This window comes from Cetorhinus maximus, chromosome 14 (genome assembly GCF_964194155.1).
Source record: "Cetorhinus maximus chromosome 14, sCetMax3.hap1.1, whole genome shotgun sequence".
NCBI lineage: Eukaryota > Metazoa > Chordata > Chondrichthyes > Lamniformes > Cetorhinidae > Cetorhinus > Cetorhinus maximus.
This window is the reverse complement of record NC_135892.1, coordinates 46,446,951-46,735,308: the sequence shown is the minus strand read 5'-3', so window position 1 is coordinate 46,735,308 and position 288,358 is coordinate 46,446,951. Positions and strand designations below refer to the sequence as shown.

The window sequence follows — 288,358 nt, the reverse complement described above, 5'->3', positions numbered from 1 at the left end:
CCTAAATGACGTTTTAGGATAAATGTTTCTACTTTGTACTCATGGCCTGACACCTGGGAATGTTCATTAGAAATTTTGATGCAAATAGCATAATTCCACCATATAAATACACCATGTAAATCAATGGTTAAAAAATTGTGTGCAGTATGCACACAAACTTCTGATATGATCACTGGTGGATGAAGCCCAGTCAGGAGTGCAAAATTCCCTTTTTATGGCATCAAATCATTTCCTATTTCTCATTTAAGCAGGTTGCTGATCATTCTATCAATTAATTTCCTCTCCATGAGCTCTTCTACCATTAACCTTTTTCTTCTTTGATTGTTACTCTCTCTCCTGTTCTCCCCTCAGTGAGTTCTACTCTCTCTCCTATTCACCTCCCCTTGGTGAGTGCTATTCTCTCTCCTGTTAACCTCTTCTCAGTGAGTGCAACTCTGTCTCCTGTTAACCTCCCCTTGGTGAGTGCTGCACTCTCTCCTGTTAACTTTCCCTCAGTGAATGCTATTCTCTCCTGTTAACGTTCCCTTAGTGAGTGCAACTCTTTCCCCTGTTCTCCTCCCCTTGGTGAATGTGACTCTCTCTCCTGTTCACCTCCCCTCGGTGAGTGCTACTCTCTCGCCTGTTAACTCTCCCTTGGTGATTGCTACTCTCTCTCCTGTTCACCTCTCCTCAGTGAGTGCTACTCTCTCTCCTGTTAACTTTCCCTTAGTGTTGGACCCTGGTCACCAGCTTGTTGGGGCTTATGGATCCAGGTTGCACGCTTGTTTTGGGATGGCCGAGTTGGTACAATAGACACAGTTGATCAGCAGACAGTGCTTAGGTGAAACACATTCTATTTATTTACAAAGGTACTTAGCAGCTACACGTATGTTGCTTTCAACTCAAACCCTGTCTCCATACTTCTGCTTACTAACTCAGACTATTGACTATAGAGGTAGCCTGCGCTACTCCTCTATTGGTTACATAAAACCATAATTACCACATCCCTTCCCCTTTACTCAGAAACACATTTTATATTTACAAGTGCAATTTTCTTAAAATAGCAAATCATTTACACAGATAAGTAGTTTACAGATTCAGTCTTTCTGGGGGTTTCCTTATGTGTGTAGAACATCTCAGCTTTACAACTTCAGATGCTTTGTCAGGAACTTCCCTTTCTGGGGTTGTCTAAACATCAGGTTCTTTGGTGGGCACCTGCAAATCTGTTTCCTCAACTCTTGCAGATACAACAGACACATCTGTACTAGGTTGAGTTCTCTCACCAGGAAACATTGACCCAGTTGTGAACACTGGTGGAATCATTTCTTGGTGATTTGTTTCTTTCTTCCTTAGGTGATCCACATATCTCCATCTGACTCGGCCTTCCACCTTCCTGTTGTAAGATAGAGGTCCAGTCTTATTCCACCTGACAACCACTTTGGTCCTTCTCCAAAGTTCTTCACATATACCATCTCTCCCACTGTAAACTTTCTGTCATGACTATGATGGATGCGTCTAGTTTTCAAGTTTCAGCCAGTCCATTTGAGGAAGGATGGTACGGTGAAGTTTTTACGAGTGGTACCGTTGACGCTGATAAACTACCGAAACTCAGCACTCGTAAATGCCGTGCCGTTATCAGTTTGCTAATAAATGTTTTGTGATTTTTTTTCACAACCATTGTCTAATTGCTATGACTATCATTTGATATGATTAATATAAGGTGCCACAAATAGACAAAAGGTTTGATAGCATCAGGTACTGAGATGTCAAGCAGAGATTGTGGTGCCCCTTAGCAAAGGGAAAGGAAAAATAAAACAGGTGGGAGAATCATTCCAGGGCAGGGTCTGACCCTTCTTTTGATCAGTGTCACAATGGTGGGAAATCGTGACTGAGATCTACCTGCAACTTCACCAGCTAATCACAGGCAAATTGAACTGTTTAAAGACCTGTTTTTTTTAAAATACAAGATTACACGGATCAAAAATGGCTGCCATGAGTTATCTGATGTCTGATACTGTAAGATTGACTTCCCTGGAAATTTTCTATATGAATTGCACTGCAGCCCTGTTGCATGGAATTCCACACCTGGTGTGTGTCAAGGTCCACTTCAAACAGGGACTCTCATGAGTGGAAGGCATCAAAAATGCAAAATGCTAGACTTTGATCAGCTGTAGTTCTAGTTAGACATTGGGAACTGCTAGTCAGTCAGGTACTCATCAGACATTCAAAATCCCCTGTGGAGGTCAAAATAACCCATATTCTGTTGATTTCTCTTGAAATGTGCCAAAGGTTTTGGAGATAATAAGATTTTAAAAATGGGATTACCTGGTCTGCAACAATGACTGGAAGGCAGGCTCATTGAATTTCTTTCTGGGAATATGCGACAGGAGTTTTAAAAACTGGTTCTGCCAAGCAGAATCAAGAGGAGAAGAAAGAAGCATTACAGTCATCTGAAAACACTGCTAGAAGAGAACAGTAAAGATATCTCTCTCTCTCTCAAGCTAAAAGAATGTATTCAATAAAGTGCAGAACCAAGTCAACTCCAGAATTCTGCGTTAAACCAACTAACTTCAAATGGCTGCAACATTCAACAATCTACACCTCAAAGATAGCAAAGGACATAATCATATATTCTTTTAACTTTTTATTGGACTCTAACTTTTTTACTTCTGATATGTTTGTGTTTGTCGCTACGTCATTATTTTTTCTTGGGTTTAGTAACGAATTAACTTACTCTTTCTTTGACTCAAGAAAACCTGGTTTGATTGACTCCTTATTAAGAAAATAAATACATTTGGATTGGAAAAGGCATTTACGGGGAAAAGAAATTTTAAAACCTTTGTTGTGACGAACCAAGGGGGCTGAATAAAGGGGAGCTAGTTCACTCCTACTCACCCAATCATAATACTAGTTAGAACTGGCATTAGCAGAAGGCAAAGCCCTTCTCAGCTGTGTACTGTGCAAAGGAGAACTTTGACAGAATATGGAGTAAAAGACCTATCCAAAAAATACTCTGAGAAAAAGGAACATTAAAATTAATATGCATTCCAAATTATATATTCAATTAATGCAGTAACATTTGCAGATTGAATTGTTATGTCAGTGCTAAGTTAACTGATCACAGCTTTTAGTAACACTAACAATTGTTCTCAGCATCCTTGGTTAAAAAAAATCAGCCTGGGTTCACACAACTGATTCTAAGCGCGAACCATATGTGAATATCAGGTGAGGACAAGGTCAAACTGAGCTGCGATACCTTTCATGGTTTAATAGTTTGCTAACCATGCCCAGGTAGAAGGCAGCAAGGGAGCTGTGTGTAACGGCTTTGGGCAGTTGTTGATCCAGGTTTTCATCAGCATGGCCCCTACTTTGATGCTAAGTTAGCTGTCTCACCATAGCGGCCTACATGTAAAGACTGGCTATTTGGGTGAGGTACATAATACTCCAGAAACAGCAGCACAGGAGGGATCAACACCTTTGGAAGAACCGGACAGAGGGCAGAAAAGGAAGAAAAATAGTGTGCTGTTTGTGGTCAAACGTCATGTAAATCCAAACCATACTCTACAGTTGTATGATCAGTTATCTGTACATGCCATGACCTTAACCAAATAGAAAGAACGAATTAACTTCGTTAACATCCCTGTGACTTTGCAGACTGAAGTTTGCTTTAAGGATGTAATAATTGAGGTTGAGATGACACTGACAAAACAAGCAACGCTGTGGGATCATTTCAAGGCAGGGTTCCATTACTGCCTTGTGGCACACTCCAGGCTGTGTGTATTCCAAGATCCAAGTATCATTTTCAAGGCGTGTATTATAAAGGTTAAGTGCACTCATTCCATTGCAGTTCATTTAAGTCCATTCCATTCTTCAGCTCCATGCACTAAACTAAAAATTAGTCATGCCTCAGTGAATATGTGAAAGACAGTATAGCAAATTCAACTGCACTCCCACTAAGTCAATGTTATAATGCTGTACTCTCCTGCCGCTTTGATAAATAAAATAACTAAATGCAATAAGTGAAGTTCAACTGTATACTGGATGGCAAACTGCTCAAGTCTATAACAAACATACCCAGCATACAGCAGTCATCTAATTAATTCTTCCTTGCAGTAACTACCTAGAAGGATGTACCAACAAGAATAAGGTGTCAGCAGTGAACCAGATGAACTCATTTTCGTCTACATGGCAAGAATGCAAAAATGAAAAACTACTGAACATTCTGCCAAAATGCAACAGAACGCAAAAATATACAACTGACGCGAAGCGAGGTTACATCATTAGGGAGCAGTGTCATCGAGAATTTCTGGCTACAGTGCTTCAATGCCAGAAATTCTGTGTAAAGAAGCAGATGGTGTGGAGGAGTGAAGTTGGACGCAATGCAGGGCTGTTGTGACTTTTACTAGAAAGTTTCTTTTGGATAGTTAGAAAAGATGAGATCACACCATGAAAACAGTCTTAATAACAAAATAATGTACAAGTCACAGCAAGCGTGAATTAGCATTAAACTTTGATCCACAATTCTTGTAGTTATTTGTATAAAGCAATTACTAGGCTTCAAGCTACATATTTTCCATAACAACAGTTTCCCCTTATTCTTCTGTCTGTGCGGGAAAGAGAGATGTGGTGGGATAACTTTTCCAATTTTCCCTTATCTCTTGGTTGTTCATAACAAGATGTATAATTTTAGAGGGAGTTTAAACCCCTTCTGAGTGTTGTGACTTTTAATAATAGACACAAAGCAGGCTTTCTGGTCAGTTTAAATCAAAAGAAAAGATAAACATTTATTTGCACAACACATGGAATGTGAACTAAACAAAACACTCACTCCCTCAAACGCAGACACATACACACAAGAAAAGATGAATTCTAGAGATGAAGCATGTACTTCGGTTATTAACAGAGTAACAAGAAACAGAATCATATGTTTAAATGAGCCCTTTTAAGATATAAGCATTGCAGATCCGGATGGGTTCTCTCTCATGGTTCTCTGAAGATAAATGGAGGTGGAGAATTTCTGGATTTGACACAGGTTTATGGCTGAGTTTTTGTGGAGATGAATTTTTTCAGATGAAGACAAATTAGCCCCTCTCTCCCTGCCTGGGTTGACTCATTGTATTAGGCAGGGTTCTTTTCTTCTTACTGGAAGATGATCCCTCTTGTGTCCTGTTGATCTCCAGGCTGACTTGCCCCTGGCTGGTCCTTGGAATAATAAGATGTATGATCTGAAGTCAGTTTTGATCATGAGACCACGTGATCAATACTGCTGTTGTCTACACAAATAATTCAAAGGCATTGTTACACAATGGAGGATGAATAGTGGCCGTTCACACTTGCTGGTGATAAATTGGTTCCTCCATATCTCTCTTCATTAAGTTTTGATTTTGCAGACAGAGAGTTTGGGGGTCTATTGTACTTGAGTTCCTGTACACACCCAGACAATGGGATATGTGAATTCCACACATGGTCTCACATTTTGAATGTCTTTTCAGAGGAGAGTCTTCCATCCACGGAATTTTAAATTTTAATGACTTTCCAGAAGCATGTTCAAGTTAATGCTGGTCTGTCTAGAAATCACAAACAGTAGTCACCTGACTTTCTGGTAGCCATTTTTGGAGAGTACGGTGTCCATTATTCCATGCTTCTTTGTAAAAATACAGAGTTTGAATAAAGTTTGTGTCTTAAAAGTTAGGAATATAACATGCCTTCACTGGGAATGACACAAGCTATTTATATGTGGTTTTTCCCAGCTTTATACATTTAATGATGACTAATAATGCTAAAATTATAGATGCAAGGGATTAGACAATGGGCAGAATTCAATGCCTGCCCCTATGGCAGGTTTGATGACAGAAGGGGCATCAACTCAGGCGGAGTGGGTGGCAGATGGGACCCCACCACCTTCCCACCTCTGTCCCAGTTAAGTATGGGGCAGAAAGGCTAATAGACAGCCTTCCCTCTCCACTGCCAATTGAGGCGCTTAAATGGGCAATTAATGCCCATTTAAGGGTCTCACCCTCTCACTAATGGTATTCATCAAGTGGCATACATGGGACTCGCCGTGCGGGCTCCCGGGGGTGGGGGGGGGGGGGGCGTTGCCTCATTAAAAGGCACTCATTGCTTGATCAAGGGCTTGCTGAGAGCCAACCCCCTGACCTTACTGATGGCCCCCTGCCCTCTACAACTCCCAACCCACAACACCATTCCCGCTATCACTCATCTGTGCCTGGGTTCCGCGGTGATCCTGGGTCTTGGATGTGGTACCAGCAGCAGCCACCACCTCCCCGGCAGTGCTGCTAAGCAATGAAGAGTTGTCAACCTCTGATTGGCCAACAGCTCTCAGCAGGTGAGGCTTCCTCCCTTGAACCCGGGGAAGGCCTGTCACTGCCTAGTTAAGTGCCTGATTGTCAACTAATGGAGCTGGATTTGAACTGAGGTCCCTACAGTGAAAATCATTGGGCATAAAATCAATGGGAAGCCCCAACTAAAGGGTTCTTTACACAATGGGCTTGGATTGTGTTAACCAAATTTTTAGTGGGAATGGACCACAACTAATTTGGTGATTTCCCTCAAAAGATCACAAGATGGCAAGAAAAATGGAAAATGTCCCACTGGTGCAATAAAAGCAAGCTCCTCTCTTGAGGTTTGGGCTGAGCCTTTGTGAACAATACAAGAAGATTTACTCTACATCTAACTACTAAACTGTGATCTGACAATCATTGATGCTGACAGTGGGTAATTAAATTGGTAAAGTTTCTATGCCCAGTACAAACATTCCCCGCCTTGATCAGCACAGGTTTCATAAAAGCAGGTTTAAACAACAACCTGCAATTATATAGCACCTTTAACGTAGGAAAATGTCCCAAGGTGCTTCAGAGAAAATATAATCAAGGAAAGATCAACATCATTCCAAATAAAATATTAGGAGGGGTGGTTGAAAAATTGGTCAAGGAGGTGGGTTTTGAGGGGCATCTTAAAGGAAGTAAAAGAGGTGGAGAGGCAAAGAGGTTTAAGGAGGGAATTCCAGTCTTACATTCTAGATGGATGAAAGCAGGGTGTCAATGGCTGACTTATGGTTAGTTGGGAGTACATAAAAGACCAATGGTAGAGAAATGCATCATTCATGGAGATTTGTGGGGCTCGAGGAGTGAGGCCATGTTATGATGTGGCAGATGTTGTGTGCCAGGTGGACCAAACCCACAAGGGAATCTTGGCTGCGCTATCACAACGGTTTTGCAATTTGTATTTATTACGAGAAGATGTGTGCACTGATATTCAGAAGTAATGAGTCCACCAAGACCTTTAGACATTTTTTTAAAATATGAAGTACTTATTAACAAAATAAAAGATTTCAAACACATACATAAGACTACAATTACTTACGACTATAACAAATCCTAAAATTCCTAATTGGCCTGATTCCCAATTACATCCTCCTTTAAGGCAATAGTCCAAAATAGATTTTAGGTTTAAAACAAACTCAGCAAGTTAACTTAACACCCACTTGACAGTAGAATTCCAAATGGATGTCTCCAATTTCAGTTTCTTTACATAGCAGACTTATGCACAAATAGCTGGAGGCTTCTTGAAGGCTGTTTCACACACTCCTATTAGATCTTACATGGCCTTCTCTCACACAGCCTTTCATTCTCCTTTATATATGTTTCTCTCTCCTTAATATATAAATTCTATTGTTTCACATGTCTTTGAAACTGTATCTTCTTCATAAAATAAATACTTTCATGTTGCCAATATTGTAATTAACCTTTGTGAAAAATAAAAAACACTCCTTAGCCTTGCTTATCTAGCTAATTGTAAACAGTCTAACATTCCTTTGAAATCCAACAATCCCTTCATTTATCTAAAAATGCAAATTCCTTTCACACCTTACATGCTAAGCCAGCATACATTTATACTCATTAACATGTCAAGCACCTAGCTTCTTTTGATGATTTCAAGCTTGCTGTCTACTTGACTCCAAATGTAATTAAATCACACAGACAGACCCAACTATAAGCACATCCATAAACCTACTTCACAATAAACCAGAAAAATAGTATGAAAATTATCATACTTATGTCACAAGCCATAAAGGAATTTTTAAGCAAGACGGGGATAAAAAAAAACAAATGTTGAAACTGTGCTAATAGCTCAGAATGTGTAGAACTGAGTCATAGAGGCTAGGAAGATCCCAGAATCATTTTGATACAAAACAGATATTTTCCATAAGAAGCAAAGATGGGTCTAGAGCTTCCTGGATGACAAAGGAAATAGAGATTAAATGAAACAGGAAAAGGAGTTTAATGTCAAATGACAGGTAGAGAATACAAATGAAAACTAGGCAGATTACAGAGAGTACAGGGCAAAATTGAAAAGAATAATAAGAAGGCAAAGAGTGAGCATGAGAAAATATCAACAGGTAGCATAAAAGCAAATGCACAAATATTTTATAAACACATAATAAATAAAATGATAGTTAAAGGAATGATGGACTGATTCGGGACAAAAGAGGAAATTTTCTTGTGAAGTCCGAGGGAAGATTGAAATACTAAATGAATACTTTGCATCTTTCTTCACAAAACAAGAGGATGTCAGAGTAGAGGGCGAGTAGAGATATTGGATATGATAAACATAGAAAGAAGGTGCTAAATAGGTTGGCATCAATCAAAGTCATTAAGTCACTTGGCTCAGATGGGATGTGTCCTAGCTTGCTGAGGAAAACTGGAATGGAGATAGCAGAAGCTCTGACCACAATCTTTCAATCTTCCTTGAACATTGAAGTGGTGCCAGAGGGCTAAAGGATTGCAAATGGTACACTCCTCTTCAAAAAGGGGGACAGGGATAAACCTGGTAACTATAGGCCAATTAGTCTAACATCAGTGGAGGGAAACTACTTTAGACCATTGTCAAGGACAAAATCAATTCTCACTTGAACAAGCATGGTTTAATAAAGGAGAGCTAGCATGGATTTATTAAAGGTCAGTCATTTCTGACTAACATGTTTAAGTTGTTTGAGGAAGTAACAGAAAGCACTGATAAAGGTACTGCAGTAGATGTTGCATACATGGACTTTTAAAAGGCATTTGATAAAGTACCTCATAATTGATTATTCTGAAAATAGAAGTACAGGGAATTCAAGGTGAAGAAGTATATCCACGACAGGGGCTAGAGAATAGCAAAATACACCTAACCACCCTAGAGTTGACATGGGTTAATGGTCAAGTAAGGCTTAGTGAAGCACACAGTTGGTAGAAACAGAGACTTCCTTGAGACTTTGCGATAGATGTACAGACACTATCACCACGTGATAATAGAAGGCTGAAGAAACAAAAGGCCAGTATAGCAGTTTAAAAACTTTAATTACATCAGATGCAAGGACATGAATCCTAGACTGATAGTGGACGTCTGATAGCTTTAGTTAAACCAGCTGCAAAGACAGGGTGATAATACATGAAGGATGGACTGATAGTGAAGCTTGAGAAGACACAAGATGTATGAGGGACATTAATAACCACCCTTGTAACCAAGGTGGAGGAGGTGGGGATAAGAATAGTTGGTGCTCTGTGTATTCAACATTTTAGCTTGATAATATTGATGAGTTGCGAGCAAAGATGTAATGCGAAAAGTATATAAGCTATGAGACTTTGTAATTACGGCAGAGAGCCTCTTGGTGGACTAAGAGGCTGCTCTCCCTGCATATGTTTGTACAAGCTTGAATAAACCGTCTTGTTTGAGAATCCAAACAGCGGATGTCCTGAGTTGTTTGTCCTGACCTGAGTCCCGGTCTGAGCCGTAGTTAAGAGGGCAGCTGCCCCACGCAAAAGCCAGATCAAACCAGGGTCTCGGGGAAGGAGGTTGAATCCCGCCTACACAAGGTGATAACTTTGGGACAAAATTGGCTAAGAGGTAGGGGGGAGAGACTAGTTGTGAATGGATGTCTTTCTGACAGTAGAGAAGAATGCAGTGAAACCGCCCAGGAATTGGTGCCAGGACCGTTTCTTCCCTTAGATATAAATGAGCTGGACATGGGCATAGGGAGTACAAATTAAAAGTCTGTGGACAGTACAGAACTGGGCACACAGTAAATAGCAAACATGATAGCAGCAGATATCAAAAGGATGTTCTCCTTAGAGTAGAGAAGGCTTAGAGGGGAAGTGATAGATGTGATAAATTACGAGGGTTTTGATAGAGCAGCTTGGGGGAGAAACTATTTTTTCACAAGTACCAGAGGTCATAGATTTAAAATAATTGACTGAAAAATTAAAGAGATGAAGAGAAATTTCTGCACACAAAGGGCTGTTAAGATCTGAACACATTACCTGAAAGGGTAGTGGAATCAGATTTGATAGGAACTTCTAAAAGGCAGTTGGACATGTTCTTGAAGAGGACTAATTTGCAGAATTATGTAGAAAATGCTGGGATGTGGGACTAAATTGGAAAACTTTTCAAAGAGTGAATATGGGTGTGATAGGCTAAATAGCCCCCTTCTGTCCTATAAGGTCCTATAATTCAACCAGATATCTAGCCTATTATCAAACATTGACATGATCTATACTTCACTGCAGTCTCACTATCACATAATTTATTATGTTTAATTTTATATCTATATCCTATTATTCTAGACCCCTCAACCATTGAAATCAGCCTGCTTCTATCTACCTTGTCATAATTTTAAACATCTCTTTGTGACCATGGGCAGAATTTTCTGCCTGTCGGGCGGGCGGGTAGGAACTGAGAGATGGCATGCTGCCCAATTTTATAGCCACTGCCCGCCTGCCAACTTGGCTCTGGGAACCCATTGAATCCAACCCACTCTTCTGACAATGTGACATTGGACCACATTACATCAAATCACTTAAGTTCTACAAATATTTGGATTTATCTTATATAGGTTGGGTATCTTGCGGTTGAGAATCTTTGTCTGTGGTTTTGTCCCAGCAGCTGTGTGAGAAGTTCCAATGGTGATCAGTGAGCAGGCAAAGAAGGAAACCAAGGATAGGGAAAAGGAGAAACCATTCCCCCCATCTCTCAGCCTGAGCTCCCATTCCCCAATTTCTCTCTCTCCCAACTCTTGATTTCAAGGTCCACTCCTTCCCCTTGAATTCAGGGACCCTGAGTCCTGACTTCCCCCAACCAATCATGGCTCTTGATGGGTGACAGCCCTGAGTAGCAGCCAGTGACAAGCTTCATGGAAAATGTGGGAATGATTCTGCTTAAAATTAATGTGGAATAACCTTGTTCTGCACATCAGGCAGCAGTGAGTCATTATTCACAGTTCCTCACTGAAGTGTCTGCTTTTCATATAAGTGCACTGTGGTGAGAATTTTGAATTGCTGATCTCCCAGGCTGCTGGACACAGTACTCAGGATAAGGCTCCCCCCACTGACAAAAATCCCTCCTGTTCATTCTGGGAATCCTGTGTCAGACAATTGGAAAAACTGCTGGAATTAGCCTCAGCATCTCTCAGGGAGGGGGAGGGAAGATCAGGTAGGATTTCTACTATAACCAATTTGTACACAGCAAGGTTCCACAAACAGTAATGATGCAAATTATGAGATTATTTCTTTTAGGCATTGGTTGGGGGATAAATATTGAATGGGACACCTGGTGTATTCCCCTCCTCTTTTTCAAATAGCACGAGGGGAACCTTTACTTGAGAGGGCAGATGGGACTTTGGTTTAATGTCTCATCTGAAAGTTAGCATTTCTAACAGTGGGCCAGACCTCTGAAGTGTTCCTAAGGTACTGGATTGAGACTTGATTCAATAACCTCTGGCTCAGAGGGAAATGTGCTACCACTGAGCTAAAGCTAACATTGTTCTTTTCTCTTCCTTGTTAGTAGTGTTTAAAATAAAAACTGACATCTATTTGTTCTCTCCAGCTTACCCAGGATTGTTGGGATCCAATATGTTTTGCATTGAATTTCTCCTGTTTTATTAGACTACAAATAAACTCTGAAAAACTCAGTATGATGGGTTTGTAAGTTGACAATAAAAACTGACTTTAATCTTGTTTGTCACCAGTTTTGAAACTGGACTGAAGTTATCCCTGAATATTATTTCTACAAATAATATATTCTTATTATTTTTCTGTCAGGAAGCTAATTTACACACATTGGGATCTATGAAGACTTATTAATTACAACATAAAATGATGTAGAATTTTCAGCACAGATATAAGCCATTTGGTACAACAGGTATAAGCTGATGTTTTGTTTCACATGACCCTCCTCTCACCCTAACTCTTCTTGTCCTATCAATATTCCTTTCTTTATCAGAAATCTACCTAGCCTCCTTTTAAATGCATCTATACTATTTACCTCAACTACTCCATGTGGTAGCGGGCTACCCATTCCAAAACCCTCTGGGTAAAGGGCATAGATTGATAAACTAGCACAGTACAGTTAATGCATGATTAGTTATTAATCATTTTTTAAAATTTACATATTATGCAATAAAAGCTCTTGCCCCTAATTGATTTACTGTCTTAAACATTAGACTATGCCATTCTGGGGGTAGAATTGATCAAATCTTTCGTAGGACGTGCTTACTGAGTTGACATTTGCTTTTAATTCACTAATTAGATTTGCCTGCTTTGTGACAAGCGCACCACAACTAATTCTGACAGAGCTTATATAATGATAGATTACCACAGCAACACAGAACCACTTACCCTCAATCAACAATTCAACTCAACAAACAGAATGTTGCAATTTTATGAGAAATGAAACCATCTGTATTCCTATGCTTTCTTTAATGTGGAAAACAGTTTGTTTTCAGGGCTGTGTCATTTATGAATAATGAAACAAAAAATTTGGTAAGATCCATTAGCAGGCACAAGGATCAAGTTACCCCACACCCAGTCGAGGTGATAGCCAGTGAGCAAGCTTTCTGCTGCCGGCTCATCTCAGATGTAGTGTGCAGCCCAGTGCTGAATATGCTGCTGACTGGCTGCATATTCATCAAGGGGGCCAGGTGCATGCCTTACAAAGGGGAGGTGCATTCAGCTGGTGGAACTATCTTAAAAGTGTTTCAGAGAAGAAATAAGACCATCAATGCAGCAGCAGGCCAGAAAGAGAGAGAGAGCTCCCAGGTTTTCAGATGCAGCATGGTGGGGGGAACCCTAGTCAAGGAGGTGGAAAGGAGAAGGGAGGTCATGTTTTTGCAGGGGTCAAGAGGCTGTCTGGGCACACACTAAAAAGGGAACGGTAATAGATAGCCAAGGACGTCAATGCAAACAGTCTGGCCTCAAGGACCTGACTACAGTGCCGGAGAAAGTTCAATGACCTTACACAAGTGGTCAAGGTCAGTGAATGCATCTTTAAATGCCATCTCCTAGCCACCTCACCACCAAGAACACACACTGTTCAATACAACACATCCCCCATCACTCAACCATCAATAAGTAGGGCACATACCTAACAATCTGCAGCTCCCCCTCATCCTTATCAATGCTGCAAGTTTTACACCCATACCTCCCAGCTTCCACATTCTGACAGCTGTTCGGCTACGATAGACATATCACACGAATACATTGCAACACACTCACTGACAGTTTTACCTCTGTTGCAAAACAAGGTCGTATGTAACTGAAAGTAGCAGTGAATAACTGGCAGGGGACAGGCATGGCTTTAACTCTTGAGCCCCTTGCAGGAGACAGTGCTACAAATTGATGTGGCAGCCTTCTGAAGCAGTCCATATCCAAATGTAGCAAGACCTGGACAATATCCAGGCTTGGGCTGACAAGTGGCAAGTAACATTCAAGCCAGGCAATGACCATCTCCAGCAAGAGAGAATCTAACCACTGTCCATTGACATTCAATGGCATTGCCATCACTGAATCCCCCACCATCAACATCCTGGGTGTTACCAATGACCAGAAATTGCACTGGACTAGCCATATAAATATGGTGACTACAAGAGCAGGTCAGAGGCTGGGAATCCTGCGGCAAGTAACTCACCTCCTGACTCCCCAAAGCCTGTCCACCATCTACAAGGCACAAGGCAGGAGTGCGATAGAATGCTCTCTACTTGCCTGGATGAGTGCAGCTCTCACAACACTCAAGAAGCTTGACACAATCCAGGACAAAGCAGTCTGCTTGATTGGCACTCCATTCACAAATATTCACTCCCTCCACCATCAACGCACAGTAGCAGCAGTGTGTACCATGTACAAGGTGCACTGCAGGAATTCACCAAGGCTTCTTAGACAACACCTACCAAACTCTGGACCACTACCATCTAGAAGGACAAGGGCAGCAGATAGATGGGAACACCAAGGAAAACAGTCCCAGCTTCTCCAATCTTTCTTCATAATTGAAGTGTCTCATCCCTGGAACCATTCTTGTAAATCTCTTCTGCACTCTCTAATGCGTTCACATCCTTCCTATAGTGTGGCACCCAGAACTGTACACAATACTCCAGCTGAGTTCTAAACAGTGTCTTATATAAGTTCATCATAACCTCCGTGCTCTTGTACTCTATGCCCCTAGTAATGAAGCCTAGAATACTGTTTGCTATAGAAACAGCTCTCGCTACTTGTCCTGCCACATTTAATGACTTGTGTACTTATACACCCAGGTCTCTCTGCTCCTGCGCACCCTTTAGAATAGTATCCTGATACTGTTTCTCCATGTTCTTTGTACCACTTCACTTCACACTTCTCTGCACTGAACTTCATCTGCCACCTATCTGCCCGCTCCACCAATGTGTCAATGTCCTTTTGAAGTTCTGCACTGTCCTCCTCCCAGTTTACAATTCTCCCAAATTTTGTGTCATCTGCAAACTTGGAAATGTCCCCGTACACCAAGATCTAGATGATTTATATATATCAGGAAAAGCAAGGGTCCCAATATCAACCTCTGGGGAACTCCACTGCAAAACTTCTTCCAGCCCAAAAAATACCCATTAACCATTATCCTCTGCTTCCTATCCCTCGGCCAATTTTGTATCCACGTTGCTACAGTCCCTTTTATTCAATGGCCTATAACTTTCCTCACAAGACTGTTGTGCGGCACTGCATTCAATGCCTTTTGGAAGTTCATATACACCACATCAACGGCCTTGCCCTCATCATCCATCTGTGTTACCTCTTCAAAAAAACCCAGCAAGTTAGTTAGGCATGATTTTCCTTAAGCAAATCCATGCTGACTCTTCTAAATCAATCTACATTTTTCCATGTGACTATTAATTCTATCCTGAATAATTGTTTCTAAAAGTTTCCCCACCACTGAAGTTAAACTGATTGATCTGTGATTGCAGGGCAGATCTTTACAACCTTTTTTGAACAAGGGTGTAATGTTTGCGATTTTCCACACCTCCCCCGGATCCAGGGAACATTGAAAGATTATTGACAGTGCCTCTGCAATTTCCACTCTCACTTCCTTCAATATTCTTGGATGCATCTCATCCGGTCCCGGTGCCTTATCAGCTTTAAGTACCGATAGCTTATTCAATTTCTCTCCTTATCAATTTTAAACCCCTGTAGTGACTGACTTTCCTCCTCTGTCACCTTGACCTGCGCAGCATCTGCCTCATAGGTAAAGACGGATGCAAAGCATTCATTTAACACCTTAGCCATGCCTCATGCCTCTACGTGTAAATCCCCTTTTTGGTCCCTAATCAGCCCTAATCCTCCTTTTATCGCCCTTTTACTATTGATGTGCTTATAGAATACTTTGGGGTTTCCTTTTATGTTAGCTGCCAGTCTTATTTCATAGTCCCTCTTTGTTTCTCGTATTTGCTTTTTCACATCCCTTCTGAACCTTCTGTATTCAGCTGGGTTCTCTATTGTATTTGCTATCTGACACCTGTCGTAAATACACTTTTTCTTCTTTAACTTAATTTCTATCTCCTTCGTCATCCAAGGAGCTCTGGATTTGTTTGTCCTATCCTTCCCTTTTGAGGGAATATCGCTTGACTGTGCCCAAACTATCTCCTCTTTGAAGGTAGCCCATTGTTCAGCTACTGTTTTTCCCACCAACCTTTGGTTCCAGTCTATCCGGCCCAGCTCCGTTCTTGCCCCATTGAAGTCCGCTCTCTGCCAGTTGATTATTCTTACTCTGGATTGACCAATGTCATTTTCCACCATCATCCTTAACCTTATGATACAATGATCACTGTCCCCTAAATGTTCTCCTACTGTCACTTGATCTACTTGGCTCACCCCATTCCCAAGAACCGGGTCTAGCAGTGCCTCCTTTCTTGTTGGACTGGACACATACTGCTGTAGGAAATTCTCCCAAACACAATCTAGGAACGCTTGTCCCTCACTTCCCCCTACAATGCCACTATCCCAGTCTATATAAGGGTAATTAAAGTCCTCCATTATAACTACTCTATGATGTTTATACCTCTCTGTAATTTCCTTGCAGATTTGTTCCTCTATATCCTTCCCACTAGCTGCTGGTCTATATATTACACCGAGAAATGTAATTGCACCCTTCTTATTCCTTAGCTCTAACCAAATCGATTCTGTCCTTGAATCCTCTGACACATCTCTTTCTCAAGAGCTGCAATACTCTCCTTAACCAGAAACGCCCCCTTCCTCCCTTTTTCCCTTTCCTATCTTTTCTGAACACCTTGTAACCAGGAATATTTAACACCCAGATCTGTCCTTCCTTAAGCCACGTCCCCGTTATCGCTACAACATCACAATCCCACAAGGCAATCTATGCCTGTAATTCTCCAATTTTATTAACTACACTCCGTGCATTCATATACATGCTAAATCAGTATAATGCTGATTTAGACTTCATTATTTGCTCCCTTACTCCAACTCCATCTATTAACTTTCTATTCTCTGTTTTAGTGCTATCTGCTCTCCCAGCATTCCGTGTGCCCTAGTATTACTTTCTAATATTCTTTCCTGGTTCCCACACCCCTGCTGAGTTAGTTTAAATCCTCCCCAACAGCACTAGTAAAGGAACTCAATCCCAGCTCTGTTCAGATGCAAAACAAAAACAGAATTACCTGGAAAAACTCAGCAGGTCTGGCAGCATCAGTGGAGAAGAAAAGAGTCGACGTTTCGAGTCCACATGACCCTTTGAAGGGTCATGTGGACTCGAAACGTCGACTCTTTTCTTCTCCACCGATGCTGCCAGACCTGCTGAGTTTTTCCAGGTAATTCTGTTTTCGTTTTGGATTTCCAGCATCCGCAGTAGTTTTTTGTTTTTATCTCTGTTCAGATGCAACTGGACAGCTTGTACAAGTGCCATCCTCCCCAGAGCCAGTCCCAGTGTCCCAGGAATCTAAAGCCCTCCCTCTTGCACCATCTTTCCAGCCATGCATTCATATGCATTCATATGTCTTATCCTCCTATTTCTGTACTCACTTGCACGTGGCGCTGGGAGTAATCCGGAGATTACTACTTTAGAGGTCCTGCTTACTAATTTTCTACCTAGCTCCCTAAATTCCGATTGCAGGACCGTATTACTCTTCCTACCTATGTCGTTAGTACCAATGTGGACCACGACCTCTGGCTGTTCACGCTCCCCCACGAGAATGTCCTGCGGCCGCTCTGTGACATCCTTGACCCTAGCATCAGAGAGGCAACGAACCATCCTGGAGTTACATTGACAGCCGTAGAAGTGCCTATCCATTCCCCTAACTAAAGAATCCCCTATCAATACTGCCTTTCCGCTCTTCTTCCTCCCCTCCTGTACAACTGGGCCACCTGTAGTGCCATGGGCTTGGCTTTTGCTACACTCCTCCAAGAATCCATCGCCCTCCCTGATACCCAGAATGGAAAATATGTTAGGGAGCGGGACCTCTGGGGACTCCTGCACTACTTGCCTGTTTCTCTTGGGCTGCCTGGTGGTCACCCATTCCCTATCTGCCTGCCTGCCCCTAACCTGCGCTGTGACCATCTCTCTGAATGTACTATCCACATAGTTCTCTGCCTCACAGAAGCTTCTCAGTGACTCCAGCTGCTGCTTAAGCTTTGAAACGCAGACCTCAAGCTTGTGCAGCCAGTGACACTTCCTGCACATGGACTCGCCTGGATCACGAGAAGTGTCCTCAATTCCTCACATGCCATAGGACAGGCATTCTGCTTGGCTGTGCTGTCCTGCCATCCCTTAACCTGAAACTTTTAAATCACTTTATTCACTTTTACTTAATTTAACTTACTTTAACCTTAACCTTACTATTAACTATAAACTGGAGATTAGTAGAAGGTAGAAATTCTTCGCCCTTACTGACAAATCAGCTCCCTCTCCTGTGCCTATAAATTCTTACTTTCCCTGTGCTTGTTTAGAAATTTACATTTTCCAAAATTACTGGGGTTGAAACAGTAGAGTACAGTACCTAACAGCAGCTGCTCAAGAACCAATCAACTCACAGCTTTCCTGTGATTTCACCCTCACACTTTTTCAAATCTACCGAGCAGCTCAGGAAGAGTGCTCCCATGCAGGTCCGATTCCTCGCGCCACAGAAGGTAAGACTGCCTCTCCTCTCATGCTGTTTTCAAACTCCTGACTGCCTCTACTCTCACGCTGTTTTCAAACTCCTGACTGCCTCTACTCTCACACTGTTTTCAAACTCCTGACTGCCTCTACTCTCACCAGTGTATGAGTGTGTGCTGGTGGAAGTAGTACACTCCAGGACCTCTGAGTTGGTGACCTTGTCCTGCAGTCAGTGATAGGAGGGATATGTAAATAGCATGCAAACCATTGCAGTGAGTGGCAGAGTGGCATACCACTGGACATGGGTGCAGTTCCCTCACACCTGCAGGCAAGGCTTTCCTCACCTGTACACTTTTCAGAACTTGCTTGCAATTCTGAGCGGCCTCTGGCAATGTTTCCAGCTGCACTGAGCTGGCTTGGTTTACACAGCGTTCTGAAGCTCTCACAAAAAATCTCATAATGATAGCTTCAGCAGTCCTTTTAATGGCGCACCTGGCATCCCTCGTTGTGTGTGTCGGTTCCTGACCCACCCATTTTCCCATGACAATGTAAATGCCTACCAGGTCGAGATTACAGGCCCAGGTCCCGCCCATCCTTTTCTCTCCCATCCCGTCAGGACCGCAAAATCCAGCCCTATGTGTTGAAATCTCTGGACTGGGGTTTGTACCCACTTGTTCTGACTCAGCAGTCAAATGTGTACCAGTGAGCCATGGCTGACACCTAGGCGTGAATTCCACAGGGCTTGTACTACTTGTTTGCCGTAACTTTGGTGGAAGAGCCATCAAAACCCAGAAAAAATGGCCTTAGTAATGGCATTTTCCCAGGGTTACCATGGTTCTTCTGCCAAAGTTACAGTCGATGAGCCCCAGGGAAATTCACTCCCCTTCCCCCTCAGTATATGTCAGTTTATCTTGTCATTCACAAACATCCCCCCTCGCCTCCCCCAAACATACATACAAACAAGGAGCAGTAGGCCATTCAGCCCCTTGAGCCTACTCCATCATTTAATAAGACCATGGCTGATCTGATAGTAACCTGAAATCTGCATCCCACCTACCAGCAATAACCTATCACCCCTTGCTTACCAAGAATCTATCCACCTCTGCCTTAAAAATATTCAAAGTCTCTGCTTCCACCAACTTTTCAGGAAGAAAGTGCCAAAGACTCAAAACCCTCTGAGTGAAAAAATTTTGCCTCATCTCCGTTTTTAATGGGTGACCCCTTATTTTTAATCAGTGACCCCCTAGTTCTAGATTCTTCCACAAGAGGAAACATCCTCTCCATATCCACCCTGTCAAGACCACTCAGGATCTTATATGTTTCAATCAAGTTGCCTCTTACTCTTCTAAGCTCCCGCAGATACAAGCCTGGGCTGTCCACCCATTCCAGGTATTAGTCTGGTAAACCTCTTCTGAACTGCTTCCAACGCATTTGCATCCTTCCTCAAATAAGGCGACCAATATTGTATGCAGTCCTCCAAATGTGGTCTCACTCATGCTCTGTACAGCTGAAGCATAATTTTGTATTCAATTGTAAGCCTACTTTTGTATTCAATTCACCCCACAATAAATGATAACATTCTATTAGCTTTCCTAATTACTTGCTGTACTTGCATATTAGCCTTTTGTGATTCATGCACTTGGACACCCAGATCCCTCTGCACCTCAGAGCTCTGCAACCTCTCACCATTTAGATAATATGCTTCTCTTTTATTCTTCCTGCCAGAATGGACAATTTCACATTTTCCCACATTATACTCCATTTTCCAGATCTTTGCCCATTCACTTTACCTATCTATATCTTTTTGTAGCCTCCTCATGCCCTCTTCACAACTTACTTTCCTACCTATCTTTGTGTCATCAGCAAATTTGGCAGCCATTCCATCCATCCCTTCATCCAAGTCATTTATATAAATTGTAAACAGTTGAGGTCCCAGCACTGATCCCTGTGGCACACCACTCATTACATCTTGCCAATCTGAAAAATATCCATTTATGCCTACTCTCTGTTTCCTGTTAGCCAGCCAATCTTCTATCCATGCCAATATGTTACCCCCTTTACCATGAGCTTTTATTTTCCACAATAACCTGTGATGTGGCACCTTATCAAATGCCTTCTGGAAATCTAAGTACAGTACATCCACCGGTTCCACAGCACATGTTACTTCCTCAAAGAACTCCAATAAGTTGGTTAAACACGATTTCCCTTTCACAAAACCATGTTGACTCTGCCTGATGACCTTGAGCTTATCCAAATGCTCTGCTATAACTGCTTTAATAATAGCTTCTAACATTTTCCCTATGACAGATGTTAAGTTAACTGGCCTGTAGTTCCCTGCTTTCTGTCTCCCTCCATTTTTGAATAATGAAATATTTGCTATCTTCCAATCTAATGGGACCTTCCCCGAATCTAAGGAGTTTTGGAAAATTAAAACCAATGCATCAAATATCTCATTAGATACTTTTTTTAAGACCCTAGGAAGAAGTCCATCAGGACCTGGGCTTTTGTCAATCTGCAGTTCCAACAATTTACTCAGTACCATTTCTCTGGTGACTGTAATTTCCTGACTTCCTTCCCCACTTCCATTTCCTGGTTTATAGCTGTTTCTGGTATGTTACTTGTATCCTCTATAGTGAAAACTGATGCAAAATACCTGTTCAATTCAACTATCATCTCCTTGTTTTCTATTAGCAATTCTCTAGACTCACTTTCTATAGGATCAATGCTCACTTTGTTAACTATTTTCTTTTTTAAATATTTATAGAAACTCTTACTATCTGTTTTTATATTTCTGGCTAGCTTTCTCTCATACTCGAATGTTTTCCTTCCTTATTAATCTTTTAGTCATTCTTTGTTGTTCCTTATAGTCTGTCCAATCTTCTGGCCTTCCACCTGCCTTTGCACAATTATATGCTTTGTCTTTAAGTTTGATACTATCTTTAACCTTTCTAGTTAACCACAGATGCTGTGTCCATCCCTTGGACTTTTCCTTACTCGTTGGAATGTACCTATTCCGTGCATTCTGAAATATCCCCTTAAATATTAATCACTGCATCTCTATTGACCTATCCCTTAACCTAATTTGCCAATTCACTTTAGCCAGCTCAGCTTTCATGCCCTAATAATTGCCCTTATTTAAGTTTAAAAATTTAGTCTCAGACCCATTCCTCTCTCCCTCAAACTGGTCGCTGCTACCTAGAAGCACCTTCACAATTAATTAATTACCTTCATTAATTACTCCCATCTCATTGCACAATACCAGGTCTAGTATAGCCTGCTCTCTGGTAGGCTCCAGAACATGCTGTTCTAAGAAACTATCCTGTAAACATTCAATGTACTCTTCATCTATGCTATCTTTGCCCATCTGACTTTTCCAGTCTATATAAAAATTAAAATATCCCATGATTATTGCCATGCCTTTCTGACAAGCTCCAATTATTTCTTCCTTTATGCCCCACACTACCATATGGTTACTGTTAGGGGACCTGTATACAACTCCCACAGGTGACTTCTTGCCTTACCATTCTTCATCTCTACCCAAACCATTTCCATATACTAGTTTCCTGAACTTAGGTCATCCCTCTCTAATTTGCTAATACCATCATTAACTAACAGAGCCACCCCTCAACCTTTTCCTGCTTCCTGGTCCTTCCTAAACATCCTGTACCCTTCAATATTCACTAAATATCCTGTACCCTTCAATATTCACTAAATATCCTGTACCCTTCAATATTCAATATCACTGGTGACACCTTCCATTCCTGCAGACCCATTACTATCTGTTACTATAGGAATAACTCCAGTGATATTACTCTGTGGTCACTTCAGATCCAACTACTGCCTGAATGACTGAATGGCTTTGCCTGGGAGTCTCTCCCTGTGAAAACTTGTATAAGAAGATTGAAACAAACACTCACTAGAAATGTAAACAGTTAATGATATCTATACAATCAGCTTTTAAACTCATTGGGGTTTAATTTCTCCCATAAAGTATTTATAAGCCTGTTTAAAGCAGTTGTTAACCAGTTTATTTTAAATGTACTGAAATAACACATCAGGAAGTTTTACAGGAACATAGTAATTAGTGTGCTACCAGAGGAAAGCAGGCCCCTGGTGATACAATGGTCACTGGTGATTTTATTTCTTACTTTTATGAATACACTATAAAAAGTGGGTTGTAAATGTTTACAATACTGTAGGTGGCAAGGCTGATATTATTGTACAAATGTACTGCAGCCACCAACTGTGGCAGCCACTTAGCGTGTAACTGAGTGCAGCTCGACTCACAATGAAAATTGGAAATTTGGTGGGTGAGGGAATTTTAACGGTTAATTTGAAGAGCTGATCTCTTTCTAAAATCTAAACTAGTTTGCATTTAGCACTTAACTACAATTTATTATTAAACTTAAGTTTTTTTCAGTCTTAGTCAGGGATAAACAAACTTCCGACTGGAGAGGCAGCTACAGTTAGTTAATTATACTTGTATGTTCATAATTAGGTAGCTAGTTAGAACTGCTTTTGCTAGCCAGCAGTGCTGACGCATCTCTGTAGAATTTCCGCTAGTATAAATACAAGTGGTCTTGCTAAGCACACAAAGTAAGCAAGCACAAAGATAGCAGATCATGACTGAGTGCAAGTTTGGGAATTTGGTGAGTGAGGAAATTAGGTGCAGTGAGGGAGGAGGTGTTGTTCTGACATTTTGCATAAAAAGAGTGGGCTGAGAGAGGGAGCTAGAGACCAGCAGCAGGCCATTTCTGCTGAATCCCAGAAACATTAATTAGGTGAGCAGATAAGTAAGCAAATTGGTAGATTAGAAACAATATTGCAGATGCTGGAAAACTGAAATAAAAACATAAAATGCTGGAAAAACTCAGCAGGTCTGGCAGCATCTGTGGAGAGAGAAACAGAGTTAACATTTCAAGTCTGCATGATTCTTCTTCAGAGCAAATTGGGTCTATTTTCTCTGGAGTTTAGAAGAATGAAAGGCCATCTCATTGAAACATGTAAGATTCTGAAGGGGCTTGATAGGGTATATGCTGAGAAATTGCTTCCACTGGTCAAGGAATCTAAAACGTGGGGGCACATTCTCAGGATAAGGGGCTGATCATTTGGGATGGAGATGAGGGAAAATTAATTCACTCAAAGGGTTGGATGTTCCATCATTGAATACGTTTGAGAGTAGGATAGACAGATTTTTGGTCTCTCAGGGAGTCAAGGGATATGGGGAACAGGCAGGGAAGTACAGTTGAAACCCAAGATCAACCATGATCGTATTGAATGGCACAGCAGGCTTGAAGGGCCATTTGGTCTACTCCTGCTCCAATTTCTTGTGTTCTTATTTCTTGTGTGAGTGGTTGGTGAGTGGTAAGTTTCTCTTTTCTATCTAAACAGTGGGCAGTAGTTTAAACTGGTACTGGGGAGATATAAGCATTGCATTAAGTGTATAGTTTAAGAAGTTAAACTACTTGAAATAACTACAGATAGATGCTGAGTAATTTTTGTAACCTTAATTCGTTAAATAAAACACAATTAAGATAGCAGTGTAGATGATGTGTCGCAGCTGTAGCACATGGGGGCTGGTGGACATCAGTGTGATCCACAGCAACCACATCTGCAGTAAGTGTCTGCAGCTTGAGGAACTTTGGCTCAGAGTTGATGAGCTGGATTCTGAGCTTCGGACATTGTGATGCATCAGGGAGCAGGAAAGTTACCCGGATACTTTGTTCCAGGAGGAATCACACCCCTTAGACTAGGGTCTTCTGATTTGGTCTGTGGTCAGGAACAAGTGGGATGTGATTATAAGTGAGAGAGGTATGGGGACTGAGAGGTAGAAGTGGAGGAACCTCAGCCCTTGCATTGTCCAAGTGGTTTGAGGTTCTTGCAGCTTGTATGGACGAGAGAGAGGCAGGCAGGGTGGATGAGCGAACTGACTGTGGCAGGGAGCCATTCAAGTGGGGGGATCAAATAGGTATGTAGTGGTAGTAGAGGACAGTATAGTCAAGGGGATAGATACAGATCTCTGCAGCTGAGAACTATGAAGGTTGCAGAAGGCTGTGTTGCCTGCCCGGTGCCAAGGTTAAGGACATCTTCTGAGGGCTGGAGAGAGATTTAGTTGTCGTGGTCCACATGGGTACCAAAGACATAGATAGGACTGGGAAAGAAGTTGGAGATGATCAGCAACTAGAGGTTAAATTAAAAAGCAGAACCTCAAAAGGTAATAATCTCTGGATTATTACCTGAGCCATGAGTGAATTGGCGTAGAGTAAATAAGATTAGATTGCATGGCTCAAAGACTGGTGTGGGAGAAATGGATTTTGATTCATGGGGAACTGGCACCAGTACTGGGGAAAGTGGGAACAGTTTTCACCTGAACCATGCTGGGCCAAATGTTCTGATGAGTCACATAACCAGGCCGGTACAGAGAACTTTAAACTAAATAGTGGGGGAAAGGATCACGTGAGGTGTAATGCAGTAAATTAAAGAGAAAGGACAAGGCAATAGGCAAGGGTAGCGATATGGGTAACGATAGCCAGATTGTGGCAGGAAGGGACAAAGTGCACAAACTAAACAATGCACCAGCAAATAAGGCCAGAGCTTGCAAGAATGTTAAAAAGACAGAAATTAAAGGCTCTATATCTGAATGTGCACAGCATTTGTAACAAAACGCGTGAATTGATAGCCAAATAGAAATATGTATGACCTGACAGCCATTTCAGAGTAGTAATTGCAAGCTGATCAAGGCTGGGACCTAAATATTTAAGGGTATTTCACGTATCAGAAGGACAGAAAGCTAGGAAAAGGTGGAGGAGTTAATTAAGGATAGCATTAGTACAGTAGTGAGGGATGACCTTCGTTCAGAAGATTAAGGTGTAGAATCAGTTTGGGTAGAGATAAGAAATAGCAAAGGTCAGCAGTCACTTGTGAGAGTAGTTTATAGCCCTGCCCTCTCCTCCCTCCCCCCACCCCCCAACCCACTAACAGTGCAACACTGTAAGCATATACTGGAAGAAATAATAGGTACTTCTAAGGAAGGCACTGCAATGATCAAGGGTGATTTTAATCTTCATACAGATTCAATTAATCAGATTGGCAAAGGTAGCCTGGAAGATGAGTTCATAGAGTGTGTTCTACTTAATTTCTTAGAGCAGTACATTTTAGTGCCATCCTGGAAGCAGGCTATTTTAGACTTCATAATGTACAATGAAATGGATTAATTAATGACCTCACAGTAAATGAGCTGTGAAACAACAGTGATCATAACATGATAGAATTTCACATTCAGTTTGAGGGTGAGAAGTGCAGTCTAAGACTAGTATCTTAAACTTAAATAAAGGAAATTACAAGGGAATGAAGACAGAGTTGGTTAAAGTGACCTGGGAAAATAGGTTAAAAGGTCATACATAGAGGAGCAGTGGCAGACATTTAAGGAGATATTTCAAAACTCTCAGTAAATATATCTCCTATTAAGAAACAAAAAAATCTATGAGAAGGATGGACCATCCGTGGATAACTAAGGAAGTTAAGGATATTATCAAATTGAAAGTAAAGGTGTATAATACTGCCAAGATTAGTGGTTGGTCAGTAGATTGGACAGATTTTAGAAACTGGAAAAGGGTTACTAAAAATATAATGAGAGAGAAATTAGAGTATGAGAGAAAGCTAACTAGAAGTATAAAAACAGCTAGTAACAGTTTCTACAAGTATTTAAAAAGGAAGAGTAAATAAAGCGGGCATTGTTCCCTTAAAGACATTGGGCAATTAATAAGGGGAAACAAGAAAATGGCAGAAGTGTTGAACAGATATTTTGTGTCTGTTTTTGCACTGCAGAAGACACAAAAACATCCCAAGAATACTTGAAAATAAAGGGAGGAACGTAAAACAATCATAATCACCAGGGAAGAAGATTTGGGAAAGCAGTATATTATTTAAGCAGAATATTAGTTAAACGGAGAGAGACTGCAGAACTCGGTAGTACAGAGGGATCTGGGTGTGCTGGTACATGAATCACAAAATGTTAGTCTGCAGGTATAGCAAGTGATTAGGAAGGCAAATGGAACGTTGGGTTTTATTGCAAGAGGAATCATTGGTAAAAATGGGATGTGTCTAAAATGGAGGTGGAACCTCCGCATCTGGGACCTGCCCACCATTTTTGAAGGTCTCCTGAGTCATCTCAATTCAACAAAAATCAGGGCTTCTGAGTCTGAGTAACTCCAAACAGACATTTTCTGTAGATGTGGTCATCCCGGACAGCCTCAACATCTACTAACTCCCATATTCTGCTGTCGCAACACGTTACTTTTCCTGTCATTATCAATTCTATACGGATTTATTTATTGGACCGCAGTTATTTATCTATGTCCAAAACTAACTGATTTTAACTGTATAAAGTTTAACGCTAATACAACTCAGCCATCAAACTTTATTGCCTTCTGTATTGAATGAAACTGAATCAAAATCTTGGCTGCCATTACCCACATCAATCATGCTCTTCCCTGTTGTGTATGCTAGTCTTGTGCTCAGTCACCAATAGAGTCATATCAAATGGGATCCAGGGCATTATTTATGGAAGTGTATTTAAACAGCCATGTAGTAAGGTTTGCAACATCATTATGAGGTTATTTCCTTTTGCCTTGCTTAGTTTTTGTTGTTTAGAGGTTTTGTGTCAAGCATTCCTTTTTCTTTGGTACCTCCATGTTATTGGGACTTCAGTTTTCCCACTGGGAAGCCATGGGGTTTTGTTACCCAAACACCTTTACAAAGTGTAATAATACATGCATAAAAATATTAGCCATCAATAATGTCAGCACCACATGCAACCACTGATTTTTGTGTGTCTGTGTCCCCTTAATTTTTATATATCTCTCTAATATCAACTTTTTAAAAGCTTCCTGCATTCCCTCTGACAAATTCCCAATTCCAGGTCCAATATAGTCAGATATATACTAATTCCAGTCAATCAGGAATAGGAGCTCTGGTTGATTAATTTCCTCTTATTAATTGAAATGAAATGTAGTCGCTCTATTGCTGCTCTGAGTTCAGTAAGTACATCAAAAAGCAGCAACTGATGCTGGTACTCCCCTGCTGTGCATGACTCAATTCCAGCACTACAAGTGTAAATTAGCAGCTGAGCCATCGCTATACTCCATTTGCATCACATGTATTTTTACTTTGCTTTTTATGATCTACTAATCACTGACAAGCACAGCACAGGCCAAATGAGGGATTGCACCTGAGGCTTTCCTTGTATGCATGATTTAACAGCAGGACTGCAAATGAGAACTGTGATACCCTATCTATACCATGTATCTATGGCACTGGTAAAATTGGTAGCACCAACAAGTCAAAAGTTTCCAATTACATCTCAGATAGCAAGGCCAGTTCTGCCCGAAGCATTGACTGAAGTATAGAGCTTTTCTGTCCTGGGTCATACGAAAAGAATGGCTATTGAATTAGGTGACTAGAGGATAACCAACACCTTTAGAGTTGCACATCAACATAAGTCACTAATTGAAGTGGAATAAAGATTAGAAGTGGCAGATTCCACAAGCAGGGGAACAGTACATGTCTCTGCATTCCTGAGTAGTAATGGTTTAGGTGTAGGTTTTTGCAATGGTGGCAACTGATTGTTTGCTTCCATCATTGTTAGGAGATATAATTACTGCTGAAATAAATGCATTCAAACATGTTAAGAAACATCTGTAACTTCTGTACTGTGATGTCAATGGACAAACTGTGCAAATTCTGAGGTCAATTGGAAGCTAATTAGTAAAGGAAGGTTATGCATATTGACAGAAAAGCATTGGATCATGCCTTTAGGAGGAAGCAAGGTAATGAAGGCAAGAAAAAGCAGAAGGAAATGGTTGGCTTTATTCTTTAAACAATGTTAGGAGCTGGGCTGCTGTGTTGGGGAACAGATGTTGGCCTTCTAACCAGCACATCTCTGCATCCCACATCCCTCACATACTCCACTGCAGCTTGCAAAATGCACTGCAAACCCAACCCCTGTGTGAAAAGACAGAGATTTCTCAGTTACACATGGGTTGGGTGTGTATTTTACGAATCGCAAAAGTGAGCAGGCTGGGTTTTCCCGGGCCCAGACAAAAATTCGGCCCATGCTGTTATCTGGCACTACTTTATCACCCTTCAAGCAACCAGTAGTTAACTACAAATTTCAGTGAGGATATTCTGGGCTGCATAGAGATGCTTCATAGCAATTAAAACATGGAGGCAAACATATCAATTGCCCATGTTCCACCACCACCATTACCTCTCTCAACACTTCCACTGTCTCTGATTTGTAAAACAGCTTGCTGAGCATTCAGTACTGGATGAGCATAAATTTCCTCCAACTAAACATTGAGAGACTGAAATCTTCAGTCTTCAGTTCCTGCCACAGACTCCATTCCCTTGTCAGCGACCCCATCCCTCTGCTTGGCAACTGTGAGATTCTGAACCAGATCTTTCACAACCTTAGTGTTATAATTAGCTCTGTGATGAGCTTCAGACCACATATATTCACTTGATTACAAATACCAGCTATTTACACCTCAGTGATTATTGCTAGACTCCGCCTTGCCTTAGCTCATATACTGCTGAAAACCTCTTGCCTTTGTTACCTCTAGGCTTGATGTGCTAATGCTCTCCCATCTTCCAACCTACATAGCTTGAGCTCATTAAAAACTCTACTATCCTAACTCGCATCAAGTCCAGTTCACCCATCTGCTCCAATGATCACTGATCTACATTGGCTTCTGGTCCCTAGCAACGCCTTCTTATTTTCAAATATCTCTATGGCTTCACCCCTCCCTATCTCTGGTCCCACAAGCCTTTGAAACCTCTGTGCTCCCCTGTGGTAAAGTGAGGTACCCTGTCCCTTTAAGAGAATGCAAGAGGACTGATCATGTGACAGCACTGACAAATCCCTGTACAGCACAGGCAACTGGGAACTGTAAGTCTAGTTCTGGAGGTTTCTGAGTGAGCACATAGGATCTGGTGCTCTGCACTTTGTCTCCAATAAACCATCACTGTTTATTCTTACATCAGTCTCTCCCCATTATTGATTGCAAGCAGCAATTGATGAGAACATTGGAAGTTGTGAAGTTAGAGTTCGGTTGACCAACAAACTCATTTACCCAAGGCATACAATCCCTCAATTCTGGACTCTTATGCAGACCCAATTTTCATCATTCCACCTTTGACAGCCAAGATTTCAGCTGTCAAGGCCCTAAGCTCTGGAATTCGCTCTTTAAATCTCTCCTTTTCTTTACCCCTTCTTCCTCCTTTAAGACCTACCTCTATAAATAAGCTTTCTTTCCTCTGTTCTAATCTCTCCTTACATGGGTTGGTGTCCAATTTTGTTTAATAACAGCATTGTCAAATGCCTTGTGATGATTTACTGTATTAAAAGCAGTATATAAATGTAAGTTGTTGTTGTTCCACATATGTTTCAGGGCCAGGTTGTCATCAATGCAAACTGAACATCATCTCTCTTTCCTGTGGTCCTCCTACTGTACCAAAGTCCCAGCTTCCCCTGCTGACTTTTTCACTCCTACTTGAGTCTGAATGATAGTTGACTGGTTTACCTTAACTGTCGCTGGGTCAAAATCTTACAACTCTCTCTCGAAAAGCACTTTGTGTGCATTTACACCATAAAGATGACAGTGGTTCCAGAAGGAGCTCACCGCCACCGTCCCAAGGGAAATTAGGGATGGACAATAAATGTTGGCCTTGCTAGCATGCCCACATCCCATCAACAGAAGCAAAAAAATGTTTGCACAAAATTTAAGATCACTGCTGTCAGTGGTGTTGAGGAGAAATGGGTCTGGACCTGATTCATTAGCAGCCAATAGGAGTGGGATGAGGAAATTAAGACCACCATGGAGCACTGAAGGGGAATGGATAGCAATAAAAGAGGTAATGGAGGGCAGTGAAGTTATTAATGGGTGCTAATGAGTAGGGATGGGAATGCAGTTAGGAGCAAATGGTGGGAAGAGGAAAGAGGCAGAAATTAGGAATGGCACTTTCTGGAGGAAGCAGAATGAAAGCATTAACTGATGAAGAGAGAGGAGAAAAACCACCAGCATTAATTGTGGGGTAGGGTGACACAGGTTGCACCAGAAGTATGAAGAGTAGGGAATATGTGGCAGCTCAAGCTAAAGGGTTGGAAGGGAAAGCGGTTACTGCCTTGAACTGGGTGAGGGCAGGCCTAGAAGAGTGTGAGTTTAAATGGTTGGTGGAAGACAAATATTGTTTAAATGTTGTTCACCTGGGAGGGGCAAGTGACTCATTCCATTGAGGGGGTAAAGAGAAGAGTGCTTCTATTAACTGGGAGAAGGAAGTGAGAGTTGGTTGGATTTGAAGCTAGCCTGTTCACCATAAACTGAATAGTAGTGGCCAAAAATGACAACAGATCGCCTACTGCCCTATTTACATTGGTATTGTAGGGATTGTAAAATTGAAATTTCAGCTTGTTGGACAATAACAGACTAATATTAATTGTCTATTTATTGGCTGTCATTCAACAGTATAAATACTAACAACAGTGGGGCATGGTCTAAAACAGTGGGTGATGAAGCATTTGTCCTGGGAGAAGTGAATGTGACCACCATGGAGCATTTTCATCCTCTTCTTCACGAGTTCAGACTCATAAAAGGATTCTCTCAGCAGGAGTGTTGTGTTTTGATGACTGGAAAGAACTGTCAACTCATTCTTTTGAGTAGATCTTGTATTTTCTTGATGAAAGGGGAGATTATTTCTCCAAACTTTCTTTTTAAGGCACCATGTTGGTAGGGTGGAAGGATGTTTACTGTTCAGTCTGTTATATCCTGTTGCATCTGGGCTTTGAGACATGATGTTGACTTTAGAGTCTCGATGTTAACCCTTGCACGACAGGCAGGAAAGGATTGGTTGGATTAAAAATTGAAATATGAGGATTGCGACCCCATCTTGCTGTGTGTGCCTGTCGCTTTTTTTAAGGGTGGTGGTATCAGAATTTCTTAGTGTTCCTGTGTGGACAAGCTGAGCGCTTAATAAATATATTTAAACTGGGTTCCCGAAGTGCATTTGTAAGCACATTTTGAAATTTAATGTTGTTGCATCAGTTCTGCAGAGTGATTTGGCAGTGAAAGGGAGGTGGGAACTGACGGCTCCCAAAGATAAGTTTGAGCAATGTACGTGAACCAGGAGGATCAAGAGTGCTTGACCCCAGGCCCCTCAAGGAAGCTTTTGACCTCCCGCAGCCTTGATTGCAAACCTTCCCCCAGTCCTCCCGATCAGGGGCATTGCTGAAATATAAATCCTGGAACCATTTTGGCTGCAGCCTTCCGCCACTGACATTATCAACCATTCACAAGCCAAGCTGCTATTTGGTCAGCTGCCAAATGGAAAACAGAGCTAAAACATGTTATTGAGGTTATTCCATTAAGATTGGCAGTACCTCCACATGCCTGGCTTATGGTTCTTTGGCCATCTTCTGCTTCATCCGCCTGCCCCTCCATAAATAATCTCACCCAGGTCTGTTTTTCCTACTGATGCTACCATTTCTTACTTAAAAGCTGTTTAAATTAGATCAAATGTAACCAATTGGTCTGCCCTTGGTACATAAGGCTGGTGACCAGCAGTCAATTGAAACCACTGATTGACCTCATTCTTCAGCTGCAGCAATTACTTGAACAAATTTTCACAAAATTAGTTTACTTCAATACTTGAGGCTGTATTGGCTATGTTCCAGTCAATAATCAATTACAATCATTAACACTGCTTGATTCTGCTGATTTTTGTCAGATTTTGTCTTCGGGTTGATGCAAATGAGTTGACAAGAACATTTGTCACTTCACCTCACAATTTCTAGCACATTAGTGCATTTTCCTGATTGTGCCACCACTGGAAACTTGGCTCTGATCTGCAGATTCTAAATGCCTTTAAATATCATATTGTTCTAAGATATTCATGTTCTGACCTGAATAAAAGGTGTTCGTTTGACATTATTCCACTCATGACCTTTCAATGCCATTCTTCATAGCTCCACCAGGTTAGAGGTTAATTGGTGACATAAATTACATGTTATCAAAGATAATTTTCTTCCTACAGAATGAATGAAAATACATTGTGCAAGCATCCATCTGACAGTGAATGTAAAGCAAATCTTTTTATGTAGGCATAGCAGCTGTTCAGTTCCAAGCCTGCTGACCATGCATAGAGAAACAAACAGATGTTAAGTTGTGTAATGTGCTGGTTAAGTGAATCTAAATGAAGCGTGGTGACCTGAATGACAGGCAAGATAAAAATAGAGTTCATAAATGGAAACAGTGGCTGATCGTTAATAAACCTGGTCAGAGCCATTGTTGTAATCTCTGCTATTTTACAGGGCATGCCACAACTGGAAAGAATCTATTACTACATGCTGCACGTGTGTTTGTATGTGTAACTCCTACTACTGCATCTCCACAGTGGGCCTTTTGTGTACTTATAAACCCAACATGGATACTTCTTGATGAAATATTCAGTTGTCTGTGGTAATTATGGTTTTATTTAGTGTGTAATATACCTTTAAGAATAATACTTGTTAAGGAAGATCACATGATCTTTGGTACCCAATAGGAGTGTAGCACAGGCTACCTCAGTAGTTAGTAGCGTAGAGATAGAGATTAAGTTGGAAGTGCATGTGTAGTTGCTGCTGAGTACCTTTGTAAATAAACTAAAAGTTTCTACCTAAGAAGTATCTGCTGACCAACTCTATCAATAGTACCAACTCGGCCACCATTCACAACACTGTCTTTGCACTTCTTTCAGACATAATTTGATCTGTTGTGTATTTCCATCATTTTTTATCTTATTTTTAAAAAATTATTAATCATGAACCAAGGTTCTGGAGAGGAGACAACATTGAGTTAGTATGAGTTAAGCCAAAATTGGCGGGAATATTTAACCAGTGCACAGTTCACTGTTTAGAAGAGGTCCGTAAATGTCGGGTGCTATATTTTGATAAAATATAAATTAATTATATTTTGAATGGGGGAAAGTTGGGTGATATGAATTTGGGGGATTAGGTTCACAAGATATTAAAAGCAGCACCTTAAATGAAGAAAGACCATAAAAAGGGAATTGGTATCGTTAGAACTATAAAAATTGGAATATATTGGTGAATTTATATAAAAGAGTTGGAATACTGTTTACAGTTTCTGTGCTGCGTGGTTTCAGAAGGATATTGAGGCAATAGGAGTGGGTACAATGCAAAGTGTGTACAATGCAAAATCTGTTGGGTATGAGGGAATACAAATATAAAGCAAGACTTGAAAAATTGGGCTGTTTTCATTGGAAGAGTGGAGACTATGGAGTGATTTGATAGATGCATTTAAAATTATGAAGCGATGGGACAGAGTATATAGAAACAAGCTGCTTTGAGGTTTTAGAGCAAGGAGACATAGATGGAAGATGAAACCAAGAGATTTAAGACAGTAAGCTTGAATAACTTACATAGTTGGAAGATTATGAGACTATGGAAATCACAAATAGAATTAATGGTTATTCAAGACTATATCACTTTAAAAATAGTTATATTGAAGGTTGGAGGAAAAGAGAATAATGGGTTATGAGAACAGGGCAAACATGTGGGATTAGGACGACTGCCCATGTGGAGAATAAGGACTATCAGAGGCTGGCTAGGCCAAATGGGTTATTTTTGTGTCATACTTTCTACGTAAAAAAAAAGGCCTACTCTGGAGACGCAGTAGAAGGAGCTACACTCTGTACCTGACTTATGTTAAACACAACTTTTGACATTTTTAACACTGACATCAAGTGCCAAAAGTATGAGTGTTTAATTCTTAAGAACTGAAATCCCTTACCTTGTCAAGTCCAAAACTTCATTTAAAAAAAATGAACTGTAATCAGCTAAGATCTTCTCAAAGATTAAAAATGGGTATGGAGGCAAGATAACAAATTTACCAGCCATTCTATTCTACAGCAGATGAACTAGGTCATGTAAAGTAACTGAAATCAACTCTAATTCTGAATGATAATTAATTTTTCATACTCTCACCATTACCTGAAAAGTTTTTCTCTTAGTATGGCTACAACTCCAATTCTAACAGCTTTCATCTGGTGGAAATCAGGCAAGGGGGACAGTTAAAATAACAAGAGTTGATTATCAGTAACAATGGCTCTTCCTGCCCAGTCCCTTGATATTAACTTGCTCCTCACACACCTCAGTGATGGAGGCAGCATCCTGTTTTAAATATGCAGATTGAGTCTGATGACATCACCAGGGCCTGATCTGCAAAATCAACTTGAGGCCTGAGTGCGGGAGGCTGCTCCTGGGTGCTGAGTCCTGGGTCAGAAGAAATAGGACTGATCCTCTGGACCTCACAAGGAAGTCGGATGCTTCTTTTCGGAATCCCAATCACAGCTCTGAGCTTGGAAACACTTCCTCCCTTCCCAACACTGCAAAAATAACTCCCAGCACCTGACTGCGGTCCCATCCTCTTTCCTCCACCAATCCCTAGATCATCATCCTGAGATTTGAAATGCACCCCCAGCATTCCTAATCGCAGCCCTGAGGTTTGAAACACACAAACATGCTAGGAACTCCCCAATGCATTCTCAGCCATGAGCTCCTGTTATTTACTTGTGCTCCTGCCCATCTGCCGGACTGTCAATTTGACACAGCATAACTCAAAAGCAAAATACTGCGGATGCTGGAAATCTGAAATAAAATCAGGAAGTGCTAGAGATGCTCAGCAGATCGGGCAGCATCTGTGGAGAGAAAACAATAATGTTTAGGTCTGTGACCTTTCATCACTTTGTGATGCTGGGAACCTCAAGAGGAGGCTGAGATTGATCATCCACTCTGCACTTTTGGCTGGAGATTTTTGCAAATGCTTTAACCTTGTCTTTGCACTCATGTGCGGCGCTCCACCATCATTAGTAATGGGAATGCTTGTGAAGTCTTCTCCTCCTGTTAGTGGTGAATTGTCCACCACCATTCATGACTGAATGCAGCTGGACTGCAGAACTTTGATCTGATTCATTGGTTGTGGAATTTATATTTTTATATTCGTTCATGGCTTGTGGGTGTTGTTGACTAGGCCAGCATTTATTGCCAATCCTAATTGCCCTTGAGAAGGTGGTGGTGAGCTGCCTTCTTGAACTGCTTCAGTCCATGTGTTGTAGGAACACCCACAGTACTGTTAGGCTGGGAGTTCCAGGATTTTAACTCAGCAACAGTGAAGGAACAGCGGTATAGTTCCAAGTCAGGATGGTGAATGGCTTGGAGGGGAACTTGCAGCTGCTGGTGTTCTCATGCATTTGCTGCCTCTTGTTGGTTTCCTCACAACCTGCTGCAGACCCAGTCTGGCAGAAATGTCCTTCAGGGCTCAGCCAGTTCAGTCAGTAACGGTAATACTGAGCCACTCTTAGTTTGCCATCTAGAATACATTCTGTGCCCTCGACACTCTCAGGGCTTACTGTAAGTGGTGTTCAATGTGGACGAATCCTGATTTATTAGCTGAGGGAAGGAGTGAAGTGTTAATCATTAGAAGGTTTCCTTGCCCATGTTTGACCTGATGCCATGAGACTTCATGGGGTCTGATGTTAATGTTGACAACTCCCAGGGCACCTCCCTCCCAACCATATACCACTGTTCTATCACCTTTGGTGGATCTATCCTGCTGTTAGGACAGGACGTATCCAGGGATAATGATGGAGAAGTTTGAGGCATTTACTGAAAGGTCTGATTCAGATGGAGGTGGAAATAGGCAGTCTTTGTGATTGAGAAGATAGGGAGTCAGAAGCTCAGTTTAGAGTTGAATAGAATGGGGCTGCAAGGCATCAATGCTGCAATCTTATCTCAGGGTTTATCTGAAGACCACAACAATTTTCAATGTTTTCTTAACTGAAGAGTGACCAATAAAGGAGATTAAGGAGAAATAAGTGAAATACTTGAGGTGAGAAGAAGAAAGATGACCAGGCAGCAGAAGTGAAGAGGAGGTTGACAAACTATAGCTAAGAGGAGTGACTTAAGGTAATGGCACAATTTGTGCTGGACTAAGGGGAGGGATAATAATTATTTTAAAAAAGAAGGGTAAGTGGAGAAATTAATGGCCATTCACCATTGGTTAGTGAGTCAGTGATGAGGAGTCAGGAATTTAAAATTCCCTAATAGAAATGTGAAAAAGAGGTTAATGGAGATAGCTTTGCACAGAATGTAGTTCGAGCATAAAATGTCTCAATGGTTGAGGCAAAGATCTTTGCTTCTTTGAAGGGAAACAGGAATAAACATTAGAGGCAAAAGAAGATGCAGAACTATGTGGAGGGAGAAGGCAGTGATTTCATTCTGGATTGTTCTAAAAAGAACAGCCAGTACAGACACATTGGGGAGAATGGTAACCTTTGCTGTAAACCACGACCATGCTATGTAGAGGTGGAACGTGAAAGTATCAAGAAGAAAAAGCAACCAACATACTGAGAAGGAAGAAACAAAAAAGATGCATGATGGTTGGAAAGGTAGAGGGACATTGCCAAATAAGTAAGAATCAAGTCCTGAGGATTGAATAGGAAAACAGAGAAAACATGAGAAAATAGACAAGAATAGAAACAAACATTGGGAAGGCATAAGGAGCCTGATGATTGTTGGAAATGACTAGAAGCATAGGAAATAGGAGCTGGATTAGGTCATTCAGGCCCTTCAAGCCTGATCCGTCATTCAATATGATCATGACTGATCCTCTATCTCAACGCCATACTCCTGCTCTCTCCATCCCCCTTGATGCCTTTAGAGTCTAGAAATCTATATATTTCCTTCTTAAGTATATTCAGTGACTTGGCCTCCACAGCCCTCTGTGGTAGAGAATTCCACAGGTTCGCCATCCTCTGAGTGAAGAAATTTCTCCTCATCTCAGTCCTAAATGGTCTACCCCATGCCCTGAGGCTGTGACTCGTTCTAAATCCCCAGCCAAAGGAAATATCATCCCTGCATCCAGTCTGTCCAACCCTGTCAGAATTTTATCCATTTCAATGGATCTCCTCTCATTCTTCTAAACTCTAGTGAATACAAGCCTAATCAACCCAATCTCTCCTCATACAACAATCCTGCCATCCGAGGAATCAGTATGGTGCACTCCCTCTATGGCAAGTATATCCCTTCTTAGGTAAGGAGACCAAAACTACACACAATATTCCAGGTGTGGTCTTACCAAGGTCCTGTGCAGCTGCAGTAAGGCATCCTTATTCCTGTACTCAAGTCCTCTCGCAATGAAGGCCAACATACCATTTGCCTTCTTAACTGCTTGCTGCACCTGCATACTTGTTTTCAGTGATTGGTGTACAAGGGCACCCAGGTCCCTTTGTACATCAATATTTCCCAAACTATCACCATTTAAATAATACTCTGCCATTCTGTTTTTCTTACCGAAATGGATAACTTCACACTTATTCACGTTATACTGCACCTGCCATGTATTTGCCCACTCACTCAACTTATCTAAATTGCCTTGAAGCCTCTTAACATCCTCCCCGCCATTCTCATTCCCAGCAAGTTTTGTGTCATTAGAAAACGTGGAAGTATTACATTCGGTACCTTCATCCAAATCATTGATATATATTGTGAATAGCTGGGGCCCAAGTACTGATCCCTGTGGTGCCCCACTAGTCACTGCCTGTCATTCCGAAAAAGACCCATTTATTCCTACTCTCCATTTCCTGGCTGCTTACCAATTCTCAACCCATGCAAATATATTACCCCAACCCCATGTACTTTAATTTTATACACTAACCTCTTATGTGGGACTTTATCTAAAGCTTTCTGAAAATCCAAATACAGCACATCCACTGGTTCCCCCTTATCTATTCTGCTAGTTACATCCTCAAAAAAGTCCAATACGTTTGTCAAACATGGTTTCCCTTTCATAAATTCGTGTTAATTTTGTCCTAATCCCATTGATATTTTCTAAATGTCCTGTTATCACATCCTTTATAATAGACTCTAGCATTTTCCCTACTACTGATGTTAGGCTAACCAATCTATAATTTGCTGTTTTCTTCCTCCCTCATTTTTTAAATAGTGAGGTTACATTTACCATCCTCCAGTCTGCCAGGACTGTTCTAGAATCTACAGGATTTTGGAAGATGACAGTCAATGCATCCACTATTTCCATGGCCACCTCCTTTATTACCCTGGGATGTAGATTATCTGGCCCTGCAGATTTATCGGCTTTCAGAACCATTAATTTCTCCAGCACTGTTTTTTTAGTAATACTAATTTCTTTCAATTCCTCCTTCTCACTAGGCCCTCAGTTCCCTAGCGTTTCTGGGAACTTATTTGTGTCTTCCTCCATGAAGACAGAACTAAAGTTATTGTTTAATTGCTCTGCTATTTCCTGGTTCACTATTATAAATTCTCCCGTTTTGGACTTTAAGGGACCTAAATTTGTCTTCACTAATCTTATTTTTACATATTTATAGAAGCTTTTGCAGTCTGCTTTTATGTTCCTTGCAAGTTTACTCTCATACTCAATTTTTCCCCTCTTAATCAATCTCTGAATTTAAACTTATCCCAATCCTCAGGCTTGCTACTTTTTCTAGCTACTTTGTATAACTCCTCTTTGGATCTAATACCATCCCTAATTTCTTTTGTTAGCCATGGTTTGGCCATTTTTCCTGTTGTGTTTTTGTGCCAGAAAGAAATGTATAACTGTTGCAATGCATACATTCATTCCTTAAATATTATCCAGTTTCCTGTCAGCAGAGCTTAAGTTCACAGCATTTCAGTTATTGTGATACTGTAGCAAAATCTAGTGTCTTTTTAAAAAATGAATAGAACATTAATAAGAAACAGTTTCAGCCACCAGAAGGTGCTAATGGTTCTCACTCCAGTAAAGATCTTCATAGGCCTTAGATGGGTTAAATTTACAACATTTAGCTCATTTCGTACATCCTGAAGCAGTTCTTTTCCAACCAAGTGAGCAAAATGAGGGTGTATTTTAACATGTTTTCTGTTCTCAGTAACCAGTAAACATTAAGAATTACGAGAGAAAGGAACACTCTATTTCCTTCATAAATTGATCAATAAAGCCACATATCAACTATAACACTGTTCTATTTAATCAATACTGGCTTCAGTTTAACTGGTAGTAAAACAGGTGATGAAAACAATAATTGTCTTTTTAACCTTTTAATATTAGCCTAATTGGTGCTTTTAGCTAAAATGTAGAGCGATTGTTGAAGGAATGTATTTGTACAGAATTTCAAGGTAAGGGTGCATGCTGTCACACACCAGTGAATAACTCACTAAAATACCATTTCTTTTATATATCTAGAAATTATTTTGAATACTTAATGGATTTCTCAGTAGAACTGTTGTTCATTTTCTGTGGTCTAATTTCACTAACAGATCTGCTGTGGTGTTAAATTACACTGTGTATGGTTGAAGTTACACCTCCAGCTCTCACCGGGTTTCTTTTCAATTCTCTAATCAATTTATCAAGCATTGCAAGTTGACAAAGGTCAAACTCCTGCTCACATTTAACATTTTCTAGCAATCTTCTTTGAACAATGCTGGCATTGATAGTTCCCGCTTCCAACACTCCCTCCACATCCAAACATTTGACAAGTTACCAGCAAAAATGGCACCTGATGTAATGTTCCATGTAATGACTGCAGCAAAGCCTTATTATAGTGAATTTCTATATTGTGTAATTCTGTTTATAGTGGGGGAAATGAAGTGCCCAATCATTTACAACATAGCTCAAGGAACAACAGCCCTGCTACACTGAATTGGCTACCTACTCATGGTGTTCATTTCTGCACCATTGAGCAATCCCTCAAACAATCATGGATTGATAGAAATAGTGTTTGCAAACTACAGAACGTTTGAGTCACCTGTATGTAATATGCTGAAGTCTTCTGATTTCAAGGTTCAACCCTGATTACATATAATAATACTGTAAAGGATGAAATATGGATTAGACACTGTCAAATCCAGAAACACCAATATATGCATTGTGCAACTGTTAGCGATGGTTCAGATGGTAGCACTCACTACTGAATCAGAAAGGTGTGGCCTCAAACTCCACTCCAAGGCCAGAATCTTCGGGTTGACGAGCGTCCCGAAGTCACTGTGTGTCATTCAGATCTTCAGTTTGGCGGGTGCGCACTGGAGTCGGCTGTGCGCCCACCAAACTGTCAAAGGCCTATTAAGGCCATTTAAAAACTAATTGAAGTTATTCACTGAGCTGCCCATCCAACCTTAAGGCAAAGGGCAGGAGGCCTTCGCATTTATCATGAAACCTCATCCACGGGCAGTGTTTATGAACATGAAGTGTTTATAATTGAATAAAACTTTTTATTACAGTTCATTGACATGTCCCAGCTCCGTACCTCAGGGAGATTTCGGTGCTCTTACGCGCGCATGTGTGGAGGAGCTATTTGTGATTCAGCCTATTCCCCCCGCCTGCTCAGCACTTCCAGGTGCACGTCACGCTGGGCAGGCCTTAATTGGCCCACCCACGTAAAATGCCTGCGCCCGCTCCCACTCAGCTCCTCCAACAGGGAGAAAATTCTCCCTCAAGAGATTTAAGCACAAAGTCTAGGCTGACACTTCCATGAAAACCATCAAAAACTACCCAACAATTTTTTAAAAATCTGTTAGTCTAAAAAAAGCCTGATAGCTCAAAAACAGCTGTGAATATAGACCTTATGACAATGGGCTAGAATTTTTGGGCTCCTGCCCCACCACCCAAAAGCCAACAGGGAATGTATCCCCGCTGATACTGGCTTCCCTGCAGCAATTTAATGCTTCAAGAAATGTTAATTGGCTGGAGATGGGACTTATGCTCCTCACTTGGGGGGGAGTCCCACCTCAGAGAGCTGCCAGCCAATCAGATTGGCTAGCAGCTTTCTCGTCCCAGCAGCACCAGAAGCAGCAGGGGTCATGACCGGCACTGCAGGCAGTGCCCAGAGTTTAAGTCCCGGGAATCCAGGACCATGGGGGGAGTGTGGAGGTCTCAATGCAGTAGGGTAATTGAGGCTTGTAGGGGGGATGGAGTGGGCAGGAGGGGTTTGGGGGTGTTGGTGGAGAGACCCAGCTGGGGAGGAGGTGGAGGAAGCACTCACTGTGGCCTTGTGGGGCGGGGGGGGCCGCTGACTCATGTTGGAAAGCGATTGTTGATGGAGGCACCCGGCCGCACCGCTTCCCACCCAGGCCTTGAGCAGGGTCACTTTCCAGGCATCTCCCCTGTCTCTGAAATCCTCTCACCAGCTTGAAAATTGAGGCTGGGTAAGAAAGAGTCCTTAAGTGGTCATTAATTGGACACTTACTGGTCTCAGTTGGGGCAAGCGCAGACAAGCCTAGGTCTCACCCATCCCACTATAAAACTGAGGAGAGTTTGAGGCAGGCGGGAGGGCAGCGGGAAGCCCATCCAAGGAATTTTACAGCCCCCCTGAAAACCTGCTGGCAGGGGAATGTAAAATTCTGCCCAAAAAAACAAAGAGCTAGACTAAAAGTGCAGGACTTGTCATGAAAGATGCTGCAGGTATACCCAACATTCAATTGTTTTACAGCAATGGAGAAGCACACAGAAACACAGCTTGTAGCAGTGATGAACTTAGATGTAGGACACAAGTTCTGAATCATGCAATTTAACAGTAGCAGTTAGAATTGAGCACTTCCAGCACAGAACTCTACACCACAGCAACATATATCAAGATTTCATACACAGAGGTTAACGCATCTACATGATTTTACATAATTTCATTTGAATGGATGGAAAATCATTAAGGTACATTGACCTTGGTACCTGATGTGTTCCTGTCACATGCAGTTCTGTGCTGGGATGGACTAATTTGTAAAATCAATCTCTTATTTTCTAATGGACTTCCTGGCAAGTGCTCTCACTCTCCTCCTCGTAATGTAGATTTTTGACCTTTCTTCAATACATTATAGAGCAATTCAGCTTCTTAAGCCAGAATTCTTTTGAAAAAGATTAAAGATATCTTGCATCTGAAACTAAAAGCAGCAAAGGTAGTGGTGGTGTGGTTAAACATGGAATAAAAAATACACAAGAATAAACTGACTCATTATTGTGTCTATTTTTATTCCAGACCAAATGGCAGCTCAGACACAAGCAGGGTTTACCTAGTTTAAGTATATGCTCATTTGGTATTCAAATAATCATTTTCATTTTTGTAGATGCTCCAGGGTAGGGTGGTGTGGGGGTTAGGGGTGAGGGGGGATGGGTGTAAACATAAAGATCATTCAACATAATTAAAATAAAATGTTTGGAGCTAACTTCTGATGAAGAGTCACTCTCTAATATTAATTTGTCTTTTCTTCTTTAGGTATTGATCAACCAGATGTAGGTTCAAGCAAAACTCCAGGTTCCAGATTGTTGCTCCCGGAACAACTCTGCACAATTGGGAAATTACCTCGCTTGCCGCACCCTCCTCAGGGAAAAGTGCCTCAAATAACAGGATGGCCCCCTGGAAACAGTTTGGAGACAGCCACCAAGGCTGCTGGATGCCAAGGTGGGCTGGTTAAATGGCCTGCCTTAGTGCTCTGGGATTTTGTTTCAGTTGTTTTATATAATTGTTTTATAGGCCCTCTAGCCCCCCACCCCTCACACCGCCTCACTCCCCACCTACTCCCTGAGCCCCATTCATGCCAATTCATGCCAACCTATGCCACCAACCACCCCCAAATGGCCCCTCATACCCTCCATGTCAATGTCACTCTACCCACCCTATTACCCCTCATACCCTACATGCCAACACATGACCCCACACTGATCCCTGTGGTCCCTTATAGTCCCTATGCCAACTTAGTGCCAACTCATGCTAACCCATGCGTCCCCACCCACCACCCTTACACCCCTCATGCTAACTCAACCACGATCCATCATGGGCAGACCTCAGAAAATTATTTCATTTCATCTCAGAATGCTCCTAAGCATCTATTAGAGACTTTGCGATATTAACACTTTCATTGATAAAAGCCCATTCCATAGATTTAAATCCCTTCAAGTACTTATTCCTTATAAAAACAAATATTTGTATTCTTAACCCCACAAAGATAGCTAATCCCTTAATAACATTTTGGAGCTATCAATCAAACTGTGAAACACAAAGATTGGTAGGAAAGTATGTTGTGAAGAAGACATAAGTGAGTGGACAAAAATCTGGCAGATGGAGTATAATGTGGGAAAATGTGAAGTTGTTCACTTTGGCAGGAAAAATAAAAAAGCAGAGTATTACTTAAATGGAAAACGACTGCAGAATTCCGAAGTGTAGAGGGATCTAGGTGTTCTAGTGCATGAGTCACAAAAAGTTAGTATGCAGGTACGACATATAATCAAGAAGGCTAATGAAATGCTATCCCTTATTACGAGAGGAATTGAACATAAAATTAAGTATGTTATACACGGCATTGGTGAGACCACATCTCAAATACTGTGTGCAGTTTTGGTCTCCTTATTTAAGGAAGGATGTAAATGCGTTGGAGGCAGTTCAGAGGAGGTTTACCAGATTGATACCTAGAATGAGACAGTTGGACTATGAGGATAGATTGGACAGGCTCCAGTTTCCATTGGAGTTTAGAAGAGTGAGGGGTGACTTGATTAAGTATACAAGATCCTGAACGGTCTTGACAAAGTGGAAAGGATGTTTTTTCTTGTGGGTGAGTGCAGAGCCAGAGGGCACTGTTTTAAAATTAGGGATTTCCCTTTGAGGACAGAGATGAGGAGAATTTTTTTTCTCTGAGGGTTGTGCAATTTTGGAACTCTGCCTCAGAAGGTGTTGGAAGCAGGGTCATTGAATATTTTTAAGGCAGAGGTAGATATTTCTTGTTAGGCCAGGGAATCAAAGGTTATCGAGGGTAGATGGGAATGTGGAATTTGAAACACAAACAAATCAGCCGTGATCTTATTGAATAGTGGAGCAGGTTCAAGGGGCTGAATGGCCTATTTCTGCCCCTATTTGGTATGTTTGTATAAACTTACAAACCCCTACCATGATAATGACAGGTTGTGGAAGCAGTCAAGCAGTAATAATACTATAATGATAGCCCTTAGGGTTATGTCAACAAATAGCTATTGAAACTGAAAGCACTGTTTTTTTTCAACTCTGAGACACAGTAGGCTGTTTTTCTTCAAAACGGAAAGGGCAGGGGATTTAAATAACTTGACAGCTTGAGAGTTCCATAGGCTTTATCTGCCTTTTATGAGCATTCATGTCTACTCTTAGAAATCATAAGTCACACACTGCGGAAACAAACCTCTCTTCAGTGAAAACGGGGTCCATTTGAATTCAGCACTGCTGGGTTTGTGTTTCCCATATGTGTAAATCACATCCTGCCCCTTTACCCTACCGGCGAAAATAGGATCTTTTGGAAATGAGGGGAAGACTTGCTAGCGCCATTTTGGATGAGGTGCAGAATCTTCATTGCTCCATGAAAATCTGGGCCCAGGACTTGAGCAAAAAATTTAGGTTGACTCTGGTGTGCAGCACTGAGTGCAGCATTGTTGGAGGTGCCACCTTTTGCATGAAATATTAAGCTGAGGCTCCGCCTGCCCTCTTGGATGGATGTAAAAGATCCCATGGCATTTTTTTGGGAGAGCAGAGGGTCATATCATGGTCAATATTTATCTCTTAATCAATATCATTAAAACAGCTTATCTGGTTATGTTCACATTGCTGTTCCTGGGTGCTTACTTTATGCAAAATGGCTGCTGCCTTTCCTACAACGGTGACTACATTTGAAAAGTAGTCTCCCCCTTAGAACACCCATTTAAGTAATTGCCTAGCTTGTTAAGACATTCTGAAGCTGACAGTGGGAGGCCTGAACCATTTTCAGATTCTTGCCTTTAGCTGTCAATCACTTTGGAATGACTTACAGTCGTGAAATGAGTGACAAAATTCCAAGGGCGGAACCATCCCAGATTTGCACCAAACATGATAGCAGGTGTGAAAAAGCTATCCAGCACCCCTCTCATGACGACACTGCTGGAGGCCAGCTTCCCCTTCCCCTCAAAGAGGCAGCCAGGGGCCCTCAGGCACCAAATGGAGGAGGACCAGCAGCTCGACACCCTGGGGCCATCCACCAAGGTGACTCCGGGAATGTCCAGCTGATCCAAACCCCCTCTTCCTGTGTCCCCAGCATCTCCAGCTCCACAGGCTGAGGAGGGTGCACCTGGCCCACAGCAGGATGTCCAAAGCAGGCTGGGGCCCTCCAGGTCTCGGCCGTCCAGAGGACACCCGTCAAAGTCATCACAGACAAGAGGGCGTAGCAGTCAGAAGGCTGCCTCCACCCCCACTGTGGATGTTGGGACAGCACCAAGATGTTAGAGGTGGTAAAGTTAGGAATGTTAAGAAGATGTAGTTGCACCGTGTGAGCACAGATGTTAATCACTTGTACATAATGTTCACTATTGTAAATAAGCTCCCAAGAATGTCTCCTTGCATATGGCTCCTTGTTCTGATGAGCAGTGTTTGTGTCATTCAGATGTGAAACCTTGGTTTGAGCACACGATAAAAGCAGGTGTCTCAGTCCAGGGCCTCTTCCCTGTGCAGAGCAAAGTGATGGTCCGGTCTCACACATCCTGGACACATTACTGATGCACCTCGACGGTGCTTGTAAATACTGCCAGAATGTAGTGGGCAGGCTTCACAGAGTTCTGTCATTCTCTCTGTGTGCTCTCAGCTCCTTTGAGGTAGGGCTGGCCCCCATCTCTTCAGCATCTGTGTCAGGTGATGGTGTGTTCCTGAAGGGAACAGGTGCTGAAAGCTGCAAAAGGATCAGGCGCGCTTAAAGTTTCACGGTTGCGTCTCCATGATATGTCCCTGATCACAGAGTGCAAGCAGCTGCCCTCGGTCAGACAGGAGTCAGACATTCACAGAGGCTATGTGAGGATCTATGGAGTGTCCTCACTGCATGTCGTCATTATCCTCCTGGAATTGAGCAACCAATATGGTCTCCACTGCGTCTCCATGACATGATCCTGAGCACTGAGGGTACGTGTGCTGCCATCAGCCACACGGGAGTCAAATATTCACAGATGCAAGGTGAGGATGTTAGCACTGTCCTCACCGCATCACGTCATCATTCTCCACAATCTTGTCCCAATAGGGCCTCCCGAGCGTGCCTGCCTCGTCTGGCCAGTGTGATGGCCTCATTGCCGGTGTCCTCGCCTTTGAGGGCCTCATCACCTTCATCCCCTTCAACATCATCCTCATCAGAGATGTGCAGCTCTTCAATCTCCTACTCAGTCAGATCCTCTCCCCAGTGCAGTGCCAGGTTGTGAAGTGCGCAGCAAGCGATGATGATGCACACCCTCTGGAGACTGTATCACAGTGCTCCACCAGATCCGCCCAGGCACCAGAAGCCCATTTTCAAAATGCCTATCATTTGTTCCATCAAAGTCCGGGTGTGGCATGAGCCTTGTTATACCGTTGATCTGCTGCAGTCTGAGGTTGCCAGATGGACATCGTCAGCCACATCCTCTGCAGGTAGCCCTTGGCCCTGCAGCCTCTGTGGACCCTGGAAGGTGTCAGGAATCTGAAACCTGCTAAGGATGTAGGAGTCATGGACACTCCCTGGGAATCATGCATAGACCTGTAGGATGCATTTGTGGTGGTCACACACCAGCTGAACTTTCAGCAAATGGAAGTCCTTGTGGCTGATGTAGCTGATGCTTGTTGCCATGGAGATCTAAGCGCCGTGTGAGTGGAGTCGATGGCACCCCGCATAAGATCTGCACAAATCCCAGCGCTCTTGTTTCCTGGCTTTCCTGATCCCGGTCGAAATGCACAAAGTTCTGTGCCTTCATGAAGATGGCGTCCATGACATCCTGGATGCAATTGTGCATGGAGGCTGGTGAGATCCCGCAGAGGTCACCTGCGGAGCCCTGGAAAGAGCCACTGGCGTAAAAGTTGAGCATCGCGTCATTTTCACGGCCACTGGCAGTGGATGCCCTTCATGTCCCCGTGGCACCAAATCCTGCAGTAGGTGCCATATGTGACCGACCAGTTCCCTAGATGTGCGCGGTCTTCAGCAACAGTGGTTCTCGGTCATCTGCAGGAATGATAAGCGCTGTCTATAGACCCTAGTGAGGTGCCACTGAGCAACAGCTCACTGTGGATCTTCAGCTTCATGCACAGGAGACCCTACTACACCTTCACCTTGAGGGTGGTACTCCTCCCATTGGCAAGCCAGGCCCCTCAGTCATACCCTTCTTCTCTGCTCTCTGTAAGCCATGAGGCATACCGCTCGATCACCAAGCTCCATAACCCTGATTTTCTCCTCCTGTAGGATCAAAGAGAGAGATGCATGGGTTAGCATATGTGTCCTAAGGACCTCTTCTGGTTAAGTCTGAAAGCCCCTTCATGCATGCTGGAGAGTGCTGGCCACCACTTGGATGGCCAGTGTGTAGTGTTCTCATTGGTTGTCCAAAACCCCACCCACCTCCGCCCTTCTCCACTTGACCGATTGGCAGCAGCTTTGCCCATTGGACTCCATGCTGTGGTCTCAGCTCAGGCACAGGCATTCTCCTAACCCGCATTGCAAGGCTGTGCTGTTAGCTTGAACTATGATGGATACTGGTCCAAGCCTTAATAAAGACATTGCAAGGGGCTATTCCACTCGTGAATGTGCCATGACCACCTTTCACAAGTGGATTCTACAACTTGTCCAGTCGCCAATTGCTCTGCTGCTCCCTAAAACGCAAGTTAATTTGTAGTCTGAGCCTGAGGCATGAAAAGTTCTGGAGCATTTGGTGGCACTTTCATGCTTTTGCGTGCTTGAGTGGGCAGAAAAGCTTCAGCCCAACTCCAAGCATGTCAATGGAGCTGCAGCTGAAGGGTCTCAGCTGTGGAAGAATGTTCACTTTTGACAAGCTTTTCCAAATGGAAAAAAATTGGTCACTTCCTTCACCCTCACTTCCCCACCAGCATATGCTTGTGTACTTCTTTCAGTCTGTGCTGCCTTGTGCCCACTGCCCCCACCTGCACTGGAGCCCTTGCCCTGGCATCGCATTGAAAGCCAGCCAGCAAAAAGCGACTTGCCTGTGCCCCGACCAAGTGTGCAGTGCGTCTTCCTTGTTATCCTATGGATGATCCTCGAGAGTGCGTGAGTTTGTGTGCGCTCACCTCCGAATTCCCTTCAAAGTTCAGCTCATCAGGTGCATGCCTTTAAAAGACAGTTGTAACTCACTTTGCTCTGAAGTCACGCCGAAGTGAAGAGTAAATTTGACGTGGGGGAGGGATGATTCTGACGTGATGTCACAATGATGAGATACAAATACATTAAAATTAAGTTCCCGATGTTGGATGTTGGATGGTGGGAAACGCAGCCCACCATTGATGGGCGGAGCAGATGATTGCAAACTGGTTTCACGTTGCCTTCTTGCCATATTGTCCGCCCACGCCCGCCATGACACCCACGCCTATGGGAGCAGAAAATTCCATCCTAAGTCTTTCTTTCTTTGAAAAGATTTTCTAGCTTGAAAATTTTAAAACCTCCATCTAGAAATCACACATGTTAACAGCAGATGAATGTTTTACACATTCACATGTTGGTCTCTCTGCTATTTTAATGGAGGCATTAACCTGTTAAAATTACTCTGTTTTTACAAATGATAACAAGAGTGACCCAGCAATCTGCAGATCAGTGGCATCGTGCTGGATTTTCAAAGCCTGTAGGGAGAGGAATGGAGGCAGGCGGGCCCAGAATTTCCCGCCTCTGGCTGGCAAGCCGATTTGCTTTTTTCTAATTCTTTCATGGGGCGTGGGCATTGCTGGCTTGGCTAGCATTTTATTGCCCATTCCTAATAGCCCATGAGAAGGTGGTGGTGAGCTGCTTTCTTGAACCGCTGTGTCCTTGTGGTGTAGGTACACCCACAGTGCTGTTAGGGAGGGAGTTCCAGGATCTTGACCCAATGACAGTGAGGGAAAGGTGATATATTTTCAAGTCAGGATTCCGTCCCTGAGCTATTTTTGAAGCGGGATTGGAATGGCTACGTCCTGCAAGTGAAATTTTCCAATCGGCAGGCGGTTAGCCAAATCATAGTGAGAGGAGGCAGCCTCCCAGCAACAGTCCAGGTATCAAGAGCTCCAGTGGGCTTTTTAACCCCTTCCTCCCACAGCCACCACAGCAATGGCTGCATGGTGGCTACAGCCACAACGTTTCTCCCTCTACAAAGATAGCCTGGCAGCTGTGGCCTCCTTCTGTCTTTCTATTTTTACAATATGTTCAGAGGATGTCACAGTAGAGGCAACCTTTCTCTCTCTCTCGTACCTACATAGACAGCTGTAGGGCAATCGCTGTGCCCTCTAGCCATTAAGTGAGCTGGCACTGAAAAATTGCATCAGGAATCTACTTCCTGCGCAGTGCAGAGCGAGGACCTGGAATTTCTCCCGAAATTGAATTCCTGACCCCAGAAGGAAAATCCAGCCCAATCATTCTGCATAAAATTACAGAAACCCTTATTAAAGGGAAGAATCTGAAAATGGCTCAGGCCTCCCACTATCAGCTTTAGGCAGGTAGTACTCTACTCATGAATTTCATGCCAGGATAGGTGTTCTGAGGAAAGATTTTCATCTGGGCCCATATCCAGATTAGATGTTGCCTAAATGAGGGTCTCAAGGATTACCAGGCATTGGTCCTCTGGCCTCATCATATGTGAGAGACGTTTCTGGTGCCAGTTGCACATCCATTGGCTGCTCACCTGATGAGAAAGTTTGATTTTGACCTGCCTGCCACAGCCACAGAAACCTTTGGGTAGGTGAGAGAGTGCAATTTAGCGAGTGGTTGTGAGGACTGTTGAGTCGGGGGAAGCACTCTTGCTCCTCTGGCTCCATAGGACGATTATTTTATAGCAAAGTGAAATACAACTTACCTGTAATTCGCCAGTCTGACACCCATCCCATTCATCAGTAACAATTTTTCTGGAGGCTCCTTCAACAAGTGTTAGGTGCTAATAAACCTCTTCAAAGGGCCTACCACCTGTTTCTAGCAGACACCCAGGAGGCCTCAGAAATAGACTTGAAGATTTTAGCGGAGGGCCCAATGCCTGCACCAATTATCCACCGGTTATACTTTGCATCCTAAAAATACGTGGGTGAAACCCAGAGACCAATTTCTAAACTCTGAGTGCAAAGAGGAAAATTTGCAGAATCTTTACACAGGGAATCAAATAGGTCGAATAAAATCCATGCTAAAATAGTTTGTACAGGGCCTGTGGAATGCCAGACACTTGGAAATGGGCTCCATATCTGCATGAGCAGCAATGAGGGCAGTGAAAACTGCAATCATGAACAGAAGGTCTTATACGAGGAATACGCAATACATTGGGAACCTCACTCTGCCTACAGCATCTGAGAAAGGTTAATCACATTGAAATAAGTTCTCAATAGACATTCCACATACCGATAGCATATATTACTTCACCCCCCAACTCTCAAACACTGATCAAGCCTTAATGACATGAGTCATAGGGCAGGATTTTTCGCTGGCTGTACACCCGACACGCCCGAGTGTGAAATAAAGCGCATTGACGTTGGTCGAGCCTGTTGATATCAACATGCACTCTCGCGATAGTTAGGTCAGCGGGTGCGTGCCGGAGTTGGCAGCATGCCCGCCAACAATTAAAAGGCCTATTTAAGGCCATTAAGTAAACAATTGTCCTGAATTTTTCACTGCCGTTCAACCTAACGATTGGCGGGCAGGCGAAAATAAAAATAAAAATAAAATAAAAATTTAACACTTCAATTAAAAACATGTCCTTGCTCATGTGACAGAGTCACATGAGGGGTCATGTTTTATTATATTTTTATTTTGTGTGCTAGTTTCTTTAAACAGCGCTTCATCTCCCTGAGGCTGCTCCGTGCCTCAAGGAGATTGAAGCGCTCTTTCGTGCACATGCGTGAAGTTCGCTCTAGGCCCGCTTGCACTCCTCCCCCCGCCCGCACAGCGCTGCAGCTCACGTTCCACACAGGCGGGCCTTAATTGGCCCGCCCGTGTAAAATTATGGTGCGGTGCCAATTGTGGGCGGCAGGCAGCTTCCTGACCACACCCCCCCTCCCCTGCCAAGGGCAAAATTCTGCCCACAGAAACTATTGCCAAATGCCACTGCGTGTCATATTTTTTGTTGCATAAACATGTAAAGAAATGATACGTGCAAATAACCTGCATATAAGTACCATGCTAAAAGATGTATTAGGATTGCCTTTGTATCAGCAGGTCAATAGCAAAAAGAATTATCCACTACCAGTTACAACCACTGTTTTTTTTCTGGCAGTAGTGGGAGTGTAATGACGTTTTTTATTATTATTAAGGAGACAATTGTCTCTACTAGTAATCGAGGATTTGGGCACCAAGTTGCAGCTTAAAACACTCCTGGATCAGATGCAGCACTATCAGATACAGAGTAAAGCTCCTGCTCTTTGTCTCAACTGCCCAGAGGTGAAGCAGCAGTGCTTTTTACAGCTCTGGTGAAGTACCCTGTGGAGGAGCTTCTAATTTGTATTCAACTGTAGGCAGTTAGTGCTACAGACTCACAACCATTAGGAACATCCCACACTCATCTCAAATGGAGGCCTTACTAATGGCAGATGGGGAAAACTTCCTCCGCATTAGCTTGCAATGGATTCAAACTCAGATCCTACTGATAAAAATATAGGGTGTTAACCCAATTTCATCAGACTAACCTGCAAGGGACAAAAATAGAATGGCATTGGCTTAAACTGTTGCAAAGCCTGAGAATGAATATTAATATTAACATATGATGGTTTCTATTAAATACATTTAACTTTTCAACCAGAACACATTATACTCAGATTAATTGCTTATAAAATTGGCTTAAAGGGAATCTTGGAAGTATAAATATTCTGAATCTACATCCCACAAGATTAGACTAATCAGTGCTAATAACGTCCAGCTACCACAGAATTAAATCGCAAAGGAATACATTAAACCCAGCTTTTTCATTTCTATACATATTTAAATTTATCTTATTTTAAACTCATTAATTTGCCACACGTAGTATGACCAGAATAGATTGCAAAAGCTTATGGGATAAGAATTATAATCCTCCTGGATGGCTGGTCACAACTGACTTTGACAACATTGGCTACCAGGTCACAGCCTAGCCCGTGGGAAATAAATCATATTTTATCTTCTATCGATCCCTCCTGCACTGTCCCAAAGTGTTGGAAAGGTCAAATGAAGGAGAGAACTGCAGCATTAGGCGGGCTGTCATTTGGTATTATTGTATTATGTAGTTGATTTCCAGGCTACAGTCCTGCACTGGAAATGTGAAAATGTAATGAGCATGTTTATTATAGGAACATAGGAACAGAAGTAGGCCATTTAGTCCCTCGAGCCTGTTCTCCCATTCAATGAAATCATGGTTGATCTGCAATTTAACTCCATATTAACTCCTTTTGCCCCATATTCCTTAATACCTTTGGTTAACAAAAATCTATCAATTTCAAATTTAAAGTTAAAATTTGATCTAGCATTGCTATTTGTGGAATAGAACTCCACATTTCAACCACCCTATGTGTTTAGAATTGCTTCTCAATTTCACTCTAATTTTTATACTATGTCCTCCTAGTCTGAGGCTCCTTGCCTAGCAAAAATAGTTTCCCTATTGTTCCCTTTAATGTCTAGAAAACTTGACCAAATCACCATATAAGGTATCAATACCTCTTTGCAAAGTTACACTCTACCTACACTGGTAACAATGTCACCTATTCAAAAATGTAATTTTCTGTCCCATCATCTAAGTCATTCATAAGCACCATGAATAGTTGAGGCCCCAACACTGATCCTTCAGGGTCACCACTAGTCATATTCTGCCAATTAGAGTACCATCCATTATCCCTATTTCCTATCTCCTGCCGCTCAGCCAATTTCCTAACTGGGTTAATAATCTCAATTCAATTCCATGAGCTTCAACTTTAGTTAACAGTGTTTTATGTGGGGCTTTATCAAATTCCTTCTGGTAGTCCATACAAATAACATCCTCCGGCATTCTGCTGTCCACTACATCAGCCACTCGATAAAAAATTCAATCAAGTCAGTCAGGAATGACCTACCCTTTCCAAACCCATGCTGGCTCTCTCTGACCAGCTGAAATTTTAACAGAGTGACCTGTGCAAATTTCCAATCTAAAGAAATGGTTTCTGAATCGAGAGAACTTTGGAAGATTAGAGTTTGGGCATCTGAAATGTTCTCACCTACTTCCTTTAAAATTCTGGGATATAAATCATCTAGCCCTGGGGATTTGTCACTCTTTAGTGCCAGTATTTTCTTCATTACTGTTATTTTGAAACATTAATTTTGATGAGTCTCTGACACTGATTCAATATTAGTTTCATTGAGATATCTGGCATGCTGACCTCTTCCTCTACCGTTAGCACTGGCGCAAAGTAAATATTAAGCATGCTCACCATTTCCTTATTTTCATCAACAATATCATTGTTATCAGTTTTAAGGGGACAACATTACTCCTGATCACCCCCACTTTCCTAACACAGTTGTAAAGATTTAGTGTTGAGTTTGATGACTCTTGCAAGTTCTTTTCATACTCCCTTTTTGTTGCTCTTAAAATCTGTTTCGTCATCCGTTGCTATTCTTTGTATTTTTCCTATTTGTGCCATTTTTTGTAATTTTGTTTGCTTTTTCTTAACTCTTATGTCTGTAGCTGTCTGGTCTGACAAATATGCTGTCACCTCCCTTATGCATTTGTGTGTTGCTGATTGTGAGATTCCACAAAGGTCCCCAGTGGAGGCTTGGAAGGATCCACAGCAAAAAGGTTTAGTGCGGCAGTAACCTTCAGAGCAACCAGCATTGGATGCCGTCAAAGTTTATGTGGTGTGAGTTCCTCATGGAGAATGTGGCAAATATGAGCTACCGCATCCCTAGACAAGCGAAGGTGCCTGTGATGCTGTCTTCCGCTCATCTCCAAGTATGAGCTCCGTCTTCTGTTGACTCTTGGTTGCATTAAATGTCTTTGTGGATTTCCTCAGCAGCATCTGGGGCTTCCTAGGGCCCTGATGGCTCTTGATCCTCAGGGCGATGGTCTTCCCTGAGCTGTGCCAATTGGCAGTGGGCCCTACTTCTCCTCATTCCAATCAAAGCTATCAACAAGGCAGTGTTGTCTGCGGTCTGCATTCTCCACTTCTGCTTATATCTGTGAATGGATGTAATTGAGCAATCAATGGTAGTTCCTCTTGAATGGCCTCCCTCAATGTACAATCAGGAATCCAGTCTCTAACCTTTGACTTGCCCTCAGTCTGTATATGACATCCCCAGGCCACCCCTTGCAGGATGATATCATCCTGGGGGACAACTGATGATTGAGCATCCCCCTGAGATATGACTACATATTCACAGCGAGGGTCTTAATTAGGGTCAAAAGACTCACATCCTATAACCCAGTCAGGCTTCTGGCAGATGTCCTTCAGTGGCCTTGACATTAACTATCAATACCCAATCCTTGCATTTAGGTCATGACTGCAAGCACGGTGCCTTGAATGCCTTGATGAGTTTACTGGGAGCATAGAGACATGAAGGGCTCATGCTGCTTCTGTGCAGCAGCCGTGGCCCATGATTGTTTGACCTTACATTCATTCTCATATGCCTCTGTAAGGATCAGATGCTAGTTAAGACCAACGGCACCACAGCACCTAGACTTAATGGAATCTCAGCTAAATGTGCAACATTAGTAAAGAAGCCAAGCTGTTTCATTGTGCATTCGACCCTTGAGTCCAGCACTCAGCTAAGCCATACTCTCCATAGTTTCAGCAGGAAATTCATAGGGTGCACATTTAATTGGCCCAGAATGTTTTAGCTCAACTCCTCCCACATGCCCTGAAACCCCTACCTGAGCTATGTTTTCTAGCTTGTTTTCCAAACTGTGTCATTCTTAGGTGAATGTGAAATTGGTGCTGCTGACTGCCGTGCATGAGACCAGCTCCCCCTATCACCCAATAAGTTCCTTCCATCCTCCTCCATACTCAGGACCTCCTAATTCCCATTCCTCCTGTCATTATCCAGCTTCCCTCTGTTACCCTTGACCCCATCATTATTCATGTGGCTATTCCTGCTCTCCCTCTGAACCCTTTAATTTGAAGTTTCCATGCCGTTTGTCAACCTGACTCTTCCCCTTCTCGAGGCCACATGCACCCTGACTTTTCCGGAGCCCCCATGAGAACATTCAATACCCCCCTCTCCCACCATGACTCTTCAACTACCAGCATACAGGATCCAGATGCCTACCCTGAACATTACTGTGCCCTCTGCCTCACAATACAATGACTCAAACCCACAAAACCAAATGCCTTAGGTGACTGACCATGCCCCTGCACACCATGCTGTACATGACCGTCACTGCACGAAGAGGCCTTCCGCTGCCCAAGACCAGGACCATGACATGCGTGTCATGCAGAGCCCTCTAACATGGCCCGGACAGCTTCAGGACAGTCTCTTCTACGTGCCCCTGACAGCGTGGTCTCAGCCCCAGGACAGATTCTGTCTCTCCCATGGACGGTGCCCGAGAACCATCTTCCACTACTCCACTCTGTTCTTTGACTACCCCCTATTCTTGTCTCCATCTTACCCTTCCCTTCTTGTGTTTAACCCCCACCCCACCCCTGTTCCTGCCTCTGTCTCTCCCCTCTCCTCTCGTGCTCCCCCATCCCAGTCCTGTCTCTGTCTCCCCCACTTCCCGCTGGTCTTTCCTCCCATGTCCAACCTTGGAGCAGCTTATGCTACAGACACCTGATATTTCACAGCTACACTCTTAAAGGAAGAATAAAGCAGCATCTGCTGACCTCCAAGTCATGGATGAAGTGAAGCTCTCCAGGTGCGTGCCACTTATATACAGTCGTGAAACAGACTGTTCTAATTATCCACTGGCGGGGCACTTAATTTAGAAAGGAAACGTAATTCCAGCGAGTAAGTCTTTCAATGAGCATTCGTGAAATGCAAATAAATGAATGTGGTTCCTGACATAGATCAGTGGGAAACTCAACCTGCCTTTAACCCGCCATCAAAGTCGGGGGAACAAAATTCCAAATTAATTTTCCATTGGAGGGAAACAGACTTTTTCAATAATGCCAAATTTAGAGACCCACACGCTACGATTCCCACCACTGGCGGGAGCGGAAAATCCCACTCAATGTTAGACACAATTAAGTCACAGGGCAGGATTTCCCCTCCGCAGGCAAAGTGCAGTGGCGGGCGGGAAAAGCGGCATTCTCCCCACCAGCTGTGATTCACCCACCCAAGCCGTGTAATGTAACGTAGGTGACTATTCCTCAAAGTCACGAATGAAGAGCATTTGGCCAAGTGAATGGCACTTATATCCAATCATGAATCATGTCGGTCTAATTGGACGCTGGTGTGGCCTTAGGGGGGACCCGGTGAGCTGTCTTGAAGATAAACATTCATGATATTCTAATGTATTTAAATGGCGTTCCCGACACAATGGGAAACGCGCTCCGCCATTGAAGTCTGCAGCGTTTGATCACAAACCTTTCACACCGACGGTAAACTGACTTTTTTGCTCCTGCAATATTTTCCCGTCCTGCCCACTATTCCACCCGGTATGGGCAGGACTGAAAAGTCCCAGCCACAATCTGCACATGGTGTACTGTACAAAGGAATTTCTCAATGGTCAGTTTAACTACAGTTTTGTGATACTCACAGAACCCTTTGCACTATCAGTAAACTGTGAACATTCTCTAAGAATATAATTAGTGAGCTACTGTGAAGGTTAGTGCATAGCAGGATTTTTGTTTGGTGGATGTGACTGGCAATTTCATTGACAAGAGCTGCAGAGCTGCAGACATTTATTTCACACATTTGAAATAACTTTCAGCAGCATCTCGTGGCAGTTCCTGAATCAATTTGAAGACTTTTGTAAATTTCTACTCACAAATGCTGCCTAAAAAAGTAAACTGAATAACTTGCCTGACTTTGAAAGCTGAGCATTTGTGTCAGGATTGCAGTTATAATTTTTCTGAATTACAGAAAATAATGCTCAAAGATGTACTTCTGTACCTGTTCTCATTCTGAGGTATGCTTACTTGTTTCAATTATCATTAGTTTATTGATATTTCTTCATTTTCTGTTTGGTATATGTGGGTAATTGCTATTAACAAGTAATATAACTGCTATCAAAAGCACTTCCTGCTTTAAAATCTGAACAGCAAGAACTTGCTTTTATATGGTGCTTTTAACACAGTAAAAATGTTCCAATACGCTTATCAGGAGTGTAGTTAGACTAAAGTTGACAACGAAACAAGAAACGAGATATTAGGACAGATGACCAAAAGCTTTGTCAAAGAGGTAGGTTTTTGTGGAATATCATAAAGGTGGAGCGAGGTGGAGTGGTGGAGAGGTAAAGGGATGGAATTCTAGAGTTTAGAACCTAGACAGCTAAGGTACAGCCTTCAATGGTGGGGTGAAGGGAGTGAAGAAAGCACAGAAAGTCGTAGTTGAAGAAAAGCAGAGACCTCAGAGGGTTATTGGGTCTGAGGAGTTTACAAAGATAGGCAAGGGTGAAGCCATGGAGGGATTTGAACATGTGAACAAAAGAAATGAGTAGGAGTAGACCCTTCAGCAGCTCAAGCCTGCTCTGCCATTCAATATGATGACGGCTGATCTCCCTCAACATCACTTTCCTGCTTGCTCCCCTATCCTTTAATTTCCTGAGAGACCGAGGCCAGAATCTTCCCCTCTGGAATCTAAATTCAGTGGCGGGCAGGGGCAGGCAGGAAGTCCCATCCCTGCCATTACCCCATGAGGTCAAAGGTCTGGGCACCATATTTAAAGGGCACCCAGACAGTCTGCACCTTCGCCTGGCTACTGCTCCACCCTTCCCCGCTAACCCTTCCTCCCTTCCTTAGTCACCCTCCACGCAACTTGCACTGGTCTCAAGTATAGGCTGGCATTTACAGGTGCACCTCAAAGACGACAATGCAGCATCAACTCACCGTTAATCATGGAAGAAGTCAAGCTCGCCAGGTGCATGCCACTTAAAAAGTGAACTTATAAGTGAACATTCCAATTTCTCACTGGCGGGCAACTTAATTTGGAGAGGGAACTGAATTCCAGTGAGCTGGCCATCAATTGATGGATGAATTGTAAATTTTAAATTGAATTTGCTAGATTTGTATTAACCAAAGGTATTATGAGACATGGCACAAAGACAGGTATATGCTGTTCAGACATGATATAGCTCACAAATCAGCCATGATCTAATTGAATTGAGGATCAGGCTCAATGAGCTAAATATTCGACTCTTGTTCCTATGTTCTTGTCCCTCCTGTCTTCTACCCTATCACAGACATTTCCTTTCCTTTATTCCCCACTTCTTCCTCTGCCTCTGTACTTGCTTAAAACCTGCCTGACGTGCAGTGCGTTTCCAGAATTCTTTGCCTGTATTACAGATTTCTAGCACCTGCAGTATTTTGCTTTTGTTCCGATAGGTTCTTCTTTATTATAATTTCAAGAGTTTATGTGCAACCATGGTATATTTTGATTAAAATGGGCTTGCAGTAGAAGCGTATTGATACGTTATTGTTGTGCTTGTATTAAAAACAGTATGGATTTAAGGAATGAACCAATTTGATTATTCATGGTCTATAATGATCAGTTGCATTATAGAGTCCTTTGCTTATAACAAAATGCCTATGTAACTCCAATGACATAAGTGTTTGTAACCTATCGCGTGTTGAATACAAAAGTCTAAACTACATTCAGCTGTCTTACTGAGGTGATCTTATTAAAATATATAAGGTCCTGAGGGGACTAGACAAGGTGGATGCTGTGAGGATGGTTTCTCTTGTGGGGGGGATTTAGAACAAGGACATACAGTTTAAGAATAAGGGGTCTCCTTTTTAAGATGGGGATGAGGAGAATTTTTCTCAATATAGTCTGTGGAATTCCCTTCCCCAGAAAGCAATAGAGACTGGGTTATTAAATATATTCAAGGCTGAGTTAGATTTTTGACTGACGAGGGAGAGAGTCAAGGATTATTGGGGGCTGACAGGAAAGTGGAGTTGAGGCCACAATCAGATCAGCCATGATTTTATCAAATGGCAAAGCAGGCTCGAGAGGCTGAATAGCCTACCCCTTCCGGCTCCTAATTCCTTTGTTCTTGTGTGTTATTTGCACTGCTGCTTTAAAAAAAGTGAAGGATTTCCTACTCATTTTTTAAAAATTGATTCATAAAGCTACATCTTTCCTCTGTGACTTAGACTGACAATCTCCTCTTGCTCAGATGGAACAATCAACTGTATTTTTCAATGCCAATAATGGATTTTCAAATTGACAGCCAGCTGTATCGAGAGAAACACACGTACCTCTTAAATGCTTCATACTTCATGCAGTGTTCCACTTTACCTGTAAGGATTTTATTCCCCATTCCACAAGACAATCAACCAAATATTCCATATCATCTCGTGTTTGAGTTTTACACTTGATAGTCCATTCAGGTTTAATATCACCAATCACTTCCAAGAGGATTTTCTATTCATTTTGAATCAGAGCATACCTTTACCTGCCCAGCATCTAGATCAACATAAGGAAGACCCAGAGATTGAACAGTGAGCCCTTGCCACTAGAGTCTAGTTTTCTTCAATGTAACATGTTCTTCTTTTTGTCTCAAGTATGCAAATTATGCCCATTATCAACCGACAACTTATTTAGCATAGAACAGGGAAATCAACAGTGTTTGGTTGAAAAATACTACATGGTGCAGCAATTACAAACTTTCCTATTCCCTTCAATATTATATATTTCAAAACATTTCTCCATGAGGTATCTCTCGGCACACATTGAGCATTTAAATAGATGTTCACTGCTTACATGACACAAGGTTACTGATTCACTGCTGCCTCCATGCAGGCTTCAGACTGATCAGCAATCTGGTACCCTAGATGGATGAACCATAACATTGTGCATTAAGAAGCTACAGCTATCACTGACTCTCCTGGTCCCTCAGACTCCAATGTAAAATTCTCATTCTCCTTTTTAAAATCAATTTGTAACCTTGCACTTAGTTATCTCTATAACCTCCTCCAAATCAACTACACCCCACCCAACAAACTTTCCATTTCTCTGACCATGGCATTATGCATTTCTCCCCACTCTTTGCTCCATTTTTGGTGACCATGCTATTAGCTGTGTAGGGCCCTTCCTAAATGCTACCCCTTTTCCAATTCCTTCTTCTCCTTTAAGACCCTCCTTAAAATGACTTCTCTCAGATTGAACGTTCATTCATCCCTTCTAATATATCCTTTACTGCCTTGGTGCAGTAATTGTAAGTTAAACCATTTTTCACTGTTATGGCGATCATGTGAATGTACAGATGAATCAGTCCCAAGTGCGGGAAATTTTAGGGGCACAGCTTTTAAGCCCGGGTCTTGGATCAAGCATGTAGCCTCATCTGGAGTCTGTAAATAAAGTTTGCTGTTTCTTACAAGAAAGCAGCCCTGCATTCCAAATTTATTACAATTGGCGACAAGAGTAACTAGTGCTGACACAGCACCTCATTTCACGATCGTGAGTATTGCGATTTTTAAGGGAAGAAAAGAAGTATGCTCACCAGCAATGCCTCTCTTTGGCAGAATTGACCGGTACCACCCATCCGTCGAGGACTGGAGTCAATACATTGAGCAATTAGGTTCCTTCTTTGCAGCTAACCAAATAATGGCAGGGGAGAAACAGAAGGCAATTCTCCTAAGTGTCTGCGGGAGAAAAATCTATAACCTAATCGGTAGCCTGATGGCTCCGAAAGCGCCAAATTCCAGATCCTTCAATGAGCTAGTCAACCGCGCGAAAGGACATTTTCAGCCTAAATCCTCGGTGATCATGCAAAGATTCAAGTTTAACTCTCGAGTAAGGGCCCCCGGTGAGTCGTTCGCAACGTACATTGTGAAGTTAAAACAGTTAATGGAGCACTGTGACTTCAGTGATACTTTAAACGGCATGTTGTGAGATTGTTTAATTTGCAGCATAAATGACGATGCCATTCAGCGCCGTTTGCTTGCAGAAGTTGAGATAGACCTGAAGCGCGCCATGGAGATAGCGCTAGCAATGGAGAGTGCTGAGAGGGACGTGCAGGCTTTGCAGAGTGTGCAACATGGCGCCGTTCTGCAGCTAGGGCGGGAACCTGCCGCCGGGCATGGTGCGAAGACCAAGGAGGCGACCGCGAAGCGGGACACGGTCTCTACAGCTAGAAAAATAAAAAGAAATACTGGAAGCAGCTCACCAGTAACCCAGAAGTTAAAGTGTTACAGTTATGGGGGAAATCATGCAGCTGAAGTCTGTAGATTTAAAGAGGCAGAATGCCACTACTGCCACATATGCCAGAAGTTACTGAGGCTGATGTTTATTCCCTACACAATCTGAAGGCCAGGAAAACTGAACCAAACACTGCTACCCTTCAAGTAAATGGAAAACCTCTGCTCATGGAGGCTGACACAGGAGCGTTGACCACAGTAGTGGGAGAACACATCTTTAAATACCTCAGAGAAGGAATCCAGCCATGGAGTTTGGAGAAACCGGTTGCTCAGTTATAAACATATACAAGAGAAGCAATATAGGTGAAAGACATCATCTCTCTACCTGTATCATACAGGCACCAGACAGCTGAGCTGCCAATAATTGTAACAGGAGAATGACCTACCCATCTGGGCCATGATTGCTTGAAGGGAATCAAACTAAACTGGTCAGAAATTTTTCAGATCAGGGCAGGAGGAATTCCAGAGTTGACGAGGGAATATGATGGTGTGTTTAGGAATGAAGCAGAAGAACTGAGGGACCTTCACAGGAATCGAAGATTCCTCAAGTCAGAGCTGGTTTCCTAGTAAATCATGATTGGGAGTGAAACAAATGCAGTGCCACTCTGAACCTACTGAAGAAACAGCTGGAAGAAAAAAACCAACAGCGTTCAATGTTCTAAGAGGAAGCCAAAAGATACAAACTGAAGAATCAGTTGATGGAGACAAAAGAGGCATTAGAAGGAGAAATGGAACTTTCCAAGATGCATGGAACTTTCCAAGATGCAAAAGGATAGCTCAATCCCTGAACTGGACCAAGTTAAGATTTCACCAGAGAAAAATTTGGCCGACTGTGAAATCAGAATGAAGGATGAAATAAAACCCTGTGGCAAACACAAAAACAAAAAATAGGAATCAAATCTGAAAAGCCAGTAGGATATGTATTCAGAAACCTTCCTGCAGCTGAGAAAGATTACTCACAAATTGAAAAAGAGGGCTTGTCTACCATATTTGGAGTAAAGAAGTTCCACCAATATTTGCACGGTCGACACTTCACCATAGTGTCAGATCACAAACCGCTGTTAGGTTTTTTGGTGAAGATAAGGCAATCCCACCGATAGCCTCTGCAAAAATTCAAAGATGGGCTTTAATTTTGTTGGCATACGAGTACATTTTATGCACCATCCGGGACTGCATATAGCAAATGCAGGCACCCTCAATCGTCTCCCTTTGTCTGATAGTATTACACATGTTCCAGTACCTCAAATTGAATTTCCTGGACTCCTCACCAGTCTACACGAGACAGATAAAGGATTGGACAAATCAGAATCCTATTTTAGCAAGAGTCTGTGAACAGATATTACAAGGATGGTCAAATGCACAAGTCTCCGAAGAACTAAATCCATTCTTTGTACATAGATCCGAGCTGAGTTGTCAAGATGATATCTTGTTATGATGAGCAAGAGTCGTTATCCCTTTGCAAGTAACTCGTCCAATGAGTTAGCAGAAAGAGCAGTACAAACCTTTAAAACAGGCATAAAGAAACTAACAGAGGGAACATTAGAAACATGAATTTCAAGATTCCTGATTGGCTATTGCACAGCTCCTCATGTGACCACTGGTTTAACACCTTCAGAATTGCTAATGAAGCGCTGACTTCCCCACTAACTTAGAGGGGAAGATGGAGAGAAACCAAGGTAGGCAAAAAGTGAATCATGACGTTCACAGTAAATGTCTAGAGTTTATTGTGGGAGAGACAGTTTTTGTACAAAACTTTGCAATGGGACCGAGAAGGATCCTGGTACAATTGTCTCTGAAACAGGATCTTTAACTTATCAAGTAGAAGTGGAAACAGGATTGTTAGGAAACACGTGGATCATCTCAGAAGTCGAGAAACGCTCCAACAATCAGTTAATCCACCTGAAGTCGAAATTGAAACTTCGACACCTGAGGTGCCAGATCGACAAAGAGTAGACATACCTGATATCTCTGTTCAAGTAAATAATTCTGAACTGCCATTGTCTAAAGATCTCTCTGAAGCTGCATTTCCTGTTCAAGTCGATCCAATGGAAGAACCTCCAGTTGTAGAGTTGCGTCACTCTACCTGAATCCGAAAACCTCCTCAAAGACTACATTTATAATGGCATGAACTGTACATAATTATATATAATATGGGTTAAGATGTTTTTGTAAATAAGAGGGTAAAACAAAATTAAAGGGGGATGAATGTAGTAATTGTAAGTTAAGCCATTTCTCACTATTATGGGGATCATGTGACTGTACAGACAAATCAGCCCTAAGTGTGGGGAATCTTAGGGGCGGAGCTCTTTTAACCTTGGTCTTGGAACAAGCACGTAGCCTCACCTGGAGTCTGTAAATAAAGTTTACTGTTTCTTACAAGAATTCCAAGTTTATTACACTTGGCATCCATTATTGACTTAATACACCTCTGTAACCACTTTGGGACATTTTTTCTATATTAAAGGTGCTACATAAATGCACGTTGTTGTTATTTTCCTTTCTCATAGCGATAAACCAAAATACCACTCCAGCACAGTTTGGATCTTTGAGCTGTGGTAGGTAATTTGAGTTATGTTTTATGGCTAGCAATTAGTACATTGTCCAGTAAGTGATCAAAAGCACTATTGGGCAGAATTACACTGATGAGTCTGTATCCAATCAATATTAGCTTAGTAAACTCCTCTTTATTTGACAAGAATCAAATTTCAAGTGCACGTAATCAACTTTGACCTGTCTGGATGAAATGAATCTCCCTATACTTTGCAGAAGCAGCTAATAAATCACAGCATTATTATTAACTGCAAAACACACAGTATTAAAGAAAACAATCAATAAACTAACACAGGGGAAAGGGGGTTATTTTTGTCACAAGCTCCATTAGATTGTTTTAATGCTGCACCCCATTCTGACCCTACCTGTTATTCCAATATGGAGGCTGCAGATTGTTAGATCCTGAGCAATTTATTAACAAAGGTTAAATCATTGTGCTGGCTGTGCTTCCATTCCTTGCGTAATTAAGTACTCCAACAAAAAAAGGGAAGCTTTATTTCAATCATCTTAACAATGAAATTGGGTACTGTACTTCATGGAAATTGTGCTGCACGTGGGATCTTTAAAAGTTTAATAGGTAGGGAGTGTGATGAAGCAACATTCACAATCTGTTGCAAAGAATTAAAGCTTATAATATTCAATCATAGGTAGATTTTAAAACACCTCAATAAGTTACCTTTCAAGTGATGTTTTTGTTCTATAAACAAAACAGTTAATAGGGAGTATAGTTTTTTTCTATGCAGGAGTCTTTGATAACTCACTTAAATGATTCACTCATGCATTATCAGGTCTTCCAAATAAATGCAATAAATATTGTATTTCAAAGTTTCTAAGTTAGTATCCTCTGCATTGGCAGTAGTAAATACTATGAACAATGATGCAGTGACCTTACTATTTCTCCACTACCAACACTGAAGGTACTCAGGTTCAAGTGCCATTTTCTTTGTCACCCCCTGACATCTCCATGAGAGAAATCAGGTGGTGCTGCCTTCAGGCAAAGTACTTCATCTGCTGAAAGGCAAACAACATCTGTCAAGTTGGATACCAAAGGAGATAATTAGATAATGAGCATAGCATTGCCATTTCCTTCCCACCTGCTATCAAACACAGTAATCCTCTGTTCATGTAATGCTGATCTAGAACGCTTTCTAATGTTAATTATCTGGCAGTGATAAAGCTCTTCTTTCATATTATGTTTTTGTAAAGAATGGCAGTGTCATTCAGTGTTGTACTTACCTTACAATGCTGGTACCTGAGATCGCCCTGCCACAAGCAACTGTAATGTAAGCAAGTGTATGCACTTGGTACAAGTGATTTCAATCGCATGGAGAGAAGTTCAGGAGTCACTTTCTCTTTGCACTTCATAAGGCAAAGTGCTACCAACTGCAAGCATTAAAGGCTGCCAGCACCACCAGTATATGTTTTAATCTGGTTAGGCATATAAACCCTTAGCCAGATACTTGAAATCTGCTTTTGTCCTGTGCTTAGTGGGCCACCAGCTCCCATTTGGTGGCAATCTATGAGCATGGTAATCTATGTCCAAGTAGGAGCCCATCACCTCCACCACCATCCCAACATCCAGGCTACAAGCAAGCATACCCACCAGGGTTTACCTGGTGGGTTGGCGGTTTTCCCTCATGGCGTGGCTACTTAAGGACCTCAATTGGTTTCTATGTGGGAAGGCTGTCCTCGACGCTTCCCGCCTCAGATATAATTGGGAGGAGTCGGGGTCCACACCCAACATCTTCCCGCCAATTATACGGGCACCCAAACCCCCCAATGCCCCTGTCCTCCAAATTCTACCCTTTGTTTTTACAGTTCATTTGGAATAAAATTAAGCTCACTCAGTGCTTAACTTGTCTACCCTTCCTGACAGGACATCCAATATTGTGAATATTGTTGCAGGAGGAATTACAGGATCGGTCACTCATTCCACTGCTTCACGTATTTTCCTAATGTAATTAATGATGCTAATTATATAAAATCTGCACATGTAAATGAAGTTAATTGGAAACAAATTATACTCTAACTCAAATACCACACATTCGTGTTTTAGAGCTGACTTTACTTCATAACAACATATTTGTCTGAAACTGTTACTGTGTTCTTGTTGGTTCCTATACATTTCTACACAAACATTCCCTAACTTAGTGATCATTTTCTTGTCACACCATCGAAGTACAAGTGTTCCCAGCTCCCACTGAATGAATAAATGGATCCTGTACAAAATATTGCTGTCATCACTACAGAGATGAATGTCAACTTTACAGTAATCAAATCATAAATTATTCCAGAGGAGAAGCTGAATTTGATCAGATTGAAAGCCTGTTCCTAACAATTCAGGCTTAAGGGAAATGTTAACTCTTGCCAATCATTGGGAAAGGAACAGGTGAACAGTTAAAACAAAACGCCTCCATTCTCACTGTTTAACAGCACTAATTCTGGTGATGGAGGAAACTCTTCTCAGATTTCAGCGGCAGCCTCAATAATAAATGTAAATTGGTATCCCATGGCATTAGTAGGACCCTCACTGCCCCAGCCCCATGACATTTTTACCTGTTCCTAAGTGAGTGCTTACTTTAGGAAAAGCTATCTGGAAGCAGCAAATTGAAAAACATTCCTTAGTGAGGCCAGGCGGAGTAGGAGTATTCCTCAGGCCCAACAAGGAAAATATGGACCTCTGCTGCCCTGGGATCCCCACCCTCCCCAGTCACAGGGCCCTTACAATGACCCCCTGCACCTCACCTGCACTTGCTGCCAGCAGCCTTCTTTTGATGCTAGTTGGTGGTCTCCTGGCAACTGAATCTTTGTCCACCAGTACCTTCCAGTCTATCCCACTGAAAAGCTACTACATATTGCCCACAGTGGGTGAGCAGTTAACTGGCAGCTTTCAAATGTGGCCCAACAGTTCAAATGTACTGGGTATAGATGCAGTCTGGTGTGGTCAGCTTCTCCCTCTGGGACTTAAAATAGATCCTTTAATGTTAGTTTTTCATTCACAGTAGCAGGTGTATAGGTCATAAGTGTAAGACGAAAAGCACTTCTGAAGATAGTTGCAAATAATTCAGCCTTGCCTTTTGCACTGATGTGCTGGTCTTCCCCATTATTGAGAATGGGGATATTTGTAGAGCCTCTCCCTGGGTCTGGATCTTTGGCACTTATATAGATCAGTAGTAAAAGGAGTTTTCTTTAAGAAAGTAGAAAGTAGTCATTTAGTAGTACAAAACTTGGGTATTGCTGAAAAAACAAGATGTTGAAGCTTTTCGTCTTGCACTCATCAGGATACTTAACAAGAATACCAATATAAGGGGAAACCAACAATTTATGCTGTATGTGAAGAGAGTGCTGATTGGTTGGCAAGTGCACTCTGATTGGTAGAGGTATTACCATGGAGAATGCACCAGTGATGGTGACTGATAGTTAACTACCAAACATTGTTTGAAATTTAAACCAGGCAGTTTGACCCTGATCGGTCAAGGCATTGCCCTGAGGAATGGGTCAGTGAATGGCTGTCATTTATTTTGTTTAGCTGAAACAGGCACAACATGTGTACATGCTCTTTCTGTCTGCAAAGAACAGGGCTTGTGTATTAATGTATGGACCTTCCAGTACACGCAAATGTACCACACTGCGAGCCTGACTGACAATCTTAAATTGGCTGTCAAAGTAATTCTTAGCATACTGAGGATTATTTAGCAAATATTGTCTATTTGCGGAATAACACCTAATGTTGGACACTGTGTTTTGAGTTTTACAAGCACAAGCTGGTTAGATACGGTCTGTACCTTCCTTGCCTATTGCGAACAGTGGCTGGGATATGCTGTTTGATACGATCCGCCAGTCTTTGGGATATACGGCCTACATACCTAGCATCGCACTGGCACTGAAATTCATATACCACATTGCTCAATTATGTGATAGACAGAACATATTTTTGGCTTGATGGCAGCATCCTGTTTGTGGTGAATATCACTTGTGTTTCTACTGCATAGTAGCAACTTGAAACAGTTAGCTTCACCAGTTGCTCAAATGTTTGAGATACCTTGCCCTCCCAGGGTAATCTGAGGTAGACTGGGCACTTTTCAGGGCCAAAAGTGATGGCCTTAGGCCTGTTGATGAGTTTGTGTGATATACAGTGAAAAATGATCTGATCAGGGTAGCCAGTATCCTGAAGGATGCCTTTGATGCGCCTATTTCAGCAACAAGTGTGCATGGTGGGGAACCCCCTGGTAGATTTCTCAACAAGTACATCAAGGAAAGGGAGTTCATTTTTTCAGCAATACTAAAGTAGAAAGTTATGAATGAATGACTGTTTTTAAAGCTTTCTCACTCATCCAAGGGCGGAACTTTCCCAAATTTGCAAATTTCCCAAAGTGCAGTAGCGGGCAGACAAAATGGTGTTCCACCCACTGACGGCGATGGTGGGTTTTCACACCATATCATCCCAAGCCCACCATATTACTTATGCAATCTCAGGAAACACGTCGTTTCCATGGCGGGCGAATGAGAACCCGCCCGCCATCATCCCCCATTGCATCAGACCGGCCACCATGTTAAAAAGGCAGCCACCAGCACAGCGCTCATCACTGCCAGCTCACCACCACTGACCAGGAGACATGGCCAGCAAAGGAAAAAAGACTGCAGCCCCCCGCTTCAATGACCGGTCCCTCGAACGACAGCTGGGTGCCGTGGAAGCCCGTCGGGATGTCCTGTATGCTCTGGCCACAGGATGGGCAGCAACATGACCAATCCAACTTGGGAGGCGGTGGCAGCGGTGGTCAGCGCCAACAACCTTCAGAAGAGGACAGCCACTCAGTGCCGCAAGGGGATGAATGATCTCCTCTGTTCTGCTGGGGTAAGTCACTCTTCTCATCACTCAACTCACACACTCACAAACCCATCACACATCCACAGGGCCCTCACTCACTGTCAATTTAAGGGACATCACAATTCACTCTCTCACAATCACCGTCATCGACCTCATCCTGTCCATGGGACCACTCAACATCCACATAGGTCAAGCATACTTATTATCTGGCCTGGAAGGCGTCCTTCTTACACTTTCTCAATCTCTACTCATGCAGGACAAGCTGGCACACAGTCGCAGACTGGGGGGAGGAATGCCTGAAATCAAAGTTTGAACAAAATTCGAAAACAGAGCCACCCAGCTGGCCGCCCACGAGCTGGACCATTCCTGTGCTGATGGTGAGGTCGACACTGCTCTACCAAGTGAGGGTCCAGCAGTGCAACATCCATCAGACAACCATACTGTGAGTGATGTGTCCTGTTTCACAGGCCACTGCCATGTACTAATTATCTCCCCTTGTTTTCACAGGCACATCTGCCAAACAGCTGAAAGAGTCCATGACCAAGGACCTTCAATCAAGCCCTGAAGAAACCTCTGAAGAGGAATCTGAAGGGATCCTCCCTGAAGTCCCGTCACAGCGCTCACCCACACTCTCCACCAGCGCAGAGTCACACACCTCGGTGGGACCAAGCTTTAGAGTAGCCTCGGGATCACAATCTGGTGAGAACATCGCACTGTCTGATCCACAGCAGGTGGAGGCAGGGACTTCCCAGGTCCCCGGCACTCGGAGGACAGCTGGAGGCCAGAACGTTGCTGAGTCCGAGTCAGATGATGAGCCTCTGGACTCGGTCATGTCACAGCTGCTGGAGCTGCAAAGGCAAGCTCGGGAATATCAGGAAGGGATGTCCGCTGCAATCCTCAGATTGCAAGGCCCGATGGAGAAGTCTGTCCGCCTTCAGGCTGAGGTGAGCGCCGGCATGGCAATGCACTGGCAGGTTGGTGGCCATCTTGGAGACCTTGGTCCAGGACTTGGTTCCTGCACTGCTGCACGGGTTCAACTCCATCGCTGATGCCATATTTGGCCTCCAACAGTGTGTACGCGAGAGGGGTGCTGGGCAGCTCGATCTCACTGCAGCTACCCCTTCCGCTCATGGAGTCAGCCTGGAGCCCTTGGGCACCCAGAGAGAGGAGGATCAGCAGGTGCACCCCCTGGGCCCATTCATTCAGGTGACTTCGAAAGTGTCCGGCCCATCTGACTCCCCTTACTGTGACCTCAGCAGCTCCAGCTCCACAGGCCAAGGCAGGTGCCACAGCCACACAGCAGGACCCTGAAAGCAGGCCGGGGCCCTCCAAGTTTCAGCCCTCCAGAGGACACCCGCCAAAGTCATCACAGACAGGGCATCACAGTCAGCAGGCTGCCTCCACCTCCACTGTGGATGGCTGGGGAGGCAACAAGGTGTAGCGGCAGGGTTAGGAAAGTTAAGAAGAATTAGTTGCACAGCCTGGGCATGGGTGTTAATCACTTGCAGATACTGTTCACTATTGTCAATAAACTCCCAAGAATGTCTCCCTGCCTGTGGCTCCTTGTTCTGATGAGCAGTGTCCGTGTCACTCAGATGTGAAACCTTTCTGCACAAGATAAAAGGCAGGTGTCTCAGTCCAGGGCCTCTTCCCTGTGCTCTGTGCAGCCTTCAGACCAGAGTGATGGTCCAGCCTCACACTCCCTGGACACATTACTGATGCCTGCACCTCAGCAGTGCTGGTCATTGCTGCCAGAATGTAGTGGGTAGGTACCACAGAGTTCTCTCATTCTCTCTGTGTGCTCTCAGCACCTTTAAGGAGGGGCTGGTTCCCATGTCTTCAGCACCTGTGACCACCAATGCTATGCTCCAGCTCCTGAAGGGCTCAAGTGCTGAAGGCAGACAAAAGATCGGATGCTTCTAAAGTTTCTTGGCTGCGTCTCTATGATATGAACCTGATCACAGAGCACAAGTGAGCTACCCTCGGCCAGACAGGAGTCAGACATTCTCAGAGGCTGTGTGAAGATTTATGGAGTATCCTTACTACATGTCCATATCATCCTCCTGCAATCGAGCGACTATTTTTGCCTCCACTGCATCTCCATGACAGGAGCATTCTCAGAGAGGGTATTTGCGCTGCCATAAGCCAGACTGGAGTCAAACTTTTACAAATGTGATGTGAGGATCTATGAGGTCACCTCACTGCATGTCGTCATCATCATCCTCCACAAATCTAGCAGCTATGAGGGCCTCCCCAGAGCGCCTGCCTTGTCTAGACAGTGTGAGAGCCTCATCTCTGTCATCACTGCCTCCGAGGACCTCCTCACCTTCCTCGCTCTCCTCCTCATCGGAGATGTGCAGCTCCTCCATCTCCTCCTCAGCCAGCTCGTCTCCTTGTTGCAGTGCCAGGTTGTAAAGGGCACAGCAGATGATGACGATGCGTGACACCCTCTGTGGACAATATTGCAGGGCTCCACCAAACCTGTCAGGCACCAGATTTTCTCATTTTCTGCATCCCAATGGTTTGCTCTACCACGTTGCGAGTTGCAGCATGAGCCTCGTTATACCGTCACTCTGCTGCAGTCTGAGGCCGCTGCATGGGTGTCATCAGCCACGTTCTCTGTGGGTAGCCCTTGTCCCTGAGGAGCCATTTGGGTGTGGAAGCTTGTGATATCCCACAGAGGTCTGGAGCACTTGGTGGCACGTTGGTGCCTCAGTGTTGCTTGCATGGGCGGGCAGTCTAGGAGCCCGACCCCGATCATGATCAGTTTATACAGGTGTCCGTACTGCGTGGCCACTTGCCTCACCTACCCTGCTCCGCACCTCAATTTCCTGTGCGTGGGATCCAATGCCAGGGCAGCAGTTGCCTCTCCCCGAACAGCAGGCATCTCTGAGGCAGGGCAACACTTGCCCCTGGACACCCCCCAACTCCCCCGACAACAGTCGCCTCTGAGACTGGGCAGCGGTTGCCCCAGACACTCTCCCCGACAACAGTCGCCTCTATAGCAGGGTGGCACTTCACCCCGACCTCTGCACCCCTAAAGACCCTGGCGGGCTGTGGAAAACGATGCTGTTCACTCACCTCAGTTCCCCCAAAGTGAAGCCAAATGCATGTCGCCTGCGTGCTGTTGTGAAACACGTCGATGTGCTTTCCCACCGATGTGGACCGACGATCCGGTGGGGGTTCAAGACCCTGGTGGGATGGCCTTTTAATGATATGCTGATGTATAACAATGAGCTCCCTGATGACTGTAGGCTGGAAACACGGCCCACCGTTGGCGGGCTGAGCGGGTAATCGCGGCCTGCCTTCCCGCCATCGTGAAACAAATCGTGCTACATTGTCTGCGCATGCCACATATCATGCCCATCACCAGCGGGCACAGAAAATTCCACCCCTAGTGTTAACATAGGGTTCATTGTTTCCATACAGTGTACCTAGTGGGTGAATAGGCTTGGAAGCATCATAGCTTGGGATGGGGGGTATGAGGGGCATAGGGGTAAGTGGGAGGAATGAGGTGATATGAATTGGTTTGGAAGGAGCATGGGGAGTGTGTGTGGGGTGAGAAGGTATGGGAAGTGAGTGTTAGAGGGTCGTTCTTTGTTTTGCTGTCATGTCAACATGGACGAAGTCCCAGAGCACCGAGGCGGACCTTTTAAATAGCTCGCCTCAGCACTCAGCAGCCCCTGTGTCTGCCTCCGAACTCTTTCCAGGGCCTCCCCTGAATGAAAATCCCACCTTTGCTGTCACTTTCTCCTGAGGCAGGCGGGCCAAGCCAGGAGATTTCCCAACTCCTGCTCTGCACCTCTAGGATTAAAATTCAGCCCAGTATTTCTAATTTGTCACTGAGATGCAAGAGAAATGGCAAAAGAGAGTAATGCTCCGACTGTGAGTGGATGCAAAAATGAATCCCTGAGAGACTGTCTTTCTAGTACAATTTGTTCCTTTGAATAACATGATCAGATTGTACAGTTTGTTTGAAAGTCCCATTACGCCCTATCCTTCTGCTCTATTCTTTTTAACCAGACTGCTCTGCAGTGCCCACATTGTGAATATTGAATTTTGAATAACAGATCATAAATAGAGAAAATTGCATTATACCAAAAATGACTTCAACCTTTGCATTGCTAAAGAAGGCAGTGTTCTTTCAGTTCCTCCATTACATAATGATGATTCTCTGTGGGGAACAAAGCAATGCTTATTTCAAGCATGACCTGTTTCACAATTCAATGTTAATAAACTTTAATTTCTGTATTCTATCATTAATTAATGCTGAGCATTTTACATCATAGTGTGGTAAATTTCAATATTGCAATTTACTTACTCATCAGCCTAAAACAGAGTGATTGAATGATATTTACTGCAGGCTCCCAAACCCCGAATCCTATGACAATGCTCCTCTAGCTTGTTTTAAATTAATCTTCTTGGTTTTATTCCTCAGTATTTTCCTTCTTTTCACGAAGGCACTAGCTCTTGCTGGGATCCAGCACTATGGGGTCTGGCAGCCCTCTTGTACTTTGACCAATCTGCCATTCTCCACGTACATGGCTAGGCAATGATTGTCAGGTTATTTGACCACAGGAGCATCACAATCAAACCTGTGCCTGTCCGTGTCTGACGTACATTTTCTGACAAGTGGTACTTGATGGTGAACTGGAGCCAGAGCCTGGTTGATGTTTCCTTTCCCTTCCTCAGGATATTAAGGCTCAATGTAGTACTGCTACCCCACCTGAAGTTAGCTGACTCAGAACAGATTAGGGATATATTGTGTGTGATTCAATGCCCTAACATATTGCAGACTGTTCACTACATCATTAGACCAGTTCATCAAATGAGTGAGAAGTTTGTGGTGGTGGAGGGTTGGGGAGGGTGGGGAGAAGTGGTGCTGGGTAGGGGGTGGTGTTGCAGATGCATGTTTTACCAATCATTTTATAATTTTCAAGCTACTCTTTTCCACTCGGTGTCTCGTTGCAGATATAGCTTTATTTGTTGCTGCTTGCTGCTGATTAGCATGATGATTTTGTTGTCATGCATCTCCTCTGAAATGGAATCTACCAGCAGGAAAGGAGGTCAACAAGGTGTGGCAATGGATGGGACATTCCACTTTTGAGCAGTTCAGTTGGGATTCTGTTTGCTAGGTGGCCCATGGCCTTCTTGAGCTCAAGTGATGAGGGTTCTTCACCTAACTCATCCATGACAGGAAGCTGTGGGAGAGCATCAATCGCAGACTGGGAGATTTCCAACTCACAGGAGTTCAGCTCACAGTAGTGTTCGGCCCAGTAGGACATCTGTCTACCTCACAATATGGAAAAATAATGGTGACAGAGCGGGGTGCAACAACTACTGGGGCATCTCACTCCTTAGCGTCACAGGGAAGGCCTTTGCTAGGGTTATACTTAAAAGACCCCATTTACTTGCACATCGAGTCTACCTGGAAGTACAGTGTGGTTTCTGTGCCAACAGATCTACAGTGAACATGATCTTATCCATACACCATTTACAAGGAAAGGGTAGGGAACAGGATGTATCCTTTTACCTTACTTTCATAGATCTCACTCAGGCATTCGACACTGTCAGCAGAACAGGACTGTGCAAAATTTTGGGAAAAATTGGCTGTCCACCAAAGCTCCTCAGTCTCATCCACTCCTTCCATGACAACATATACTGCACTGTAGAGTTTAATGGTTCCACTCTTGACTGTTTCAGAGTGAAGAATGGAATAAATCAGGGTTATGTCCTAGCCCCCACTCTGTTTGGTACCTCCTTTTCCATGCTTCTGACCTTCACCTTCCCTGCAGATATGGAAGGAGTTTACTAGGTCAGACAAAAAGTTCTACAATCTATCAAGACTGAATGCAAAGATAAAAACACATTGAGTCCTGATCAGAGAACTCCACTACACTGATAATGCTGTGCTAGTCACCCACATTGAAACTCGGCTACAAAGACTCATGGACTGTCTCTCTCATACCTGTAACTTGTTCTCCCTGACTATAAGTGTCAAAAAAACCATAGTTAAGGGACAAAGTGTTGCATTTCCGCCCCAATAACACTAAATAACAGCCCACTGGAAGGGGTTCACAAATTCTGCTACCTTGAGTCCACAGTGACAGACAATCTGTCTGTTAATGCTCAGCTTGATACACATAGGAAAAGCAGCTACTACCCTTGGCCAACTTGAAAAACCTGCATGAATAACACCATGGCCCTGTGTACCAAGCTGATGGTTTATAAGGCCTGTGTTCTCAGCATCTTGCTGAATGGCTGTGAAACATGGACGACTTAACAGGAAAAGAAGCTCAAAAATTTCCATCTTCACCGTCTATGACATAATATGGGTATCTTCTGGTAGTCCTCTCAAAGACAAAACTCCCAAATCTGTTGGCATTAATCAAAGAGAAGCAGCTTCAGGGGATTGGGCATATCTGCAGGATGGAAGATGGTCACATATATAAGGACCTCCTATATGGTGAGGTAGCGGGAGACAGATGACCAGTGGACGCCCAAGGATTCGCTTCAAGGATGCTTTCGAGTGCGACGTGAAGGCCTTAAACATTGACTATAACACCAGGGACTCACTAGCTGTGAAAGAGAGAAATGGTGACACCTCCTGTGCACTGGCATGCACCACCACCAAGACCAGTGGCTATAGCAGCCCGCCTAAAACAACTCACAACTTGTCAGCTTCATGTGCAGCACTTGTGGCAGAATCTGCCTTTCAAGGATTGGCCTTCAGAGCTATCAGCAAAGCTGCACCAAATGAAGACATCCCACCTCAATGGATTGTTTGCTTCCTGTCCATCATCTTGGAAGGATGCCAACACAAGCTGCTGATTAGATCACATCCTTGTATTAAGATTGATTAAAATACTTGAGAGACAAGGAGCAGTGGTGTTTAATTGAAATAGTGCTATTAATGGCAACTGCAATCAGAATACAGGAATTTTGACATACTCAAGTAATTGTACATAAAGGCACTGGAACAAGCTTGATCATGAGTACTCTGAAAAACCACTTCAGATAATCAGGACAAAACTATCCCAGATTTCTCTAACACTTTTATCTATTCTAAAGATGCCACACCATAATAACATCTATGTTTTATGGAGAGCGGTGTCAGACCCAATACACAACAGAAAACCAACTGAGAATCATACCGCTAGGTATCAGAGGATTCATTTTAGCCTGACTCGCCAGGAAGGTAATGAAAAACTTTGAATCAGGTGACTTTTTATATCTGGCTCAATTTTACTCCCTGTTAGCACCTGAGCACCCCCATCTAAAAATAAACTCTGGTGCACTGCCACCCCTTTCAAAATCCACAAAACTCCTGCAATTACCTCCTCTCCCGAAACCCCAGACCCAATACTCCACGCCAGCCAGCTTAGTGTGGGAACCAGCTGATTTCCCCACCTTCCCACAGCTCGAGAGCTACAATAAGGTGCCTACACAGTGCCAGCAGCTTGTTCATGGTATGTTAATGAAGTTTAAGCAAGTTGGGATTCACTCCGGCAATAACCGGCAGTAATGCAGCCATTCCATCAGCTTGTACCTGCTTTGGACAGGTAGTGCAGAAAAGTTCTCATAGATGAAAGAGGGGATCCAGTGATGCCACCACTGATGTCAAAATGTTTGCACTCTGATGCTTCTGAACTGTATTACTCTCGCCAGTAAGGCATATGATCTGCCAAAGATTTGCACAATTCATTCATATATATTGCTCTAATGAGTGAAGTATTTCTACTGCCTCGTTTCTGTAATTTTTGTACTCCATTTCTAACTTGTCATCAATTTTGCACAATCCTTTTTATTTTCCACTGCAGTTAGTATAAAACTACATTGCTGTCTGCCTCTACCTTCACTGGTTAGTAAATGTCATGGGGTAAATCGCCCTCGAGTTTCTCCTGTAACTTAAGTGAAAATTCCATTTATGCACATAAATGGGTTTTCTGCTAAACTTCCACCAAAGCAGTGCAGGAGCTGCCCCAAGGAAATTTCCCACCACCCATCCAACCTACCCCACAACCCCGCTCCATATTTATATGACCAATATAGTGGCACTGTTTGGAGACATTTTCTTAAGATGGAATAAAACATTTTAAATAGAACCTCGTCATGTCTCAAAGCATTTCAGAATCGATTAGTTATTTTTTTATTTGAAGTGTAGAGAAAATTATCACATAAACAAATGCAATAGTCAACTTCACAAAATACATTCCACAAACAATAAAGGAAGTGGTTGGCGTTAGCAGGACCATAGTCCAGGACACCACGAAAAAACTCCCTGAGCTCTTTCAAATAATGTTATAGAATCTTTTACATCATCCGAACAAACATATGAACTCACAGTTTAATGTATCATCCAAAAGATAGGATCTCTGACAAACCACTCTCTCAAGCCTAAATTATGTCGCTGAAATCTTAGAGTAACACTTTAACCTAGAAATTCCTGACTCAGAGGTAGGAGAGCCAACTGAACTAAGCTGGCACTAGAGAAATATCTGCTAGCAGCTAGTTAGAAATGTGTATAGGTACAGTATCACTTCTTTTATGTCTTGGGTAAATGAGTTCGTTGGCCAACCAAACTCTAACTGCATGTCTTCCTATGTTCTCATCAATTGCTGCTTGCAATCAATAATGGGGAGAGACTGATGTAAGAATAAACAGTGATGATTTATTGAGACATAGGGCATAGATCATACGTGCTCACTCAGAAACCTCCAGAACCAGACTTACAGTTCCCAGTTGCCCACGCTATACAGTGATTCGTCAGTGCTGTCCTATGATCAGTACACTTGCATTCTCTTAAAGGGACAGAATACCTCACTTTACCACATCCCTCCCCCTTTACTCAAAAGTTCAGCTAACAAGCTTAAAACACATTAACTATTTACACAATAACTATTTATAGGTCAAGTCTCTCAGGAGGCTTTCTCAGATGTGTTGAGCATCACAGTTCAACAACCTCAGCTGGATTTTCCGAGACCTCTTTTTCAGGGTACAGTTGTCCACTGGGTTCCTCAGTGGAAATTAGTAGGTTTATCTCCCTGACCGCCTCGAGTCCCACAGGCCCCACAGGTGCTTCCAAATCATGTGACCTGTCCTCTACATGTGACACAAACTCAAGTGTAGGTGAACACTGCATTTCTTCTTGTAGGACTGGTGTTCTTTTGCAGAAATGATCCACGTGTTGTCTAGTTATTTGGCCATTTACCGATACATTATAGGAGAGGGGTCCAGTTACTGCACTCACCTCGCCTAACAGCCAATTGGGCCCATCCCCAAAGTTCTTCACGAGGACCGCATCTCCCACTATGAAAGTTCTTTCACGACAATGACCATCGTGCCTGGTCTTCTGCGCCTCTTGGCTTTTCTCCACCCTCCCCTCTAAATTCAGCCAGATTAGGGTCAGGCGTCTCTTCATTAGTGGTTCTGCAGGGGCAGTGCCGGTCGTTGTGTGTGCATAGTCTGGTATGCAAACAAGAACTGGGACAATCTCGTGCCGATGGAATCCCCTTCCATTTTCTTCATCCCGGATTTAAATGTTTGGTCTGCCCTCTCAGCCATGCCGTTCGATGCTGGGTAGTAGGATGAGGTTTTGATATGGGTAATGACGTTGAGGGTCGTGAACCTGTGGAAGCCCAGGCTGGTAAAAGCGGTCCCATTATCGAACACGAGGGCCTCTGGCAGCCCATGCACTGCAAAACTCTGCCGCAAATGGTCTATGGTGGCAGCCGATGTGGGTGACCGGACTTCATAGGCATCCATCCATTTGGAGTGGGAGTCAATCAGTAAAAGGAACATTGAAGGGACACACATAATCCACGTGGAGGCGCACCCATGGCCGCCCTGGCCATTCCCATGGGTGCAATGGAGCTAAGAGGGTGGGGGGAGCTTTTGCACCCGCTGGCATTGAGGACAGCTTTTGGCTAGGGTTTCTATATCCAAGTCCATGCCTGGCCACCACAAATAGCGGCATGTGAGTACCTTCATTCTGCTAATGCTCGGGTGAGTGCTATGTAGCTCAGCTAACAACGGCCTTCTCCCCCTCAGGGGTACGATAACACTTGCTCCCCAGAGTAATATGCCATCCTGGGAGGAGAGTTCATATTTGTGATCAGGATAGGTCTTCATCTCCTCGGATTTAGATCCACCTGACCAACCATTCAAGACCTGCTCCCGGACGTTAGACATTAGTGGGTCCCGGCTTGTCCACTTACAAATTTGTCTGGTCTGAACAGGGGAGGAATCAGAAAATTTAGCACTAAGACCAGTTCCTAGGGAATTGGAGCCTCCCTGTTATTAGATGGCAGGGGAAGGCAGCTTAGTGCGTCAGCATGTGCGATTTGAGTTCCCAAACGATGAACAAAAGTGTATTCGTAGGTGGCTAATATTAGTGCCCATCTCTGGAAGCGAACTGATGCGACAGGTGGTATCGCTTTAGCTTCTCCAAATAATCCCAGTAGGAGCTTGTGGTCGGTTATAATATGGAGATGGTGACTGTGGAGTTATTGATGAAACTTCCAGACACCCGAACACAATAGATAAGCCCTCCTTTTCAATCTAGGAATATTGTCCATCTGCAACACTGAGTGTGCAAGATGTATAACCAATGGGTCATCATCCGCCATCTGATGTGAAAGGACAGCCCCTATTCCATAAGGGGACACATCACATGTTAAAATTAATTCCTTCTTAGGGTCAAAGTGGACCAACAAGGCTGACGATCTTAACAATTGCTTCACTTTCAGGAAGGCATCCTAGTGCATGGCTTGCAAACTCCATTTCTGGTTCTTCTTAAGCAGGCTGTACAATGGGGTCAGCACAGTTAAGAGGTTTGGGAGGAATCGGCCGTAGAAGGCCTTAAGCTCTGTGGTATTTCTTGGGGCAGGTGCCTCACGAATGGCCTGGACTTTTTCTTCCACAGAATGCAGGCCCTGCACATCAAGCTTGTGGCCCAAGTAAACTACCTTCTTAACTTGGAACTTCTCTTGTTTTAAACATCCCCCCACTTGTGCAAAGCATTTGAGCATCTCTTCTAGATTTGCTAAGTGTGCATCGTCGGTCAGTCCTGTGAACAATATGTCATCCAAGTAAACGATAACATGGGGAAATCCTTGGAGCAAGTTTTCCATCGTTCTTTGGAAAATAGCACATACTGAGGAGACCCCCAAAGAGTAGACATGTGTATTGATGCAATCCTCGGTGTGTATTAATGGTGACAAATTCCCTAGAGACCTTTTCCAATCCTATCTGCTGGTAGACATGGCTCATGTCTAATTTCTAATATGTGGCACCCCCTGCCAACTTCAAATACAATTCCTCAATCTGGGGTATTGGGTGTCTATCAGGTTTGCCCACCTTATTAACAGTTTGCTTATAGTCACCGCACACTTTGGTCCAGCTTCAGTACAGGTACGACAGGTGCCACCCACTCAGAAAATTGCACTGGTTGTAGGATGCCCAATTTTCCCAGTCTGTCCAGTTCGGTTTCAACTTTGTCCGGTAGAGCAGAAGGGACTAGTCTGCATCTTATAAATCTGGGGGTTGCGTTTGGGTCTGCATGGATCCTGGCCTGTAGCCCTCAAATCCTTCCTAACTCGTCATTGAAAACAAAACGTGCTTTTGCAACAATTCCTGTAAGCCTTTCGTTGTAATTTGAAAATTTTCGGCCCATTTCAATTTAATCTTTTCAAGCCAGTTGCGGCCTATTAAGCTGGGGGTCTTTCCAGCTACCACTAACAAGGGCAACCTTTCAGATTGATCTCCATACATCGCTGAGATTTGACATAAACCTTTTGGTCTTATTTCTTCGTCCGTGTATGTCCTCAGCTTTGTGTCCAAAACTTCTAACTTCAAAGGTTGGGTTCCTGTACTTAGATATCTAAATGTACGCTTTCCAATGACGGACATCAACACGATGTATCAACTTCCATCTTAATGGGTTGACGGTTAAGTGTACTGACTACTTGGATTGTCTATCAGGTTCCACCCATTTTGAGGTTATATAATGAATGATTCTATTTCTTCTGGCTCTTCCATGAGGCATATTTCACGATTTTTCCTTCTGCCTTTATAGTGTTGTTTTAGTCTTTCTCTGCAGTGCCGCCTTATGTGGCCATAGTGGTGGCAGAAAAAGCATTCGGCTTGTTTGAGTTGTCATTCGCTCATTGGAGGCCTGGATGTATTTCTCTCATTCATTTTGTGGGTTTTCACTGCAGTGCTGTTGTTTTTCAATGGTTTGGAGCTAGAGAGCATTTCCCGCCTTTCCGTGGAGTCTGAAGTTTTTGAACCTTTTGTTGCCAGCTTGTCCCATTCAACCAGATGGATGGCGCCATTTTGTGTATCTTTTATAACTTGGGAATTTCTAACAGCACTGTCCATTGTGGTAGCTAATTCGAATGCCTCATCGAAGCCTAGACTAGGTTTAGCTAGCAAACGCCTTAGGATAGTATCATCTCCAATCCTGCACATCAGCCGGTCTCTCAACATTTCACTAATGGACGTTCCAAATTTGCAATGTTCAGTTAACGCCTTTAAAATGGACACAGAGTCAGCTATTGTCTCTTCTGGAAGCCTGTTCCTTGAATTGAATTTGAAGCGCTGCATAGTGACTGAGGGCTTTGGTCTCAGGTGGCTCTGTACCGTTTTTATTAATTCGTCGAAAGTCTTTAAGTCTGGGGCACTAGGTGACGTAAAGTTTCGGATCAGCCCATATGTTTTGCTCCCACATGAGGACAAAAGCATCGCCCTCTTATTCGCCTCCCCCGTGATGTCATTAACAATAGAAAAGAACGCTAGGTATTCGACACACTGAAACCAGTCATCTGAAATGGGGTTGAATAGATCGACACTCTCGAACTGCAGCATCATGAATGACTGCAATGGGGCTGCATTTCCGATAGGCTTTCCATGTAATGACGAATTTAGATGTTTGGCTTACTGCGGAGTCATGCTCTCTCTCTGCAGTTTCTTATAATTTTCTGTCCATAGCCATTTCTCATGTATTTACCTTTTTAAATGTATTGCTGCTTTAAGAGCAGTCACCTTTTTTTAAATTCTCTGCAGCTGTCAGCTTTTCTCTGCTGGGTTTCGCGCTCTTTTCGAGTTTTGTCAGGACCCCCACGATCGTGATTCTACAGGGTTGATTTTTAATTTGAAACTGCAGCACTACTTTCTGCTCTGATTGCCAGTTGTCACCTATTTGATAAGTTAAGTACAGATGCTCTTTCCAATGCTTTGCCCACCCACCTTGAAATTTATTTTCTTTTGTTCTTTACCCTCATCGCCACTTTTATGTCTTGGGTAAATGAGTTCGTTGGCCAACCAAACTCTAACCGCACGTCTTCCTATGTTCTCATCAATTGCTGCTTGTAAACAATAATGGGAAGAAACTGACGTAAGAATAAACAGTGATGGTTTATTGAGACATAGGGCAGAGCATCTGCGTGCTCACTCAGAAACCTCCAGAACTAGACTTCCAGTTCCCAGTTGTCTGCGCTGTACAGTGATTCGTCAGTGTTGTCACATGATCAGTATACTTGCATTCACTTAAAGGGACAGGTTATCTCACTTTACCACAACTTTAAAATAATATCGTGAGACAGTAGTAAGGGACTGAGATAGTGAAAATAATCAAGTTTCTTTGTAATTGGGGACAGTTCAGATTCATGAAGAAGTATATTTTTTGCTGTAAACTCAGCCCAAGTTGTTTCTGTTTTTAACATGTACTACAATTTCTTTGACAGTAATCCAGAGATCTGCAGGCTTAGTTGTTACTTTTCGGATACTTTGGCTACACAGTGAGACCCAAAACTCCAATACTGCAGCTTCCTCAGTAAATAAGCATTCAGCTATCGGGTTAAATAATTGTTTTTAGACTCCTGGTGCAGAATTTTACAGACAGGAGCTCATATATCAGGAATTCATACACGCTCTAATTTATAGCCTCCACGTTATTCCATCCAATAAAATTAATGAGTCATGTATCTGTTCTGCCCAAGTTCCTGGCAAACATTCCTGGTCTGCAAAACATTTTACTTAATGCTGCATTCCTTTAAGCCATTACTTACATATTTGACACAGGTCAGGATGTGATAACTGGTTCACCTGTTCTGCACCTCAGCTTTTCACCATATGTAACTTGGATGAAGGAATAGAGAGTCCAAATTTGCTGAAACTAAGGAGATACAGTAAGTTGGGTAGGGAGGAGCAGGATGTTACAAAGGAACATTGATAAACTAAGTAAGTGGGAAAAACTGACAGGTAGATTCCAACATGGGGCCATTGGTGGTCATTCACTTTAGGTTCAAGAAAGATTATTATTTTCTTAATGATGAGACACTCTAGGAGTTGTTAAGAATCAAAGCAATTTGGAACTACATAGATCATTAGAACTTCTGTGCACTTGAGGATCCAAAGACAAAATCAATTTGGTTAGAATTAAAGAACAATAGAGGAACAGTTACTCTATTGGATGTATTATGCAAATTTTAGAAAGATGCAACAACTATAATTTAGTGATAATTGGGAACTTCAATTATCCTAATATATATAATGATAGTGTAATGCGCAAAGAGGAATTCATGAAAGATGTACAGGAGAACTCTCTTGATCAGTATGTTTCCAGAAGAAGGAAGGAAGGAATCCATGCTGGATCTTGTTTTGGGGAACAAAGTGGCCAACTGGTGCAAGTTTCAGCAGGGGAGCAGTTGGGAAACAGTAATCACATATCAGTAGATTTAGAATAGTTACAGAAAAGGCAAAGAATAATCAAATATGAAAATATTTCAATGGAAGAAGGGTAACTGTGATGAGTTGCAAGAGGATCTGCGTTAAATGGATTGTAATCAAAGATTGACAGGTCACTGTAAATGCATAGTGGGAGGCCCTCAAAGAGGCAATTGTTCAGGTGCAGGTGAAATATATTCCGATGAAGGTGAAAGGTGAGCCATCCAAAACTGAAATGCCTTGGATACCTAATGATAGAGGCCTAGAATTTCCATTTTGGTTGAGTCCATACAATTAAGCTGAAAACAGCAAAATCAGCTCAAAAAAGTCAAGGAATTTCAAGCGCATATTACATCCAGCTCAAATTGAGCTTTTGTGCCAGTTTAAAAACATTTCACTGGAATCCAGCCTGCCTCCAAAACTGGCCCTCCCCAGATTCAATTTATCTTCCTGGCGATTTTCCACTAATGCGTCCATTGGCGGGCCTTTGAAGATGCTCTTAAAATTAAGCATTTTCTAAGGTGCAAGTAAGCACATTTTAAAATCTTTCCATGTTTATTTCAAATTTACTAAGAAACTAACTACTGTATACAAATATAACGAGTGACTCATATTGTATTGTTTTTAAAATCATTTCCAGTTAGTCACAGGTGGTAGCCTAGAAACTCTGATTTTAAAAAAGTCATGGGTCCATTTGCAGCTGTACTAATAAAAGAAGCACCAGGTTACTATTCTTAAATATATTGAGTAATATATTTTTGTAATGACTTGATGTACTGGATAAGTTTCTACTTGAAACAGATAACTTATTACAGAGAGCTTTTCAGAAGTTACATGCTTGAACCATGTCCTCACTAGAAAGCCACAACCCCTGGATTACCCCCGCTTAGGGCTCATTGGTCAGAGTCTCCAAGAACAATCATGTGACCCCTGATAGACTGTAAGAAAGACAATACCTTTAATTACTGCATTTCCTCCCCCTTTAGTTTATTACACTTCCTATTTACAAAGAACATTTGAATAACCCACAACATTTCCATATATGCAAGTCAGGTGATCAAAGACTAAATCTCTGAGGTGGTTTCCTTATTCGGTTAGAGCAGCGCAGCTCTACCAATTGAGGTTCTTCCTCTGGATCGACATGATCAGGGACTGCAGCATCATATACATCATTAGCAAGTGGCAGTGTGCATTCTAGGCCAGTCTGTCGCCTCAGGGATTAATGGTTCGACGTTAATCACAGGTGGAGTAGCTGATGGTAGGAATGTCTCTCTATTCCTAAGATGATCCACATGTTTGAGAACAATTTGGTCTTCCACTTCCACCTGGAAGGACAAGGGACTAGTTTCTGAGACATTTGTACCAGGAGCCCAACAAGGTCCACTTCTAAAATTCCACACAGAAACTGTGTCTCCTACAGTGAGTCTGCGAGCTTTGCTATGAATGTCATGATTCAATTTTTGATTACTCTGATTCTTGTCTGCCTTCCCCTTTAAGTTTGGAAACACCACACTTAACCTTGTACATAGGCGAAGTTTCATCAATAATTCAGATGGTGTTGAACCTGTAGTCAAATGAGGCGGTGTACGATAACTGAGAAGAAAGTGGGAAAGTCGGATTTCTAGAGTACCTTCAGATAACCTCTTCATTCCCGATTTGAAAGTTTGAGTAGCTCCTTCAGCTAAACCATTTGATTAGGGACGATATGGTGTTAATATGTCTGATTCCATTTAAATTCATGAATCTTTGGAAACTCTGTATTGATAAAGACTGTACCGTTATCTGAAACAATGGCTTCTGGTAGGCCATGTATACTAAAACTTTGACGCAGCCTTTCAGTGGTTACATTCGATGTCGGTGATCTGACTTCATACACATTCATCCATTTCGAATGCGCATCTGCGATCAACAAAAACATGGCACCTAAGAATGATCCTACATAATCAATATGTTGTCTAACCCAAAGTCGACCAGGCCACACCCACGGATGCAGTGGAGCTGAAACAGGCAACTTCTGTTGTTGCTGACACTGGAGATAGTGCTTGACCATGCTTTCAATATCACTGTCAATGCCTGGCCACCAGACATAGTTTTGTGCAAACATTTTCATCTTCGATATACCTGGATGCGCACTGTGAAGCTCTGTCAAGAGTGGTTCTCTTCCTAGTGAAAGGATGACGACTCTTGATTCCCCACAACAAGATTCCATCTTGACAACTTATCTCTGGTTTTCTGGCATGGAATGGTCTCATCTCTTCAGACACTGGTGAATTTGACCACCCTTGTAAAACAGGGTCTCGGACTTTCGACAATATTGGATCTCTGTTAGTCCAATTTCTAACTTGCTTCGCACACACAGGCGGAGAATCAAAGAAATTCAGTACAATCACAACTTCTTGTGGCACTGGAGCATGTACAATGCTATCTGGTAACGGGAGATGACTGAGTTTGTACGCATTTGCAATATGCAAGGCAGGACAGTGCATAAAGGTATACTCATATGCAGATAATACCAACGCCCAACCTTGAATTCTTGCTGATGCTATTGGCAGAATGGCCTTATCCTCACCGAATAAACCCATTAATGGTTTATGGTCCGACACAATGGTGAAATGTCGCCCATGTAGGTACTGGGGGAATTTCTCCACTCCAAATATTACTGACAAATCTTTCTTTATTTTTTATTCATTCATGGGATGTGGGCTTCGCTGGCTGGGCCAGCATTTATTGCCCATCCCTAGCTGTCCTTGAGAAGGTGGTGATGAGCTGACTTCTTGAACCGCTGCTGTCCATGTGGTGTAGGTACACCCACAGTGCTGTTAGGAAGGGAGTTCCAGGATCTTGACCCAGCGACAGTGAAGGAATGCTGAAATATTTCCAAGTCAGGATGGTGAGTGACTTGGAGGGGAACTTCCAGGTGGTAATGTTCCCATCTATCTGCTGCCCTTGTCCTTCTAGATGGTAGTGGTCATGGGTTTGGAAGGTGCTGTCTAAGGATCCTTGGTGAATTCCTGCAGTGCATCTTGTAGATGGTACACACTGTTGCTACTGTGCGTCAGTGGTGGAGGGAGTGAATGTTTGTGTATGTGGTGCCAATCAAGCGGGCTGCTTTGTCCTGGATGGTGTCCAGCTTATTCATTGTTGTGGGAGCTGGACTCATCCAGGCAAGTGGAGAGTATTCCATCACACTCCTGACTTGTGCCTTGTAGATGGTGGACAGGCTTTGGAAAGTAGGAGATGAGTTACTCGTTGCAGGATTACTAGCCTCTGACCTGCTCTTCCAGCCACAGTGATTTTATGGCTAGTCCAGTTCAGTTTCTAGTTGGGGATAACCTTTCTGGGCTGCAGAGAGGGTCGTAGAGACATAGCCAATGAGCCTTTCTGATCCATTTTCCATTCTATGTGATAACACAACTCCAACACCATAAGGAGATGCATCACATGTTAATACCAATTCTTTTGATGGGTCATAACGTGCCAGTAAACATGATGACTGTAATAGCTTCTTAACTATCACAAAAGTTTCTTCTTTTGTGAATTCCATGACCAGCGATGATTCTTTTTTAACAAAACTGTAATGGTGCTAACACTGTTGACAAGTTTGGCAAGAAGTGGCTATCATAATTGATCATGCCCAGAAAATACTTGATTACAGTTACACAGGACAGAGAGGGGACCTCTTTGATTGCCCTAACTTTCTCTTCTACTGGATGTAACCCCATGGCAACCACCTGGTAACCCAGGTAAGTAACTTCTGGCGCTTGGAACATACATTTCTGTTCCTTTAATCATATATCGGCTTCCGAGAATCTTCTTAGCACCTCTTCCAGGTTGGGAAAGTGTTCAGCGTCAGTTGACCCTGTGATCAGAACATCATCTAGGTATACTACCACCCGGGGAAGTCCTTGCAAAAGACTCTCCATTGCCCTTTGGAAGATTGCACATACAGACGATGCTCCAAAGGCTAGGTGAGTATATTGATACAGACCCTTGTGCATGGTGATGGTTACATACCCTCTAGACATGCTATCCAGCTCTAGCTGTTGGTAAGCATGGCTGATGTCCAGTTTGGTATTGGATTTGTCTCCAGCTAGCCTTGCATACAAGTCATCTACCCTTGGGATAGGGTACTTATCTAGTTTGGCGGCCTTGTTCAAGGTCAATTTATAGTCCCCACAAATGCGTATAGTTTGGTCAGGTTTCACCACTGGGATTATGGGCGCTGCCCATTCCGAAAATTGGACAGGTTGGATGATGCCCAGCTTTTCTAACCGGCACAGTTCTGCATCCACCTTCTCCTTTAAGGCATAAGCACAGGTCTGGCCTTAAAGAAACGGGGTGTCATCCAAGAATCAACATATATTTTTGCTTGCAAGCCTTTTAACTTCCCTAATTCATCACAAAATACACTGTCACATTTCCTTAGCAGTTCAGGAACTCCTCTTGTTCTCAAGTGAAATATTTCAGACCAGTTGAGCGTAATTCTTTGAAACCAGTCTTGGCCCAGAAGACTAGGTCCTTCGCCTGTCACTATGATCAGGAGGTAATCAAGGAGAAGGACTCTTGCACTCAACAGGAGGAAGAGCATCCAACAGAGGGCGCTGGTGGGAAGTGACTGAAGCATTCTGGGAGAAGTCACCGCAGCTACTGCGACTCAGGAGGTAATCGAGGAGGACCCATTGTCAAAGAACAGAATAGCCCCAAACATTACATTGCTGTAGTGTTTTCATCCCTCCCTCCTCCTCAAATCTAAAAAAAAGGAGAGAGAGGAAGAGGCAGTGCCTTCATAAGTGCACCAGGCCTGCGAGGGACACTCTTCTGAAAGTGGATTTTAAAAGAATAAGCAGCTGATTGGTGAGTAAATCCTGGGAGCAGACTTGGAGGGAGGAGCACCGGCATGGTGACCTCAGGTCACAGAGTAACTGAAGCCAAAACTGAAAAAGTGACATCACAGGAAAGCTGTGACCTGATTGGTTGGTAGGAAATCTGCACCAAATTTGAAAAAAAAACACTGCAAAGCTAATTAATAAATTAATTATCTAAGTCAAGATGGCTGGGCAGGTGATGTGCTGTAGTTGTATGATGTGGGATCTGGCAGATCCCATTGCGAGCCTCAGTGACCACATCTGCAGCAAGTGTTGGTTGCTGGAGGAACTCCGGCTCAGAATTGATGAGCTAGAGTCCGAGCTCCGGACGCTGCGGCACATCCGGGACGGGGAGAGTTACCTGGACGCTTTGTTTCAGGAGGCGATCATACGCGGTAGATTAAGTACCTCAAGTTCGATCAGTGGTCAGGGTCAGCAGGGTGTGACTGCAGGTGAGGCAGGTAGAGGGACCCTGTGTTCAGGGACAGAGGAGTCTCAGCTCTTGACCTTGTCCAATAGGTATGAGGTACTTGCTCCCTGTGTGGATGAGGAACAAGGCTGTAAGGAGGATGAGCCAGCTGACCACGGCACCGTGGCACAGGAGGCCATTCAAGAGGGGGGAGCAAAAAGACAAGTGGTAGTTGTAGGGGATTCTATAATTAGGGGAATTGATAGCATCCTTTGTAAGCAGGATCGAGAGTCCCGCATGGTATGTTGCCTGCCCGGTGCCAGGGTGAGGGATATCTCTGACCGGCATGAAAGGATATTGGAGAGGGAGGGGGAGGATCCAGTTGTTGTGGTCCATGTCGGGACATATAACATAGGTAAGACTAGGAAAGAGGACCTGTTTGGGGATTATCAGGAACTAGGAACTAAATTAAAGAACAGGTCCTCAAGGATTATAATCTCCGGATTACTACCCGAGCCACATGCAAATTGGCATAGGGACGCGAGAATAATGGAAGTAAACACGTGGCTAAAGAAGTGGTGCGGGAAAGAGGTGTTCCATTTCGTGGGGCACTGGCATCAGTATTGGAACAGGAGGGATCTGTACTGTTGGGACGGTCTCCACCTGAACCGATCTGGGACCAATGTTCTAGCGAAAAGGGTAAATAGGGTGATCAACAGGACTTTAAACTAGAAAGTGGGGGGGGGAAAGGAAGGTTAAAACACCAAGAAGTATGACTAATGGGAAACAAAGCAGCAGGTTAGTGTGTGGGGGAGTGGATTCAACTTCATGGAAAATTATGAAAAAACTGAAAAGAAAGGAGAGCCCAGGAGAGGCTATTAAAGTCTCCAGAACACAAAATAGGACAGAGTGTTTGGAAAGGGCTAGGAATCTAACTTCAAGCACATCAGATAAAGGGACGACAATGAGAAAGGGGACGGAAAATACAGGACTAAAGGTGTTGTATCTGAATGCACGCAATATACGAAATAAGGTAAATGAGCTTGTGGCACAGATTGAATTTGGCAGGTATGATGTGGTGGGCATCACAGAGTCATGGCTGTAAGGGGATCAGGACTGGGAGCTAAATATCCAAGGATATACACCCTATCGAAAAGATATGCAGGTTGGCAGAGGGGGTGGGGTTGCTTTGTTAGTAAGAAATGAAATTAAATCGATAGCAAGAAATGACATAGGGTCAGATGATGTAGAATCTGTGTGGGTAGAGTTGAGGAACCGCAACGGTAAAAAAACCATAATGGGAGTTATGTACAGGCCTCCGAACAGTAGTCAGGATGTGGGGCACAAGATACACCAGGAGATAGAAAAGGCGTGTAAGAAAGTCAAGGTTACAGTGATCATGGGGGATTTCAATATGCAGGTAGACTGGGAAAATCAGGTTGGTAGTGGATCCCAAGAAAAGGAATTTGTGGAATGTCTACAATTGGCTTTTTGGAGCAGCTTGTGGTGGAGCCCACTAGGGAACACTCAATTCTAGATTTAGTGATGTGTAATGAGGCAAATTTGATAAGGGAGCTTAAGATGAACGAACCCTTAGGAGGAAGTGACCATAATATGACAGAATTTACCCTGCAATTTGAGAGGAAAAAGCTTGAATCAGATGTAATGGTATTACAGTTGAATAAAGGCAACTACAGAGGCATGAGGGAGGAGCTGGCCAGAATTGACTGGGAGATGAGCCTAGCAGGAAAGACAGTGGAACAGCAATGGCAGGTGTTTCTGGGAGTAATTTGGGAGACACAGCAAAAATTCATCCCTAGGAAGAAGAAGCATGCTAAATGGAGGACGAGGCAACCATGGCTGACAAGGGAAGTCAGGGACAGCATAAAAGCTAAAGAGAAAGCATTCAATGCAACGAAGAGCAGTGGGAAACCAGGGGATTGGGAAGCCTACAAAGACCAACAGAGGACAACTAAAAAAGAAATAAGGAGGGAGAAGATTAAATATGAGGGTAAACTAGCCAGTAATATAAAAGAAGATTGCAAGAGTTTTTTTAAATATATATAAAGGGTAAGATAGAGGCAAAAGTGGACATTGGGCCGCTGGAAAATGACGCTGGAGAAGTAGTAGTGGGGAACAAAGAAATAGCGGAGGAAGTGAATAGGTACTTTGCGTCAGTCTTCACGGTGAAAGACACGAGCAACATCCCCAAAGTTCAAGAGAGTAGGGGGGCAGAGGTGAATATGGTGGCCATTACCAAGGAGAAGGTGCTAGGAAAACTGAAAGGTCTGAAGGTGGATGGATTACACCCCAGAGTTCTGAAAGAGATAGCTGAAGAGATGGTGGAGGCGTTAGTGATGATCTTTCAGGAATCACTGGAGTCAGGGAGGGTCCCAGAGGACTGGAAAATCGCTAATGTAACCCCCCTGTTTAAGAAGGGAGTGAGGCAAAAGACGGGAAATTACAGGCCGATTAGCCTGACCTCGGTCATTGGTAAGATTTTAGAGTCCATTATTAAGGATGAGATTTCAGAATACTTGGAAATGCATGATAAAATAGGGCAAAGTAAGCATGGTTTCATCAAAGGGAGGTCATGCCTGACAAATCTGTTAGAATTCTTTGAGGAGGTAACGAGTAGGTTAGACAAAGGAGAGCCAATGGATGTTATCTACTTGGACTTCCAGAAGGCCTTTGACAAGGTGCCGCACAGGAGGCTGCTCAGGAAGATAAGGGCCCATGGTGTTAGAGGCAAGATACTAGCATGGATAGCAGATTGGCTGTCTGGCAGGAGGCAGAGAGTGGGGATAAGGGGGTCCTTCTCAGGATGACGGCCGGTGACTAGTGGAGTTCCACAGGGGTCAGTGTTGGGACCACAATTTTTCACTTTATACATTAATGATCTAGATGAAGGAACTGAGGGCATCCTGGCTAAGTTTGCAGATGACACAAAAATAGGTGGAGGGACAGGTAGTATTGAGGAGGTGGGGAGGCTGCAGAAGGATTTGGACAGGTTAGGAGAATGGGCAAAGAAGTGGCAGATGGAATACAACATGGGGAAGTGTGAGGAAGAATAGAGGATTAGACTATTTTCCAAATGGGGAGAGAATTCAGAAATCTGGAGTGCAAAGGGATTTGGGAGTCCTATTCCAGGATTCTCTTAAGGTTAACTTGCAGGTTGAGTCGGTAGTTAGGAAGGCAAATGCAATGTTGGCATTTATTTCGAGAGGACTAGAATATAAAAGCAGGGATGTGCTGCTGAGGCTTTATAAGGCTCTGGTCAGACCACATTTAGAATATTGTGAGCAATTTTGGGCCCCGTATCTCAGGAAGGATGTGCTGGCCCTGGAGAGGGTCCAGAGGAGGTTCACGTGAACGATCCCAGGAATGAAAGGCTTAACATATGAGGAACATTTGAGGACTCTGGGTCTATACTCGATGGAGTTTAGAAGGATGAGGGGAGATCTGATTGAAACTTACAGAATATTGAAAGACCTGGATAGAGTGGATGTGGGGAAGATGTTTCCATTAGTAGGAGAGACTAGGACCCGAGGGCACAGCCTCAGAGTAAAGGGAATACCTTTTAGAACAGAGATGAGGAGAAACTTCTTTAGCCAGAGAGTGGTGAATCTATGGAATTCATTGCCACAGAAGGCTGTGGAGGCCAGGTCATTGAGTGTATTTAAGACGCAGATAGATAGGTTCTTGATTGGTAAGGGGATCAAAGGTTATGGGGAGAAGGCGGGAGAATGGGGTTGAGAAACTTATCAGCCATGATTGAATGGTGGAGCAGACTCGATGGGCTGAATCGCCTAATTTCTGCTCCTATGTCTTATGGTCTTATGGTCTTATCACTGGAAGCTGGGCTGTCTGTTGCCTATAGGACACAGGTACTACGGCGATGCCCTTTACCTGTAAGGATTCTCCAGTGTATGTCTTCACTTGAGCCATTGTTCACTCTAGATTCAGTGGCTGGGTGCCTTCATTTAGGTGTTTAAATGTGTGCTTCCCCACCACTGTGGTTGAGCTCCCGTATGAACCTCCACTATTATCCTGACGGTAATAGGTTCAGTTTTTACAGCTGTGACATTGCACAGGGAATAGGTGTTGGTATCGGCAGCTTCAGGTTCTGTTATATTATTCACTTCAATCATGTTGGTTTTTTGCTTTATGGGCTCTTTCAATTTCACCCTGCATTGCCTTACTACGTGACCTTTCTTATGGCAGTAATGGCATTCTGCCTCCTTGAATCTGCAGGTGTCCGGTACATGGTCATCCCCACACCTATAACAAATTAACCTTGGAGTCACTGCTGAAGTGTTTCTACTAGGCCTTTTCATGTTTTTAACAGTGGATATTGCCTTTCGCTTCGCTGCAGTGTCTCTGGTTTTCGTACCACGCCCGGTGGTAGGGTCCCGCCCCACATGAAGATCATCGTCATGTTGTGTGTGTTGTAAAGCCAGCGAGTCTCTTGCAGCACTTTCCATGGCTAGTGCCATTTCTAGTGCACGTTTCAAATCGATCTCGACTTCTGTGAGTAAACGGCGTCACCATGAACTCCACAAGCTAATCAGTCCCACAACATATCATTGAACGTACCTCCAAAGTCGCAGTGTTCTGTCAACTGCTTCAACTTCGCAATATAGGTTGTGATGGACTGGCCTGGGGCCCTTATTCTGGAATTAAACTTAAACCTCTGCCTTAATTCGGATGGCTTTGGCCGAAAATGCATCTTCACAAGATCTACTAATTCATTAAAGCACTTAGAATTGGGTGCGTGCGGGGCTGTCAGGCTGTGGGTGAGATTGTATGTATGCTACCATATACACTCAAAAGGATTGCTTTCTGCTTCTCCTCCACAGTAATTTCATTTGCCACAAAATAAAAACCAAAGCGCTCTACATACTGGCTCCAGTCTTCCATAGTCATGCCATAAGGATCGATTCTGTTGAAGAGTGGCATGACTGGTGAGTTTACTTTTCTTTTCTTAAGATCTGATGTACTCACGGTAACCAGGCAAGGTGCAGCTTTGGAGCTATTTTACCCTAGTCACCAAATGTAATGACTTGACTTACCAGACAGGTTTCTACTTGAAACAGGTAACTTCATTACAGATAGCTTTTCAGAAGTGACATACTTGCACCAGGTCCTCAAATAGAAAGCCACCACCACCCCCCCCTCCGCCGGATTACTCGCGCTTAGGGTTCATTGGTTGGAGTCTCCAAGAACAATCATGTGACCCATGATTGTAGGAAAGACTATACACCTCCAATTACTACAATTTTATAGCACGTATTTTTAAATTACAGCTAATAGGCTGCCTGATTGCACTGGTTCATGGAGAATTTTATGTTTAGTGATATATAAATGAACTAGAACAGAAATTTGAGCAAAAACAAAAACACTTCTAAAATCTAATGCAATTTTAGGTGCAATCATTAATTTTGTCCAAAGTGGAAACTCCTGATTGCAGAGATAAAATTGAAAAATGAACACTCATCAAACTGAACTGTTAACTTTGTTTTCCTCCCCACAGATGCTGCTGAATATTTCTAGCATTTTCTGTTTTTATTCTGTTAAGGCAAGCTGTGAGTTTGATGAACTTTTTGATGAAATTGCAGAAAGGGTTAATGAGGGTAGTGGAGTTGATGTTGTGCATATGGACTTTCAAAAGGCTTTGGATAAAATATGTCATCATAAACTTGTTAGCAAAACTGAAGCTGATGTGATTAAAGGGACAGTGGTATAGGTACGAAATTGCTTAAGAGTCAGAAAGAAAGAGTAGTGGTGAACTATAGTTTTTCAGACTGGAGGAAATTTTACAGTGATATATCCCTGGGGTTAATATTAAGACCACAGCCCTTTTTGATAGAAATTAATGACCTGGCCGTGGGTATACACGGCATAATTTCAAAGTATGCAGATGACATGAAACTCTGAAATATAGCAAAAAGTGAGGAGGATAGCAACAGATTTCAGGAAGACAGAGACAATTGGGTGAAATGGACAGACACATGGCAGATGATATTTACGCAAAGGAGTGTGAAGTGATGCCTTTTGGTTGGATGATTGAGGAAAGGCAATTATAAATTACGTGTATAATTTTAATGCGGTGCTGGAACAGAGAGACCTTGGAGTGTATGTACATAAGCCTTTGAAGAAAGAGACTTCATTGAGAAGGTTGCTAGAAAAGTGTTTGGATGTATAAACAGAGGCGTAAGGGGTAATGTTAGCTCCCCAAAACAGTTGAGAAGTTAAAATTTGAAAAATTTGAAATCCAAACTCTACCAGCCTCGGACCCGCCCATGGAGGACGGACTGGGGAGGGTGACCAGTTCCCTCTCGGAAAACAGCAGGCAATAAAACCTTTTCAGGAGGCTAGGTGCCTCCATTTTAACAAGATTACTATTTTTATCTGATGCTGGCCGTGTTTCCTGGACTTTGATCCTTTGTAACTTTGCTTGTAAGCCAGAACATGCTAAAGGACAGGAGGAGTGTTTGCCCTGAGACCAATAAGCTTACCCTGTAAATCCAAATTACCCACCACCATGTGCAATGTACTGCCTGAAAGGATAGTGAAAGCAGATTCATCATGGCTTTCAAAAGGGAATTTGGTCAGTACTTTAAGGGAAAAGAATATGCAGGGCCATAGTGAGAGGGCTGGGGACCAGGTGGACCAGATGGGTTACTCTTGTGGAAAGCCACATGGATTCAATGGATCAAATGGCCTCCTCTGTGCTGCAGCTATTCTGTGATTCAATGATGGAGCTAAGCCATTTAGGAATGAATTCAGGAGGCAATTTTTTCTCACAAAGAGTAGTGGAAATGTGGAACAGTCTCTCGCTCAAAAGGCTCTGGATCAATTTAATATTTTTCAGATTAAGATTGATGGATTTTTGTTAGATGAAGGTATCAAAACATATGGAACAAAATCAGTCACAATCTAATTGAATGACAGAATAGATTTGAGAGGCTGGGTTGTCTACCTTTGTTCTAGTTTCACAACTGGATTAAGCAATATTTCCTCTTTTTCACAGTTAAGTGCCAATTAAGGTCCCTAAGAAAAGCGAAAGCAGTTATTACAAATACTGATTAGTTGATTTTTTTCCCCCCATCGGTTATAATGACCTCTTTAGGGAGATGGGCTGCTTACAAAAGCTGTTGTTGAACTCTTCACAAAGCAAATGTTGGCAAAATCTCAAACCAATTTACTGATATAGTTCTTTCTTTAATACTGTATTCTTACTTTGTTTTAATTGATCACAACCAGCTGCCATTTTATTTTGCTCTCTTGTCTGATTTATTGTCCAAGCACCTTTTCTTGAAATCTAACATGGGCAACCACTTGCATTTCCCATTTGTGCACCAGCTGAGGCTCAGTTGGTAGCACTGTTGCCTTTGAGTTAGAAGGTTGGAGGATCAAATCTTATTCCAGGACTCGAGCACAAAAATCCACCTGATACTCCAGTAATGGGAGTGCAGCACTGGTGGAGGTCCATCTTTTAGATGAGACGTAAACTGAAGCACCATCTGTCCTCTCAGGCAAATGTAAATGATCCCATGGCACTATGCCGAACCAGAGCAGGGACGTTGTCCCTGGTGTCCTCGCCAATATTTATCTCTCAAACAACATCACACAAACAAATTATCTGGTCATTATCACATTGCTGTCTGTGGGAGCTTGCTGTGCACAAACTGGCTGTTGCATTTCCTACATTACAACAGTGATTACACTTCCGAAGTACTTCATGGGTGTGACATACTTTTGGATGCCATGAAAGGTGCTACACCTTTCTTTACAATACAGTTCAAAGTGCAACCCTGCAAGATATTTTTAACTCATTCATGAGATATGGATATCGCTGGTTAGGCCAGCATTTATTGTCCACCTTAACTGCCCTTGCAAAAGTGGTGGCATGCTGCAGTCTGTGTGGTGTAGGTACACCCACAGTGCTGTTAGGTAGGAATTCCAGGAATTTAACCCAACACCATTGAAGGAACAGCGATATTGTTTCAAGTCAACGTGTTGTGTTGGAGGGTGACTTGCAGGTGACGGTATTCCTACGCACCTGCTGCTCTTATCCTTCTAAGTGATAGAGGTCACATGTTTAAGAGATGCAGTTGAAGCAAGAAGCCTTGCCAGTTTCTGAAGTGGATCTTGTATATGGTACAGACTGCAGCTACGGAGAGCCAGTGATGAAGGGATTGAATGCTTAAGGTAGTGGATGGGGTGCAAGCAGCAGGGCAGAAAACAAAGAAGATAGTATGGTCATGTCTAATCATCCTTTTCACATCCCACTTTTCCCTTATCCTACAATGCTTTGTGAAGCTGCAGCTGGAATAAGCACACACCTTTTTTCATTCACCAATCCCCTCACCACAAACCTACCCTTGTGCCGTTCTTCTTTAAGATACCCAAGAACCAGAACCTGGCCAGGCACTGGTGCAGGAACAAGCAGAAGAGGAAGAAGAGACTGATGATGGAGTAATACCATCAGTTGCACTCACAATCACAGCCACCAACTCAGATAATGACACAGTGTGTAATTTAGAGGGTAGGATAGAGGTGGGATCTGCATGTTGCAAGTCACCATGCACGAGTGGCCTGCAGCCAAGGTGTGAGGGAAAGGTAGGGCAGGTGCCAGCTCCTCAGAATGGGAGGTTAGTACATGTGTGTTTCTGCAGGGGACTCAGATGAGGACTTTGATGAGGCAATATGCAGAAATAGGCTGATGTACCAAGAAATGCTTGGTATATTGGCAGACCTACCAGAAAGCCTGCAGACAAGGAGCATGGGGGAGTCTAACACCAACCTTGTACAAGGCTTTGTGCAGAGTTTGGAGATACTTTCCAGCACTTAGAAGCATTGCTCAACTTCATGAGAACACTCGCATACCTTACCATGATGCATCGTCTGATGGCCAATGTCTCAGCTTTCATTGCAGCACAAGCAGAAGCCACCCAATATCTGAATAATGCAGTAGTAGATCAAACAGAAATTATTCAGCTTGTTGCCATGCACACTCACACTGAAGTCTGGGGAGAGTGTCCTGCAGTCAGCATCACAGTCTGCACTGGAGCGCTGCTTTGGGAGTTCAGTGAGGAGGGAACGAGGTGATCCTTTGAGCACCGTGAGTATGGTCGGGTGAGTATTTACTACTTTTATTATTTATAGTTTTTAAGGTCTTATTTTGTGGTTCATCATTTGTCAGGGCTATATTCTGTAACAATATGGAGCAGGGAGAAAGGGCTCGAGAGTAATTGATATTATTTGATATTAAGTATCTTCCAAAAGGTTTAATTTAATTTAAAGGGGTAAGTCATGGCAGGAGAGCACAAAGCCGTGGTGTGCTCCTCCTTCTCTATGTGGGAAGCTGTGAACATTTCCAGTGCCCGGGACCAGGAGGATGTGTCTCCAGCTGCAGCTCCTGGAAGCCCGAGTTTATGAGCTGGAGTGGTGGCTGGGGACACTGTGGAGCAGCTGTGAGGCACAGAGTATCATGGATAACACGTATAAAGAGGTGGTCACACCACAGGCTGAGTCCACAGGCAGGAAGGGAATGGGTGACCACCAGGCAGAGCAAGAGGACCAGGCAAGCAGTGCAGGAATCTCCTGTGGCTATTCCCCTGCAAAACAGATATACCGCTTTGGATACTGTTGAGGGGAATGGCCTTTCAGGGGAAAGCAGCAACAGCCAAATTCAATGCACCATGGTTGGCTCTGCTGCACGGGGGAGGAGTAAAAAGTGTGGGAATGCAATAGTTATAGGGGATTCAATTGTAAGGGGAATAGATAGGTGTTTCTGTGGCCGCAAATGAGACTCCAGGATGGTATGTTGCTTCTCTGGTGCTAGGGTCAAGGATGTCTCAGAGCAGCTACAGGACATTCTGAAGGGGGAGGGTGAACAGCCAGCGGTCGTGGTACACATTGGTACAAGCGACATAGGTTAAAAAAGGGATGAGGTCCTAAAAGCAGAATATAGGGAATTAGGCAGTAAGTTGAAAAGTAGGACCTCAAAGGTAGTGATCTCAGGATTTCTACCAGTGCCACGTGTTAGTCAGAGTAGAAATAGCAGGATATATCGGATGAATACGTTGCTGAAGAGATGGTGTGAGGTGGAGAGTTTCAGATTCATGGGACATTGGGACCGGTTCTGGGGGAAGTGGGACCAGTACAAACTGGACGGGTTACACCTGAGTAGGACCGGGATTGATGTCCCAGGGGGAATATTTGCTAGAGTGGTTGGGGAGGGTTTAAACTAAAATGGCACGGGGATGGGAACCTATACAAGGAGTCAGAAGAGGGGGAATCAAGGACAAGAACAAAAGACAGAAAGGGGAATAAGAAAAGTGATAGGCAGAGAAATTTAGGGCAAGAATCAAACAGAGCCTCAGTGAAAAATAGTGGGAACGGGACAAGTAATGTTAAAAAGACAAGCCTTAAGGCTTTGTGCCTTAATGCGAGGAGCATTCGCAATAAAGTGGATGAATTAACCGTGCAAATAGATGTAAACAGGTACGATATAGTCAGAATTACGGAGACATGGCTGCAGGGTGACGAGGGATGGGAATTGAACAACCAGGGGTATTCAGTATTTAGGAAGGACAGACAAAAAGGAAAAGGCGGTGGAGTTGCATTGCTGGCTGAGGAGGAAATTAACGTATTAGTGAGGAAAGATATTAGCTCCGACGATGTGGAATCTGTATGGGTAGAGCTGAGAAACACTAAGGGGCAAAAAACGTTAGTGGGGGTTGTATATAGATCCCAAAACTGTAGTGGTGATGTTGGGAATGGCATTAAACACAAAATGAGAGATGCATGCAATAAAGGAACATCTGTAATTATGGGTGACTTTAATCTGCATATAGATTGGGCAAATCAAATTAGTAACAATACCGTAGAGGAGGAATTCCTGGAGTGTGTACGGGATGTTTTCCTGGACCAATGCGTTGAGGAACCAACTAGAGAACAGGCCATCTAGACTGGGTATTGTGTGCTGAGAAAGGAATAATTGGCAATCTAGTTGTGCGAGGCCCCTTGGGGATGAGCGACCATAATACGATAGAATTCTTCGTCAGGATGGAGAGTGACGTAGTTCATTCTGAGACTAGGGTCCTGAATCTTAATAAAGGAAACTACAGTGGTGTGAGGTACGAGTTGGCTGTGATGGATTGGGAAACATTACTTGAAGGGATGATGGTGGATAGGCAATGGCAAACATTCAAAGAGTGCATGGGTGAACTGCAACAATTGTTTATTCCTGTCTGGTGCAAAAGTGAAACAGGAAAGGTAGCCAAACCATGGCTTACATGGGAAATTAGAGATAGTATTAGATCCAAGGAAGAGGCATACAAATTGGCCAGAAAAAACAACAGACCTGAGGATTGGGAGCAGTTTAGAATTCAGCAAAGAAGGACCAAGGGATTGATTAAGAAGGGGAAAATAAAGGATGAGAGTAAGCTTGCGGGGAACATAAAAACTGACCGTAAAAGTTTCTATAGGTATGTGAAGAGAAAAAGATTGGTGAAGACAAATGTATATCCCTTACGGTCAGAAACAGGGGAATTTATAAAGGGGAACAAAGAAATGGCTGACAAACTAAATACATACTTTGGTCCTGTCTTCACAAAGGAGGACACAAATAACATACCAGAAATGTTGAGTAACACAGGATTTAATGAGAGGGAGGAACTGAAAGAAATCAGTATTAGCAGGGAAATGGTGTTGGAGAAATTGATGGGATTGAAGACCAATAAATCCCCAGGGCCTGATCATCTATATCCCAGAGTACTTAAGGAAGTGGCCCTAGAAATACTGGATGCATTGGTGGTCATCTTCCGAGATTCTATAGACTCTGGAACAGTTCCTAAGATTGGAGGGTACCTAATGTAACCCCACTATCTAAAAAGGGAGGTAGAGAGAAAACAGGGAATTATAGATCAGTCAGCCTGACGTTGGTAGTGGGGAAAATTCTAGAGTCCATTATAAAAGATTTAATAGCTGAGCACTTGGAAAACAGTGGCAGAATTGGACAGAGTCAGCATGGATTTACGAAAGGGAAATCATGCTTGACAAATCTACTGGAATTTTTCGAGGATGTAACTAGTAGAGTTGATGAGGGGGAGCCAGTGGATGTGGTTTATTTGGACTTTCAGAAGGCTTTCGACAAAATCCCACATAAAAGATTAGCGTGTAAAATTAAAGCGCATGGGATTAGGGGTAGTGTATTGAGGTGGATAGAAAACTGGTTGGCAGACGGAAAACAAAGAGTAGGAATAAATGGGTCTTTTTCCGAATGGCAGGCAGCGACTAGTGGGGTACCGTAGGGATCGGTGCTGGGACCCCAGCTATTCACAATATATAATAATGATTTAGACGAGGGGACTAAATGTAATATCTCCAAATTTGCAGATGACACAAAGCTGGGTGGGAGGGTGAGCTGTGAGGAGGATGCAGAGATGCTTCAGTGTGATTTGGACAAGCTGAGTGAGTGGGCACATGCATGGCAGATGCAGTATAATGTGGATAAATGTGAGGTTATCCACTTTGGTAGCAAAAACAGGAAGGCAGATTATTATCTGAATGGCTATAAATTGAGAGAGGGGAATGTGCAATGAGACCTGGGTGTCCTCTTACACCAGTCACTGAAGGTAAGCATGCAGGTGCAGCAGGCGGTAGAGAAGGCAAATGGTATGTTGGCCTTCATAGCCAGAGGATTCGAGTACAGGAGCAGGGATGCCTTGCTGCAATTATACAGGGCCTTGGTGAGACCACACCTGGAATATTGTGTGCCGTTTTGGTCTCCTAATCTGAGGAAGGATGTTCTTGCTATACAGGGAGTGCAGCGAAGGTTTACCAGACTGATTCCTGGGATGGCAGACTAACATATGAGGAGAGATTGAGTTGGTTAGGATTATATTCGCAGGAGTTCAGAAGAATGAGGGGGGGTCTCAAAGAAACCTGTAAAATTCTAACAGGACTAGACAGGGCAGATGCAGGAAGGATGTTCCCGATGGTGGGGGAGTCCAGAACCAGGGGTCGCAGTTTGAGGATATGGGGACCATTTAGGACTGAGATGAGGAGAAATTTCTTCACCCAGAGAGTGGTGAGCCTGTGGAATTCGCTACCACAGAAAGTAGTTGAGGCCAAACATTGTATGTCTTCAAGAAGGAGTTAAATATAGCTCTTGGGACGAAAGGGATCAAAGGGTATGGGGAGAAAGTGGTAGCAGGCTATTGAGTTGGATGATCAGCCCTGATCATGATGAATGGCGGAGCAGGCTCGAAGGGCCGAATGGCCTACTCCTGCTCCTATTTTCTATGTTTCTATGGGCAGGATATTTAGCTCAGCAAGCAGGGGGTGAGGCCCGCTCGCTGACGCGTAAAATGATGCGGGATGATGTTGGATGGAACTCCCGACGTCACCCCGCCTCATTTCCAATTTCAGGTCGGCGGGGGCGCAGCAGAATCAGCTGTGCGCCCAATGACCTGTCAATGGCCAATTAAGGCCATTTAAAAAGTCATCAACCTAATTAGTGGACCTGCCCATTGAACCTTAGGGTTGGCGGGCAGGCTGGGAGCCCTGGTGGGCTTCAGAAAAAGCATGAAACCTCATCCACGGGTGGGATGAGGTGTCATTAGGGTTTTAAAAAACTTAATAAATGTTTGAGTTAAAGTGATGGACATGTCCCAACTCATGTGACAGTGTCAGATGAGGGAACATATCAGGGGCATTTTTTCAACATTTACCTTCAAAGTTTTAATTCTGAGCCAATCTCCCTGAGGCTGCACTTAGCCTCAGGGAGATCAGTGTGCTCTTTTGCGCGCATGCGTGAAAGAGCGCATTCACGGCTGAGGAAATCCCTTCCCCTCCTGCCCGCACAGGGAGCGCTTAGCCCTTCCTGGCAGATATCACGCTGGATGGGCCTTAATTGGCCAACCCACTTAAAATGGCAGCATGCCCCCTGATCGGGGGCGCTGATCGGAGGCGCACCTGCCTGCACCATCTCCTGCAGTTTCCCTCAACGGTGGGGAAAATTCTTCCCTATCTTTCTATGAATTATCTCGTTATCATGGCTGCCGACAATGGGGCTTGCAGGGTCTCTCCGCAGTCCAGCAGTCTGTACCCCAACACATTGTTAGGATTGCTGATGCACCTGCTGTCCTCTCTCAGGATGACAGCACTCCTCCCACCTCTACCACTCCTCTAGTACCCATGCTGTTAAGGACAGCCAGTTAGCCTAGATTGCTGGTGTGCATGGTGAGGCCCAGAGCTACATGAGGCCATTCTGTAGCTCCCTCACTGAAGTCAACAGCAGTCCACCTGCCATGCTGCAGCCACTGCATTGGAGCATGAAAGCAGGCATAGGCACACGAAAGACAGACACTTAGGGAATGCAGAGGACAATTGGCTATTTTTTGGCATGGAATATTGGATTGTTTTAATTGATAAGGTTGATTTGGAACATTTGTTTTATGATGGCTTGTGGCAAGAGAATGTGGTGATGGTCATTAATAGGGAAGATTGGTGCATGGAGAATTAGGATCACATTCACTGATAGTGCAGTCAGGTGAGCTGATCTCCCAGGTGGAAACACTGCACTTGGAGGGAGGAATGAACATGCTCTGGCATCAGTTTGTGCTTTCTATAAGTTGGGGGAAGAACTGAATGTTCTAGGTGCCCAAGTACCCAAGGTTTCTTAATCCAGTTTTTGAGTGATTTATGACAGCATGTCTCAGCACTATAGTAAGGCAATACAAGAATGAATGAAGGCAAAGAGTTACCTAGCTTATTTTCATGCCCACAGTAACCCATTTAATACAAATGGGCTAGTCAGATTGCTTCCAACATAAAAATAGCATCTATCAGAAAATGGAGAGAGAGAAAATGTTGCCCTGCCTGCTCAGCAGAGTCTGGGCAGATAGGCAGCTAAAACGCTCATGGAACTCACCCACTGACATTGCACAACAAAGTATTTATAGTCTACAGCATGAAGTTGTAGCACTTTATAATGAGGCGAAAGATTCAGCATTATTTTTGTAAAGTGACATTTCTCTTCCTGTTCCCTATTTAGCTATGTGCATTAACCAATACAGAGGTGACATTCAGCTCACATGTTTATTGTTTTCAGTGAATGTTCTCTGGGTGTTACGGAGAAAATTCCAATTAACATCTGGAATTTCAGCTCCTGTAACATTCATGCTCAAGTGTTTAGTACAATACAGAATTTCAATATGCATCAATAATATCACACCACTGCATGCATTTGTAAAATTACAGTTAACTCATATCCACCCAAAGGCTTGATACCCCTCCTATATTACACAATGGCATCATGTGAAGTTGTTTAAAATAATGTAGTATCAAGGCTGTAGTATCAATCCAATCGCTGTTCACATGGAGAACAATAGACTTGCTGGGGGATTGCAGACAGAAGTAGGTTGGAATGACTATCAATACTGTCCTCGAGCGGTTCCATGTATAGGAATATAAGAACAGGAATAGGCCATTCAGCCTTTCGAGCATATTCCAACATTCAACTGATAATGGCTAGTCTGTAACTCAACTCCATGTACCCATCTTTACTCTTGTTATTGTTACCTCTCAAGTTCCAATTGCCCCAACATTCACATTTCTACTGCATGGCCCATTCAGCTTCATCTCCACAAAAGAGAAACAATGGCGGTAATGTGGCAGTGATGAGTGTTTCAGCCAGCTGGCAAGATCCCTATGTTGCCTCCTTTTGGGAAGGCCGACCACATCTTTTGCCACTCAGGTGCTTGAGAAGCCAGCAGCAGGCCTTCCCCCTGGGTTCAAGGACCCCAGGGGCAGAAGTCCTGCCCACAACAGGAGCAGATCCTCTGTACTCAGCAGTACCACTGGGAGGTAGTGGCTGCTGCCAGTACTACACCTAGGCCTTGGATCAAGGAGGGACCCAGGGCAGGTGAGAAATGGCAGGAGAATGGGGTTGCTGGGGAGGGGGTCAGCAGCAAGGGCAAAGATGGATATCAACAGGCCCCTGCCTTTTCCCGATGCCAGTTCCCTCAACCAGGCACTGAGTGCCTTTGAACGAGAGGCCTCTTCTTGGCAGCCTGCAAGCAACTACACCAAGGTTTGCTTGTCGTCAGCCCACCGCCTACAGCTGAATTAATACTAGCAGCAGTGGGATAAATTTCTTAAGTGGGCATTAATTGTCCACTTAAAGGCTTCCATTGCCGAGGGGCCTTTCTGCCATGGACTTAGTCGAGGTGGAAGCGGGAAGGTGGTGGAGTCCTCACTCCCACCCTCTCACCTGATTAAATGTCTCCTGCCATCAAGCTCAGCATGGGGGAGGGCACAAGGTTCTGCCCAATGTGTCAAAACATAGGCATGACCAGCATTGCATTGGACTTGACTGCACCAGCACCAACTCAGGACCTACCACGAAGAGGGAGAGGATGACTTCAGTACAAGAGATACTCATGCACACACAGCGGACAGTTACCTTGTTTATCCCTTGTCACTGGGGAAGCATTTATAAGGAACATCACGTTCATTATACAACAAACAAAACATACACTATCACCAAGGCAAAAAACATTAAACCACAGGCATGAATCTTTCTAACAAATTAAATTGGTTGCCATAAAGAACTCTCAGCTGAGCTCTCAGCTTAGTCTTTTAGGAACTATTTTAAACTGATGACTTATCAATGAGTCTCCAACCAGAGGAAATAATCATGCTCATCACATCAAAACCCATCATAATTGTAAAATGCTATTAAATCTCCCCTTGATCTTCAGCTCCAGTGGTAATAGTCCCAGTACCTTAGGCCTTCTTATTTCTACAGCTTCTCAGCCCTGGGACCACCCTTGTTAATAGGCTGTTTGCTCTTTTTTGAACACACTATCACATCTTTAAATACAAATCTTATTTCTTGTTTTTTTTTTGTATTGATATATTGCATTTGAATGGATTTCTTCCACACCTATGGCTCAGGGTCAGTTATGCAGTGCTAATCATGCATGTGCTGCAGGCACAAAGCTGGTGTCATTCAGTTTTAATCTTTGCTATAAGAATAAAAGTCACAGAAGCAAAACATTATGAGAAGCTTGAGGTTCTGCTGATAAAAATTCAGCTGTGTTTCAGAATGAGTGCTCAGCTGGTCTGGTGCCAGGCTCTACCTGCACACCAGCATGTGGTAAAGTCTGAGAACACGTACACACAGTCCATTTTTAGTTTTTAATGTGACTTCAATGCAACCTCATTCCTTCATTACATAGTTTAATTTTTAATTATCAGATAGAGTCGCTATTAATTTGATTCCTTCGTACAAGCTCTCCTTATTCTGATCGTTCTCTGTCCAACAACACCTGCATTTATATAGCACCTTGTAACTTAATAAAGCATCCTAATGTGCTTCAAAGGAACAACACAAAACAAAATTTGGCACTGAGCCACATAAGGATAGATGACTAAAAGCTTGGTCAAAGAGGTGGGTTTTAAGGAGCATTATCAAGAATAAAGAAGAGATAAAGAGTTGCAGAAGTTTAGGGAGCAGCAGATGAGCTAAGGCAAGTGTAGGGGTGGGTAACGTAACATAAGTAAAATTAATGGTATTAGTGATGACATAGTTATGTGGACAGAAGCTCATCTCGCGGTCAAATATGACACCAAGGTTGCAGTCTGGTTTGGCCTCAGACACTTGCCAGGGGGAGAAATGGTTTTGGTAGCTGGGGAACAAAATTTGTAGCCTGGACTGAAGACAATAGCTTTTGTCTTTCCAATATTTAGTTAGAGGAAATTTCTGTTCATCCAATATTGGATTTCAGAGAAGCAGACTGACAATGTAGAGAAAGTAGAGGGGTAGAGAGATGGTGTTGAGGTAGAGCTGGGTGTTGTCAGTCTACATGGAGAAAGTGATGTGTTTTTGAATGATGTTGTTGTGGAGCAGCGTGTAGATGAGAAATTGGACGGAGCTAAGGAGAGAAATTTAGGGACACCAGAGGTAACAGTGCAGGAGAGGGAAGAAAAGCCATTGCAAGTGATATTCTGGCAGTGATTAGGTAAGAATGGAACCAGAGAGTGCAGTCCTACTCAGGTGGTCAAGTGAGGAAAGATGCTGGAGAGGATGCTGGTCACTCATGTCAAAGGCTGCACACTGGTCAAGAAGAGGAATAGTTTAACAAGATCACAGTCACATAGAATGGTATTTGTGACTTTGATAAGAGCCAGTTCAGTATTCTGGCTGTGAAACTTAATTGGAGGGATTCAATATGACATTCTGGGATAGGTAGGCCTGGTTTTCGAAGGTGACAACACATTCAAGGTCTTTGTAGAGGAAAGGGAGGTTGGAGATGGGGTGATACTTTGCAATGGCAGAGGCGGGGAGGTCAAAGGTGCCTTTATTTTAGGAGAGGGGTGATGATATTAGATTTGAAGAGGAGGGGTACAGTATCTGAGGGGGGAGAACCATTAACAGTTTAATAGGAGCAGTGTCAAGGAAGCATGGGGTGGGTCTCATAGACCAGATAAGCTTGGACTGGGCATGAGGGGCAAAACTTGAAAAAGGTGAAAGTTCAGAGTAGGGCATTGGGAACCTTAGAAGAAATTTGGTCAGGCGAGCTAGGAGAGGGAAGGAAAGCAGCAGAGGCAGATCGAGAGATGGTCACTATCTTAGTGATAAAGAAGTCCATGAATTCCTCACATTTATTGTTGGACCTGAGTGAAGGATGGAGGGGAATGGGGTTTAAGAAGACAATTTATGTAAAGAACTAGAGTTTATCTATATTTCAGGACAGTCCTGCAATCGTAAGCAATTTTAACAGAGGAGTTCAGGATGCAATTGTGTTTTTTTTGTTCTCTGGCCAGGTCTGGCAATGAATGGCTAAACCACTTGTCTGTCATAAATGTTCATGTTTGTGCCCATTGTACTTAAAGGAGTGGAGATGAGAGCCATAGCTTCTGCATGAATTCAAAGGAGGGCCCTAATTTTGGTGGCACATGAATTCACTTCTGTGCATAGATCAGGGATTCATATAGCAAATTCCGATGCACTAAGTTGCCTTCCTTTGCAAGTTAACAATGACCATGTCCCAATGCCCCAAGAGCTTGTATTAGTGATGAATTTCCTGGATTCCTCACCAGTCTGTGTCAGGCAGATAAACTGGATGAACCGTGATCCAATCCTGTCTCGAGTGAGAGACCAAGTATTACATGGATAGTCCCAGGAACCAGCCTCGGATGAATTGAAGCCATTTTTCAACTGAAGACACAAAATGAGCAGTCAAGATGGTATTCTATTATGGTGTGCATGAGTAGTAGTTCCTTCACAAGGAAGGGAACCACTCTTAGTAGAGTTACACCGTGTCCATCCAGGAATCTCCAGAATGAAGTTGATTGTGCAAAGTTATCTTTGGTGACTGGGCATGGACAGTGATATTGAAAAGGTGGTTAAACACTGTGTGCAATGCCAACAGCTACAAAAGTTGCTGGTGGCAGCCCCATTACACCCATGGGAGTGGCCTGGTAGACCCCTGGGTGAGGCTGCACGTAGATTTTGTCAGTGCTTTTCTTGGAACCATGTTTCTGCTGATTATAGATGCTCATTCCAAGTGATTAGACGTTTATGAGGTTAAGTCACCAACAGCAGGTGCTACTATAGAAAATCTACGCCAAAGCTTTGCTATCCATGGATTGCCAGAAGTAATCATCTCAGGTAATGGTACTGTGATTACTAGCTCTGAATTTCAAAGCTTTGTCAGCCTGATTGGTATCATATATGCAAGACTGCACCGTACTATCCATCATCTAATGGACTGGCAGGAAGAGCGGTACAAACTTTTAAGGTGGGAAGGAAAAAGTTAACAGGTGAATCGTTGGAAACTAAACTTGCTCGTTTCCTATTTCACTACAGAACAATCCCCCCACACTACGACAGGTACAACGCCTGCAGAATTATTGATGAGGCACCATCTTCGAACAAGACTAAGCCTGATACTTCCCAATTTGGAGGGGAAGGTGGAGAAAAGTCGAGGGAACCAAAATGCGACTCATGATTTGCATGGTTGTGAGTGACAATTTACTGTTGGAGAAGCAGTATATGCATGGAATTTTGGTGGAGAACCCAAGTGGTTATGTGGTAAAGTTAGCTCCATGACCAGACCATTGTTGTACTACGTGGAAGTGGAGGGCCGGATCACCCGTAAGCATCTGGATTATTTAGGAAGGGAGATACCCCAACAAAATGATGCTCCACCTGTAGCCACAGTTGAACCTGTGCTTCCTGTTGAAGCTGCTCAGCCAAGGATAGATATGCCCGATGTCTCTGTCAGAGTGGATGACCACTGAATTGCTTGTGCCTAATGAGGTACCTGATGTTAATGTGGTTCCAGAGAAAGTGGTTCCTGCCAAAGAATTGGAAGCTGTGGAGCTGCGACATTCCACATGGATTAGGAAACCACCTGAAAAACTGAGTTTGTAATTTCATGACCTGTGTAAATATTGTAATGTCATGAGATAAATATCCTTGTAAATACAAAATGTCAGAAAAGTTAAGGGGGGAGGAATGTAAAATTATAGTTTTGATAAACATAAAACTGTAACTTTAAGAGTAACCCAGTGTTGTAAGATCACATAATGTGTGTAAACCAATGAGTTGGCAGTGTGGGGAACCTCTAGAGGAGAGTTCTTCTTTATTATAGAGTTGGATGTACACATGTAGCTGCTGCTGCTGTCTTGTAAATAAAGTCCAATGTTTCCACCAAGAAAAGTTGCCTAGAAAATCAACCCTATAAGGGTCAGCGAGTTCATCATTCTTACAGATGAACAGTAGCCTCAAATACTACTCAATTCACCACATTGCTATCACCTGCCAACATTCTCTATAAAGCTGGGCTTATACCTCACATTCAGAGCCTCATGCCACCCTCACACACTTCACACTGCTGCAAGCCTCACACCCACATTTCCCAGCTTGCATACACTGCCAGCTATTTAATTAATAACAGGAACATCGTCCAAACACTCACTCACAGTCTTCCATCGCTCTTGCAGGGCAATGTGACGTATAACCGAGGCGGCAGCATCTAACCGGCAGGGATACAAACAGGCGCATGTCCTTACTCCAATGGAGAGACAGTGCCGGCAATCACTGGAGTGGCCATGATTGAGATGTGGCCAGTGGGAAATCTGAAACCTTTGAAGGCAGCTCTAAGTTCCTATCTAAACCACTTTCTCACATCCCACTCCCCCTCATCCCACAATCTCCTGTATTTACAAGTTGAAGCTAGTCTAAGCATTCATCTCTGGCTATCCCCTCCACAAACTCCTTCCACCTCAAACCCTACCCTCGTGCCTTTCTCCTTTTTGGATATCCAAGAACTGCCATCTGGCCAGATAGTGCAGCAGGAGTGTGAAGGCCAAGAGGAACAGTAAACAGATGACAAAGAAACACTGTCACTCAAACTCACACTCGCAGGCACCAGCTCAGATATTGGCACTACACAATGAGATGATTGTGTGGAGTTGGAAAGGTGACAGGTACTACACCCCTATCTTCCCTCCTGATTCTACAGCTCCCCCAATTGACAGGCCGCTCCTGTGGACCACATTAAATTCCGCCGTGTGTGTGTGTCTGTATGTCTGTGTCTGTGCCCGTGTCAGTGTTGTTTCATTCAACTGGAGAGAAACATCATTTTTGTGAAATTAGATCCAAGTTTTATCCCTTACTTTTCATGCAACAATGCACCCTGCAGTATGAAGAAGGAACAGCAGCTGAGGTCCTGAACTACAACAATAGTTTGGATCTGAGTGTGATTGGGATAAAACAGAAAATTATTCCTTTCCTGCTAAAAGGGTGAGGTATTTCTTTGACAAACTGTTAAAAATAACGGAAATAATTCTGAGGAGAGCCAGGAGATCAGTTTAAAACAGCGAGGAGAGTCGGGAGATCAGTTTAAAACAGCGAGGAGAGCCGGGAGATCAGTTTAAAACAGCGAGGAGAGCCGGGAGATCAGTTTAAAACAGCGAGGAGAGCCGGGAGATCAGTTTAAAACAGCGAGGAGAGCCGGGAGATCAGTTTAAAACAGCGAGGAGAGCCGGGAGTTCAGTTTAAAACAGCGAGGAGAGCCGGGAGTTCAGTTTAAAACAGTGAGGAGAGCTGGGAGTTCAGTTTAAAACAGCGAGAAGAGCTGGGAGTTCAGTTTAAAACAGCGAGGAGAGCTGGGAGTTCAGTTTAAAACAGCGAGGAGAGCTGGGAGATCAGCTTAACACATCGAGGAGAGAACCGGGAGTTCAGTTTAAAACAGTGAGGAGGGAGCGAGGAGCGAGGAGCGAGCCAGGAGTTCAGATTAAAACAGCGAGGAGAGAGTCAGAAGTTTAATTTAAAACAGCGAGGAGAGCCGGGCGTTCAGCACACGGAGAGCGAACCTGCGTGAGAAGGGCACAGTGGTGGGAGATAAAAAACCAGCAGCAGAGAACCCCTTCAACCTGTTTCTACCTGTCTGAGCCAACGTGTGATGTCAAAGGAAAACCAGTAGATGATTAGTGGATATTTCTTCTGTGACTCTTTTGATTGGCCAAGTGGTTTAAATGAGGAGACATTATTACAGCTGAAGAGTACTGTTAAGAAATTCACTTTTAAAATATTTAACATCCAAATTAATTAATTAAATAGAATAGACTTGGCTGGGCAGGTGGTGTGTTGCAGCTGTAGTATGTGGATGCTGGTGGACACCGGTACAATCCACAGTGACCACATCTGCAGCAGGTGTTGGCTGCTCGAGGAACTTCAGCTCAGAGTTAATGAGCTGGAATCTGAGCTGCAGGCACTGCGACACATCAGGCAGGAAGAGAGTTACCTGGACACTGTGTTTCAAGAGACCGTCATACCCCTTAGATTAATTACATAAAGTTTTGGCCGTGATCAGGGACAAGTGGGTGTGACTTGCAAGTGAGGCAGGTATGGGGATCCAGAATTTAGCTTTGGAGGAGCCTCAGCCAGTGCCCTTATCCAGTATGTGCGAAGTAGACGAGGGCACAGACTACAGGGAGGATGGACGAACTGATGACAGTACCGTGGTACAGAGTACCATTCAAGTTGGGAGAGAAAAGAAAAATGTAGCAGTAATAGGGGATAGCATAGATGGGGAATAGATTTTGTTCTCTGCAGCAAAGACAGAGTCTCGAAGACTTGTTGCCTACCTGGTGCCAAGGCTAAGGACATCTCTTCTGGGCTGGAGAGGAACTTGGAGTGGGAAGAGAAGGATCCAGTTGTCGTGGTCCACATAAGTACCAACGACATAGGTAGGACGAGGAAAGAGGTTCTGCTGAGGGACAATGAGCAGCTCGGGGCTAATTTAAAATCACTGAAGGACAAAGTATAAATCGGGAAATAATGGAGTCATGTAAGAAGGGTGCTACAATTGTCTTGGGTGATTTTAATTTGCATATTGACTGGACAAATCAGATTGGCAGGGGTAACATGGAAGATGAATTTGTAGAGTGTATCAGGGATTGTTTCTTAGAGCAATACATTGCAGAACCTACCCGGGAATAGGTTATTTTAGATCTAGTAATGTGTAATGAGGTGGCATTAATAAGAGATATCGTCGTAAAGGATCCTCTGGGAGGGTAGCGATCACAACATGGTAGAATTTTAAACTCAGTTTGAGGGCGAGCTACTCGGGTCTCAAACTAATGTCCTCAGCTTAAATAAGGGCAATTGCAGAGGTGTGAAGAAAGAGTTGTCTAAAGCAGGCTGAGAAAATAGACTAAGGGGAAGGTCAGTGGATGAGCAGTGGCAGACATTTAAGCAGATATTTCATAACGCTCAGCAAAAATCTATCCCGATCAAAAAGAAGGACTCAATGAGAAGGATGAACCACCCGTGGTTAACAAAGGCGGTCAAGGAGAATATCCGATCAAAAACAAAGGCATACAAAGTGGAAAAAACTAGTGGTAGGCCAGAGGATTGGGAATTTTTTAGGAACCAGCAACGGAAGACTAAAAAGTTAATAAAGAGGGAGGAAATTGACTACGAAAGTAAATTGGCAAGAAATATAAAAACAAACAGCAAGAGCTTCTATGGGTATATAAAAAGAGTGACTAAAGTGAACGTGGGACCCATGGAGGGTGTGACTGGAGAATTGATAACGGGGAACAGGGAAATGGCAGATAATTTAAACCAATACTTTGCATCGATCTTCATGGTGGAGGACATTTTGAACATCTCAAAGATATCAAATAAGCAAGGAGCTAATGGGAGGAAAGATCTTGGAACAGTCTCTATCACAAGGGACAAAATATTTGACAAACTAATGGGACTAAAGGCAGACAAGTTGCCAGGACCTGATGGCCTGCATCCAAGGGTTTTAAAGGAAGTGGCTGCAGAGGTAGTGGAGGCATTAGTCAAAATACTCCAGAACTCTCTGGATTCTGGGAGGGTCCCAGCAGATTGGAAAACTACTAATGTGATGCCCTGTTTAAAAAGGGAGGGAGACAAAAATCAGGAAACTATAGGCCAGTCAGCCTAACATCTGTCAGTGGGAAAATGCTAGAGTCCATTATTAAGTAAGAAATAGTAGGACATTTAGAAAAGCTTAATGCAATCAAACAGTCAACATGGTTTTGTGAAAGGGATATCATGTTTGACAAATTTTCTAGAGTTTTTTGAGGATATAACAAGCAGAGTTGATGAAGGGGAACCGGTAGATGTAATGTATTTGGATTTCCAGAGGCATTCGATATGGTGCCACATAAAAGGTTATTGCACAAGATAGGAGCTCACAGCATTGGGGGTAATGTATTAGCATGGGTTGAGGATTGGTTAACACACAGAAGATAGAGAGTTGGGATTAATGGGTCTTTTTCAGGTTGGAATGACGTAACTAGCGGAGTGCCACAAGGATCTGTCATGGGCCTCAACTATTTACTATCTATATTAATGACTTGGAGGAGGTGCAGAGTGTAATGTATCCAAATTTGTTGATGATACAAAAATAGGTGGGAGGGCATGTTGTGATGAGAACATAAGGAATCTGCAAGGGGATATAGACAGGTTGAGTGAGTGGGCAAAAACTTGGCTGATGGAGTATAATGTAGGAAATTGTGAGATCATGCACTTTGGTAGGAAAAATCAAAAGTCAGACTATTATTTAAATGGAGAGAGACTCTAAAATAGTGCAGCACAGAGGGATCTAGGTGTTTTTGTGCATGAAACACAAAATGTTAGCTTGCAGGTGCAGCAAGTAATTAAGAAGGCAAATGGAACTTTGGCCTGTATTACTAGGGGGTTGGAGTTTAAAAATAGGGGTCTTGTTACAACTGTACAGGGTATTGGTGAGGCTGCACCTGGAGTACTGCGTACAGTTTTGGTCCACATATTTAAGGAAGGATATACTGGCATTGGAGGCAGTTCAAAAGAGATTCACTAGGTTGATTCCTGGGATGAAGGGGTTGACTTATCGAGAATGGCTAAACAGGTTAGGCTTTTATTCACTAGAGTTTAGAAGAATGAGGGGTGATCTTATTGAAATGTACAAGATTCTGCTGGAGCATGACAGGGTAGGCGGGGGAATCTCGGACTATGGGACATAGTTACAGAATAAGGAGACACTCATTTAAAACTGAGGTGTGAAGGAATTTCTTCTCTCAGAAGGCAGCAAATGTTTGGAATTCTCTACCCCAGAGAGTTGTGGAGGCTAGGTCACTGAAAGTATTTAGAAAGGAGGTAGATAGAGTTTTGAAATATCGGGGAGTTGAGGACTATGAGGAACTGGCACGAAAGAGGAGTTGAGGCCTGGGGCAGATCAGCCATGATCTTATTGAATGATGGGGCAGGCTTGAGGGGCGGAATTGCCTACTCCTGCCCCTATTTCTTCTGTTCTTCTGTTCAATCATGGAAATGTTCAGGAAAAATGCTTTCTGGTTTGGAATATGTCAATGCTGAATTGAGGGCCAATGTACAGACTGGGCACCATTGTGTCCTTGAGGCAGAGCAAAGCAAAACCTCTACCAATCGTCTCCTCCTAGTGGAGGGCAAATGCATACCTAAATTCTGTGGAGAAAACAGTGCATGCTCAATGTCCTCACTTAACAGATCAAAAATACAGGAAAACAAGAAGAAAAAAATAGCAACTTCTGGAATTATCAACATCTTGAAGGAGTGCAGTCCAGACCATGTCCCCAATGCAAGGAGCTGCACAGAATGGAATAGCAAAGAGTAGAAATGCAGTCATTATGGGAGATTCCATAGTTAGAGGGCAGGAAAGTACTTCTGTTAGCGTCATCATGAGTCCCCCATGGTGTGTTGTCTCCCTCTGCCAGGCTGAAGGACACCACAGAGAGACTGCAGAACATTATGCGAGGGAAAAGAGTGAGCCAGAAGTTATGGTACACGTTGGTATTGAGGTCCAATGAATGGACTTTCAGGAGCTAGAGAGAAAGTTAAAAAGTAGGATGTAGAGGGCAGTAATACCTGATTGCTCCTAGTGCCGCACGTCAGCCACAGCAGAAATAGGAAGATAGGGAGGATCAATGTGTGGCTTGAGCCATGGTGCAGGAGGGATTCTTGGGGCATTGAGATCAGTTCTAGGGCAGGACGCGCCTATTCAAAAGGGGCAGATTGTGCCTCAACAGGACTGGGACCAATGTCCTGGCAGGGAGGTTCACTACTGTGGCTGAGAGTTTAAACTAATTTGGCAGGGGATGAGCACTTGTGTATAGAAGTAAAAAAAGAGGAATAAGGTGCTTAAGGTCAGAGTGTTTGTTATTATTAGAGAGGAAAGTAGCACCATATTCGACAGGAGATGACTAAGAAGGACTGCAAGGAATAACAAGACAGGTTTACAATGCATGTATGTAAATACAAAGTGTGGTGAATAAAGTTGGTAAGCTACTGTAGTATAAAGGGTTAATAGCTATTATACTAATAGCTAACACATCATCAATGATGTCAGATCACGTGTCACTGGAATTCAGAGGAAGGAGTTCTGGATGGAATGGTTCTGGTGTTCCCATGTATCTGAGTGTGCACGGATATGGGAATATTCACCTCCTGACTTCCCAAAGCCTGTCCATCATCTACAAGGCACAAGTCAGGAGTGTGATGGAATACTCTCCAATTGCCTGGATGAGTGCAGCTCCTACAGCGCTCAAGGAGCTTGACGCCATCCAGGTCAAAGCTGCCCGCTTGGGCACCCCATCCACAAACATTCACTCCCTCCACCACCAATGCACAGTAGCAGTAGTGTGTACCACCTACAAGATGTACTGCAGGGACTCACCAAGGATCCTTAGGCAGCACCTTTCAAACCCATGATCACTACCATCTAAAAGGATAAGGGGAGCAGATACATGGGAACACCACCGCCTGGAAGTTACTCTCCAAGCCACTCACCATCCTGACATGGAAATATATCGCTGTTTCTTCACTGTCGCTGGGTCAAAATCCTGGAACTCCCTCCCTAACAGCACTGCGGGTGTACCTACATCACATGGACTACAGTGGTTCAAGAAGGCAGCTCACCACCACCTTCTCAAGGGCAGTTAAGGATGGATAATAAATGCTGGCCTAGCTGGTTATGCCCACATCCCATGAATGAATAAAATAAAAGGATTATTGCTCTCAGTGGATTGAAGTCAAACACCTACATGGGCCCACCTCAGCGGTGGCTATTGCCATCTCAGGGAAAGTTTTGCCACACATGGCATCCCTGATTTAGTTGCCTCTGACAACGGATCTCTGTTTGCAAATGACTGCTTCAACCACTTCACTGAAACATACGGCGTCATCCACATCACCCACAGGCAAATGGTGAGCCTGAAAGAGAGGTCTGTACTGTCAAATCCTTGTTGAAGGATAATAACAACGCTGACCTAGCCATACTGAGTTACCGGTCTACACAACTGGTCTGGCTCCATCAGAACACTTAGTGGCTAAGTGATTACCCACACAGCTCCCGAGTCTCCCACATACTCTTTGACCATGTCTCAAGGCGACAGAGATAGAAAGGGTGCAGGAAAAAGACAGCCACTGCCATGCAAACCAAATTGTGATATACAATCATCACCACATATTATAGGATCTACCAACACTCTTTCCAGGGGAGTCTGTCTGGGTCCAAGACCAGAACTGTCTTGGCCAGGTTTTGTGTCAGTCTGTTCATCCACACTCCGAACTTGTGAACATTGACCATGGCATCCGCAGTGGAACGGATCTGCACTGGCGTCCACCAGCAGATGGCATTTACAGGATTGGGTCCACTACCCAGATGACAGAGAAGACAATCGAACCAATTTACTAGATGGTTCAAATTACCCTCCACAGAAAGCCTATGATCCTAGGCCTCCTCCAATGGACAGAAGAACATGATCCGGCAGACTGGCCAAACCACTCTAGCATCTTTCCCTATGACTCAGGGATGGTGACAGTAACTTTGGGTGGGGGGTGGTTGGTGGCTTAGGGGGGGTGGTGGTGGAAGTAGGATGTGTAAATATTTAATGAGTAAAATGAAAGTCTTAGGGGGAGATGTAGCTTAAAGGGTTAACAGCTTTATGCTAATAGCTAACATACATCATCAGTGATGTCAGTTCATGTATCTCTGGAACTGAGAGAGATGTTTTTGGGAGGAGCCTTGTGTCTATCTATCCTTTTACATAGTTGCACATAATGAATAAATGTTTGGAAGTCCCTGGGTGCCTTAGTCTCTGTTAAACATACCTTGGGACCTTTTATAATGATATTTCTGTTGCAAGAGTAAATAGCCCTGTGTGAATATGATGTAGGGCAATAAGGGAAATGTGGCTTAAAAATTGTGAGAATTGCTACGTAATAATGAAAGATACAAAGTGTTGAGAAAAGATAGGGAAGGAGAAAAGGGATATGAGGTGGCAGTGCTGAAGAGGGAAGACATTGGAGTGTTGGAAAGAGAGGATGTCCTTTGAGGGGGGCAAGGACAGGATCCATTTGGTTAGAGTTGAGAATCAAAAAGGGTATGATCACATTACCAGGGATATTCTATAGGCCTTTAAATAGAGAGAAAGAGATAGAGGAGCAAATTTACAGGGAAATCAGACAAATGTGCAAGGACTAAAGAGTGCTGATAGTGGAGGATTTTAATTACCCAAATATCAATTGGGATATATTCAAGTGAAGGAAAAGGAGGGGGAGGAATTTCTGAAATACGTTCATGAGAACAGTCTAACGAGAAAGAACAGTCCAACTAGAGTACATTTCTGGATCTGGTGCTGGGGAATGAGGTGGATTAAATGGACTAAACACATGTCTTTGGAGGAACACTTGGACAAGAGTGCTCATTGTATCACAGGGCTTAGATTAGATTACTCCTTGCTCTTCTCCATTACTAAAGTAGAACTTCTAAATTGGAGGAGCATTAACTTCATTGGGATGAGAGGGGATCTAGCAAGGGTAAAATGTAACCAAAGGCTGACAGGAAAAACTGCAACAGAACAACGGTTGATCTTTAAGGAGATGTTTCAGGCACAGGCTAAGGGTGAAAGGTAGGGGAAGCAAAGCCAGGGCTCCTTGGATGGCAAGAGAGACACAGATAATAAAGAAATAAAAAATGAGGGTGTATGATGGTGGGATTTTAACCTGTGTTATCAGGGCATTAGCCTGGGCCTCTGGATTACTAATCCAGTGACATTGCCGCTATGCTTATCATCTCTCCAAGGATAACCAGGGTATCTTATTAATGCTGGTCATATGGTATGTACAACGAGGGCTATCTTGCCCTCAGTGGCAAGCAGCTTATGAATAGCTAGGCATACTAAAGTATGGCTGATTGTCAGCCCTGTTTTGGGGCAGAGATAGAGTGGTAAGACAATAAAAGTGGGAGGGTGGAATTTACCACCTCTTCCACTTGCTGATTGGCTCGCCACCATTTTGATCAAGGCCTACATATAGGCAGCTATAGCGCCCACATGAACCAGCTTCACTTAAATATCTAAATCATGATACCATGACATCAATAACACCCAGACAAGTCAGCTGGATTTTTGGGGAGTCAGGGAGACTCCCTGCACCTTGAACATTGGTGGGCAGGACTCGAATTTGGAGATCCCGTCCCCATTTCCAGCTGAAAACATTTTCGCCAGTAAGGAAAAGGGGTGTGGGTCATACAGATATGAATCAAAAATCTGGTAGTCCATCTTAAAGTAGTTGAAAGTTTTAACAATAATTGTGGCTACTGCAAGGGCCTTAACCTGCAGTGTGGCAGTCATGGATTGATGGAGTAGACATAAATGCTCTTGAAGGGTGGATAAGGTCTGCATTACTGTCATGATCTGAAGTATTTTCAATCACCTGCTCTTTAAACTTCAAAACAAAAGCAGACTGCAGCCATCAGTAAGATTTAAATAACACCCTCTGCTGGACTGCTTTGACTGATGTGTGTAGGTCAGCAAAAAATAAGTACCTGGCCATGAAGTTTCAATTGAGCTCTTTGTTGACATTTCCCCAAGGGCTAGCTTTATGCTTTTATGAATGCTTGGCTGAGTTTCAAAAATTACAATGATCTCAGCAGGGGTTCTGAGTTCACAGCTTGATCGACCGCTTAAAGAGGATATTAAACGATTAGCTGTCTTTTATGTGATTAGTGAAACAGATGTTTGTTTTTATGTGAGATTAAAGATTTGAGGAGATTTAAAAGCTTTTATGGATGAGAGTTTTTTTTTTGCACTCTCAATTGTGTAGGAGTGAGAGCTGTATTAGATTAGAATTTTTTTTCAAATCCACTTGGACACTGGGTGAGTGGCTTGGAGTTGGTATGGATGGTATAAGGGAGTATGAGGAGTGGGTGTGGAATGAGGGGGTGTGGGGGTGAGGGTTAGAGGGCATAATAACTACTAAAACAACTGGACAAAGTCCCAAAGAATTGAGACAGCCCTTCTAACCAGCCTGCCTTGGCACTCACCCACCCTCATGGGCACCTTCGCTCCACTTCTGGGGTTGGTAGGCCCGCCTGCATCCCACAACCCCTCCGCCCCTCTGAGTGAAAATTGCACATATCGGGGTACTTTTTAATCGAGGCAGGTTTGGAGAGCCATGAAATTTCCCAACTCAAGTTACCCACCTCGGTTGCCAAAATCTGGTCCATGGATGTCTAACCCAATGGACAAAATCACTATTGTTCAATCTAGGGCAAGTTCACATTCTGTTCAAAATGCCAACAGGCAACTTCCTTCAGGACACAGATTCTGCCCTATAGTTTAAACTGCAATGGAGGATTATCTATAGATCATCAGCATAATTTAGGTCTGCGTGGAATTAATGGACTGAAAGCTTTTAACCCTTCATTCTATCCAGAATCAGATTTCTGTGAGTCCTTAATCCCACAGTGACCTCTATAAAGAAATTATTAATCTTTTACTGTTTAGAAAGCATTTTCATCAAACTAAATGGACAGTACCCTGACACGTGGCTCCCATGGACAGAATTCTAAAACTTGTGCCCCTTCTGTTAGCAAAAATATCCTCTTGTGCCGAGTGAAGCACAGAGTTCAAGTTACTTTAAACAAGAGTCAAAGAGGCTTCTGCTTTGAACAAACTGCAGCATTTACATTTAATCTCTTGTTATCACTCATAGATTAGACTATTCCAATGCTCTCCTGGTTGGTGTCCCACCCTATGTAAGCTTTGGTCCATCCAAACCTCTGATGTCTGTATCCTATTTCACACTATCAATCCTCCTGCTGACCTACATTAGCACCTGGTCTCTCAGTACCTCACATATAATACTTTCATCATTCTCTTTAAATCGTGGCATGCTTTCACCTCTGCCGATGTCTGTAACCTTCTCCAAATATACAACCTCACCCTCCAAACTCTCTAAGAACTCTGACCCTGGCCTCCTGTGCGGTCACCTTCATCACCATGACTTCATTTGCCTATGATCCAGGTTCTGGAATTCCCTCCCTGGCTCCTTTACCTCTTCACTTCCTTCTGTTCTTTTAAGACTCTCCTTAAAATCCACCTCTCTATCACAGCTTTTGGCTTTCCGTCCTAATATCACCTTCCTTCACTTGGCATCGATTTTTTTAATTGTGTTCCTGTGAAGTACCTTGGGATCCTGATCTACTTTAAAGGATTTGCTTAAAGTTGAGTTGCTTTGTTAACATTATGGGTTCACATCTACAACAAGCAACGCACGATGTGTTAAGTTTTCTCATGTCACTATCGCATCTGAAGATGTTCAAAAGTAATCATTCCTTTTTTGTTACTGGTTACAATGTCAAGGAAGGTCTAGCAGTGCAGAAGTTGCATTGCAAGGATCAACAGAGAAAGTTAATCCCACCCCTGCAGCGATAGCTGCTTTTTTTGAGTCAGTATTGACACATTGGGAAGATTTTTATCCAAACACACCCGATTGCAACAGGGAGGCTGCTAGCCATTCAGGAAGCTGCTTGTCATTGCAGCGCATTTTAGCACAGCTCTTTAATTCAGCCACGACATTAACATCCTGCTTGTGGGTTTCCCAATCAATCACAGAGTGTAGGCGCGATGATGGTCAGCACAATGAAGGATGTCTATTTTTGGCAGGGTCAGAATGGCTGCAGGAAACCTTGTTTGTGAAGGCTAATGGAGGCAAATAAATAGAAGGAAGGCATGAGAAGGCTGCCCACCACCACCACCAACCCCCTCCCCTGCCCTGTCCAGGTGCCCTGACTCTTCCCTGGAGGTTATGCTGGAGGTCCCTGTTATGCGACAGCAGTTTGGTAAAGCTGAGTTATTTTAAAATCCCAGAGGGAAACTTTAAACAACTGTCATGACCTACATTTTTTAAGTGGTACGTTTGAGATGCAACTCTAAATTCAGGAATCAGATCACCAGTTCTCGAGAGGTTTTATATTAAACTAAATGAAACACTTTATTAATTTACACAAGCTAAATATATACACAAGGCTACAAATTATTACTATCATAACTTTTAACAAATTCCCAAACTAATCTCCATTAAGGCAACAGCAACCCATAGACTTAACCATACACCAGGCAAAGCATTTTCACCGTACGATTTCAAATTGAGGTTCCTTTCACTTTGGTTCCTGTGGAGACAGTTGGAGGCTTACAGCTTCTTTGATCTTACATTGCCTCTACCCTGCACACACAAAACTGCTGAAGTTATACCTAGCACAGCTCATTGAACATAAATTGTCATTGTATCATCAGCCTCTTCTAACAATAAAACCCCTCTCATAGTACCAATTTTATTAGTAATATAAACATATTGTTTGGTCTGTGCTAGCTATGTGCCAGATCTCACTCACCTTGAATGGTCTATTCAAAAAACGTAAATGCACTCTACCTCTCTTACATCTCAAAACCAGTGCACATCAAAGCACCCAGACTAGCTGGCTTTAATCCAATTAAGACACACCCGCAGACTAAACCTCCATTTTAAAAGAAAAATATTTTCCAATAATGTTATATAATTAATAGCTTCATGACAGACCCAAGGACCAGAAGGGAAGTCCTATCCTCAAGAAGGGAGGAAGAGGCCAGCCACCCAAATTAAACAGGTATGGCTGGAAGTTGCAGAAGCTGTGAGCAGCAGGGGTGTAGTGCCCAGGACCTGGATACAATATTGAAAAAGGTTTAATGACCCCATTAGATCAGGAAAGGTGAGTGGCATACAACTTTCAGAAGGCATCTGTCACTCTCTCACCTCCTTAGCATTCTCCTGCAAAGTACTCCTCTGGTCGACACATCTTGCAGTTCCACTCATTCCTTTCTCTCCTGGCACCTCCTCACATCCTCATCTGAATAGCCAACACTCACACTCATCATCATCTTGTTGCCATTTACACTCATCCCTCACTATCAACTATCCAATCTTTCATCATAACTACAATTCTCCAGTCCAGGCAACATCCTTACAAATCTAAAAGCAGTGCCAGAACAGGGACCTCAAAAGTCTTTTACAAACATATGAAAAAGTAAAAGGAATAGTGGGACTGATTAGGAAAAAGAAGGAAATCGACTGAGGTACTGAATTAATAGTTTGGATCTTCCTTTAAAACATTTACAAGATGTGGTGCCGCTGGCAAGGCCAGCATTTATTGCTCATCACTAAGTGCCCCTGAGAAGGTGGTGGTGAGCTGCATTCCTGAACTGCTGCAGTCTTTATGGTGAAAGTGTTCCCGCAGTGCTATTATGAAGGGAGTTTCAGGATTTTGACCCAGCAATGGTGAAGGGACAGCGATATAGTCCCAAGTCAGGACGGTGGGGAGCTTGGTGGTGTTCTCATGTACCTGCTGCCCTTGTCCTTCTAGGTAGTAGAGGTTCTGGGTTTGGGAAGAGCTACTAAGGAAGCCTGATGAGGTGCTGCATCTTGTAGATGGTACAAACTGTAGCCATAACGCGTCAGTGTTAGATTTAGTGAATGTTTAAGTCAGTGGATCAGGTGTCGATCAAGTGCATTGCTTTGTCCTGGATGGGGTTAAGCTTCTTGAGTGTTGTTGAAACTCTTTCAAGTTATCAACAGTCACAGATTGCAACTCTTTAGAGTACAATCACAGTTCTTGGTTTCCGGGAGTGGGACATGAACCCACAACCCTCTGATTCAAAGGCGAGGGTGCTATGAACTGAGCCACAGCTGACACCTCTGAGTGTTGTTAAAGCTGCACTCAGCCCATGCAAGTAGGAAGTATTCCATCAGATTCATGCGCTGAGACGACTGGCCTCCAATAACCATCTTCCTTTGTGCTAGATATGACTCCAGCCAATGGAGTTTTCCCCTGATTCCCATTGACTTCAATGTTACTGGGACTGCTTAATGCCACACTTGGTCAAATGTTGCCTGATATCAAGGGCAGTTGTTTTAATTTTGCCTCAGGCATTTTGTCCATGTTTGCATCAATGCTGTAAAGGTCTGACGCTGATAGGGGGGTGATATCAGAGGACTGGAGGACTGCAAATGTTACATCCCTAATCAAAAAAGAGAGATATTGATCTGGTACTAAAAGCCAATCAGTCTAATGTCGGTGGTGTGAAAACTACGAGAGGCCATTGTGAAGGTCAAAATTAATTCTCACTTGGAGAAGTACAGTTTAACGAGAGACAGACAGCAGGATTGTTGAAAGTAAATGATGCCTGCCTAACTTGATTGAGCTCTTTAATGAATTAATGGAGAGGGTTGATTAATGCAGTGTATAGACTTATGTTTTAACCATGGGTCGCTTTGCTCACAAACTAGTTGCGCACTTAACTGTCGGAAGGCGAGTCGATTACAATTTATGGCAGACACAGTGACCAATATGAAATGAAACGCATACTATTTATTTACACAAACACCAGAGCATTAACATGATGTGTGCTTCTCCAGCCAAACCCTGCTCTAGACTAACAGTAACATGGTAGCCATGGTAACACAGCTAAGCTACTGGGTCTTACAGTCATGTGGTCAATCTGCTCACAGTCTCTTAAAGGTGTATTACACCTCAGATTACCACATCCCTCCCTCTTTTACATTTTACAATATATTAACTATTTACAAAAATGAACTACTTACTGATTCAGTCTCTCAGGAGGTTTTATCAAATGTGTTGCCCGTTGTGGTTCTATGACTTCGGATGGTTTATCTGAGGCCTTCCTCTCTAACTGAGGCCTCCCTCTCAGGAGCTATCTGCCCACTAGGCTCCCCAGTGGGAGCCTGTAAGTTTGCCTCTTCCACTCTCTCAGGCTCAATGGGTTCTGCAGATACTTCCAAAGCAAGAGCAGTTCCTTCTACCTGTCGTGTAGACTCCAGCGAGAATGCTTGGTGCACCTTTTCTTGTGGATCTGTTTCCCGTTTCCCGAGGTTTCCTGATGGGAAACAGATCCAGAAGAAAAGCTGCACCAAGCATTCTCACTGGAGCCTCCACCACAGGTAGAAGGAGCCCCTCTTGCTTTGGAAGTACCTGCAGAACCCGTTGAGCCTGAGATGTCCTGAGTCTTCTCTTCATTAATAACTCTGCGGGGGCAATACCGGTGGTCGTATGTGGCGTGTTTCTGTAGCTGAGCAGGAAGCGTGATAACTTTGTTGTTATAGAGTCCCCCTCTAGTTTTTTCATTCCAGCCTTGAAGGTCTGGACTGCCCTCTCAGCCAACCCATTGGATGCAGGATGGTATGGTGAGGTCTTGACATGTGTTATGCCGTTGAGAGTTCTAAATCTTTGGAACTCCCCACTAGTGAATGCCATTCCATTGTCAGACACTATGACCTCTGGTAAACCATGTATCGCGAAACTCTGATACAATCCATCTGTGGTGATGGCAGATGTGGGTGATCGCACCTCGTATAAAGCCATCCATTTGGAGTGGGAGTTGATAAATCAGAGGAACACTGTGCCCAAGAAAGGTCCCATGTAGTCAATGTGGAGGTGGACCCATAGCCATCCTGGCCATTCCCAAAGTTGCAGTGGAGCAGGAGGAAGCAATTTCAGCACCTGTTGGTACTGCATGCAGCTCTTGACCATGTTTTCGATTTCAGTGCCTGTCCCTGGCCACCATAAGTAGCTGCGCACCAACATTTTCATTCTGGAAATGCTGAGGTGAGCGCTATGCAATTCTATCAATGATGGTTGTCTTCCTCTGGGTGGCACAATGACTCTTGCTCCCTGCGGTAAGAACCATCATGGCAGGTGAGCTCGTAACGCATGTTAAAATACAGCTTCATTTTGTCTGACTTTGGCTCATTTGACCATCCCTGCAAGACTTGTTTCCTGGCGTAGGGCCAAACTGTCTGGGAGTGGGAGAGTTAACTGGACATTGTGTTTCAGGAGACAATCACACCCCTTAGATTAGCTACCTTAAATTCGGCCAGTGGTCAGGGACAGGAGGGTGTGACTATGAGTCTGGGAAGAGTGTCCCCTGCAGTCACCGTCACCGTGAAGCAGTCTGGGAAGAGTGTCCCCTGCAGTCACCGTCACCGTGAAGCAGTCTGGGAAGAGTGTCCTCTGCAGTCACCATTGCCGTGAAGCAGTCGGGGTAGAGTGTCCTCTGCAGTCACTGTCACCGTGAAGCAGTCTGGGAAGAGTGTCCTCTGCAGTCACCATTGCCGTGAAGCAGTCGGGGTAGAGTGTGCTCTGCAGTCACCGTCACCGGGAAGCTGTCTGGGAAGAGTGTCCTCTCCAGTCACTGTCGCCGAGTGAAAAAAAACAAAAAATGGCATCACAGGAAAACCGTAAGTTGATTGGTTGGTAGGTAGCTGCTAATTTGAACTACCTATTCTAAGCTGATTTCAGATTAAAGGTGACTACTGGAGCCCAGGATCAGAGGCCTAACACTTCAGCTTCAACTCAGCAGAGAGAGCGAGTTCCAGTTGATTTTAAAAAGTGTATTTTGAATCTCTATTCTAACTTGCTCTCAGATTAAAGGTAAATAGGAGAAATATTTTACAGATTGATAAACCAAAGATCAGAAGGAAATTTAAAAACAAATTGAAAAAGTAATTAAATAAAATAGAAATCCAGGGCTAGGCGATGTGTTGTAGCTGCATAATGTGGGAGCTGGTGGACTTCATTGTGGTTCCTGGTGACCACATCTGTAGCAAATGTTGGTTGCTCGAGGAACTCGAGGTTGATGAGCTGGAGTCTGAGCTTCGGACACTCCGACACATCAGGGAGGGGGAGAGTTCCCTGGACACTGAGTTTGAGGAGATAGTCACACCCTTTAGATGAACTACCTTAAATTCGGCCAGTGGTCAGGGACGGGAGGGTGTGACTATGAGTGAGGCAGGTAGAGGGATCCAGGAAGTAGCACTGCAGGAGCCTCAGCCCTTGCCTTTATCCAACAGGTTCAAGATTCTTACTCCCTGTGTGGACGAGAGCGGGGACTGTAGGGAGGATGAGCAAACTGACCGTGGTACAGGGAGCCATTCAAGTGGGGGGAGAAAAGAGAAATGTAGTTGTAATTGGGGATAGTATAGTTAGGGGAATAGATGCTGTTCTCTGTAACCAGGATCGAGAGTCCTGAAGGCTGTGTTGCCTTCCTGGTGCCAGGGTTAAGGATATCTCATCTGGGCTGCAGAGGAAGTTGGAGTGGGAGGGGAAAGATCCAGTTGTCGTGGTCCATGTACGTACCAAAGATATAGGTAGAATGAGGAAAGGGGTTCTGCTGAGGGAATACAAGCAGCTAGGGGCTAAATTAAAAAACAGAACCAAAAAGGTAATAATCTCCGGACTACTACCTGAGCCATGAGCTAATTGGCACAGGGTCAATAAGATTAGAGAGGTAAATGCGTGGCTTAAAGATTGGTGTGGGAGAAATGGGTTTGAATTCATGGAACATTGGCACCAGTACTGGGGAAAGAGGGAGCTGTTCCATTCGGACGGGCTCCACTTGAATCATGCCGGGACCAGTGTCCTGGCGAATCGCATAACTAGGGTTGTAGGTAGGGCTTTAAACTAAATACTGGGGGGGAGAGTTTATTTGCATGGAAATATAAAAAATCAAAGTTTAAGGAGAGGGTAAGAGCGCAGGTTAGTGACAAGGCTGATTGTTACCAAAAAGCGAAAGGAAGGGACAGAGTGTGGGAAAGCCATATTGCATCAATGAATCATATAAAAGTAGGGAAAATTGACAATAGGGCAAACTTAAAGGCTTCATATCTGAATGCGCGTAGCATTTGGAATAAAACTAATGAATTAACAGCGCAAATAGAGATAAATAGGTATGATTTGGTGGCGATTAATGAGATGTGGTTACAGGGAAAACAGGTTTGGGAGTTGAATATCCAAGGGTGCTCAACGTTTCAGAAGGATAGGCAGGAAGGAAAAGGAGGTGGTGTAGCTTTGTTAGTAAAGGAAGAGATCAGTGCTATAGTGAGGAATGATATAGGCACTGGAGAGCAAGACGTAGAGTCAGTTTGGATAGAAATAAGGAATAGCAAGGGAAAGAAATCCCTGGTGGGAGTAATCTATAGGTCCCCAAACAGTAGTTCAGCAGTAGGGCACAGTATAAGCCAGGAAATACTGGTAGCGTGTAAGAAAGGCACAGCAGTAATCATGGGTGATTTTAATATGCATATAGACTGGACTAATCAAATTGGCAAGGGTAGCCTCGAGGGAGAGTTCATAGAGTGTATTAGAGATTATTTCTTGGAGCAATATGTTGTGGAACCAACCAGGGAGCAGGCTATTCTGGGTTTGGTTTTGCGCAATGAGATGGGATTAATTAATGATCTCATAGTAAAGGATCCTCTAGGGAAGAGTGATCATAGCATGCTAGAATTTCAAGTTCAGTTTGAGAGCGAGAAACTTGAGTCGCACACTAATGTTCTGGAGTTAAACAAAGGTAACTGCACAGGCATGAGGGCAGATTTGGCCCTCGTGGACTGGGCAGGTAGACTACAAGGTAGGACAGTTGATGAACAGTGGCAGATATTTAAGGAGATATTCAATTCCTCCCAAGTAAAATATATTCCAAAGAGGAAGAAAAATGGTAAGAGAGGGGAAAAGCATTCATGGCTAAGCAAGGAAGTTAAAGACAACATAAAGGCAAAAACTAAGGCATACCAAATTGCAAAGGTCAGTGGCAGGCTGGAAGATTGGGAAACTTTTAAAGATCAACAAAGGGTTACTAAAAATATAATAAAAAGAGCAAAGGTAAATTATGAAAGAAAACTAGTGCAAAATGTAAAAACTGATAGCAAAAGCTTCTACAAGTATATAAAAGGAAAGAGACTAGCTAAAGTGAATGTTGGTCCCTTGGAGGGTGAGACTGGGGAGTTAATAGTGGGGAACGCAGAAATGGCAGAGACACTTAATCAATATTTTGCCTCAGTTTTCACAGTGGAGGACACTAGTACCACCCCAACAGTAACAGGTAGTGCAGAGGGTATAGCGAAGGAGGAACTTAGAACAATCACCATCACTAGAGAAAAACTACTGAGCAAACTATTGGGATTAAAGGGTGACAAGTCCCCAGGACCTAATGGCCTACATCCCAGGCTCTTAAATGAAGTGGCAGCAGAGATAGTGGATGCATTGGCTATAATATTCCAAAATTCCCTGGATTCTGGAAAGGTTCCAGTGAATTGGAAAAATGCTAATATAACACCCTTATTCAAAAAGGGGGGAGGCAGAAAGTAGGAGACTATAGACCAATTAGTTTAATATCTGTCATTGGGAAATTGTTGGAATCCATTATTAAGGAAGTAGTAATGGGGCATTTGGGAAGTCAAAAATGCAATCCATCAGAGTCAGTGTGGTTTTATGAAGACTAACTCGTGTTTGACTAAATTGATAGAGTTCTTTGAAGATGTGACAAACAAAGTGGATAATGGGGATCCTGCAGGTGTAGTATATCTGGACTTCCAGAAGGCCTTTGATAAGGTGGCGCACGAAAGATTAATACAGAAGATAAGATCACACAGAGTTAGAGGTAATATATCAGCTTGGATAGAGGATTGGCTAATCAACAGAAAGCAGAGAGTCGGGATAAATGGGCCTTTATCTGGATGGCAAACTGTAACTAGTGGGGTGCCACAGGTTTCAGTGCTTGGGCCCCAACTATTTACAATCTATATTAATGACTTGGATTCAGGGACAAAAGGTACTATAACTAAATTTGCAGATGACACCAAAATAGGTGGGAAAGTAAGTTGCAATGAAGAAATATGAAATTTACAAATGGATATGGACAGGTTAGGTGAATGGGCCAAAATTTGGCAGATGGAGTTTAACTTGGATAAGTGTGAGGTTATCCATTTTGGTCGGAAGAATAAAAAGGCGACTTATTATTTAAATGGAGGGGAACTTCAGGATGCTTCAGTGCGGAGGGATCTGGGTGTCCTCGTGCATGAATCGCTTAAAGCTAATATGCAGGAACAGCAGGTAATAAGGAAGGCAAATGGAATTTTGGCATTTATTGATAAAGGAATAGAGTATAAAAATATGGAAATGTTGTTGCAACTGTACAAGGCATTGGTGAGACTGCACCAGGAGTACTGTGCACAGTTTTGGTCGCCTTACTTTAGGAAGGATGTAGTTGCATTGGAGGCGGTTCAGAGGAGGTTCACTAGATTGATTCCAGAGATGCGGGGCTTGTCTTATGAGGAGAGATTGAGCAGTTTAGGCCTATACTCACTGGAGTTTAAGAGGGATGAGAGGAGGTCTAATTGAGGTATATAAGATGCTAAAGGGGATTGACAAAGTAGACGTGGAGCGGATGTTTCCCATTGTGGGGCATTCTAGGACGAGAGGCCATAGTTTTAGGCTAAGGGGTGGTAGATTTAAATCAGAGATGAGGAGGAATTACTTTTCTCAAAGGGTCGTGAATCTGTGGAATTCACTACCTCAAAGTGCAGTGGATACCGGGACGCTGAATAATTTTAAGGAGGAGATAGACAGATCTTTAATTAGTAAAGGGTTGAAAGGTTATGGAGAGAGGGCGGGAAATTAGAGTTGAGGTCGAAATGAGATCAGCCGTGATCGTATTGAATGGCGGGGCAGGCTCGAGGGGCTGAATTGTCTACTCCTGCTCTTAGTTCTTATGTTCTTGTATAAAACTGGATCACGGTTGGTCCATTCGCTGGTCTGTGTGGCATTCACTGGTGATGAATCCAGAAAATGTAATAACAAGACAAGTTCTTGAGGGATGGGGACGTTCACATTGCTGTCCTTCAGGGGTAATTGGCTCAGTGCATCGGCATTGGCAATCTGGCTTCCCAGCTGCTGGGTAAAAGTATATTCGTAAGCAGCTAGAATCAACGTCACCTTTGGATGCGTGCCGAGGCGATTGGGGGTATTGCCTCAGCTTCCCCAAACTAGCCTAGTCATGGCTTGTGGTTGGATACTATGGTGAAGTGGCGACAATGGATGTATTGTTGGAATTTCTTAATGCCAAATATGATGGATAAGCCCTCTTTTCCTATCTGTGAATATCTTCTATGGTTCTACGAGAGGTCTGGAGGGTTATGGACTGGGTGCAGGTCAATGGGACTAGCAGAATAATATTTCGGCACAGACTAGAAGGGCCGAATGGCCTGTTTTTCTGTGCTGTAGTGTTCTATGGTTCTTCGTTCTGCCTCACTGAGTGTTCTTGAAATGTAGCCTATGGGCCATTCGGAGCTATCTGTCACCCGATGGGAGAGTATTGCCCCTACTCCATAAGGGGATGTATCACATGTTAGAATCAATTGTTTCTTTGCGTCTAAATATACCAACAGGGCCGATGAATGTAGTAACTGCCTTACTGCTGCAAAAGCCTGTTGCGGGACTTGCCAAGTCCACCTGTGGATTTTCTTGAGTAACCCATATAATGGAGCCAGTACTGTTGACACCTTTGGCAGAAAACGAGTTAACAATTCCCAAGAAGGACTTGAGTTCTATGGTGTTTTTTGGGGCTGGCGCCTCATGAATAGCTCTCACCTTGTCTTCTACGAAGGCCCTAAGAGTCGACCCTATGACCTAGGTAAATCATTTCTTTTGCTTGGATGATACATTTTTCCCTTTTCAAGCATATTCCAGCTTGTGAGAAATGCTTCAATACCTCTTCCAAGTTAGCCAGGTGTTCTTCACCAGTTAGTCCTGTTACTAGGACATCACCAAGTTAAACCATCACATGGGGTAGACCTTGGAGCAAATTTTCCATAGTCCGCTGGAAAATGGCACAAGCTGATGAGACTCCGAAGGGTAACCTGGTATACTGGCATAACCCACTATGTGTGTTGATAGTCACAAAATCCCGAGAGGCCTTCCCTAGCTCGACTTGCTGGTAAGCATGGCTCATGTCGAGTTTCATATATGCTGTTCCCCCGCCAGCTTGGAGTACAATTGAGCAATTTTTGGCATAGGATGCCTATTAAGTCTGGCCACTTTGTTAATGGTTAACTTGTAGTCCCCGCATATTCACACACTCTGGTCAGGGTTCAGAGCTGGAACTATGGAAGCTGCCCATTCGGAAAATTGTGCAGGTTGTAAGATTCCCAACCTTTCCAGCCTGTCTGATTCAATATCCACCTTTTCTCGTAATGCATTTGGGGCTGGCCTCACCTTCAAATATTTGGGGGTGGCTCCGGAATCTACGTGGATTTTAGCTTGCAGCCCCTGAATCTTCCCGAGCTCGTCCCTGAAAACAGGGGCATATTTCTGTAATAATTCTTGTAAATCTTTCATTCTGAGTTGGAAAATCTCAGTCCACTCCAACTTTATTTCCTTAAGCTAGTTCCGACCAAGCAGAGTTGGACCCTTCCCTGCCAACACTATCAGGGGTAGGTTAGTAGACTGGCCTCCATATTGTACTGGAACTTTGCATATACCTTTCGCTCGTATGTTTCACCAGTATATGTCTTTAATCTGGCATCTGAGTTTTCCAGCTTTAGTGAGTGGCCTCCACCGTTCAGATACTTAAAGGTGTGTTCCCCTCTGATTGTCGTAGATGCACCTGTATCCACCTCCATTCAAAGGGGTTTTCTGTTGAATTCTACTGTCATGTAGATTGGCTGTTTTACCCATTTTTAAATTGTGTAGGGAGTAAATATCTAGCTCTGTTTCTTCTGGCTCCATTATATCAATTTCATGACTTCTGCCTTTTTGTTTGAACTTTGGCCTCAATCTTTCTTTACAATATCACATAATGTGCCCATTGAGAAGGCAGTAGAAGTGCTCATTTCTTTTAAATGGTCGTTCGTTTGTAGGCTGTCTGGTTCCAATTCTGCTATTATGAATGTGGTTTTTAACCGTTAAGCCATTGCTTTTTGCTGGTCTGTTAATGATGGCTGTTTCCCACCTTTCCATGGAGCCCTGTGCTTCCATGCCATTTCTAGCCGGTGCCTCCCTCCCGAAGTGAAGAACAGCGCCATTTTGTGCTCCCTTGATTTCTTCTGAGTCCCTGACTGTGCTTTCCATTGTGAGCGCCAACTCCAGGGCTTTGCTGAAATCCAAATTTGTCTCAGACAGCAACCTTTTTTGAATGGCATCTTCATTAATCCCACACACTAATCGGTCTCTTAACACGTAATTAATCGACACCCCGAACTCACAGTTCTTTGTCAATTGTTTTAAGGCTGCTACATAGCAAGTGACTGTCTCTCCAGGGGTGCGGCACCTCGAATTGAATTTAAAACGTTGCATTGTTACCAAGGGTTTCAGCTGAAAGTGGCCTTTCACTAGATTCACCAACTCGTCAAAGCTCTTGGAATCTGAAGTGTTTGGTGCCGATAGACTATGAATTAGGCCATATGTTTTACTGCCATTGATCACTCGCCTCTTCTCCTCCCCCGATATGTGATTGGCCAAAAAGTAAAACGTTCAATATGTGATCAATCATTGGTGGTCTGATCAAATGGTTCAATGCAACCAAATTGAGGCATATTGGTGGGCGATGTCTTCGATGACTATGGTGAGGGTTTACAGCTGTAATGTACTTACAATTGGCCTGCGGTACAGTTGAATTTTCGCGGCTTTCTTTGGTGTCATCCACTGGTAGTGTTTTGCCTTGTTGCCAGTTGTTGTGTTTTAACTGTGGGTCGCTTTGCTCTTGAACCACTTGCACATTTATTTGTCAGCAGGCGAGTAGTTTACAATATACAGCAGATAGAGACCAATATGAAATGAAGCACATGCTATATATTCACACAAATACCAGAGCATGAACATGATGTTTGCTTCTCCAGCCAGACCCTACTCTGACTAACATTAACCTGGTAGCCTGCACTATACGGCCATTGGGTCTTACAGTCACGTAGCCAATCTGCTCACAGTCTCTTAAGGGTGTATTACACCTCAGATTACCACATCGACATTTGATTAATGTACTGCATAACAGGCTAATTTAGAAATTAGAAACATTTATGATTAAAGGAACAATGGTAACTTGGGTATGACATTGGATGGGAGGCAGAGAGGAATATAGCATGTAGAAAGAAACTGTTTCCTCTAGAAAGTTGATTGTTAAGCAGAGGTCATAAATTTAAAATGATTGGCAAAAAGAATCGGACATATATTTGAAAAAGACTAAATTTACAGGTTTTTGAGGAAGATAATAGGGTGTGGCACTAAATTGCATAGCTGACGGCCGCCTCCATGCTGTAAGAATTACATGATTCTCTAATTCCTCAGTCTCGGAGCTGGTAGTGAAGTACTACCTGCTGGAAAAGGAGTCAGTCATTTTAGGAATGAGATTAGTAGCAATTTCTTCATTCAAATGGTTGTGAATCTTTGAAGTTCTCGACCAGAGAGTTGTGGAAACTCAGCCTTTGAGTATATTCATGACAGAGGTAAAAGAGAATTAAGGGTTAAGGGAATGATCAGCCATGGTCTTGTGGAATGGCAGAGCAGGCTTGAAGGACCAAATAAGAAACAGGAGTTGCAGTTCTTACAAGCATTTGCATTTTACTACTAATTTTATGACACAGTGTAGACGTTGAAGTTTGTCAAAGGTGGACAATGTAGATTGACAGTTGTTGCTCTCAGAATCAGCTGCCTCTTGCTGAATTTTGAAAGAATAATTATTTGCAGACTTAAAGGCAAAGACTAGTCAGAAGCTAATTTTGTCTTTGGATGATGGTGTAATGTGGGTGATGTTGATTCTACCATATATTTTTGAAGCCCATGGAAATGATGATCAGGAGAGGTGGATAATCAGTGGCTGAAGCTATACTATCCAATTTACTATCAGCCAAACAACAAAAATAACTGCATCTGTAATGTAATAAAACATCCCAAGGTGCTTCATAAGGGCATTTTAAAATAAGATATGATCAAGCCACATAAAAATATATTCATAGACAATAACTGTGTTAACTGTTGGAGTGGTAGAAGGGATGTAGTTGCCTAAAAATGGCATTGAATCACTTACTGGTCCATTTATCCTGCCATCTTGGGTAGGGTCCTGAGATGGGTGGCTGGAGTATCTGCCTGTTTCAACTAGGAGGTTATTTATTAATGTGCAAATCAGGATTCAATGCCATACAAAGGGTCCCAATTGCAATTAGACAGCACAAATGGGTGAACCATTCACCCCACAAGCACCATCCTTTTGCACAAGATGGTGGGTGGCTGAATCAGCTTTCCTTAGAGATACCATTAAAGGTCATTCAAAAACAGCACAGGAAACTATTAATTTGTGGGACCAGGAAGAGTAGGAACAGGCCACTACCAGTCCATCGAAGTCTGCCCTCGAGATCTACACCCCTGCCAACTATCTCCGCTCCACCATAACCTTTGTGAAAATGTCATTTTGTTGCCTGGCACCCATTCAGATGTATTTCTCTTTATCACTGAAGAAGAGTCATACAGACTCATAACATTAACTCTGTTTCTCTCTCCACAGATGCTTCCAGACCTGCTGAGCTTTTCCAGCATTTTCTGTTTTTATTTCAGTTTTACTTGCTCTGTTCACTCAGTTCCCAAATGCCCTGTAGAGGGTGCTCTGCTTCCATCTTGCATTTCCTGTAACTGCAATAAAAAATATCAACTACGATAATAGGTAAAGGGCAAATCTATGTAATAGCAGGCACTGTTTGCTGGCCTGACAAAGCAAATTATGGCCATTTTTTTGCAGTTATTTCCAATATTACTGCACCAAAATCAACCCTTTCTTCTCCAATATCTTTGAACACGTTCTCCCATTCCAAATTTGTGCTCCACACTCCATCCAGAACACCCTTTTTGATTCTCAAATCTGCTACTGTACAGAAACAACTCTTATCAAAGTCATAAATGACATCCTATGTCACTGTGACAAAAGTAAACTACCCCTCCTCACCCTTCTTGACTGTCTGCAGCCTTTGACACAGTTGGCTATATTGTCCTCTCCAAAGCCCCTTCACTCTTCTTCTGTTGGATGGGACTACACTTGCTCGTTCCATTCTAATCTGTCCAATTGTAGCCAGAGAATCATTCGCAATGGCTCCTCTTCCTTCTTCTGCTCCATTAGCTCTGGTGTCCCACAAAAACATATCTTGGCCCCCTCCTATTTCTCATCTACATGCCATCCCTTAGACACATCATCTGAAAAACAGCATTAGTTTTCACATGAATGCTGATGATACCCAGCTCCACCACATGAGCACTTCTCTTCACACTGATCATTTCCTTACTTGCACCAAGTCCTGTTGACCCATCACCCTTGTACTCATTGAGTGATATTGGCTCCTGGTCAAGCAAAACCACAATTTTAAAATTCCACTTCTCATTTTCAAGTCCCTCCAGGGACCTCACCCTTCTCTATCTCTGTAATCTCCTCTAGCCCCTCAACTCTTCTAGTTGTCTTTGCTCATCTAATTGTGGCTTCTTTAACATCCCCAATTTCATTGGAGGCCTTGCCGTCAGCTGCCTGGGCCCTAAATGCTGGAGTTACCTTCCTAAACCTTTCTGATTCATTGCATTGCTTTGCTCCTTTAAGGCACTCCTTAAAACCTACATCTTTGACCAAACGTTTGTCCATTTGTTCTAATATTGCCTTACGTGGCTTCGTGTCAAATGATGATTGCATAATGTTTAATTCAATTCACAATTCCTCATCTGATGAAGCAGTCTATGTCTGCATGAAGCAAGGACCTGAACAACATTCAGCCCTATCAACCCAAGGAACAATCTTGCTATACAAGTGCCAAGTATCCAAAGTCTAACAACCTCCCCTTAACATTCAATGCCATTCCATCTCTGAATTCTCCCAACAACAACATCCTGGGGTTCATCATTGACCAGAAGCTGAACCAGACCAGTCACATAAATAAAGGAGCATGTCAGAGGCTGGGTATTCTGTTGGAAGTGACTCACCTCCTGACTCCCCAAAGTCTGTTTACCATCTCCAAGGCCCAAGTCAGGAGTGTGATGGAACACTCCCCACTTGCCTGGATGAGTGCAGCTGCAATAACACTCAAGAAACTCAATACCATCCTGGAAGAACAAGGATAGCAGGTGCATGGGAATACCACCACCTGGGAGTTTCCCTTCAAGGCACACACCATCCCGACTTGGAACTATATTGCCTTGTTGTCACCAGGAGAAATTCCAATCAAAGCTAAAGAATCTTCTTCAATGGCTTCAATTTCCACTCCCTTATTGTTACCTCTAGATTCTCCCAGGGATCTACCCTTGCTCTCCTCCTACTTCTCGGCTACATGCTAGCCCTCACTGGCATCATCTGAAAATATATCAGGTTCCACATGTACACCGACGCCACCTAACTCTGCCTCACCATCATGTCTATCGACCTCTCCACTGCTTCTTACACTATTTGTCCCATGTCCTTTGCTTTATGACCCAAAGTTTCCTCCAATTGAACATTGAGAAAATCAAAGCCATTGTCTTCAGCCCTCACCACAAACTTCATCCCTCTCCCTGGCAACTGTCTCAGGCTGAACCAGTCTGTTCATAATCTCAGCATTCTATCTCACCCTGAGCTTTGTGTCGACCCCCATATCTTCTGCATCATCAAGACTGCCTATTTCCATCTCCCTAATATTGCCCACCTCTACCCTTGCATCATGCCACCTGTTGCTGAGACGCTCATGCCAGCTTTTGTTACCTCCAGGCTCAATTATTCCACTCTTCTCCTGGCTGACCTCCCATCTAGCAACCTCAATAAACTTGAGTTCATTCAAAGTTCTGTTCCAGTATCCTAACTCATATCAAGTTCTGTTCACTTATCTTCCCAGCCTATTTACATCTTGAATTTCAAATTCTCATCCTCATGTTCAAATCCATCTGTGGTCTTGATTCTCCTTCCCTGCAACCTCCTCCAGCCCTGTGGCTCTCCGAGATCTCTGCGCTCCTCCAATTCTGGCTTCTTGTGCATCCCTGACCTTTCTCCCCCTCCAACTTTGACAGCCATGCCTCCAGCTGCCTAGGCCCTAAGCTCTAGAATCCTCTCCTAAACCTCTGCATCTCTCTACCTTTCTCTCCTCCTTTAGGGTGCTTCTTAAAACCTACCTCTTTGACAAGCTTTTGGTCACCTGCCCTGATGTCTCTTTCCTTGGCTTCTCATCAATTTGTCTGATTATATTCCTGTGGAGCAACTTGGAGACACTTTACCATATTAAAGGTGTTATATAAATTCAAATTGCTGTTGCATGTATAGGTTTGATTTAATTTTCAGTGGGAGTGGAAAATGGTCAGTCATGGATCAGCTGCCTGCTATATACCTGCCAGTGTCGTTACCCTATCTATTAGATGGTATAATCTCATGCTATAATGCTAAATTTTCGCTGGAATGAAAAACAGGGAAAGGGGAGAAAAAGACACGCAGTAAATTTCAGTAACAATTCTGAAACTTTCCTTTCCCATTCCCGAAGGCAATCACGCAAGTTCCAAAAGACCATTGTTACCCATGAAGCATCAATGGATGCACCTAACTAACCTGCAGCTCACCACCGCTCTCCTCTCCTCAACGAGTCCCAGGGCTGAATTTTCACCTCAGCACGCAGGTGCACACCCAACATGCACGAGCGTGAAATAGCACGCAATGACGTCGAGCGAGTGTCCCGACATCATCGTGCACTCGCACGATATTTCAGTTGGCAGGCGCGCGTGGGAGTCGGCAGTGCACCCACCGACAATTAAGAAGGCTGTTAAGTCCATTAATAAATTAATTAGGTTGAATTTTTCCCTGTCTGTCCAACCTTACAATTGGCGGGTGGGTGAATAGGCCAAGCGGCCTTCCAATTTTTGAGGAAACCTCATCCACGGGCAGGATGAGGTTTCTGATCTTAATTAAAAATAAAATTAAAGTTTTCAGGACTCATTTTCAACATGTCTCTGCTCATGTGACAGAGTCACATGACGGGACGTTTTCTTTATTTAAAAAAACTTAATTTTTAATGTGGAAAATCTTTAGCTCCCTGAGGCAGCTCTGTGCCTACAGGGAGCTTTCTATGAGCGCACCCACGCGGATGATGTGTGCTGGCTGGCCTTTAATTGGGCAGTCAGCGTGAAATCGCAGTCAGGGCCTGATCGCAGGCGGCGGACCATTTCACAGCCTCTCCCAGGCCCGCCTGCCATGCCTGCCTTATCCTCCCCCCAGTGTCCTTGAGAACATAAGTCTATGGTCCAAATCTTCTGGTCAGCGGTGGAGTGGGAGCGCATGCTGCTGACCACATTTAAAACTGTGACCGTATCTTTTTATGTTGAAGACTTGGAACCTTCCAATCCTGGCTCCAGTTTCGATCCATCAAAGAGCACTCTGGGGAGGCCTAGTGGCGAAGTCTAACCACATGAAGCCATGCTCCCTTTTCTGTCATGAATTGAAGACACGCCCCTTAAAATCTGTCTTCAGTTCATTGACTTGCAGAATTGTTAAATAGACCTGTCATTCCTGACACTACTGAGCCTCACCTCTGAGCTCCTTGACATTGTTCACCTCCCCCACTACACTGTTCACACCCCTTATCCCCAATACTGTTCACCCCCTCCCACATCCCAACACTGCTTACCCCCTTTCCCGTACCCCCTGACACTGCTCACCCCCTCGGCAATGCTCACCCTCCATCCAATTATGCTCAACCCCCTTTCTCACCCTCTCCCATCAATGCTCAGCCTCCCTTCCTCTCCCCAACAATGCTCAACCCTTCTCACTCCCTCAGCCCCGATCCCAACAATGCTCACCCTCCACCCCAACAATGCTCATTCCCCCCTCAACCTCCCAACAAAGTTCACATTCTCCCCACAATGCTCACCACGCCCCCCAGACAATGCTGACTCTTCCTGTATCAGCCGGATAGGAGCCAGGGATTCTGGACGGTGAGACAGGAAGGGTTTGAGGGAGGAATGGTGAGTATTGTTTAGGAGAGGGGATGGGGGCATGAGTAAATATTGTTGGGTGGAAGGGTATGGGGAGGTGGCTGAACATTGTCAGAAAGGATTCAGAGGGTGAGCATTGTCTGGGCTGCAGAGAGGGTTAAGCATTGTCGAGGTTGTTGGGAAGTTCCCAGAAGGAAGAAACAGTAAAAACTGAGAAATAAGAACACTGGTCCAAACTGATCTTGCATGCCTTAAAATGGAGCACCAGTAAAAACTGGGAAATAAGAGAACTGGTCCAAATTGTTTTTTCCTTCTGGGGTGGGAGGGGTTTAGGTTTTTTTCTAAACAACTCCCATAGTTAATCACTGTCCTACAGCTGAAATTAACAGCAATAGAAGGATTGGGTAAATTTCTATCTAAGTAGTCTCCATTGGTAGTTTAAACTTCCCAGGTAAATATCATGATTATGCACAAGTCAAGACTTCCGCAGGGTCCTGATGCGCAACAGCGGAAAAATGTCTCAACATTTGCTGCAGTTGGCATCAGAAGATTCTGTCCTTTTGTCCAATATCGTACTGTTAATTGCCTTGAGGAGTACTTTAGGTATATGACAAAGAAGCAGTAATCTTGGAGCAACTAAGCAATTGCTGAAGTGGAGAAACAGTCTATATGCCACACCAGTTTCTATGTCACACAGATCATCATGACTTAATAAAATCGCTGGCTGAAGATCACACATATTTGTAACACATGACACAACCCTATGGTTAACTTATCATCAACAGCCTCTGAAGATCTACAATTTGGATCTTAAAAGTATGGGCTATATTGTTTAGAAATCCACCATGCTATTGAATAAAGTTACATTAAAAACTTGCAATGAAGTGGAACTCTTGCTCCAGACATGGGTAAAATAAATCAGCTGCTGCACACTGTTCTCTTCATTAATGACTATTGTAAATTAACTCATCTAAAGAAAAGTGGGCCCTTACAAAGTGCGCTGACTAAGCAACATGAGAGAACAGAAAACAAAAGCCCAGCCAAGCCAGTATGACATTCATTTAATTATTAGACAAAGATTTGTTCCAACACTCACAATTTATAATGCCAATTCTGCAAATTGGAAAGAGCAAAAAAGTACAATGTGACTCTGCCCAACTGATATCGTCCTCATCTCAAAGAGTTCTAATTTAATTTGCTTTTGACTTCATAGTACATCAGCTTTATTGCTAACTAACGGAGACCTGTAAAATATTTGTGGTCAAATTAGTATCTTTATTGCAACAGTACTTCTTTAAATACAGGATTTCAAGCTATTATTTCACCAAAGACTTTAACAGAATCAGAACTTCTAATCTGGCAAATGCTACATAAAGCTGTCCATGCCTAAAAACTGGCCTAGGAATATAAACACAAATTTTGTCAAGAGTCTGGCCTTGTGACTTGTTTATAGTTATACAATATGAAAGTTTAATTGGGAACTGTTTTCTTCTGAGTTGAAAGGCAGATTTACATCTGATGGGCTCAATATTATTCGAGGAATAAACGCTCCATTTCCTTTAAATCTGCCTGTTATAATTCCAGCGTCCATCATTGAAGAAAACAGCTTCCTAACAACCAATCTTGTTACATGACAAAGTCCTTATTTAGGATTCAAGTTTTGTAGGAACGTTACAACTGCTCCTTCTTTGAGTCTAAGTTTGTGTGGTGGCACACCCATTGGAATGAGACTGCAAAGAAACCCTGGAGACTAGTCTGAAACTATAGACTGTTATCATCTTCTTTGTCTATAGAATCAACACTGATGGTCTTTTTAATTCATCTGACTGCTTTTTGAAAGCTTTTTCATTCAAATCTAGTGAATCTTCATTTTTAGCGCAAAGAATAGCTTTTGAATAATAAGTTGTATCAAATAACCCCACCATTTTTCCACATTTGACCAATTCCATTCCTCCTGTGCCACTCCTCACATGTCATCCCCATCCCACTCTTGCCATCCCCATTCCTCCTATCAATTCCATCCCTCACAAAAACAATCTCTCCAATGCCAGGGTAACTTTGTTGTTGGGTTCCTCTTAACTTCCAGTTTTTATGTTCCCTGCGACCAACCATTCACAGCCACACATGCAGTACACACTCCAGTCCTCCATGTGTCCATGTTCTTCCATGGAAGTGAGGCACCCACCCACCAAATACACCCACCACCACACGCACCTCGTAAATTAACCAATCAAAACAGTCTGGACAAACAAACAATGCATATCAACATAGTCATGAGATCAGAACAATTAAATCAGTTATATCTCAATAAGTGAATGCAAGAACAGTATGGGACATTTTACTACGTGAAAGGAGTTGTACAAATGAAAGTCGTTGTTGAAATTAGGTCATGGAAACTAGGGAAAGCCCCATATGTTTGACCACCAATGCAAAGTTATCTGATTTCAGCCATTGTGCCAATTGAGTCTACAATTGCTCACTGCAACCATGGGTTAGAAAGGGAAATAAACCAGCTCAGGTTGCCAATCCTGATCACTAACCAATAGACTATGCTGGAAAAGGGCCACGTGTGGATGTGGCATGCAGACTGGGTAAGTTGGATATCTTGCCAGAACTCACTATCCCAACATGAAGAATAGCCGTACGGCTAAATTTTCAAAGGGTCGCTATAGAACTGAGAGAGAAAAATATCCCAATACTCCAGAGCCATTTCCGATTCACAGTGAACAAAAGCAGAGCTATCAAGTTTTCCAATTCTAATCTTTGCATATTTATGTCACTAAACAGTTTACAATTGTGCCTCTGGCCATCTGTACAATAGGACCCCAGTCAGTTTTAAAATTAACTGGCTGAATGTTTACGCTTTTGCTGAATTGTTTGGATTCTTACTCAAATCCACTACACAAACAGCAGAATACAGGCACAGGACACACTAAAATCGTTGTCCTGCTCCCAAGTGGTGCATCACATGTTCAAATCTAGGTGATGTGGGTGCACCAGGTGGTGTATAAATTGGCTTCTGCCCTAAAGTCTTCATTTGCATATCATGACATCAGAGGTCACATGATTATAGCAAGCCACAGAGCACAAAGGTAATTATCCAAAAAGTGCAAGGAAAAAGAGGGATCCACTATGGTCAGGTAAACTGCTGTTAACCAGTAGAACTTATCTCTCTTCTTATTGGGAAATGATATGTGACTCAAATTTGTGATGAACAGAAGCAGGAGGTGTAGATCTTAAATCCTGAGGAGGCATCAATGAAGCAATTAATCAGTAATGAAACAAGAAATCGAACTGATGATATAATCATTAGGCTGAGATGCCTACAAAATCTGACCTTGCTATATTTGACTTTGAAACTGATGTCATCTCTGTCTTAAGTAGGTTCTACAGCATAGTTAAAGCAGTGAGTTTCAAGTCACATATTTTATGGATCATTTGGATCCATTCCATGAAGCCTCCTGGGCCTCAGGTTTATCTTTGGTTTTAGTTCTTTTCTGCATTTCAGCAGGTTGCAGTGGGAAATTTGCTGAGCAGGTTGATCGCCAGCTCCCTATCTTTGCTGCCACTTTTTAAAAATTCATTCATGGGGTATGGGCTTAGCCAGCATTCATCCTTAGTTGCCCTTGAGAAGGTGGTGGTGAGTTGCCTTCTTGAACTGCTGCAGTCCATGTGGTGTGGGTACACTCACATTGCTGTTAGGGAGGGAGATCCAGGATTTTGACCCAGCAACAGTGAAGGAACGGCGATATATTTCCAAGTCACGATAGTGAGTGACTTGGAGGGGAACTTCCAGGTGGTGGTGTTCCCATCTATCTGCTGCCCTTGTCCTTCTAGATGGTAATGGTCGTGGGTTTGGAAGGTGCTGTCTAAGGAGCCTTGGTGAATTCCTGCAGTGCATCTTGTAGATGGTACACACTGCTGCTAACGTGCATTGGTGGTGGAGGGAGTGAATGTTGGTGGGTGTGGTGCCAATCAAGCGTCCTGGACGGTGCCAAGCTTCTTGAGTGTTGTGGGAGCTGCACTCATCCAGGCAAGTGGGGAGTATTCCATTACACTCTTGACTTGTGCCTTGTAGATGGCGGACAGACTTTAGGGAATCAGGAGGTGGGTTACTCCTCACACGATTCCTAGCCTCTGATCTGCTCTTGTAGCCACAGTATTTATATAGCCAGTCCAGCTCATTTTCTGGTCAATGGTAACACCCAGGATATTGATAGTGGGGGATTCAATGATGGTAATGCCATTGAACATCAAGGGGCAATGGCTGGATTCACTCTAGTTGGAGAGTTCATTGTCTGCCACTTGTGTGGCACAAATATTACTTGCCACTTGTCAGCCTGGATATTGTCCAGGTCTTGCTGCATTTGGGCACGGGCTGCTTCAGTATCTGAGGAGTCGCGAATGGTGCTGAATATCGTGCAATTATCAGCGAACCTCCCCACTTCTGACCTTATGATGGAAGGAAGGTCATTGATGAAGCAGCTGAAGATGGTTGGGCCGAGGACACTACCCTGAGGAACTCCTGCGGAGATGTCCTGGAGCTGAGATGAATGACCTCCAATAACCACAACCATCTTCCTTTGTGCTAGGTATGATTCCAACCAGTGGAGAGTTTTTCCCCTGATTCCCATTGACTCCAGTTTTGCTAGGGCTCCTTGATGCCACACTCTGTCAAATGCACCTTTGACATCAAGGGCAGTCACACTCACCTCGCCTCGGGAGTTCAGCTCTTTTGTCCATGTTTGAACCAAGGCAGTAATGAGGTCAGGAGCTGAGTGGCCCTGGCGGAACCCAAACTGGGCGTCAGTGAGCAGGATATTGCAAAGCAAGTGCCATTTCATAGCACTGTTGATGACACCCTCCATTACTTTACTAATGACGGAGAGTAGACTGATGGGGCGGTAATTGGCCGGGTTGGATTTGTCCTGCTTTTTGTGTACAGGACATACCTGGGCAATTTTCCACATAGCCGGGTAAATGCCAGTGTTGTAGCTGTACTGGAACAGCTTGACTAGGAGTGCGGCAAGTTCTGGAGCACAAGTTTTCAGTACTATTGCCGGAATATTGTCAGGGCCCATAGCCTTTGCAGTATCCAGTGCCTTCAGCCATTTCTTGATATCACATGGCGTGAATCAAATGGCATCTCTGATGCTGGGGACCTCCGGAGGATGCCAAGATGGATCATCCACTTGGCACTTCTGGCTGAAGATTGTAGCAAATGCTTCAGCCTCATCTTTTGCACTAATGTGCTGGGCTCCTCCATCATTGAGGATGGGGATATTTGTGGAGCCTCCTCCTCCAGTGAGTTGTTTAATTGTCCACCACCATTCATGACTGGATGTGGCAGGACTGCAGAGCTTAGACCTGTTGGTTGTGGGATCGCTTAGCCCTATCTATCACTTGCTGCCTATGCTGTTTGGTATGCAAGTAGTCCTGTGTTGTAGCTTCACCAAGTTGACAGCTCATTTTTAGGTATGCCTGGTGCTGCTCCTGGCATGCCCTCCTGCACTCTTCATTGAACCAGGGTTGATCCCCTGGCTTAATGGTAAAGTGGGGGATATCCCGGGCTATGAGCTTATAAATTGTGTTCGAATACAATTCTGCTGCTGCTGATGGCCCACAGCACTTCATGGATGCTCAGTCTTGAGTTGCTAGATGTGTTCGAAATCTATCCCATTTAGCACGGTGGTAGTGTCACACAACATGACAGAGCGTATCCTCAATGTGAAGGCGGGACTTTGTCTGCACAACGTGCGGTGATCACTCCTACCAATACTGTCATGTACAGATGCATCTACAGCGGGCAGGTTGGTGAGGATGAGGTCAAGTACGTTTTTCTCTCTTGTTGGTTCCCTCACCACCTGCTGCAGACCCAGTCTAGCAGCTATCTAATTTAGGACTCAGCCAGCTCGATCAGTAGTGGTGTAACTGAGCCACTCTTGGTTATTGAAATTGAAGTCCCCCACCCAGAGTACATTCAGCACCCTTGCCACCCTCAGTGATTCCTCCAAGTGGTATTCAACATGGAGGAGCGCTGATTCATTAGCTGAGGGAGAGCGGTACGTGTTTGACCTGATGCCATGAGGCCCAGAGTCAACGTTGAGGACTCCCAGGGCAACTCCCTCCTGACTGTATACCACTGTGCTGGGCCTGTCCTGCTGGATTCCAGCGATGGTGATGGCAGTGTCTGGGACATTATCTGTAAGATATGATTCCATGAAGATGACTTTGTCAGGCTGTTGTTTGACTGGTCTGTGAGACAGCTGTCCCAATTTTGGCACAAGCCCCCAGACGTTAGCTTGGAGAACTTTGCAAGGTTGAGATTCCAGTGCCTAGGTTTATCCATCCAGTTGCATTCCTTTTTTGTGACTTTGTAACAACTGAATGGCTTGCTTGGCCATTTCAGAGGGCATGTAAGAGTCAATCATAGCAATGATTGTTGTGGGTCTGGAGTCACGTGTAGGCCAGACCAGGTAAGGACAATAGATTTCCTTCCCTAAGGGCATTAATGGACAATAGTGAACCAGACAATGGTTCCATGGCCATCGTTAGACTTTTAATTCCAGATTTTTATTGAATTTAAATGCTACCATTTACCGTGGCAGGATTTGAACCAGGGTCCCCAGAACACTAGGTCTCTGGATTACTAGTCCAGCAACAATTCCACCACACTATTGCTTCCTCATGTTTTGGAACTTTGGGATTTTCTACCAGCTGTGACAACAGCTGTTTACTATGGTCTGTCCAAATAATGATTGACGTAGTCAAATTGTGTGACAGTGAAAAAGTGGTTTCATAAATAAATTTTCTGTCAATATCACCATACAATGCTGCATATAAAGAACGTGTGTTACTGGTAACCAATGTTGCTAATGGCAAGTGGCAAGGAATTTGTGATCTAAAAGGCTATTTGATTGCAGGTCAATTTTCACAGGACAATTTTTCATTTTTAAAAAAATAACCAGACTTTGCTCTTTAGCTGGTCTGTAGGTAGTGGGCTCTGTTCCATTGTTGGAAATTCTTGAGACCCACTGTTTTTCTCCCATCCTCCTGCTCCTACACCCCTCCCTCCTACACCCAGCACCAGTCAGTTTCTGAGCATAGCTTTGAATCCTGCTGGAAGCCTGTCAAAATTACAAGAATGAGGCTGATCCCCAAAATACTTCACTGGAAGAATTGGTGGGGAAATCAGACGGGGACAAACCCTATCACAGTGATGTTGGGTTTCAACCAAAGCAGAACTTACTCTGTAAAATATAAATAAATGGTACCGTGTATTTGAATATATCTACAGCTGCAGATGCTGGATTTCTGATTCAAGATTTTTCCATCAATGTGGCAACAGTACCAAGAGCAGCTCTTTTCAAAATGCCAAGGCCCCAAATTAAAAGTAACATGGCTTTCTATTAAAAATCAAGGTATTGTGAGTTCAATTCAAATAGCAGCAAGTGGAGTCCTGTTCAGCTACACTCAACAACAATCTCCCCTCTACCTTTCAATGTCATTCATCTTGAAAGAACCATGTCACAAAACCCCTGGCAACAAGGTGGCTTCAGTTACTATGGCAACTCTGCAGCTGGTTTCTTATTCTGAATGCTTTTAGCCAAATTGCTCAGAACAGCAACATACTGCAGCTACTCTTTATAATCTTCCATTTTATTTACTCATGAATATTCAAAAGAGCCTAAATACTAATAGCTAATGTCAGAATGCCTTACCTACTACCTATAAAATGACATCTTTCATGCAAAAAAAGACAGATTCTACTTTTGTTTAGTATTAAGCTTCCCTTTGTGTGGACTGTTTCTGTAGTGTCACTGAAGTTGAATTGCTGAATTGATGTAAGGATCTCGATGCATTTGGAGCTCATTTACACAGACAGAACTATGTAGATATGAGGTCTGCAGTGTGCTGGCACAGATCCCGGGTTCACTTTCCAACCTCCTGACCATACATGAAATCTATGTAAGCTTCAACATGCCCTCATTGTAGATGTCAAATGATTCCCAAGCAACTTGAGGCCAATTTCAGTAAAATATCGGAAAGAAAATATTAACTCCTCACACAAGCTCAGTATACACCCACCAGTGTCCAAAGACCCGGCAATGCAAAGATGCTGTCCAGCAATAGTGCATTCAGACCAGACACAGCAGCTCCCAGTCACTCGAAGCACTTCTGTTCAATCCACTGAAGGCACTGCACTAACTCAAGTATTATATATCTCATTTGTTCTTGTCAGTTGCTCAGCTGAGTAGGAATTACCATAGATGGTACCAGTACTTCTTGGCTCACCTTGCAGCTGGGCAGTGGAAATCTGCAGCAATGTTCATCATCTTAGCCACTCTCTCAGCTTATTGGCAGAGGTCACCAAACAGTTCCATGTGGTTCAAGTAGGGTCAGCACCATTGTGAACAATTACATGAGGGGAAAGGAATATCTTGGACATAAAGCACATAGGAGAGTGGAGAATGTTACTGAGTTCAAAAGTTCACATGTAAGCATTCATCTTTGTGGGGAATCCATGAGTTGTGTTGAGACGAATTATCAGCAGGAAAAGTGCAGTTGAGGGAGTGCCATGTCTCTTCATGGTAACGTTTACTACAAGCTGATGATTTAAAGGTGTTATTATGTCACATAAATCATGGAGCAGCTGTTCAGTTGTTTCTTTAATTAATGATATGGCAGGAAAATGTTCGTGTTTCATATTTATTGGTAATGACAATCTAGAAACGGAAGGGGTATAAGAGGCAAATAAAAGGATTTATGCTATTCTTGTCAAGGGCTGCATGATGACACCTGTTACAGAGTTGATATTCCAAGCAACTTTTCTTGGTGGAAACATTGAACTTCATTTACAAGACAGCAGCAGCAGCAGCTACATGTGTACATCCAACACCATAACTAAAGAAGAACTCTCCCCGCACTGCTAACTGATTGATTAACACAGATCCTGTGATCTTACAACAGCATTGTTCTGAAAGGTACAGTCCAAATTTTATCAGAACTATAATTACTACATTCCTCCCCCTTTAACTTTTCTGTATATTTTGTATTTACAAGGATATTTATCTCATGACATTACAATATTTACACAGGTAATGAAATTGCCAGTTAAGTTTTTCAGGTGGTTTCCTTTTCCGTGTGGAACGTCATAGCTCCACAATTTCCAATTCTTTGGCAGGAACCACATTCTCTGGAACCACATTAACATCAGGTGCCTCATTAGCCATAGGAGGTTCAGTGTCTTCCACTCTGACAGAGACATCAGGCACGTCTATCCTTGGTTGAGCAACTTCAACAGGAACCACAGGTTCAGCAATGGTTACAGGTGGAACATCATTTTGTTGGGGTATCTCCCTTCTTCTTAAATGATCCATCCAGCCTTCCACTTCCATGTAGTACGACAATGGTCCAGTCACAGAGCTTTCTTCACCAGTCCTCCACCAACATTCCATACATATACTGCTTCTCCAACAGTAAATTGTCACTCACAACTATGCAAATCATGAGTCGCTTCTTGGTTCCCCTGACTTTTCTCCACCTTCCCCTTCAAATTGGGAAGTATCAGGCTTAGTCTTGTTCGAAGACGGTGCCTCATCAATAATTCTTCAGGTGTTGCACCTGTCGTAATGTGGAGGGATTGTTCTGTAGTGAAATAGGAAACGAGTAAGTTTAGTTTACAATGATTCACTTGTTAACATTATCATTCCCACCTTTTATTGTTTTTTCAGAACCTTCTTCCTTTTTGTCTTCTTCTTTCTACCACAGAGTTTAGTCTCAGCCTTTTTTTTGAATTCACTGTCAGCCAGACTTCTCTCAGGTGAAATCTCAACTCGTCTTAGTTGAGTAGTTGAGCTACCCATGACCTCATATCTACTTGCACCTTGGAAAGTTCTCTGACTTTTGCTTTCAAAGCCTCTTTAGCTTCATTCAGCTGATTCTTCGGCTCTTCTGCCTCCTTCTTGTATCTGTTGACTTGCTCCTGGAACCTTGAACATTGCTGTGTCTTCTCTGCCAACTGGTTCTTCAGTTTGTTCAGAATGGCGTTAAATTCTTCCTGTCTCTGTTCGTAATTTTCCAGAGGTACAAACTTTGACCCAAGGGATCCTTGTTATGTGTGAAGATCTTTCAACAGGTTTTCCTTTTCTTCGCGAAGCTCACTCGCTTCATCTTGAATTCTGTAATTCAGCAGAGCCTCCTTGAGTTTCTTCTGTTGTTCTTCCATGATACTGTTGAAGGCAGTCTTCATTTCTTCAGGTTGCTGAATGGCTACACATTCCTTTTTCATCCTGTTGCGCTCCTTGGACTCTCCAGGCTCTTTCTGAAGTACCTTGCCTTGTTCCTTTTCCAACTCAGGAACTCTTCCAGCTTCCTTTTGAAATCTCACTGGCCAATCAAGGTTAATTTCCCTCAACCAATTTTGACCGAGAAGGCTTGGTCCTCTACCTTCTAATACTATCACGGGTAGTTGTGCCGATTGGCGTCTATAATAAACAGTTACTCTGGTGATACCTTGCACCTAGATTTCTTCGTCCGTGTACATTTTCAAATTGGTAGATGTTTGTTCCGTATTTAATTATTGAGCACCTTTATTTAAACATCTGAAAGTGTGTTCTCCTATTACAGTGGTAGAAGCACCCGTGTCTACTTCCATTTTTAAGGGTTTACCATTCACTTGCAATATGACAATAATTGGCTCTGTCTTCTCAACTTTCATGTTGAATAAGGAATAAATTTAAGAATTGGTTGTTTCTGGCTCTTCCACGCTGTATACTTGATTGGGTTTTGTTTGTTGCCTGGAAGCCTGTCTTCCTTAACCGAGGTTTTTCACCCACGGTAGTTGACAGGGCTCTCAACCGTGTCCGGCCTATCTCCCGCGCATCCACCCTCACGCCTTCTCCTCCCTCCCAGACACATGATAGGGTCCCCCTTGTCCTCACTTATCACCCCACCAGCCTCCGCATTCAAAGGATCATCCTCCGCCATTTCCGCCAACTCCAGCATGATGCCACCACCAAACACATCTTCCCTTCACCCCCCCTGGCGGCATTCCGTAGGGATCGTTCCCTCCGGGACACCCTGGTCCACTCCTCCATCACCCCCTACTCCTCAACCCCCACCTATGGCACCTCCCCATGCCCATGCAGAAGATGCAACACCTGCCCCTTCACTTCCTCTCTCCTCACCGTCCAAGGGCCCAAACACTCCTTTCAAGTGAAGCAGCATTTCACTTGCATTTCCCCTAACTTAGTCTACTGCATTCGTTGCTCCCAATGCGGTCTCCTCTACATTGGAGAGACCAAACGCAAACTGGGTGACTGCTTTGCAGAACACCTGCGGTCTTCCCGCAAGAAAGACCCAAACTTCCCTGTCGCTTGCCATTTTAACACTCCACCCTGCTCTCTTGCCCACATGTCTGTCCTTGGCTTGCTGTATTGTTCCAGTGAAGCCCAACGCAAACTGAAGGAACAGCACCTCATCTTCCGACTAGGCACTTTACAGCCTTCCGGGCTGAATATTGAATTCAACAACTTTAGATCTTAAACTCCCTCCCCCATCCCCACCCCCTTTCCGTTTCTTCCCCCTCCCTTTTGTTTTTTCCAATAATTTATATAGATTTTTCTTTTCCCACCTATTTCCATTATTTTTAAATCTATAACTGTAATACCCTGTCAGTCTTTCCACCCCACCCCCACTAGAGCTGTACCTTGAGTATCCTGCCATCCATTCTTAATTAGCACTTTTCTTAGACAAATATCACCACCTTCAACACCTTTTTGTTCCTTTTGTCTGTGACATCTTTTGATTATCTGCTCCTATCACTGCTTGCTTGTCCCTACAACCACCGCCCCCCAACTTCTCGCCCCCCACCCCCCCCACCTTAAACCAGCTTATATTTCACCCCTCTCCTAACTTTACTCAGTTCTGCTGAAGGGTCTTGAGGACTTGAAACGTCAACTCTTTTCTTCTCCACCGATGCTGCCAGACCTGCTGAGTTTTTCCGGGTAATTCTGTTTTTGTTTTGGATTTCCAGCATCTGCAGTAGTTTTTTGTTTTTTCCTCTTGTGCTGGTCTAACACCTTGGTCACAGTTCATAATATACTGAACTATTTCTTTCCCCAGCTACATCTCTCTATTGAATGTCCAACACACTCTCTCCATCTGAACAGTCTAGTCTGCAACCAAAGTTTACTCAAATCCTCCTTTCACCAATTCTTTTAAAAATTGATTGAAGAAAACTTTTTTAGAGAACAACAGACCTGAACCGTGACATTCATTAATTCTGGTTTATCAAGTTCTAATGTGCGCCAATTGGAAAAATAAACTCACTTCCAAATATTTAAATAGTTTTACAATCTGTAATTCATTAGATCATAAATGTCAGTTTGAATATTTGTTTTCTGATTGTTCCATGATGATATTAATGAGGAACATAAAACTGAAAAATTTTTATCTTCTCCAAAAGGCACTGTTGAATGCTATGTAGCCAAAGGGATTTTTACTAACATTTTATAAATGTACTTTTTTGACAATATTAAGATGATAAATAGATCAAAGCAGTTGGAAATGAAAAGGGAAAGTAACCAGTTACTACTTAGGAAAACAATCAGGATGGAGCTCTCAGCGCTGAGAGGCACTAATACCTGTTAGTGGAATCATGTTCTTAATTGCAAAGCCTTTTCACCAACTGCAAAGAAAACAAGTGTCTCTAGCTAAGATAAAAGTAAAATATTGCCAATGCTGGAAATCTGAAATAAAGGGCAGAATTTTCCTTGCCCACTGACGTAGAATGTGTTCAGCAGCATGAGCGGATAATACGCCAAGAAGGTCAAAAATTGGTTTCACGATGTCGTGAGACCAGTTTGCGATTGCCCGCTCAGCCACCTCATTATAATACAACTGCATATCATTATAAGGCCAGCCCACTGGAATCATCTCCTCATGTTGGATTGTCCACCCATGTCAAAGTGATTGCACGCTGACGTGTTTCACAACAGCATACATAAGGCAGGCATTTGGCAGACTGCACTTTGAGAGGAACTCGGAGGTAAGTGCAAAGTAAGGTTGCACAGCCTGTTAGACTTCAACCTGTTAGACTTCAAGGTGTAGGCAACTTTGGGTTGGGGGGCAGGGAACAAGGGCTGCCCTGCGAATGAAGGTAGTGCACAAGCACGGAGAGGGGAGGGGAAGGGGGAGAGAGGGGAGGGGGAGAGAGGGGAGGGGGAGGGCCATGCATTAGGGAAAGCTTGTATAAAGTGACCATTCCTCTGTAGCTGAGACAGTTCAGGTGCAGCCACATTGACATGAGTGGACTAGAGTCTCTAGCTCATCTTCCCACTCAATGCAGAGGCATGAAAGTGCCACCAAGTGCTCCAGAGCCTTTCAGCCCTCGGGCACAGACTGTAAACTAATGAGCGTTTTAGTGGACTGCAGCACAGTTCAATGACTGGTCATTGCTAAAGCTGGCCATGGAGCAGTTGCTGGTGGAGATGCTCACAGACCCTCACAATATCAACATCCCGATTTGGACCTGTCTCCCCCATGACTCAAGCTAACAGTGCAGACTTGCAGCGTGAGTTAGGAGAATGCCTGTGCCTGAGCTGAGAGCACAGCATGTAGTCCAGTGGGTGAAGCTGCTGCCAATCGGTCAGGTGGAGTGGGGCGGAGGTGAGTGGGGTATCGGGCAGCCATGCAGTGCACTAAACTCAGGCCATCCAAGTGGTGGCCAGCACTCTCTGGGATGCCATAAGGGGCCTTCAGACTTAACCAAGAGAGGTTCTTAGTACACCCACGCTAATCCATGCATCTCTCTCTTTCACGCTGCAGGAGGAGTACATCAGGAGCATGGAGCCTGGCGAACTAGCTGTATGCCTTGTGGCGTACAGAGGGTGAAGACGACGGAGAAGAGAGCTACTTAAGCGCCTAGCTCCACAGAGGGAGGAGCAGCAACCTCAGGAAGAAGAGGTGGTTGGGGCTCCCACACACATTGCCGAAGAGCCACAGCGAGCTGTTGCTGGTCAGCCCCTCGTTAGATCCAGAGTCTATAGATGCTGCCTTTCATTCCTGCAGATAGCTGAGAACCAGTGTCACTGCGCATGTCTAGGGAACTGGTCAGTCACATCTGCCAGCTACTGCAGGATTTGGCGCTACAGGGACATGCAGGACATCCACTGCCAGTGACTGTGAAAGTGACCACGGCGCTCAATTTTTACGCCAGTGGCTCCTTTCAGGGCTCTAAAGGCGACCTCTGTAGGATATCACAAGCCTCCACCCACAAATTCATCCATGAGGTCACGGATGCCATCTTCGTGAGGGCACATAACTTGGTGCATTTCACCCGGGACCAGGAAAGCAAGGATGCAAGGGCAATTGGATTTACCCAGATCTGGGGTTTCCTACAGGTACAGCGTGCAATGGACTGCACTCACATGGTGCTCAGATCTCTGTCGCAACACATGGCCAACTATGTCAAACGCAAGGGATTCCATTCGCTGAATGAGCAGCTGGTGTGCGACCACCACAAATGCATCCTGCAGGTCTGTGCACGAATCCCAGGGAGTGTGCACGGCTCCTACATTCTCAGTCGGTCACAGATCCCTGACGTCTTCCAGGGACAAAAAAGGCTGCAGGGATGGCTCCTCGGGGGCAAGGGGAGGACATGGCTGATGACACCCATGTGGCAGCCTCAGACTGCAATAGAGCGAAGGTGCAAAGAGGCTCATTCTACAACTGGCAACTTGGTGGAGCAAATCATTGGGCTAATAAAAATGAAGTTTTGGTGTTTTGACCAGTCTGGTGGAACCCTGCAATATAGTCCACAGAGGGTGTCACACATCTTCACCACTTGCTGCGCTCTTTACAACCTGGCACTGCAATGGGGAGAGCTGCTGGCTGAGAAGGAGATGGAGGTCTCCTCCGATGAGGAGGATGTCGATGAGGGTGAGCTTGAGGAGATCCTCGAAGGCAAGGATGACGGTGATGAGGCCATCACACTGGCCAAATGAGACAGGCACACTCAGGAGGCCCTCATAGCTGCTAGGTTTGTGGAGGATGATGACAACATGCAGTGAGGAGACACCATAGATCCTCACATTGCATCTGTGAGCATTTGACTCCAGTCTGGCTGATGGCAGTGCACATACCCACTGTGGTAATGCTCCTGTCATGGAGACACAGGTGAGGCTCTCATAGTCGCTCGATTGCAGGAGGATGATGATGATGATGATGACGACATGCAGTGAGGACACTCCATAGATCTTCACACAGCCTCTGAGAATGTCTGACTCTCGTCCAGCCCAGGGCAGCTCGCTTGCGCTCTGTAATCAGGGTCATATAATGGAGACGCAGCCATGAAACTTTAAAAGCATCTTATCCTTTGTCAACCTTCAGCACCTGAGCCCTTCAGGAGCTGGAGCACAGCATCAGTGGTCACTGATGCTAAAGAGATGGGGGTCAGCCTCCCCTTAAAGGTGCTGAGAGCACACAGAGAGAATGACAGAACTCGGTGACGCCTGACACGACATTCTGGCAGCAATGACAAGCACCCATCGAGGTGCATCAGTAATCTATCCAGTGAGTGTGAGGCTGGACCATCACTTTGGTCTGAAGGCTGCACAAAGCACAGGGAAGAGGCCCTGGACTGAGACGCCTGCCTTTATCTTGTGCAGAAAGGTTTCACATCTGAGTGACATGGATACTGTTCATCAGAACAAGGAGCTACAGGCAGGGGGACATTCTTGGGAGTTTATTTACAATAATGAACATCACGTACAAGTGATTAGTGCCCATGCCCGGTCTGTGCAACTACATCTTCCTAACTTTCCTAACCTTGCCGCTACGCCTTAGTGCTCCCCGGACATCTACAGCGGAGTTGGAGGCAGCCTGCTGAATGCTACACTCTGCCTGTGATGACCTTGATGGGTGTCCTCTGGAGGGCCAAGACCTGGAGGGCCCTGGCCTGCTTTCAGGGTCCTGCTGTGTGGCTGTGGCACCCTCCTCAGCCTGTGGAGCTGGAGCTGCTGGGGTCACAGGAAGAGGGAATTCGGATGGACAGGACACTCCCGGAGTCACCTGGGTGGATGGCCCCGAGGGGTGCCCAAGGGTCCCTGGCTGACTCCATGAGGAGAAGGGGATGTTTTAGTAAGATCGAGCTGCCCCGCACCCTTCTTGTGTTGACACTTTTGAAGGCCAATATGGCATCAGCAATGGAGTTCAGCCTGTGCTGCAGTGCACAACCAATGTCCTGGACCAAGGTCTCCATGGCGGCCGCCATCATACCAGTGTTGAGCTCGGTGCATTGCAATGCCGGCGCTATCACCTCAGATTGAAGGCAGACATACTCCTCCATTGTGCCTTGCAATCTGAGGAATGCAGTGGACACCCCTTCCTGATGTTCCCGAGCTTGCCTTTGCAGCTCCAGCAACTGTGACATGATCGAGTCCAGAGGCTCATCATCTGACTCGGAGTCAACAAATTCCTGGCCTCCGGCAGTCCTCCGATTGCTGGGGACCTGAGAAGTTCCTGCCACTGCCTGCTGTGGATCAGAAAGTGCGATGTGCTCACCAGATCATGATCCTGAGGCTACTCTAAAGCTAGGTCCCACCAAGGTGTGTGTCTCTGCGCTGGTGGAGGGTGTGGGTGAGCGCTGTGATGGGACTCCAAGGAGGGTGCCTTCAGATTTCTCTTCAGAGCTTTCTTCAGGGCTTGATTGGAGGCCCTGGGTCATGGATTATCTTGGCTCTTTCCCAGATGTGCCTGCAAAAACTAAGAGAGATCATTGGTGCATGGCAGTGGCCTGTGAAAGAGGACACATCACTCACAGCATGGTTGTCTGATGGATGTTGCACTGCTGGATCCTCACTTGGTAGAGCAGAGCCGACCTCACCATCAGCACAGGAACGGTCCAGATCCTTGCCAGCCAGCTCGATGGCTCTGTTTTCAAAGTCCATGAGGATTTTGATTTCAGGCATTCCTCCACCGGTCTGCAACCTCTCCCTTTTGTCTGCCAGCTTACCCTGCATGAATAGAGATGGAGGGAGTGTAAGTGGGATAAGTATGCCTTGCATGTGTGGTTGGTGATTGGTCCCATGGACAAGATGAGGACAATGGAGGTGTGTAAGAGAGAGTGAATGGTGATGTCCCTTGAACTGACAGTGAGTGAGATCCCTGTGAATGTGTGATCGGTTTGTGAGTGTGAGTTGAGAATAATGAGAAGTGTGACTTACCCTGGCGGGATGAAGGCCTTTTGTGGTTCTGTGTGGCTGCCCTCTTTTGCAGGGCGTTGGCGCTGACCACCGCTGCCACTGCCTCCCAAGCCAGATTGGTGATGTTGCTGCCCATCCTGAGGCCGGAGCGGGTGTAGAGGACATCACGGCAGGCCTCCACTGCGTTCAAAAGGCACTCATGGGATGAGTCATTGAACCTGGGGGCTGCAGTCCTTTTGTCTTTCGGGGCCATGTCTTCCATGCATCCGTCAAGGGCTGGAAGCACTGAGATGTGTTTGAGCAGCTGCACTTTAAATATGGCATCCGGTGTAATGAAGCAGTGAGGTGATGGTGTGGTGGGCAAATGAGAGTCCACCCACCATCAAAATGATGAGTTTCCTGGGAATGCATAAGTGATGCACGGGTTTTATTTTGGACGATGCAGTGCAAGAAGCCGCCATTGCGGCTGGTGGGTAAAAAGTTGTTTTTCCCGCCCGCTACTGCACTTAGTGCAAATCTGGGATGATTCCACCCAAGTAGTCATACAGACTCAAAACGTTAATTCTGTTTTCTCTCTCCACAGATGCTGCCAGAACTGCTGAGTTTTTCCAGCATTTTCTGTTTTTATTTCAAATGTCTCCAGCTTCTTGCTTCTGACCCCATCCTTTTGTTATTGTTTAAATGTTCTTACCTTGAATTGACCATCTCACCACCCAGCTCTTTGAGAGAGCTGTTGAGTTCGCCCCATTTCTCTATCCTTTCCCCATATTCCTGAAATTTTTTTCCTCTTCAAGTCTTTATCCAATTACCATTTGAAAGTTATTATCAAATCTGCTTTCACCATCTTTCCATGGCAGTGCATTCCAGATCATAGCAACTCACTGTATAAAATAAATTCTTGTCAGCCCGTCTCTCGCTCTTTTGCCTATTAACATAAATTTTTGTCCTTTGCTTCCTGAATTGGGAACAGGTTCTCATTACTTACTCTATCAAAATCCTTCATGATTTGGAACATCTCCATTAAATCTCCCCTTAACCTTCTCTGCTGCAGTTTCTCCAGTACCATGTAACTGAAGATCCTCTTCCTGGTACCATTCATTAAGTTGACCCTGTGCTGTCTCTAAGGCCTCAAATCTTTCCTAAAGTGTGGTACCCAAAATTGGATGCAGTACTCCAGCCAGGGCGTAATGAGTGATTTGTAAAGGTTTAGGTTAATTTTCTTGCTTTTGCAACTATCTGGCTGTCTGTAAAGCCAAGGATGTCATATGCCTTTTAAAGAACCTTATCAACTTGGCCTGCCACCTTCAAAAATTTGTGTATATACACCTCCAGGTCTCGCTGCTCCTGTACCCTCTTTAAAATTGGACTTTTTTTTATCTTACCCGTCTTCATTTTGTTCCCCAAAATGCATCACTTCACACTCCTCTGTCTTGATTTTCAATTGCCATCAGCCTGTCATTTCGCTAGATTGTCTATGTTCTCCTTAAGTTTGCTGCTATCCTCCTCACTGTTTACTACACTTCTGACTTCTGTGTCATCTACAAACTTTGTAGTTATACCATTTCTACCCAAGCCCAGATTATTATCTCAAAAGCAGCAGTGATTCTAATACCAGCCCCGGGGGGGACATTATTTTATACATCCCTCCAGTCTGACCACTACTCTCTGCCTTCTGTTCCATAGTCAATGTTGTATCCACTGTGCCTTTAATCCCATGGGCTTCAATTTTGCTAATAAGTCCATAATGTGCTTCTTTATCAAACTCCTTTTGATAGTCTATTTACATAACATCAACCATACTACCTTGCTACAACCAGCTGAGGATGGGTGCAAAGACTTCCACTTTTATCCTACTCCTGTTGATCATAACAGGATTTTTTGAAATTTAAGGATGAATGTGCCAATTTAGTGTATGTTCTTAACTGTTTACATGCCGATTGCAAAGAATATAGTCAGACAGGCTTTCTTGAGTTTAAACATATAAGGGGTTAGTTTTTATTATGCTAAAAACCCACCCAGGTATTAAAATAAAAATAAAGGTAAATATGCTGACTGTTGCAACACAAGCACACACACACACACACACAAAAGCATGCAAAAATACAAGTTACAAAGTAGAGAAGTTTAACTTTTGCCCAAATTAAGATTCAATGATAAAAGGCAAGACATAAAGAGTTCACTGATTCTGAGTCTTTCACTTTTTGTGGCTGAGCCAGTTCTTAAAGAGGTAGCCCTTCATTTTTTTTCTAGAAATGCTGCTTTGGAATTTGAAGCCTTCTTTAGAATTTCTCTTGCCTGCTGTTCACAACATGTTATGAGCATGCAGGATCCAGCTCAGCTGAAAGAGGGAGAGAGGCAAACAGTTTTTTTTTGCTGCTTTCACATGTTTCTTCTCTAGACTGCCTTTAGCAATAATAAAAGACATTTCAAAATGGTGATCCCAGTCACATGACCTCTCTCCATAATGATTGGTCATTTCACCGAAGGTAATTGATTAGCTTATGTCTGGACAGACCTTGGCTATTGTGTTAAGGCCTAGGTGATTATTTTTTAATGCCAAGCCATCATTTCTGGTTGACTCATTCTTCCATGTCATGAGCTAGGAAGAACATATCAATACCTCCAGGGTAGCCATTTTCTCTGTGGACTCTCCATCTACCAGTTTGACAGAATGGAATGTGGCTTTTGTAGTGATGCAAATGGTGACAGCTATTTTAAGTTTCAGTCCATCTTTGAAGTAGTCCTTGACATCAGCAGGTGTGAAATTCCACAGGAGGGTGGTCTGGTCATGTCTTGGTTGTAAACCACATTGGAAACTTCCAGAAACTTGACCAACCTGCCATTACAGGCCTGTTAAGTGACCTGTAACTACCATCTTAAGTCAGTGTTGAAACTTCCCTTTTTAAACAGTTCCATATGTAAGTCTAGCAGATTAAATTGAAATTTAATATTTGACTTCAATACACCTCGGTGACACCCCTCCATCATACAGAATGAAACGTGACTTTGTGGGAATGTTTCATTACAAGGGACAAAAAAAACAAAATACATGGACACCCATTCACACTTCTAACCTTATTGTTATGGTATACTCTATTTTAGTTTTTGGTATCCAGGTAATTCTAAACTGAGTTAGATTCTGGATAACATGTCATGTGTTACAAAAAAAAAATCTCTTCAGTGGAAAAGATTGTATCAGGGTTCTGAATTTTCTTTGTTCTTTTGGAGTCAGGCATAAAAGATATTATTGTGTCAGAATCCCTATGCCTGTTCTCTTCTTTAAATTCCCCTCATGTATTGTCTAAAGGCTCTTTTTTTTTACATTGCTGTTCGCTCCCAGTTTGCTGGTTACTTGTGGAGGCAGGGAAATTCTGTAGCTCCCCTTGGCTCCACCCACAGGCTGCTTAACAGAATGGCTCTTACTATGCAAATTTTCCTGATTTCCAGCCTGGTCTGCTCTTATCAGTTTTAACCCTTCACTGTCCACCTCTATAACCTTTGGATTTAATAGCTGAAACCCAGGCGCTTTTACAAATCTGATTTCTAGGAAGTCAGTGGGTTGTAATTTGGTTTTAAGTTCTGGTACAGTGTCTGACCCTGCTTCCTGCACCTCATCTTTAGTGGACCTTGCCTCTACACTGCTGGGTTTGTTGGGATTTAAAACTTGAGCCTGTTCATTTGATTTACCAGTGCATAACTCCCCATGGATTGCGTTTTGGGGTCGGTTCCCTTCCTTTTCTCTTTTGTCTTGGGAATGGGTTTTCCTCTAACCTGTTCCATATCCTCTGGAGCACTATTGCCCCCAGGTGGGTGTCCAGTTCCTGATGTACTTCCCTGTGGCTCGTCAACTAAGTAGGGCACTTTCCTCACTGTCTCTTTGCCTGCTTGGGAACTCCCCTGGTCTCTGTTTAAATCTGAAGAGAAAGTTTGCCTCCTAATCCAATTTCTGGGTCACTTCCTTCATCTTTTTTAAACTCCACAAGCCCTTCCTTGACATTTTTTCACTCTAATGGCCTGGCTTCAGCCTTTTTAGCTTCCTTGAGTTCTATCCTAACTCTTCCTAACACAGTTGGCCTGGGTTTGGCCTCTTTTAACTCAACAGGCTCATGCCTTTCTTTCTAACACTGTTGGCCTAGTCCTGGCCTCTGTTGACCCAATTGGATTTTTCTTAGCCACTTCAACCCTGAAAGGTTCTATCACTACCACCCCTCCCCCACTCCACCGCCAAGCCTCTGAACCTTTTTCAGCTTTCTGCATCCCTGCAGAACTCTGCTGGCTTCTCCGCCTTTTCAGTCTGTCATGGACTGTCCCTGACTTTTGTGGGGTATTACCCTCCAGCCTGCCAGGTCATTTCCCAACAAAATGTCAAGTTTGGGATTGCACCCACTGTTATAGTCCTGTAGCGAACTCAATCTGCAAGTAATTTTTTACCGTGACATCTCAACACTCTCTCCCGTGAGACCTTCGATTAATACACTGGAATTTGCCCTGTTCTCGGGTGGAAAATCCTCAATTTTCCCCACTAGCAAAGTCTGTAAACAGCCAGTGTCTCAGAGAATATTAATCTCCTTTTCCTGCTCTTTTAACAAGTTAGCGGTTATCTGCCCCTTAAATGCAAACTCCAGATAGTTACCCTGGCTATCAGCCATGCCTGAACACAAGCTGACCACTTCCAAGGCCACTGATCCTGGTTTAGCAGGAGCACTGCCTGTGGGTCTCTTCAAGTGCCAACAGTTTTCTTTTAAATGGCCTGGTTTCCCATATTGGAAACACACTGGGTGGTCTCTACTCAGGGTTTCTCCTTTTAAAAGCTAGGAGACTGTTCTGCCTTCCCTTCATTATTCTCCTTTTCTTTACAACCTGTCTCAGCTTCATCTAACCCCCTTCTATCTCCCCCACTGTCTGAGAGAGTTAACAGATCCTGGTTTACTTTGATTCAGGGATCTATGGGTTAACCCATAATCATCCACCATGAGGGCTGCCCGTCTAGCTCTGGGCACCCTGTGCTCTTCCACATAGGTCATTATAGAGATAGGAAGTGAATTATTGAACTCCTCGAGGAGAATTATCTCTCGGAGACTTTCATAGGTGGTATATATTATAAATACCCATGTCCAGCAATCAAAACCAGGTTGCTTCAATCTTTCAAACTTGGTGTAAGTTTGTTTGGGTTGTTTCCGGAAGGTTTGGAATTTCTGGTGGTAAGCCTCAGAGACTAGTTTGTAAGCACTGAGGGTGGCTTTCTTAGTCATTTCATAATCAGCTGAAATCTCATCAGACAGCATGACATAAACTTCATGGACTTTACCTGTTAGCCTGCTTTGCATTAGCAGAGTCCAACTTTCCACTGGCTATTTCATTTACTTTGCGATATTCTCAAATCAAATGAAAAATACTTCTACATCTCCCTCCTCAAGTTCTGGGATCATTTGGGAGAATTTAAAAAGTTCAGCACTTGGCCCCGAGTTAGCGTTGGTTGTCTCACTGTCGGTGCCCTCACTGGGTACAGTGGGATTGTCTCCTCTTCAATCAAGCTGCTTCAATTGAAATTCTCTTTCTTTCCTTCATTCCTGCCTCTCTCTTTCCTTTTTCCTCTCTTGAAATGCTCTTTCGTGCTCCCTATCCACTCTTTCTGCTTTTCTTTTTTCTCTCTTTTTCTAGCCTTGAATTCTAGCTCTAGCCCCTTCAGTTCCACTTATATTTTTGCCAGGGTTAGCTTGTCTATTTCCATTTCCATGCTTATCGCTGGCTCCTCCAACTTAATTTCTAGGTTGTTGGCCATGAGGTTTTGAATTTCAGGTTTCCTCGCCTTTGGTTGGATTTCCATCTCTAAGCATCTCTAAGTCACACTCTTCAATTCATCAAGGGATAGGGCCTTTCAACTGTTCCACGTTACCTCACCCTGTTCTCGAAAAGCACTAGCTTCGAAAGTGGACATGTTGTTCGAACTGTAACACTGTATACAAGAAAACCTGGACTGGAGTTTTTAAATTTATGTCTAGGGATTAATTTAGTTCCCACTTCCAATTCCTCTTGTTATGCCTGTGGGTTCAAATCCAGACTCTAACCCCCATATGTATGTTACAACCAGGTGAGTATGGGTGCAAGGATTCCCCCTTTTTCCCAATCCTTGGTTGATCATAATGGGGTTTTTTGAAATTTCTTTGAAATTTATAAAGATGAATGTGCCAATTCAATGTATGTATTTAATTGTTGACATGCTGATTGCAAAGAATTCAGTCAGGCAGGCTTTCTGAAATTTAAACAGGTAAGGGGTTAGTTTTTATTGTGCTTAAAACCTACCCAGGTAAAGATATTAAAATATCAAAAAAGGTAAACAGCCAAGAATACATAATGAGGTTTGACTGAGAGCCCAGACATCTATTAGAGTGTTGAAATAGCTGAGCCCAAGAAAAACATTGCTTGATTGACAGCTGTGATCTATTCTGTAATTTTCAGAATGTTTATTTACGGAATGTAAAGAGGCTTCAAGTGCTTGCAGTTTCTGCTATTGATATTTAAAGGGTCTGGATGCTTGACACTCTTATTGGGCTGTAGTAAAAGCAACCTTTTAGGGACAAATAATTGTTTATCGAGCTTTTTTAATACATCCTATTGTCACAATAAGGTCATTGGTTCTAAATAGAATGTATAGTGGATATGAGCATGGAAGTGCAATAGCTTGGCATGGAGGGTATGAGCGGCCATGGGGGTGGGTGGAGGGGCATAGCTTGGCATGGAGGGTATTAGGGCCCATGGGGGGATTGGGTGGAGGGCTTGAGGTGGCAAGGGGTCTGAGTGAGGGGTGAGGGGATGTGAGGGGTGAGGACTAGAGGACCCTACTGTTTTTATTATAACTGGAAAAAAGTGCCACAGCACATAGGCATCTTTTAACCAGCCCACCTTGATAACCGGAAGCCTCTGTGACTGCCTCTGAACTCCTTCCAGGGTAGCGGGCCCCATTCCTTTAACACTCACCTCCCCCTGGAATGAATCCCCAACTTTGCTGGCTGGCACTTTCTCTCTAAGCGGGCGCGCTGAGCTGTGAAAATCCCTGACTCCTGCTACCTACCTCGAAGATGAAAATCCAACCCGCAATATCTGCAATCCTCTAATCCTCTGGCAGCACTCCCATAGCAAAAGAGGAATGGAAGATTGTGTCCAAAATTTCTGCTACTTCAACCCTCACCCCTTCAGCAATCTGGGATGCATTCCATTCAGACCAGGTGACTTTTTTTTACTTTGAGCACTTCCAATTGTTTAACACCTCTTTGACTATTTTGGTCATGAACTTTATTTACCACACTGCATGTATTTCTACTCTCCACTCCAAAACCATCCTAGTCTGCTTCACATTTCCTCCCTCTGGATAGTAATCAAAAGTAGAAATGTTAGTACAGTCTTTACTTAATTAATCTGATGCACTGAAATCATTGCAGCAACCCTACTAGTCAGCTGAATCATCATAAACCGTAAGCTGAATTTGAGATTTTCTACATCAGGCATTATTTTTATCTCTGAGCTACAGGAAATTATGAATTTTAAATTGCATTTGAATGTGCTTAACCACTTCATATTTAACCAAGAGCAAAATACAGCTGGCGTGTTTTTACTAAGGGACTTATGCGGAAGCAATGCAGAAAGGATCCATTTTCCATAGTTTCTCTGCTACTTTAATTTTAAAAACTGTTATTGATATTAAAGGAAAACTGCAGGCCAAACTCACAGACACGAATACAGCACACAATCAATAGCACCCACTTAGTGTGCTCAGCTTATCCTTAGTGTGCTCAGCTTATACTGAACACATTGTGCAACTGTAACCTCCAAGCATGGGGGAGTATGGCTCGAGAGCGAAGTTGCCCCATCTCACCTTGAACGCACCCACTCCTGGTTTAATGGAGGTCAGATGGTGAGCAAGTGACTAATCTGCTCTCAAGATTATGTGGTTGACTTTTAACTGCCCTCTGAAGTGGCCCAGCAAGCCACTCAGTTGTATCAATCCACTTACAAAAAAGCTGAGAGAGATTCGATGAAGAGTGCAGGAGAACATGCCAGGAGCAGCACCAAGCATAACTAAAAATGAGCTGCCAGCATGGTGAAGCAGCAACAAAGGACAACATGCCTGTTAGACAATGGAAGCAGCAAGTAATAGACAGAGCTAAGTGATCTCATAGCTAATGGGTCTAAGCTCTGCAGATCTGCCACATCCATTGGTGAATGGTAGTAGACAATTAAACAACTAACCAGTGAAGGAGGCTCCGCAAACATCCCCAATATGAATGATATGGGAAATTCAATACATCAGTGCAAAGACAAAGAGCTGAAGCATTTGCAACCATCTTCAGCCAGAAGTGCCGAGTGGATGATTTATCTCAGCCTTCTCCTGAGGTCCCCAGCATCACAGATGCCAGTATAAGCTCATTCAATTCACTCCACATCATATCAAGAAACAGCTGAAGGCATTGAATACACCAAAGGCTATATACACCAAAAGCTGTTGGTAACAGTATTTAAGGAGGGTGCGTGCCTCCACTTAAATACTTCAATTTTATTTTTAACCCATTTTGACCAGGCATTTTACGCCACATCCATCCAATGTGTCTTCCTTTTTCCTCAATCGAGGATCCCCCCCCGCAACGTGGCTGACAGGGCCCTAGACCATGTCCATTCTATTTAACACACTTCTTCTCTCACCCCTTCCCCCCCCCCCACCTCCTAAAATCACCTCTATTTATGAAACCAAAAATCTCAATATGTCCTGCCACCTTCAAAGATTTGTGCAAATGTACCTCCAGATTCCTCTATTCCTGCACACTCTTTTAGAAGTAAGCCATTAAGTCTATATTGCCTCCCCTGAATCCTTCTGCCATAATGCATCATGTCACACTAGTCTGAATTAAATCCCATCTACCACTTGTCTGCTCATTCTGTTAGTCCATTTATGTCCTGTTGCAGTTAATTTGTATCATCCTCACTGTTTGTCACACCTCCAAGTTTGGTATCATGGACAAATATTGAAATTTTACTCTCTATTCCAATATCAATAAAATAGTGGTCCTAGCGCTGACCCTTGGGGAACACCACTGTCTATCATCCTCCAGTCTGCAAATTAATTATTTACCATGGCCTTCTGTTTTCTGTCCTTGAGCCATTTTCTTTTATCCAAGTTGACACTGACCCTTCTATTCCATGAGAAACATTTTTGTTAACCAGCCTTCTGTACGGTACTTTGTCAAATGTGTTCTTAAAATCCATGCAGCCAACATCCATTGCATTCCCTTTGTCAACATTCTGCTACTCCATCAAAGGATTCAATGAGATGCATCAAGCATGATCTGCCTTTTACAAACCCATAGATAAAAACAAAAAACTACTGCGGATGCTGGAAATCCAAAACAAAAACAGAATTACCTGGAAAAACTCAGCAGGTCTGGCAGCATTGGCGGAGAAGAAAAGAGTTGACGTTTCGAGTCCTCATGACCCTTCGGCAGAACTGAGTAAAGTTAGGAGAGGGGTGAAATATAAGCTGGTTTAAGGTTGGGGGGGTGGGTGGGGTGGGGGGACAGAAGTTGGGTGGGGGGTGGTTGTAGGGACAAGCAAGCAGTGATAGGAGCAGATAATCAAAAGATGTCACAGACAAAAGGAACAAAGAGGTGTTAAAGGTGGTGATATTATCTAAGAAAATGTGCTAATTAAGAATGGATGGCAGGACACAAGGTACAGCTCTAGTGGGGGTGGGGTGGAAAGACTGACAGGGTATTACAGTTATAGATTTAAAAATAATGGAAATAGGTGGGAAAAGAAAAATCTATATAAATTATTGGAAAAAACAAAAGGGAGGGGGAAGAAACGGGAAGGGGGTGGGGATGGGGGAGGGAGTTTAAAATCTAAAGTTGTTGAACTCAATATTCAGTCCGGAAGGCTGTAAAGTGCCTAGTCGGAAGATGAGGTGCTGTTCCTCCAGTTTGCGTTGGGCTTCACTGGAACAATGCAGCAAGCCAAGGACAGACATGTGGGCAAGAGAGCAGGGTGGCGTGTTAAAATGGCAAGTGACAGGGAGGTTTGGGCCTTTCTTGCGGACAGACCGCAGGTGTTCACTTACATTTCACTTGCATTTCCCCTAACTTAGTCTACTGCATTCGTTGCTCCCAATGCGGATCTCCTCTACATTGGAGAGACCAAACGCAAACTGGGCGACCGCTTTGCAGAACACCTGCGGTCTGTCCGTAAGAAAGACCCAAACCTCCCTGTCACTTGCCATTTTAGCACGCCACCCTGCTCTCTTGCCCACATGTCTGTCCTTGGCTTGCTGCATTGTTCCAGTGAAGCCCAACGCAAACTGGAGGAACAGCACCTCATCTTCCGTCTAGGCACTTTACAGCCTTCCGGACTAAATATTGAATTCAACAATTTTAGATCTTGAACTCCCTTCCCGTTTCTTCCCCCTCCCTTTTGTTTTTTCCAATATATATAGATTTTTCTTTTCCTACCTATTTCCATTATTTTTAAATCTATAACTGTAATACCCTGTCAGTCTTTCCACTAGACATGTACCCCACTAGAGCTGTACCTTGAGTGTCCTGCCATCCATTCTTAATTAGCACATTTTCTTAGATAATATCACCACCTTCAACACCTCTTTGTTCCTTTTGTCTGTGACATCTTTTGATTATCTGCTCCTATCACTGCTTGCTTGTCCCTACAACCACCCACCCCCCCCAACTTCTCTCCCCCCACCCCACACCCCCCCACCCAACCTTAAACCAGCTTATATTTCACCCCCCTCCTAACTTTACTCAGTTCTGCCGAAGGGTCATGAGGACCCGAAAGATCAACTCTTTTCTTCTCCGCCGATGCTGCCAGGCCTGCTGAGTTTTTCCAGGTAATTCTGTTTTTGTTTTACAAACCCATGTTGGCTATCCTTAATTAACTCAAATCTCTCCAAGGGCCTTTTGATCTTTTCCCTGATTATTGTTTCCAAATCTGTAGCACCTCTGATGTTAAACTGACCAGTCTATAGTTATTAGGAATAAAAACTGAAAGTGCTGCAAAAACTCAGCAGGCCTGGCAGTATCTGTGGAGAGAGAAATAGAGTTGAGGTTTGAAGGAGAGTCATACGGACTCGAAACATTAAGTCTGTTTCTCTCTCTACAGATGCTGCCAGGCCTGCTGAGTTTTTCCAGCATTTTCTGTGTTTATTTCAGATTTCCAGCATCCGCAGTATTTTGCTTTAATCTGAAGTTATTAGGATTGTCCTTGCACCCTTTCTTGAATAATGGTGTCACATTTGCCATAACACAATCCCCTGGGCACCTCCCTCATACCTTGCGAAGATTGGAAGATTATGGCAAGCCCTTCCATTATTTCCATTCCCACTTCCGTTAGCAATCTGAGATACAAGCCAGCCGGACCAGCTAACTTATCCACTCTAAGCATGGCTAACCTTTCGAGTACCTCCTCCCTCTCAGTTTTTACCCCATCTATTATCTTTACCATTTCTGCTTCTACCAATATTTTGTCAGCATCCTCTTCCTTAGTAAACACCAATACAAAGTACTTATTAAGTGTTCTCGCCTTACCCTGTGCCTCAAAGCATTTATACCACCTTATTTGCCCCTAATAGGCCCCACTCAGCCTCTTACTACCTGCTTACTATTTACATGCCAATAGAAGATTTTTGGGTTACATTTTATGCTAACTGTCATTAGTATTCTCTTTTTGCCAGTCTTATTTCCCTCCCCACTTTTTTTTAATTCATTCATGGGATGTGGGCATCACTGGCTAGGCCAGCATTTATTATCCATCCCTAATTGCCCTTGAGAAGGCAGTGGTGAGCTGCCTTCTTGAACTGCTGCTGTCCATGTGCTGTAGGTACACCAACAGTGCGGGTAGGGAGGGAGTTCTAGGATTTTGACCCAGCAACAGTGAAGGTATTACAATATATTTCCAAGTCAGGACAGTGATTGTCTTGGAGGGTTCAGACGGTTCCCATTTGTCTGCTGTCCTTGTCCTCCTAGATGGTAACAGCCATGGGTTTGGAAGGTGCTATCTATGGAGCCTTGTTGAGTTTCTGCAGTGCATCTTGTAGGTGGTACACACTGCTGCCACTGTTTGTCAGTGGTGGAGGGACTGGCTGTTTGTGGATGCCAATCAAGTGGGCTGCTTTCTCCTGGACAGTGTCAAGCTTATTGAGTGTTGTAGGAGCTGCACCCATCCAGGCAAGTGGAGAGTATTCCATCACACTCCTGACTTGTGCCTTGCAGATGGTGGTCAAGCTTTGGGGAGTCAGGAGGTGAGTTATGAGTTAAAGGATTCCTAACCTCTGATCTGCTCTTGTAGCCACAGTATTTATATAGCTGGTCCAGTTCAGTTTCTTCTCAATGGTAACCTCCAGGGTGTTGATAGTGAGGGATTCAGTGATGGTAATGCCATTGAACATCAAGGGGCAATGGTTGGATTCACTCTTGTTGGAGATGGTCATTGTCTGCCACTTGTGTGGCACAAATATTACTTGCCACTTGTCAGCCCAAGCCTGGATATTGTCCAGGTCTTGCTGCATTTGGGCATGGACTGCTTCAGTATCTGAGGAGTTGCGAATGGTGCTGAACATCGTGCAATCATCAGCGAACATCCCCACTTCTGACCTTATGATGGAAGGAAGGTCATTAATGAAGCAGCTGAAGATGGTTGGGCCGAGGACACTACCCTGAGGAAGTCCCGCAGTGACGTCCTGCAGCTGAGATGATTGACCTCCAACAGCCACAACCTTTGTGCTAGTTATGACTCCAAACAGCGAGAGTTTTCCCCCTGTTTCCCATTGACTCCAATTTTGCTAGGGCTCCTTGATGCCACACTCGGTTGAATGCTGCCTTGGTGTCAAAAGCAGTCACTCTTACCTCACTCGGGAGTTCAGTTCTTTTGTCCATGTTTGAACCAAGGCTGTAATGAGGTCAGGAGCTGAGGCCCTGGCAGAATCCAAACTGACCATCAGTGAGCAGGTTATTGCTAAGCAAGTGCCGCTTGATAGCACTGTTGATGACCCCTTCCATCGCTTTACTGATGATCAAGAGTAGACTGATGGGGCAGTAATTGACCGGATTGGATTTATCCTGCTTTTTGTGTACAGGACTTCCCTTCTCAATCCATTGTATTTGACGTGGTTCTTGCTTGAAGAATTCACCTGACATGCACCATACACCCTCATTTTTCATTTTAATTCCTAGCATTTCCTGTTTCTCTTTCAGATTTCCAGCATCTCCAAAATTTTGCTTCTGTATTTGTGGCAGAATGAGAAGTTGCTAATCCGAGTTTAATGGAACCAGTCACTGTAACCATCCCGTGTCCTAATATAGCATCTGAAATTCTCATTGATCTTCTGAATAACTGTAATTATCCTTGATGAGACACCATATGAAGAGAGAATTTTCCAGACTGAAGACCAATGTGAACTATTAGGCCTTAGTGAAATCAATAAAGCTGATTGCACGGAGCTAGATCAACTGAAATATTTAAGACTGAGTTGGAAAGTCTTCTGTTAGATGAGGATATCAAGAGACATTGAGCAAATAGAGGTAGAGTTGAGATACAGATCATCAAGCATCTAACTGAACAGCAGAACAAGCTCGATGATCTGACTACCTGTTTCTGTGTTCTGAAATCCATTATTCAAAAACAGTGAGACCAAGATGTGCAACTTGTTCAAGGTTTAAATAGACTGATTTTTTCCTGTCTTTCGAGTTGAAAGTACTGAGGGGCAAATTTTCCTCTGCATATTGGTGCTGTGGTGATAAATTACATCCAAAGTGCACTCTCACCTGCAATGACAAGGAATCGCCTGTATATCCTGGATCAGTTCATTAAAACAGACTAGATCATCCTTCTGTCCTTCGGCAGGGCCTAGCATCTGGAAGTTAGGGAGGAAAATCAGGTAATGATGGCTGGAACAGCTTCCACATGCTATTTGTTGTCCAATCCCTCACCTGCAAAAATATCAACTTACTTTGATTACTTCCCCAAATCTGATTGGATAGGGACTTAATCCGGGGCCTAGGCCCATTTCCTCTTCCAAAGTTGGAGAAGGAAAAGGAAGTTTTCACAGTTCTTAGCCTAAGCTTATCGTAGGTACAAGCATTCTTCCCCCTCATGGGTAGTCATAAAAATGCCAAAAGATTGTAAAGAGGGGTAAAGTAATGGCTCTTTGCCCTTTTTTCCTGTGCTTTGCAGCCATGGAAAATCATTTTTAGGTGCAAAGTCAAGGAAAATCCATCCACACAGAAGGAAAAGTTAGTAAAACTTGGGAAATGACAGGTACTGGTCAGAATTGGTCTTGTATACCTTAAAATGGAACTCCAGTTCAGATCAGTACCAGTCATTTCTGAGTTTTGCTGCTTTTTCATAACAAACATCTCCAGGAGCCAAGAGGGTGGTTTATCAATTGCCAGCCCCATCTAATGTCTTTCTTCAACCAGCCTTTTAATGCACGTGCAATAATATGTCATCTTGACTCAGCTGGTAGCACTTCCGCTTGAATCAAATGGTTGAGAGATCAAGACCCACTTCAGGATTTGTGTACATAAATGAGGCTGACATTCCAGTACAGGACATTAGTCTCTACTCCACCTTAAGTGCGTTTCTGATTGCTGTCCCAACACCAAGTGGGCAAAGCTGACCACTTGAGAGTCAGGTCACTGAAACTCAATTCAAATCCAGATAAAACCTGACAATGTGAGTCAACTGTATGTGATGTGTGCACATAGGTTGAACCTCTTCCAATGAGTACAAAGGTAAATCCATTAGTCTGGACTGAATGTGGAGATAGGTCTTTGAAAACGATTTTCCCAGAGCTCGATTTTTCTTCAAAAGATCCTACAGAGGCAATACAACACATTCTGCACGGTGGTAGCAGGCGGGTCTCCTATCATGATTCCCCCTGTTATTGCAAGTGGGGCTTCTCACCCACGTGGAGAAGGAGGGAAGGGGGAAAACTGTACATGTCCCAGGTGCATCTTTAGCATCCATGATGGGTGATGCAACAGAGCAGGATTTTGGCTGTTTCATCTTCTGTGCTTTCTGATAACGGGGAGAGGCCTGGGAGGAAACCAGGGTTGAGGACAGGGGAGAAATTCATTTGAAAAAACTCATAAAAGAATAAATTGAATCGTAATTGCTTGTTATAGAAGAGCAGGTGACAGTTGCTGATTAATTCCTACAATGTTTTTAATGTAGAACAGTACATAGCAGTGCCAGCTCTGCTGCTAGGATACCCTGTCACACTGAATCAATTGATCCAAATCTCTTGGTCAGAGACAACATTCGTAGCATTTAAGCTTAGTTACAGCAGAACATACTGTTCTGCAGCAGTGTACACTAAAGGTGGAGTGAAAATTAATACCTGGACAAATTATTAGTTAACAACAACTTGGTTTAACTCTGAGAAGCTTGCCCCAACTTTCAAATCACACTTCAATCAATGCCTGGAGAGTAGGGGGTGAAGGAACTCCTCCATGTTTCTTGTGCTGAATATTACAATGGAGATCTCAGTAGAGTTAATGCCTCAAGCCAAAAACCAAATCAATAATCCGACTCAAAACTAGTTTAATATGGGAGGAATGAAGAATAACGTTAAGGGGTAGAGCTTCCAGTTTGGTGCAATTGGTGATCTGGGCACAGACTGTACTTCAAATTGGGTTGCTTTTCCAACGTGAAGTTATGGTTCAAGTTTCCGTCCAAACTCATCTGCATCACAACAAATGTAAAATCTCTCATGAGTCAGTGCAGTCAGCAGAATAGAATGTAACCGTTTTGTTTCCTCACATTTCTTGACGTATTTAAGAGTTGGCTAAAGATGGGTTTATTACAAAAAAGAAGCATTTTTAACCAGTGTGTCTAATCCTCTACCTGTGAATAACCTGATTTTAAATCAATCAAAATGAGTTAAAAAAAATTACTATTGTACCGTTTACTAGATTCATTAGCATATACTAGGTAGCTTCTTAGTAGAAAAAATACTTAAAGATGTTTGAAAAGCCTGCCTACACGTGCCTCTTCATCTAAAAATCAGGCTCAATTCAAAAGGCTCCTCAGATGTTCTGGGTGCAATTTAAGGAACCTTGCTCATTATTTTGAGCTGGGGTCATGGCCAGTTTTGTGTGTTGCCATTAAACTTTGCAGAAAATTGTTTTATGCTGGATGTAACTTTTGTTTATAGTCTGCAATCTTTTGTACATGTTTGAACAATTTCAACCAGAATCAACACAAACCAGCAGAAATTCTGAACCATCTATCTGGAGGATAGCAGGGAGGAGGAGGCAACTGATCCTCAGTGAACATTCACCCTTTTATAGTTATAGCACTTTTCAGGATGAGTTCAACATTGTTAGAGATTGGATTCAAGTATTAATCTCTTGGATTTAAAATAATTGGTTACCAGCTAGAAGAACTTGATATGAGCATATTTAACATTCAGAAAATATAATTGGCAACATTCATTGCCAGAACCATTGGGCTGAATTTTGCGGTAGGCTTCTCTACCTAATGTCAGGCCAAAAATGTAGATTCTCAACCCACACTTGTTAGCAGCAGGACCGCTCAGCGATTTTACTGCAGGAGCCCTCCTAATTGGCCACCTTCACATCCAATTAAGGATGGCGGGCAGGCTCCTAATACTGCTAGCCCAATCAGATGTAACCTCACTGGGAGAGGTGGATGCAGCTGAGGCAGGTAGAAGACCTTGGGGGTGCTTCATACTAGAGGCATACTCAGACAGAAATGTAAACATTAAAATTTAGGGAGCCAAGGGTGATAGGCGCCATAGGATAGAGGGGAAATCCCTCCTAGAGGATTGTTCGGGCCATGGGAGATTTAATGCCTGCAATCCCCACTTTAAGGCATGGAGCCTCCAGCTCCGATCGCTCACTGGACTGCTGAAAGGATGCTCCTTCCATGAGCCTGGCGGCCTGCCCACATAGCAAGGGGCCCTCCCTGCACTCAGAAAAATGCCAGCAGCCCTGTAAAATGGCCCTTAATTGGGCCCTTCATTATGTGAATCAGCTGTGCTCCCTCTGGCTGTGATTCATTGCAAAAGGACACTAGAGTGTGTAAATGAGACTGTGGGGGGCAGCGATTCTCTGTCTGATTGTGCTTTGTTTACAGGTCTCAGGACTGCCTTCCCTTTACTACCAGAGCCCAGGATCCCTGCACTTTATACTGCCAGTCCCTAGTGTCAAGAATTTCCTCTGACCTGCTCCTACTCCTGCTCTGGCTCTGTCAGCACACTCATGTGCATAAATGGGGTTTCCAACTCACTGCCAGTTAACTTACTGGTGTTGAGTAGGCATAACTTCAAGGAAATTCATCCTCATGGGCTTTTTCCCAGTGTTAGCAGTTCCCAAAAGCTTTTGAATGTTTTTTTTCTTTCTCACTGAGGTTCCTGCGGTTCAGCAACTCAGGGTCCCAAGATCTTGCAGCACAATATGGGCGGGTGCTGGATATGGCAGTATACTACCCTTCCTTTCCAGCTCTGTTACACCCAGGGATTGGGGCAGCAGGATGAACAAGGCACAGGCACAGATTTCTTTTGAGGAAAAGTCTGAGGAGGAGGAAGAGGAAGAGGAGAAGGAATAGGAGAACGAGAAAGGAGACAATGAAAAGGAAAATAATAATGTCACTATAGCAGCAACTGCTCACATTGCTGCCAAAGATGCCTTTATTAATGTCTGGTTCTTTTTGTTACCACCACTGGACTGATTTCAGAACCACATGCAAGGATCACAATGACCACTCTTTCCCCACTTTCCCCCTCCAAATGCTACTGACATACTTCAGTCCTGCAAACATAGCAAGGTAGTTGGGTGCACTGGCAAGGTAAATGGATGTAAGGAAAGGATGTGATGGAGTATACTTGACAAGGCAGATTGAGTGGGGCAGGAGGGGGGAGGAGTGCTGTGTGTGGGGAGCATGAAGGTGATGCGTACAACAGGACGTAGGTGAATGTGCAACTGAAATCACCTTTCCTGACCTGGTTAGGTCATTAAAGCTAACTCGGAAACTCAGCACATGGCACAATGTTCCTGCTGCTCACCTGATCCTGAAACCACTCCAGCCATGCTTCAACAACAGGTTTCTCCTCCCATTACTGGGGAAGGATATCTCTTTCTGCAGCTTCTCTGTCCCAGCAGTACATCAAGGGAGGCATCACTGAAGTGATTGTTTCACCATTCTGAATCCATAAGTTCTTCCTCTTTTGCTTTCAACTCCTCCAAATTCCATTTTTGGATTGGCCCTTTAAATACTCACCAAAATTATTATCCTCATCACATATGCCACTGCACAATCAAAGGCAAACTCCAAAGTAAAATCTGTGGTGTCTGCCATGTACAATGTAGTGCCTGTGCTAAAATAGGTGCGCTGAACTTACTTTAGGTTTCCTTTGTGATAGTGGATGTTCTGCTCTCAATACCCTAACAGTTAATACCAGGGCCTTTGGTTCTGAAGGGAGCCATGCTGCCTTCTTAGAATGATAATCATTCCCAAGAATTCTACCGACTGTGTAATGGATAGAAAGGCATTCTACAAACTTGTTCCAAAATGTTCCCTTGATGCAGAAAAAAACGATGTGGGCAAATACCTTATTGGAAATTGCTATACCAGTGCAAATCAAGTGGAATTCTGCTTGAGATAGGTTGAAACCAGTTGACTGGAAATCTATCCCATTTAAACGCAAAGTGCAGTAGAAATTTAGAACTTTCTCCCCAAGAGGTTATACATACTGGGACAGTTGAAGCTTTCAATCTTGAGAACAATATATTTTTGTTAGCTAACAGTATCAAGGGATATGAAGCAAAGGCAAGAAAATAGGCTGGCATTCTCCGTGCCCACCAGCGTCGGGCACGTTTGGTGACGTGAGCGGACAATATGGTGAGAAGGCTTAAAATCGATTTCACGACGTCGTTTGCGATCGTCCGCTCTGCCCACCGATGGCGGGTCGTGATTCCCGCCATCCGACATTGGGAACCTCATTGTAATACATCAGTATGACATTATAAGGCCAGCACGCTGGACTCATCTTCCGCCCGCTGGATCATCCGCCCACGTTGGTGGGAAAACATGCCGATGTGTTTCACAACAGCATATATAAGGCGTGGCTGCACTTCGCTCAGCACTTGAAGGTTTGTTTGCCTACCTTGCTTCGGTCAGCACTCGCAGTCATCAGCGCCAGGCTTCACAGACAGCAAGCACCACATCACTTTTAGGGAGCTCACAGGTAGGTCTCTACCTACCAGATCAGCCATATGCGGGTGGCTTTTCAACAGCTGCAGCCAGATCGAGGGTAGAGGACATCACAGCGGGCCTGCACTGCATCCAAAATGTGCTCGAAGGCTGCAATCTTCTTGCTATTCGGGGCCATGTCTTCTTTGCTGCAGTCCTGGGCTGGAAGCACTGAGTGTGGCTGTACTTTAAATGTGGTGCCTGGCGTGATGAAGCGGCGTGGTGACAGCTTGGCAGGCGAATTGGAGCCTGCCCGCCATCGAAACAAAATGTATCCCTGGAATGCATAATTAATGCAGTGGGTTTGGGACGATACAGCATGAAAAGCCGTCATTGCAACATTTTATCCACCCCCTACCGCACTTAATGCAAATCTGGGACGAATCCGCCCATGGAGCTAAGTTGCAGATCAGCCATGATATGACTGAGTGCTCCAAGGAATTAAATACAAGGTTCAGGACAGGGACTCCTGTTCTTAATGATCCTATGTTCTGGCTGAGACCCAAATATCAGGTCACAACTATTATATCTACAACAGAAATATTATTTTTGTGTATGCATGTGTGTGTGGATGCGTATCTGTGCATGAGAGAGTGAAACAGATACTTTGATCGATTAACCACCTGTTCTGACTCTGTGCATTCAGGGAAGGAAATTAGAGCAAGGCGAGGAGTACAGTGAAAATCTTTTCGAATATCATAAACAATGACATCTCACTGGAACAGACATAAAGAGGGATTTAAGTAGAGGTTTTGAAAATTCTGAAAGGATTTCAGAAGGTAAATAGTGAAAGATAGCTTCCACTGGTTGATAAATGGAAAGCAAAGGGAGCACAAAATCAGGATTATTAATAGGATACTGAAGGAAATTAAAAGAAATATTTTCACACAGGTCATTAGGGCACGAATACTTTACCACCAGTAGCTAATGAGACAGAGATTATGCCAATATTTAAGAGGGAATTGAATTTAAAGATTCAATGAATGAAGGACAGGGAAATGAGGCTAGATTGTTTGAAGAGTTAGCACTGAGAGCATAATGACTGACTGACATTCTTTTGTGCTGTAATTTTTATGATTGTATAACTTCGAGTTGATAATTTCATCAAGGATCAGAAATGCACCCAGTACAACTATTCCCTTTCATGGAATTGATGTCATCTTAGGCTTTTGATAAGATTACTTTCTCATAATAACTCTGCTATCTATTGCTCTGCATTTTAGCCCACAACTATAAACCAACTTTTTTTCAAGTACCTGCTTTTGTCTGTATAATTTTAATTCTATCTCAGATCTCAAATACTCTATAAATATTTCAATTTTGGTGCAAAACTATCACAGCAGCAGTCTAAGGGTTAAAAGGCAACCTAGTATTTACACTGTCAGTATAGAAGCTAACTTGGAATGGTAAAACTCTGCAAAGACCTGCCCTTCAAACAATATCATTAATTACCTCAGAAAAAGGAAATCATTTTACTTACCCTCTTTATAAAGAGCCTTCTGAGTTTTTGTTGAGGCAGTTTCATCATTTTCCTGCTAAAACCACAGATAGCTGCTACAGAAACTCGGAGAAAGCTTTCCAACTATACAAACACCTCTCATCTTCTTTGCCAATAACCTCTGTGACCCGCTTAGCTTAAGCACGTCATCACAAACATATCACCCGCAAACGTGATGACAGATTTAAAAAGATCATGCAGGTTCTGCTTTACAGCCAATATCAGGTGGAAACAGTGCACATCCTCCATCCTCTCATGGCTCTGTTTGCCATCACACTGATGGAGAACTGCAAGCAAGACTAGGCAGTTTCCTAACACACAGCCTCTCTATCTGTTTACAGATGGAATAATATCTTGCTAATGTTTATATACCAGAGGGAAAAAAAAATGGATGGGCTCGTCAATTTGAGTGGCTGTCCCAAACCTGCAGCCAGCACAAAATCCACTTTAAAACAAATCAGTTATCCTGACCTTTCCCAAAATAAAGTCAAAGATTACTGAACTCCAGCTGCTGCCTGAAGTGAATACAGACCCCCTGTTCACTGAAATCAGCTCATTAGAGGCTATCTTCTCTCTCTAAACACAAAGGTTTGCTTTGCCGTTTTGTTTTTCACTACTCCAGCTCAGCTTCTTTATTCAGCCATCAAAGCAGGGGAAAAAGAGGATGACTGATGAGGTGAAGACATTTTTTGTTGTTATTACCGGATTATTGGAAAGCTAATCCTTCACTTTAAGGCTCTTTGATTTGTATCTAAAAATAAAATGCACAAAGTAAGCAGAACTAAGGAACTGGAATTACATCTTTCTGTAACAATGCCTTCTATTGGTATAGTATTATTTAATTCCACACTGGGTTTGCCTGGATACATTAGGGATTATATATGAATAAATCTGACAGGATTACTTAAAACACCGCCTGTCTACAACAACATTTAATAAAGACTTAGGTGGCGCAACCTTATATGGCGCAGGGTCAGCTGAAACCATTTTGATGACAGCGTTAGCACAGGCGTGAGGAGTGTATGCACGCCAGGCAGGTTATGCCTTCTGTCAGTTTGTATTGTTGATTTGACTCGAACATCACAAAAGCAAAATAAAAACAGAAAACACAGGAAATACTCAGCAGGTCAGGCAGCATCTGTGAAAAGAAACATTTAAGTGTTTCAGGTCAATGATTACCCTTCATCAGAACAGACCTGAAATGTTGGCTGGAATTTTGTGTTGCTATCAGGAGTGGGAAACAAGGCAGGTGGGCACATTTGATTCTGCGGGAAGCAGAAGGAAAGTAGGGAATTAAGGTTGTGGCAGACTGAAGGTGGATTGAGCTTCCTGACAGCAAGTAGCAAGAACCTAATTGTAATGCATTAGCCAGCCATGCATCAAAAACAAAAATTGCTGGAAAAACTCGGCAGGCCTGACAGCATCTGTGGAGAGAAAGACAGAGTTAACGTTTCGAGTCCGCATGAGTCCGTCTCTCCATAGATGCTGTCAGACCTGCTAAGTTTTTCCAGCAATTTTTGTTTTTGTTTCAGATTTCCAGCATCTGCGGTATTTTGCTTTTAAGCCAGTCATGCATACTCATTAAAACACCTTTTCACAAGAGTAAATGGTACCTTAGCAATTGACTCTGCAACAAGCCAGAAACACCTGCCTTGAGATTCAGATTCACAACTGGTTAGAAGCGGCATGCAGAAGGGGAGGTGGTCTTCCTGCTGGGTTTGGACTGAGTAAGACCTGCTTTTCTTTGATAGCTTGGACCTTTGTTGGACCATGGGAGAGGGGGCATTGATGCATTGGGACCGGGTGATGGCAGTTCAAGGGCATTAGGACATGGCTGACCGAGGAAGGGAGGGTAGGGCAGGGTGGACTTACGGGGGCTCGTGATTGGACAGAGGGAGGAATCTGGACTACGCAGGGAAGGTTAATATCTACTGGCAGTTGGTGAAGCATGATTGTGGGAGATCTGAGGGGGAAAGTTTAGCAAATGGTATCAGTAATTGCACTTATCCAGGGGGGAAAGATCCGAAGCTTCTGGCAGCAGCTGTAGTCTCAAGGCATCCACTCACACAGCCAGACTGATGCTGCTGGCCTTCAGGAAATGAATGCCTGTCCGGTGCCCTTTAAATATGGCACCTGAACCATGGGGTAATGACGAGGTCGTCGACTTCCTGCCCATCTCCACCCCAAGATTGGTTGGGCACCTCATCCATGAACATCTAATTGGCTGGCTGCCATGTCATTGCATGTGGCCATCCACCCTCCCTATGAGCAGGAATCCCACACACTTCTGGTTCTGCCGTTTCGGACACTTGGCATTTCAACAAGACTCCAGCCATTAATTCGGTTTCTCTCCACAAACGCTGCCTGACCTGCTGCGTATTCCCAGCAGTTTCTGTTTCTCTTGACCCAAACATTGCCATTTTTGATCTGAGCACTCCAGTTAACAGCCTCTCTTAACCTCGCACTGGAGAATCTGTGAGGACAGACCCGCCACTAGTGCTATTCAAAGGGATCATTCAGGTTAACTGCTGATTGATTTCTACCAGCTCTGTCTGAGTTTGTAGAAGTGCTTTGAGTTTTCTAGTGTTGTTCAAAGTTGGTGAAATTAACAAGGAGTGGAGGTGCATTTGGTGAAGGCCTTGATTCTGACTTCAAGCATTCGGGTCAAACAACTTATTCACTGTCATGGGTGCTGTAGTTTCTATCTCAATTGGCCTGCAGCAGGAGAAGGAGATACTGAACAGAGAAGGACAGGCTGCTTGTAGAGAGAGGAGGATGAGGGAGAATAGGCCTCTTAGAAAGAGGCCACAGGGTCTACAGGGAGAATTTCTCTTACCTTAATCTCAGTGCAAAACAGTGTGTGTCATTACTCCATTTTAGGAAAAAGAGTTCACTGAAACCTATCAATTCTTGTAGGCAGAACTGCAAACTCAGAGCAGGGCCATTAATTTTTTGCGTTGGGATCTTTTCAGGCTAGATCTCTAACATCTCCCAGTTTGCCATCTACTGCTGTATAAAGGAGGTGACTGCAACTCTTTATGCCCAATAGAGAGAATTCTCTCTGACCAGAGAGAAGCAACTGGAGCACACACTTGGCTTCACAGGGATAGCAGGCATCCCAGTGGTTTGAGGTGGTACTGAATACACACAAGTGGCTTTGTGGATGTCACAACTAAATCCAGAGAAGTATCACAACCGCAAAGGGTTGGTGTGTGACTATGCTCAGCACATTATGCAGGTGAATGACCAGTACACTGGTAAGAACCATGATGCCTTAATTCTGTGCCAGTCCACTGTACCATCAGTGTTTGAACTGCCATGTGAAACCAGAGGGTGGTTGTTTGGTGATGAGGCCAATTCTCCGACAACCTGGCTCATGACTGCAATGTGTAACATAACCACATGTAGCCAGGACTTATACAATGGGAGCCATGCTGCCACACAAAACATCGAATGTAAGATTCGATGCTCAAGTTTCTACTGACTGGATTGTTCTGGGAGAGCCCTGCACTACTCACCAGAGCACGTGTCACAATTCATCATGGTTTGCTACATCTTGCACAACCTCACCATGGGGCTACAGTTACATGGCAAGCTGCTGAGGAGGAGGAGGAGAAGGAGAAGGGGAAAAAAGAAAATTAGGAGTAGGAGAAAGGGAAGACTCAACCAACATATCCCCTTTCTAGCTGGAGTGTCCATAATGATAAATCAGACTGTTACCAGTGAATACAATTCCCCATTCTACAGCAGTCCCACACCTTTGTCTGCCACTGTCAATGACCACAATGCTCAAGTCTGCGGCACAAAGACTCTTGGACAGTTTTCCCACTCCGCTGCCAATTGAGGCCCTTAAGTGGACAATCATTAACTGTGTGATGGCCAATGTCTCAGTTTCCACTGCAGCAGAAGCAGATGGCATCCAACGAGTGAGACCTCAGACTGAGTTCGCACCACAGACTTAATTGGGGTGGAGGCAGGAAGGTGGCAGGAAGGTTACAGGGTCCCAACCAGTCACCCTTCGGCCTGATTAAATGCCCCCCACCACCAAACTTGCCATAGGGGAGAACATTAAATTCCGCCTGTGGAGTTGGCCACCACTTCCATCCTGGAACAAAATGGGCTGCAAGCTCTTCACAAAGACCTATAGCTTCTCTGTGTTCCTCGACAGTGACTGCAATCTTTCTAATGCAGGCCTGCTAATGCACCAAGCATTTTATTGTGCATGCCCATCAGCCTTTTTCTGTAGCACACCGTTAAATTCCACTCGCTTCACTGTAGCAGAGCTTGTGTGTTGCAGAGCTTTTGCAAGTTGGTATCTGTGAGATCGTTTTCTATCCCAGGCTGCAGGCCTCGTGTGCTGGTGACTCACCACATGTAGATCCTGCCTCTATACTGCCTGCTAAATTATGCAAGGTGCCATGGAGGTCAAGCAATCTGGTCCCTAGGACTTGGCTGCCATGGCACCTCACAGGAATGGACAAGGTCAGTGAATGCATCTTCAAAGGAGAATCCATCTCCTACCCACTATATCAGTAACCTCCCAGTGCTTCTCAACGCAGCACACCCATCATTCACCCATCAGCAGTCTCAGTCAAGACTCATACATAAGATGCACATGTTCCACACCCAAACACTCTTACCATAACTGCAAGCTTCACACCCACATCTCAAAGCTTCCACATACCTCCAACTATTCAGCTATGACAAGAAAATCACCCAAACATATTGTGACACACTTAGTGAGAGGTATTTTATGCCCATCCTCATGGGGTAGTGGCAGGTGGGGACCAAGCCAGCTTCCAGCCTCCACCTTGATTAAGTCCGTAGCAGGATGGCCTTCCCACCCATGCTTAAGGACATCCCACAGCTGCTGGTATTAAACAAAAGGCAAGCACAGCTGTCAACAAGTGGGGGGCATGGCAAGCAGACCTGTGCAGGTTGCTTGTAGTCTCCTGGTTGTGGGGATGAGGGTGGGCCTCATTCAGAGTCAGACAGTGCTTGGGAAGGGAGGGCCTGCTGAGAGCCACACCCTGCTTTTATTGCCAACTGCACCGCACCTCTCCCCCATGATACCCACCTCATGAAACTACTCCCTCCATTACATACCTGTGGCCTGGGTCACTCCCCGATCCTGGGCCTCCAGTCAGTGTCATTCCAGCAGCAGCCCCGGTCTCCCCGGTGACGCTGCTGAGCAAAAGTGCTGCTGGTCTCTGATTGTCCAACAGCTCTCAACGGGCAGGCCTTCCACAAGATCAGGACCCAGCACCCCCCACACCCCCTTGCCTGCCGCCCAGAGGGGAACAGACCTGGCTGTATCTCCTGAGTCCTCTTAGAGGAAATGGTGCTGCAAACTACTAGTATGGCACTGATGGAGGACTTTTCAGGACAACTGCAGGATAATGGGGAAAAATGGGGCATTTTCAAGTTGGCAGGCCATAACTGGTAGAGCGCTGCAAGGACATTACTGGATCCTCAGCTGTTTACAATCTATATTAATGACTTAGACAAAGAGACGGAGAGTAATGTATCTTAGTTCGCTGATGATACAAAGTTAGGTGGGAAGCTAATCAGCGAAGTGGTCACAGAGAGACTGCAAAGAGATATACACAGATTAAGTGAAAGGGAAACAAGATGGCAGATGGAATAAAATTTGAGGAAGTGTGAGGTTATTTACTTTGGTCATAAGAATAGAAAAGCAGATTTTTTTTAAAAAGGAGTGAAACTTGTAAATGTTGATGTTCAGAGGGACTTGGGTGTACACAGACAAGGAACACAAAGTTAGCATGCAGGTACAGCAAGCAATTAGGATGGCAAATGGCATGTTGGCCTTTATTGTAAGGGAATCACAGTAAGTAAGCCCTTGCTTAACATTGTAGTTCTGTTCTTGAAAAGTGCAACTTTAAATGAAAATGTTAAGCAAATCATTTTTTCCCATTACAACCAATGTAAAAGCTGTAGTTAGGTTTTGTAGGACCTTTCACATCATAAAAAACAAAACATTTTACCCTGTAAGCTGAAAATCTGTATATTCTTAAAATTCCTATATTTGTAAATGAAATAACTTAAAATAAAATAAATTTTAAAAATTAAATAAATATGCTAACTCTTTCTACTCACCTCCCAATTGCAGCCTCTCTCGCTCACCAATCTTCCTGCTCCTCGATGTTCCTATTCCCTGACTCTCCAGCTCATCACCCTCCTGCTTCCCGACCCTCCTACTCATTCCCTCTTGCTTGCTGCTTCCCTCTCCCGAACCCACACTGGGTGGGAGAGCTTAGGATAGGGGTGGCAAGAGGGAGCAAGTGAGCGGGGAAGCAAGAGGAGCTGTGAGTGGGAGGCTTGGGAAAGGAAGCAACGAGCAGGAGGAGTGGGAGGAGGGGGAAGCAGGAGAGAGGCAGCAAGTAGGGGAACCGGCGAACAGGAGAACCGGCAAGCAGGAGGGTCCATCTTCTCAACATTTCCAAGTTATTCTGCCCAATAGTGGAAGCAAACTCTGTTTAAACAGTTCATTAAATTGCTGAGCAAAGGAAGAGTAGAGTAAGGGGTTAACATCAGAAGCACCTGATGCTGATGGAACTATGTTACAATGTCACTTGATTAAGAAACAGCGATCTGGAGGGAAGGAGAAGTCCAACCTTGTCCAGAGTTACTGAGATGTTCATAGAGCTGTAAATAAATAATAATGTTTTTTATGAACTACAGACTTGACAAGCTTTCTTAGGGAAGTAGACAAACCCTAAAGAGCCCCATCTAGACCCAGAACAAAAGACAAAACAGGGTGGTAGGGGACAGCGAGTTAAAGACCCAGAAGAAACTCTAAGAGAAGGCTACATACCTGACAGACCTACATCTCCTTGGAAGAAGGATAAAAATAAAATTGATTGACGACTCACTTCAAAACTCAGAGGCCAGAATTTTCCCGTCGGCGATTTGGGGGCGGGGCCCGCTCACCGACGGGAAAATGATGCGGGATGATGTCGGGAGGAACCCCGACGTAATCCCGATCCCTTTAAATTTTCAGGAAGGCAGGCGGACAGCGAAATCAGCTGTCTGCCCGCCGACCTGTCAATGGCCAATTAAGGCCATTGACAAGCTAATTAAGATCATTAAAGACCTGCCCGTCCAACCTTAAGGCTGGTGGGCAGGCCAGGAGCCCCAGCAGGCTTCTGATTATACATGAAACCTCATCCACTGGCGAGATGAGGTTTCATGTCCGTTTTTAAAAAGTTTAATAAAGTTTATGTCGTTTTTATTAACATGTCCCATCTCGTGTGACATTGTCACATGAGGGGGACATGTTAATAATATTTTTATTTTTCTATTTTTTAACTTTTGTGCACTGTCACTAATCTCCCTGAGATAGCACTTAGTCTCAGGGAGCAGTGCACTCTTTCGCACGCACTTTGACAGCTGGGGATTCCCTCCCCCCCCACCCTGCACAGGAAGCGCATAGTTCTTCCTGTTGGGATGGCCGTAGGGCAGGCCTTAATTGGCCTGCCCACTCAAAATGACGGCAAGCCCTGTTTCGGCGGCGGGGGTCAGCTGTCTGCCCGCCGCCGAGCTGGTTGGGCCCACACACCCACCAAGGGCAAAATTCTGCCCAGAGTATCACAGGTGTGACAGATGTAAGATGAGACACAGACCTGGAGTCTGGACAGCAGTGAGAAGTGACTAGGATCAATATGCCATACCACTTAAGCAGCAACAGATCCATAGCTTGGGACAAGCATTGAGTCTGCACTGCCACTCCCAGAATCTTTTCAAAGTGCTGAAAAATCACAACAGGCTCAGCATTGGGACAACTGGGAAAAGAGGTTTCCAGGTATAGAATAGCTCTAGGTTTGCACAAAAAGAATAAAAGGATGAGGTCAGTACTTTACTCTATGCAGCTGGATCTATTGCCAAAAATGTAATAGCCAGACAAGGAGTCAATGAGATTTCAAACTTTTACGATGAAGTCCTCCAGGCATTTGATTCGTATTTCAGCATTTGAAAAATTTGGTCATTAAACAAGCAAAATTTAATAAGTGACAACAAAAATTGGCTGAATGCATGGATTCATTTAACAATGATTTATACAGGCTAGCTGAAAATTGCGACTGCACAATACTGAGAGGTGAATTAATTCATGATTGCGTAGTAGTTGGGGTCCTAGATGAAGCTCTATCAAATCTCTAGCAAACAAGAGAAGATCTAACTCTCACTAAGGCAGTACAAATTGTGCGACAGACTAAACCCAAAACAAAATAGAGCAGTTGTTCACAGGGAAAGTGATATCCCATGGAAGTAAATAAGCAAGGTTGTTCAATATGTCAGAGAGAAGTGGGAAAGTGCATTAAGACAGAAGCCTGTGAAATCGGGGAAAAGAGTGCTAACCACCATATTGCAATGCTCTCGGTGTGGTGGGAAAAACCTACACAAGTGGGATGAATTCCCAGCAGGGGAGCAGAGTGCCACAGCTGTGGAACAGAGAAACAGGAGTAGGCCATTCAACCCATCAGGCCTGCTCTGCCATTCAATACAATCATGGCTGATCATCTAATTCAATGCCTTTTTCCCATTCTATCCCCATATCAAAGAGCAGAGGCAAGGTAAGAGAGGAAGGTATTAATATGGGATATGAACACAGACTATGACAGGAAGGGACAGAGAATACAGAGAGTACAAATCTAAGAGTAAATCAACAGATAAGGCTAGAGGTTACAAAAGTAATAAAAAGACAAAACCTAAGGCTCTTTTTTTGAATGCACACAACATTTGAAACAAAACAGATGAACTGATAGCTGAAATAGAAATAAATGAGTACAATTTGACAGTCATTACATAGGCTACAGGATGGCATAGGTTGGGACCTTAATATTGAAGGGTATGTGATTTTTAGGAAGGATAGGAAGTTAGGAAAAGATGGAGGGTGGCTCTGTTAATAAAAGACAACATTAGCACAATAGAGAGGGATGACGAAAGTTCAGGAAACCAGGATATAGAAGTGGCTTGGGTGGAGATGAGGAATGATAAAGGCAAGAAGTCAATTGTGGGGGTGGTTACAAGCCCCCTAACAGTAGGATGGGTTAACAAAGAAAAACTAGTGGAACTTGCCAGAAAGACACAACAATTATCATGGGGGATTTTAAACTACCTGTAGACTGGAGAAATCATATGGACAAAGATAGTGTAGATGATGAATTCATAGAATGTTTTCAAGATAATTTATTAGATCAGCATGTCCTGGAGCCAACCAGGGAGCAGGCTATACTGGACCTGGTATTGTGCAATGAGATAGGATTAATTAATGACCTCATAGTGAAGCCACCCCTAGGCAGCAGTGATCATAATATGCTTGAATTTTGCATTCACTTTGAGGGAGAGAAGAGTGGATCTAAGACTAGTATTTTAAAATTAAATAAGGGAAATTATGAGGGCATGAAAGCAGAGTTAGCAAAAGTGAACTAGCAATTTAACTTAAGGAATAGGTCAATAGAGATGCAGTGGTGGACATTTCAGGGGATATTTTAGAATATACAGAATAGATACATTCCAACAAGAAAGAAAAATTCTAAGCAGAGGACCCACCATCTGTGCTTAATTAAAAAAGTTAAAGATAGTATCAAACTTAAAGAAAAAGCATATCATTGTGCAAAGATGAGTGGCAAGTCAAAAGATTGGATAGAATATAAAAAACAGCAAAGAATGGCTAAAAGATTAATAAGGAGAGAAGAAGATAGAGTATGGGAGAAAGCTAACTAAAATATAAAGACATAGTAAGAGTCTCTATAGATACGTAAAAACGAAAGAAAAGACTTAGCAATGTGAGCATTGGTCCTATAGAAAGTGAGTCTGGGGCATTAATAATGGAAAGTAAGGAGATTGCAGATGTATTGAACAGATATTTTGCATCAGTCTTCACTATAGAGGATACAAGTAATATTTCAGAAATAGCTGTAAACCAGGAATTGGAAGGGAGGGAGGAACTCAAGAAAATTACAATTGCCAGAGAAGTGGTACTTAGAAAATTGTTGGAACTGTGGGTTTTCTAGGGTTTTAAAAGAAGTGGCTGGTGAGATAGCTGATGCGTTGGTTTTAATTTTCCAAAATTCCATAGATTTGGGGAAGGTTCCAATAGATTGGAAAATAGCTAATGTAACTCCTTTATTCAAAAAGGGAGGGAGACAGAAAGCAGGAAACCAAAGGCCAGTTAGCTTAACATCTGTCATAGGAAAATATTAGAGCCTATTATTAAAGATGTTATAGCAGGGCACTTCGATAAATTCAAGGTAATCAGGCAGAGTCAGCATGGTTTTGTGAAAGGGAAATCATGTTTAACCAATTTATTGGAGCTCTTGTTATGGATAAAGGGGAACTTATGGATGTACTATTCTTAGATTTCCAGAAGGCAGTTGATAAGTTGCCACATCAAAAGTTATTGCGGAAAATAAAAGCTCATGGTATAGGGGGTAATATATTAGCATGCATAGAAGGTAGGTTAGCTAACAGAGAGTCGGCATAAATGGGTCTTTTTCTGTTTGGCAAGATGTAACAAGTGGTGTTCACAACAATCAGTTCTGGGGCCTCAACTCTTTACAATTTATATAAATAATTTGGACCAAGGGACTGATGGTTTGGTCACTAAATTTGCTGATGACATAAAGATAGGTAGGAAACCAAGTTGTGAAGAGGACGTAAGGAGGCTTCAAAATAATACAGATAGATTAGGTGAGTGGACAAAGATCTGGCAAATAGAACAAAGAACAAAGAAAAGTACAGCACAGGAACAGGCCTTTCGGCCCTCCAAGCCTGCGCCGATCATATTGTCTGTCAAACTAAAACATTTTGCACTTCTGGGGTCCGTATCCCTCTATTCCCATCCTATTCATGTATTTGTCAAGCTGCCTCTTAAACATCACTATCGTACCTGCTTCCACCACCTCCTCTGGCAGCGAATTCCAGGCACTAATGGAGTATAGTGTGGGAAAAGTGAGGTTGTCCATTTGCCAGGATGAATAAAAAAGCATATTATCTAAATGGTGAGAGATTGCAAAGCTCAGATGTACAGGGATCTGAGTGTCCTAGTGTATGGATCACAAAAGGTTGAGATGCAGGTGCAGAAATTAGCAAAGCTGATAGAATGTTATCATTTATTGCAAGGGGAATTGAATACAAGAGTAGGGAAGTTAAGCTTCAGTTATACAGGGCATTGGTGAGGCCACATCTGGAGTATTGCATGCAGTATTTGTCTCCTTATTTAAGGAAGGGTGTAAATGCATTGGAAGCAGTTCCGAGAAGCTTTATTAGATTAATACCTGGAATGGATGGGTTGGCTTATCAGGAAAGGTTGGACAGCCTAGGCTTGTATCCGCTGGAGTTTGGAAGTCTAAGAGGTGACTTGATTGAGGCAGGTAAGATGCTGAGTATTTGACAGGGTGAATGTGGAAAGGATGTTTCCCTCTTGTGGGAGAATCTAGAACTCAGGGTCACTGTTTCAAAATAAGGGCTCACCCATTTAGGACAGAGGTGAGGATTTTTTTTTCTTTCAGAGGGCTAAGAGACTTTGGAATTCTCTTCCTCCAAATGTAGTTTTGGTATTGAAAATCTTTAAGGCAGAACTAGATAGGTTCTTGATAAGCAAGGGAGTGAAAGGTTATCAGGTAGGCAGGAATGTGAAGCTGTGGTTAAAATTAGATCAGCCATGATCTTATTGAAAGGCAGAGCAGGCTTGAGGGGCCGAGTGGCCTACTCCTGCTCCTGATTTGTATGTTCGTATGTATGTTCATATATATTCCTTCATGTAATTTGTATTTAGAAATCTGTCCATCTCTGCTTTAAACATACTCAATGGCTGACCTTCCACAGCCTCTAGGGTGGAGAATTCCAAAGATTCACAACCCTCTGAGTTTCAGACAGAGCTGTCCATTATTCTGCCATTAACACTTACTCTGGACCAAATGCTTTTTTTTCTTTACTGCAACCATTACCCTTCTTTTTGCTCCATGACATATTTGTTATTTAGTCTGTCCTAACCTCCAACCTGTAGGGGGTGGTGTGTGTGTCAGCTTCACCTCTGACTTCTGAGTGGTCCGAATCGCTCCCACTCCCTGGGTTCTAGACCTTGAACTTATTTGGGGGTTGTGACAAAGTGCAGCAGACAACTGGTTTGGTGCAAGAAAAAAATAACTGGGTTTATTGAAGTCACAAATGAACTTATAACATTAGGATTACACTGAGATTATACAGACCTACAAAGTACACATAGTTAAGAATGGGGAACACACGGCATAACGAGGGAAAATCACGCTACTAATCCCCTTACCCTTGTCCCATCCCCAAAACCTAACTAAATTGAACTAGGAGAGGCCAGGGATCATGCTCACCAACCAGGGTTCTTTGACAGTTCGAAATCCAGCCAGGTAAGTCAGTTGCAGTTTTGGGGTACGCTCTTTATGTCCTCTGAGGCCTGCCGTCCCCACGTGGTCCTGGTCTGTGGAATCTGCGAAGGTTCTTCAGTTGGGTGGAGGGCGCGGTTGTGGGTGGTCGATCTTCATGGAGGGCTGCGGTTGCTGCATTGTTATCTTCGGTTGAGCCTGCCACCCCGTGCCCCTCGCCATGATGTTGCCTGCGGGCCTGATAACCTCCAGATCTCCTTCCTCCGCTTGGCTCAGCTCCCTGTTTAAACTCTGCTTCAACCGCTGCAAAAACTGCTCACCCTCCTGTGTCGGCTTTACCTTCGTAACTGGTGGCCCAGTTATACTGTTTTTTTCGAATTTCTTATCTCAGTCCAAATCAAGGTTAGTTCTTTGTCTGATTTGGGCTTCTTCAGGTGATTGTTGTCTCATTGTTTTTAATGGGCTCACATGATGTTTATTGTTGTCTTCCTGTCCCCGTAACTAATCTTGAACTGCAAGCCATTGTATATGTGGAGTATTGATGGGTTCGCATAATTGCCTTAGTAGTTAGTAGTGATTATTTATGCAAGATTTTGATGGGCTTTAGTTTCGTGTAAGATGAAGTCTTTCTCTGGGTTGATTGTTTTAAAGGGAAGAATGTGTATTCTGTCTCCTCTCGTTGTCTGGTTGCAGGCAGCAATCCACACTGCATTCAACAAGCCCAGGCATGTCCAGTCCCAGGCCTTCATGGGCTGCAGGGTTCTACACTTAACTCAGCAGTTGGTTCCTCTGCCATAAAAGTCCAAAAGTCATAACCTTGTTGATGATATGAAAAATGTGAGAATTTTGAGAACCCTTCAGCCTATCCCAGACCTACCCTTTCATTCGATTCCCCCCTCCCGACCCGCCACTTTCAGCAGCACAAAGCCCAACATGTTGCTATCTTCCTTCAATTCCAAAGAAGAGTCACATTGGACTTGAAACATTAACTTTTATTTCTCTCCACAGATGGTTCCAGACCTGCTGAGTTTTTCCAGCAGTTCCTGTTTTTATCCAAGAACAATATCACTGTATAATAGAAAATTACACTCTGAAATATAATGGATTGGAACTGGATATGGCAAAAATTCATTCCAAAAGTTCTGATGCTTTAAAAAAAAAACACAAAGCTAAATTTAAAGTTCATAGATTGTCTTCCAATTGGAAGGTGCTGTTGAAGGGGCTTGACGAGTTTCGGCAGTGCATCTTATAGATGGTACACACAATGCATCCTTGGTGGAGGGAGTGAAAATTTGTGGATGGGGTGCCAATCAAGCGGACTGCTTTGTCCTGGATAATGTCGAGCTTCTTGAGTGTTGTTGGAGCTGCACTCATTCAGGCAAATGGAGAGAATTCCATCAGACTCCTGACATGGGCCTGGTATATGGTGGACAGGCTTTGGGGAGTCAGGAGTTAAGCTATTCACGGCAGAATTCCCAGCCTCCGAACAGTTCTTGTAGCCACAGTATTTATTAAATGTTACAGGGGCTTTAATAACTCTTGCAAGTTTGAGTTCATACTCTCATTTGGCATCATTTAATAGCTCAGCAGTCTATTGGATTTTCATTTTATCTTGCTTTTGGACTGTAAGTCTTACCTTCGACTACCTCTTACCTAATTCTTTACTTAAGAGCACAAAAAGAAATTTTTGCCTTTTAGGGTTACATACTGGTTTGGTACTGTACAAAATCTTCCTTGAAGATTTGTTTGTTTGTAGCTTTACCCATTAACAGTTCAGGCCAGTTTACTGTTGTCAATTTATTCCCATCTCCTTTAAGTTTGGAAAGTTTGGACATTTTAAAATTGTCTGCCAATCTAAAACACAGATAGCCTGCAAAAAGAAAGGAAAAATAACAAGGCCAGACCAGGTACAAGATGTGGAAGAACCATCTTGTTTTTGGGGAAGTGAATGAAACAGAAAATAATTACTGAAATATTAAACTAGGAGTAGATAGACGCTGCTCAAAGCTTAAAATTAGATACAGGGGCAGGTCTTTCAGTCTAATCTGACAAAGTAAAGTGACTTAAGCACATTACACTAAAGCCATCATCCATTTAGTTGCAAGGTCCAGGTGGGGCTACACTGAAAGTCATAGGACAACACTTGGCAAGATTAAACTACAAGGACAGAGAAATCATTGAATCTCTGTATGCCATACAGAACCAAGAGTCATCATTGTTGACCATTACAGTTGAGACTGATATATAAAGTTGATGAAGTTGCTGATGATCAATACAATAACACATTCAGGAATGAATTTCCAATATTATTTACAGGCTTAGGAAAGCTGAAGACCGAATATCATGTAACTCTAAGAGCCGATGCTAAATCAATCTGCCTCTTCACAAAGAGGAAGGTCCCTCACCTACTCTTGGAGAAAGTGGACTGAAACTGAGCACATTACAGCAGAGGGTTATATCTTCAGAAACCATACTGACAAAGTGATGTTCTGGAATGGTCACAGTACCAAAGCCTAATGGCTCAATTAGACTCTGCATAGACTAGACAACTAAACAAATCAGTGGAACATGAGATTCACTTGATGGCATCAATGGATGAGAGTTTTGTCAAACTAATGAAAAGTACACTTTTCACCAAATTCTCTGACACAGAGAAAAGCTATGCAACAATTGAGAAGGAAACATTAGCAGCAACATGGGCGTGTGAGAAGTTCTCGGATTACGTGATGGGATCATGGTTTAAAATTGAAACCAACCACTAGCCTTTGGTCTTCTTAACTTAAAGAAGATTGCAAAGATGCCGCTACAATTCAGAGTTCCTGACTGAGACAGATGAGGTATGATTCAGTGACTGAGTACATTCAAGGGAAATACCAGATGTCAGCAGATGCACCATCAAGATTACCAGTGGAAGGAACCAAATTGGAAGATTTGAATTTCATTGAGGAAGTCGAACCATATGCTTCACTCATTACCAAACGCTTACCATCTACTGAAAAGAGGCTACAGGAGATTAAACAAGTACAAGAGCAGGATGACGAATGTATTCAGATAAAGGAATACTGACTGAATGGTTGGCCAGATAATACTCCAGTACTTCAAACAAAGAAAGCATCTCACAATCACTGATGATCACTTAGTTTTTAATGACAGACTAGTCATCCCGAAAACACTTTGGCTGGAGATTCTCCATAATATTCATCAAGGTCACTTGGGGATAACAAAATGTTGAGCAAGAGCCCAACAGTCAGTCCAGGGAGAAAAATCTTTTTCACACAATGAGCAGTTAGGGTTTAGAATGCATTGCCTGGAAGTGTGGTGGAGGAAGGTTCAATCGAGGCATTCAAGAGGGCATTGGATGATTGTTTAAATAGAAACAATGTGCAGGGTTACAGAGAAAAGGCAGAAGATTGGCACTAAGTTAAAATGCTCAGAGAGCCGGTGCAGACATGATGGGCCAAATGGCCTTCTTCTACACCGTACCAATTCTGTGATTCTATGTGATCCTGTCGTGACCAGGCACAACACATTCTATAGAAGAACTAATCTCAAATTGCCTTGCATGTGCAGTGAATAGTCAAGAGCAGCAGGTACCATTGTCAGGCTCCACCTTTCCATTGAGGCCATCAGAGCACCTGGGAATGGATTTATTTGAATTTAAAAGCAAGATATTTATTATTGGCATTGATTACTACTGGATTGAAGTGAACAGATTGCACAGCAGCCCAGCGGAAACAGTCATTCAAACGCTGAAGAGAATATTTGTGACACAGGGCATCCTGGACATTGTAGTGTACACAGTTTTCTAACAAATTGTCCCACAACTTTAGGAAGGAATATGGGTTTACCATAGCTCACCTCGCTATCCTCAAGTGAACGGAAAATCTGAAAGAGTTGTTCAAACCATCAAAGAATGAATGAAAAAGAATGACGATCTTAACCTAGCCCATCTTAGTTACGGAAACCTCACTGCTACAAAACATGTTCTCATCGACAGAGTTGTTAATGGGAAGACAACTAAGAACACAATTTCCAGCCCTGCAACAAAAAAGCCCTGATATTACCTCAGATAATCATGAGAGAATTAAAAAGTGTAAGGAAAATCAGAGACAACAACAGAGACTCAGGTTTGTAATTTCATCCTCAGGCACAGAGCACAAGGCTTAACAATGCTACAGCCCAGGGAGAGAGTGTGGATTTGAGACCAATAGCAAGAAGGCATTATAGGAAGAGCTCCACAACCAAGATCTTACAGGATTGAGATGGACCAGGGAAATAAGGAGAAATCGCAGCATCTTGATATCCTTGGAAAGAAGGCTAATAGAAACTTGGGCCTCCTTTTAAGAGCCGGATGGAGATCAGGAGTAAGAAACAAGACAGAGCTCTACAGCCACATAGGAGAAGGACACTCATATTGAACAAAGAGAGAGTGCAGAATGTCCTCAACCTCAGAAAGAGATCAGAACAAGATCAGGGAGATAGGTCTAGACACCTCAGAGACTAAACCCTGTGAAGTCTGAGACCTTGCGGGGAGATATAGGAGGATATATGTAATTGGGAAAAAGACGTGGGAGGGTTGGGGGGGGCTTCTACTATCAGAAGCATCTAATGCTGATGTAACTATGATACACTGTCACATCATTAAGTAACAGAGATCTGGAGGAAAGGAAATGTCCAACTTCCTGTAGGTTGCAAGACATTCTTAAGGGGGAGGGTGAACAGTCAGGGGTCATGGTTCACATTGGTACCAACTACATACGTAGAAAGAGGGATGAGGTCCTGAAAGCAGATGTTAGGGAGCAAGGCAAGACATTAAAAAGCAGGACCTCAGAGGTAGCAATCTCCAAATTCCTCCCTGTGCCACGTGCTAGTGAGCATAGAAATAGGAGCTAGGTTACAGCTGATGAATGGGTGGCTGGAGAGATGGTGTAGGAAGGATGGATTCAGATTCCTGGGGCACTGGCACCTGTACAAGCCAGACAGTTTGCATCTTAATGGGGCTGAGACCAATATCATTGCTGGAATGTTTGCTAGTGCTGTTGAAGAGGGTTTGAATTAATTTAGCAGGGCGATGGGAGCCTGAGGGTAGCCTCAGATGGGGCAAAATCAGAAATGGTAATGGAAGGCAGAAGATCAGTGAGTGAGTCTGGAAGACAGAGGAAACACAAGAGAGAAAATAGAAAAGAGAGTTTGGCAGTGCTCAAGGGTATATACTTCAATGTAAGGAGTACAGCTAATAAAGCAGATGAGCTGAGGGCACAGATAGAACTGCGGCAGTGATTTAGCTATTATAGAAACATGGCTTAAAGAGGGACGGAAATGGCAGCTCAACATTCCTGGTTACAGAGTTTTCAGATGAGATAGAGAGGGAGATAAAGAGGGACGGAGTGGCAATTTTGGTTAGAGAAGTAATTACAACTGTGAGGAGAGATGATTGAGGATCATCAGGAGGCCATATGGATTGAACTTAGGAACAAAAAGTGTACTACAGACCCCCAAACAGTCAGAGGGAGATATAAGAGCAAATATGTAGGCAAATCTCTGATTTGCAAAAACAAAGAAGGGCAGTAATAGTAGGGGATTTTAACTACCCTAGTATTAACTAGGATAGTTTTAGTGTGAAAACAGAATTATTGGAATCAATTCTGAGGGACAGAATTCTTAAGGTGCATTCAGGAGCACTTCTTTGGCCAGTATGTAGCAAGTCCAACAAGAGAAGGTGTGGTTCTGGACTTAGTTTTAGGAATGAAGCTGGGCAGGTGGAAGGAGTGGCAGTGGAAGAGTATTTTGGTGGTAGTGATCATTATTCAGTTAGTTTTAACACAATTATGGAAAAGGACAAAGATAAAACAGGAGTTAAAGTTCCAAATTGTGGTAAGGCCAATTTTACTAAGCTGAGGAGCGATTTAACAAAAGTGAACTGGAAACAGCTAGTTGAAGATCAATCAGTGTCAGAGCAGTGGGAGGCATTCAAAGGGGAGATTCAAGGGGTTCAGGGTAAACATGTCCCAAAAAGAGAAAGGGTGGGACAGCCAAATCTAGAGCCCCTGGATGTCAAGGAGCTTACAGGGTATGATAAGGCAGAAAAGGAAAGCTTATGTCCAACGCCGAGAACTCAAAACTACAGAAAGCCCAAGAGGAGAATAGAAAGGGGAGGGGTGAAATCAAAAAGGAAATTAGGAAAGCAAAGAGAGGAGAACCCAAAGATGTTTTATCAGTATATTAAGAATAAGAGGATAACCAAGGAAAGAGTAGGGCCATAAAAGACCAAAAAGGTAACCTACGTGTGGAGGTGGAGGCTGTGGGCATGGTTTTTAATGAATACTTTGCACCTGTCTTCACAAAAGAGGGGGACAATGCAGGCATTTTAGTTAAGTGGAAGGAGCAGTATGAAGTATTGGCTGTGATAAACTTAGGGTGAGAGGAAGTATTAAGGGGATTAGCATCCTTGAAAGTGGATAAATCACCAGAGCCTGATGAAATGTATCCCAGACTGTTAAAAGAAACCAGGAAGGAAATTGCAGAGGGTCTGACCATCTTTTTCTAATCCTCACTGGATACAGGTGGGGTGCCAGGGGATTGGAGATCTACTAATGCTGTACTTTTGTTTAAAAAGGGAGTGAGGGATAGACCAAATAATTGCAGGCTAGTCACTCTGATCTCAATAGTGGGCAAATTATTGGAATCAATTCTGAGGGACAGGACAAGTTGTCACTTAGAAAGACATTGATTAATCAAGGACAGTCAGCATGGATTTGTTAAGGGAAGGCCATGTCTGACTAATTTGATTGAATTTTTTGAGGAAGTAACAAGGAGCAGAATTTTCAGGGTGACGTGTGGGGGGCGGGCCCCGCATGTCAGAGCTTAAAATGGCGCGTGGTGATGTTAGGCGAGCGTCCCGACGTCACCGCGAGCCATCACGATATTTAGCTGGGCAGGCGTGCAATGAAGTGCGACGCACACCTGCCATTAATTAAAGGGCTTGTTAAGGCCCTTAACTCGGCAATCAATGCCGACTTTGAGGCACCCGTGCGATCTTCGGTTCGGCGCACGGGCGCAACGGGCTGGCAGGTGAGTGACTTTTTAACAAAACTCATCCACGGGCGGGATATGTGGGCTCAGTGGGGTTGTCAATGTGTTCTGTGAAGTATTTATTGCAGAAAGCATTTTAAACTTGCCTGTGTGACCTGTAGCAGTTCAGAATGAATTCAAGCAGCTTTCTCTGTACTTTGAAGCTTCAGCTCAGCACTCTGCAGCCAGGAATCTTTATCGGGCCTGCAGCTTTCCGGAGGCCTCCATTTAGCCTCGGTATGGGTTCTGACATCTCCACTGGAGGTAGCTCCTTTGAGGAGAAAGGGAGGGATAGAATAAGGAGGAGGCCAGGAGTGGACAATCAGCTTCCAGGGGAGCCACCTTTGGGAGGACAGGTGCAGGCACAAGGGGCGCAGGACCAAGAGGTTGTCCAAGGTGGAAGGGGCCGCAGAAGACGCAACTATCCTGCTGCCAGGATACAGGCAGAGAAGCAGCTACCTCAACATGACTGAGGTGCAGTGCCGAAGGAGGCTCTGACTGTCAAGGGAGACAGTACACTACAGCTGTCAGATGATTGGCCCTGAAATTTCCCTTAACTGTGTGTGTGGACACCCCATGCCAGCAGCTCTGAAGCTCATAGTTGCCCTCAACCTCGAAGCGTCCGGCTCTTTCTAGGGCTCGGTGGGTGATCTTTGCTATGTCTCCCAATCAGCTGTCCACACTTGTGTCAAGCAAGTCAGACGCTCTGTTCAGACGGGTATTGACCTTCATCCACTTCCGCTGGGACGAGGCAAGCCAGACACAGCGAGCCAGAGGCTTCACGGCCATTGCTGGCTTCCCCCGTGTCCAGGGTGCAATAGACTGCACACATGTGGCCATCAAGGCGCCAGCAGGTGAGCCCGGTGCCTTTGTCAACAGGAAGGGATTCCACTCCATGAACGTGCAGATAGTGTGTGATCACAGGATGCTGATTCTACAAGTCTATGCAAGGTACCCAGGCAGCTCCCACGACACCTACATCCTCAGACACTCCCAGGTGCCAGGGCTCTTCAGAGCTCCAGCCCGGCTGGATGGATGGCTGCTGGGTGACAAGGGCTATCCCCTCAGAAGGTGGCTCATGACGCCTCTCCGCCATCCAAGAACAGAGGCTGAGCAGTGGTACAATAGGAGCCAGGGCTCCACAAGGGCTGTGGTGGAGAGAACCATCGGTCTTCTCAAGATGTGCTTCCGATGCCTCGACCACTCAGGGGGTGCACTCCAGTACCCCCCAGGTCGCGTCTCTGTGATAGTGGTAGCATGCTGCACTCTGCACAATCTTGCACTGGAAAGGGGGGACGCAGTGGACGATGAAGACCTTGACACAGTGGATGTGGCTGCACACAATGACTCCAGCAGTGGTTCAGAGGATGAGGAGGATTGATGGAGGGTAGTGCAGTTGATGTCTACAAGGATTTTAGCAAGGCTTTACACAGGGCAGACTGGTTAAAAAAATAAACGCCATGGGATCCAGGGGAATATAGCAAGCTAGGTAGAAAATTGACTCAGTGGCAGGAAACAAAGGGTAATTGTTGATGGATATTTTTGTGACTGGAAGGCTGTTTCCAGTGGTGTTGTGGAGGATTCAGTACTAGGCCCCCTGCTTTTTGTGGTAAATATTAATGATTTGGACATAAATGTAGGGGGAACGATCAAGGCGTTTGCAGACGATACAAACATTGGCCATGTGGTTGATAGCAAGAAGGATAGCTGTAGACTGCAGGGAGGTATCAACAGACTGGTCAGGTGGACAGAAAAGTGGCAAATGGAATTCAACCCAGAGACATGTGAGGTGATGCATTTGGGGAACAAGGCAAATGAATACACAATAAATGGGAGGATACTGAGGGGCGTAGAGGAACTGAGGAATCTCGGAGTGAATGTCCATATATCCCTGAAGGTAGCAGGACAGGTTGATAAGGTGGTTAAAAAGACATATGGAATCCTTTCCTTTAATAGCCAAGACGTAGAATGTAAGAGCAGGGAGGTTATGCTGGAACTATATAAAACATTAGTTGGGCCACAACTTGGGTACTATGTGCAGCTCTGGTCACCTCATTACAGAAAGGATGTAATAGCATTAGAGAGGATACAGAGGAGATTTACGAGGATGTTGCCAGGACTGGAAATGAGGAAAGATTGCATTGGCTGTGGTTGTTCTCCTCAGAACAGATGAGGCTGAGGGGAGATTTGATTGAGATGTACAAAATTTTGAGGGGGCTGGATAGAGTGGATGGGAAGGGTCCATTTACTTTAGCAGATAGGTTAGTGACTAGAGGGGCATAGATTTAAAGCGATTGGTAGAAAAATTAGAAGGGAGATGGGAAAAAAAAATTCAGCCAGAGTTTTGTGGGGGTCTGGAACTCACTGCCTGAAAAGGTAGTAGAGGCAGAAACCCTCAACTCATTTAAAAGGTGTCTGGAAATGCATCTCAATTGCTGTAACCTGCAGGGCTATGGACCAAATGCTGGAAAGTGGAATTAGGCTGGGTGGCTCATTTATTGGCCAGTGCAGACATGATGGGCCAGGTGGCCTCTTTCTGTGCTGTAAACTTTCTATGATTTGATGTAGAGTTACTGAGATATACGTAGATCGGTAAATAAATAATAATGGTTTTCATAACTACAGTCTTAAGTAGCTTTCTTAGGGAAATACAAGAACCCTAAAGAGCCCCATCTAGATCCCAAACACAAGACAAAACATTATTCTGAAAAGGACAATCAATTATTTTCTTTAAATTTTCAATTGTACTTGCCTCGATAGCTCTCTTTGAACCTCAACTGCAGATAAGACATTTACACTGCAGGTGAGGTGGAAGACCACCAGCGCTTGGAGATTTCACTTTGCCAGCTCCAGTCCAATCTACTCAGGTCACATAACTTATTCTCTGTTCACTTAGCACCATCCATTTAAAATCTCCTTATTGTGACACAGAAGCTGGTATGTAAATACACCTGGAGGCAGAAATCATTCACCATTTCATTGCGATATGCCATATCGCTTCCTCACCCCAAAATGCTGCATTTTTTTTGACACACTAATAATGATTTGCACCTTGAACTTGCTGATATGCCTGTAAATTTCAGTCTCATTATATTGTCATAATATAAACCAAGAAAACATAAGCCAGTATCAGCATAGATTGGCACTTTCAGCTACAAGCTAGTGAGAACTCTTGCCAATTTGAAACAGAGCCGTATATCTTCTGTTTGTAATTCTTGATGTCTTTGGTTTGGTTCTATTTTTGATCTGAAATAAAATAATTTTGGGTCCTCTGATTCTGAGGTGAAAATAGGCCTTCCAGAAAAATCTTACTGCTGTCTGGGACTATTTGGCCTGAGAGCTCTTTGAAACCTTGTGATGGATTCAATCAGCAAGACATTTTCTTCCAAATGCTTGGTGGGATATATATTCATGAGCTGCATTATTAAAAATTTATCATGAGATAAAAATCTCACCAGAATCAAGTAAATCAAACAGAAACATTACTATTCCATTTTTAGCCGCTAATGTTTTTCCTCTTCAATATCAATTGACTATCGATTGTCCCAAACACTTCTGTCTGACGAGAGTGCCTCAGATATTAAATGCTGGGGGTGGGGATGGAATGGAGTGAATGAGCAACTTAAATACTCTTTTTATACCAATATTTGATTTAAATGATACTGGATTCCAATAGGAGCCTCATTCATAAGTCCTCCATGGTTCCATGAATTCAAAGGGGGGGGCAAAGGGCATTTTAGTCGGAGCCTAAATGTTGATGCCACTACAGCCTTTTTGCAGTTGGTGAAAAGGGCAAAGAGGCCAGGTAAGTGAAACAAATTTTTTGTAGGATCAGGAAGGTTATTTGGGGAAACCCAAGGAAGATTACACCCTCCCCTATCTTGCACCCAGCCTGCTTTCCCTGTCCATGAGACTGCCTGAAAATTCCTCTGCCCCTTACCTGCAAGCCAGCAGTTGCGCAAGGGCTGCTTGTTCCTCCCTAGCCAGTAGCCTTTCTGGGTGGCTAGTACCCCAGTGGCATTTGAATTAGACCCATGAGTTGAAATATCCCAGACCTGAAACTTACATAAGAAATAGGAGGAGCAGGAGTAGGCCATTTGGCCCTGAGAGCTTGCTCCACCATTCACATTTGATATGGTCATAGCCTCAACTCCGCTTTTCTTCATGTTCCCCTTAACCCTAGATTCCCCCATAGTTCAAAAATCTGTCTAACTCAGCCTTGAATATATTTAATGACCCAGCCTCCACTGCTCACTGGGGTAGAGAATTGCAAAGATACACAACTCTCAGAGAAGTAATTCCTCCTACATTTCAGTCTTAAATGGGATATGCCTTAAATTTAAACTATGCTCCCTAGTTCTAGATCCCCTTGCCTCCACAAAGGGAAACATCCTCTCAGCATCTAATCCGTCAAGCCCCCTCAGAAGCTTACATGTTTCAATAAGATCACCTCTTATTCTTCTAAACTGCAATGGGCATAGACACAACCTGCTCAAACTTTAAATAAGGAGAAAAAACCTGTACGCACTACTCTAGATGTGGTCTCATCAATGCCCTGTACAGTTATAGCAAGATTTCATAACCTTTATATTTTATCCCCCTTTCAATAAAGGCCAACATTCCATTTGCCTTCCTAATTACTCGCTGTATCTGCATACCAACTTTTCACATTTCACATACAAGGACACCCAGGTCCCTCTGTACCGCAGCATTCTGTAGCCTCTCTCCATTTAAGTAATAATTTAATTTTCGATTCTTGCTATAAAGTGGATAGCCCCACATTTCCCACATGATGCTGCATCTGCCAAATATTGGCTCACTCACTAAAACTGTCTACATTCCTTTGAAGACTCTTTGTATCCTCCTCACAACTTGCTTTGCCACCTATCTTTGTATCATCAGCAAATGTGACCACAATTCACTCAGTTCCTTCATCAAAGTCATTAACATAGATTTTAAATAGTTGAGACCCCAGCACAGATCCCTGTGGTACCCCACTAATTATGCCTGCCAGCCTGAAAATTATCCATTTATCCTGACTTTCTGTTTCCTGTGAGTTAGCTAATTCTCCATGCATGCTATTACCCCTGACACCATGAGTTCTTATCCTGTGTAAGTAGCTTTTTATGTGGTACCTTATCAAGTGCCTTTTAGAAATCCAAATGAACTACATCTACTGGTTCCCCTTTATCCAGACTACTTGTGACATCATCAAAGAATGTTAATATATAAGTCAAACCAAGGGAAGGCAGCTTCAACAATCTAATGGCTGCTTGGTGACATTACTTGTAGCAGCATGGCTTTAACTGTGCAAGTGTTGGCCACATGTGGTTGCAGAGGGGAGTCATGAGCCAGGTCTAGAGTGGACAGCTTGTGTCACCCAGTAGCCAGCCTCTGCTGTGATGTGGGGGCTGAAAAATTGCTGGAACAACAGATTGGAGCAGGGTGTATGGATTATGACAGGTGCCAGGATAGTGGGCACTCACCAGCATGATGTGGTGGGTATGCTTGCATGCCAACTGCATGTTCAATGAGCAATAACATTTGTGGTTTTAGTACAACTGCACCATTGCAATGCAGCACCTACAAAGCCATATACATACAGTTGATGGAACCCTGAGTCATGAGGAAGTCCGCTATGCTGGAAAAGCCACATTCATACTCCTCCTACTTCTCTCTATTGAGATCCCCTCTCCTGGTATACAGAGTGTCTGTCACTGCCTAGATGCAGCAATGGACAGCAAATGGCAAGATATTAGTTATGGCCCTTGTTCCAACTTGGAAGGACCTATTCACAAAAAACTCAGAGCCATGGTCATCTTCACATTTATTGCCAGAGCTGCCCTTGCATCACCTCCGTGGAGAATTGCAGCCCCCAATTCCATTGCTACTGGCTTAGGTAGAGGTAGAAGAAGTGCTCCCAGAAGACACTAGGTGAATAAGGCCTCTTGCAAGAGTCCTTTATCTCCTCCCCTGTGTGAGCAGTTTGTCTTCTTTACTGCCTCTGTTCCATTTCCCTCTGATGTTTCACCCTAAGGGAAACTGTTACAATAGCCTCCATGACTGGGAGCGAGTGGTTATATCACAGCGCTTGCCCCCCTTCCAGCAGACTTTAGGAATTCTTCCAGAAACCCAGTACAAACTCAGCAAGAGCCAGTAGAAAATAATAAGCAACTAACCTGCAAGTTGAATGATGATGCCTTTACATAAACCTGATGGATGGCGGGTGGAGATGTGTGTCCCTCATGCTGCTGAATGCATGTTCAGCTGTGTGTGTTTAAAAAAGGGCATTAACTAGAGCAGCAAGGTCAAAAATAGAAGGGTGAACTTGGAATCACCTTTAACTACCAGCTTATGTCACTATGTGCCTACTCTGCAAACTTCAGTGCACCCATTCTAACACGTCGAATAAGATGAGTGGGGCCATCTTGGATAAATTCCAAAACCACGGTCAAATTCGAACCAATTTAGAATATAACCAATCACAAAAATGGAAGGATCAAATTATCTGTATAACTAATACAGGTTTGAGTATCTTACTAAATATCAGCCTAGGGGAAGAATCGCCCTAGATTTGCACTGTGTGGTAATGGGCTTCTCACATCATATCGTCCTAAACCTGCTGCATTGATATGCATTCTGGGGAAACAGGCCGTTTCCGTGCCGGGCGCCATATTTAAAGTGCAGCCGGGCGCATACCTGTCAATACTTCCAGCCCACGACTGCTGCACAGAAGACAGGATGGTCCCGAAAGGCAAAAAGACTGCAGCCTCCCGTTTCAGTGACCCATCCCTCGAGCGTCGTTTGGACGCTGCGGAGGCCCACCGTGATGTCCCCTACCCCCGCTCTGGCCACAGGAGGGGCAGCAGCATCACCAATCCAGCATGGGAGGTGGTGGCAGTGATGGTCAGTGCCAATGCTCTGCACAAGAGGACAGCCGCCCAGTGCCACTACAGGATGAATGGTCTCATCCGTTCCGCCAGGGTAACTCACTCTTCTCATTACTCTCAACTCACACACACACAAACCCATCACACATCCACAGGGATCTCACACCTCAAGGGACAACACCACTAACTCTCACACACACCCTCACATCTCCATCAGGCTCATATCCTCTGGATCTCAAGTCCTCATCCTGTCCATGGCTCCGCTCACCACACAAACATTCCACACGGTGCCATGTGTCCTGCTCACACTCTCTCCATCTGTTCCCATGCAGGAGAAGCCTGCTCACATCAGCAGGAAGAGGTCCCAGACTGGAGATGGAGTGGCCCACATTAGGCCCCTCACTCACTTTGAGGTGTGTGCCATCACACTGACTGGTGAGGACATGGATTGTATCTGCAGTGGCAGTGAGGTCGGTGGCGAACACCCTCGTGAGGATCCTGCATCACATTATCCCTCTCTCAATGCAAATGTGAGTGCTCTCTCTCTTGTGTTTGACTCTGCTGCCATGCACTACTTATCTCAACTGTGGTTCATAGGGAGCTCTGCCAAATGACCAACACCCTCGGCCAGCCAGTCCCTCAGCTCCATCCAGATCCTCACCTCCAGCCAAGAGGACACCTCCTCCATTGAAGAGCTGGAAATAAGCAGCCTGGAAGACCCGCCACAGCGCTTACCCACACCCTGCACCAGCGCAGAGACACACACCTCAGTGGGACCTAGATCTAGAGCAGGCTCGGGTTCACAATCTGGTGGTCACCGCACTGATACATGTCCGCAGCTGGAGGAGGCAGGTTCAGCTGAGCTCCCTGGCACTTGGAGGACTGCTGGGGAAGAGGCATCTGTGGGCTCTGAGACAGGTGACGAGCTTTTGGATTTGGCCTTCCAACTCATCGTGGAGAGTCAGCAGAAGGTGGGGGAACATCACACAGAGCTGTTGGAAGCCCTCAACAGAGTGGCACGTGAGTTGGAGGAGTGCACCCACCTGCTCTCTGATGAAGTGGTGCTCACATGTTCGCATATGGGGGTCTCCATGGGGAGGATGGCGGACACCATGGAGAACTTGGTCAGCAGAACGCGGAGATGTGTGCAGACCTGCACTCCATCACGGGGGCCATGGGTGAGTTCCTGCAGTGGCAACATGAGAGGGAAACGGGTAGCTCAACGTCCCTCTTGGTGCTCCTTCCTCCAAGGAGTCAGGCCAGGGCCCTTGGGCACCTGAAGGGAGGAGGAGCTGCAGCTGGTCACCCCTGGTTCATCCACTCAGGAATCTCAGAGCCTGTCCTCCCCTCCAAGTCCCCTTTGCCTGTGAGCCCCTCAATCTCACCCTCTGTCACCATAGAGGGAGCAGCCAGTCCACGTGTGATTCTGGGGGGAGAAGTGTGTGTGTGTGTGTGGTAGGGCCTTTCAGAGCCTCGTGCAAGCGCTCTCCCACACACGTGGATCCTTCCCATTTCACACTAATTTCAATGTCCTGAGCATTTTCAATGCTGCCTGCTGGGGTTCACTTTCAGTTGTCCATCTGAGCTGACCTGCATCTCCACCCACCCAATGCCCACACTCCCATGCAGCACCTGATCTTGCCCACTATGACTGTTGTTTCACTTTCGATTTGGCCAGCATGGTCTGGATTCAGTATTTCGTGCAAAAAACCCATCTTCTCCCTTCCCCCAGTCACCCATTTTCTTTCCCCCATCACTGTTGACTCCGCTGGCATCACCTTCCACCTCCTCTCCGTGACTTACCAGCCACAACCCTTTTCCTTCGGGGCTGTCTGGGTGAATGCATACGTTCCCTTCCTTCCCACACCCAGAGTCCATGTCTGTCTCCGAGTCCCCACCAACCACCCTCGCCATCCCTTCTACTTCTACCGTCGAACACTCACCCTCCCACCGTACCACCTCACTCTCCCCTTCGTCATTCTCATCATTCCCTCGTTCCACGCTCACCCTTTGGCTCAGCAGCCACGGACTCATCAAACCCCTCCCTTACACATTCACCTGGACATTCCCCCCCTCCGGGCCCCTTTCCCCCTTGGAACCCCTTCCTCCCTTGGAACCGCTTCCCTACCCTGGGCCCCCCCTTGGAACCCCCTGCCCCCTGCCCCCCCAGCACTCGTCCCCCACCCCCTTGGTCCTCCCCTGCCCCCAGACTCCAACCTCACTTAGTCTGTCCCCCTTCCTGACTCCTTCAGACATCCTCACTTCTTCCTCCACCCTTGGTCCTTCCCCCACTCCCATCCTCACCCCATCCTGACACCTTTATTCACCCCCCAACCTCACCCCATCCTAATACGTCTTCCACTCCTAGTCAATCCTAGACTTCCTCTCCCACCTCTTGGTACGCCTTCCTTTCCCAAACACAGCTGGACCTTCCTCTCCAGCCCCTCAGCATCATCCGTTGTGAGCAGACCCTCAGCGGTGACTTTCCAACTTCTGTGAGCTGCTTCGCAGCGGAGCCATGTCCATGAGAATCCACCCAGCGTGCCATGGACGTTCCCCCATTGTGCCATTACTGTCTGCTCCTCGGATGTCCACGATGTGAGCAAGGCCTTGGCGGTAAGTCCTGACTTCTGCACGTCACACTTGATGTGTTCTGCACGGCGTGCAATCATACCAATGTGGGCGGACGATCCAGCGGGAGAGGGGACGATTCTGGTGGGCTGGCCTTTTAATGATGTGCGGATGTATTACAATGAGGTTCCCGACATCCAATGGCGGGAAACACGGCCTGCCATCGATGGGCTGAGCGGATGATCACAAACCGTGAAACTGGTTTCTGGCCTTCTCACCATATTGTCCACTCACGCCGCCGAGTATACCCGACACCAGCAGGCACGGAAAATTCCACCCTAGGTTTTAAACTGGGGCAGGTACAGGATAGACAGGATGCAGGCTGGTGAAATCTCCCTCACAAATGCCTCAACATAAGACCTAGGTCATTTTAACTTCCAGGCCTTATTCAATGTTCCTGTACTGTCTCCCATCCAAAGTTGGTGGGCATGATGTCAGAACCAGTGGGTGGGAGCAGGAAAAGTAAGGTTGGTGCCTCTGGGAACCAAGGAAATGGTTCCTGGCATACAGGTTAGTTCCTATTTTGGGAACTTCAAAAAGATCAGATGGTGAAACAACAAACGATGGTGGAAGAACAGGGGGTCCTTACCTTGGCCTCTTCAGCTTTCACTGAGCTTATGGGTCTTCCATGATCTTAAGCTAAAATTGTGTCACAGCATCAGGTCATGACTTTCACATTTTAATTTAGGCTCCAGCCTACCTATGACTCACGGCCTCCAACTCTGTCAGAATCCTGGCAATTAAAACAGTGAAGTGTAGGAAACACCATGGCAACAGAGCTGCTTCCGCTCAGCTGCCATTTTAACTCCCCATTCACACTATTCTCGCTAGATGAGCTGGGTTAAAATCAGGGCAGCTATCTGCAATATATTCCAGGGCGGCAGTTGAGTGAACATTTGAGACAATTTAATGAAGCATGAGAAAGTAAATTAACCCCAAATTGTGTTATTATTACTCTTCATAACAGAAACAAACTTAGCTCTAATTTCCCTCTCTGGTGTGACATTGTAAATGTTCTTAAAACCACCATCATCAGTCTCCCCTCAAAATGACAATTTGTTGTGCTGCAAACATGCTTATTTGACTTGCACAGTTCAATTCATCTTCCAGCACTGTCAGGTGATTTACTATTATCCAACAGATTGATTGAATGCACACAGACAATAACATAATATATTCTAAACTACTTGCCAGTCATTTTCTTCAAGCTATACATTGGTGCATTGCTCTCAAAAGGGAAGTGTACAATTTGGAATAGCCAAAACAAAATCAGAATATTCCAATTACGTGAACTACACTGCAAAGTAAAAACATAAAATTTGTTTCATCTAGCAAGATGCAAATTGGAATATTTCAAATCAGCTGGAGAAGATTCCATAAGAAACCTGACGCAGCATGAGTTATGCTGTGAAGTACTTCACCCCTCAATCATCTAACCACACTGTCAAGAGGAGCTGTATGTGGTAGTGCTTGAGCTGCTGTGGTCTTCCTCTATTTCGATCGAATGGAGATTTATGAAGTAATTTTGGTACAGACAATTATAAGCATTATTTATAGTTTACAAATCCTACGTAATCGCAAAAGCTTTATTGCTACTTGAGGTAGAATTTCTCTCCTTGAATGCTAATATAATGCTCTCCTAAATGAGAGAAATGAGAAAGGTTAGAGAGTAGAATGAAGAAAGATTATTCTGAACAATTTTATCATCAACTTAATAGCATTTTCACATTTTTAACTACTTGCAAAATTTATAGGCAGCCTGACAGCCTGTGTTTGAAAACAATCGTCAAAACATGAGTGGACAGTTCAATAGTTTTATAATTTTTTATTGACCTCTAATCTCAGCAAATTATGACCTTGATAAATTGAAGCAAGCACCTGTTGAATTCTAATTTTTACCTGCGAACATGTCTCTATTAGCTGATTTGTTTACTCAATTACATTTTTATGTTTTTTTTTAGCAGACTGGTTTTGACAATATAGAAAATTTTGAAAGACATTGAGAAAGGCTATCCCACTTTTGAAGCTTCAGTGCTAGGTAAATAGCAGATTGGACAGTTCAAACCAGCTTCAAAGGGAATATTTGGAAAAGGGGGAGCAGCTCAGGGCTTTACCACATATGCTATGAATATTCATCTACATCTTTTCCAGTTGTTTTGAATTGAATAAATGATGTAAATTATAGGATACTGAAGAAGGGTGCCAAATGTTACACCTTTTAAAAATTGATTTCTAATGTGTTTTCTATTTAATACGCACAGGAAATGTTTCTAACATCACACTGCCGAAGGGGAGCCTTGCCCACTGAAAGTGCACATGGAAAACCCTTAAGCACATTCAAAACTGGGCATCCATGAGGTGCTTTTAGCCATCAGCAGCAGCGGAATTGTATTCCACTATGATCTGTAACCTTATAGCCCAGCATGTCCCTCACTCTAACCAGGGGACCAACCTTAATTCATCAGGAGTATAGGAGAGCATGCCATGAGCAGAACTGGGCATATCTAAAATTGAGGTGCCAACCTAGTGAAGCTACAGCATAGGATCACAAGTATGTCAAACAGCAGAAGCAGCATACTTTAAACAGAGGCAAGTAACCCCACAACAAATGGACCAGATCAAAGCTCTACAATCCTGCCACATACAGTCATAAATGATGGTGGTCAATTAAACAACAAATTGAACACCTCAATGATGGTGGAAACAAGCACATCAGTGCAAAAGTCAATGCTGAAGCATTTGCAAATATCTTCAGCTAGAAGTGCCAAGTGGACGATCCATCTCGCCTCCTCGTGAGGTCCCCAACATCACAGGTGTCAGTTTACAGCCAATCAAATTCACTCCATGTGGTGTCAATGTCTGAGCACATTGGATACAGCAAAATCTATGGGCCCTGACAACATCCTGTCTGAAGTGCTAAGGAAATAGCCACGCCCTAGCCAATCTGATCCATTACAGGTACAATGTTAGCATCTGTACAACAAAGTGGAAAATTGTCCAGGTATGCCCTGTTGACTAATTGACAGGACCAATCTAGCCATTTACTTTCCCATCAGCCTACTCTCAATCATCAGCAAAGTAATGGAAGATGTTGTTGACAATACTATCAAGTGGCATTTAGTCATAAATAACCTGCTGACTAATGCTCATTTTGGGATCTGACAGGGCAACTCAGCTCTTGAACTCATTACACACTTGGTCCAAATATGGACAAAAAGAGTGAAATTCCATATGTGAGATGAGAGTAACTCTTCTTGATGTCAAGGCAGCATTTAACTGAGTGTGGCACCAAGGAATATTAGCAAAACTGAAGTCAATGGGACTCAGAGGCAAAACTTCCTGAGCAGCCCAATAATCTCTCCACACAATCCAAAAAACTGCCTCAACAATCTATCCATGGCAGCAGTGCGAATGAGGATTTATGTTCCTGAATAAAGGCATGGCCCCTTTAAGAAAATTGCACCTGGACTGGGATGAGACTTTTCCCAGCCATGGTAATCATAAAAAGGGAGGTTCAGGGTGAGTAAGGGGTCGTTCAATGTGAAGTAAGAGAGTTTGGGAGGTGAAGGATTACAAGTCATATTGTGTGATCTTGCATTGTGTGATGAGCATTAAAAGGTCCTTGGAAAATGGATTGTCAGGTATTACTGTTTGCAAAGGAAAGAAGAGCCTCAGATGGTATGGTCTGGTAACACCACACATTCAAAAAGTACTCTACTCAGCCTCAAAAACTAGTTTCAATAATCTATCCATAGAATCCAAAACACACTGCCAATAATCTCTCTTAGCACTACAAATGACTCTCTTAAGAAACTCTCTATACACCTCAAAAATCAGGGAACAATGGGCACAGGAGTAGATCAATCGGTTTCTCGAGTTTGTTCCACCATTAAATTAGTTCATTATTATTCTGTATCTTAAATCTACCTAGCTGACTTGGTCCTTTATCCCTTAACACTGTTGCCTAACAAAACTCTATCAATCTTACTTTAGAAATTTTCAAGTGGCCCAGCCTCAGCAGCATTTGGGGGAGTGAGATCCAGATTCCCACTACCTTATGTGTGAGGAACTCCTTGACTTCGTTCTTCAACACCCTAGATCTAATTTTAAGATTATGCCTCCTTGTTCTGAACTCCCCAACCAGAGGAGCGAGTTTGTGTAATCTATCAACTCTAATCATCTTAAACATCTCAGTTAAATCACTCCTTAACCTTCTATACTCAAGGGAACACAATCCCAGACAATGCAACCTGTCCTCATAATTTTATCCCTTTTAGTCCAGATATCATCCTGACGAAGCTACTCAGGAACCCTTCCAAGGCCAATACATTCTGCATGAGGTGCAGTGCCCAGAACTGAATGCAGTTTGCTAAATGGGTTCTAACCAGAGTTTTATGTAACTGCAGCATAATGTTCATCCTTTTCCTGCCCCTAGTAAGGGGCGCACAAGGAGACAGGAGACTATGCCTGAGTGAGACGGAGACCGAGTGAGAAGTGAATTAGGTTCAGGTGGGAATTCGGTGCACGGGGGAAAGAGGTGCTTTAAATAAGGTTTATTGCAACTCATAAAGTGTGTTAAGCGTTCGTCAGATTTATCACTAATACTGAAGTTTATTAAGTTAAGATCAAGTAAAATAAATATGCGTAAACTGAAGTGAAATAAAGTTAACATAAGCAAAGTAAAGTTAAGACATGGCAAGGCAGCCCGGTTACGTGGAATGCGTGTCCTATAGCATGTGGGAAGTTGTGGATGCTACCGGTGACCTAGATGGTTACATGTGCAGGAAGTGTCACCAGCTGTAGCAACTTGAGCTCTGGGTTTTGGAACTCAACTAGCGGCTAGAGTCACTGGGGTGCATCCAACAAGGCTGAGAGCTACGTGGATAGCACATTCAGAGAGGTGGCCACTTTGCAGGTTAGGAGCATGGAGGCAGAAAGTGGAATGGGTGAGCACCAGGCAGTCCAAGAAAACAAGGCAGGTAGTGCAGGTGTCCCCTGAGGTCCCACTTGCCAATCGGTTTTCTGTTTTGGATACTGGTGAGGTATTGGCTCCTCGAAGGAGTGTAGTCAGAGCCAAGTTCATGGCACCACGGGTGGCTCAACTGTACAAGGGGGGGTGGTAAGAAGAGGGGATGAGCAATAGTGATAAGGGATTCATTAGTTAGAGGAACAGACAGGCGTTTCTGTGGCCATGGACATGACTCCAGGATGGTGTGTTGCTGCCCTGGTGCCAGGGTCAAGGACGTCATGGAGCAACTGCAGGACATTCTTTTGGAGGACGGTTAACAGCCAGATGTTGTGGTTTATGTCGGTACCGATGACTTAGGTGGGAAGGATGATGAGGCCCTGAAAGCAGATTTCAGGGAGCTAGGCAGGAGATTGAAAAGCAGGACCTCAAAAGCAGTAATCTCCGGATTACTTTCCATCCCACATACTAGTGAGCAGAGAAATAGGGGAATTGAGCGATTGAACAGTGGCTGGAGAAATGGTGTAGGAGGGAGGGCATTTCTAATGTACTGGGATAGGTTCAGGGCAGGTGGGACCTGTACAAGATGGATAGGCTGCATCTTAGCAGGACCAGAACTAACATCCTCACATGGAAATTCGCTAGTGCTAGTGGAGGGTTTAAACTAGACTGGTAGGAGGATGGAAACCTGAGAGGGAGTTCAGATTTGAGGAAAGCAAAACTGGTAAAAGGAAGTAGAAAAATAGAAAGCAAGAATAGAAGACAGACGAAACATAGGCAAGCATCATATAGGATCAGAATAGAGAATAAAGTTAAAAAAGCAGAATTAAAGGCACTCTGTCTGAATGCAGAGTATTCACAAAAAGGTTGATGATTTGAATGCACAAATTAAGGTAAATGGGTGTGATTTAAATGCCTTTATGGGGACCTAGCTATAGGGTGAACAAGATTGGGAACTGAATATCCAAGGATATTTGGCCTTTAGGAGGAATAGGTGAATAGGAAAAGGAGGTGGTGTAGCACTCTTAATAAGGGACAAGATCAGTACATTGTTCAGAGAGGATCTTAGATCAAAGGATCAAGATGTGGAATCAGTTTGGGTGGATCTAAGGAACAGCAAAAGGCAGCAAAGATTGGTGGGAGTTGTTTATAGGCCACCAAACTGTAATGCTAATGTTGGGCACAGTGTAAATCAGGAAATTAGAGATGCATGTAACATGGGTAATACAGTAATAATGGGTGACTTCAATTTACACATAGACTGGATTAACCATATCAGCACTAATGCTCTGGAGGAGGAATGCCTGGATTGTGTATGAGATGAGTTTCTGGAACAGTATATTGAGGAGCCAATGAGGGATTGGGTTATTTTGGATTTAGTGTTGTGTACTGAGAAAGGGCTAATTAATAACCTTGCTGTAGAGGGGCCTTTGGGATATAGCGACCACAATATGATAGAATTTTTGCATTAAGTTTGAATGTGACATAGTTCATTCTTAAACTAGGGTCTTAAATCTGAAGAAAGGAAATTATGAAGGTATGAGGGGCAAGTTGGCTATGGTGGTTGGGAAAATACACCAAAAGATTTAGCAATGGCTAGTATTTAAATAAATACTACACAGTCTACAACAGATACAAAATTCCTCTAAAGCACAAACACCCAAAGGGAAAGGTAAATCAACCGTGGTTAATGAAATAAGTTAAAGATTGCGTTAAATCAAAGGAAATGCCTTATAAGGATGCCAGAAAAGATGTTAGGCCTGAGGATTGGGAGCAATTTAGAAACCAGCAAAGGAGGACCAAGAAACTGATTAAGAAAGGGAGAAGAGAATATGAATGAAAACTAGCAGAGAACATAAAGGAGGACTGAAGTAGCTTCTTTAGGTATGTGAAAAGGAAAAGATTATCTCGGACAAATGTGGGGAGAGGAGAATTTATAGTGGAGAACAGAGAAATGGAGAGAAACTAAACAGTTACTTTGCATCTATCTTCATGGAAGATGTTACCAGAAAATATCCCAGAAATACTAAACAACCAAAGGACTTGTGAAACTGAAGAACTAAAAGAAATTAGTATTAATAAAGAGATTGTACTTGAAAAGTTAACTGGATTGAAGATTGATAAATCTCCTGGGCCAGATGAGCATCATCCCAGAGTGTTGAAGGAGGTAGCTAGAGAGATGGTGGATGCATTGGTGGGTATCTTTCAAAATTCAGTAGATCTTGGAAAGGTTCCTGTGGACTGGTAAGTAGCAAATGTAATCCCACTAATTAAGAAGGGTGGAAGAAGAAGAATGGAGAATTACGGACCTGTTAGTTTGACATCAGTAGTGGGGAAAATATTAGAATCTATTGTAAAGGATGCAATAACTGGACATTTAGAAAAGAATGATAAAATTATGCAGAGTCAATATGGATTTATTAAAGGGAAATCATGTTTCATGAACTAGGAGTTTTTTGAGGATGTTACTTGTAGCATTGGTAAAGGAGAACCAGTGGATGTGGTGTATTTGGATTTTCAGAAGGCTTTTGATAAGGTCCCACACAGGAGGTTAGTAAATAAAATTAGAGCACATGGGATTGAGGGAAACACACGAGTATGGATTGAGAATGGTTTTCATACAGAAAGTGGAGAATAGGAATAAACGGATCATTCTCAGGATGGCAGGCGGTTAATAGTAGGGCACCGCAAGGATCAGTGCTAGGTCCACAGCTGTTCACAATCTACATAAACAATCTGGATGCAGGGACCAATTGTAATATTTCCAAATTTGCTGAAAACACCAAACTGGGTGGGAACTAGGTTGTGAGGAGGATGCAAGGAGGCATCAAGGGGACTTGGACAAGCTAAGTGAATGGGCTAGAACATGGCAGATGAGATATAATGTGAATATGTGTGAAGTTATTCACTTTGCTAGGAAAAACAGAAAGGCAGAATTATTTTTCAAATGGTGAGAGGTTGGTAAGATAAGTGCAGGTGTCCAAAGGGACCTGGGAGTCCTTGTTCATGAGCCGCTAAAAGCTAGCATGCAGGTGCAGTAAGCAATTAGGAAGGTGAATGGCATGTTGACCTTCATCACAAGAGGATTTGAGTACAGGAGTAAAGATGTCTTGCTGCAGTTTTATAGATCCTTGGTGAGACCTCACCTGGAGTATTATGAACAGTTTTGGTCCCCTTATCTAAGGAAGGATATACTTGCCATAGAAGGAGTGTAACAAAAATTCACCAGATTAATCCTTGGGATGGCAGGATTGTCTTATAAGGAGAGACTGGGTCTGTATTCCCTAGAGTTTCAAAGAATGAGGGGTGACCTCATTGAAACTTACAAAATTCTTACAGGGTGTGACAGGGCAGATGTAGACAAGATGTTTCCCCTAAAACTAAAACCAGGGGACATAATCTCAGGATAAGGGGCAGGCCATTTAAGACTGAGATGAGGAAGAATTCTTCACTCAGAGGGTGGTGAATCTTTGGAATTCTCTACCACAGAGAAGCTCAATCATTGAGCATGTTCAAAACAGGAATCGATAGATTTCTGGACACCAATGACATCAAGGAATATGGAGATAGCGCGGGAAAGTGGCCATTGAGGTAGATGATCAGCCATGATCTAATTGAATGGCACAGCAGGCTCAATGGGCTGAATGGCCTACTCCTGTTCCCATGTTCCTTTTTATTCCTGCCAGACATCCCCCTGTCCAGCCCTGAACCCTCCCTGCCAGCCTCAAAATTGAGGTCAGGCTGAAATTGACCTTTAAATGGTCAATAATTGGACACTTAAGGGCCTCAATTGGGGCAAGGGCAAATGGGTCACCCTAGACCTCATCTGCCTCCTGTAAGTGGTCAGGTCTGGGGAGGCAGGAGGGCCACCAGGGAATTTTACAGGCACCCCGCCTGCAAACTCGCCAGTGTGTGCCCGTAAAATTCTGCCCTAGGCCATTTACAAAAAGTAGTGAACCAAAATTAACCCTTGGAGAACACCACTGCAAATCACCTCAATATGAAATACATTCATCCTTTACTGTCCTTTGCTTCCACACAGATACTTAAGTTCCATGAAGGCTTCTTAATAAGCCTTATGTGTGACATTTTGTAATTTTATTTTTACAAGTTGATGAGATGTGGGTATCACTGGAAAGGCCAGCTTTTGTCTATATATAATTACCTAGAAGATGGAGGTGAACCAACTTTTTGAACAGCTGAAATCCATGTGGCATAGGTATACGCATAGTGTGGTTAGGCGGGGAGTTTAAGGATTTGGACCTGGCAACGATGAAGGAATGGGGATTTTTTTTCAAGTCGTGTGATTCGCAGGGGAACTTACAGGTGGTATTGTTGGGGAGAATGGAGAATATCCCATCAAATTCCTGACTAGTAATGCGGTCTGAAGTTGAGTAGTGCTGGTGGAACCCAAACTGAGCATCAGTGAGGAGGTTATTGGTGATGGCATTGCTTGATGGCATTCTTAACGACACCATTTTTCTTCCTTCACAGGATGTTTTATTTCCCATCTCCAATTGCCCTTGAGAAGGTGGTGATGAGTTGCATCATTGAACCGCTGCAGTCAGGTGGCACAAGTACACCAATAGTGTTGTTAGGAGGGGAGTTCCAGGATTTTGACCCAGCCACAGTGAAGAAACGGCAATATAGTTCCAAGTCAGGATGGTGCGCGGCTTGCCGGGGGTGTAGGGGGAATCTTGCATCACTTCACTGATGTTTTAGAGTAAACTCGGGGCGGTAATTGGCCAGGATTGGATTTGTCCTCCTTTTTGTGCACAGGACATACCTGGGCAATTGTATACTTTGCCAGGTAGAATCCAGTGTTGCACCTGTACTGAAAAAACTGTGCCAGTTAGATCTGGAGCACACGTCTCCGGCACTACAATTGGATTATTGTGAGATTCCATACGCTTTGTTGTATCCAGTGTGCTTAATTGGTTCTTGATAGCACATGAGTAAATTGAATTGGCCATTGGATCATAGAAATAGTGCTTGATCATTTTGCCCCTCAAACCTTTTCTACTATTTATTGAACTCAGGGCTGATCTGCAACCTAGCTCCAAATAACTGACTTTATATCTCTTAGGCCAGAATTTTTAGCTCGTCGGGCAGACGTGTGCCGACCCGACCGAGTATAAAATGGAGTGTGATGACGTCATTGCGCACTCGCGTGATATTTTGGTCGCTGGGCGCACGCTGGAGTCGGCAGCATGCCCACCGACAATTAAAAGGCCTATTAAGGCCATTGAAAAGGTAATTGAAATAGATTTTTCGCTGCCCGTCCAACCTTACAGTTGGCGGGCAGGCGAAAAGGCCAAGTGGCCTTTGCACCTTTTAGGAAATCTCATCCATGGGCGGAATGAGGTTTCCAACAGCACATAAAAATAAAATAAAAATATTAACATTTCATTTATAACATGTCCATGCTCATGGACAGAATGTTCCTCTGTCGGGGGGGAAGTTCAGCAGTGGGTACGTGGAAGCAATTGGGGGTGCGCTGCCATTTTATGTGGGCAGGCCAATTAAGGCCCACTTAGCGTGCTGTCCACAAGGAAGTGCTATGCACTCCCTGTGCAGGCAGGGGGAGATTCCTTGAGCTGAGAGTGCGCTCTTTTGCGCATGTGCACGAAAGAGCGCACTCATCTCTCCGAGGCTAAGTGCTGCCTCAGGGGGATCTGCTCCACATTTAAAAATGTTAAAAACAGAAAAAAAAATTCCCTGACATGTCCCCTCATGTGACACTGTTGGACGGGCAGGTCCACTAATTACATTAATCATTTTGTCAATGGCCTCAACTGGCCATTGACAGGTCGGCGGGCGCACAGCTGATTCTGCTGAGCCCCCGCCAACCTGAGAATTGAAATGAGGCAGGGTGACATTGGGAGTTCCACCCGACGCCATCTCGCGTCATTTTACACGTCGGTGAGTGGGCCCCGCCGCCCGCTCGCCGAATGGGAAATCCTGGCCCATGTGACTCTGTCAAATGAGGGGGCATGTTTTGTAACATTTTTAAAATCTTTATTTTTAATGTTTAAAACTCTTTATCTCCCTGAAGCAACTCTGTGCTTCAGGTAGCTTTTCCAGCATGAATCTACATGCATGAACATGTTTGCACTCGCCCTCCTCCCCCCCCACCAACACAGGCAGCGCTGAGCGCTGTCATGTGTGACTCAGAATGGACGGGCCTTAATTGGCCCACCAGCGTGAAATCACAGTCTGGCCCCGAGCGTGGGTGGCAGTCGGCATCCCAACCGCCCCCACCCGACCCTGCTGAGCCCACCTGACGAGGGAAAAATACTCCCCTTAATATCTTTGAATAATAAAAATCTATCATTCTCAAATTTAAATTTACAATTGATCTAGCATCAATTGCCCTTTGCAGAAGAGAATTTCAAACTTCATCCTTCCTTTATGTGTATTAATGTTCCCTGATTTCATTCCTGAAAGGTCTGGCTCTAATTTGCAGACAATGCCCCATAGTCCTAGACTCCACAACAAGCAGAAATAGTTTATTTTTGTCTATTCTACCTATTGCCCTTAACGTCCTGCAAAATTGGATTAAATCACACTTTCACCTTCTAAATTCCAAGGCACACAGAACAGAACTTTGTGTAATCTCTCCATATAACTTAACACTTGGTGTCCAGGCATCTTTCAGGTAAACCTATGCTACACTCCCTCAAAGGCCAATATATCTTTCCTAAGGTGTGAGCTGGTCACAGTATTCCATGTGTGGTCTAACCAGGGCTCTTTACAGCTGAAGCATGAATTCCTCTTGTACCCTAGTCTTCTAGATAAAAAGCCAGTATTCATTTAGTCTTTCTGATTATTTTCTGTACCTGTTCAAGATATTGTAATGATCTGTGTACCTGGACGCCAAATCTCTTTGGTCCTCCACTGTTTCTAGCTTTTCACCATTTAGAAAGTGCCCAGTTCTGAAAGTGGATATCCAACAACAACAACAATAAAAACACATACTAATATTGTGGCCTTTCCTACAATAAAATGTCCCAATGCACTTCACAGGAGCGTTAGAAAACAAAGTTAGACACTGAGACACATTAGGCGATATTAGGGCAGATGACCAAAAGCTTGATCAAAGAGGTAAGTTTTAAAGGAGCATCTTAAAGGAAGGAAGAAAAGTAGAATAAGTCACCAGCGACAGAGTAATAAAATCAGGATGCTCAAAACACAAGAATTAGATAAGTGCAGATATCTCAGAGGGTTGTGGGGCTGCAAGAGACTACAAAATAGGGAGGGATTTGAAAACAAGGATAAAAATTTTACAATCAAGGCGTTGTGTAACCAGGAGACAATGTTGGTCAGTGAGGACTGGGTTGATAGGTGAACCGAATTTAGTGCGAGTAAAAACATGGGCAGCAGAACTTTGGATACTTCAAGTTTACAAAGATTAGAATGTGGTAGTCTGGCTGGGAGTGCACTGAAATAGCCAAGTCTAGAGATAACAAAGGCATGAATCAGGGTTTCAGTAGCAGATGAGCAGAGACAGAGATGAAGTCGGGTGATGCTATGGAGGTGAAAATAGGCAGTTTTAGTAAGGGCGTGGACATGTGGTCAGGAACTCATCTTAGGATCAAATATGACATCAATATTGCAAACAGTAGGGTTTAATCTCAGACAGTTGCCAGGGAGAAGGATGGAGTAGCAAGGGAACAGAGTTTGGAGTGGGGACCAAGGACAATGGCTTCAGTCTTCCTAATTTTTAATTGGAGGAAATTACTGCTCATCCTGTACTGAATATTGGACAAGCAATCTGATAACTGAGCAGCAGTGAAAGAGTTGAGAGGGGGTGGAGCTGGGTGTAATCTGCCTAAATTTGGAAACCAACACTGTGCTTTTGAGGGACAGCATGTAGATGGACAACATGTTGAAATAGGAGGGAGCCAAAGATAGATCCTTGGTGGACACAAGGGCTGGATTTTACACCAGACCCCCACCAGTGGGTTTTAAGGGGGGGCGGTGGGGGGAGGGGTGCAGGTAAAATCCAGTAGGTAGACTTCCTGCCTCCTACTCACTCGACCCCAGCCTATCTGAAATTTTACAGTGGGCAGCATCAGACCTTGAATGGCCACTTAAAGGCCTCACACGAACATACATAGATACAAACAAAATATTCAATGACCCTGCCTCCACCACCTGCCTCCAAAGTGTAACGACCCTCTGAGAGAAAACATTCCTCCTCATCTCAGTCTTAAATGAAAGAGCACTTATTTTTAAACTGTGTCCCCTAGTTCTAGTATCTCCCACAAGTGGAAACATCCTTTCAGCATCCACCTTGTCGTCAAGTCCCCTCAGGATCTTTTTATGTTTCAAAACTTCAATGGATATAGGCCCAGCCTGTTCAGCCTTTCCTCATAAGATAACTCACCCAGGCATCAGTTGAGTGAACTTTCTCTGAACTGTTTCTAATACATTTATATCGTTTCTTAAATAAGGAGACCAAAACTGTACACAGTACTCTAGATGTGTTCTCAACAACGCCCTGTATAACTGTAACAAAACATCCCATCCCTGCCAGTATTTTACCTGTGGCAGGGGAAGGCCAAAGTCATGTAGAAGCTCAACAACTTTAGCTGTGCATGCTGACGTCGGGCAATACGGGTAGTGGGATGGAACCTCTTTGGGCCCATCGTAGGCAACACCAGCCACAGTTATCTCCCCTTTAACCCTCCCCCTTGGCCTCTTGAACCTGGCCCCCCATTCACCACCCTTGCCCCAACTCAACCCCCTTTCTGTGGCCCCCAAACCCAGATTTATCTGTCAATCTAGGCTCCTCAGTACTGGCAACTGCTTGTAGTCACAGCAGTAGCTCCTGGTGGTGCTGCTCCAACTACAGAGCTGCTGGCCAATCGGATTGGCTGGCAGCTCTCTAAGACAGAACTTCCTCTTGTGGAACTCTTGCCTTAAAGCAATTAACAAAGCTCCCAGCATTAAATTGCTGCAGAGCAGCTGTTGGGATTCCCCCATGGCTTTTTAGCCTGGGGGCAGGGACCACAGCACCGCATAAAGTCCAGCCCAAGGGCTAACGCTGCTGGAGCTGGAAAAGAAGCAATATATATTCATTTGCAGGGGCCCCTTCTCTGCAAGCAAATAGAATATGTTCAAGCCTTGCAACTTTTTTGAATTACCTGGGAGTTTGGGGAGCTTATAGTTCCCCATTGTTTCTCCATGCAAAGCCTAGGCCAGATTCAACTTGCCAACCAATCGGCACCATTAGTTCCTATAGTATAAATTTTTGTGATTGTTTGAAATTTGACATTCTTGCCTTTGTCCTGATGAGTACAAGATCAAAAGTTTCAGCAACTTGTTTCTCTTTTCAGCAATATTCAAGACTTCAACAAAGTCCCCATACCTTCCATGGCATCGTGAGTGTGGAACATGCTTATTGGACCAGCTGGTCTTCTCCTGCCTGTCATTTATGTATGTTTGTGTGTACATGAAACCCACCCATTTATAATACCTGACCGTACAATCAACACTCTACTTCACACAACCACACCCAGAATTCTGCACAGGAATATCATGTGCTGTAGTATGTCAGCACCTTATAGTTACTGATCTGTGCAGTGAAATCCTTCCTGCATGTCAGCATCTTTGTTGCTAACAGTACTAACAAAACCACGGATTATTCAACCAGAATGATTAATGCAGTTTTTATTAAAATAGATATTAGACCTGATAAGCACAGCTATGTTCAGTGGTTCCGTTCAATTATGGCAAAGAGTTATCAGCAAGGTAGATATGAGATGTCATCACCAATCATAGCTCTAACCTCACCCACCCAAAAAACCTGCAGCTCATTTTCTTGTGATGTCATGGCCAGTTTAATATCCTTGCAAAGCTCATAAATCAGGAGAATTCATTCTTGTTAAAATGACTCAAAATCTCTTAGACATCAGAGATCTGACACATTGATAATCTCACTAAGCAACTTGACGTTTAAAAATAGAACAAAGTTGTCACTTGTTCATTTGTCCCACAGAAAACATTGAGTGCTGCATTACTCAGTGAGTGTGCTACAGTATGCCAGCACATCATACTTGATGATACGCAGGAAGGATATCACAGCATACGGAGAACCTGCTACCACATGGTTGAGGCAAACAACATAGATACCTCATGCACTTACCCTCAAGTACATGAGGGAAAAAGGAATAGAAGGATATGCAGATCAGGTCAGATGTAGGAGAGTGGGAAAAGGCTCATGTGGACCAAAAACACCAGCCTGGAACAGTGGGCAAATTGACCTCTTTCTGTTATAATAAAAGCAAAATACTGCGAATGCTGGAGATCTGAAACGAAAACAGAAAATGCTGGAAAAACTCAGCAGGTCTAACAGCATCTGTAGAGAGAAAACCAGAGTTAATGTTTCGAGTCCATATGACTCTTCAGAATCTTCAGAGTCATACGGACTCGAGACGTTAACTCTGTTTTTCCCTCCACAGATGCTGTTCGACCTGCTGACCTCTTTCTGTGTTGTGCAATTCCCTAAACTATGTTTCACTAAATCTTGTTCTTGAAAATCGGCTTTTGCAATAATTATTAGAAACTCTTTCCGGAGAGAAGGTAATTTGGAAGCGACAAGGTATCTTTCAGTGGGTTACTTACATTCATGTGAATTTATAAATAGTACTATGGTAAAGTAATATCAGAATAGATTGACCTGCCAAAGATTCTTCGAAAATGAGTGTTCTGCTATATTCAGGATGCTGCTGACAATTATTAGAAAAGTGTGACAATTATACTTTGCATCACGGTACAATGACATCACACATACAGATATATAATATAAGCCAAGTAGTGGGAGGAGATAAAGGAGCAAATTACATCCAAATTTCTGAAAGATACAAGAACAATAGAATAGTGAATGGTGAACTGCAATTATCCAAATATAGATTGTGATAGTAGCAGCGTAAAGGGCAAAAAGGGGGAAGAACTCTTGAAATGTGTACATCCTTGATCAGTATTTTTCCAACACAATGAGGTAGAAAGCGATGTTCAATCCAGTTCTGGGGAATGAAGCGGGAAAAGGGGAGCATCAGTGGGGAAAGATTTGGGAAATAGCAATCACAATATCATCAGGTTTTGAGTAGTTATGCAAAAGAACAAAGAAAAGCCAAAATGTAAATGTACTCATCCCGAGGAAGGGCAAATTTCAATGGGTTAAAAGAGGAACTAGCCCAGGTGGATTAGAATGAAAGATTGGCAGGTAAAACAGTAAATCTGGGAACCCTTCAAAGAGAGAATAGTTCAGGTATAGAATATAATCATTTCCACAAGAAGGAAAGGAAGATAATCCAAAACTGGAACTCCCTGGATGATTAAAGATATGGACCCAGGGTTTCTGCTTTGGCTGCAATCAGCAATCCAGTTGCAAATTGCACTCATAGTTGCGCTAGTTTTAAAAAGTGCTTTTCTTTCAAACTCATTTGCATATCATTGAATGGAAAATCTTCCAATGAGCAACACAAACATGCAACATTTTAGAATGTAATATTTAAAATAAATTTTTGCATTGAAAAATATTTGTCTAGATATTAAGAGTAGTAACCTGGTGCAGATTTATTAATAAGCTAAAAATAGCTTTATCACACAAAATAAATGTTTTAATCAACAGGCCTGAATTTTCTTGATGTAGCCAGGACACCGATGTTGGGACCATTTCCAGGTCCAAACTCCACATGGGTCAGCAGTGCACCAACAGTTAGAATCTTCCAGCAGGCAGACATTTAACGGGCCACATCCACATTTGTCATCCGATTAAGGACTGCGAATGGGCTCCTGAGGCAGGAGGCCCAATGGGAAGGCCTGCAGCACTTGACAGACAGCAGCCCCACGAGCAGAGGTAGGCGCTGCTGAAGCAGGTAGAGGAGCATGAGGGCACTTCAGAATAGTAGCGCTGTTGGAAACCATTGGAAGCCATAATCTTCCAATATTTCTTAGATATGGGATTGATTCCAGAGTGCTGGAGAATTGTTCAAAAAGGGTAAAAGGATAAACCCAGCAACTACAGGCCAGTCAGTTTAACCTTGGTGGTGGGAAAGCTTTTTGAAACAATAATCAGGACAAAATTAACAGTTATTTGGACAAATGGGTATTAAGGAAAGCCAGGAAGCCTTTGTTAAAGGCAAATTGTGTTTAATTAACTTGATTAAGTTTTTTTGATGAGGTAACATAGAGGGTTGATGAGGGTAATGTGGTTGATGTGATGTATATGCATGCGAAAAAGCAGTTGATAAAGTGCCTCCTAATAGGCTTGCCAGCAAACTTGAAGAGTATGGAATAAAATAGAAGCGGCAGCATGGATACGAAGTTGGCTAAGTGATGGGAAACAGGGAATAATGGTGAACGGTTGTTTTTCAGACTGGAGAAAGATATACTGGGTTCCCCAGGGGTCAGTCCTAGGACTGCTGCTTTTCTTGATCAATATTGATGACCTAGACTTGGATGTACAAGGCACAATTTCAAAATTTGCAAATGACACAAAACTTGGAAGCATTGTCCCCTATGTGGAGGATGATGATAAACTTTATGAGAACATAGACAATCTGATGGAATGGATGGATACGCGGCAGATGAAACCTAATTCAGCATAGTGCAAAGTGATGCATTTTGGAAAGAAAATGAGGACAGATAATATAAAATAAAAATTACAATTCTATAACAGGGGAAGAGCAGGGAGACCTGGGAGTACATGTGCACAAAATCATTGAAGGTGGCAGGGAAGATTGAGAGAGAAGTTAAAAATGCATACAGGATCCTGAGCGTTATAAATTGACACTATAGTACAAAAACAAGGAAGTTATGATGAACCTTTAAAGCCATCACATGCTTCCTCAAGTGCAGAGCCCAGAAGTGGACACAATAGTCCAATTCAGCCTGAAACAGTGTTTTGTAAAGGTTCACTGAGAGGGTGCAGAAAAGATTTATCAAAATGGTTCCAGAGATGAGAGACATCAGTTATGTGGATAGAACAGAGAAGCTGGGGTTGTTCTCATTAAAGAGACATTGAGAGGACATTTGATAGAGGTGTTCAAAATTACAAGGGTTCTAGGCAGAGTAGATAGAGAGAAATTGTTCCCATTGGCAGTTGGATCAAGAACTAGAGGACGCAGGTTTAAAGTGAATGGCAAAAGAACTAAAGGCAACATGAGGGAAAACTATTTTATACAGCGAGTGGTTAGGATTTGGAATACACTGCCTGAAAGGGTGGTGAAGACAGATTCAACCAGATTCAAAAGGGAATTGGATGTGCACCTGAAGGGGAATATGTGCAGGGCTACACGGAGTGCGACTGGCTAAATTGCTCTTGCTGGGAGTCCACATGGATGCAAAGAGCCAAATGGCATCCTTTATGGTTCTAAAACATGTAATATTTCTACCTTGTCGATACTCATTCACATCTTTTATCTTTAACAGAGCCTTCACGCATGGAGCAGAAGTCAGTGGAGTTTGCAGACATTGGTTCCTCAGAGGAGCTGAATGCTTCTGAGGGTGCACCATCATTGGACCCATACTCACCATGCACCAGCTCAGATACTTAGGACTAGATTTTCCTGTCCTGAGGCAGGACAGAATGGAGGCAGGGTGGAGAAAAAAATGGCTGCCGAGCAGCACAGCGTGAAGTTCCGCCTCTGTTTTCAACACCAGCCATTTTCAGCAGCGTGGGAAAGGGTGTGGGCCTCGGAACAGATCTGCTCCTATTATAAAGATCAATTAAATTCATTAAGGCCTTAATAAAGGACCTAACCTTTGACCCAACGGAACTTAGCAGGACGTGACTGGGATTCGGGAGCCATCAGTGTTTATGCGATTATGCCCTGTGAGGAATAGAGAGAATGGAATTGGAGGTGAGCCAGGTGACACGGAAATGTTTTTGTAGTTTATTGGAATGTTTTCAGCTGGCTAAAAGGGCTCACTGCCTGGATTGAGGCTGCAGGGACTCATCAAGGGACGGGGGAAGAGGCAGAAGTCAGATTGTTGCCACTTCAGGGCCTGGGCACCATTCAGGGCATCAGCTAGGTATTGGGTTATACAACAAGGCTGCTTGCACCTCACCTGATCAATATTAATGTGCAGCTGGAAAGGTGTGATGTACCATCACAAATAGAGGCCATAGAGACAGTGCTGCAGCAGCATGCATTGCCAAGGCGGGACCTCAGACATCAGGAGGACATAGGAGACAAAATTGTGTTTGCAGCCTATGCCATTAGGTCATTGCAGAGGACAGGACTACTGCCTGGTGTCCTCATTGTCATCGGTGAGGGGTTAATGACTTGTTCGTGCATTGTTACTACTGTTTAGTGCAAAAATAAGTGAATTCACGCATCTCATATTAACGACAAGTGAGTTTACTTACAAGGTGTTCTTAACTAGCTATTAACATAAGCATCACACCACTGTGATACACTTAGTGCTCAGACCAATGTGATGCCCTCTGCACTTGGACACTTATGGTAGTGCTTTCCTTGTTACCTCAGAGGAGGTGGAGCCAGCCTGCTCATATCTCTGACTTTGCAGCTGTGATGAAGTTAGTGGGCATCCTCATTTTGGAGGGTCCTGTCAGGCCTCTCCTGGGACTGCTCTGCCTGCATGTCTGCAGGGTCAGCTGTCATCACAGAGACCTGCACCACAAATGCTCCACAGGAACCAATGCAGGGATGTTCAAAAGGGCAGCTGGTTGCAGGACTGCTCTGTGTCATTCACTCCTGGGAGGCTGGAGAGAGTGAACTTTGCATGTCCTATTGAATTTAGTCCACTGGTGCAACCTAAAAAGTGACCCTTGCATTAATAACAGCATCATTGACAACAATGTGAGTAGCTCAGGCTGTATTACCCTACAGTATTGACTTCCTCCTCCTTCTCTGCCTCCTTAGAATCAACCAAAGAGGATCTACGCTCTGTGCCTTGTTCCTCCTGTAAGTCCAAACCTTGCTGCTGTGCAATGTTGTGCAGGGTGTGTGGTGTTCAATGTTTGATTATGTGTGTCTGTTAACTGTTCTCCGTGCTGTTAGTCAACCCTGTGGGTGCAGTTACAGAGAAAGGGAAACTGAAAGGATGCTTGTGACTATTAACATTTTAAAAGCTTTTGTAATAAAGACCTGTTCACACATAGAATCAGTGCGTGTCATCTCTGCATATCTGAGGCACAAAACACAATAACTGGCAGTTGAGGACGGGGAATATCATTTAAAGTTACCAGCTCCAGAACATTTCCTTTATTCGCCGGGAGATCTACCCAAGCCATGGGATCAATGGATTTTGGGTTTCAAGACCTAATTGGTCTCAATGGTTGTGGATGGTCCGCAGGTAGCAGTGACCCGCCAAGAAGGCAATACTCGTCCATTGCCTTGGGCCAGCATGTATTTGAGCAGCTCATGGAAGACACATCTACATTTCATGTGGCAGTAAGTGCTCTCAAAAATTACTTTGGGCCAAAGAAAAGTGTGATGATCGAATGACATGCTTTCTGCCAGAGAAGGCAGAGAAATGGTGAACCCACAGAACAATACGTGGCAGTTGGCTTCCACATGTAAATTTGGCACACTAACCAATGAATTAATTTGTAACCAACTTACTGAAAACACTTCAATTTCACAAATTAGGGAACATCTACTCAAGAAGGATGATGATTTAGCCTTAGAAAACACCATGATCTTGGCAGTCCAAATCAAATCCAGTATGCTTGATTCAAAGGGGTTACTTAGAAATGCACCCCAGGTGCAGGACACAGTTTGTCAAACCAGCTCAAGTGCAAGGATTACGGACAAAGAGACTTCTGCAGTCCCATCAACATTTGCCCTCTCACGGTCAGTTACCTCTACAATATTGACACATTTTTGAGGGTATGTATTGATTCAGAACATCATGACCAGCTCAAGGGAAAACATACATCTCACGCTTAAAAATGAATCACTTTTCAAAGGTGTACAGGTTGTCAAAGAAAAAGACTTTATCAGTTTGTCATGTGGAGGTTCTATTCTGCTGCCCTACCCTATGGCCTGGCCTGGCCTGCTCTCCAGCAGCCTTCTGGTGAGCCCTTCTACTGCCATTGTGAGCAGCCTTTCTAAGGCTGCCAGCGCTTCATCTAACCAGGCAGCCATTGGACCCAGTGGTCATTGCACTGCCACCCACCCACTCCCGCTATTCTTGGGAGTCATGCATTATGCTGGGCGGGCCTTAATTGGCCCGCCCACATAAAATGGCGGCACGGACCCAATCGCAGGCAGCGATCGGCTCCACGGCCGCCTGTGCCCGCTCCCGACCAGCTCACCCGACATGGGGAAAATTCTTCCCATAGTTTCTTCAGTCTTGTCAAATGTTGAGAGGATGCTCAACCTACCTGGCCACATTATTGTACATGGAAGAGACTGAGCAAAACACAATCAGTAGTTATCACTCAACTCACACAACACAATTTGATGCTCAACAAGGACAAATATACATTTGTGGCATCCAAGGGTACAGAGTGACAGCAGCTGGAATAAAGCCTACATTTGACATGGTCAAAGCCATCCATGCACTTCTGACCCCATCTAACGTGAAAGAGTTAGCATCGTTCCTTAGTACTATCAGCTTTTATCACAAATTTGTTGCAAAGTACGCAAAGATCATGGAGTCTCTTCAAAAGCTACTGTGCAAAGATGCACAATGGGAATGGACAATCACACAGCAAACAGCATCTGACAGGTTTAAAGTGGTGACAGCATCTCTGCCAGTCCTTGCATATTTCTGCATGTGGGTTGAAATGCATGTCACAGCGGATGCATCAGGAAATATGATTGGAGCTGCACTCTCACAGTACATTGGTGGCAATGAAGGCCAATCGGCTACATGTCATACCCATTGTCAGGAACTAATGCAATTGTTCTAGTGGAGCATGGGAAGCACTAGCCTGCATCTGCACTTGTGAACATTGGCACATGTATCTCTATGGTAGAAAGTTCACTCTCCACACTGACCACCAAGAGATGACATTGCCAGCCATGTCAGGATCTGGTTATTGAGCTTTTATGCATCTACAGGTAATCAGATCATCTTCATCAGTGCAACTTCAAGATCGAGTATCTTGCAGGTTCACGCAACCAGATAGCTGATTTGCTTAACAAAAACAGAATTACCTGGAAAAGCTCAGCAGGTCTGGCAGCATCGGCGGAGAAGAAAAGAGTTTGAAAAAAAGCTGATTTGCTTAGTTGTACTATTATTGCAGACAGTGTTAGTGATAGTGAATTGGCTTGCGGTATTGAGGATCCCACACTCTCAGACCAGAAAGGCATTGACCAAATTTATGACTGGTCATGATTTTTGCATGCCGCTGACCATTTTTAAGCCTTTACCGCCATCCAACGAGAATGTCAGAGCGAAAGCAAAATAAATCATAAAGCGACAAGGTAAAAGCAGAAGAAGTTGTATAGTGACAAGGTGAGACAAAAGTATACTTTGACCAGTGAATACATGCCAGGAAGCCACAAATTAAAGTTAGAGATTGGGTTTGCATCAAAAAGCCAAATCATGACCACAAGCTCTCATCATCTCTATCAGGGACAAAGCAGATCAAGCGATTGCTTAGTACCAATGCTTATCTCTTTGGTGACGATACAAAGTGAAATGTAAGATACTTGATAGGAGCAGATCAGGATAGTTCGAGGACAATGATTATAAGGATATATTTGCTTTTCCAATAAGCAACCACAATTCTGATGATCCATCTCATCGAGGTGATCACATGGAATCACAACCTCAATTTTGGAGACCTCAAACTCAGATCTCAAATTCGGAGATCCCAGTACATTAAGAGCAAGAGGATAACTAAGGAAAGCGTAGGGCCTGTCAGAGATATACATGTAACTTGTGCATTGATGCTGAAGATGTGGGCAGGGTTCTCAATGAGTGTTTTGTCTCTGTCTTCACTAAGGAAAGGGATGATGCAGACATTCTAGTTAAAGAGGAAGAGTGTGAAATATTAATGACATAATGACAGAGGAAGTACTGGAGGGACTGGCATCCTTGAAGGTGGGTAAATCGCCAGTGCTGGATGGATTGTATCCCTGGATGCTAAATAAATCCAGGGAGAAAATAGCGGATGCTCTGAGGATCATTTCCCAATCCTCACAAGATACAGGCAAGGTACCAGAGGGATGGAGGTCTACGAACGTTGTACCGATATTTTAAAAGGGTGCAAGCGTTGGACCAGAAAATTATAGGCTGGTCAGTCTGACTTCGGTGGTGGGAAAATCATTGGAATCAATTCTGAGAGACAGGATAAGCTGTCATTTAGAAAGGCATGGATTGATCAGGGATAGTAAGCATGGTTTTGTTAGGGGAAGATCATATCTTACTAACTTAATAGAATTTTTTGAGGAAGTAACAAGGAGGATTAATAAGGGTATTGCAGTGGATATTGTCTACATAGATTTTAGTAAGGCATTTGACAAGGTCCCACATGGCAGACTGGTCAGAAAAGTGATATAGGGGAAGTTGGCAAGTTGGATCCAAAATTGGCTCAGTAACAGGAAATAAAGGGTAATGGTTGATGGATGTTTTTGCAAATGGAAAGCAGTTTCCAGTGGCATTCCACAGGGTTCAGTGTTGAGGCCCTTGCTGTTTGCCATATATATTAATGATTTAGAGTTAAATGTGGGAGGCATGATTGGGAAATTTGCAAACGACACAAAAATTGGCTGCATATTGTCTCCAAAATTATATCAATGGGTTAGTTGAGTGGGCAGAAAAGTGGCAAATGGAATTCAATCCAGTGTGAGGTAATGCATTTGGGGAGGGCAAACAAAGATAGGGAATACTCAATGAATGGGAGGATATTGAGAGGTGTAGAGGAAGTGAGAGACCTTGGAGTGCATGCCCAGAGATCCCTGAAGGTGGCAGGACAGGTGGACAAGGTGGTAATGAAGGCATATGGAATGCTTTCCTTTACTGGACAAGGTATTGAATACAAAATAGGGATGTAATGCTGGAACTGTATAAAACACTGGTTAGGCCACAGCTGGAATTTTATGTACCGTTCTGGTCATCACATTACAGGAAGAACATATTTGCAATGGGGAGAGTACAGAGAAGATTTACAAGAATGTTGCCAGGGCTTGAAAATTGCAGCTACGAAGAAAGATTGGACTGACTAAATCGTTTTCCTTAGAACAGAGGAGGCTGTGGGGTGACCAAATTGAGGTGTACAAAATTATGAGGGGCCTAGGTAGGGTAGACAGGAAAGATTCATTTCCCCTAAAAGAGGGGGCATAGATTTAAGGTGATTGGTAGAAGAATTAGAGGGGACATAAGGAAACACTTTTTCACCCAGAAGGTGGTGGGCGTCTGGAATTCACTGACTAAATTGGTGGTTGAGGCTGAAACCCAAAATTCATTTAAAAGATACCTGCTGCTACCCTCTCTGCTGCTGCCCTCTCTGCTACCCAACTACAGACCACTCAAGAGCAGGCAGTTGCTGCTGTTGGTACTGGTCACTTTGGTCTTCATCTGAGGGTCAACCTAAGTCATTCAAAGCGCCACCCATCCTGATGTGATTCGGAAAACCTCCAAAGTGAAGAAAGTTAATGCTGAAGAAGAGCCCTGTGGTCAAAACAATTCCCATTAGTAGGAATGATGCAACTGTGAATACTGAATATTTATTTATTACCATGAGTTTGATTCTACCCTCTCAAATCTGTTGTTTTCTCATCTTAACTTCATAGTGAGTTTCAGGAAGCTTGGGAAATCAGTGGAAGTGCCGTTGAATTTAAAAGTCAGTTGAAGTATCATCCCAATAGAGCGATTAGCATTTTTAATAGCCAGTCCCCCTGTTCTGATAAGAACATAAGAACTAGGAGCAGGAGTAGGCAATTCAGCCCCTCAAACCTGCCTCGCCATTCAATATGATCATGGCTGATTGCATTTCGGCCTCAACTAAAGAAGTTGCCTGCAAGCTGCCTAATGCATTCTAGTTAAACATGGAGGTCAGTGGATTCGAACCAGAGTCCCAACGCACTGACATTTTTATCCATTTTAACATTCCGCCTGAACCCAATTCCATGGACTCCTCCAGGTTAGAACTCTTCCAATTATCTGGGTCAAAATTGGTCGTTACTTGGAAAAACCTGGGCAGGATTTTACATCCCATGGGCGGGTGCGCGCCCAACTTGATTCGGGCACAAAATCACACTCAACGATGTCGGGCAAGCGTCCCGACCTCATCGCACACTTGCGCAATCTTTCCAGCAGTGGGTGCACACAAGTGTGGGCAGCGCACCCGCTGAAAATTAAGAGGCCTATTAAGGCCCTTAAGCAGGTAATTAATTTGTATTTTTCACTGTCGGTCCAACCATTCAGTTGGCAGGCCGGGGAATCAGCCAGGCTACCTTTGGAATTTTTATGAAACCTCATCCATGGGTGGGATGAGGTTTCCATATAAAAAGAATTTTTAAACATCATTTTAAACATGTCCCTCTTCATGCAACTGAGTCACATGTGGGGACACGTTTCTCTCATTTTTAAAATGTTTATTTTTGTGTCCACAACTCTTCAGCTCCCTGAGGCAGCTCTGTACCCCCAAGGAGCTTTCAGTGCGTGCTCCCCCGCGCAAGCACAGACTTCTGTGTTCGTACTCCTCCCGCCCCCAGCCCAGCAGTGCTGAGCTCCTCAGCGCACATTTCACGCTGGCGTTTGTACTCCTCCCGCCCCCAGTCCAGCAGCGCTGAGCTCCTCAGCGCGCATTTCACACTGGCGTGAAATCACAGCCGGGTCCCGATCGTGGGCGGCGGACTGTTTCACGGCCACTCCTTGGCCCATCCGCCAGGCCTGCCCAATGATCAAAAACTCCTGCCCCATGCTTTAATCAATGATAGCCAGCACAGATTTGTTAAAGGTTAATCGTAGCAAGCTTGATTAAGTTATTTGATAAAATAATAGAAGATTGATGAAGGTAGTGCAGTTGATGTTGTGTAAATGAACTTTTGTAAGGCGTTCAATGAAGCACCATGTAATAGACTTGCCAGCCAGGTCGAAGCCCATGTGATTAAAGGAACAATGGCAGCATGGGGAAAAAAAATGTGGTGAATGGTTGTTTTTCGATTATATATTATATACATATAAAATAAACTTCAAAGTTAGCAGATGAAAATCGGAAATGTAGTAACAGTAAGGGGGATAGTAACAGACTTCAGGAGAGTATAGAATGACTGGTGAAATGGGCAGACATGTAGCAAATGAAATGTGACACAGAGAAGTGTGAAACAATGCATTTTGATAGCAAAGTGGGTGCAGTCTTTTCCCATAGCAGTCAGTGTGTGGCTCTCCATAACACCTCCAAACACCATCAAATTGGTTGTTTGAAGTGTGCCTTTAAACATTGGAGTTGAATTCTCATCATGTGCATCAGTTGATGCTAATTGGACAGGAATTCTGGAAGTAAAATTATGACGCGATGGCTGTGTTAAAATCCAGATGCACTGAACTTACTTTCAGGTTGCTCATGTGCTCTTGCATCCCCATTGCTCCCCTCAGCCCCCACCGATTCCCAATGCGTCTGCACATTAAAATAAAGCCCATAGCATTCCTTTAACAAGTCTGTGATTTTCTTATTTTTCATTGTTAGCAAATTAAAGCCCATGTGATGAAATGGACAGTGGCAGAATGAATACAAAACTGGCTAAAGGACAGGAAGCGGAGAGTAGGGGCGAATGCTTGTTTTTCACACTGGAAAGAAATATGCAGTGGTGTATCCCAGGGGTCGGTAGTAGGACCACTGCTCTTTTTGATATATATTAGTGATCTGCATTGAGAATACAGAGCATAATTTCAAAGCCTGCAGATGATACAAAATTGAGAAATGTAGTGTGCAGTGAAGAGGATTGTAACAGACCTCAGGAGAACAGACAGCTTGGTAAGTTGGAAACACACATGGCAGATGAAATTTAACACAGAGTAGTGTGAAGTGATGCATTTTGGAAGGAAGAAGGAGAAAAGGCAATATGAACTAAATAGTACAATTTTAAAGCAGTTACAGGAATGGCAAGACCTGGGGGTTTACATACAGAAATATTTGAAAATGGCAGGACATTTTCTTTATAAATTGAAGCATTAACTGCAAATGCAAGGAAGCTGTGCTAAAATTTTAAATAATCACTGGCTTGGCCTCAGCTGGAGTACTGTGCTCAATTATGATGATCGAACTTTAGGAATGATGTAAAGTCTTGCAGAGGCTGCAGGGGAGATTTATTGGAATGGCATTAGGGATGAGAGACTCAAGAAGCTGGGATTGTGCTCTTTAGATCAGAGAGGGTTAAGGGGAGATTTGATAGCGCTGTTCAAAATGCCAAGGGCTTTTGATAGAGTAAATATTGCTAAAAAAAAAGAGATATGTCAAAGCTTTTTGTCTTGCACTCATCTGGACACTTTGCAAGAACACTGAGGGTTATTTAGCAAATGTTGTTCAATCACGGAATCCAACATTAGATGTGATTCTGCGATTGGACAACATTTGCTCAATAATCTTCAGTGTGCAAAGAAATACGCTGACAACCAATTTAAGATTGTCAGTCAGGCTTGCAGTGTGGCACATTTGAGTGTACTGGAAGCTACATACATTAATACACAGAGTTCTGTTCTTTGCAGACAGAAAGAACATGTACACATATTGTGCTTGTTTCAGCTAAACGAAATAAGTAACAGCCATTCACTGACCAATCAGAGTCAAGCTGCCTGGTTTAAATTTCAAACAATGTTTAGCAGTTAACTGTCAATCACCATCAATTGGTGCATTCTCCATGGCAACACCTCTACCTATCAAAGTCTGCTTACCAACCAACCGGCATTCTCTTCTTATACAGTATAAATTGTTGTTTTTCCCTTATATTGGTGTTCTTGCAAAGTATCCTGATGAGTACAAGACAAAAAGCTTTGACGCCTCTTTTTTCAGCAATACTCAAGTTCCATACTACCAAACAACTAAATCATTAGAAGTTGTTCCCATTTAGTGAAGGATCAGTAATTAGAGGATGCAAACTTAAGGTAATTGACAATAGAGCCAAAGGTAAGAGGAAAGGAGTGAGACTAATTGAATAACTCTTCCAAGGCCCTTTTACTTGTCTGTGCTGTAAAATCCCACAATTCAATATGCCTCTGTGGTAAGATTCTGAGCTGTTATTGGTTACTTGTTCAAATTATTAGAAGTTCAGATCATTAGGATCGCTTTACGTAAGCTTTTCTTGTTGCTGTCATTTCAGCATTTTTGTGGTTGGGAGGGCAGGTGTACAGCTGGTGTGGAGAGAATTGGAAGATTGCCATTTTTTTGTGCCTCAGTTGGTAGCACTCTTACTTCTGAGTCACAAGGTTGTAGGTCCATGTCCCGCTTCAGGACTCAAACTAAAAAATCTAGGCCGACATTACAGTGCAGTACTGAGGGAGTGCTGCACTGTTGGGGGTGCCATCTTTAGAATGAGACTTTAAATGGAGGCTCAGTCATCCCCCTCAAGTGAAAGATCCCATTGTATTATTTCAAAGAAGACCAGTGGAGTTATCCCTGGTGTCCTGACCAATATTTATCCCTCAATTAACACCACAAAAATAGATTATCTGCTCATTATCACATTGCTTTTTGTGGGAGTTGCTGTGCACAAATTGGCTACTACATTTCCTACATCACAACAGTGACTATACTTTCATTAGCTGCAAAGTGCTTTGGGGTGTCTGGTGTCATGAAAGGTGTCATATAAATGCAAGTCTTTCTTTCTATTTCCTACTGGGTTGCAACTCATATTCTGCATTGCATATAGCGAGCTGAGGTGTTTATTTCATGTGCAAGCTGCAGTTAAGCCCCAGTTTTGATGAAACAATATCTAGGTGATGACTGAAGATAATTCTCTCGGCCATATTCTGAAGGAAAGGAGGAATTGGGAGATCAGCACTTGCCATTCCTTAGGACATTAGTAATGATGGAGGACAACCGCCAGTTTTTTTTTTTGTTTACTCTTTCATAGGATGTGTGCATCGCTGGCTAGGCCAACATTTATTGCCCATCCCTAATTGCCCTTGAGAAGGTGGTGAAGAGCTGCCTTCTTGAAGTGCTGCAGTCCATGTGGTGTAGGTACATCCACAGTGCTGTTAGGGAGGAGTCCCAGGATTTTGACCCAGTAACAGTGAAGGAATGGCGATATATTTCCAAGTCAAGATGGTGTGCAGTTTGGAGGGGAGCTTGCAGGTGGTGATGTTCCCATGCATCTGCTGCCCTTGTCCTTTGAGGTGGTAGAGGTTGTGGGTTTGGAAGGTGCTGTCGAAGGAAAGTTTGCTCTGGATCAGCGGGTAGAGCTTTGCTACCTACAGCAAGGCACATCTGCAACCAATTTGCAACATAGGGATGGCACTGCCAGTGACTGGCAACAACACTATGGCTCATCAGCTGTTAAGTCCAGGTTCATTCTGAGGTTTTTACTCATACATGAATGAAACAGATGATGAAAAGGGTTGGTCTTATTGAGCAATGGATCATTTCTCACGAAACAACATGACATAGGTCATCAATGTCATCACACTACAGAGGGAGGTGTGGGGGTGAAGGGGGGTAAATTCAAAATCCATAGACTGTGGCAAGGTTTTCAGTTGTCAGTTTGCCTAACTGTGTGCCTGTTGATGTATAAATGTGCACGAGAGACAAGCATGGGATTTTGATTGCCATTATTTTAACACCAAATTTAAACCATTTATTTTTAATCATATGGCCTAAAATAAATTTAGAATAAAAGTTGTACAATGGCTTGGCATAGATGAAAGGAAACATGGAACAGTTTAATAGTAATATTTTGTGGCTTGAAGTCTGGACAATCAGCCTTGTGTGTTGTAATGCTGGATCAGTCTTTCTTTGGCAGATTCATTAAAAGTATGCCATCTTCTCCCACTGTCAGATATGCGTACAGCTGTGAGTCTAGCTGACACCTCCTATGGAAACTCTACTACCATGCTTTTAAGCAACTGCATCCATTTAATTTTATAAAAACAAAGAACTGCGGATGCTGGAAATCCAAAACAAAAACAAATGTGCTAATTAAGAATGGATGGCTGGACACTCAAGGTACAGCCTGCCATCCATTCTTAATTAGCACATTCTCTTAGATAATATCACCACCTTCAACACCTCTTTGTTCCTTTGTCTGTGACATCTTTTGATTATCTGCTCCTATCACTGCTTGCTTGTCCCTACAACCACCTCCCCCCACCCCCCCGCCCACTTCTCTCCCCCCACCCCCCTCCCCCACCTTAAACCAGCTTATATTTCACCCCTCTCCTAATATTACTCAGTTCTGATGAAGGGTCATGAGGACTCGAAACATCAACTTTTTTCTTCTCCGCCGATGCTGCCAGACCTGCTGAGTTTTTCCAGGTAATTCCATTTAATTTTAAACTGCCATCCTTAAGCACTTCATGCAGGTCGTATACATCTCTTCATCTCAAGCCTTAAAAAAGTAATGCATGTTAACGATATTCATGAGCTGACCTCCTAACATTCAGTGTGACATTTCACCAACCTGCCAATTCACAAGCAGGGGTGGAAAGTTCCTTCGCCTCCGTCGCATCTGTTCTGATGACGCTACCTTCAAATACAGCTCCTCTGACATGTCCTCCTTCTTCCTTAACCGAAGTTTTCCACCCACGGTCGTTGACAGGGCCCTCAACCATGTCCGGCCCATATCCCGCGCATCCGCCCTCACGCCTTCTCCTCCTTCCCAGAAACATGATAGGGTCCCCCTTGTCCTCACTTATCACCCACCAGCCTCCGCATTCAAAGGATCATCCTCCGCCATTTCCGCCAACTCCAGCATGATGCCACCACCAAACACATCTTCCCTTCACCCCCCCTGGCAGCATTCCGTAGGGATCGTTCCCTCCGGGACACCCTGGTCCACTCCTCCATCACCCCCTACTCCTCAACCCCCACCTATGGCACCTCCCCATGCCCACGCAGAAGATGCAACACCTGCCCCTTCACTTCCTCTCTCCTCACCGTCCAAGGGCCCAAACACTCCTTTCAAGTGAAGCAGCATTTCACTTGCATTTCCCCTAACTTAGTCTACTGCATTCGTTGCTCCCAATGCGGTCTCCTCTACATTGGAGAGACCAAACGCAAACTGGGCGACCGCTTTGCAGAACACCTTCGGTCTGTCCGCAAGAAAGACCCAAACCTCCCTGTCGCTTGCCATTTTAACACTCCACCCTGTTCTCTTGCCCACATGTCTGTCCTTGGCTTGCTGCATTGTTCCAGTGAAGCCCAACGCAAACTGGAGGAACAGCACATCATCTTCCGACTAGGCACTTTACAGCCTTCCGGGCTGAATATTGAATTCAACAACTTTAGATCTTAAACTCCCCCTCCCCCAATCCCCACCCCGTTTCTCCCCCCTCCCCCTTTTTTTTTCAATAATTCTTTTCCCACCTATTTCCATTATTTTTAAATCTAAAACTAAAACTTTGTTAGTCTTTCCACCCCACCCCCACTAGAGCTGTACCTTGAGTATCCTGCCTTCCATTCTTAATTAGCACTTTTCTTAGATAATATCACCACCTTCAACACCTCTTTGATCCTTTTGTCTGTGACATCTTTTGATTATCTGCTCCTATCACTGCTTGCTTATCCCCACAATCACCCCACCCTCAACTTCTCTCTCCCCCCGCCCCCCACCTTAGACCAGCTTATATTTCACCTCTCTCCTAACTATACTCAGTTCTGCCGAAGGGTCGTGAGGACTCGAAACGTTAACTGATTTCTTCTCCACCGATGCTGCCAGACCTGCTGAGTTTTTCCAGGTAATTCTGTTTTTGTGTTGCCAATTCACAATTTGGGCCTTGCGCGACAATCCAGGGCTTTTTAGCTGAAATTGTCTTATGAATTTAAATATTTTCAATAATTGCATATTTTATTCTCCTAAAGGTCAGGGATATTTATGTGGACGGCGTAATATTTTTATACTTTTAGCAGCCATACCAGCATCAAGTGATCCTAAGTCATGGAGAGAAGCCAGCCTGTGTTTGCTTTCAAGATCAAATGATGAGAATACAATGGATTGTCAATCATAAACACAATGAAGCAGGCACTAAATGCATGACGATCTCATGCAGACATTTACTGATAAGCTACAGGTTGCTAGAGTGGAGTTGAGCAGTTAGTATGTGCAGGAAACCAGATGCCACATGGGCAAAGATACCATAGGCTTTGGGGAATTCTGCCATTTGAAAAATGCAGCTGTCATTCTGTTGCAGGTTATCCGTGGGAAGAATGATAAAATTGCTGACTTACGCAAACAATGCATCTGGCATCTAGCTCATACTTCTGAGCTTTGCAGGTTGTTTCATGCCCTCTGTGGCAGCTTGGAGTGAGCCTGAGACAGAACAGTTGAAGGGCTACTGCGAGCGCAAAGCCATGTCCTCCTGGTGTTTGGTGCAGGCCACATTGTAGCAATGTGTCACTGTCATAGGTTTACTGAATCTTAACCTCTGCAAACACCGGCCTAGAAATGATATTGTACAGCATCTGCTTATTGCCTAAAAGAGGATCTTATATGGTGTGCACACATTCATTTACACTTGGTTTGCATCACATGCCATGTTGGTTGGGGCACCTGTAGAGGTCTGGGATGCCCACTTGAAACAGGCATTAAACAAGCTAATGGTCCTTAAAGGGTTCACTGGAAGACTCAAAGAAACAAATGAGCTTCTTCTGGCTCCAAGTTAAAACTGCAGGCTGCTGCCGAACCACTCGGCCCCTCTTAATCTAACCCCTCACCCCCACTGCCCCCCACTCCAGTGCCAGAGTCGGCACCGGCTGATTTTATTCTTCTTCATGAGGTGTACTGCCTCATTGGGGCCAATTTAACATGGTCGTCTTCCTCATCAGTTTCGGTACAGTGGCCACCATGTTGACATGGTGATTGCTAGTTGGTCATGGCATTGTAGGGCCCACTTACAACCATTGAACCCTTTATGATATCATCCATAAATATGAGAACAGGTTTCACAAGTATACTGATGACACTACGTTTTACCACACAACCACCTATCTTAACCCCGCCATCTACCTCTGTGTTGTCAGACTGCTTGTCTGAATCTGGTCCAGAACAAGCCACAATTTCCTCCAATTAAACATTGAAAAGACCAAGGCCATCATCTTCACCCCGCCAAAACAAACTCTACCAAGTTTCGATAGTAGAGAGCGCTTCTCACACAGACAGACAGGATCACGTTAACATTTAAATATCAGACTCTGATGACACCACTGAGACACCAAACTAATCTTAGCTTATGACTGCAGCAGGGATGCCCAACGCCAGTGCCACCAGTGAAGATTGAGAACAAGCAAGAACAGGGTCAAAAAAGGCCATGTGAAGTTATTATTTTTAATTGTTTTTGGATTTGCTTGTGGCCTAGAATTTAGCAGGAGTGCTCTTCCAGACCCCACAATGAAACCTTGAGTCCCCACTCTGCTCCCCCAACTGCAATCATCTTGTGAACTGCACTACCCTCCTCCCCCAGTAATCACTTACTTTCTGCCAAGGGCTGCTCCCTCAGTTCCCCAGTGGCAACTTTCTGCCGTCCCATTTCCACCCACCAGCCAGGTAGCAATTCCTGGTGGCTTCAGGAAAGAGACTAAGCTCCATTACTTATATGGGAGTTAAAATCCCCTGGGTCTAACTTATCGATGGACCGGGTGGTTTGCTACTTGCCTCAACTCCAGGCAGCTTGAGTTAAAAATCGAGCCTATATTAAACTAATGACTGTTCTTGGAAGTTTGACAGGCCCAAGCTGAACTCTTTTACTTTGCTATTTTCAAATTATTTTGTCCAGATTTTCTCTTTCCTTAGATTTTCTCCCTCACACAGTAATCAGAGGGTCCTGCTGCTGCTGTAAAACCTCATCAGAGACCAGTGTAGGAAGCAGAACCAGGGCAGGAATATCGTAGCTGTATTTCTACCTGTGTTCAAATTGAATGCCATTCTACAAAGTAGGAGCCTTGCTATTCCTGATTAGGAGTAAATTCAGTCCATACTTAGTTTACTGTAGTTTCATGGTGAACCCATGATGATTGTTATCATGCCAAAGCCCAAAGAACTGTGTACCTTTAAAACATGAAGACATCTAAAATCCAAACATTGTCATTTAACCAAATGTTCTTGAGTTATCATAATAAATACATTTTCCCTCCAATCATTCTGATCTTTTGCGATATCCTACACTATGGGCTTTGATCCTTCACCAAGGTTTCTGAATATAAGATAAGGGCAATGGGTTTTGCAAGCCCCCTTATTTTATTTTCCTTCCCACGAACACACTATACATCAGCTTCTGAGTGAATGACAAGGTTGAATGACTAAATCCATTGTGCAAGTCTTTCAGCCACATACACACACACCCCCTCACCACCCCCACCAGCATACCCCCCCGCCACACACACACCCCACCAGCATACCCACCCCGACATACACATAAACACACACAGACACAGCACCAGCATACCCCACCGAGGCACACACCCCACCAGCATACCCCACACATATACACACACCCCACCAGCATACTCCCTGCACACACACACCCCACCAGCATATATCCCGTACGCACACAGCCCCCCCACCAGCATACCCCACAACCCCCCCACCAGCAAACCCCCCGCACACACACATACTCCACCAGCATACACTTCATACACACACACACACACACACACATCCACCCCCCACCAGCATACCCCACAACCACCCCCCCATGAGCATACTCCTCACACACACACACCACCAGCATACCTCCCCACGCACCCCCCAAGCAGGATACCCCCCCAACACACATCCCCCCACCAGCATGCCCCCCCAGACACACCCCACATATACACACACACCCCACCAGCATACCCCACTGTGCACCCGCCCAACCAGCATACCCCCAACACATTCCCCCACACACACACCCCACCAGAATATCGCCCCCCCACTCCCCAACACACACACACACCACCAGAATATCACCCTACACACACACACCCCACCAGCATACCCCACTGTGCACCCACCCAACCAGCATACCCCCAACACATTCCCCCACACACACACCCCACCAGAATATCGCCCCCCACCCCCAACACACACACACCCCACCAGAATATCATCCCCCACCCCCCAACACACACACACACCACCAGAATATCACCCCCCGCCCCCACAACACACACACACACCACCAGAATATCGCCCTACACACACACACCCCACCACCATACAGGAATGAGGCTGAGGGGTGAGGATGGAAAGCCCAGGATAGGAGGGCCTGTTTTCTCTTGTTTGAATTGATAGAGTATTCCTGATTTTCCTAGCCTCACTAGAAAATTAAACAAAAGGGAAAGTTACTTATCTCTGACCCTGATCCTTCTTCCTGTTAAATTGGTCTTGTGGTAAGGCTACCATTAAAGACAGGAGTTAGGCCCCAAAGACGTCATCAGAGCCTGATCTGCATATTCAAAGAAGAACACCACCAGCTTCTGACAGCTGTCCCTTTTGCCTGCTGAGCAGGTTAAGCTCAAGGCAGAGGGAAGACAGCAGCACCTTGATGGGCAAGTCTAACGGGCAATATTAACTGCTGACTGGCATGATTTCCACCAAGCGGACAGTGCAAACACCACCTCTAGTAAACCAACATCAAATTAAATGACAAACTGAACGGCTTAAATAAATATATTTGGCAGATAATTCATATCAGTCAGCTAAAGCAATAGAGGTCAGTCCGTTAAACAAGGTTGTGTGTTTATGTATATAAGGCTAACATATAATAAATACTGAGTACACTGAAACAACACCTTCTGCACAAACTATAATTTCTCCTTTTAAATCTTATAAGATATCTTCAAAATCTAGAAACTGTTTTGAGTTTTCAGAGAAGTGAAACAATTGGAATAAAATCATTCGACCACTATGTTGGGATTAGCAAGTACAGCTCACTGTTGCAATTTCAGAAAACATCCTGCAATTGTCTGGCTGGTAGCTGAAACAAGACCATAAGACCATAAGACGTAGGAGCAGAAGTAGGCCATTCAGCCCATTGACTCTGCTCCACCATTCAATGAGATCATGGCTGACATGATAATCCTCAACTCCATTTTCCTGCCTTTTCCCCATAACCCTTGATCCCCTGACTGATTAAAATCTGTCTATCTCAGCCTTGAATATACTTAATGACCCAGCCTCTACAGCCCTCTGCAGTAAAGAATTCCACAGATTCACAACCCTCTGAGAGAAGAAATTCCTCCTCATCTCTGTCTTAAATGGGTGACCCCTTACTCTGAGATTATGCCCTCTAGTCCTAGACTCTCCCACAAGAGGAAACAACCTCTCAGCATCTACCCTGTCAAGCCCCCTAAGAATTTTGTATGTTTCAATAAGGTCGCCACTCATTCTTCTAAACTCCAATGAGTACAGGCCCAACCTACTCAACCTCTCCTCATAAGAAAATCCCTCCATACCCGGGATCAGCTTAGTGAACCTTCTCTGGACTGCTTCCAATGCCAGTGTATCTTTCCTTAGATAAGGGGACCAAAACTGTTCACAGTATTCTAGGTGTGGTCTAACTAGTGCCTTGTATAGTTTTAGCAAGACTTCCCTATTTTTATACTCCATTCCCTTTGAAAATAAAGGCCAACATTTCTTTTGCCTTCCCTATTATCTGCTGATGTTAGCCTTTTGGGATTCATGCACGAGGACTCCCAAATCCCTCTGTGCTGCAGTTTTCTGCAGTCTTTCTCCATTTAAATACTATTCAGCTCTTGTATGTTTCCTGCCAAAATGCATAACCTCACACTTTCCCATATTATATTCCATCTGCTAAGTTTTTGCCCACTCACTTAACCTGTCTATGTCGCTCTGTAGACTCTTTGTGTCATCCTCACCATTTGCCTTCTCCCCTACTTTTGTGCCAACCGCAAACTTAGCGATAGTACATTCACTTCCCTCATCCAAGTCATTAACATATATTGTAAATAATTGTGGCTCCAGTACTGATCCCTGTGGTACTCCATTAGTTACAGCTTGCCATCCTGAAAATTCCCCCCTTATCCCAATTCTCTGTTGCCGATTAGTTAGCCAATCCTCTATCCATGCTAATACACCACCGCCAACACCATGGGGCTCTTAGCTTATTAAGTAGCCTTTTGTGCGGTACCTTATCAGATGCATTTTGGAAATCCAAATATATTATATCTACTGGTTCCCCTTCATCTATGCTGCTTGTTACCTCCTCAAGGAATTCTAATAAGTTTGTCAGGCATGATTTCCCCCTCATGAAGCCATGTTTTATGTTATGTATTTCTAAATGCTTTGCTATTACATTCTTTATAATAGACTCTAACATTTTCCCAATAATGGGTGTTATTGTTAAATACCAACAATGGGTATTTTGTTTCCTTCCCTTTTTGAATAAGGGTGTTAGATTGGCAGTTTTCCAACCTCTAGAACTTTCCAGAATCTCAGGATTCCTGGAAGATTACTACCAGTGCATCCATTATCTCTGTAGCTACTTCCTTTAATACCCGAAGATGCAATCCATCAGGTCCAGGGTACTTATCAGCCTTTAGCCCCATTAGTTTCCCTAGTATTTTTTCTCTAGTAATAGTTATTGCATTTATTTCCTCCCCACTTTTGCCCCTTGATTATTTAGTATTTTTGGAATGCTATTAGTGTCTTCTACCATAAAGACTAATGCAAAGTACTTATTCAGCTCCTCTGCCATTTCCTGGTTACCCATTAGCATTTCCCCAGCCTCATTCTCTAAGGGGCCCTATTGTTCACTTTGGCCTCTCTCTTCCTATTTATATATTTAACGAAGCTCTTACTGTCCGTTTTTATATTACTTGCTAGTTTACCCTCAAAGTTTATTTTCTCCCTCTTTATTACTTCTTTGGTCATCTTTTGTTGACTTTTAAAACTTTCCCAATCCTCTGGCTTACCACTAACCTTTGCCACACTTTTTTTTTTCTTTTAATTTGCTACTATCCTTAACTTCCTTGGTTAACCATAGTTGGTTTATCCACTTCCTAGAATCCTTCTTCCTCACTGGGACATATCTTTGTTGAAAGTCATGAACTATTTTCTTAAATGTCTGTCATTATTCACGAACCATCTTTTCTGCTAAGCTCCTTTCCCAGTTCACTCCAGCCAACTCCGCCCTCATTCCATTGTAATTACCCTGATTTAAGTTTAGCAGTTGTTTCTGACCAAAATTTCTCACTCTGAAACTGAATGCTACATTCTACCATGTTATGGTCACTGTTTCCTAGGGGATCTTTTATTCTGAGATCATTTATTAAGCTTGCCTCATTACACAGTACCAGATCCAAAATAGTATGATCCCTGGTTGGATCCACAACATATTGTTCTAGGAAACTATCCTGAATTCACTCTATGAATTCTTGCTTGTGGCTACCTCTGCTAATTTGATTTTCCCAATCTACATGAAGATTAAAGTCACCCATGATTAACATACTGCCTTTTTTACATGCCTTCATTATCTCCTGATTTATTCTCTGTCCTACAATACAGCTACTATTAGGGGGCCTATATATTACTCCCACTAGTGTCTTCTTCCCTTTGTTATTTCTTACTTCCACCCATATGGATTCCACATCTTCTGATCCAAGATCATTTCTTGTTATTGTACTTATTCCATCTCATACTAACAAAGCTACCCCACCACCCTTTCCTGCCTGCCTGTCCTTTCGTAAAGTCACATACCCCTGAATATGTAGTTCCCAGCTTTGATCTCCTTGTAAACACATCTCCGTAATGGCTATAAGATCATACCCATTAACCTCTATTTGTGCCGTTAATTCATTTATTTTGTTCCAAATACTACGTGCATTTAAGAAAAGGGCCATTAATTTTGCCTTTTTACCATGCTTTCCCCCTTTGACCCTATTTGCTGCTGTCTTTTTATGTTTGTAGACTCTGTCCCTTCCTGTCACACTCTGGGTATCATTACCTAAATAGCTGGCCCGCAAGGCTGCCATACCCTTTTGCTTTGTAAGTCTGTGTATCTCCTCTCATGAACCTCCCCCCCCCATCCATTTCATTTAAAGCCCTCTCTACAGCCCTAGTTAGTTGGCACTGGTCCCAACACAGTTCAAGTCAAGCCCGTTCCACCAGAACAGCTCCCTTCTACCCCAGTACTGGTGCCAGTGTCCCATGAACTGAAACCCATTCCTTCCACACCAATCTTTGAGCCACGCATTTAACTCCTTGACTTTATTTACCCTATGCCAGTTTGTCCATGGCTCAGGTAATAATCCCGAGATTATTACCTTGGAGGTTCTGCTTTTTAATTTAGCTCCTAACTGTTCAAATTCTTTCAGCAGAACCTCCTTTCTAGTCCTATCAATGTTATTGATACCAACATGGATGACGACAACTGGATCCCTCCCCTCCAAGTTCCTCTCCAGCCCTTAGGAGATGTCCTTAACCCTGGCACTGGGCAGGCAACACAGCCTTCGGGACTCATGCTCACGGCTGCAGAGAACAGTATCTATCCCGCTAGTTATACTGTCTCCTACCACTACTACGTTCTGATTTCCTCCCTCTACTTGAATGGTTCCCTGTACCACTGTGCCGTAGTCAGTTTGCTCATCCTCTCTGCAGTCCCTGCTCTAATCCACACAGCTTGCAAGAACCTCGTAACTGTTAGATAATTGCAGGGGCTGAGGCTCCTCGAACGCTACCTCCTGGGTCCCCATACCTGTCTCACCTGCAGTCACACCCTCTTGTCCCTGATCACAGACCGAATTTGAATTCCCTAATCTGAGGGGTGTGACCGCCTCCTGGAGCAAAGTGTCCAGGTAATTTTCCCCATCCTTGATGTGGCGCAATGTCTGCAGCTCAGACTCCAGCACCTCAACTTGGATCTGAAGTTCCCTGAGCTGCAAACACTTACTCCAGATGTGTTCGCTCTGGATCACCTTGGTGTCCAGCACCCACATGCTACAGCAGCAACACATCACCCATCCTGTCATCACTATCGTATTTTATTTAATTTATTCATTAGTTTCTCTCGCATCCCTGCTCTTTATACGTGAAGATTCCCCCGCTCTTTACGCTTTACTGTAATCAATTTTTTACACACCAGTATCGATCTAATACTTAACAAGCTATCTTTAAGAAAGAGAAAATAAAGACTAGAGACCTAAACACAAACTAAAGACCTCAATTTTACTTTAAAGACTAGAAACACTCACCAATCAGCTGTTCTCCCAGCTCTTTTTTTTAAAAATGAAGTCTCTACACTCTCCCAGCTTGTTTTTAAAATGAAAGAATGTCTCAAGACAACTTTTATTCACAGTCTATTTAGAGATCATTAATATTATATCTGAAATACCAATGGAATGTGATACATGCACAGAATTCTGTAGCATTATCCCAAGTTTCTAGTTTGTTTAATCTATGAAAGGTATCTAGCAATGGTTTAGACCCCATTGCACCTAAACCTTCTGCTGCCAATTTCTCCAGTTAATAATGACATTAAAAACACATCTTACCTTCTCAAATTGCTCATTTACACAGAAGTTCTCATTCCATGGTAGCTCTTGTTTCTGAGGAGTTTATGAAAGAAAAGAAAAAAATTAATCTTGCATAGGTTATAAAATAAAAGTAACGATGATACTACAGGGCCTATCCCATTATTTTTTTAGTCATAAGGTCACTAGTTTGCCAAACATTTCGACCAAAGTATAAGAAGACTTTGTCACACAAACACACGCTGGTTGAACTCACCACTCTAGCTGATTTTTTGTTACGAAAAATGAACAGCCTCCACATTCTTTTAGCAAGATAACTTTCTCGGCATTAGAAATGGACAATGTAGAGTTTTATCACTCAGAAAGGAACCAGTGTGCCTTACTGTGAAAACTATTACAATCCAGAACAGGAAATTATGCAATTTCCACCACACAGTTAAACTTCACATTGATAGCATAGAACAAGGTTTCTGGAAATGATAAAAGAAAACAAGGTCGCCTGTTCCTACACAAACATTGTACCTTGAGTGAAGGCAGTACGCTTTCACTGTACTCAAATCACATACAACCAGCAGTACATTGCTGACCCACCAACCTGTTATTCCACTGAATATTGGTGGCTTTTGTGCCCACTTTTCTTACACACGCGCACATACGCATGCACACTTTCAAAGAACAAGCGACACAACAGTTTTTTTAACAAAGATGTGAGATCCCTGCATTCCCTATTAAATATGACACTACTTGATGTGTTGAGGGTGCTTCAGAATGACTCACCATCTGCCACATTGCATTCTTCATCATCAGCCAACGAGGCATGTGTGACAATTGTAAATTTTGCCTTAACACTAATTCTATCTCCTTACCTCAAGTAACTGCATTTATATTCTTAGGTCACCAAACTGTAGAAACAATAAATGAGCCCTCACCTTCTCTGTGTGATCGCTGTGGAACCAAGATGCTTTTAAGCAGCCATCTACCATTCTTTATATTAACACTCACAGTCTTTTTATAGATGGAAGCTACAGAGATGTATTATCCAGATAATCCCAGTGATAGCATGCCTGTCTTATTATCTTTAAGGTCATATGTGGGATCAATTCTCCATTGTGTGGGATTCTAAAAAATACTATAGCCTTTGATTCCGAAGGCCTACAAAGAAAGAGGCAGGTCTGCACTGCAAGTTAATGAAAAATATAATTGAATGGAATAATTGCATAATTGCTCATTCCTCTCCATAGTGAACTCACCCTCAATACTCCCTTTATCATTCCACATTATGTTGTTAGACTCCAGTGCACAGCTTGATATTGGCCCAGGTCTTCCAAGGAGCAACAATTATCATCGGATTGCCGCTCCACTCGAAAATTCTTCCAACTTAATGTTGCTCTGCATTTCTTCCAGGACCTTCTGAGCCTGGCTTTACCAGAAATGCAGAGCACAGAGTCCATTAGGGAATTCCGTCAAAGTGGAGTAGAGTTGGGGGAAGATGGGGCACACCCCCTTTCTATAGTACTAGCCGCTGAATGGTAAGTTTAAAATGTCCAGTCCCTGAATGATAGTGAATGGATGAGTGAATGAGTGAGGGGATGAATGAGTGACTGGGCAGGATGGTAGGGCGGGTAAGGTGGTACGGTGGTGAGTGGGTGGGCAGGTAAGTAGGTGGGTAAGTGGGTGAAGTGGGGGTAGATAGAACAAAGAACAAAGAAAAGTACAGCACAGGAACAGGCCCTTTGGCCCTTCAAGCCTGCGCCAGTCATAGGTGAATGGGTAGGTGGGTAAGTGGATATGGTAGGTATGTGGGTCAGTGGGTGGTCAGACGGGGTAGTCGGGTGGTTGGTGTTATGTTTCTGGCTCCTTTTCAAAACTCACCAATCTCATGCACAGGACTGGTAAGTAGGTTTGATTTATTTGAATACTTCACCTGACATATACTACAGGATAACTCAACAGGCAGGTCTACTCTGGGGGTTCAGCAATCACCACTAATTGGCCGCTGGTCACATTCTGCTTTCCATTTTGGCTCCTTGATCATTTGCATAATCTCTTAAAGTGATATCACAACAGTTGTGGGGGGCTGGTGGTTTCAGTCGGTGGGGATTGCGGTGGTCAGGTGGGTAGTTGGGGATCAGTGTGAGTAATTGGGGGCTCAGTTCTGGAGTTACTCAGGAGTTAGAATAGGATTTAATCTGTCTAAAATTTCCGGGTTGACTATTTAGGTAAGTACGCCGGAGCTGTCAGAAGTCTCTGACTCTAACTCAGAGTCGAAGAAATTGGGGAGCAGGGAATTGCCCATCAGAAATTGAAACTCGCAGGGCAATTCCCACGTAGGTAAATGCGTCAGGACTTATGCAGGGTCCCAATGCCCATCTTTGGTCAAATATCCAATCTCCAACAATCCACAGGCTGGAAGATTTGGTCCATAGTCTAAAAAGTTTTCAATATTTGATCATAGGTAGATACTGTGTGGCAGACAAATAATTGACTTCACTGAAACGTATTTACTCAGCACATTTCATAAATAATTAATGATAATTGATAAAGGCCCCCAGGTCAGGCACCTGAACGTAAGGTTAAATCCCTTCTTGATGCAAAACTTTAATTTTCTGTGAACTCACTGACACCATCTGAAGTTGAGGGAAGTACAAGTATGGAGGAGATATTCAATGTGTTTCTCAGGGTTTGGTGGAGATACTCGAGGGCCAGGGTTTTGTCAACAGTGTGCCATTCCCAACATTGTAACTGGAACTGTGCGCCACCTCTGCTTTCTCTCTTCCTACCATTGCCCACGTGATTCTAATTAAAATTCTAAGTGTCGGTGGTGTGCATGGAAACCAAGTGCGATTTAGTGACAGGGTTAGCTTTTCATTGGCGAAACCTGATGTCAGCTGACAATGCTGCATCTATGGGCAGTCTGCCCTACTCAAATAAGGAGGCTCTGAATCACTGCCAGAAAACTGCAGTGCTGCAGTCTGCCGTCTTCATCGGAGGTTCATTCAAATACCCCACCCTACCCCATGTCTGACCATCACAGAAGACCATGGTTCAGCAATGACTCCCTGCTCATTCTCCTCCAGGCCATAGGTGAAAGGCAGGAGGTGCTCATTCCTGAAGATGGCATCAGAGGCCCTCTCATCAGACTAAGGTGGCCTGGACAGAGGTGACGGAAGAGGTGAGCAACTGTGGGGTAATGCGCCAAACCTAGGTCTAGTGCAGGAAATGGGTAAATGAGAAGCTCCAACCCACCAGCTTAAGAGGCAGTGTCGCATCTTCAACAGGGGTCTCTTACCTGGTCATCAATAATGTATATGTGCGGGTGGGCAGCTATGCCTGAAAAGTGAGTGCATGGTCAGCCTTCATGCCACATGGCAATTGAGGCCAAAGCATATGGAGGTTTGGCTTTTGTGTGCACTTGGATGTAATGTGTGAATGACAGGTTCATATATGTGATTGGGATGCAAACAAGGGGGTTGGGTGTCACTTGGTCGTGGTCACAAGGAGCCTGCTGGACATGCAGCAAAGGCTAGGGGAAAATGTGTTGGAGATGCCAGGGATTATGCGCAGCTTTCCAAGGTGTGTGGAGGAGTCCGTGCTAGCCATGAGTTCTTCCATGTCCCAGGCATTTGAGCACATGGCTTAATCCATGGAGAGGATGGAAACCACAATCATCTACAATCCCTCTCTCTGTTATTTCAAATAAACACAGTAGTATTTGTTCACTGAAATCCATGGAGTCATCTTTGGGACCCGGGTTTATAAATCAAGACTTTCTGTTTCACCATTCATTAAAATTAACCATTAGAAACTTGAGGTTAAGGATCTGCCATTTTGCAATACACTCTCGGTGTGTTGAGAATATTGAAGCAGAAAATATCCCCTATAATTAATGATAACATTACACAACTGAAAAAACAAATTATTTACTAAGACAATTATAAGCATTTTCTTCACTGAAACAAATAGTGGCCAAGCTGCTGATAATGCAGTTTGGTTAAGGTATATTATTCCAGAATCCTGCTAAATATGTTGAAACAGATAAAAAAAGGTTGCTTATAACTCAATTACTTTTTACAGGAACGGCCTCAGCTTGGTTGTTGGACTGCCACCTTTAGAAGCAGATGGATCTTGGGTTAATGAGAACTTGGGTTGAGTCAGGAGGTTGAGGATTCAAATTCTCATTGCAGAGACTTGAGTACATCATTTAGGCTGCCACTTCTATCTAGTTCTAAAAGAGTGTTGCAGTGTCAGAATCTTGTAGAGTTAAAACAATTAACTAAATTAACAATAACAAGGGAGAAATCAAGCACAGCCCCTAAGTCAGGTCAGCTGTAAAATCAAGGAAAAACTTTAAAGGAACCTTACAAACATTAAACCAAAATGTGATTAAAGGGGTCAACAAACCACCCCAGTCCCCGCGGCACCCACCGGGCACGGAAGGCTTGCAATGTCAGAAGTGATCTTGGTTGGATGGGATGTTAAACAGAGACCTCATCTGCCCTCAGTCTGAGATAAAAGATCATGTGAAACTATTTAAAGAGGAGGGGAGGCAATCTGACAAACACCTGGAACAAGTTATCTGGCTATTTATCTCATAGCTATTTGTGGGATCTTGCTGTGTACAAATTGGCTGTTACATTTGCCTACATTGCAGTAACTATGCTTCAAAAGTATTTCATTGGCTATGATAAAAGCAAAATACTGCGGATGCTGGAAATCTTGACATAAACAAAAATACCTGGAAAAACTCAGCAGGTCTGACAGCATCTGCGGAGCGGAATACAGTTAATGTTTCGAGTCCATATGACTCTTCATCAGAACTAAGGAAATAAAGAAATTAGGTGAAATATAAGCTGGTAGAGGGTGGCCCACTATCCAGCTCTACCTGTCCCACCCCCCTCTACCAGCTTATATTTCACTTCATTTCTCTATTTCCTTAGTTCTGATGAAGAGTCATGCAGACTCGAAACATCAACTGCATTCTTCTCCGCAGATGCTGTCAGACCTGCTGAGTTTTTCCAGGTATTTTTGTCATTCGCTATGAAGTGTTTTGGGATGTTCTGATGATCATGAAAGTTTATTCTATTAGTTTATTCTACTAATATTGGCTTAACACTTAAAATATTAGGGATCTTTTTGGACCTTATAACCATATCTTCAACAGCAATTGCTATTTGCAAAGAGAAAATTAATAACGTTATTAGATATAGAAGCTAAAACAAGAGGAAACAAAATAAAACAGGATGAACAATGTTTGGGGTTACAATAAACTCTAGGATCATTAGGATAAAATTAATTGATACAGACAATTATGGCATTTAGTTATTTAGGAAGCAAATTCAGTAGCTGTGCCATCACAAAGATAGTAGAGACAATTTGCTCTGATTGATATTTCTAGGGATCTTTTCTCCTCTTTTCCTGTCTCTCTCCATATATGTCTGTGACTCTTCTGATGCCTTCCATTACTTTAACAGTTTCCAGGCCATAGCTGCCTCCTCTTCACCATGGATGAGCAAATCCTCCACACCCGCAGCAGGATGATCTGAGGGCTCTTCACTTCTTCCTCGAACAGAGACCCAACAAACTCCCATCCACCAGCAACTCCCTCTGCTTGGATGAACTTGTTCTTGTGGTGAATAGCTTCTCTTTTAACGTCACTGACTTTTAAAATTCTTTCATGGGATGTGGGCATTGCTGGCTAGGCCAGCATTTTTATTGCCCATCTTTAATTGCCCTTGAGAAGGTGGTGGTGAGCTGTCTTCTTCCTCCAAATAAAAGGCGTTTTCTCTGTGTACCCACATGGGTCCTAGTGAGATCTGCCTTTTAGTGGAATATGTGGAACATTTTTGTTCCAGTCTACTCAGGCTTTTTTGCTTTTATCTTAGAGTTTAATTGACTGCCAATCTCTTCAAGGAATGCCTACCTTGAAGAAGTATTGCTCTTCTCTCCAACAGGATTTCCGCCTGTCTCTTTTGCCCTGTTCACCTTCATTGCTTTCCATTTCTCCCCTGGTGTTTGACAAGGTGTTTACTAAAACCCGCTTTCACAGCCACATTTCATTCCTCAGTGACCGTCTCCATCTCTGACTTACCCCACGTGGATTCCAACGGAAGTTCCATCCCTCATGTTTCGAACCCACCCAGGATTACAGGTATCTCTGGGACATACAACGCTCCTCGGACTGTTGTTCTCGTCGCATCCTGAGATCCACACTCAGTGCCATGCGCCACCATATGAACACATATGTCCTCTCCCTCGAGCAGCACCGACGCACCCTATCTCTAAACTGTCCTTGTCCCCAGCTTCATTTTATTCTTTGTCTCATCCGACGCCTCAACAAGAAACTTTGTCTCTTTCTTTCAGGTGCAAAGGAACGCAAGCTCCAACAACTCATCGACACCAACACCCGTCCAGAACCCTCCACCCCTGCCCATCCCTCTGACCCCATCCCCTTTACCAATCCCAGCCCCGGCCATGTATTCACCAGACCCCCTAACCTTCCCCTCTCTGATGCTGAACGTTCAGTGCTCAGCAATGGACTCAGTTTCATACCCTTATGCCCTCATCTCAATGAATTTCAGGCTCGGCACGATGCTGAACTCTTCTTCCGCCGCCTTAGTCTCTGTGCTCACTTCTTTGGGCAGGCGTCCTCTCCCCGTTTAACAGATCATTTTACCCGCCTCCAATATTTTCCCTCCACCTGGACCGCGCCCTCTGGATTCTTACCTGCTCTTGATCTTTTCATTGAGAACTGTTGGTGTGACATCAGTCATCTCAATTTCTCTGCTCCTCTCACCCACTCTAACCTGTCTCTCTCTGAACTTGCTGCACTCCGTTCTCTCAGGTCTAAACCTTACATTGTCATCAAACCCGGTGACAAGGGTGGTGCTGTTGTTGTCTGGCGCACTGACCTCTACCTCGCGGAGGCTGAGCGTCAACTCATAGACACTTCCTCCTACCTCCCCCTGGACCATGACCCCACCACTGAACATCAAGCCATTGTTTCAAGGACTGTCACTGACCTCATCTCCTCTGGAGATCTTCCCTCCACAGCTTCTAACCTCATAGTCTTCCAACCTCGGATGGCCCGCTTCTACCTCCTACCCAAAATCCACAAACAGGACTGTCCCGGCAGACCGATCATGTCAGCCTGTTCCTGCCCCACGGAACTTATTTCTTGCTATCTTGACTCCATTCTCTCTTCCCTTGTCCAGTATCTTCCCACCTACATCCGCGATTCCTCTGACACCCTACATCATATCAACAATTTCCAGTTCCCTGGCCCCAACTACCTCCTCTTCACCATGGACGTCCAATCCCTCTACACCTCCATCCCCCACCGGGTTGGTCCGAGGGCTCTCCGCTTCTTCCTCGAACAGATGCTCGAACAATCCCCATCCACCACTACTCTCCTCCGTCTGGCTGAACTTGTTCTCTCACTGAACAATTTTTACTTAAACTCATCTCACTTCCTCCAAATAAAAGGTGTGGCTATGGATACCCGCATGGGCCCCAGTTATGCCTGTCTCTTTAAGGGGTTTGTGGAACATTCCTTGTTTCAGTCCTACTCAGGCCCCCTCCCACAATTCTTTCTCCGGTACATCGATGACTGGTTTGGTGCTCCTTCATGCTCTTGTCTGGACCTGGAAAAATTTATTAATTTTGCTTCCAATTTCCACCCCGCCATCATTTTAACATGGTCCATCTCTGACACTTCCCTTCTCTTCCTTGACCTCTCTGTCTCAATTTCTGGTGAGAGACTGTCCACCAATATTCATCACAAGCCTACCGACTCCCACAGCTACCCCGACTACAGCTCCTCACAACCTGCTTCCTGTAAGGACTCCATCCCATTCTCTCAGTTCCTTTGCCTCCGCCGTATCTGTTCTGATGATGCCACTTCAAAAACAGTTCTTCTGACATGTCCTCCTTCTTCCTTATCCGAGGTTTTCCACCCACGGTGGTTGACAGGGCCCTCAACCGTGTCCGGTCCATCTCCCGCGCATCTGCCCTCAAACCTTTCTCTCCCTCCCAGAACCATGATAGGGACCCCTTGTCCTCACTTATCATCCCACCAGCCTCCGCATTCAAAGGATCATCCTCCGCCATTTCCGCCAACTCCTAACCCTAACCCTAATGTGCCAAAGACATCTTCCCTTCACCCCCCCCCACCCCCGTCAGCATTCCGCAGGGATCATTCCCTCCGGGACACCCTGGTCCACTCCTCCATCACCCCCTACACCTCAACCCCCTCCCATGGCACCTTCCCATGCAACCGCAGAAGGTGCATCACCTGCCCCTTTACTTCCCCCCTCCTCACCGTCCAAGGGCCCAAACACTCCTTTCAAGTGAAGCAGCATTTCATTTGCACTTCCCTCAATTTAGTCTACTGCATTTGCTGCTCTCAATGCGGTCTCCTCTACATTGGAGAGACCAGACGCAGACTGGGTGACCACTTTGCAGAACACCTTCAGTCTGTCCACAAGCATTACCCAGACCTCCCTGTCGCTTGCCATTTCAACACACCACCCTGCTCTCATGCCCACATGTCCGTCCTTGGCCTGCTGCAATGTTCCAGTGAAGCTCAACGCAAACTGGAGGAACAGCACCTCATCTTCCGACTAGGCACTTTACAGCCTTCCGGACTTAATATTGAGTTCAGCAACTTTAGATCATGAACGCTCTCCTCCATCCCCACCCCCTTTCCGATCCCCCTTTTTCCAATAATTTATAATTTTCATATATTTTTTTAATATATATTTTTCTTTTCCCACCTATTTCCAATATTTTTAAATGTATTTCCATCCATTGTTTTATCTCTACCTTTTAGCCTATTTTGATCCCTTCCCCACACCCCACCCCCACAAGGGCTATCTGTCACTTGCTTGTCCTGCTTTCTACCCTTAATGTCACCATTCGCACATTCTTCAGCTAATATCACCACCGTCAACACCCTTTTGTCCTTTTGTCTATAACATCTTTGGCAATCTCTTCTTTGCCTCCACCTATCACTGGCTCTCTCTCCAGCTCTACCTGTCCCACCCCCCTTCAACCAGCTTATATTCCACCTCATTTCTATATTTCTTAATCATGAAGAGTCAAATGGACTCGAAACGTTAACTGTGTTCCTCTCCACAGATGCTGTTAGACCTGCTGAGTTTTCCCAGGTATTTTTGTTTTTATTTCAGATTTCCAGCATCCGCAGTATTTTGTTTTCTTCTCCCTCAACTTTGTTTTCAGTACTTGATGACTATATTGTTGTTATTTGTTGTGGTATGATGTGCATGCACCTTTAAAAGAGTCTATCTTAAACTACTATCAATCATTACTACCTTGACAGGATATGATATCATAGTCCCATGATTTGTAGTCAGTCAGCAAGCAGCAGGGTAGAGATCGGATGTACTAAGCATCCTATTAAACTTGTCTTATCTTCAATTAAAAAATCCACATTATTATTTCACCAACCCTTGTGTATTTATATCAAACCAACATGATGACAGGGTGGCAGCACGGATTTTGAAGATTTGACTGAGCAGAATACAAGCCTCACTCCCTTCACACCCAGTTCACACCCAGAAGAAGAAAAGGACTGGTGTGATATTGAAACAACGATCAAGGCTCCAGGAATCCTATACATGCTGTACCTTCATTCTGGGGTCGCACCTTACTCCAGCCAGCAGGCATCCATCCTGGTAAAATTGTTCAAATTTGGGAGAGCTTAATTTGTAAAAGTCAAAGTTTAAGCAGGAGCACTGCATTAAACAGCAGATTACAGGTGGTTTCACTATAAGTAGAACTCCACAGACAGGAGAATTAATGCTGAAGTTAAACTGCAGACTGGGCTAGGAAGAAAAATCTGTCCAGTAACAGCTCCTAACAGCTAGAAGAAGCCTAGAAAAAAAAACTTTTTTCACTGTTTGTTTTCATTCTGCAGCCATTTTCCCACCCAAATCACTGCTTTGTGGGTGGAGCTTAGAGTTACACAGGGAAAAATCAGAAAGAGATCAACAGTGCCACCATTGCAAACAAGCAGACCAGCTAAGGCAGTTGCCACAAAAGGTATTGCAACTCAGAGCTAAATGAACCCTAAAAAAAGCTGCAGGAAACCTGATAGCTTTCAAAAGCTCCAGATAGCATTATAAATCCTCCAAAAAGGTAAAAGGTGACCACAAAATTTCCAACACTCAATTGGTAGGCAACGGATCTTCTATCTGAATTTTCCTTGTTGTGACAATACGTTGAGCCATATTTTCTGGGCCTCAATATTTCCAAACCAGATAAGCTATTAAATTAAAATTGTTAAAGGCAATGGAGGCCTCCATAGACTCAACACATCAAGCCTGTCTGACTACCATCTTAAAAATCCAGAAAAAATATGATCAACATTTGAAAATCAAGTGAAGCTCAACACTCGAATACACTGTCTTGAATTCATGTCTTTCAGGCAACAACCAACAGAGGCCATTGACCAATTCATAGGTAGATGCACAGACAAGGGGCATGATCGAGACTTTATGGTGGCAGAGATAGCTGATAGAATTATCAAACTCATGATAGCATCTACCCTAATGGAAACATTCCAAAAAGACACCTTGGACCAATCTAAACGTTACACCATGGAAGCACTATCACAAAGTAGATGCAAGTATGAAGCCATACTAATGAATAGATGGAGCCTACAAGCTATGCACAATTCATCCACCATTGGCAGAATGGCCAAAGCAGGCAAGCCTAGTGAGCAATGCAGACAGTGCGGCCTTATATATGCACCTAGAAATTGCCCAGCTTTAAATGCTGTGTGCAAGGCATGTGGTGCCAGAGAATATTGGAAACGTCAATGCAAAAATCAAAGGTCAAAGCAAGTGGTTCACCATCTTGAGAAGCCACAACCAGAGACCATGAATATATTTGGGTCACTGGGAAGTTGGAGGGAAAGGATCAGGTGACAAGCCAGCTAACTCTTTTTGTGTTTAAGCAACTATTTTTGTGCAGACCAACACAAGCAAATGAGATGCTAAAAAAGCAAGATCCTGAGTGGTCCCCTCTCTCTCTCTCTCTCTCTGTCCATCCAACCTGCAAGTTTTAAGCCCTGTCTGCTGTGTGGCTCTCCATGTGCCACAGGCAGAGAATAAAGAATCAACCTAGTAGCTGCTGTCTCTGGAAGAAGAGATAGATTGACCATCAACATCTTTACCGCCTTGACGCCGCACCCAGAAGGATCATCGAGTTCAGCCTGAAGCAGCCAAGTCATCAAGCTTCAAGACCTGTATACTTCTTTAACTTTAATGGACTTTAAACTGATCAATTTATCTTCCCACTTTGTAACTTATTGCTGTGTGTGTGTGCGTGTGAACTTCAAGTGTATGTGCATGTGAAAGTTGGAGCGTTTTTGTTATTTTTCTTAGGTTGGGTTAAGTACAACCCCAGTTTCATTTTGAAAAACTCAAGGAAATCTGCTGTTTGTGACTTTTAGAGCTACAGCATGTAAACAGTCAAACTCTCACTGAATTGGCAAGCACATCCTTTTTTAAAAAATCCTGTTGCAGTCAAACGAGAAGAGGGAAAAAGCAGAGCCATCCTACCCCCTCCTCACCTGATTGTAACATGGCACACACTGCTGCCACTGTGCATTGGTGATGGAGGGAGTGAATGTTCAAAGTGGTGGATGGATGCTGATCAAGCAGGCTGCTTTTCCCTGGACGTTGTTGAGCTTCTTAAGTATTGCTGAAGCCGCATTCATCCAGGTAAGGGAAGACTATCCCATCACACTACTGCCTTATACCTTGTAGATGGTGGACAGGCTTTGCAGAATCAGGGAGTGAGATACTTGCTGCAGGGTTCCTAGCCTCTGGCCTGCTCTTGTAGCCACAGTGTTTATGTGGCTGGTCCAGTTAAGTTTCTGGTCAATGGTAACCCCCAGGATATTGATGGTAGGGGATTTAGTGATGGTAATGCCATTGAAAATCAAGGAGAGATGGTTAGATTATCTCTTGTTGGAGATGGTCATTGTCTGGCACTTGAGTTACTTGCCACTTATCAGCCCAAGCCTGAATGTTGTACAGGTCTTGCTGCATATGGGCATGAATTGCTTTGGAATCTGCAGAGTTGTGCATAGCACTGAACACTGTGCAATTATCGAGGAAATTCTGACCTTTTGATGGAGGAAAGGTATTGATGAAGCAGCTGAAGATGTTGGGCTAGGACACTACCCTGAGAAACTCCTGTTGTGATGTCTTGGGACTGAGATAATTGGCCTCCAACAACCACAACCATCTTCCTTTGTGCTAGGTATGACAGCCCACCCACCAGCACAATCTTCCTGGAGGCAGCTTTCTAACTAATCAGCTCTGCGTTCATTGTCCTATTAAAAATGTAGGGCAAGGCTCTCAATGTTGCTGGCCCAATCAGAGGGCTGGCATTTCCAGAGCCTCGTCAGCCCCACTGAGAAAGTTTGTTGCTGCTGAGGAAGGCCGGGAGCTGTGAGGGTGTCTCAACAATGAAGGTATCCTCAGAAACCTTCATGAAAAGAAAAAGTGCTGAAGATCAAAGTGGAAATCAGAGTGGAGCCGAAACCCCTCTGGAGTAATCATTTGTGTCATGACATTAGCCCCCTCGTTGATGCATTGTGTTTGCCACAGGGAGGTCATCTCCACTGACCTGGCGTCTTCCGCACTGGGCAGGGGGGTGGGGCACTCCTTTACTGGCAAAATTGAGGTTGCAAAATTGTCCCTAATTGGCACCTTAATCATCGTAATTGGCTGCAAGCCTCGATAGAGCAGGCTGCCAATCCAGTTCCTTGCCAGTCCCTGGGAAACTTCCCTGGCGAAGGGATTGCCGTCCGGAACCTCCAAGCCCGCCAACAACGTTTCTGGAAAAATTCAGCCTGAGATGTGGAGAGGAAAATAAGCAAAAAATAATATTTTTTTAAATATATTTATCATTCCCATAAGTCACAAACACATTTCTCTCTCAGGGCTCTTCTAACAGATTTAGAGAGATGTGGGTGATAAATTGGACTCTGTAGCACCGGTATTAAAGCACTACGCAGCTTCCTAATGTTTAACAATAATGTCCACGATGTCCATTTTTGACAGTTTGCAGTGTACTGTTGCAGACTGGAGGTCATTGAGACTCCCAATACAAAGAAAGCCAGCATCACTTCATCCCCTCTTGAAAGAGACAAGCAAGCAGAGTGAACATGAGAGTTTGTACGGATTGCAGTCTTCCCCATGGTGCAGGGTGCCAATTACTTTATGCACGTTGCCTTGTGTATACTTTATAACAATGCTGCTATGTTTAAGAATAGAATGGGATTCTACTCCCTCAATGAATCATAATGCTTTCATTCTGCAACAGTCTTCTGTGCCTCCTGTGTTTGACCCTTTGGCAAGTCAGAGGCAGGCGACTGGGCAACAAGTGTTATCTACTGATGACATGGCTGTTGACTCCAGTCCAGGACCCATGCGCACAAGCACTGCAGGCCAACAATGAGCGCCATGTTGCCACAAGGAACATTATAGAGCACACCATTAGTGACCTTGAGTAATGCTTACACTGCCCAGACTTCTCTGGTGGTGCCCAGCAGTATTCAGCTGTGCAAGTATCAAGACTTGTTGGTAGAATACTTCATGCTGCTCAATCTGGCCCTCAGGAGGGAACAGTCCCTGCCACCATCTACTAGGCAAGATGCTGAGCAGCAGGAGTATGAAGAAGAGGAAGTGCAACAGGAAGTGGATGAACAGGAAGAGCAAGGGAGGCTACATGTAGACTAAGTAATTGTGGTAATTATGGTTTTATGTAATGTGCAGTATACCTTTATGAAGGATGTTATAAAAGAAGATAACATGATCTTCTAGTAGAGAAGTAGCGCGGACTACCTCTGTAGTCAGTAGTCTGTAGTTAGTAGTCAGAAGTATGGAGACAGGGTTTGAGTTGAAAGCACACATGTGTAGGTGCTAAGTACCTTTGTAAGTAAACTATGCATTCCACCTAAGAAGTTTCTGCTGATCAACTCTATCTATTGCACCAACTCAGCCATCCCATAACAAGCATGCAGCCAGGATCCATAAGTCCCAACAAACTGGTGACTAGAGTCCAACAGTAATGAAATAATTAATAGTAATACCAGTAACTTCAATCACACCTCCCCTTTCAGCAACAGTTCCTCGCTCCTTACCTTTCATCTGCGTCACAGTGCCCTCCTCACCATCATATCATCCTCTTTCCAACAACACGCACTGGAAGATGCTGATCTTCAATTGAGAAGACTGCGGAATGCCTTGGGATGCAACTTCAGGCGCCTATGGGTCTAAAAGGTCTGGCTTCCGACTGCGCTATGTCAGGCTGGGCTGCAGCAGTATGAGCTGGCTGGCTGAAAGGCAACAGCAAAGACACAGGTGGAGTGACAAGTGTGGGATCTCAAATTCTGCCACCCTGAGAGAAGACAATGGGCTCATACTCCATGGAGTTACTGTCAGTCTCCCTGGGTGGCACCTCGGCAATCGTATTGACCTGTTGAAGAACAGATTGATAGACTGCTGTGATATCTTGCAAACCCCTTTTGAACTCTGTTATCTGTTGTAATGAACAGAGCAGTCTGAGATTCCACTGCAGCACTCAGACCTTTGATAGAAGCTGTTGGTGCTGTACTGGAAGCTGTGTTCCACAGGGGTGATTGATGGAGGTGGCCATCAGTTCCATTTTGGAAAGGACAGACTCTAAAATCTGCACAAAGGCCTCGTCCATATTTTATGTGCTGGACTCCTCCATGTTCCTTTCTGGCAGGGATTCAAGTGCATTGTACATTTGGTTATGTACACCCATCAGCTTTCCTCTGTACCTGGCCTATCAAACTCTTCATCTGCAGCAGAACTAGTGTGCAGCCTTGCCCTCAGGTGAGCTAGCAACTGAATGATCTTTGTCACCTGTCCTGGCTCCTTGACCTGTACCCAATTTCTCACCATGTACAGGTCCCTCCTCTATCCTAGCCGCTGAAAATACACAAGAGGTGGGTTTGCAGTTGGGACTGGGAATAAAACTTGGAAGTTGTGCATTCCGTCAGCTCCCTGGCATGTTCCCAGCTGCATGCGATCTTGCCAGAGGCAGGATCAGTGTGGCATGTTTAAACTATCTTCAACCACTGAAGCCATACAGGGTCTGCCCCTGATGCTTCTGTGCATACACCAGATCCATGGTCGTCAACGTCTTGCGCTTTAGAGTGCTCAGTGTAGGCGACCGAGTCACTGATGAAATTTTTGAGGAAAACTTTCAGGACTCCGTAAACCTCTTCGTATATTAGACCGGAGATGCGTTTGACGCCCCCACAGCTAGCCAGGCAGTGAATGGCCGGCTTAGTAAAACCCTGGATATTATCGCAAAGCACTTTGCAGTGCTGCTTAGCTCCACCTTTGCCCAGTCCCTTCCTACCTTTTCTTGTATCAAACATGATCTACAGTCAGTGGCGGGTAAGCAATTAAGATTAATTAATTGTCAATTAAGAAGCATACAAAGAATGTCATGAGATCTTGCGAGCAGTGCAGAGCTACCTCTGTCCCCCCCTCACCGCTCCCCCAAGAGGAGGCAGTCTCACTGTTGCAGGTCGAAGCTTCGTCATTTTTGATGGTGTATACCACTGTCACAGATTTGTCATTGAGTGGAGAAATCATGGAGACATTTATCTCCGATGGCCATACATATGTAACCTTACATTGGCGTCACAGATGCTCACATTGGCTCACCTTGCATCACAGATGCGTCACAGTGCCCTCCTTGCCACTCCATCTACCTAGCCTTCAGCAGCGATCCCACTGGTCTCACAGTGGGGGACTAACAGCTTCCACTGGAGTGGGCCATGATTTCCCATGTCCCCGCCATGGAAAACTTAATTGGAAGGCTAATGTCGAGGTGGTCTCTGAAGTGCCTCCAAATCATCAGTGCAACTCTAACCATGTGGGGTTGGGAGATCTGGGAATAGTCCCGACATCTGCAAATATCCTAAGAGCAGATGATTCCACCCACAGTGTCAGTATCTGAGCTGGTGCTTGCAAGTGTTAAATCGGGTGACAGTGTATTTCCTTTTTAGCTCTCTTCTTCCTCTTTGTCCATTAACTGGAAAATTTCCAGTTCTTAGATATTTGAAGCGCAAAAATAAAACAAAGGCTGCAGTGAGGATATCGGGAGAAAATAAGGAATGTGAGCTTACATCATCTGTACCTTCTCAATCAGGAAAATTAAGGGATGAGGGGGGAGTTGGGAAGCGAGAAGGGTTAGGTATACAAATATCCTCATCACTGATCGCTTCAGCCCTGCCTCAGTGATGTTCCTTCCCATGATGGATAATACCGTCTCCTCCATGGTGTTAAAACATGCAAGTGCACTTGTTCTCCTCCAGTGCTTTGCTGCTGTCTCTTGTTCTACAGTACCTTCTCTTGCAACAAGGAGAAAATAAGGAATGTGAGCTTACATCATCTGTACCTTCTCAATCAGGAAAATTAAGGGATGAGGGGGGAGTTGGGAAGCGAGAAGGGTTAGGTATACAAATATCCTCATCACTGTCAGTGTCCTACAATGTATCCTTGTGATGTGGCTGTCATAATTGAATAGCTGCCAGACTGTGCAAGCTGTGGGTTGTGTTTGCAAGATTTGCAACAGTGCTAAGTGTGAGTGTGAGGTAAAGCCTATGGATAATAGGGCTGAGTCCTGATTGATGGAGGTAGTTGGTAGGTGGCTGATGGGATTGTATTGAATTGAGTAGTGGATAAAGCTAGTGATGAAGTTGGTAAGATATGCTGATTGAAAAGTACACACTCACCTTGATAACTCGTGTGGAATCATTAAAGCTCTTCCTGCACTACATCTATGTTCTTAAGCAACACTCCTGGCATTGGTATCCACCATTATTTCTCATTATCCCTGTGCATCTGTCTGCAGGGCTTCCTATTCCCTCTGCAAATGCAGGACATCTTTCCATCTCTTCTTCCAGATCTCCACTGCATTGTCTGGAAACCTTGGTGTACACTCTCTCATGTGTTCAGCCATTTTTCAAATTATCAGGGCACAGATTCAGTTTTCAAATGATTCACCTTTTCTTGCAACCTCTAAGAAATGCAGGCTGCCTTTAAGTAGCGCTAGCCATTCAGAGCCCCATTCATGCATGCAGCCAATAAACAGCACAGGGAGCACTGGTTGCATGCAGCAATTTTATAAAGCAACATGCAGTGTGAATTCCTCGTGCTGCTTGCAATAAACGGACATGAGATAATCGTGTAGTGTGACCCTCATATCTGTTTTCAGGGATTGGCCAACTTTTCTCCTATGATCCAACTTTTTTTATATTGTGCATCAGATAATAAACATTTCTTGCCTTCTACATATTTCTTCATTACTTACTTACATTTTGCCAAAAGGAAACAGAAGCCAGCACAGCTGGGAGATTAGGCGATAGTGAGAAAGAAAGTGAGAAGGGTTTGGTTTTAATCAATTCCTGTCTGCGGTTAGGCTAGAACATGTGATTCATTTATTGTGGCTAATAACAATATCTGAATCACCAGCACATGGAAAACAATGAGCCGTTTTACTTAAATGTGTGTGTATGTGTGTGTGTATGTGTGTGTGTTGACCATTACCAGGCTACTTACATTTATACTATCATATATTAAAGGGTTAACAAAATATGTTGGATAAACACCAATCAATGATGTTTCTAGAGATAGAGGTGGATAATGTAATAATAATGACATGCTCTACTAACAGAAAACAAACTTCAGTTAGAATTACAGTCATCACCTGGCAAAATATTCTATCGAAGCAGTGTTGCGTCATTTGACAGATTTCATTAGATCATTGTAACACTTCATTTAATTTCCTGTTTTCCTTACATTGTAAGTTACTTGTCTACTGCCTCCTGGGAATGTTTTGTTCAATCTTGGGAAATGGCCTACCAAGGCCCACATCCATTGCCAATCCCTAATTGTCCTTGAGAAGGTGGTGGTGGGCCTTCTGCTTGAACCATTGAAGTCCATGTGGTGAAAGTTCTCTCACAGTGCTATTAGGTTGGTCAGTTCCAAGGTTTTGACCTGGCAATCATAGAGGAAAGTTGATATGTTTCCATGTCAGGATGATATGTTAAAGGAGATCTTGGAGGTGGTGATGTTCCTATGCATCTGCTGCCATTGTGCTTCTAGCTGGTAGAGGTTGTGGGTTAAGGAGCTGTTGTCAAAGAAGCCTTGGTGAGTTGCTACAATGCATCTTGTACATGGTACACACTGGTACTTTGGCATTGGAGGGACTGGATGTTTTAGCTGGTGTCAATCAAGCAGATTGCTTTGTCCTGGATGATGTTGATCTTCTTGGGTGCTGTTGCACCTGCATTCATCAGACAAGTAGAGAGTATTCCATCACACTCCTCTTTTGCATTTTGTAAATGTTGGAAAGTCAGACTATACCACAGCATATTGTACTGCTGCAGTCGGGTGGAGAACCCTTTTCCTCACCTCCTGGCAATTTTTAACTTGAAATGGCCACTTTGTAGTGTACAAAATTATGAACTTGAAATTTGGGGTGCTGTTAGTGTGAGTCTTATATTATCCCATGGCACAGTGCAACAGTGTTCCTTTGTGCATGGTTTGGCCACTTCACAATGAAATGTGTGCCTTTAGTCATGTAAAGTCCTGAAATGTGGTTTTCCCCTTGATAAGAGAGGTGTGTATGTTGCTGCTGAATGGATATTCTTGGTAAACAAACATCACTGCAAGATGCAAAGATAAGTGTGGGTCAGCTACAAACATGATAGGCCCGTGGGACTGGGTTTTTGCTGGCTATGACACTACTTTCAGTGGAGATGAAGCACAGTAAGAAGCTGGGCTTTGTTTCAATAGAACCGTAGAAAAGTTACAGCACAGAAGGAGGCAATTCAGCCCATCTTGTCCATGTCAGCCCGAGGACACCCAAGTGCCCTTGCTAATCCCACCTTCCTGCACCCGGCCCATAGCCCTGCAGCTTACAGCACTTTAGGTGCAGATCCAGGTACCTTTTAAAAGAGTTTAAAGTTTCTGCCTCGACCACCAACTTGGGCAGCGAATTCCAGACACCCACTACCCTCTGCATAAAAAAGTTCTTCCTCATGTGCCCCCTACACCTTCTGCCACTTATCTTGAATCCATGTCCCCTGGTTCTAGAATTCTCCACCAAGGGAAACAATTTTATCCTGTCCACTCTATCTATTCCCCTCATAATTTTGTACACCTCAGTCAAGTCACCTCTCAGCCCTCTTTGTTCTAAGGAAAATAACCCCAACCTATCCAACCACTCCTTGTAGCTACACTTTTCTAACCCTGGCAACCTCCTCTGCACTCTCTCCAGAGCTATTACGTCCTTCTTGTAATGTGGTGACCAGAACTGCACACAATAGTCCAGTTGTGGCTTCACCAGTGTTTTATACAATTCCAACATTATATCCTTACTTTTATATTCTATACCTCTGCCAATGAAGGAGAGCATTCCATATGACTTATTTACAACCTTGTCTACTTGAACTGCTGCCTTCAGGGACCTGTGTACTTGTACGCCAAGATCTCTCACTTCATCTACCCCTCTTAGTATATTCCCATTTATTGTGTAATCCCTGTAACTGTTTGACCTCCCTAAATGTATGACCTCACACTTCTCTATGTTAAAATCCATCTGCCACTTTACCGCCCACTCCACCAACCCAACTATATCGTTTTGGAGATTATGGCTATCCTCTACACTATCCACTACTCGGCCAATCTTTGTGTCATCTGCAAATTTCCCAATCGTGCCCCCCACATTTACATCCAAATTGTTAATATATAATACAAACAGCAAGGGTTCCAACACCGAGCCCTGTGGAACACCACTTGAGACAACTTTCCATTCGCGAGGGCATCCATCGACCATTACCCTTTGTTTCCTGTTACAAAGCCAACCTTTTATCCAGTTTGCCACATTACCCTGAATCCCATGGGTGTCCAAAATGATGGGGAATAACTTACCACCTTGTTCCTGTCATTGCTGTGGCCACCGGATTGTTCCCTTGGAGTTAACAAAGGAGTGCGCGTCTGGGTTTTGGATTTCTATGAGGTACATTGCACAGCATTTGTCATTTTAGCAAAGTACAAGATATCAGCTGGTGATCTGGCCAATGTTTGCATTTATGGCCAGGAGTTTACAGCCCCTCCCGCCCGACGGGACATTACGGTCTCACCCAACTGAATGGAGATTTAAATGGCTTACCACATCCACTGGGGGGAGACATGTCTTGGCGGGGCCATAAAATCCTGGCCCATGTTTATTTTTGTGGGGCTGAAAGCGGCACTCAGGAGTGTTGTGGGGCCAAGAGGAGCACAGAGCACCACGAAAATCTGTTTTTTAAGTACTTACTTTTGCATTGTTAGTTGGTGCTTAACCACAGTAACTCCTGGGGATTTCTGAGCAGGGCAGGCCTGGAACAGGGGAACATTTCACCCCATCGGGGGGGGAAGTGTGGGAGTGGGCGCCGGTGGCCAACCTTCCATTCGGCGCCCCCAATCGGGGGTGGAGGGGGCGCCGCCATTTTACATGGTCGGGCCAATTAAGGTGTGACGTCCACCAGGAAGCGTGATGCACTCCCTGTGCGGGTGGGGAGGATTCCCTCAGCCGGGAGTGCACTCTTTCACACATGCACACGAAAGAGCACACAGATCTCCCTGAGGAAAAGTGCTGCCTCAGGGAGATCGGTTCTGATTCAAAAGTTGACAGAAAGGTAATAAAAAAATTTCCATGACATGTCCCCTCATGTGTCACTGTCACATGAGTCGGGACATGTCCTTAACTTTTATTTAAACATTTGATAAACATTTAAAAGCCCTCATGAATCCTCATCTCGCCCGTGGATGAGGTTTCATGCTTTTTCTGAGGCCCGCCTGGGCTCCCGGCCTGCCCCCTAACTCTAAGGTTGGACGGGCAAGTCCATCAATCAAGTTAATTAGTTTTTTAATGGCCTTAATAGGCTGTTGACAGTTCGGTGGGTGGGCAGCCGAATCGAGCTGCAAGTCTCTATGATGCGGGGTGACGTCGGGGCACACGCCCGATGTATCCCCGCGTCATTTGACGCATCAGCGAGCAGGCCCCGCCACCCCCCGGCAACCAGAAAGCCTGCCCATACTTTGCTGAGTGCCTGTCAATTTAGAAACACGATCTGAAAACGGGCGTAGGGTCCACATCGGTAAGTGATCCAACATCTACAAAATCCCCTGATTCGGTATGAGATAAGATATCTTCATTCATTCTTGGACAATGCAACTCTGCCCTGAGAAAGTTGGTATTTTAAAGGAGTGCAGCCAGGTTCAATTATTCCCTCTGAAGGTCCCTGGTTTAATTCCAGCTGTGTACTGAGTTAGCTGATTTCAAGCAGAACTGTGGTTATGTTTCTATAGTGACTATCCTGGGCTTGCCTCCTGAAGAATGATATTCGTGACATGTTAGCTGATGATAGCATCCAATGTGGTTGTGGAGTGCACCTGCCCCAAACAAGTAACTAACCAGCCCTCACATGAAGGACAACATCGCTGAGAACGTTTGTAGAATCATTACCTATCACAAGTCAGCACCTCAGTGGAACAAAAGAGAAACTTTGGGGTTTGAAAACAGTAAATAATCCCTAAGACGTTTCAGCAGCTGCTTTCTACCAGACCACGAAAATGTCTTTATTTTTTGAGAAAATTAAGTGAAATGTTAAGGCTAATGTGTTGTAGAACATGCAGACAACTAACTGATCAAACAAATATTAAGGAAATTCAGATAAAAAAGGATATAATGCCAGTACATTCATTAGTACAAGTCTCAACAAGGTCCTGTTTGAAGATTTATCTTCCCTTCTTGCTTTCTTAGGGGCCATTTTAAAATGATGACCCATCGCCACTGATTCCCAAGCCGAAGAAATATTTCCCTATTCATAATTTTAAAAGCCTGTAGAAATTTTCTCTTAGCCTTCTCTGCCATGGAATAAATAATCCCAGTATAGCAAGTGTCTCTTCGTAATTACAGTTTCCAATCCCTATGGATATGTTTTTTTATTATCATATAAATTAAGTGGTACAATTTTAAAGGGGATACAGGAACATAAAAACCTGTGGGTGTGTATATATACATGTCTTCAAGGGTAACAAGGTAAGTTGAGAAGGCTGCTAAAAATGCCTTGATATTATTAATAACTTAGTTTAGGGGGAGTGAGTGGGTTTGTGAGTATGTGGGGGGTATAAAAGTGCTGGTAGTTATAGCTTGTCGGGAAGCTGGCTCCAACATTTAGCTGCAGCGTGTTTGGCTGTGTGCCAGAAAGTTGCCAATTTAAATGTGTTAATATCTCATTAACAGCTATTTTAATTGGCTTTTTCAATGTTAACCGTTGGTGTAAGGCTCTCAAGCTTCCTGGAACTTGCCAGCAAAGTGAAAATGCATTGGCAATTGAGGAGGCTGAAGAAATTATAAGTAAAAATAACTCATACCTGCTTCCTTGCCTAAATGAAAGGCTTTTTCTCACAGTACTAATGTTGATAGTGTGCTTTCACTACACTGGAAGCAAATTCCACTAATTTCCACCTACTGATTTGGAGATGATTTTCACTGCATTGGAAGTTACTTCCACTACGTTGGACATTTACACATCTGATCTCCACTTGGCAATCACCCTAAAAAACAAAAAGCTAAAAGCTTCTGCCGAAGGGTCGTGAGGACTCGAAACATCAACTGATTTCTTCTCCACCGATGCTGCCAGACCTGCTGAGTTTTTCCAGGTAATTCTGTTTTTGTTTTGGCAATCACCCTACATCAGATTAGCCTGGATGCAGCTTTAGCCACTTTATCTTGGACCTCAGATGAGGGCCAAGATGAACAGCCGCAGAAGGGGCAGTTGTATCAGGGGCACCAGTAGCAGCAGCTGCTGCTGCAGACAGCTGACAGACCTGCTGTTCCCTAGAAGAGAGGGCCTGACCACAGTGATGCAGCTTGCCGGATGCAATACGTTTAACAAGGGGGCTGTAGGCAGAGGATCAGCCTGGACATGTCTGACCGCCAATACTTTGTAGCCAGTTCTTCAGCAAGAATGCATTTAAATTAAAGGGAGCTGACATTAAAGGGTCAAGTGACTGTACTACAAAGGCAATTTATAAATTGATAATTGTCAGAAATAGGGCAAGTTTTGTATCGCAGGAAATCAATGGGACTTTTAACTGAACTGTTAAAATAAGCTGGGAGCGGAAATGATACAGAGACACAGAGACACAGTCACAAAACGATTGACCTCATGAATATTTTAACCAACAAAAAGCAATCAGACACAATGGTATTTGTTTGTTTAAATTTAAGTGACTGCCCTGACCATTGAACTCCTGTGGCCAAGCTGTTAACAGGGCATACCAATTAACAGCTTTGGTTCCACTGCGTCTGGGTCAGCCACCATAACCCTTGGAAATGTTAGTTTCAAAACTGTTACAGAAGTTAAAGCTCATTCACCAACCTGATGCTGCTGGTAGGCCAAGAATTTTTCCCATGAAAATACCTTAGCATGTTAATGGACTATTCATGAACTCAGGATGTGGAATTGATACAAGATTTAAGATGTTACAATCAAAAGGCGGGTTGGGTGGGAAGGGGTTGGGGGGTGGTGTGATTATGCCATTGTCATGGGTGTGATCTTTGTTTTATAATAAAGTGTGTAGTTAGGGACAGAGGAGCAATTTACAAGAATAACTGTGGATGAGATTCATCATTTGCAGAATTGGGAACATAGTTCACTGAGTGATGGTCAGGGTGAGCAATGTTTGAAATTAAGTATAATTAATTGGAGTAGTGTATATGGGGATTGACTGAAATGGAAGGGAGCAGTGTACTAGCGTTTGCATGTTCTGTGGCACAATAAACAATTAAATGAATACAGAGTTGCCCTGAACTTTGAATCTCAATTATTTTACTCCATCCGGACACAATCAGGTCAGACTTTGGAATTAAGGGCAGAAATTTGCCATTAGCGTGCAGGGTCAGGACACACACGCATGCGCGTAAAATGACACACGGTGACGTCAGGCGAGCGTCCCGACGTCACCGTGCGCCGCCGAGATATTGCGTTGGGTGGGCACGTGATGCTCTCCGATGTGTGCCCGCCATTAATTAACGGGCCACCTAAGGCCCTTGAGGTGCCAATCGACTCTGATTTTTCAGCGCCCGTGCAATCTTTGGGTCGGTGCACGGGTGCAATGGGCAGGCGGGTAGGACACATTTGTATAAACCTCATCCACGGGCAGGATAAGAGGGCTCAGTGGGGTTGCAAGTGTGCTCTGTCAAATATTGATGTTTCAAAGTTACTGATACTTGCCTGTATGATCTGCAATACTTCAAAACACATACCAGTTGCTTGGTCTGGACTCACAGGTCAGCACTCTGCAGTGAGGAAACTTTTTTAGGCCCGCAGGTTTCAGGAATGGGAATGGGAGCTGAACTCTTCACTGGAGGCACCTCCTCTGAGGAGGAAGGGAGGGCTAGAAGGGGGAGGAGGCCAGGAGTGCACGTTCAGCCTCCAGGGGAGCCACCTTTGGGAGGACAGGCACAGGCACAAGGGGTGCAGGGCCAAGAGGTAGCCCAAGGCGGAAGGGGCTGCAGAAGACGCCACTATCCTGCTGCCAGGGTATACAGGCTGTGAAGCAGCCACCTCAATATGTCTGAGGTGCAGTGCCGAAGGAGGCTCCGACTCTCAACGGAGACAGTCAACTATATCTGCCAGATGATTGGGCCTGAGATCTCCACTAACTGTGTGGATGGACACCCCAGGCCAATGACTCTAAAGGTCATTGCTGCCCTCAACTTCTATGCCTCTGGCTCCTTCCAGGGGCCAGTGGGTAATCTCTGTCTCCCAATCAGCTGTCCACACATGTGTCAAGTGGGTTACAGACGCTCTGTTCAGGCGTGCATTGACCTTCATCCACTACTGCTGGGACCAGGCAAGCCAGGCACAGTGAGCCAGAGGCTTCGCGGCCATTGCTGGCTTCCCTCGTGTCCAGGGTGCAATAGACTGTACACATGTGGCCATCAAGGCACCAGCGGGTGAGCCTGGTGCCTTTGTCAACAGGAAGGGCTTCCACTCCATGAACGTGCAGATAGTGTGTGATCACAGGATGCTGATTCTACAAGTCTGTGCAAGGTACCCAGGCAGCTCCCACGACGCCCACATCCTCAGACACTCCCAGGTGCCAGGGCTCTTCAGAGCTCCAGCCCGGCTGTATGGATGGCTGCTGGGTGACAAGGGCTATCCCCTCAGAAGGTGGCTCATGACGCCTCTCTGCCATCCAAGAACAGAGGCTGAGCAGCGGTACAATAGGAGCCAGGGCTCCACAAGGGCTGTGGTGGAGAGATCCATTGGTCTTCTCAAGATGCGCTTCTGATGCCTGGACCGCTCAGGGGGTGCACTCCAGTACCCCCCAGATCGTGTGTTGCTGATAGTGGTTGCATGCTGCACTCTCCACAATCTTGCGCTGGAAAGGGGGGACTCAGTGGACGATGAAGACGTCGACACAGTAGCTGTGTCTGCACACAATGAGTCCAGCAGTGAGTCCAAGGATGAGCACGCACAGGGAAATGCTGGGGGGTGTAGACGCTGACCCGGGCATACTCCAGGTATGGGAGGGACACCCGGGAGGCTTTAATCCAATGAATCTTCAGCTAGCACACCACAGATGGACCTCCAGGACAAGCCTGGGCAGTATGCTCCATATTCGAGACCTAAGTGCAAAACCTCTTGTTAGGAACATTAACGAAGGTCCTTCTTAATAAAGCTGAATGTCCCACAAAACACTTATTACATTTTTGGAAACCACCCACCTGCAGAACAAAAGAGGCACCCTCAGCCACGGTGACACGTCTGAATTTATTATTGTAACCAAAGAAACTTAATGAAACAAAGGCCAGGATTTTCCCCCCATTGGGGGGGATGTTGAAGAGCGGGTGTGCAAAGGCGTGCCTCCGTTCTTTGCCCTCGATCGGAGGCGCACCACCATTTTACGTGGGCGGGCCAATTAAGGCCCGCCCAGCATGACGTCTGCCAGGAAGCGCTATGTGCTCCCTGTGTGGGCGGAGGGGAATCCCTAAACCCAGGAGTGCACTCTTTCATGCATGCGCACGAAAGAGCGCACTCATCTCCCTGAGGCTAAGTGCTGCCTCAGGGAGATATGACCTACTGTCAAAAATATTAAAAATAGAAGAAAAAAAATTCCCTGACATGTCCCCTCATGTGACACTGTAACATGAGTTGGGACATGTCCATAACTTCTAAAAACACTTTAATTAAATTTTTTAAAACCTACATGAAACCTCATCCCGCCCGTGGATGAGGTTTCATGCTTTTTCTGAAGCCCGCCAGGGCTCCTGGCCTGCCCGCCAACCTTAAGGTTGGATGGGCGGGTCCATTAATTACTTAAATGACTCTGTCAATGGCCTCAATTGGCCATTGACAGGTCGGCGGGCGCACAGCTGATTTGGCTGAGCCCCCACCTACCTGAAAATTTAAATGGGGCGTGATGACGTCAGGAGTTCCGCCTGATGTCACCGTGCATCATTTTACACATCGGCAAGCGGACACCGCCCCCCACTCACCAACGGGAAAATCCTGGTCAAAATGAAAAAGGTATTAAAAATCACACTGACTCATAAAAACCTCATTGCGGGCCAATACAAAAGCATCAGTGATAAACCCTTGGTGTGCCTAAGGTGCCTTATCTTGACGTTTTCGGGTGTCATATCTTGGTGCTGACCCCTCGCTGGGAGTGGCATCTGAGACAGCCTGCTGACTCTGCTGTCCTGTTGGCCTCGATGACCTTGGCAGTCATCCTCTGGCCTGTGGAGCCTGTGCTGGCTCCACCTGGGAGGGAGCTGCCAGTTCCACAGCTGGCACCTCCCCAGTCATCGCAGCCTCACCGGATGCTATGGTCACTTGGAGAGGGACGGAGGAGCTGACGCCCTCATCCGGAGCGCCCTGAGAGGAGCCCGCAGAGACGCCAGGCAGCTGCTGCGCCAACGTGAGGTCGCTTCAGACCTCCCTGCTCACCGTGGATGGACGGGCACTGAGCTGGGAAAATTGGTGCCCAGACCATCTCCCACACTGGCACAGACCAGCTGAGGTCAATGCTGATGTGAGGGCTTGCTGGTCAGAGCGCATCCCGAGGAAGCCCTGATGGGTCTCCTAGAGGAGCCTCTCCACGAGAGTCGCCACTCTCTCCATGGAGGATGCATGGATATGAGGCTCATTGATTTGGCGATAGTCCGCGTAGACTCCTCCACCACGAAGACCAAGACAAGCATAGCTTCATGTATCTCACCCAGATGCTCCCGCACACCCGATCGCATTTCCTGCGTTTGCTGCATCGCGGACGACTCCAGAGGAATATCATCAGGCACCGACTGAGCATACGCCTGGTCCCCTGCAGTCCTCTGACTGCTGGCGCCATGGGCACTCTCTATCTCTGCCAGCTCCTCCAGCGGCTGTGTAGTGCCCTCACCGATGTGCCCCGGGACATTAGCCAATGTTCTAATTCCCACTGAGGTGCTAGTATCTGCACTGGTGCCTGCCTGGCGGAGATGGTGTGACGCTGGTGAGACTTCAGGGCCTTCAGGTGTGGGAGGGGGCCTCTGCTGCTCCTCCTCCCGGCCCTGCTCCGCTGATGCTGAAAGGAAGAACAAGGACATTGGATCAATTAATATGGAGACAATGTCAATGTGTATCCCTGTCCCCCAGATCATTATATGCTCATCCTTCCATAAGCAATGACCAAGCCATGTTGCAAACTTCAATCTCAGAATATTCAGCAGAGCCGTGACTGTTGGGAGAACAATGGTGACCTCACTGCTGGGCAAACATACCTGCCCATGGCACCCCAGCCTCACCGACACCAGTGGACCTGGGCACATGGCACCTCTCCAGATCCAGGGCCTCCTGCTCGAAGCTGCTGAGAATCGCTAACTGTGCCGGCCCTCCGCCAGTCCTCACCCGCTCGGTGGCATTATGTGTATTCTTCTTCTGAAAAGGAGAGAAGAGCATTGATTAGTGCAAATTGTACCTGGATTCTCTTTGCGGACGGCCCACCCCAACCAGAGTGGGACATTGCAGGGCTCCAGTGTCTTCTCACCCTGCTACTGCCAGCCACTCACACAAAGATACCAGGCCTGTCCCACCACCACCCCCCTCCCCCTTGGCCAAATGCTGCCTACATAACATCAGGCAACACACGGTCTAACCTTCCATAGCAAAGAGGCGCAAGCACGTGGAGCGCAGAGGGCAGCAGATCGATCGGTGCCAACGCCACCTTGAAGCTCCCCTCCCAGCATCTCATCACCCTGACTTTGACATGCCCTGGAGTTCCAGCACTGCGCCTAGGTGCAGCTCCTCCAGGTTGCCCCCAAAATAGTCATGTGGGTGTCACTGTACCACATGCTGCGGGGGCAGAACCCATCTCTTCACCACCCATGGGCAATATCTGCTGGCCCACCCAGCGAAGGACACATGCCGTCAATGAGTCAATGCAGTCACTGCACGCAGACTTGGTTGGGTGGGGGGGGGGAGGGGGGGGGGGGGGTGTTGGTGGCACCAGGGGGGAAAGCCTACCTGCTGGGTTAAGTGACCAATGCCAACATACCAACATGGTACTCACCCTTCCTGAGCACAACATGTCATTGTGGCGCTTGTGACACTGGACCCAGGTGCACCGCACCACGTCGCAGGAGCTCACCACCTCCACCACCTTCTCCCAGCCCGTCCTGGGGAACCAGCACCTCCCATCATGCTGCCACCTCCTCGAGGAGGGCAGCAAGGCAATCATCCAAAAAACAAGGGGCATAGAACTCTCCTGCCTGGCCTGCTCAGCAGCAGCACTCTGGGAAGCCCTTCCACTGGCCATAATTCGCAGCCTTCAAAAGGCTGCAGCAACTTTTTTAAACAGGCTGCTGGGTCGCCATTGGACCCGGTGGTCATTGCAGTCCCGCCGCCGCCCACCCACTCCCACTGTCCTCGGGAGCCGCGATTCACGCTGGGCGGGCCTTAATTGGCCTGCCCGCGTAAAATGGCAGCGCGGACCCAAGAATTTGATTATTTTCTACTCTATTTGTGTTCAAATGGATTCTGTCATAATAATGCTGTCAAGTATCCCTTCCCCATTCTCTTGAAAATAATAGAACTAGGAATTGTTAGAGAGAAATATACCTGATTCCTCAGGAACAGGGACCATGCCACCCCGGCCTGCACAGCCTGTGCAGCTTTCTTCATTGGTATCACTGAAGAATGGTAGTGACCTGCAATGCTGCCTGCCACAGTGGGATCAAAATAAGTCTGTGTGACATTGCTCAAAGTGGTACTATGCAAACAAATTCCTCCCCATAGTCCCTTCTACAATTGTGGTTCTATCTCACTCTTCTTTATAGTTTCTTCCTTTTATTTTCTCTTCTGATTATGTCTTCTCTAATTATTTTGGCTGAACCTTCTCTTTCTATCCTAATAGCATTACTACTCTCCCTTTTGAGCCTCAAACCTAAATGGTCCACCGCCCTGGCATGTTAGTTTAAATCCTTCTCCATTCTTCTGTTTATCATCTCTGCAAGGCAACAATATAATTGCTTTTAAAACAAAGGGCATCCTTTTGATAAGTCAAAGGGAAAACTAGTTAATCCTGAAATACAGAATGATGGAATGTGAAACCATTTGTAACAGACTTTTTAAAGGACACCAAGAGCAGCTATGTGTCTTGATGTGTTCAGCAGAATGAAATGATTGAGTCAATTATGTGCTTAACAGAAATAAAAATGAAAATACCTGGAAAAACTCAGCAGGTCTGGCAGCATCTGCGGAGAGGAACACAGTTCACGTTGCGAGTCCGTATGACTCTTCAACAGAACTAAGTAAAAATAGAAGAGAGGTGAAATGTGCTTAACAGTATTTGTGTCACCAGTGGACATTGAATCCATTGTGATTTCTCTATACTTAGCAACAGGCCTGGCAACAGACAAAAAACACACCTGAAAAATAAAGAGAAATCCAGGCTTTCTCCTTCCTTAGTTGGTCATTTATTCTTTGAAGGAGAAACAAAGGTTGTTCCCCCCTTTCTAGCTCACCTCATAAATATTCCAACCCTAGTCCAGAATGTGGGCAGACAACAGAAATGCAGGCCTCCTATAATAAAGTATTGAAGTTAACTTCCAGAACAAGATCAAAAAGTGAATCTCTTCCTGTCTCTCTTTCCTTCTCACTATAGGAAGCATCAAGCTGTTAGCTGGCAGAATTGTGATCAGAAATTCAATTGGTTGCAATCCACTACTTTATACTCTGGTGTGTTGTATTATTGCACCATTTTCTTCACCTTCCTTTCCAAAACTTTATATCCGTACACAACCTTCCCCCTCTGACCTAATGCCAATGTTGTACTTTGGCTCTAAACTTTTCCAACACTCGTACTTTGAGCCTTTTGACAGTGAGGCCACAGAGAGTGGGGAGGAGATGAAAATACAACAAATAAAACTTTGCTTTCGGATAAAGTAATGAAGGATAACAATAATAATAAAGAGAAATAAAAAGGCTGGAAAAGAGCTATAACGACATACACAGATGAAATAATTCCACAGTGAATTTGATCACCCTCTTTCCCCAGCACTGGTGTAGTGCCCTGAGAATCAAAACCCCTTCATCCCACATCATCCCTTGAGCCACACATTTAATTCCATAATCTGCTTGACTATATGCCAATTAGCATGGAGCTCAGGTAACAAACCAGAGATTATTACATTTGAGGTTCTGCATTTTAATTTGGACCCTAACTCCTTCAACTCTCTCAGTGGAACATCATTCCTAGTTCTAACTAGGTAGTTGGTTCCTATATGGACTAGGACAACTGGATCTTCCGCATCCACTCCAAGTTCATCTCCATCCATGAGGTGACATATTTGACTCTGGCATCAGGCAGGCAAGACAAACACAGCTGCAGAGAGAGGCACCTATTGTTAATTATATATCAATTGTGGTTAATTATATGTAGGTGGAGAGCATTGATTAGGTTGTTACTTGAGCATGTATAAAGAGATACTTACTGACATTGTGTTGTGTTTGAGGCAGGAGGCGTATGTAAGGTTTCACTCTGTGAATAATTCTAAACTGAGCCATGTGCAAATTAGCATAGGACAAATAAAATGAGAGACACAAATGCGTGGCTCAAAGACTGGTGTGGGAGAAGTGGGTTCCAGTTTGTGGGACATTGGCATCAGTATTGGGGAAAGTGGGGGCTGTACCGTTGGGACGGTTTACACCTGAACCGTGCTGGGACAAGTGTCCTCACAAATCGCATAACTAGGGAAGTAGAGAGGGCTTTAAACTAAACAAGAGGGGTGAAGGATCAAGCTTGGGTAGAGGTAGCAATTCAAGGTGTAGAGTCAAGACAGGAGAGCAAAATAGTAATATGAGAAATGAGGGTCAGAGAATGACAGGAAGGGACAGAGAGAAAAAATCTAAGAATACATCAACAGTCAACTAGACGTTACAATGATAACAAAAAGACAAAACTGAAGTCTCTCTATCTGAATGCACGTAGCATTCATAACTAAGTAAATGAACTGATGGCCAAAAATTGAAGTAAATAAATATGATCAGATAGCAATTACAGAGATTTGGCTGCAGGACAACAAAGATTGGGTCCTTAATATTGAGGGGTACATGGCATTCAAGAAGAATAGGAAGGAGGTAAAGGTGGAGGGGTAGCACTGTTAATGAAAGACGACATTGGCACAATAAGCTAGAGATGACCTTGGTTCAGGAGATCAGGGTGTAGATTTGGTTTGGGTGGAGGTGAGGAATAGTAGGGGGAAAAAGTCACTATTGGGAGTGATCTACAGGCCCCATAAAGTGGCCACAATGTAGGACAAAGTATTCAAGAGAAAATATTGTGTGCTTGTGGTAAAGGGACGGCAATAATCATGGGTGATTTTAATCTGCACATAAACTGGAAAAATCAGATTGGCAGTTGTAGCCTGAATGAGGAGTTCTTAGAATGCTTTCAAGATAGTTTCTTGGGGCAGCATGTTCTGGAACCAACCAGACAGCAGGTTATATTACACTTGGTATTGTGTAACGTGATAGGTTTAATTAATGACCTCAGAGCAAAGGCACCGCTAGGTGGTAGCGGCCACAATATGATTGAATTTTACATCAAGTTTGAAAGGGAGAAGAGTGGGTCTAAGACTAGTATCTTAAACTTAAATAAGGGCAACTATGTGGGGATGAAAGCTGAGCTAGCTAAAGTCAACTGGGAAACTAGGCTAGAGAATAGATCAACAGAGAAGCAGTGGCAAACATTTAAGAGGATATTTCAAAGTATTCAGAATAAGTACATTTCTATTATAAAGAAAAATTTTAAAGGGAGGACCCATCATCCATGGTCGACTAAAAAAGTTAAGGAAATCATCAAACTAAAGGAAAAAGCATACAGCTCCGCAAAGATGCGTGGCAGGACAGATGATTGGGCAGAATATAAAGAACGGCAGAGAAAGAGTTAAAGCTCAATCAGGAGAAAAAATTTAGAATATGAGAGAAAGCTAGCTAGAAATGTAAAAATGGTTAGCAAGAGTTTCTACAGGTATTTAAAAAGGAAAAGAGTAAGTAAAGTGAATACTGGTCCTCTAGAGAGTGACAGTGTGGTGTTAATAGTAGATAATCAGAAAATGGCAGAAGAAATGAACAAATATTTTGCTTTTGTGTTTACTACAGAGGATACAAAAAATATTCCAGTAATAGTCAACAATCAAGAGTTGAAAGGGAGAGAGGAACTTGGTGAAACTGAAATCACTAGGGAAATGGTACTGAGCAAATTGATGGAGCTGTGGGCTGGCAAGTCTCTGGGTCCTGATGGACTACATCCTAGGGTCTTAAAAGAGCTGGCTAATGAGGTAGTCGATGTGCTGGTGTTAATTATCCAAAATTGGCTAGCTTCTGGAAAGGTTCCATCAGACTGGAAAGTACCAAATATAATCTATCCAAGAAGGGAGGGAGGCAGAAAGTAGGAATCTATAGGCCAGTTAGCTTGACGTCTGTCATGGGGAAATTGTTAGAATTGATCATTAAGGAGGTTATAGCTGAGCACTTAGAAGAGCTCAAGGCAATAGGAAAGAGTCAGCATAGTTTTGTGAAAGGGAAATCATGTTTAACCAATTTATTGGAGGTTTTTGAAGGAGTGACATGTGCTGTGGATAAAGGAGAGCCTGTAGATGTTCTGTACTTGGATTTCCAGAAGGCATTTGATAAGGTGCCACATCAAAGGTTATTACAGAAAATAAAAGCACATGATGTAGGGGGCAACATATGGATAGAAGATTGGCTGGCTGGCAGAAAGCAGGGAGTATGCATAAATGGGTCTTTTTCGGATTGGCAGGATGTGATGAGTGGAGTCCCACAGGGGTCTGTGCTGGGGACTCAACTTTATACGATTTACACCAATGACTTAGATTAGGGGAGTAAAGACATGGTAGCTAAATTTGCAGATGACATAAAGATAGGTAGGAAAGTATGTTGTGAAGAGGACATGAGGAGGTTGCAGATAGATGTAAATAGGTTGAGTGATTGCGCAAAGGTCTGGCAAATGGAGTTTAATATGGAAAAATGTGAAGTTGTTCACTTTGGCAGAAAGAACAAAAAAGCAGAGTATTACTTAAATGGGGAATGGCTGCATAATTCTGAGGTGCAGAGAGATCGAGGTGTCCTAATACATGAGTCACAAAAAGTTAGTATGCAGGTACAGCAAGTATTTAAGAAGGCTAATGGAATGCTATCCTTCATTATGAGTGAGATTGAACATAAAAGTAAGGATGTTATGCTTCAGTTATACAGGGCATTAGTGAGACCACACCTCAAATACTGTGTGCAGTTTTGGTCTCCTTATTTAAGGAAGGATGTAAATGCATTGGAGATGGTTCAAAAGAGGTTTACTAGATTGATACCTGAAATGAGTGAGTTGTCTTATGAAGAAAGGTTGGACATACTGAGCTTGTTTCCACTGGAGTTTAGAAGAGTGAGGGGTGATTTGATTGAAGTATACAAGATCCTGAACGGCCTTGACAAGGTGGACATAAGAACACAACATAAGAAATAGGAGCAGGAGTAGGCCATTCGGCCCGGCAAACCTGCCCCACCATTCAATAAGATCATGGCTGATCTGCCCCAGGCCTCAACTCCTCTTTCATGACAGCTCCTCAGACCCTCAACTCTCAGATATTTCAGAAAACTATCTGCCTCCTCTTTAAATACTTCCAGTGATCTAGCCTCCAGGCATTCACTACCCTCTGAGAAGGAATTCCTTCGCATCTCAGTTTTCAATAGTTCAAGATTCCCCCACTAGTGGAAATATTTCTCAACACCTACCCTGTCAAGCCCCCTCAGAATCTTGTACATTTCAATAAGATCACCCCTCATTCTTCTAAACTCTAATGAATAAAGGCCTGGCCTGTTTAACCGTTCTTAATAAGTCAACCCCTTCATCCCAGGAATTAGCCTAGTGAATCTCTTTTGAACTGTCTCCAATGTCAATATATCCTTTCTTAAATATGGGGACCAAAACTGTACACAGTACTCCAGGTGCAGCCTCACCAACAAACTGTACAGTTGTAACAAGATTTCCCTATTTTTAAACTCCAACCCCCTAGCAACACAGGCCAAAATTCCATTTGCTTCTTAATTACTTGCTGCACCTACATACTAACTTTTTGTGTTTCATGCAGGAGAACACCCAGATTACTCTGTGCTGCACTTTTTTATAGTCTCCCTCCATTTAAATAATAGTCTGCCTTTTGATTTTTCCTACCAAAGTGCATGACCTCACACTTCCCTACATTAAACTCCATCTGCCAAGTTTTTTCCCACTCACTCAACCTGTCTATATCCTCTTGCAGATTCCTTACGTCCTCATCACAACATGCCCTCCCACCTATTTGTATATCATCAGCAAATTTGGATACATTACACACTGCCCCCTCCTCCACCCTCTCCTCCAAGTCATTAATATAGATAGTAAATAATTGAGGCCCTTGGACTGATCCTTGTGGCACCACACTAGTTACATCTTTCCAACCTAAAAAAGACCCATTAATCCTGACTCTCTGTCTTCTATGTGTTAACCAATCCTCAATCCATGCTAATACATTACCCCCAATGCCGTGAGCTCCTATCTTGTGCAATGACCTTTTATGTCACACCTTATCAAATGCCCTCTGGAAATCCAAATACATTACACCTACCAGTCCCCCTTTATCAACTCTGCTTGTTATATCCTCAAAGAACTCTAGCAAATTTGTCAAATGTGATATCCCTTTCACAAAATCACGTTGGCTCAGTTTGATTGTGTTAAGCTTTTCTAAATGTCCTGCTATTTCTTCCTTAAAAATGGACTTTAGCAGTTTCCCACTGACAGATGTTAGGCTGACTGGTCTATAGTTTCCTGGTTTTTGTCTCCCTCCCTTCTTGAACAGGGGCGTCACATTAGTGATTTTCAAATCCGCCAGCACCCTCCTGGTATCTGGTGAGTTCTGGAATAATTTGACCAATGGGCCTCCACTTTCTCTGCAGCCACTTCCTTTAAAACTCTTGGATGCAGATATTTAAGGAGATATTCAATTCCTCCCAAGTTAAATATATCCCAATGAGGAAGAAAGATGGTAAGAGGGGGAAAAAGTATCCATGGCTAAACAGGGAAGTTAAAGGTAACTTAAAGGCAAACTAAGGCTTAGCAAATTGCAAAGGGCAGTGGCAGGCTGGAAGATTGGGGAACTTTTAAAGATCAACAAAGGGTTACTAAAAAATAATAAAAAGAGCAAAGTTAAATTATGAAAGAAAACTAGCACAAAATGTAAAAACTGATAACAAAAACAAGTTTATAAAAGGAAAGAGAGTAGCTAAAGTGAATGTTGGTCCCTTGAAGGATGAGACTGGGGAGTTAATAGTGGGGAACGCAGAAATGGCAGAGACACTTAATCAATATTTTGCCTCAGTTTTCACAGAGGAGGACACTAGTACCACCCCAATAATAACAGGTAGTGCAGAGGATATAGAGAAGGTGGAACTTAGAACAATCGCCATCACTAGAGAAAAAGTACTGAGCAAACTATTATTAAAAGGTGACAAGTCCCCAGGACCTGATGGCCTACATCCCAGGGTCTTAAAGGAAGTGGCAGCGGAGATAGTGGATGCATTGGCTATAATATTCCAAAATTCCCTGGATTCTGGCAAGGTTCCAGTGTATTGGAAAAATGCTAATATAACACCCTTATTCAAAAAGGGGGGAGGCAGAAAGTAGGAAACTATAGACCAGTTAGCTTAACGTCTGTCGTTGGGAAATTGTTGAAATCCATTATTAAGAAAGTAGTAATGGGGCATTTGGAAAGTCAAAATGCAATCAGACTCAGCATGGTTTTATGAAGAGTAAATCGTGTTTGGCTAATTTGCTAGAGTTCTTTGAAGATGTGAAAAGCAAAGTGGATAATGGGGATCATGTAGATGTAGTATATCTGGACTCCCAGAAGGCCTTTGATAAGGTGCCACACAAAAGATTAATACACAAGATAAGATCACATGGAATTAGGGGTAATATATTAGCTTGGATAGAGGACTGACTAACCAGAGAGTCGGGATAAATGGTCCCGCTATTTACAATCTATATTAATGACTTGCAGTCAGGGATAGAAGGTACTATCGCTAAATTTGCAGATGACACCAAAATAGGTGGGAAAGTAAGTTGCAATGAAGAAATAAGAAATTTACAAATGGATATGGCCAGGTTAGGTGAATGGGCCAAAATTTGGCAGATGGAGTTTAATGTGGATAAGTGTGAGGTTATCCATTTTGGTTGGAAGAATAAAAAGGCGATTTATTATTTAAATGGAGAGAAACTTCAGAATGCCTCAGTGCAGAGGGATCTGGGTGCCCTCGTGCATGAATCGCTGAAAGCTAGTATGCAGGTACAGCAGTTAATAAGGAAGGCAAATGGAATTTTGGCATTTATTGCTAAAGGAATAGAGTATAAAAATAGGGAAGTGTTGTTGCAACTGTACAAGGCATTGTTGAGACCGCATCTGGAGTACTGTGCACAGTTTTAGTCCCCTTACTTGAGGAAGGATGTAGTTGCACTGGAGGCAGTTCAGAGGAGGTTCACTAGATTGATTCCAGAGATGCGGGGCTTGTCTTATGAGGAGAGATTGAGCAGTTTAGGCCTATACTCGCTAGAGTTTAGAAGGATGAGAGGAGATCTAATTGAGGTATATAAGATGCTAAAGGGGATAGACAAAGTAGACATAGAGCAGATGTTTCCCCGTGTGGGGCATTCTAGAATGAGAGGCCATAGTTTTAGGTTAAGGGGTGGTAGATTTAAATCAAAGATGAGGAGGAATTACTTTTCTCAAAGGGTCATGAATCTGTGGAATTCACTACCTCAGTGTGCACTGGATGCCAGGACGCTGAATAAATTTAAAGAGGAGATAGACAGATTTTTAATTAGTAATGGGTTGAAAGGTTATGGGGAGAGGGCGGGAAATTGGAGTTGAGGCCTCATAACATTCAAGGCTATGGGCCAAGTGCTGGTAAATGGGATTAGGTAGGTAGGTCAGGTGTTTCTCACGTGTCGGTGCAGACTCGATGGGCCAAAGGGCCTCTCCTGCACTGTGATTCTGTGATTCTGTGAAATGAGATCAGCCATGATCGTAATGAATGGCGGGGCAGGCTCGAGGGGCTGAATTACCTACTCCTACTCCTAGTTCTTATGTTCTTATGCAGGCATCAGGTCCTGGCGACTTGTCTGCCATTAGTCCCATTAGTTTGCCAAATACTTTGTCCCTCATGATAGAGACTGTTACAGACCTTTTCTCCCACTAGCTCTTGCTTATCTGATATCTTTGGAATGTGTATAGTGTCCTCCACCATGAAGACCGATGCAAAATATTGGTTTAAACATCGAAAGGATGTTTCTTCTTGCGGTGAGTCCAGAACTGGTGGCGGGGGGGGGTGCAATGTTTTAAAATTAGGGGTCGTCCTTTTCGGACAGAGATGAGGAGAATTTTTTTCTCTCAGAGGGTTGTGTGACTTTGGAACTCTCTGCCTCAGAAGGTGGTGGAGGTGGAGTCATTGAACACTTTTAAGGCAGAGGTAGAGAGATTCTTATTAGGCACGGGAATCAAAGGTTATTGGGGTTAAATGGCAAGGTGGAAATTGAACCACAAGATGATCAGCCATGATCTCATTGAATGGCAGAGCAGGCTCAAAGGGCCAAACAGTCTCCTACTGTTCTTGTGTTTTTATGGCTCTGGTTTCATCCTTCACCAACTGACTATCGGGAGTATAACATCTATCCCCCGACTACACTGTCCCTTATCATTACTACAATTATGTCCCCATGAATGGTGTCCTGCACCAGGGTGATATAGTCAGTTTGGTCATCCACCCTGCAGTCCTTGTTCTCATCTGCAACAGTAGAAAGTACCTTGTATTGTTTTTCAAATTCAAGGCCTGAGGCTCTTCCATCACTATATCCTGGATTCCCATCATTGTCTGACTCACAGTCACACCTTCCAGTTACTGAACAAATCTCAGGTTCTCCTTAACCTAAGGGGTGTGACCATCTCCCAAAACAGAGTATTCAGGAAACTTATCCCCTCCTGATGCCCTGCAATGTCTTCAGCTCAGACTCCAGCTCAATAACTCTGAGCCAAAAGTGCTCGAGCTGCAGGCACTTAACTGGCTGTTGGTTGATTGGAATCAGTTGTTTGCATATTGGATATGGTTGTTCAGGATTCGAAAAATCTCCACAAACTCCCACATAATTTCTGCTATAGCACATCACCTGCTCTGTCATGCCTGTCTAACTTTATTTATTTGATTAATCAATTAGATACTAATTTAGCACATTTTACAATTTAGCTTAGAGACAAAAGAAAAACACTCACCAGCTACTTGAGGTAAACAAAAAGAATAAACAGGCGCACCTCCTCTCCACGGTCCCTTTCACCAAATGCTCAGATCATTGTGGGGGAAATATAAACCAAAGTAATTGAATTTACTGAATAACCTTCAAATGAAGAAATTACCAACAAGAATCCGCTTTTCGTAGCTTTTTACTCTAACACGAATCAGAACCAAGGCAAATTACACATGAATTAACAGGCAAATGATACTTGAAATAAAAAGGTAAATTTCACTTTAAGTAGTCAATACAACATAGATAAGTCTTACAGGGCCACATACATTCACATCCCCGCAAAAAATGTGGCACTACATAGCTACACAGTTCCACAACGTGCTGTACCTTTGTTCTTTATTTATGCAAGGGGAGGAGTGGTAGGTCAGGAGTCCTACCTGTCAACAGCTTTTACCTTTGAGTTTTACAGGTCATCAGCAAGACACACTTCCACAAACCCTCTCTCCCTCATGTCACAACATTCCTGACGGTGCAGCATTCCAAAGCACCCCGGTTCATGAGTCTGGCCACTTCTGAGGAAACGTCCAGCTCTTCAACATCTCTGAGCTATTCACTAAGCTTTCCAGGTTTTAGATCTTCTTAGCCAGCTTGCAGAGTACCTTCAGGATTCCCGGTCTCCTTTTCTGCCAAAACAGAAAAACTGACCTCTCCCTAAGAGTGATTTGCTTCTTCTCCTCACAAAAATTGTCTGTGTTCCTCTTTCTGTTTCTGTCTGCTCTCTCTTTCTGTCTGCATCTGTGTGCTGATTGTCTTCACCGTCCAGCTCCAATGCTTGTAGCTCTTCTTTGTGCCTGCAAACCTCCTTTATGTCTACCAGCACCTTGACTTCCGTATCTTCACTTCCTTCCTGTTGGTACAGCTTCCATGTCAAGGGTTCCCAGGTTACATGAACGAGTATTTCTTATCCAAGAAAATTACAATTGTTGTAAAACTTTAAACGTGCTTTTTAAACATTAAAAACAATTACATATTCCACAGCCCTTTTAAAGAAATTACAAATTTTCCTTACTGTACTACTTCCGGTCAAAGGTCAAACAACTTCCCACTTTCACCACCCCTCCTTCACCAACTTCCCACCTGTACCAAATTCCAGAATTTAGTATTTTGTCTAGGAAACACTCTTTTCCTCAGTCACCCTATGCTCAGCACTTGCGTGGCAGTAAATACTGCCTATTGTAAGCAGTGTGGATGGAAACATAAAATTACAAGGAGATATGAATAAATTAAGAGTGGGGTAAAAGCATGACAAATATATTTTAATTTAGGCAAGTGTAAGGTTGTCCATTTTGGATCTAAAATAATAGAACAGGGTGCTTTCTAAATGATGCAAAGCTGGAAAAAAATGAAGGTCCTAAGCGACTTTGGGGTCCATGTATATCGTTCATAGAAATGTCATAGACAAATACAAAAAATAATCAAAGAGACAATGGAATGGCGGGCTTTATATATAGAGGACTAGAACACAAGATGGCAGATGTTATGCTACAACTATATAAAGCCCTGGTTAGATCATATCTGGAAGACTGCATTAACTTTGGGGCACCACATATTAGGAAGGATATATTGGCCTTGGATAATGTGCAGCCAAGATTTGCCAGAATAATACCTGGACTCCAAGGGTTAAACTATGAGGTGGGATTAAACAAACGAGGGTTGCATTCCCTGAAATTTAAGATGGTAAAGGGGTGCTTTGATCAAAGTTTAAGACATTAAGGGGAACAAACCAGCTAATTTTGGAGAATCTGTTTCTCTGGTTGGGGATAGGAGATTAGAGCCAGATCTTTCAGGAGAGAAGTTAGGAAACACTTCTCTACACACAGGGTGGTAGTAGTTTGGAACTCTCTTCCATAAATGGCAGTTGATGCAAAATCAATCATTAATATTAAATTTGAGATTGATAGATATTTGGTATCCCAAGGTAGTAAGGGATATGGGGCAAAGGCAGGTATAAGGAGTTAAGTCACAGATCAGCCACGATCTGATTGAATGATAGAACAGGTTCGAGGGGCTAAATGACCTGCTCCTGATCCTTTGTTCCTATGCTGACACCTCCAGTTGCTCCATTTCATTCATGCTGCCTATTTCAACCGGTGCTCCTCCTGGATCCCAAGGTCAAGATTCCCATCACAGCAGATGTACTCGTGCTGATCCTT

General features: G+C 43.8%; 1 long non-coding RNA gene across 2 annotated transcripts; it reads right to left on the bottom strand.

The window, feature by feature from the left end:
* Nucleotides 1-54,484: 54,484 nt before the first annotated feature.
* On the bottom strand, nt 54,485-247,557 carry LOC144690121 (uncharacterized). Of its 2 annotated transcripts, none has more exons than XR_013578755.1 (3): nt 247,439-247,557; nt 247,204-247,257; nt 54,485-54,557 (listed from the first exon to the last, which is right to left on the bottom strand). It is a non-coding gene; the product is annotated as an uncharacterized LOC144690121 (long non-coding RNA). The 2 variants fall into 2 exon arrangements; XR_013578756.1 differs by lacking the exon at nt 54,485-54,557 and adding an exon at nt 148,458-149,367.
* Nucleotides 247,558-288,358: the final 40,801 nt, after the last annotated feature.